At 47.0% G+C, this 221,208-nt stretch overlaps 2 protein-coding genes and 1 pseudogene across 2 annotated transcripts; all 3 read right to left on the bottom strand.

Annotated features, from left to right (window-relative positions):
- Positions 1–7,180: 7,180 nt before the first annotated feature.
- Positions 7,181–7,357, bottom strand: LOC142580633 (U2 spliceosomal RNA; annotated as a pseudogene).
- A 1,176-nt stretch (positions 7,358–8,533) lies between these two features.
- Positions 8,534–73,343, bottom strand: LOC142578104 (uncharacterized). The gene is made up of 3 exons (XM_075687518.1): positions 73,179–73,343; positions 53,004–53,150; positions 8,534–8,847 (listed from the first exon to the last, which is right to left on the bottom strand). Exons 1-3 carry the CDS (start codon positions 73,284–73,286, stop codon positions 8,695–8,697), a joined length of 408 nt encoding a protein of 135 aa, XP_075543633.1. The 5' UTR covers positions 73,287–73,343; the 3' UTR covers positions 8,534–8,694.
- A 2,726-nt stretch (positions 73,344–76,069) lies between these two features.
- On the bottom strand, positions 76,070–103,892 carry LOC142578470 (uncharacterized). The gene is made up of 5 exons (XM_075687853.1): positions 103,847–103,892; positions 102,987–103,219; positions 81,493–81,617; positions 79,217–79,328; positions 76,070–76,105 (listed from the first exon to the last, which is right to left on the bottom strand). Exons 1-5 carry the CDS (start codon positions 103,890–103,892, stop codon positions 76,070–76,072), a joined length of 552 nt encoding a protein of 183 aa, XP_075543968.1.
- Between the last annotated feature and the right edge of the window lie 117,316 nt (positions 103,893–221,208).

Consider the following 221,208-nt stretch of genomic DNA (forward strand, 5'->3'; position numbering starts at 1 on the left):
TACTACCTACAACGCAGACAATATAGCACGCCACACCGCACGCTCACTCGAGCTCAAGCAGTTACACTCAGAATGCTACAAACAGACACATACCCCACTCAAAACAGATTACACCATTACATGCCTGAGCTCTACGACAAGTCTTATTGCACCAATTGCAATACATCCCTTAACGTTTATCATTTACTCTGGCCGTGCTCGCAAGCTCACGTAAACTACGAACAGGACAAGCGCAAGTTTGAAGAGGCAATCCGGAGCGAAGAACTCGCTCCCCAACTCTGGGCCGTCCAGCAGGTCCACGACGCCGCCAGGAAACTCAACCTCCCGGTTCCGTCGTGGGAGACGCCCACTCCATGAGAGCCCGAAGCTCTCGTGGCCTGCAGGACCTGAATAAAGTTGATTTCCTTCCTTCCTTCTGTATCCAGTAATTATCGGACAATGAGGTCTTCCTAATGTGACCAAGTCATCAAACATGTCAGCTCACCGCGACATCCGCTAAATTAATGCATATCTCTAAAAGGCACTGTTCTGTGCTCGGCCTTTATTCTCTTAAGCGTTTTTTGCAGTAGCTCGGCACCGCTCGCGTTCGAGCAGACTGGAAGATTGGGAAGTTGATCCTACTCCACAAGTCCAGTAACAAGGATAGCCCTAACAACTACGTCCCCTTGTGATTAACTGCTCTTTTTTGATTAAATACTTTGATAAGGAGGGCGAGAAACTGGTATGTTTGTAAGAAAGCGGATTAAGTTTAGATAAACATCTGCTTACGGCCCTTGAGTACTAGTTTACAAACCCCAGTTTGACACCATGCGATGACAAACAATATTGTCACGGTGCCATGAGAGGGACAAAGAGGACGATCACCAACAATACGATAGAGACGACATAGTGGGGCTAACGTACCGTGCGACCATACTGGTTGTAGAGGCCATATCTTCTGCTGAGTAACCACGGTCCCATTTAACCTTATATCTGTGCCCGTTTCATTTTTGGCGGAGGTGCTGGGTATTCCACAAGACGGGACTCCACGGCCGGCTTGCCCTCGGCCGTCCTACCATGCTGACAGACGACCAGGCCGATGGGTTAAGCACGGCGTCAGTACCCGGCACAACCGGGCCATCAATCTCCGCGACACCGCAAACGTCAGTCGTCTCGACCCATCCGCGAAACCCCGGCACCTTGTCTCGTAACGGCGCCGACAAAGTAGGCATCGAAGAATGGCTTGGCATATACGAACGCGTCGCTGCACACAACCGATGGGACCCAACAGTGATGGTCGCAAATCTTCTCTTCTACCTTCAGGAACCAACATACGCCTGGTATGACACACACGAAGAAGAGTTGACGAGCTGGGACGTATGCAAGCGAACACTTCGCGACCTCTTCGGCAAGCTCGCTGGTCGCAAGTACGCCGCTACGAAAGACCTATCCTGTCGGGCTCCGACAGCTACCGCGTCGTAGGTTGCGTACATCCTTAATGTCCTAGCTCTTTGCGGCTGCGTCCATGCCAGTATGCCCGAGGCTGACAAAGTGAAAGCACTTTCTGAAAGGCATCGCTGATGATGTGTTTAACTTGCTCGTTTTCAAAGACTTCTCGACGACAGAGAAAATTATTCGTGAGTGCAGACATTTCGAAGACGCAGAGCCGTCGCATTGCCATACACTTCGTGCGGCTTCCCAACACCGCCACTCGTCGTCGTGCGAAGACGCTCATTCGGCCCTTCAATCGTACACTACGGATAGCGTTGTCCGAATTGTGCGGCGCAAATTCGAGGCTGCGTCGCCATCTTGTTTTGCGCGCCCTTCTGGGAATACGCAATCGACGATCTCCCTCATCCACGCAGTTGTGCGCGAATAACTGGCCAACGCAGGAATTCAAGCCGTGTGCTCCATAGTACGTGCTCCAGTTAGCCCGGCGCCTCTTCATCGACCTCCACCGACATTTCGGCGCTATCGAGATCCGGCCCAATGGCGAACACCAGACAACAAGCCCACATGTTCTATTGTAGCGGCGTGGGGCACATTTCTGTCTATTGCCGTTATTGTCCTTTGTTTTCGCCCTCCACGTTCTCCTACTGCCACAATAACAACCAGCGCCAGCCCTTTCATGCTCCAAATGACCCGGCACACCATGACAGCATTCTTCAGACGCTCGAGCCGTTCACCATCGCCGCACCGATCGTCGGTCCCGCTCACCCCTGCCCTGTCGTCTTTCATCGCCTCACCCTTTTGTAGGCTCATCTCTAGAAAACTGACGGATGCAGCTTCCGGAGGTGACACTGCATTGGACTCTCGACCTGCAAATACTCTCCTTACCTTGCCAACAGATCAGAACCTGATCGCCGTGGAAGTTGATGCCCTACCTGTCACTGCCCTGATCGACACCGGCGCAGACATCTCGGTCATAAGTGCTGATCTCTGGCAGCGGCTCAAGGAAGTGCTCACTCCTGCGAAGTCGCGTCATACGAGTCGCTCATGGGGAACTACAGCTGCGCTGGCAATGTGTGCCGTTCGTGTCAGCATCGCCGGTCCTCACACATGTGTACTATCCCTCACGATGTTTAACTGCCCACTCAGATATAATTTTACCTGCCCACCCAGATATAAATGACTGCTCGGCTGGTGTAGTCAACCTTAATTTCCCTGATGTTACTGACTTTACCGACACCGTACCGATGGAGCTCTGTTACGCCGACTTTGTTCGTCTATCTCTGCAGGCACTGACCTATATCACTGCTGCGCCCAACCCCTGTGTACCGGATGGTGACTATGTCCTCACTCTCTGTGTCAGTGCCTTAGTTTCGCACGGCGTATCCTTTCCTCACACCGTAGTGACCGTATCGGCTAACAAAACTTACCTTCCATTCCTGAATTTTCGATTCTGCCCTCAGGTACTCTCGAAAGGGATCACTCTCGCCACACCGCCGTCGTTGCACGAGTACGACCTCTCCTCCCTCTCGCCTCTTCCGTCGTCCTCTAACTCTGCCGCTGCCTACAATTCTCGTTCCGCCACGTCGCCTCCAGCGCACGACATTACCAAGATGACAGCCCAGGATCTTACCCCCACACAAACCGACGATCTTCGTCATCTGCTCACATCTTATTGCGACATTTTTTAACTTGACGATCGGCCTTTGGGACAAACCTTCCTAGCTCAGCATCGCATACATACCTGCGATGCACCGCATATTCACAGACGGCCCTATCGCGTGTCACACGCCGAGTGCTGGGTAATACAACAGGAGGTTGACAAGATGCTTACCAAGGGCATTACTGAACCATCGTCGAGCCTGTGGGCTTCTCCTGTTGTCTTGGCAAAAAAGAAGGACATCACCTGTTTATTCCGCATAGACTACAGCCATCTACACAAAATTAGAAGAAGCATGTCAATCCACTGCCACGCATAGACGACGCATTGGATTGCCTACAAGGTTTGACGTATTTTTCATCGATAGACCGGCGCTCCGGTTACTGGCAGATTGCCGTTGATGACATAGACCGTGGGAAGACCGCATTTGTTACGCCAGATGGCATTTATCAGTTTCGAGTCATGCCATTCAGCTAATGCAATGCTCTAGCCACCTTCTAGCGCACGATAGACACGCTATTGCACAGCTTTAAGTGGTCTATATGTCTTTGTTAGCTCCACGACGTCATTGTGTTCTCGCCGACATTCTCGACACACCTGGAACGCCTTTCATTTATTCTTTCCGTCTTCCGTGCTGTTGGGTTACAATTAAATTCTTCGAAGTGCGACTTTGGTCACCGCCAAATTACTATCCTTGGTCATCACATCGACTCATCTGACGTCCGCTCCGATCCCGCAAATGTTCGTGCTGTTCTCGATTTTCCTGTACCGACCTGTGCCAGAGACTTGCGCAGCTTTGTAGGCTTTTGCTCTTAATTCTGTCCATTTGTCAGAAATTTTGCGTACATTGCTAGGTCTCTAACTGAACTTCTGAACAAACGCGCCTCCTTTTGATTCGGGCCTGACCAAGCTGCTGCCTTCCAACGCCTTATCACCCTGCCCACTACTCCGCCAATTCTTGCTCACTTCGACCCATCTACCCCAACAGAGGTCCGTACAGATGCTAGTGGCTATGAAATTGGCGCGGTTTTAGCTCAGTGTCAACGTGGGCGTGACAAAGTTATTGCGTACGCCTCTCGCCTGCTTTTAACACGCTGAACACAATTACTCCATTACAGAGCGCGAGTGCCTTGCACTTGTATGGGCAGTGAGCAAATGCGGCCGCACTTATACGGTGGGCCTTTCACTCTTACTACGGACCATAACGCACTCTGTTGGCTCTCGACACTTAAGGATCCAATGGGTGGTCTAGGTCACTGGGCACTTCATCTTCAAGAATTCACCTAGAAAGCGGCGTACAAGTCCAGTAAGCTAGATCAGGATGCCGATTCTTTGTCTCGGCACCCCTTCAGCGCTCCTTACTCCTGTGATCCAATTGCTGGGATATTCACGCTCTCCGCCTTCTACCACACCAGCAAGGAGCAAGCACATGGAAGATCCTTGCGCGACCTAATCAGCCGCCTCCGTTCTGACTCGTCAGACCCCTCGCTTAGCTTGCTCCTCGTTTTGGACAGCATCTTATACCTCCGAAATATGCGCGTAGAAGGACATGAACTGCTGGTAGTCGTTCCTTCCCATCTCCGGCCAACTGTACTCGCGCAACTTCATGATGTCCCCACCACTGGCTACCTGGGTGTTTCCAGGATCTACGATTGTGTCCGGCGACGATATTATGGCCTGGACTCTACTGTACCGTGTGACGTTATGCCGCTACTCGCGAACCATGCCAACGTCATAAGAAGCCTGCTTTGTTTCCGGCTGGAACGCTCCAGCCACTCGATATAACCGCCGAACCATTGTATCGTGTTGGCTTCGACCTATTGGGCCCTTTCCCTACTTCCACAGCTGGCAATAAATTCATCGCTATTGCAACGGATTATTCAACCCGCTATGCCGTCACACGAGCACCCACGACCAGTTGTGCTACCGACGTCGCAGACTTCCTGCTCCAAAACGTCATCTTGCACCACGGAGCTCCTCGCCAGCTTCTCACAGACAGGGGCCACTGCTTTTTATCGCGGGTTACTGAAGATCTACTTCGCTGTTGTGCCACGAAACAAGCTCACGACAGCGCACCACCCTCAAACCAACGGCCTCACTGAACGCCTGAACCGAACACTTACAGGTATGCTCTCGATGTATGTCTCCTCAGATCATCGTGACTGGGACGTGCTTCCATTTGTGACGTTCGCGTACAACTCGTCACGTGGTGACACCGCTCTCTACTCCCCCTTCTATCTCCTCTTTGGTCGTGACCCGACATTGCCTTTCGACACGCTCCTGCCAACTGCTCTCGAGTCCCTGTGTGAGTGCGCTCGCGACGCTATAGCTACAACCGCCCAGGCATGCCAGATTGTGCACCGTCGCCTTTCTGAGACGCAGGGAAGGCAGAAGTCTCTTTATGATAAGCGTTATCGTAATGCCCAGTTCTCTTCTGGCGATCTCGTCCTCCTTTGGACTCCTTCACGGCGTGTGGGCCTATCGGAAAAACTGCTCTCCCGGTACTCTGGCCCTTACCGCATCATCCGACAGCTCAGTGATGCGACTTATAAAGGAGCTCCAGTGAATGCTTCTTCGTCCTCCACGTCAACTGATACCGCCCACATTGGTCGTCTCAAGCCCTATCATGCGGCCTCCATCTAGAGGGCGCTGGGACGGCGCTTTCGCCGCCGGGGATTATGTCACTGTGCCACGCGAGGGACAAAGACGACGATCATCAAAAAGATAAAAGAGCTGAAATTTTACGAAGTTTATCAATTCTGAAGTACCACAGAGAGCCTTTATATGTCCCCCTGCTCATCTTTAGATATAATAACGAGTTTACGTATTTGTTTCCTTTCATATTCAACTCGTTGCTTATGGCAGTGATACGACGTGGTATAAACTCCCATTGCACAGCACGTTCAAGACACGCGATAAAGTGGGGTTCGGCAAAGGTCACTGTCACGGAAAGGAACTTACCAGCAAGGCTGCACCTGCAATTACTGGTCACCCGAACCACTAAAAACATGTTCAAGGTGATGCAAGGTAATTTATGCGACGTGTATTCTCGAAACCGGTGATGAATGCTCACGCACATACGAGCACATAAACAAATCTTGGGATAACCGGCTCATTTCGAACAAGGTATCTGCGTGTATTCAGAGACGTCAAACTTTGTCTTAATTTTTCACATTGGCCAGTGACGTGTATACAAGTAAGACACTGCTAAGGAAGACATAAATGACTGCTCCGATATATACAATTTACCTTGCTTCAGCACACCGAAAAGTAGTATATGAGTGTAACAGGTAGTGACTCTGCCAATGTATGCATGATCTTGAGCAGGGTTTAATGGTTTGTTTTACGAAACGTGAACCGCAAATTTATTTAGTACTTAGGAGACATTTTAGAGCAGGATATTCTGTTGAGAAGAGCGTGCATGGTATAGAAAAGTTAGCTTGTTTACTGCAACTTTTATACCTTACGTCCCGTGCCTCGATACGCAATGCAGTGCTGTGGTTGGCTGCCGCGGTCTAGATCACGTTGACTCTCTAAAGTTATTTATAGGGGCCTCCATCGTAGTCAACGATGCCCAAAATTGGACGACTTCACTTATCTTCAACATCACAAACCATGACTGAAGACTACTCATGGACGGAAATAAGTTCCAACATGGAGCGCTCATTCAGAACTTACAAATTCTTGAAACGTAATGTGCTGTTTGAAGGACAACACTTGCAAATTGCTTTGTACACGAGCGTTCGGGCCGACACTCCAGCGAGGCTGAACAAGTAATGTTTTGCTAATATAATTTTACAAAGCATTGCTCAGGTATACAGGTGATCTTTTGGATAAAGAATGTCTGCTTTCAAATAATTTTGAGCTTAGAGTAAACGTCACACGTATATTCTTATTCCGGCTCCTCTGTTGCTTGTCGCGCTGCTTTCAAATAATGAATGCTTCACAAAAAGCTCTAAGAGACAACTGTCCACGAGATGGTCCTGGGAAGTATTTCTTTTTACAGCGAAGCTATATATATGGGGGGGGGGTGCAAGGTTCTAGAAAACATTGCGTGCGTCGATCGAGCCGTGCAGATTAAGAATTTGTCCCCAAACCTGGGCCGATCCTGAAGATACTGTAATACCATGCCGACCCGCGGCTGAGGTAAAAAAGGCTTTAAGGGCACCGCCAACTTGCAAAAATAAGTTTAGTATCTTCGGTGAAAATACAAACCGCATCTGACATTAAGCTGATAACAGATGCTACACTTTGAGACGCGTCGGCCATGTCTACTTTCGCACCGCAACCTCTTTGGCGGCGTTCCAAGTGCTTGCGTATCTCCTTTCCTTTCTTTCCGTTCTACCGTGGTAGCGTTCCAGTAGGCATGCTGCTCGCCAGGACCGTGAGGCCGAAAGAAATGCGAACCGCCCGTGTGGTCCCAATTCCGCCAACTCGAAATGTTTCATAGGAGCAGCGGCCTGGTTTCAGACTGAGGTTGTGGAAAATTTTTTATGGCCTGTGCTGTGTGTGTGCGCTTGTACTTTTCGAGTGATCTCACAGCCATCACTGCACTGCAGGACGTCGACCAACGCACGATCGCGTTAGCTACGGTGAAGCAGTGTGTGCCCTCGGAGAGCGTTGAAGTGCGTGTCTGTTTTACGTGCCGGGATTGGTTAATAAGAGGTGTTTACAATAATACGTCTTGAAATACGTTTTACAGTAATACATGGGTATCTATAGCCCTCGATGCCTTATCATCTTCAGAGGCTCAGCATTGTAGAGAAGCGGCAGGTCGTGCCTCGCCTCCCATTAATGTGCACACGGAATTTGACGCACGGGAATGGACAGTTCGCCATTAAGAGGCCCACATACACAGCTTCGCTGGTCATCGAAATTCACAAATTTTAAGGGCACTGATTTAAAAAAAAATTAGATTCGGACGTTCTTGGACATTATGTCTGAGAGGCAAGAATAATAGTGAGATCGCCTTCGACATCTTCAGATAGGAACTTACCGCTCTCCTCAAGGACAATAAACCAGTATTTCTAATAGTATTTGTGCTGCATTACAATAAAAATATTCTCGAACACAGAAATGCCAATTATGAAATCTTCACTGGGAGAAATCTTGACCATCAATCGCCAACTTGCCGCCACATCTTTTAAGTTCATGCACCGGTTATCTATAACTATAATATTATCCATATTGTTTGTTCTACATAATGCATACGGACAAGAGATTTCCTTTGACCTGGGAGAAAAATAGCAACACAGCACTGATGAATTTTTCTTTTGTTTCGCGTCCACACTTCTTACTCAAATCCGACGAAGTCAGGACCTTCAATTTCGCAATCTACCGGGACAAACGCTAGAGAAAGCATGTACAGTAACATTGTGGAGAACAGAGACGCCTTTAGTCAGCAAATCGAAATCATAATCGATATGTCAATAAATTCGTTGAATAAGAGCCTGTGTAGAAAATGGTAGAACATAAATTGCTAAGGTAGCTTTTCCCAAATATAGGTGTCCGAATAGCTATATGCTGAGCAGACAAGGAGGGCAGTTTGTGCTTCAAAGGACGTGTAGGCTCAGCTCCTTCAAGTACTCCACGCTTTCCTGCGGCCATCACGCAGTCAATTCCCGCATCTTGAGAAGTCGGTTTCCTGCGCCACCACACCTTTCCATGGCCAAGTTGAACGTGACGTCGTGTGCCAGCCAGCCCACAATATGCGTGCTGAGCATGTTTAACTTCTTGAGAAGCATCTTGACCTTGGTCATCTGCGTAACAACCAGCCGTAAATTAAGCGCGCAGGTTTTGTACACTCTTAGTGAATACCGGCTTAAAAGAACGCATTACAATACCAGCTTGAGCAACGCATACAACGCGCTGAGTAACTACCGCCTGTTTTCCCATAACAAGCGTCTCTTGTAAAATGACGGAACATATTTTATACTGACACATTTCCAAGTTCTTTACATCCATCATTATTTTTACCCAAGTCAGCATGTTTTCCGCAAGAACTTATTACTGTGACATATGACGTGGTGCATTCCGTTTCGAAAACGGCACGAATAACGCCAAATCTTTATGCGATATTTCAGATCCAATCTGCCCGCCTTAACTAAGGGGCTCAAAATTTATGTGGCTCAAGGTTGTGGCCCAATGAGCATTTCATGGAAAAATAGTTTTTGTATGTACAGGGTCGTATTATGCGCGGTTTCACGAATATAGCTTGGAACTACATCATAGGAAATTGGTAACACGCACATATATGAAAACACATTACACAAACATGGAGACACTGGGAATCAAACCCGCGTACATCGCGTGACAACCGAACACTGTAACCACTATAGCACGTCATGACTCGCATACGAAGGATTCGCATGGCTGTTTGCGCATACATTTGTGATTCCGATGCTGTCGTTCTATGTCGATTGTTCACCGCCGGCGATCGTGCATAGTATACATATAGTTTGTATAACTGTTGGCGATGCTTATGTGGTTGGTGATAGAAAAGATGCATTTATAAGAGTAGCGGTATACGACAACCGCTTGCAGCAGCTGTCATATGGGGCGGAAAGGCTAAAAGGGGTAAGATTGTGGAGCATGGGAGCGGCGCGACAAGAAAGGCTGCTTCGCCCGGCGAATGTTCCTCGTCTTTATTCAGTATACTGCCGATTGTTCCGTTGCCGTTGCTGTTTAACCGGGAACTTGGCTTTGTCTGAAAAACTTTCAACCTCGTTCACAAAATTGAGCCATATATGATCCGCCGCCAACATGCACACCTACTACTACAGGCAACTGCACTTGCTTTACAGTTGCGCTGCCTCGACGGTGTAACAGCAATCCGGGTTCCGCTATTCTGAGACGTCGAATAAGTGGGCGGGATTTTCGCGGCATGTCTAATTTTGGTAAACCGACAAATATTTATAATAATTTCCGCTGGCCGCAACAGGGATGCCATGTCCATAAGATTGACAGATATCGCTTTTGTCAGTACGAGAAAAATGCTCTGGAACCGCACCTTTTATGCTGCTCTGTTATAGTTATTGATTCAGTGTTTATGCTGAAGCAGCAGGGCACGTCAGTATCTCCGTTCCTGAGCGTACCATAACTGCATTGCAAATATAGGAAGGTTCACTGATTTTGCCCACGGTAGCTTGTTTTCACCTCTTTACCTACCACGCGTCTGTAACTTTGCGATCCTGGCCATACCTGCATTTAAGTTCACTTGAATTGGTGACTACAGATTTGGTACGAAACCTAACAGTGGCTTCATGGATGACATTTGTGAATGTTTATCATGACAGTGTTCAACTTGCTTTCACCTTTGCGCATCCCTCTTGCTGAATGAATGAATGAATGTTTGATGTTTAATGGCGCAAGGGCCAGGTATGGCCAAAGAGCGCCAATCTAGTGTTAATGAGTTTGTAGTGGTGTAATGGGATCTGTGAAGCTAGTGTGACGTGGCTGTAAAGGGGTCTAAAAGACGTTGCTGCGCATGGCACAAAATCTACGCGTAATAAAATTATGGCAATGATTAATGACGTGTATTATGAACACTAGAATGCATTGAGAAAAATGATGCAACGTACAAAATATGTGAGATGCTAAAATTTTCTAAGAGCACTACTGCCTCGCCAGAGCCCTTGAACCCAAGGGACGAGAGGCGTGCGCTATACGAAACAACTATCACAGCGCTATCCTCTATAGAGAGGAGGCGCTACGAACGTATGGGTGTGAAGAAGTGCGCACAAACTACCGAGCGCAAGAGCAGACGACATTGCGGCCGTGCTCAACAAGAGAAAAAGAAAGACGAGGGAGGCTCGTGGGGCGCGTGAGAGGGGTCTCGCGCAACGGAGATCGTTGGAACGCCGGCGCGACTAGGGCCACCGGGCCTACGGAACCCACATCTACCGGTGAGGTTCACCTGACCGAGCGTCTGTCTTCGGGACAGGGAACGCCTCGGGTCGTTGCACGGCACGAGACCCCGGAACGGCCTGCTGCAGCCTCGAACCCGCATCTACGCGCGAGGTTCGGGAGAGCGAGCGTCCGTCGTCGAGACGAGGAGCGCCTCGGGTCGTTGCCTTGCACGAGGCCCCAGGTCGGCCTGCCGGCATCTTGGAACCCGCTTCTACGCGCGAGGTTCGAGTGACCGGGCGACCGAGTGGCCTGTTCTCGTCTACGGAGCTGTGGGCCGTCCACCTTTTCCTGCCCGTGCTGCTGCGTCTGCTATTCCACGCCGGTCATCACTCGACGAACAAGCGTTTCACGTCAAGGACTCTACGTGTCACCATACTCCGGACTTAACCGCAACCTCGTGAGACTGCATTTTTTCCTACTTACGAACAACCTTGTATGTGTGGGTCTAGGTTAAGATATTTTTTTCGTGTTCACGTGCCGTCTAATATAATTGTGTGTTTGCTCATCATGCACCGTCTCCTCCATCTTCCTCGCGTCACACGCTTTGCAACGTGACGATCCTAACAACATCACATATCTGGCGTCCGCGGACAGGACTGCTCTTACGCTATCGAGAAGAGCAGCACATTGCATATGCGTGTCTGACGGGTGAGGATGGAGACAGACAAGCTTACGGCAATTGTAAAAGAACTGGGGTTGACTGGCCCGGCACTGAAACAATGGGTAGACGAAGAGCGCGCACGCGAAATGGAAGCGCGTGAAGCACGTCTGGCTGAACGCAATGCAGCAAAAGAAGCTGATGCCGAAGCGCTAGCTAGATTAAAGGCTGAAAGGGAAGTGCTCGAGCTCAAGTTAAAGTTGAGGGAGTTAGACGCGACAGCGGGTAGCATGAGCACTGGGCAGCTTACAGAGAGTGTGCACGCAGGTGCTTCCGAGAGCTACCAAAGTCCGCACAAGCTAATCCCACCATTTAACGAAGAACGCGATGAGTTGGATGCATACATTCAACGATTTATACATTCAACGAGCTACATTACATTACATTACATTATACAGCTACATTACATTATACATTCAACGAGCCAGGGCTGGCCACACGACAAATGGGCCCTATCGCTGAGCCTCTGTTTGACAGGCGTAGCTCTAAGTGTTGTCGGTAGAATGGCACCGGATCATGCCATGGACTATGCGACATTAAAACAGACGCTTTTGCAACGCTTCAGATTCACGGAGGAAGGCTACCGAAGGAAGTTTCGGTCGGCGAAACCCGATAATTCCGAAACTGGTAGACAGTTTGCCGGTCGTCTATTGGGATACTTTGATCACTGGCAAGAAATGGCCAATACGGACCGGACATACGATGCTCTGCGGGACAAGATTGTCTCAGAACAGTTTCTGATGACTTCCCATGAGAAACTGGCAGTCTTTTTGAGAGAGAGGAACTGTCAGGGATTTGACAAGCTAGCGGAAGCTACTGATCATTACCCGGAGGCGCAAGGGTTAGTTAACCTTGGCAAAGGTTAAAACGAGAGGGATACTAGCAAGCCACCAGGTCAAGCTCGAACTCCTGAGCGACAAGAAGAAAAGGAAAGACCACGCTGCTTTCTTTGTGGTAAACGCGGTCACAGAGCTGCTGATTGCTGGACCAATACGAAGGGTCCAAATACAAATACATCTTTCTGTGGAAAGTGCCGCCGCACTGGGCACAAGACAGGTGACTGCCCCAAAAAACCCAACAGTACTGAGAAGGCTTCGTGCTCGATGCAACAAGTAGACATGTCCAAGGCAGTAAACGAAGAGACACCGACCTTGCGTCGAGTTCCCGGAAGTTCGGAATGCGGGAGAACGCAAACGCATAAACGAGACGAGAAGTATATGCCTACTGCCGAAGGTATGCTTGAAGGACATCCCGCTAATGTCTTGCGAGATACGGGATGTGACTCTATTATTGTCAAGAGGTCCCTTGTACCAGACAGTAAGCTGACAGGAAAAATTTCCTCGGTGTGTCTCCGGGATAGAAGATTGTTGAAGCTACCTGAAGCAACCGTGGAGATCACGTCACCGTTCTTCACAGGCAAGACTAGAGTTTTATGCATGGACAATCCCTTATATGATGTTGTCCTGGGAAATGTGAAAGGCGTACGGAATGCCTCCAATCCTGACAATGAATGGAAAAGACATCTTTATACACCGAGCGCTGCGGATGATTGCTTTAGATCAGAAGGTGGAAACGGTTTTACTAATGAATCCATCTATGCTGACATTTTATCATCGGCTGCTAGTGAAACCAGGAACAAGTCGGAAGTGGCGGCGACAACCAGAAAGCCAAGATCAAGTCCGCCTTCATTACCAGTACCAGCTATAAACCCCCTAGACATCAGCCCAATCGACTTGAAAAGCAGGCAAAGGGAGGACAGCAGTCTACGTAAATGCTTTGAAGCAGTGGACCAAGAGATGAAGACTAGGTTCGCCGACGTCCAATTCTTTATAAAGGAGGGAATTCTTTACCGAAGATACACACTGCGGTCAAAGAAACAAATGGAACAGTTTGTCGTACCCAGAAGCCTTCGTCATTTTGTGATGAAAATGGCTCACGAAGGGATCCTTGCCGGACATCAAGGAATAAAGCGAACCACAGACCGTGTGAGCGAAGAGTTCTACTGGCCTGGATTCCAATCAGACATCACGCGATTTGTTAAATCGTGCGATACGTGCCAGAGGACTTTTCCTAAACATCTAATAGGTCGAGTACCATTGGGAAGTACTCCCGTCATTGATGCCCCGTTTCAGAGAGTTGCCATTGACATTGTGGGACCATTAACTCCCATGTCAGAGAAAGGGAATAAGTACGTTCTGACAATGGTCGATATGGCAACGCGGTATCCTGACGCTGTGGCACTGCCAAGCATTGAAACAGAAAAAATAGCTGAGACACTTCTAGAGATGTTCTCTCGTGTGGGAGTCCCACAGGAGATAATCAGTGACAGAGGCACATCATTCTCGTCACGCCTGATGAAGGAGCTAAGCCGTCTTCTCTCTTTTACACAGTTGCCAACAACTCCATATCATCCAATGGCAAATGGCCTTGTGGAGAGGTTCAATGGCACCCTTAAACATATGATAAGACGAATGTGTCAAGAGAGCCCGAAAAAATGGGACCGTTACTTGGCACCCTTGCTTTTTGCTTATCGCGAAGTCCCTCAGACAAGCCTGGGTTTTTCAGCCTTCGACTTGTTGTATGGCCGTTATGTCAGAGGACCCATGGCGATATTGAAAGAATTATGGACAGGTCATCATATTGATGATGATGCAAAAACCTCATACGGGTATGTATTTGAGTTACGGAAGCGTCTTGAAGACACTTGTCGTTTGGCCAAGGAGGAGCTTCAAAAAGCAAAACTTTTACAGAAGAAACACTACGACCGGAAGGCCAGACCACGTCATTTAGCTGTTGGAGACAAGGTTTTGCTACTGCTGCCTTCGGACAACAACAAATTGATTCTTACGTGGAAAGGGCCCTTCCCCGTACTTGAGAGGAGAAATGACGTCGATTACGTTATTGACCTCGGGACCAGGACGACACTGTTCCATATAAATCTACTGAAAAAGTATGAGGAACGGCAACCTATATCACCGCCATTACCGGAAGCGTCAGCTGCGTGTCAGACTGATGATACCGAAAATGACGATCTACCATGTGTACCGTTTCAAGGAAAAGAATCGGTGGCCGACGTGAGTCTATCGGAATCGCTCTTTCCTGACCAGCGCGCTCAAGTCACGAGTCTACTGAGCATATACGAGAATGTATTCACCGAGGTTCCCGGCAAGACACACCTCATCCAGTGTAAGCTGAAACTTACCACGAATACACCCGTAAACATGCGGCCCTATCCAATACCATTTGCTACCCAAGAAGCGGTACAAAAAGAAATTGAAGAAATTTTACGACAAGGCATCATACAGCCATCTGAGTCCGCCTACCAATCACCTATAGTTATCGTGAAGAAAAGAGACGGGACAATGCGTTTATGCATTGATTTCAGGCAACTCAACAAGATACTGGTCAATGACAAAGAGCCTATACCTCGGGTGGATATTATCTTTGGGAGACTGGGAAACGCGCAGTACTTTTCAAAGTTTGACATTTCTAAGGGTTACTGGCAAGTGCCCATGGATGAAGAGTCGAAACCAATGACAGCTTTTGCTACGGCATCAGGCCTCTATCAGTTCCGCTTCATGCCGTTTGGCATTAAAACCGCACCAGCAGTTTTCAACCGCCTCATGAGAAAAGTAGTAGCAGACATGCCACATATTTACTACTACTTCGATGACGTGCTCATTGCCACTGAAACGTGGGACGAACACGTGGGTACACTTGAGTCATTTCTACAACGAGTGAGAGAATCTGGGTTGACAATTCGTCCAACAAAAACTGAAATTGGTCAAAAATCAGTGAAATTCCTCGGCCACCTTGTTGGTAATGGTGTCATGCAACCGCAGGACGAAACACTAGACAATATACAGGCTGCGAAGCGTCCACAGACGAAAAAAGAAGTACGCTCGTTTCTCGGACTTACGGGGTATTACAGAGACTTCGTCCCCAATTATTCCGAAGTAACTTACCCACTCACTGAACTGACCAAGAAAAGAGGCCCTAACAAAGTAATTTGGGGAGAACGTGAACAGAAAGCCTTTGATGAACTCAAGATCCTCCTGTCTACACCACCTATATTGAGAGCACCAGATTTTTCTAAACCTTTCGGACTCCGCACCGACGCATCATCAACAAGTATAGGTGCCATACTTATGCAGCGCCATGAAGGAATTCTGCACCCGGTATCATATGCGAGCCGCCGACTACAACCACGAGAAATTGCATATTCAACAGTTGAGCGAGAAGCCCTAGCTCTTACGTGCGCCGTCCAAAAGTTCCACATCTACTTGTTTGGACGCACGTTCATATTACAGAGCGACCATAAGCCCCTTGTTTACATCAAGTCGGCCAAGCACATCAACAGCCGTGTTTTACGTTGGAGCCTCATACTTATGGAGTATGACTTCTCGGTGGAGTATATTAAAGGCAGCGAGAATATGGGAGCAGACTATATGAGCTGGTTGCCAAGCACATGAAGAGTGTGTCTGCGGAAACATGGTATTTAAAAAGCAGGAACCTCAAACGGGTGTAACTTTAATGTCGAACAACATTTGCGGGCATGTTAGTTTAGTGGATTTTTGTTTTCACCTTATATCGTGGTCTTGTGACTTCTTAATGTTGTCATTATGCCGAGTGTGCGGTGCTCGAAACTCTAGTGTTGTAGTAATCTTTGTGTGTATTCTTACATGCCGAGTGTGCGGTGCTCGGAACTGTAGCACTGTGGTATTTTTTATGTGTACTCAAACGTACCGAGTGTGCGGTGCTCGGATCTGTGGTGCAGTAGTAATGCTTTGTGGTACGTGTGTGCTACAGTGAACTAGCAGATATCGAGTACCCTCAAGTTCTTTGAACGAAAGAACTTTCTTAAGGAGGGGGTGATTGTGAAGAAGTGCGCACAAACTACCGAGCGCAAGAGCAGACGACATTGCGGCCGTCCTCAACAAGAGAAAAAGAAAGACGAGGGAGGCTCGTGGAGCGCGTGAGAGGGGTCTCGCGCAACGGAGATCGTTGGAACGCCGGCGCGACTAGGGCCACCGGGCCTACGGAACCCACATCTACCGGTGAGGTTCACCTGACCGAGCGTCCGTCTTCGGGACAGGGAACGCCTCGCGTCGTTGCACGGCACGAGACCCCAGGTCGGCCTGCCGGCATCTTGGAACCCGCTTCTACGCGCGAGGTTCGAGTGACCGGGCGACCGAGTGGCCTGTTGTCGTCTACGGAGCTGTGGGCCGTCCACCTTTTCCTGCCCGTGCTGCTGCGTCTGCTATTCCACGCCGGTCATCACTCGACGAACAAGCGTTTCACGTCAAGGACTCTACGTGTCACCACACTCCGGACTTAACCGCAACCTCGTGAGACTGCATTTTTTCCTACTTACGAACAACCTTGTATGTGTGGGTCTAGGTTAAGATATTTTTTTCGTGTTCACGTGCCGTCTAATATAATTGTGTGTTTGCTCATCATGCACCGTCTCCTCCATCTTCCTCGCGTCACACGCTTTGCAACGTGACGATCCTAACAACATCACAATGGGCTAATTACATGGAACACAACATCTTTAAGAAAACCTAGGACTGCGCTGGTATCAAAGAGCGGTTCTGCACCGAGTAACATAACAGGATGAAGGGGGATGTGCTGCCGGTATGCTAAGGAAAAATGTTTCTTTCTTTCATATTCGGTTGGCTGACACTCCAGGAGGACGTGGAGGACGATCAGCCTTTCCCCGCATCTACCACAGGTTGGAGGCTCATTTCCAGTGAGTAAAAAGTTATGCGTGCCAAATTTGTGTCCTATTCTTAGACGACAGGATAGGACACCTGTCCGGCGTGATTTTGTTACAGGAGGCCAGAAACCTAATTGTGGCTTTATTACATGCAGCTTATTATTTGTTTCCAGGTCCTACAAGCGTTGCCAGTAGTTTCGCAGTTTCCATCTTAAGAAAGGCTTCAGGTCTGTGGCAGGGACTGCAGCGGTAGAATTAACAGTATGTGATGCAATTGATGTGGCCATCTGGTCCGCTAGAACGTTACCCTGGATGCCCCTATAGCCAGGCACCCAGTATATAGTCACATGCTGGTTAGATACATATGCTTTACATAAGACGGAATAGAGTTCAATTATTACAGGATTTTTGTGCTTACAGAACGATATCAAAGAGTTCACAACACTTAGGGAGTCCGTAAATATAACTGATTTTTTTAGTTTTGATTTCCTTATATGCTTCACGGTCGACAATATTGCGTAGGCCTCAGCCGTGAAGATATTAGTTTCCGTATGCAGTAAATCCGATTCTCAGAAGGATTGACCGACGGCTGCATAGGACACCCCGTCGTGCGACTTTGATGCGTCTGTGTAGAATTCCATGCAGGAATGGTTATGCTGAACTTCCAGGAAATACATTTGGATTTCAATCTCTGGAATGTGCTTTGTAACTTGCATGAAAGATATATCGCATTGTATTATCTGCCACTCCCAAGGAGGTAGAAGCTTAGCTGGAGGTATTAGGAAATGTGTGAGGAGTGGGACATCCATTTCAGCGCTAAGCGCCCTCACACGCAGTGAAAAGGGCTGTCTTACAGTGGGACGAGTGCGAAACAGTGTAGCATCTGTTATATCGTTAACGGTATTAAAGCACGGATGTTGAGGATTAGAGCGAACTTTTAGAAAGTATGTTTGGCTGATGTATGTTCTCTGCAGATTGAGCGACGCACTGATTTGATTCTACATATAGACTTTCAGTGGGACTTGCTCTGAAAGCGCCCGTGGCCAGCCGAATTCCTAGATGGTGAACCGGATCTAGCATCTTTAGCGCGCTCGGGGCTGCAGAATGATAAATCATGGCACCGTAGTCCAATAGGGATGCAATGAGGCTTTTGTGAAGATTCATCAAACATTTTCTGTCACTGCCCCATGTTGTATGGGATAAAACTTTCAGTAAGTTCAGTGTTTTTAAGCATTTCACTTTGAGATACTTTATGTGTGGTATAAATCTTACTTTAGAGTCAAGTATGATACCTAAGAACTTGTGCTCTTTGTTCACAGGGATTTGCTGGCCATACATTTCAATATTGGGATATGCAACAAGGCCTCTCTTTCTTGCGAAAAGCACACAAGAACTTTTGTTCGGGTTCACTTTAAATCCGTTTTCATCTGTCCATTTAGATACTTTGTTCAAGCCCTGTTGCACTTGCCTCTCACACACTGCAAGGTTGCAGGATTTGAAGCCTATTTGTATATCATCTACGTAAACAGAATAAAAAATCGCTGGCGGTAATGAAGCACCAAGGGTGTTCATTTTCACGATAAAGAGTGTGCAGCTAAGCACAATTCCTTGAGGTACACCATTTTCTTGTATAAAAGGTCGCGACAATACATTGCCGATTGTCACGCGGAAAGTACGTTTGCACAGATAGCTTTCTATTATCTTTAGCATATTTCCACGGATGCCCATCGCCGACAAGTCTGGTAAGATCGCGTATCGCCACGTCGTGTCGTACGCCTTCTCCATATCGAGGAATATCGATAGGAAGAACTGCTTATGTACAAATGCATCGCGGATATTTGCTTCAATGCGTACAAGATGATCAATTGTGGACCTCCCTTCTCTGAAGCCACACTGATAGGGATCAAGCATATTGTTCAGTTCATGAAAATGTATTAGTCTACGATTAATCATTTTTTCGAATAGCTTACAAAGACAACTTGTAAGAGCTATCGGGCGATAACTTGCCGCCAAGGACTGGTCTTTACCCAGCTTCAAGACGGGAATAACAATAGCTTCCTTCGATGAGGATGGGAGGTATCCAACACCCCAGATAGAGTCGAAAAGTGCCAGATGTGTCATTTGTGTGTCTTCGTGTAAGTTCCTAATCATGTCATAGATGATTCTATCAGCTCCCGGTGCAGAGCTTCTACATGTGCTCAATGCAGCTTTAAGCTCGGCAATGTAAAAGCAAGGTTATATGGTTCATCCGGACGGCGTTTACGATCAAGTGTCTTAAGTTCCGCTAAGTGTTTATATGTGAGGAATGATTTTGTGTAATGTGTGGAGCTTGATACATGTTCGAAGTGTTCGCCCAGAGCGTTCGCCTGGTCCTCCAAGGTAGACCCTTGGTCGTCCACGAAGGGCAGAGGGTGGATTTCTTGCCCCTTTATCATTCTTGCACCATTCCAAACTTTAGATTCTTGAGTGTAGGATGTGATGCCCGAGAGAAACCTCTCCCAGCTAGCTCTCCTTGCCTGTCTCCGCGTGCGCTTCCCTTGTGACTTTGTCAGTTTAAATTCTATGAGGTTTTCTGCAGTCGGGGAGCGACGCAGCAAACCCCACGCTTTGTTTTGTTTCTTTCGTGCCAGTCTGCACTGTTAATTCCACCAGGGTACCCGTCTTTTACAAGAGACCTTGTGTCTTGGGAATGAACTTTTCAGCTGCGTCGATTATAAAACGAGTAAAATATGCTATGGCATTGTCTATGTTAAAATCAGTGATAAGATCTCGTGATAAGTAAGTTGCTTCCTTAAAATCATTCCATTCGGCGGAGGCTAGTTTCCACCGGGGTGTATGTAGGGGGCATTCATGTTGAGGCATTGAATTTAACATTACAGGGAAGTGGTCACTTCCATAGGGATCATTTATTACATGCCATTGCAAGTCCGGGAAAATTAAAGCCGAGCCAATAGACAGGTCTATTGATGAATATGAATTATTATGGATATTATAATAAGTTGGCTCCTTCTTGTTGTAGAGGCATGTACCGGAGTTCACAAGAAAATTTTCAATGAAACGGCCTCTCGTGTCACATCGCGAGTCTCCCCACATGGTGTGGTGGGCATTAAAATCGCCTGCGAGCATGTAAGGGTCCGGAAGCTGGTCAATTAGGTTATAAAAATCACTTTTTTCCAGATGAAAATTAGGGGGTATGTATAAGCTACGTACAGTGATCAATTTATAAAAAGAATTGCCCGAATTAACACTGCCTCAAGGGGCGTCTGAAGGGCGACCTGGTGACAAGCTACGGACTTGTCTACAACTATTGCTACACCGCCAGACGAGGTATTTGCCTCGTTGCGGTCTTGACGGTAGATGGCGTACTGACAAAGAAAGTTTGTTTGTGTGCATTTAAGATGTGTTTCCTGAACACACAGCACCTTTGGGTTATGTTTGTGTAAGAGTTCTTTAATGTCATCGAGGTTGTGGATAAGACCTCTAACGTTCCAGTGTATTGTTTGTGTAGCCATATTGTTCGTGTTTTTATGCTGTGTCAAGAGGAGTCAAGTCAGAGAAATGACTTACGGAGTCTTTTCAGGCCCCGTGATTATGGTATGAGTTTGGTCTTTTTTGGAGCGGTCGCGAGACTCGCGCCGCTCCCGAGGCGTTAGATGCGCCTTCTGGCTCGGGGTTGTGTCCATCGACTCTTGGGAGCCGCTGGACATCCGCTCACACGAGCGGGGTGTTTTCACCTTAGGCCTTGCCTCGAAAAGCAGGGCCTTGGAGGCCACCAACGCCGAGGTCGATGGGCCCTCCTTCGGGGACGGCGCAGCAGCGCTGGCTGCTCACGCCAGGGGGGCTGGTGGCAAGGCCGCAACCACGCTCGTTGTGGGCTGGGCCGGATCCGGAGTCTGCTGCGACGTTGCCGCCTTGCGCGCCGCACCAGCATACCCTGAGGTATGTAAAAAGGAAACACGTTTCCGCGCTTCATGAAATGAGATGTTTTCTTTGATTTTCATTGTTATTATGTCTTTTTGTTTTTTCCATGTGGGGCAGGTTCGAGAGTATGCTGCGTGTCCACCATCAGAGTTGGGACAGTGGGGTGTGCCATTGCAGTTGTTGGATTCATGTTCGTGTTCGCCACACTTTGCACAGGTCAGTCGGCCACGGTAGCTTTGCGAACCATGGCCATATCTCTGACACTTGAAGCACCTTCGGGGGTTTGGGATGTAAGGCCGGACTCCAAGATTGGTATATCCTGTTTCTAAGGTGTCTGGTAGAGCGCTGGACACAAAGGTGAGGATGAGATGTTTAGTTGGGATATCTTGATTGTCTCGCTTGATCTTTATTCTTTGCACCTGAATCACATTGTGTTCTTTCTAGCCCTCCAGGAGCTCTTCCTCGCTTATGCTCCACAGATCTTCACCAGAGATGACTCCTTTAGACGTGTTCACTGATCGGTTGGGGGTAACAGTGATTTTCACATTACGGAACGCTAAGAGACTGGAGAGTTTGCCATGCTGTAGAGTGTCGCGGACTTCAAGAAGAAGGTCGCCTCTGCTCAGTTCGGTCACTTTGTAGCCAGCATCTAGTGTGTCGGTAAGGCAATTAGCTACGATGAAAGGTGAGATAGTTCTGACTTCTTTTCAGGATCTTGACTGTGTATTACATGGTAGCCGGGGAAAGTTTCTTTGCGCTGGCTGAATAGTTGAAAAGTTTCTTCGGTGCGCCCTCTTTTTGAAAGAGGACGATCGGAAACGGGGGGATGACGTGTTAGCCATGCAGAATTCATTTATTTCGGTGGCTACGCCAGCCGCCCACCACCGAACCCAACAAGGAGACTTCACGAGTCCGGGAGGAAACGCAGACGCCAGCTGTACGTAGCCACTATAACCTAATATAACATACTCAAGATTGGATACATACACCAGGTTAACCCTTGCCGCCTAGAAATTCGGAAGTGACATCCCTCTTGCTATGTCATCATCATCCCTGATCACACCTTTATGTCCCCGTTCCCTTTCCCCCTGTGCAGAGTAGCAGGCTAGAGCGCCTTAGCTCAGGCCGACCTCTCTGCCTTCTTTCAATTATCTCTCTCTGGCCATACCTGCAGTGCCGTATAGCGGTTAAAAGAAGGAAAGGAGGCTAGAAACCAAGGCGTGGTTAACTTGTGGGAGCTAGCATTCCGAGACTGCAGGGAATTACGAGGGACGCAGTAATTTAACGCACACCCAGAGGATTAGCATTCTTGCAGTTCCGACAGAATGCGACAGGCGGGGCCGAATAGCTAGAGCCACCAGGTTACCGCTGCTACTGTCGTTAAAAGAACGATTCAGCTGTTTGAAAATGAATCACCCGGCGCGATTTTGCCGGCGTATCGAAGCTCAGAACGGCTCCATTTCTAGCCTTGCAAATTGATGGCTCCGACGCAAAATGAACCTGTAATAACCGCTATTTGCCCATTGTGTCTTGCGCTACATTGTGCTACAGCCCGACCACAATGAGCACATTCTGCTATCTGGAATGCAAGCAATTCTCCGTGCGGAAGACGAGCCGTATTCGCCCGCAAAAACTTTGAGGTATGTGGACGTAATATTCAAAAGGAAAACAAAAAAACGTGCTGACTGTATTAAAGCGGGCACGACGCTATTGTGCTGTGTGTCAGGCAAAGTAAGGTGTGCCAAGAAATGGTTGCAAGCAGGTGCGATGGAACGCATGCTTTTATACCTAATTATCTCGAAGGAGAGATTGAATTGGTGTTTATGTATCTTGTAGATTAGTTGAGTACCTCTGCCTTCAAGATATAAACTGCGTCCTATTTATGCAGTTATTAAGAGAATATTTGTTTCTCTTAACATCGGTAGTATGTTTTAGCGAAATGTCCACTTCATCGGTGTACGCAAACTGCCAGCATGCTCTACATTCAAGCAGGCATGTTAAAAATTACGGGGTTCAACGTGTCAAAGCCACTTTCTGATTATGAGGCACGCCGTAGTAGAAGACTCCGGAAATTTGTACCAACTGGGGTTCTTCAACGTGCACCTAAATCTAAGTACACGGATGTTTTCGCATTTAACCCCCATTTAAATGTGGTCACCATGGCCGGGATTTGATCCCGCGACTTCGTGCTCAGCAGCACAACGCCATAGACATTGAGCAACCACGGCAGGTAATGCAGACATGTTCACGCAGACTTAGACACAGAACATAAATGCTTCAAAACAAAATGATTTATTTACAATACAACAAAGTGTGCAGCATAGTTTCTCTGTGGTTTCTTGACACATAATGAGGACGTAAATACTTGGCTCTGACAGTAAAAGGTAAAAGACAAAGTGCAAAAGGAAATACGAAAGCAGATGGGCAGTGTTCACACCTACAGCTTTCGAAATTTAAACAAGCATAATGCATGAACTTGCATTACCTTAATGCCGTTCTGACCAATGAAGTTGGGCCTCTCAGTTCGTCGCTTTCTCGTTCAAGAAATGTTTATAACCAAAATTATGTAATATAGCAGATAGGTACAATATCAGAAAGAGTAGACACATACGTCCAAAACGTGGTGTAAGGTCATAATTTTCCGTAGAGAAGTTCTGTACTGAGACACGGCGAAGTGCTCACAACTAACGAAAAGATAGCTACCCATGACTAGCACGAAAAAGAAAATAAAGAAAGTGCTACAATAAATTGTGCGTATTAGAAATGGAGAACTCTAAATTGGTTCATAGCAACATAAAAATCCTTTTGTTCTAGAGAGCGCACTCCGCATACATGTCACATTGTTTGGGTGAGCGCAGATACATGCAAGTGAAGTTTTTCATGTATATATTGCCAATAAGTGAAAAAGAAAAGCCTTTCCAAATGTGCGTTTCATTTTGACAAAATTGCTTCGTCATCACATACACATCAGGTATCCTTCGTATATGTTCAGAAATATTTCTCCTGATGACTTCTGTACCTCTAAGCGATCGTCGTACATGGAAGGACGAAGAAATTCCACTCACTGTTAGAGAATTATTGGAAGTTTTACACCTTGGCCCTGTTAGGGCTATGCTTTGTTTAATAGTTGTTAAAGGCCAATATTGTAGTGATCTCGCACGAAACAAGTCTCAATGTTAACCGTAAACTTCTGTGGCTGCGAGGTAACAATCCGAGGTCTTTTGTGTCAATGCCCTCATTCTCGCGTTGCTAGAAAACCAATCTCGACTGTTGCTTAATTGCACCTTATTGAGGGAGAGAACCATTGCCCAAACTGTGCTCAACACCCTTGCGTTGTCCTGCTACTTGATATGCAGGCTGTTGCCATAGTGCGCTGCGTCACATTGATGTGCACACATTTTTTACTTTCCATTTTAAATCTCGGCCCTCCTGTTTCTTTTCATTTCCTTTATACCGTTACCCCCGCACGCAGTAGGTTGCTTATACACGCATTGGCTAAGCTGCCTGTCACCCTATCTTTCTACCTCTTTGCTCCAAGAGTTCGTGTCAGCATAATAAAAGTGATCTGACGTGGAAGGCACGAAGACCACGATGGACGATCCAGTCAAGCTGGTCTAGATAATCTAGTGAAGCTAGTCAAACGCAACATTGCTACCATGTACCTGCTGGACATTTTCCAGAAGCCTTGTCCGTATCCATTTGCAGAGAGTTTTGATCAGCAGATTGAACGACTAAAAGAGGCGGGCTACCCATAACTTCCGCTAGTTTCCGTAGGAAAAAAATCCTGAAAAAGTGGCGTACCCGCCAACTGGCCCAGGAGCCACCTCGCGAGAAAGAAAAGGTAGCCGGGATACAAACACTGAATGTCGTATAATTTGAAGAAGATTCGCAAGCGAGCTAACGTAAAGGTGGTGTTTTCAGCCCTTTCTCACAAATCACGGAAAAAAATACGTCGCTAGTCAAGCAGGAGTCGCTCATAAAATTCCTAGGTCGCGTGGTAGAGAACACGTGGACCAAAACGAGTGATGCCTCAATGATAGGCAGAGGCAACATCAAAACAATATTAGAAATGAGAGAAAGGGCCACATGACAATTCATTGTAGAGATTGAAAACGTAAGCAAAATTTTCACACCTGCGCTGTGGTGGCCAGAAGCCCTTACAAATGGGTAAGATTAGTAACTGAGGTCAAAAAGATCATTGAGGCCGGTGATAGGCTTGTGAGTGTTGTATAAATTTCATTATCGTTAGAAGAACTGCGCTACTTTAACGCGAATGAGCATATAAGAACTGTTATAGCCTTTCTTGTATAATATAGTGGCGTTTTTTTTTCCTTATTAACCATCGTTGGAAGTGGAAATAAAAAAAGGCGCCCTGTGTGTGTGTTTCTCTTTTTTTGTCGTCGTCTTGGCGCCTTTCACATCAAATGATGCTCAGCCAACACACCTAGGTATTCATCCTAACATTATAAAACTAGGTGTCGACGATTTACTACAGAAAGCTGAGCGTCATATATCACATGCTTCACATATGTATAACTCAAAACAGATTGCGAACGACATGCGAATATGTCCGACCTTTTAATGCAAATGTGTCCGACTGCACTGTATTTGAAATTTAACTGACATAATTAGCATCAAAGTCCACCTACTTAATCTGAATACAATGAGCGCATACGTAGCGCAAACAAAATATTCAAGCCAACGCAAATTACGGACATACGTAATGCTCTGAGCGAGCAGCTAGAGCGAGCAAAGTACGCTTAAATGTGTTCTCCAAGTTCTACACAAACGCATGTCATATATATATATATATACTTGTGCTTTTCGAAATCAAATCAGTGAGAGAGCTCTTGAATCTGTGTCTACCTGTAATGATATTAGAGCACGTGCAAGTGCTTCAATGTCATCCTCATGCAAGCAATATTGTAAGCACTTCTCTTGTTCTGCGCTCCACCCACTTATGTGCTGAAAATTATGAGCTTTTTCTTCGTGTGCTCAGCACAAGCATATCATATTTGCGCACGGCAATGAACAGCCATTCTGGGCCTGATCTCCGCTTAGCGGTGCTATGGTCCGCGCTGTAGTTATTTGGAGAGCCGGAGTTTCTGATGTCTTTGGTGGCGTTGTTATTAGTGTCGATCTTTCCTGCTTTAATCCTGTAGACAAAAATTCATTTTGGTGCGAATAAAAAGATATTACAGAAATTTGATAATTCTAGAAACAAAAGCTCACAAAAGGGTCTTATTATAGCCTATTTTGGGGATAGCGGATACCTCATAGCCGAAATTCCACACTACATAGCAATCAATACGCAAAAGCAAAATGTTCAACTTGTTGGTAAGCTTTTTATCCGTTCATAGTTCTTTAGCAACTCAATGCTGCTTTTTGACAACATTATGAAACGAAGCGAGTACTTAAATCCACGGATTTTTCTACCTGCAATAAAACTCGTAACTGCTAGCTCGACTGAGATGTCGCGCCGTTGAAATATTCCCAGTTGCAGAGAACTTCGCCCCTTATACTAGTAAAGAGTGTACTGCTCCTCTCAAAGGGATATCGTGGCAAATTATACTTCTAGCGCAAACTACACTTCGGTGCTGCTACGTCGTCGGAGTTAATTATTTTCGCGTCAAGCAAGCTTCGAGCTTAATTGGGCTTTGAATTCCAATGAGCTCGACGCATTGAACAAGAATAAAGAGCCGGTAATGCACGGAAATGCACACATTACAAGGAGGAAAGTGCGTAACACACCAGAAAATTGTTCAAATTAAAACCGTCGTTCCACAAACTTGAACTACAAAGTGGAATGAATTCACTTTGCAAAGGGGATGAGAAAAGGGAAAATTTCATGGTTAGAACGCCACGCGCGATTGCTAGCGGTGCGATAAAATGCAAGCCCTTATGAAAATCCACGCATGAAATTTCAACGAAAGAAAATCTGACTACGCAAGAAAAAATATCGCCATCAATAATGCAATTTGAAGAAACCGAAACGAAACTACGCCTGGAGTTATAACTAGTTCCCACGCCAAAAGTTCAATGCACGTGTCCGCTATCGTACTACAGGTTAAGATGTTTGAATCACCGAGATTCATTCAGTAGGTATGGGAAGCAAAAATCAACCTACCGAATCGACACTGGTTCGAAGCTACACAGCACGCACTCCTGGGCCCGACGATACAACGCACATGGTGGCCTTCCGCCGCTGATCACGCTTATTTGCGGAATTTGCTGTAACATCGGTGGAACTAAGCATAACTGAGATCACCGGGAGCGTTCTTCGATGCGGAGAGATGGCTTCACAACGGGAGCATAATCGCATAACGTTACTGGTACAAGGAAATGACGATAATGTCCACAAAAAAAATCGACTCTTCTGCCGGTTCATGCAATGTTTTTGCTCCTACCCGGCCGCGACTTTAGAATTGCTAGCAAACAACGGGGGGGGGGGGTGGGGGGGAGTGCACTAGCGGTGGCGGCGGACGTTTGCGCGCATGCGTGAGTAAGCGCGGGTGTGAGAGACAAAATGTGGGGGCTTTTGCTCCTTGATTATATGACTCCGCTTAGGCATTACGGACAAGAAGCTAGCGCGTGTTGTAGACTTTTGTCCCTAGGTGTGCAGGCATTGCGGAGTGGGCTCGAGTTTGTTTACGCTCGGACGCCAGCTGCCCTCCGCGGTGAAACAGGTGATAACATCTCAGATGTTTCCATGGGAGCAGTAGGGACCATGGAAGAGGCTGGTCCACATACATTGAAAATATAGAAGGCAGACCGCCTTAGGAGCCGCGGTTGAACGCGAGTCGCTGAGGGGGCGCCGGCAACGAGAATACGTCACGCCCCCCTAGCGCGTTTTACGCTAACCTAACTTAACGGTAAGCTAACTTAACATTCACGCAAGATAACTTGGCCTAGACGCAAGGACAATAATCCGCACGGCGTAACCGCTGTGAGAATACGCCGCGGCACACTAACGCCTTTTACGCTAAAGATAAAAAATATTAAATTATGGGGTTTTACGTGCCAAAACCACTTTCTGATTATGAGGCACACCGTAGTGGAGGACTCCGGAAATTTCGACCACATGGGGTACTTTAACGTGCACCTAAATCTAATTACACGGGTGTTTTCGCACTTCATCCCCATCGAAATGCGGCCGCCGTGGCCGGGATTCGATCCCGCGACCTCGTGCTCAGCAGCCTAACACCATAGCCACTGAGCAACCACGGCGGGTAACGCTAACGTAACCTAACCTAACGAGGACGAGACGGAAACCCAATAATCCTAACGGCGCCACCACATAACACAAATGCGTTCCATCATGGTCGCTAAGGCGCTGTGCCTTTATTTCCCACTAACGAGACCACTTAGAAATGCTCCTGAAAAGTCCAAGAAAGCAGGCCCCGCCGATACGGCCCCCATCACTTCCCGGGAAAATCAACTATGTTTTTTTTCTTGTTTTGAAGGTAGGGTAGCGTAAGGCACGACAAAGTTATAATCCGGCATAACTGACTAAGCACCAGCGCCGCACCCGCGAGAAAGTCTATCCGGCGCACCTTCACACACAGCGACCACCAAATGGGGCGTCAGTGCCCGTTCCTCCACCTGCTTGGCCGCCCCGGCTGCCAGCGCCCGAGTTTAACAAACTCGACCTCACTACGATATGGCCTCACGCCTAGGGAACACGCGCAATGAAACCTCCCCACCGTAGTGCCTAGGCACAGTAACATATTCAAGGATCAAAGGCACCCAGATTTTCTCTCTCCCACCGGCTTTTATTGGCGCCTGCGCAGAAACGCCGAGCGCCGCGAGTAACACCACGCCACGGTGTTCCTACTAGCAATTGCAAAAATGCTACGAGGCTAGGGCAGCCTTTCCTCCTCCTTCGCCATCAAAGAAAAAAAGACCTATTCTATTGTAAGACTAAGGCATTGAATAGACTGAGGCGTCCGACTAAGAAAGAAGTCGCAGAAGCGACGACTTCTTAGTCTATTAGTTCTCTCAGTTTGCCTTTCGCTTTTCGTTCTCCGTCGTAGCATCTCCCTCACCGTTCCTTGCAGCTTTTGCTTTGTAACACTCTGTCCACGCTTCTGCGCGCTTGTAGGGGCGCCAAATTTGCAGGGTTGGACATAAACGTTGCGTTTGCTGATTCATTGACCACATACTGCCCTGAGCAGCAGGTCGGCTGTGTTTTGTCACGCATGCTCACCCTCGAAATTACGCGTCTATGCGGTGGTCCGAGCTGAACAGAGAACGTATCGCTTATACAGAGGGCGTTATAGAGGACTTTACTAAGAGAGTAATTTCATCACTGCAGTACTGCCAAGAACTCAAAACTACGAAATTTGTAATTTTATATTCAAGCACAAAACGTTGTAGGCAAGGACAGCACAGTGCTCTGAACATGGAAGCATACATGTTATCAGGACAAATCGCGTTGGTCCAAGAAAAACTAAAAATTCAAATTGCGTTTTCGTTCGGTGTGGCAATGTCATCACTAAATTAATTTCCAGTCGCTTTGTGTGCTAGAATTTGATTGCTTCAGAACGATCGCCAATTATTTTCTGAGCAAATATTGAGATTTGCGTTTACCCAGTTCTGGTAATCGTTACCAGAATACAGGCTCCAATGATACTGTAAAGACCTATAACAAAAATAACGCTTCGTAATGCACTAGAGATGGCTGTACGTGCAGCAACTACTACAGATTATGTTCCTCATACCCCACGGGAAGTATTAACTGCTAAGGATGTTGATCCACTGTTGAAAGGTGGTATTCAAGATATTACAGTACGATCCCAACAGATCACACATCTCCCACAGATCTTCCCAAGTGACTGGAATGCCCAGATTAAAATGTTTCATTAGTGAAACATTTTGAAAACCTTTTCACCAGCAATGTACCAAGAACTAAAACGTAACAAACAACCCAGAATGGCCTGGTAATGCCGCCAGTGGACTCAGTTATTTCCATGAAAATGAAATCAAAGAAAACAGCCCGCTTTGTTCGCTAGACTGCCTCTGTGGGACCAAATGCTCCTGTCAAAATTCCATTGAAACAAACCAGTCCAATTAGTTCCTCAGACGGTACAATCTGTGAGCGACAAATCCGAGAAGAAAACTCTCCTTCACTGCATCCATTCCTTGTTGCAAGCGTATTGAACACCTCATTGAAATGTTTTAAGGTCAGTGCAATAACGTTTAAGAGTAAAGGTAGCTTTGATAATGGCGAGGTCATTTATAGAGAAAAAAATATTGGGTGGGGAGGGGGGGCACGATTATTATATAGGGTGTTCAAAATTAAGATTTATGCTTTTCTTAAAGTTAGGCATAGGGAGACACGCGAAGAACGCCTGTGCAAATAAGTTATCTTCCCACGGTCGTGCGGCCACGTGCGCAGGTACCGAAACTATAGCATTTTCTATCCTGTTCCAGCGTGTGATCAGGCCCTGCAATCGTCTTGTTCTGCCTCAGTATTCGTGTAGAACTGAATTATACCGCTAGTCATGTTTCCTTGTGCACAGCGCGCAAGATCGTGCGCTGCGCAAACGAGATAACAGCTCGCGCGCGACGCGGTCAGCGGAAGTGCGAGGCGCCGACATAAATGTGAGAAAAAAGATGAAGGTGGGGCCTGTGACGTATGTGTCACGCGATCCTCGAGGTCCAGTATGGGAGAATGCAGGGAAGGAATTTCGCTTGTGGAGAACAGACGGGCCGAGGTGAGAGAGTGTCTTGCTTGGCAGTAGAGCCCGCCCGCTGAAATCATGGGTTCGCGGCTCTGAAATATAACAGATAGATAAATAATAAATAGATATCGACATTTTGCCTCTGCAGTTGACTAAAGATGCCCAACAGTATATGTGTGACTAATTACAGCACAAGATTTGACAGTTAACAAATTGCTAATTGCTTTGAGGTGTTTTGAGGGCAAATATTGAAACAGCAGAATTATAGGTACTGATATCCAAGTCATCTTTATTTAGAACCGATTCTGTGTAACCAGCACCACATTCAGTGTATCGGAAACTCAACTGGTGGTAGTGATATGTGAAAATGTGTTTAAGTTAAACAAGTGCCCTAATATCATCAATTACAAATGATAAGTATCTCATCAAGTTAGCCTTGAGCTATAATTTGTCGAGCATGTGATGCCTCCTATTTAAGTGATACCGACTGAGAGGTGCAATGATGTTGTCTGCAGTTCCTGAAAGTTCTGTTCCGAGATCAAAGATGTATGGTGTATCATAGAATAGGGTGCGTTAAAGAACAATAGAACAAATCGAAAAGCTTTGATTCCTCTTGCAGCAAAAATGATTGAGGCTGACACAAACGATGGTCAGAGTGGGTTTAAACATGCTTTAAAATTCAGAATATCTTACGTATGCCGAAGGCAGCAAATGAATGAGGTGGATTACAAGACACAGTGCTGTAATGTCATCAAGCTGAACAATGTGGTTTCTGGAACTACGCATTCCTTCATAAGCATTTGTTATATTAGGGTACACTACAATTAAGTCAAGTAAGGGTGCAAAAAACAAAGGGCAGAGTGGTTTGTGACATATGACAGAACTTCTTCAAAACTTCACACAAAGGCAAACAATCAGCTATCCGCTACAACTTTTGCGGCTAAACTAAAAATGCTGTTGCTCATTTTTTATCCTGCGATATCATATGCTAGAAAAAATGTTCACATTTCTACAATGAACTCACCTATCACTACCGAGAATGTCACAACTCGTGAAGGATTTAGCAAAGTAATCTTACCCTTGCTTGCTCCATTGCTTATGCAAAAATTTTCCTCCACTTGCTATGTCTTTTTAGATGAGAATCCCTTATAATGGTTACTTCATGTTAGTTATCGAAAACAGTGATATACCAAGGACTGCAGAGACTCTCTTTTTGTCCAGTGCAGCTTTTACTGGGTATCCCTTGTGGCTGTTAGCCTACTAGCCAAAAAGAGTCTTATTTGCCAGCTCTCCGTCACTGAAGACTACCCTGATAAGTGCCCTTGCAAACTTGCGTGGAGCATCCAGGTAAGTCTCTTCTAGCCTTGTAAGTGTGGTTTCAGAAACCATGACGCCTCCACCAATACTTCGGTGCTGCAATAACAAAGAACACAAGAGGTGGATATGTTCACAAAATATAACTGCATAGTTCAAGTACAGAACACCATAAAATCTAACAACAAACTACCTTATGAAGACCCTAAAATGGCTTATTTCGGTTTCAGGACAGTGATGAGACAGCGAATACTGTGATAAAGTGATCCTTTTGCACTACACTTTTCTTAATACATTAACTATTAAGGTAGCAACACGCCAGTAAACATTGCCTTCCTCTCGCGTGTCAGGCTGTGTTGTTCATGTTCAACTTGTGTATCTTGCGGCTGGCGTCTCAGCCCCAGCTTCCGGAGGCATGCATCATCCTGTGACGTTTTTCTCGTCTACTTCTGCTTGCGAGTTCGAGAAGACTTTCAGGGGCGCGGTTGAGCTGTTTGACCGATCAAGCATCTAAGTTTGTTTGGTTAGTCACCGAGAAAAAATGGACCCCGAACTGCGAGTGCCAACTCAGATTAAACGCCGAGATGGGATTTGGTTCTTACAGCAACACGCCGCTGAGAATGGCAATGCCTGCGCAACACTGCCTAGCCCGTTGGATTCCTCTGATAACCGAAAGTATGTCACTACTGCGGTAACTGACAGTCGTCATTTGCCTTAATATTTGTAGTCCTTTGCGCCAAAATAACATTTCACTATTACTTGGAATTTTCGAAATATGTTGAAGCCTGTGTTGGTCGTGATGTCACATTATCTACGTCAAAGAAGCAGGGTTGGCAAAAATCATCGTACTCTTGTGCCACATACAGATTGCTAGGAATGGTGATTTATGTGCGTGTGAATCGAAACGTGCAAACATTACACTGTTGTCCTAGAATATTCGAACTGCATCCTCAATGGTAGGAAACCTCCCTTAATCATTTAGTGCACTTGTCGAAATAGTTTCAGGGCCCCTTGGGCAATAATTCAACTGGTGCTGAGAAGTTAAATAACAGGTGCTGCGCACCCCACATTGAGGAAGTTATTGCAGTAAAACCCTTACCGCCTTCTCTTCAGGTTCGGCAGGCTTTGCTCCTTCAGCGGCTGAAGTTAGCTTTTTCACAGGTTGCTGCAACTTTTTCAGCATTTTGGAAAAGTCTGGAATAAGGTGAGTTAAAAAGTTTAAGAGTGAGCATTTCTACCATGAAGTAAGATGTACAGGAGCACCAACTGCTGATGAAAGAGCTATTACTGATGCCATGATCTGCAGCTTCGAAACTTCTGTACAGGTCATGACACCCCACATTACACCATGCCCACGTCTGTTGTCTGCTTAAGCGGCAGTTATGAAAGCGTGCACTTTATATTACTTGCCGCTTATCAGTGTGCATTGATATTCATCCTCTGCTTCAGCTTAGGCCGCAGACATTCGCATGTTGACGCTCACTTCATGTGAAGCAGAAATATCTTATGAATTTCGTTGTGAAACACTCTTATAGGAGAATGAGAATGTGTAATAGACAGCACAAGAAGGTATTTCGGCCACTGGTGATCTGTATGACTAATCAAAAACCACATACCGATAGAATATTTTTGCTCTTCAATGTGCTTTTGGAGGGCTGAATTTTCTTGCTTGAAAGTTTCCATTTGTGGCAGGTGGTCACAGCATGGTTTTTTCTGCAAGGAAATTGCTGAATTGTATAAAGGCAACGTCAACTCTCCCTGCAGGTTTGAGAATGACACATGTGTGTCCTGCAGAGGAGTTTGATCTTTTAACGCGCACCACTGCTGCAGCTGCACTGAATAACCTGTGGAGGCTGTAAGAATAAGCAGTACCCAGCACAGTGGTTTGTCTTCTTTCTTTATCTCTGCAGACTAGCCATTTATGGTTACCAAGGGCGAAGAAACTGAGTGATGCATCGCAGCCTATATTCCTGTATAGGTCAGCTGACTGAACTGCTTGTGCTCAGTCATATTAAATATCCAGAAGATAATGCACATCACAGACTGGGTACGTCTCAAATTTAAAAATGAAAGTGAAGGCGTGTAAGCTACATTATGTGCATTTGTGAAAGGCATTCAGGATAAAAGTACCAAATTAGTTCCATAAACGTTTTAGAAACTGGCTTCCTGTGCGAATGTACTGCAGTGTGAATGAACAAGCTCTATTTGAGGGGAGTGGCACTTAAGCCTATTAAACGGATGCGAGGAATAAGTGTAGAAACCTGAGCGAGATGGTTCAAGAAAGGATGATCACAGAACTAAAGTATGCCCACAAGACCATGAAAAACGAATTAGAACGTCCTCAGGTTTTCCTGCTTCTAACGTACCCATTGTCGGGATAAAGCGAAAGCCTGAGAACTGCAGATGGAGGGCTAATAGGATCAGCCATATTCAAGGCCATGGTGATTCTTTAACTGCTGTTTGAAGACATTAGTGTGCTCGACATTTGGTTTCAGCTTTATAAGCGAGGCAAAGCTAACACAATTTTTTTTGTTTTTATGCTACACGGCGCACAATTGGCACAGTTGTTCCATTACTGTTCTGTTGGAGTGTGCAAGCCCTCGCTTCCTTCATATCAATAACAACTTTGACATAAAGAATTTCGTGAAATTCTTAACCGTAGATATCTTTTGTATTTTATTTAAATGTACCTTACAGACCTTTGAGAAGGCATGGTGTAAGAGGGGAAACATATTCACAAGGAATTAGGAAGCAAAAGAAAGTATTATTAGAATGAAAAAACCTTTCGCGCCGAAAAACAGTTTAGAAGAATTACACGATATTAGCACATACAATGTGAAGGGCAATGAGATTAAAAACAGCAAACAATAACATAACATAAATGTTATGCCCGCATTCAGTAATCAATGAAGTATAAAAATTTCGGTAACAGAAATTCTTCTATTTGCTTGTAGAGAAATGCAGGAAAGAAAAGAGAAGGCAAAACGTGTTAGACGGCTAAAATTGAATATTGAGCGATTGATTGAGGATGAACTGAATATTCTGATTATTGAGGTGTGTGTCCAAGTGTGTCATTCAAACAGACGGCTGGGGACCTCGGGACAGTTGCCATTGCCACTATGCAAGCTGAGGATGTTTGCACTCCACTATCGATTAAAAGTGCTGGGCCACTTGTACTAGTGCACATTTACAAACTCCATTTTTGCTTCTGAGACCCACGAAATGCAACCACGGACGCACAGCTTCTACTCGTCGACGTGCCCGTTCACTCTATGCAATCCGACGCATTGCGGAGCGGCTAATTCTTTTACGCAAGGTAAGCAGCATGGTCGGGCAGACGCCGTTACTGTGTATATGAGCTCTCGTCAATAACGGGGGGCGGTACTCACCGATGCAGTGTTACCTTCCGCATGGCTCAAGATTATGTAAGCCTATGTCCCTGGGCGAAATATCCGTACCGTACACGGGGTACGCACGCACAAGCAGGCGTTACAGTGCGATGCGCAATATTTGCCCAGCTGGAAGGAGCCACATTCAGTAAAGTCTCAAGCAGACGGCCGCGATTTCACGCGGGAAAGGCCAAGCGACATCGATGAGCGACAAGTTCGGCTGTTACACAAGCCGATTTAAAGCCGTCGCGCATGCAGTCACTCGGTTTTGGGATTCTAGAGTTTATAGCTCGTCGCTCGGAAGTTTCCAAATCGATGGGTGTGTCGTCACGTCGTTGCTCGCTAAATCGCGCTCGTGTGGTTCCCGCTTGAACTAACGAGCGGGATAAGGAATAATAAAGGCCGCCGATGCGCATATAGTGTGCATCCATGACAGCAGCACAGAGTTGAATGGAAGCACCGGTTTATAGCTCAAGCACTCGCATTGGTAGCAAGATAAACAAATAGATAGATAAAATATAAAATGCAGTGATTTTCACCATTACTTACCAGTAGCCGCCACGTATGCGTCGCCTTGTTCATCTTCATCCTTCCAAAGGATCTTGAAGACTTTCCCTGCTAAACCCTCTACCACAGTCGAATCCTTTATAATCGGCGTGGCAGTGGCGACATCGACCATGCGTTTAGTTTGATATATATCTCACTGATCTGTTGACGTCCACTTGACTAACATAGCTGACGTTACGAAACGCAATAAATAGATAAATGTAAAAATTGATCGAGAACAAAATAACTAATAATATTTGGGGTTTTACGTGCCAAAACCACTTTCTGATTATGAGGCACGCCGTAGTGGAGGACTCCGGAAATTGTGACCACCTGGGGTTCTTTAACGTGCACCTAAATCTAAGCACACGGGTGTTTTCGCATTTCGCCCTCATCGAAATGCGGCCGCCGTGGCCGGGATTCGATCCCGCGACCTCGTGCTCAGCAGCCCAACACCATAGCCACTGAGCAACCACGGCGGGTCAACAAAATAACTAGGATAGAAAGACCACCAATTGGTTTCACTAGGCTACAACATACTGAAGTCATTGCCAGGAGTAACTGAAAGGGCTAGAGAAGCTAAATACATGTTGCTTTATTTTGGCTACATTTTGCATTAAATTTCATAAAGAAACGACAAATTATTACGTGCAGGTGTACGAAAATATAAATAATAAAAATATAGGTTGATATTATTGAGCACGTATATTTTTATTTGAACGTTGGGTGTCAGTCTCGTTAACCCTATTAGTTTGCTTGGCGCTTGCTTGTTGCGCCATCTAGGAGGCTCATTATAAGCTCGACAAATAATAATAATATTTGGGGTTTTACGTGCCAAAACCACTTTCTGATTATGAGGCACGCCGTAGTGGAGGACTCCGGAAATTTTGACCTCCTGGGGTCCTTTAACGTGCACCTAAATCTAAGCACACGGGTGTTTTCGCATTTCGCCCCCATCGAAATGCGGCCGCCGTGGCCGGGATACGATCCCGCGACCTTGTGCTCAGCAGCCCAACACCATAGCCACTGAGCAACCACGGCGGGTAAGCTCGACAAATAAAAATATTTTGAAAACGTGACGTATTTTTAGAACTTGGATCGCCAGTGGTTATCGCAGCTGCGCAGTAAAAGTTGGGAAAACTATCGCGTTACCGCCTCTCGTGACCTCGTGTTGCGTAGAGTGTACTAGAGGAAATGTTGCGTGTTTATTCGTAGTGACGATTGTTTTCAGAACGTAGAACATGTGGCCTCTTTCCGAGGAAGCGCAAGGTACAGGCACTGCACGTCGATAATGGGAGAGTTCCTGCTGGAAATTGCTAGCTGCCGCCGTTTACTGGATTTGCGCTTCAAGTATGCTGAAAATATACCGAGAGCGGCTCTTCCAAAACAATATTGCGAAACCTCGCTCAACAGCAGTTAGACACGCGAAGGAAGCTTCTCGCAGTAATGGCCCTTTGTTGCTTCGAGGTCTCGAAAGAGTGGAGGTGGCAGCAGCTGCAGTGGGCATGGCGGCTGACGCTTTAAATGGCGAAGAATCTACGAGTGACGACTTCCTCGACAGTCTAGCCAGCAGTGCTGAAACGAACACAGCAGCAGACGCGTCTCTCTGCTCCACAAGTGAGGGACTTCCTGAAGCAAACGATACGCAGCCGAATATCGTACGAAGTGTAAGTGCGAGTAAAGTCCTGTTTAGTTTTCTTGCAAGACCTGTTCTAACACGCAAATCTGCTATTGTGGCATTGTGAATGTTCATATATATCAATTTGTATTTCGCGTGTTGGCACGTAGTGCGGCCGGTGCACAGGCGGGTAGAGAACGCACGAGGTCGCGGGATCGAATCCCGGCCACGGCGGCCGCATTTCGATGGGGGCGAAATGCGAAAACACCCGTGTGCTTAGATTTAGGTGCACGTTAAAGAACCCCATGTGGTCAAAATTTCCGGAGTCCTCCACTACGGCGTGCCTCATAATCAGAAAGTGGTTTTGGCACGTAAAACCCCAAATATTATTAGGCGGGTAGAGAACAAGCCGAATCCACCAATAAACTGGAACCGTTGATTTGGCGAACATGTGCCCGCAAAAGAAACGAAAAAAAAATAATGGTGCTGGCGACAGCAGCCTGCGTGGACGTCTGTCGTCGAGCCGAATGCTGCCCCGCTGGCGTGTACGTAATTTATAACTCTGTCGCCGAACTTATAGCCGTGCCACATTGGCATAAATTACCGGCAGTTGAGTTGAGGCCTTCAGTACCTTAACGTCAGTAAATCTTGGTGTCCGTGCCACGCATCCAGAAGAAATGGAAATAATTAAATGTGCGATGACGGTATGTAGTTAGATTTGCGTTGCAAGCTTATTAGAAAATAAATGTTGTTTCAGTTGAAAAGATATTTTACAGAAAAATACGCCTAAAAATTATTTTAGAAGCAACACGCCTATTAGTACACAAATCATTCAGCTGTACAAACGCATTTGATTATCGGTCCCTTTAGAGTGGACAGCCATTAGAAAATGGTACAGATTTTCATTTTAATTGTTACAACCTTCTCGAATCTGTTGAGCTCCACACTTTGAACTTCGTCAAGTATTATACGCATGACAAAGTTACTCTGTATAGCTGTGACATTTGCTTTAAGCTCTCTGCAGTTTTATGCAATGACACAATTAAGCCTGCATTATTGGTACATTCTTTCTGAGTAATCATACAGAATATGTCTATTTCCACAGGAGTCAGAAGCAGATTCTACTAAGCAAGAAGGTCCTGCTGATGCTCTGAAATATGACCTGATGGATGATGTGTCCTTGTGCTCCAGTGATGAAGAGGACTTGTTGCCCCAGCATGAACCCTCAGAAAACCAGACATAAGAACTGGTCAGTCTTTTCAGTAGTATTACTCATGGGCACTGGAGTGGTAAGGCAAGGACGGGCAGGTCCTTTTTCCTGCCCAATTTCCAAGTGGTACCTAATTCATTAATAGCAAATTCATTGTTTCCTAGTTTTGTTCATGATACTTCTGCTTGTCATGAAGGACTCTTCATTCCACCTTCGTTTCTCTTTATCAGCTGTTCGTTACAAGTCACCACAACTCCCATACCATGCCTCCGCTCATGGTTAGCTGTCATTTTTGCAGTTATGTGCATCAAATTAGCGTAGTACTGGAAATGGACACATGTCTGTACGCAGCCCTTTTGTCGCGGTATTGAACTAAAGAGAACGCATTTGTCTTGTCATATCCTCGGGTATTAAATGAGATATTTAGTCATTACTGAAAACTGCTCTATTCAGACAGGTGACCATACGCCCATCCTTGTCGTAGCTCTTGTCATCGCAGCCCTTGTCAGGGAAAGTGGTACAGGGCCAAAATGCCTGCTCATAATGTGGCACTCCTGTTGACGAATCCATCCGTCATGCCACTAACGGTCTCTAAACTGTACTGAGCATTGTTGCCACTAATTTAACGTAGAAATGCTTCGGCATATTTTCACTTCTTCACACAGCGCAATTCGTCACGGCGACTTGTGAAAAAACGTAAACATGATTTGCATGCTTTGTCCGAATCTACACAAATGCCGCATGTTGCAGCTTGTGCAGTGAAGGGTGCTGTGCTTACTCAATGTGAATATACTGTTATTGCACTTAGCAAGCTGATGAATTAACAAAACCTGTGTCTCAATAACCACAGAACAAAATAGTGCAAGCGAAGTATTTGAGTATGGAAACAGAAAAGAAAGGAACAGGTAAATGAGAATTCTTGTTATGTCATAGCATCTGTATGGTCCTGTTTTTTCTTGCTTTAGCCCACTCTCCTCACAAGGCTGATATGCAGCTCTTTAGTGTGCACATAAACCGGTCAACCTGACAATTTTTATCTAGTGTAATCATGTACACAGGTGATTTTATGTATGACAGTTCAGTATTCAAGATTCTTTTTCCTGTTTCGCAGGATGAGCAACTCTACCCTGGATCACGTGTGATCGCTGGTGAGAGCATGGTGCTTATTGTTGGACATTGGCTGCGGCATAAAACCCCTAAGGAGGCAATTGAGAGCCTTTTAAAGCTCATTCAAGCCCACATGCCTAAGGAAGGTGCCATACCAACGTCGAAGTACATCTTTTTTTAAGCAATTTGAAGTTGCTGGGGAGAATGCCACGTTGCACTTCTATTACCCATCTTGTTCACTTTATCTGGGCGAGAGCCAGGCACAGGAACTACACTGTTCCACCTGTGGTGATGATTTTGTTTTTGACACACTAGTAAAAAATAAAAATTGTTTTCTTACATTTGACATTACCCGCCGTGGTTGCTCAGTGGCTATGGTGTTAGGCTGCTGAGCAGAAGGTCGCGGGATCGTATCCCGGCCATGGCGGCCGCATTTCGATGGGGGCGAAATGCGAAAACACCCGTGTACTTAGATTTAGGTGCACGTTAAAGAACCCCAGGTGGTCGAAATTTCCGGAGCCCTCATACGGCGTGCCTCATAATCAGAAAGTGGTTTTGGCACGTAAAACCCCATAATTAAATTTTTTTTTACATTTGACATTGCCAAACAAGTCAAAGAGAAGCTTTCGCCTGCTCAACTAAATTTTAAGTTGTTGCCTAGACAGCTGTCATATGATGTAGACGAACTAACGACAATGTAGTGTTATTACAACCTGCCAGTTTCTACTCATGACTTGTCAGTAATGTGGAACACAGACGGTGTTCCTCTTTACGAGTCATCTGGGTACACCATCTGGCCGCTGCTCTATTAAATAAATGAATTACACCAGAAAGTCAGAACGAAACACATGTTTCTACCTGGGTTTTGGTTCGGTCCCCCAAAACCTAAAATGAATTCCTTTTTGAAGCCATATGAAGACAACTGAACATTCTTTCCAACAGTGGTTTTCAGCGTATAGACCTGAAAGGAAATGCTCTAAAGGTGTGAGTTTTTCCAGGGCCCTGTTGCGTCGACACACTGGTCAGAGCCATGGTTATGAACATGAGCCAATTTAATGAATTTAATGGTTCTTATGGCTATGCATGGCGCATGCATCAGGGACAAGTTGTTAGGAAAGGTAGCGGTCATGTCCACCTGTACCGTGTTGTCTCTCCTCGACCAGTGCCCAGAACACCTGAGACATTTTCGCGAAATGCTGCTAAAGCAAAGGCAACACTGCAAGCCAAATGTGGTGTCAAAGGTTCAAGCGTGCTGTTTTATCTGGCTTTTTTTCATTTCCGGCAGGTTTAGTTGTCGACTACATATATGCTGTGGGCGCTGGCTTTGTTAGGCACACAGCGTGCATGTGCTTTGACACTTCCATGCTGTTTCCATTGTCTTGGCGACAAAATTGATAAAATAGGCCAGCGGCTGCGTCTTTTGAAACCTATCTGGGAGATTTCTAGGCTGCGACGCTCTTTTAAATTCCGGATGTACTGGAAAGCATCATAGTGGCGCAACTAGTTGTTTTATTCTCCAGTGGTGTTACATAAGATTCTGCCAAGAGTGTATTACAAGAATTGGTTGAAGTTTGTTACGGTGATGCAACTTTCTTCTTGCTGACACAGTCGCTGCAGAAAAACTTGAAGATGCTTGGCAGGACAATGTAAGAGTGTGAGGGAGTACCAAGATCTATATGGAGTAGCACATATCACATATGACGCCCAGCCTTTACTACACCTTGTTGCATCAGTGGAAGTATGGGGCCCATTATGGAATTATTCGGCATATGCATTTGAGGGCCTGAATGGGCAGCTCGTTCAACTTGTAAATGGCACACGCTATGCTGGCTGGCAAGTGGTTGAGAATTTTTATTTTCTCGCAAACCTTCCCATAATATGGGGCAAATGTTCGCACTTTGAGGATGCCCAGTCAAAGCACTTGCTAATGAAGTACTTTTTAAGGGGGGTACAATCTGCGAAAGAACTCTGAGAGCACTTTTGGTCTTTTTGTTGTTTTTTCGGAAAGGGAGAGACTTGTAACCATGACATTTCAAACAAAAAAGTGCTAATTGGCAGTTCCCTCTACTGCACGAAGGGCTATGATAAGTCGTGCCGCCTTTTCTCATTCATGTGCATCAATGGTACATTTGGCCTGATGGAGAATATTTTGGCAACTTGTGTAGAGGGATATCGATCGCGTGCGTGTGTTCACCGTGTTGTCTTTCATTCGTGCAAACTTCAGATAGTAAGAACATTTGTTGCGGATAACTTGAGTGGATCAGAGCCATCATACATGCAGTTGGCAGGACGTCAGATGGAGTGGAGGTGGTTTGGGAAAATCCACGAAAATATACATTACTGCAGTCGTCGTTAAAACATTTGTGTTATGTGTTGCCAGCAAGTATATTTTTGAAGCAACATAAAGATTTCCTTGCAAGAGGAGGGGTGGAGCCAGAAGTAACGAAAATATTTATACTGAAGCGCTAGGGGAGAACATACTAAAATATCTTACTTGGAGGACATATTGGACCTTTGCTAGCATTATTTGACAAAGCAACATCCTTCCATAATTTTAATCTGGTAGAATTTCACAACAGTTTTGAATAATCAAAAAGTAATGGTACAAGTGCATTGCCTCTGGGAGAGAATACCTCGACGCTTATTAAAATGTAAGAACGATTGGAACAATAAGCGAGTTAAAAAGATTAGCCCTGCTTTTGTGTCTCTCTCATACGTGCTGTTGTAGCAGGAAAGGTGCTGTTGCTCATGCTGTTTCAGTGTGCTTTTCTGTTTTTTCTCTTTCTACATGCCCCTCAGAGTTGCTTGTGTTGTTTTGTCTGTAGTAGGTGTAAGCTTGTTTCTTGTGTGTTTCATATATAGGCTGTACACCATTTAAATAGGCTTTTTATATATCGGTCTGCAATTCAGTGCAACAGGTTCATGTATTTTTCCTTTCATACGATAGTGCCTACACACATTTATGAAAGTAAATTATTTTAGTGTTTATGTATACTCTTTATTTATTGCTCAACTCGAAATGCTCTCAAAAGCACTAGTCAAGCGCTCTCGTACAAGTTGAATGTTCTCTTACAGACCGTTAAGTCTGCCTTCTTCAAACCAAGTAAATTGTTAAAACTTTGAATTAGGTACAAAATACTTCTTTGTATGTGTCACAGAAATGTTTATTTTTTAGTATTTTGCCTTAGTAGTTACACATGAATTAGTATATGTGCATACATTTGTGGTTCTCTAAGAATTGTTAGATTTTAGTGTGTCACAGGTCTGTACTTACAACGTACTTAGCTGACTTGCCTGTACAAGTAAATTTGATTTCAGTGTTTCTGCTATGTCGCGTGTTTGTTGGAAAATTAGTTTGCTCAGTTTGAAAGCTTCATTTGATGAGAATCACTACAGGGTCATACACACACACACACACACACATATATATATATATATATATATATATATATATATATATATATATATATATATATATACATGTATAAATAACCTACTTCTTCCGGCATGTATCGCTGATAACACACTGACTAAAGTGGACGCCAACTAAATGTGATATTTGCCTATATTTCTCTCTTCATTGCTTTAAAATACAAAAATCTCGCCAAGCTGCAAACTAGCACTTTTAGTTTTGGTCCAAGCTTTTGGTTTTTAAATAAATGAATGTCAAATAAAGGTGGATTGATGTATATATAGCTACCTTGTTATTAGCCTGTGTCGTGAGTCTCTTTTTTGTTACCGCAGACCTGTATGGCCGGTACACTGTTCTGGTAAGCTTTTGTGCAAGCTTGGTGGAGTATAAAGCTGCATACCTTATGCAGACTATATATATTTGTTTTATGAGAACACTAAGGGTTAGCTGACGGCCATGCTTCAGATGTGCTATGAGCTATTAGAATCTGCCTTAAATTGGAAATGCCTCTGGATATGCTATGAATGGGCAATCCAGCTTTAGCAAGAATCGTGTTCAACACTACATTAACCTTGGAGTTTTACTGATCGAACAAGCTTTGGCAGGTGCAAGCATGTATGGTTTGTAACTAGCATCCGGCGTGAGACTGAGTGTGGAATAACCATGTATGTGAATGACCTGTGAATGGATGCGAATTGATCCATAGGACAACTGCTGTATTTAATGCAAGGTTCATACCAATACCTCATTTCAATTATATTAACTGCCTTAAGTTACGGCCATTGTCAGACTGTGTTGGTACCAATAGGTTGCAAAGTAGAAAATGGCGAATATTACCGTATTGATAAAATGTGTCATGGTTCAGGCTATATATATATATATATATATATATATATATATATATACTGGGCACACACATTAGACAAGCCTGCAGGCTTTCCATACGGCGTCAGGCAATCTGCAGACTAGGTCGTCTAAATAGAGGTCATTTGTGGGTGACTACATCGTCAAACCTATTTACCATTAATTATAAAATGTGCCATGGTTCAGCATATAGGAATATGGGAGACTAGGAAGCATTTAGATAATTCCCATATTCATGAATATATGTGAAAGCTTTTTTCTTACTATATTATTAGCAAACGTTCTTGGCACTAGCCTTGGGACAGACATCATACGTTCCACCATAACTGTGTAGCTGTGGCACATTGCGGAACGTACGTTCCAGAATGTGCACCGCTATTCGCGTTAGCCAAGTAACCCGACTAGAGAAGCATCATCCCCGTAAAGTTTGCTACAACATTCTAACAATTTCGGCTACATGTAGGCTACATTTTTTTTGTAGGAGGAAGGCCCCCATAGGCATTAAACACGGGAGTACATATCATAAACACAAGAACCAAAGTGCGTGGACTAAATAGCTTCATCAATGTTGACGCTATTTGGCCTAATAGTATGGCCCTAGCACAACACACCTATGGGCTACGGGCTCGCCCAGGCAATCGGCACATCCGTCCTTTGCTAAGACGTTTTGACCTCCTGGTAACGCTGATTTCAGCAAGTGGAGCCATGATCCTATCATTCGAGAGCGTCACTACATTTCCAGCACGACACGTTCTTCTTTTTTTTGCTTCTGATATTTACTGTGCCGTACAGCAGCCTTCCTCAAAAAAAGAAAAGAAAAAAGAAAGAAAATCAATTTTGTAACTGTGGTCAAAGGTTCCCGGAATCAATATTGTACGTGGTGGTGACGTTGAAGAACACAGTAGCAAATACTGTGAAAGACAAAACTAACTTTTATTGGGCGAACCTGTGCCCACAAAAACAGGCTACACTTATAGCACAACGATAGCGGCGAACACGGTCGGCGATCGTCGAAAATCTGATCAGCGGGTCAAGCGCGTCGGCTTTTATAGAGCAGTCATCGAATGTTCCAGACTAATCGTTCGGACCCGCGTGCCTTACACAAATTTCTACACCATTCGCGTCAGGTGATGAAATCACATAACATAAGACAGCGGATAGAAGCATCGATAACTTTCCAGAAACTTCGAATACATGCAGGCGCGTCCCACGCTCTCCGATTACATTTGTTAGGGGGCGAAACGTGGCCGTCCGTTAAATATAAGTACACGTGTCAATACCCCCTCTTAAAAAGCATCGACCTGATGCTGCAAACAAACGAAAGTAATAAAAGAAAAGCACTACTAGCAAAGAAAACAACAAAATAATGAAGTTCGTCAGCGTCCGTAAAAGGGTTTAAGACGCACCACGTGGACCACTTCAGATCGTGCGCGGCGTCGCTGTGAATGCGAAATGCCGTCTGACACGACCTCATAGTCCAGTGCGCCAATACGTCGGATGACCTTGTAGGGTCCAAAATATCGTCGCAGTAGTTTTTCACTGAGTCCTCGTCGGCGTATCGGGGTCCACACCCAAAGACGGTCGCCGGGCTGGTACTCGACGAAGCTCCACCGGAGGTTGTAGTGTCGGCTGTCGGTCCTCTGCTGGTTCTTGATCCTCAGGCGGGCGAGCTGTCGGGCTTCTTCGGCGCGCTGGAGGTAAATAGCGACGTCAAGGTTCTCCTCGTCAGTGACGTGCGGCAGCATGGCGTCGAGCGTCGTCGTCGGGTTCCTGCCGTAGACCAGGTCGAACGGCGTGATCGGCGTTGTTTCTTGCACCGCCGTGTTGTAAGCGAATGTTACGTACCGCAGGACGGCATCCCAGGTCTTGTGTTCGACGTCGACGTACATCGCTAGCAAGTCGGCGAGGGTCTTATTCAGCCGCTCCGTAAGACCATTCGTCTGCGGGTGGTAGGCCGTTGTCCTCCTGTGCCTTGTCTGACTGTATTTCAGAATGGCTTGGGTGAACTCCGCTGTAAAGGCCGTTCCTCTGTCGGTGATGAGGACATCTGGGGCGCCATGTCTCAGCAGGATGTTTTCGACAAAGAATTTCGCCACTTTGGCTGCGCTACCTTTCGGCAGTGCTTTTGTTTCAGCGAAGCGGGTGAGGTAGTCCGTGGCCACGACGATCCACTTATTTCCGGTTATTAACGTCGGAAAGGGTTCCAGCAAGTCCATACCGATCTGCTGGAATGGTCGGCAAGGAGGCTCGATTGCCTGTAGTAATCCGGCTGGCCTTGCCGGCGGTGTCTCGCGTCGCTGACAGTCTCGGCATGTTCTGACATAACGGGCGACGTCGGCGGTCAGGCGCGGCCAGTAATACTTTTCTTGTATCCTCGATTGTGTCCAGGAAAATACGAGGTGTCCAGCGGTCGGATCGTCATGTAGGGCATGCAATACTTCTGGACGAAGTCCTGATGGGACAACAAGAAGGTAATTCGCGCGGACTGGTGAGAAGTTCTTCTTCACAAGTAGATTGTTTTGAAGCGTGAAGGAAAATAATCCGCGCCTAAATGCCCTGGGGACAACGTCGGTGTGCCCTTCCAAATATTCGACGAGGCCTTTTAGCTCCGGGTCTGCCCGTTGCTGTTCAGCGAAGTCTTCCGCGCTTATAATTCCAAGGAAAGCGTCGTCATTCTCGTCATCTTGCGGCGGCGGGTCAATGGGTGCGCGTGATAGGCAATCGGCATCGGCGTGTTTTCGTCCGGACTTGTAGGTTACAGTGATGTCGTATTCTTGTAGTCTGAGGCGCCACCGGGCCAGTCTTCCTGAAGGATCCTTTATATTCGCTAGCCAACACAACGCGTGATGGTCACTGACGACTTTGAATGGCCTGCCATAAAGATAAGGGCGAAATTTAGTAGTAGCGCAAACGATGGCGAGGCATTCCTTTTCGGTCGTAGAATAGTTGCCTTCCGCTTTTGACAGCGACCGGCTAGCGTAAGCTATCACCTCTTCGACTCCATTTCTTCTCTGGACTAGAACGGCACCGAGGCCTAGGCTACTGGCGTCAGTATGGATTTCTGTATCGGCGTACTCGTCGAAGTGCGCAAGTACCGGCGGCGACTGCATGCATCGTTTGAGTTCTTCAAATGCGTCGGCGTGCGGCGTTTCCCACTTGAAGTCATCACATTTAGTTAGACGTGTCAAAGGCTCGGCGATGCGTGAAAAGTTATTGACAAAGCGCCTGTAGCATGCACACATGCCAAGAAATCTACGCACTGCCTTCTTGTAAATGGGTTGCGGGAACTGTGCGATGGGAGCTGTCTTTTGCGGGTCTGGACGGACACCAGATTGGCTGATTACGTGTCCTAGGAACAGAAGCTCATCGTAAGCGAAGCGGCATTTTTCCGGCTTCAGAGTAAGCCCTGACGACTTGATGGCCTCTAGTACTGTCGCAAGCCGCCTGAGGTGATCGTCGAAATTTCCGGCGAAGGCGACGACGTCATCCAAATAGACGAGACAGGTCTGCCGCTTCAATCCTGCTAACACCGTATGCATGACGCGCTGGAACTTTGTAGGCGGCGAGCACAGTCCGAATGGCATAACCTTGAACTCGTAGAGGCCGTCTGGGGTGATGAAGGCAGTCTTTTCGCGATCTCTTTCGTCGACTTCTATTTGCCAATAGCCAGACTTGAGGTCCATCGACGAGAAGTATTTATCGTTGCAGAGCCGATCCAATGCGTCGCCTATTCGTGGGAGGGGGTATACGTCCTTCTTCGTGATCTTGTTCAGAAGACTATAATAGACGCAGAAACGAAGGGTTCCTTCCTATTTCTTTAGCAGGACAACAGGGGATGCCCACGGGCTTTTCGACGGCTGGATGATATCGTCGCGGAGCATTTCGTCGACTTGTTGGCTAATAGGTTCCCGTTCTCGCGTCGAAACTCGGTAAGGGCTCTGGCGGAGTGGTTGAGCGCACTATTCGGTTATTATGCGATGCTGTGCAACTTGTGTTTGTCGAATCTTCGATGAAGTCGAAAAGCAGTCCTTGTATCGTCGGAGAATACTTCTGAGGTTTTGCTGCTTGCTCTTAGGGAGACTTGGATTTACGTCAAAGTCTGGTTCGGGGACTATGGTGGGCGGGGTAGATGTTGCAGAATCTGAGAGGACAACCGCATTACTGGTTTCCAGAATTTGCTCGATGTGCGCGATCGTCGTGCCCTTGTTGATGTACTTGAACTCTTGGCTGAAGTTTGTCAGCAACACTTCAGTTTTCCCTCCATGCAGTCGAGTGATCCCTCTTGCGGCGCAAATTTCACGGTCTAGCAGTAGACCTTGGTCGCCTTCGATGACGCCTTCTACGTCAGCGGGTGTTTCGGTGCTGACCGAAATAACAATGCTCGAGCGAGGCGGGATGCTCACTTGATCTTCGAGAACACTCAAGGCGTGGTGACTGCGAAAGCTCTCCGGCGGTATCGCTTGATCTTCCGACAGCGTTGTCGATTTTGACTCCAAGTCTATGATTGCGCCGTGATGGTTCAGGAAGTTCATGCCGAGAATGACGTCTCGTGAACACTGTTGGCGGATAAGGAAGGTGGCAGGGTAAGTCCGGTCATGAACGGTTATTCTTGCCGTGCAGAATCCAGTCGGCGTAATGAGGTGTCCTCCAGCGGTACGAATTTGGGGGCCCTGCCATGCAGTCTTAAACTTCTTCAACTGGGCGGCGATGTGCCCACTCTTTACGGAGTAATCGGCCCCTGTGTCGACTAAGGCAGTGACTGCGTGGCAGTCGAGAAGTACGTCGAGGTCGGTGGTTCTTTGTCTGGCGTTACAATTGGGTCTTGGCGTCGGATCACGGCTGCGTCGTGTTGAACTGAAGCTGGAACGTCGCGTCGTCAAGTCGTCTTTCGTCGGTGTAGTCTTGGCTTCCTCACTCCGTCGGGACGGCGGCGTGTCGTCAGTAGGTCGTCGAGATGGTTTCTTTGCCGTCTTCGTCGGCGGTGGAAGATCTTCGTCAGTTCGACGAACAGCAACCGCACTTCCATCGGTTGCTGCTTTTAGTTTTCCGGATATGGGCTCGCTGACCGGCCCCGGGCTGGGCCAGTGTATGGTCGGCGCTGCGGCGAGAGGTAGTGGCCTGGTGATGGCGAACGCGACGGTCGTCGAGAGCTCCATTGAGTAGCGGCGAGGTAGTCGGCGATATCGCGAGGGCGTTCACCTTCACGAGGGCGCTGTGCATCGATAGCGAACCCTCGCAATCCCAGGTCGCGGCATGGGCATCGGCGGTACACATGGCCAGCTTCGCCGCAGTGGTAGCAGAGGGGGCGGTGGTCGGGGGCTCGCCAAATGTCCGACTTCCTCGCGTAGGTGCGCTGGGCGACGGGTGGGCGTGCTGGCGGCGGCGGCGGCGGCGGACGACGGAATTGCGTCGTTTCAGGGCCCTGGCGTGGTCGCGGAAAGGGACCTTGATGGCGTGCGACGGAGGCGTCTGTCATCGCTTCTGGCTGGCGCTGCGGTAATTGTGGTTGCAGCTCAAGAACTCCAAGCGATCGGCGCACCTCTTCTTTCACGATGTCGGCGATCGAAGCCACTTGGGGCTCCGACGAAGGCAGGACCTTGCACAGTTCTTCGCGCACAATGGCCCTGATGGTCTCCTGAAGGTCGCCGGAATCCAGTCCTTGGATGGCGTACTGCGGCGTGAGCCCCTGGCGGTTATATTGTCGGGTGCACATCTCCAGAGTATTCTCGATTGTCGAAGCCTCTGCAGAAAACTCAGCTACGGTCTTCGGCGGGTTACGAATAAGCCCTGCGAAAAGTTATTGCTTGACGCCCCGCATCAGGAAGCGGACTTTTTTCTCCTCTGAGATTTCCGGGTCGGCGTGCCGGAAAAGAGGGGCCATCTCCTCCGTGAAGATCGTGATCGTCTCGTTTGGCAGCTGCACTCTGGTTTCTAGTAGTGCTTGGGCTCACTCTTTTCGCACGACGCTTGGAAACGTTTGCAAGAAGCCACTTCGGAACAGGTCCCACGTCGTTAAGGTGGCTTCTCGATTCTTGAACCAGGTCCTGGCGACGTCTTCGAGTGCGAAATAGACATGCCGCAGCTTGTCGTCGCTGTCCCAACTGTTAAACGTAGCGACACTCTCATACGTCTCGAGCCAGGTTTCCGGGTCCTCGAATGTTGATCCGCGGAACGTCGGAGGTTCCCTGGACTGCTGCAGCATGATGGGGGACGCTGGGGCTGCCATTGGGGTTGCCTTGTTCACAATCCTCTTGGTCTTCTCACGTAGAAGTCCGTGCTCCGGGGGCAGCTGTTGAAGACGGTGGCTTGCTCGATGCTCCGGGACTACGTTGGTGTTCTCTTTGCGGTCCGGGCTTGGATCACGGCTTCTCGGGGGCGGCCGGTACATGAACGAAAAGCACCTCCACCAGATGTCACGTGGTGGTGACGTTGAAGAACACAGTAGCAAATACTGTGAAAGACAAAACTAACTTTTATTGGGCGAACCTGTGCCCACAAAAACAGGCTACACTTATAGCACAACGATAGCGGCGAACACGGTCGGCGATCGTCGAAAATCTGATCAGCGGGTCAAGCGCGTCGGCTTTTATAGAGCAGTCATCGAATGTTCCAGACTAATCGTTCGGACCCGCTAACCTTCCACAAAGTTCTACACCATTCGCGTCAGGTGATGAAATCAGATAACATAAGGTTCGGCGACAACAGACAGCGGATAGAAGCATCGATAACTGTCTAGAAACTTCGGATACATGCAGGCGCGTCCCACGTTGTGCGATTACATTTGTTAGGCGGCGAAACGTGGTGGCCCGTTCAATATAAGTACACGTGTCAATATAAAAGATTTACGCGGATGAATATATTGTCACGTGGTACTTAAGGCGAAGAAAGCCGCAAAATTTTGAATGACGAAGCTAACTTTTTAATGGGCGATCTGATGTGATCGATATCTGATCGATATAATATCTGATCTGCCGGCGAAGCGCGTTGGCTTTTACACATGAGTCATCGAAGGTTGCAGAGTAACCGGTGGTGCCCGCGTGTTTTCCACGAAGTTCTACACTATTTGCGCCTCACATCCAATCAGATTATACAAGCTTCGGTGGCAACAGAACCATCGATAACGTTCGAGAAACTTCGGATACACGCGGGCGCATCCCGCGCTTAGTGGTAACATTGGTTAGACGGTGAAAAACCCGAAAAAGGTAAACAAGTACACGTGTCAGTATGTGACTGCCGTTTTATCCGCTACCAACGTATTGCAGATCATGTAGGCGTGCAGTTAAATCCATTGATGCAAATACGAGGGTTGATCCAGAAATAAGGTTTCCATCAATTTTAGAAATAGGCAACATTGTTTATTCTCAGAAAAATTTATATCATGGGAAAGATGAAACTTTGCTATATTTTTCTACATAATCGCCATCTTTTTCTACGCATTTTTGTAGATGGGGCTCCAATTGCTGTATCCCAATGTCCTAGAACTCCACCGCCAACCCGTTGAGGAATCGTTTCACCTCTTCTTTGACTTCATCGTCGCTCTTGAAGCGTTGGCCACTCGAATGTTCGTTTAACTTGGGAAATAAATGATAATCACTAGGCGCAAGGTCTGAACTGTACGGTGGGTGGGGCATGACAGTACACCCAAAATTTGTCTAAAGTGCCTGGGTTTGACGGGAGACGTGAGGTCTAGCATTGTCGTGAAGCCGCGTTACGCCGCCTGCCAGTCGTCCTCACCGGCGGTTCAGGATATCTCACCTGAGTTTTTCTTAGTGTTGCAAAATAACTGTCGGAGTTGACTGTTGTCCGACGTTCCATGAAATCGATCACAAGTATTCCCTTACGATCCCAAAAAAACAGTGGCCATGGCTTTGCCAGCAGAAGGAGTTTGAACTTCTTTGCGCCTAGTGACTTTGGGTGACGCCACCGTTCCTTCTTGACACTTTTGAAGTAACTGACGAGCACGTGAAGGCGTTTTTCCCCATGTGGTCTCAATAGCCGAGGTACCCATCGAGCACAACACTTGTGATACCCCAATTTTTCAGTGAAAACTCTTTCCAGAGTACCGCAAGAACTTCTAAGAATTTGAGCCACAAGTTCACCGACGGCGCTTCCTGTTTTGAAGCACTTCGTGTTTGACCATCTCGATAACCGTCCCCGAAATGGACTGTCTTCCACTCTGTTCTTCATCGTGGACTTCCTTCTGACCGGCACTACATTCCTTGCACCATTTCTGGACGTGTTGAACGGACGTACACTTGTCGCCATACAAATCTGTCAACGGACGATCAATATCCACGGGTGAAGTCCCCTCTTTCGTAAGTGAATTACGGAAGGAATCTCGCACTTGGCGCGATCAACAATGGAACCTCCATATCGGATGGCTACTGAGCCTCGAACGAGCGGCGCCGCGAAGCGCGTCCGGGACGAATCGAGAGTGGAGGAAGAGCCGTGCGCGGCAGTGTTGACCTATTTCGCCTCGCACCTTCCCGTGTGGCTGGTGCTCTTTGGGAACCTTATTTCTGGATAAACACTCGTATATACGCGTGTTACAGAGTCGGTGCATCACCTTGTCCTGTATCGAACGGGACGTCTCAAATGAAGTCAGTCCGTCGAATCCACGGACAGAGTAGTTCGCGAAGTTGCAGCAGCCTTTTGCAAAGTACTTGAAGAGGACGCCCTTTGTGTCGTGTTTGTACACACCTCGCCAGCATTCCTGCGAAAGAAATGACATTTATGTGAGTTTTAGGCTCCGAATAAACACACTTGCCGTCATTGTTGTTGTAAATATGTTATCGGTTTTTACTGCCGTCCTTAGTCGGTGGGTGGTGTTTCGCTCTGCGCAGTCGTTGCTTTTAAACAGACGAGCGCACCCGTTACGACGATATATTCTTTTGCCACGTCTTTTTAGTTATACTTCCGCTTATCTTATCTTGCGGAATAATTTATATTCAATAGCATCGATTTAAATACGAGTGTCTTGGCTACGAACGGTTGCTATGGTGGTCCCGGATATTTTTCAGCCTGATGAAGGAGCGGGGCGGACCACGAAAAGCCAGAAAATCCCATAGAAGCGTTATTCTTTAGTTGGATCGGCATCGCTGCTGGGACTAAGTGATCAGCACTACGAATAGACCCCGTTATTCTAACAAACTATAGCATCTGGGCAAAGCCATTTACCAGAAAAGCCGCATATTATTTGAACACGAAGTCAATATAGCAGCTGTGCAAGAGCAAACCACGGACGCCAAGTGGCCACGAACAGCAAGCTGCGAACTTCGAAAACTGATTTCGCGCTAGTATTTCTTCAATATGCCTTGCTCAGTTAGTTGCTTCTATTGGTCAGACTGTCTAGCGACACAACGGCAGCGGCTGTACATGCAAGCATTTCATGCCGATCGGCCTAGTGCATCACTGCCTTGGTAGGATCCCGACGATGCTTTCTCGGCAATTATGCGTTTTGATTCCTAAGATGAATTCTGATGGCGCATTTTATTTACGCACCTGCAAACGTGAGGTTAGCGATCTCACTTGCAGTCATAGGTGCCTTAAGACAATGCCCTGTCGAAGATCGGAACAAAGAAATTCGTCGGAAGCACTTACATATATGGCCTTATTCACTAAGATAAATATTTATTATAGCCTAAAAGGCTTGTGTTAGCGTTACAGAGCGAAGTAGCGCAAATGCTATCTACCCTTCCGAGCACGACGATACGTTGCCTTCTAAAATAAGGAAATCGAGCCTAACGAAATCCAAAGAAACTGCGACAAAGTGAAGATGTGAAAGCCCAGCAGACAAAATTAAACCGCATGTACATGGAATGTGACTTTAATCCTATACTTTGTGCGTATTAGCACAGCAACCACTACGGTGACACTGTGCCCTTCGGCAAGTTACGATGTGTTTTGTGCACCATCTGTAGTACAAGCAAACATTTGTAATATAGGGCCTCTGAGATAAGTTATTCTCAATCAATAGCAAATCATTCATAATTGTGGCCTCCGAAATTCGGCGTGCGGGGCAAGCAAGCCACCAAAGTTCGGAAGCCTTCTGCTACTATTGCAGCGGCTCTTATCAGGCCTAAAGCCCCGAACCATAGAGAACACATTCAGGGAGCAGTGCCCCCCCCCCCCATGTTGTCACTCCCACTTTACTCTTGAAGCATGCTGACAGAAGCATAAACTAAATACAAACATCTGTTGCTAACGAATGGGACATACAATAAAAGACGACGACTTGACAGTTCCGAAGCCGGCGCTTGCGGCCTCGAAAGCGCCGCCTTATCTGCCGCACTAAACTGTCGTTACGGGCGTTAGCGTCTAGCGCTAAATTATGAATCTAGCGGAAGCACATGCCGCGTGAAGCTGCCCTTTTGTTATGCGCATGCGCAATCTATTTCATTGCTTGTGGCGTGGTGCTGCTCCATAAGCTACAGTAAATCTCTCTGATAGAGTTTATCCGCATAATAAAGAACACCCATTGTCATTCTCTTTGCTCACAAGGGCAAGGGCACGGTGTTTTAGACCAATATGATTATGAGGAGAAAATATACAACATCTAGAACGATTTCTTGCACTTTTCGAAGCTGAACCGTGACCCGACATCAAAGGCAAAGAGACAGCTGGTTGAACAATTACGGGGACTACGAAACAAAGAAGCCTGGATCAAACGTAGTACCGCCGACTGTTTTCTTCGGATGGGGCTACTCCAAAGATATATGGGCTGCCCGAGGCGCATAAGGAGGGTTGCCCTCTCCGTCCTATCGTGTCTTTTGTTCGGTCACCAGGTTACAACCTGTCGAAGTCCTTGGCTGGAATGCTGATGCCCTAAATTGAGGGCAACTCCAGGTCAGTTAAGAACTCTCACGATTTTTCAACTGACGTCCGTATGCAGCAACTGATCATGACGATGTGATGGTGTCTTTCGATGTTATTTCCTTGTTTACAAGCTCCCCTGTTGCCTGGCCATTGATATGATAGAGGCGCGTTTGAGAGAAGACTGCAATTTAGAGAACGGTACATCCTTGTCGGTGGAGGAGATCGTAATTTTGTAGTGGTTTAGGCTGAGCCAAACCTACTTCAGTTTCGCCAACAAGACTTATCCTCAAATTGAAGGGTGCCCTATGTGAAGTCATGTTTCCGTTAGCGTGGCAAACCTAGCGATGGAGCACGTCAAAACACAGGTACTGAACTCACTACCTGTCGGCTCAAAATGCATTGTAGGTGCGTGACTAAAGCTTTTGTAATTTTGAAAAGGCCAATTGCTTTCCACGCGGGGCTGAACAGCGTATATCCTCCATTCTGGAGCCAAAGCATCTCCGCGCATGGGGCTGCCGACGATGTGGCGAGGAGGACTCCCCCGCCTAAAACGGCACTGCTGCAGGTCGCAGAGGCAGAGGCGCCGGCCACTTATCAATCACCCCTCCAACATTGTGCGAATGCCTGGTGGGCGCTTTCCACGAAAAGCGAGCTTGTATGTGCCCTTCAGGTTGGTAGCGAGTCGCTTGCACGTGCGGGGTACAAGAAGAGAGCAAGAAAGCCTGTGCTGCACAGTGTATCATTGCTTTCCCTTTCTTTCTACTGTCTCCGCTTTCCCGTACCCCATAGTCAAAATAAAGGAGTCTTCTTGATGCGCTTGAAGTAAAAGGATGTCAGACGTTTTTCCGCAAGTGAAAAGTCTACGTCTCTTATCCTACAATAATTGTTGGTGCCGGAAACCGGGAATAGGGACGTCAAAAGATGGATATGGGCTACCTTCTGTGGTCAGGTGGAGCAGCGATCAGCTCAGCCGTCAGCGCCACCGTGTCAGTTCCGCGAAACATCGAGGCGGCCGCTGCCACGGAGGCATGCTTTTGCGGCGCTGGTTTGGAACCTGTCGGACGTTCTAAATTGCGGTTTTAAGGCAATCGCAGACATTGAGGTCCATTTTGGACCACCGACGCTTGAGAAATGACGTCGAACCTAATACTAAAACCATGTATAACGCATCAACCATGTAAACAGCATGGACATCGCAGCAAGGTGCTTAAATTATGGGGCTTTAGGTGCCAGAGCCACGATCTCATAATGAGGCGTGGCGTAGTGGGGGACTCCGGAATAATCTATGCCACCTGGGGTTCTTTAGCGTGGACCTAGCTAAGTACACAGGTGTTTTCGCATTTCGCCCCCATCGAAATTCGGCCGCAGTGGCCTGGATTTGATCCCGCAACGTCGTGCTTAGCAGCCCCACACCCACTAAGCAACCACCCTAGGTCGCGAACAGAACGAGCATGCTTACGACGTCGAACTCAGAGTAAGTTAACAAATCATTATTTTATGCCACTTAAGTGAGCAAAAACGGCCGCAAACGCTTTTAAACTGTCATTTGTAGTTTCATAACTTGTAGCGTGCCTTCCACCTCACAATTGTAGAGGTTTTGGTGAAATGGCAGGTAAGTGCTTTTTTCTCTGTTGACAAAGGCCCTCCAACATATTCTAGTATTGTCGTCCTGGCTCGAATGTGAGAGGGCATAGTAGAGAGCAATAAGCTTAGACTAAAAAACGTGATGACTGAACAAATATGGGCTAGCGTGCGCGAGAGAAATGCTAATTTTCGAATATTCGATTTCTGCTGCGGTGCACTCCAATCTTAGTTCTGTTGTTCTAAGCGCGAGAAAACATCGGCACGAAGGAGCCCTGTTCCAGCAGTCGCGTCTTGGTCTTGGCGCAGGAAGAAGTACAGTGTGTACAAAGCCGGACAGCTCGCTTACGAAATTAGATTTTACACGTAACCACCATTGCGCGTATTTTTTTTTGAGGAACACGAGCTAAACAACTACCGAAAGTAATTTACAACAGCGGGAATCAGTTCACGTGTTTTTATGCAGTTGACACTTTATTGGGTGTTTTTACGGATGCCGATGCTGGTTCCTTTTTTTCTTGTTTCTGCGTTTACGTCTTAGTTCCTTTAACAGAAATTCGCAAGGCCAACACGTACCGCGACGATCCACTTCAGCCGCCGGGTTGCTTCTCCCGATTTTGGAGGGAAGCGGTAGAATTTGATACCTAATTCTCCTCCTCCTGTTGTGACAATCCTTAACGCAGCACTAACAGCGCTTGTTCTTTTTATTGACACTTCTCACGGAGGAGGTGCCAAGAGCCCGTGGTGAATTCGTTGGGAAATTGAAAGCAGGTTTTCAGGCGGGCCTCATTGCACCACGGATAATGGTGAAATGACGCTGAGGGTCTACTCGCGGGTGCTCACTGCTGCTGCTAGGTGGCGCGACATGTACAGGCAAGCTTCATTTCAGGGTGCCCACCGACAAAATCAAGCGAAGAAGGGCCATGGTGCGAACATCTACAACCAAGCTGCTCAACGAAGTATCCACCATGGATGGCATCGCATCAAAGGGTGAGCTGGAAGAAAAGATAAGTATTCTTTTTCTTAAAGAGGACGCACTGAAAGAGCTAAATCAGGATATATTAAAGGGTGTTGAAGATTAAGCTTTAGAAGAGGAAGTTGCATGCTTCGAAATGTACAGAGAAAAGGTGGCGAAAACAAAGGTACAATACATGCTACACGACTTGACAAATGCTTCATCAGATCGCACACTAAACTCCTCAGATCAAAACAAAACTCTGGCGCGAACAGTTCGCAAATACGCCCCACCGTAAAGCTGTCAAAGCTCGAAATCAACAAATTCAACGGAAAGCTTCGACATGCCATGGGTTCTGGAGTCAGCTTGAGACGGCTATCGACGTTAACCAGAACCTCTCAAATCTAGACAAATTCAAGCACCTCAACAGGTACTTGACAGAAAAGACGGTGGCTGCGGTAGCAGGACTTGACTTGTCGGAAGGCGACTACGAAGTTGCTCTCTCGTTATTAAAGGAGAGGTTCGGCAGAAAGGAAGTAATTATAGAAGACCACATGTCACGGCTACTTAACATCAAGACAGTGCATGACTCACGGAATCTTGGCCAACTGCCACTGTCGACGAAGTAGAAACAGGTGTACGCAGCCTCACTTTTTTAGTCACGAGTGTCGGAACTTGAGGAACTTTGTTACTGACCGTAACAAAGAAACCGGTGCCTGCCGACCTTGGTCTGGAATATTGACGAAAAAACTAGGCTACGAATGAGGGAAGTGAGCTGGACGTGCTCCTGCGTTTTTTTGAGAAAAAAGGTTGCGACGTGGGCGATCGCACAGCGGGCTGAAGCACCGAGAGACAACAGTTCCGAATTGGTGAAGGAAAGGCGCAACAGCGACATAAAGCGGTGAACATGCGTTCTGCAGCGGCACTGCACACTGCGATCAAGGACAGCACTTGATGTCCATATTGTAATTCGAACGGCCATGGGACCGGCAAATGTAACGCAAAGATGTCTGTGGCGGTTACGAGAGAGGCGCTGAAGCGTGGAAATCGGTGTTTCCGGTGCACAAGAAGGGGACACGCGGCTGAAGAATTCCGTAAAGCTAAGCGGCTCAGGTGTGCATATTGCAACAGCATACATTTGACGACAGTGTACGACTCTGACTTTAGAAGGCACCGAAACAGTAATGAAGGGGATGCATCTTCGTCACCGGTGAGTGAGCAAGCCATGATGTTGAAGTCCTCATTAGGCACGGGAGATAACCTGATGTGTGCTAGAGAGCACCAGTTTCTCCTGCAGACAGCGCGAGTTTGGACAGAGGGTCCACATGAACGTACACTTGTCAGGCTTCAAGTCGATGGTGGCAGTTAGGGAAGCTTGATCCATCACAACCTATCCGAAAAGCTGCAGTTAAAGGTGCTCGGTAAAGAGGAGCTTAAAATCTTTGCCTCTCGTGACCAGTCAGCAATAACACGAACAAAAACGCATTGTGTGGAGCTGTGACTCAGAAGCCAGGACGACGGAAAAGGGGTGCGAGTGGAAGTGCTGGAAGTTCCCCGTATCTGTGCAGAGATCATGGCTACTCCATAAAATTCTATTCTACTTCAACTTTCAAGATTTCAATTGAAGTCGCAGATGCCTCTCAGATGCCTCGCAGGGCGGCGAAAGTGAAAATATTGACGTTTTGATAGGCGCTGATCATTACTGGGAAATTCTCACGGGATTCACTAAGTGTCTCAGCTCCAAATTAATAGCAGTGGAGACTGTATTGGGATGGACACTCCAGGGCCAGGTCAGCACAAGGAAATCAACAGGAGTCTGCTCCTCGGCTGCTGGCGTGATGCGGATAGAAGTGAGTAAACAAACGGACAAGGAAATATCAGCACAGCTAAAGTCTTCCTGGAAGTTCCAGCACATCGGTATCAAGGAACATCAGCCAATTTATTACCAAGACGGAGTCGTCAGCACTATAAAAAACCCGTCATCTTTGAGAATGGCCGCTATAAGGTGTCGTTCCCTTAGAGGTCGATGGTTTGCGAGCTTGGCGAAAACAACGAGTTAGTGGCAAGGCGTCTTAAAGTACAGACAGCATGCCTCTTGAAAGGAGATTCGGTGATAAGGGAATACGATGCCTGCATAAGACACTACATCGAAAAGCGGTATGCAGAGCCACCCTGCAAAGGATTACGGCACGTCCGAATGTCCGATGTACTATATCCCGCATCAAGCTGTTATTCGTCACGAAAGCCAGACAACAAAATAAAAGCTCAGTGCCCATCCACTCGGTGAAGAAGGATGACCAGCGAAGCTGTGTATGTGGGCCCCTTAATGGCGAACTACACCTCCGACACGGGGCGGTCCGGCATTGCACAACCTTCGGGATCGGCCACGTATGGGGAGTGCTTAACGCCTGTTTCACCTCCGCCGTGGGTCGGACCGGTATTGCACTGTCTTCGGGATCGGCCCACGTATGGGGAAAGCTTAACGTATGCTTCACTTCGGCCGCGAGTCGGCCCGGCTTTGCACCATCTCCGGGATCGGCCCATGTAAGAGGAGGTTTTTGCTTACAACAACACGAAAACTTCCTTGGACGGTAGAGATATACAGCTTCGCTGTAAAACTGAGGGTGGTATTCGATGCATCATCAAGTGCCAAAAATCGTCTCTCAACATTGCCATCGTTGCGGATACTGAAAAGGTCTTTCAAGTATCCCAATCATAGGGCGATCGGAACGCTGTGCAGTTGCAATGGTATGCTATGATGCCAAAAAGGGGGGGGGGGAAGAAATTCCAGCTGTGGTGACCTATCGGACGACTCGCGTGCCGTTCAGTGTCACTTCGAGCTCATTTCTCTTGGCTGCAACGTCGCAACATCATTTTGAAGGCCTGCCGGAACAGTAGGCTGAGATTGCAGGTATCCTGAGCAAGCATCTTTACGTGGACGAGCTTGTAACTGGGGTTGACAACCTCGACAATGGTAAAGTCCTGTGCCAGGAATCAAAAGTTATATTGTCTCAAGCAGGGAAGTGGCTACACAAGTGGATGTCGAACGACCGCGATCTCGTGAACTTCTTAGAGAATGGCAATGTGGAAAGAACGAACGCTGATGCTGGACGTGCTGCAGCCACAAAGGTATTGGGAGTTAGTTGGAATGCTCAGGCTGGCCACTTTGAATACAACCTAACTGCACGCACTGACTTCCTCTCCGCAAGAGCCGACAAGAGATTTGTGCTGCAGGTCTCGGCAAGAATTTTCGACCATTTTAGATATATTGCTCCCACAACATTATGCGTAAAGGTAATGTTCCAGAAGTTGCGGCAATTGGGAATTGGTTGAAGCTGATGGGATTCAAGCTGATTGAAGCCCGATTGAAGCTGATGGGAGCCCTTGTAGACGCGCGACTATGCCACTACGTTACCATGGCCTTGGATCTGAAGAGCATTGCTGCCATCCTCTGAACTGACTCTACAGTAGTTATGTACTGGATCGAGGGAAACGCCGCCAGATGGAATCCCTTCATAGCAACTCGAGTCTCAGAGTTACATGCGCTGATAGATCCCAAGGGTTGGAAACACTGCCCAGGTTCAGGCAACCTCACTGACCTAATCACCCGCGGCATTTTACCATCAGCCCTGCGGGAAAGCGAATTGTGGTGGAGAGGACCCCATTGGCTTCAGGAAGATGACACGCATTGGCCAACGATAAGTATACCAAGCTCGCAGGTTGCGGAGTGCCAAATGGAAGAGCAAAAGCTGACGGTGATGCCCATAGTATCATCGCCATTCATGGCAATTCTCAATGTTGAGAATTGTAGTTCATGCAGCCGAGTCGTGCGAGTAACCGTGCGGGTCCGCCGCTTTGTCGACCGCTGCCACAACAAGAAGGGAAAGACGATCGGCCCATTACGAGCTGAAGAAGTAATCGGCGCCGAAAGATACTGGTTGGCTACAGCACAAGGAGATGCGTTCAGCGACGACATTTCAAACCTGAAGAATCGAAGGCCGCTGCACAAGAACTCTTCTGTTTGCCTTCAACCCGTACTTCGACAAAGAGGGCTTCATGCGAGTTGGTGGACGCTTGCAAATAAGTGATAACAACGAAGAGATTAAGCATCCCGTCGTTCTCCCTGGCAATCACCCCCTGACGTCACTGCTCATACGGAAGGAACACTTGAGAATGCTGCACACGGGTGTACGCGATACTCTAGCACAGCTGTGACAATCGTATTAGATTATCAGTGGACATCAAACCGTAAACAAAGTTATCAAGCAGTGCCTCGTCTGTCACAAAGTTGCCCTCCAGCTACAGAACCAGTAGCACCACTTCCAGCTGACAGAGAGACAAAAGGAAACCCGTTTGACATCGTTGGTATTGATTTTGCAGTGTCTTTGATTTGTCAGGAGTCACGCGACAGCAAAAGATGCTACATCGCTATTTTCACCTGTGCTGTGACACGTTCCTTCCACCTGGAGCTCGTCAGTGACCTGTCAGCTACAGCCTTCCTCTTGGCCTTTAAATGCTCTGCGACTCTCCGTGGGATCTGCGCGACGGTGTATTCGGACAACGCGCTCACATTCAAGCATGCAGCCAGGGATCTAAAGGTCGTGTTAATGCTGTTGCGAGTCGAGGAATTGCAGTCATACTTCGGTGGAAACCAGATAAGATGGAAAATTATTGTTGAACGGGCAACTCGGTGGGGCGGATTCTGGGAGCGGATGGTGCGATCTGTGGAAGTAGCATTGCGAATGGTGTTAGCTCACAGAAGCTTTAGTTTTGAAGGACTGACCCCCGTTCTTTATGAGGTGGAAGCCGTGATCAACTCACGCCCTTTAGCCAGAACCACTGTCATGGGCGTACGTCCTCGTCGGAAGAAAGTTGACGGCTGATCCTTTATACCTGCTGCCGGACGAAATTCCTGGTGGTGGCATGCGTCGCTCACGACGCAATAAGTACCGGACTGCAATGGCGGATGGTTTCTGGAGACGATGGCGGACAGAGTACTTATTGGAGCTCATATCGGCACACATGTGCCGACAAAGGACATCGAGTTAACTGAAGACGGATTGGTGTTCTTGAGGAAACACCACTTGAAAGGCCGCATGTGGAAGATCGCCAGAATTAAGGAAAGATTTAAGGGTAGAGACGGCAGGGTGTGGTTCTGCAAATTGGTATTAAGTGGCGAAATAGAGGTGAAGCGACCGATACAGCTACTGTATCCTTTAGAGATTGTGGAGCAATGAGCTCAATAATAGTTCGCTCAACCAGTGGTGATTGCTGTATATCCTCCATTCTGGAGCCAAAGCATCCCCGCTCTAGGGGCCGCCGAAGATGTGGCGAGGAGGAATCGCCCACCTAAAACGGTACTGCTGAAGGTCACGGTGCTAGAAGCGCCGGACACTTATCAGCCCTCGAACTGCATGCGAATGCCTGGCGGGCGCGTTCCACGAACAGCGACATGCGTCGAAGTGGTGCCCTTCAGGTTAGGAGCGAGTGGCTTGTACATGCGGGGTACAAGACGAGAGCCAGAAAGCCTGCTTGGCACAGTGTATCGTTACTTTCCCTTTCTTTCTACTGTCTCCCCTTTGCCGTACCCGCTAGTCAAAATAAAGGAATCTTTATGATACGCTCGAAGTAATCGACGGCTGTCGTTTTTCCATAAGTGAAAAGTCTCCGTCTCTTATTCTACAATACAGCGTACGCCATGCATTTGAGTTCACGTACGAAACAGAGACAGAAAATGTCTTGCCTTTTCTGGATGTGCTTGTACGCCGGGCCGGTAATGGCAGTGTGGAAACGGCAGTGTAGCGTAAGCAGTGTGACACCGAAGATTTGTCACCCTTTGACTCGCGTCACCCGAGCGAACAACAACGCTCCGCCATAAGAAATTTTTATCACTTTGTGATGCAGTGTTCTCGAGGAAGCAGTTATGGCTAAAGAAGTGGAAAAGGTATTTGATGCATTAAAACGGCGCCATTATCCCAGGACATTCATTAACGATACCCGGAAGCGAATGCGGAGGAGAAGGGAGAGTGAGTCACGAGTGACGGCAGCGTCTATTGTATCTATTCCCTACGTCCAAGGTGTGTCACCCACTCTTCGGAGAGCTTTGCGTCCACTAGGCATACTAATCCTTTTGCAACCCTATTACACTAGGGAAATGTGTTCACGAAACCGAAAGACCGCACCCCTGCTGAAGAACAGAGCGGGGTCATCTAGAAAATGCGATGCGGGGAGTATGGCTTGACTTACGTTGACAAAACGGGAAGAAAAACGGCAATAATGTAACGCGCAATAATAATGTAATGTAACCCATGCAACGCGTTTTAAGACCGAACTTGTCGAACACCGCTGCACGACAAGGCATAGCTTCAAACTTGACAATGCGACGACGCTGGCCCGAGTGCAAAAGTGTGGGAAAAGTCTTCGAATTCTCGTTCAACCGTCGTGACGAATGGGCGTACAGCACTAATCGTGGCCTATTGCCGGACGTTTACAAAGACGTGTGGGACGAGTAGACTGGACCTCCCCTCATTTGTGTCCGTGAACACTGAAGATGCTAGCTGCATAGGTGGCGAAGCGTCTATACCCTTTTGTTTTTAATTTGTTGTGTTAAGGTGGAGTAAACCTTTCTCCAGTCATATATTCATCCGGCGTTTGGAACATTTTTCTATTTCATAATGCAACAAAATATCAAAACGAATACGTTAAATTGTTTCTGGAATGTTCGCATCATGCTATCCGTGCTCCCTAGAATTCACCATTCGTTCCTGCAAATATGTAATATTAGCTTTGTGCTGTTCAAACAATACGGCTTTACCTGATTGGATTGCTGATGTCTCAAACATTATTAAAGGAGGTTGTAATTAAATTTCGGCTCCTCAAGGGTCGTTTCACTGAAGTATCTTGCAACAGCAAAATGCAAAAGGAAAAGCGGCACCGAGGTCTCCTCGACCGATCCTTTCCTACGCGTCTGCAAAGGACTTGAAATCGTACTTATTGCCAAACAGATTTTGAATGGAATGAGACGCGGCTGCTATACCTCGACGCATTATCCAGAGGGGCCACGCGCTGAAGAGAATGACGATGTCCATGATGATGGATACACAGAGTTGAAGAAAATGAAGGGTTAATATAATGCTCACAGTATTCCTCCCCCGGCGCGGAAGCGGCCAACCTGGCTACTGGTGATGGTGGTAAATGGCGTATGAAATGCGTTAAACACGATACATGCACAGTCTTCGTGGAACGGCAGCGGCCATCAAAAGACGTGACAACAGGAGTGACGCGATAGTTCACTGGTGAAGTTTGTTCCTGATTAGAGTAGGGATCGATGAAACGGCATTGAAACTTTTCGCATAATTCGAGAGATTTAACCAGGGTCCACAGCAATAATTTGTCTCCAGCGTTTAGGAAAACGACAGAATGGGATCCATCATCGCGAGTTTTTGGTCTTGTTGACTTGGGTGGCTGCTGAGGTGGGCGCGGTGCCGACACCAGGCCATGCTCGAAACGAACTGCTCGCACCCTGATACCGACGAGGGAACCAGAATATCAAAGAAAGAGACGTCGAGGAGAGTGATCCGTTGACGGCCGTACACGAGGAAATATCGTAGTTCATTGCATGGCGGCGTCATATGGAAAGTGGCCAATAGCAGATTGAGTAAACTAAACTGATGTGGTCAGGGGTGATGTAAATTGATACCATGTTGGACAGCGTGCGCAGAAAGTGCTCTGTGAGGCCAATTGTTTGAGGGTGGTAGCTGGAAGTCGTCTTATGGATGGTGTAGGATGCACGGATGGCCCCCTCGAGGAGCCCTGATACAAATGTTTTCCCATGGTCACTAAAAAGAGCACGTGGGGCTCTATGACATAAAAATGGCTTTTAAGAAAAAGGCCGGAACTTCTGCTGTGGAACCTGAAGGTAGTGTGACTGACTGTTTCAGCGTACCATTTCAAGTGGTCTACAGCTGTGACAATCTACCGGTTACCGCCTGCTTATATGGCTAGCAGTCCATACGGGTCGATACAGACGACTGCGAAAGGAGCTTCAGAACACGGTACAGGTTAGAGCAGTCCAGCCGGAGTTGAGGCCAGTCGTTTGCGTTATTGGTAGAGCTAGCAGGAAGCCACGTATTTCACTACGTTGATCGGAAGTACCGGCTATCAGAAGCGGCTGCGGATGCGCTCATAGGTTTTACGGTAATCAAAGTGACCGGCCGTGGGGTCGTCTTGAAAGGTCTCCAATATCTGGGCGAGAAGTGATGAGTGATGACAGGGACCCAACGGTGCCCGTCGTGCTGAAACACGTATCGATAAAGCATCGAATTGTGATCTTGAAGCTCTTGTGATCTTGAAGCCGACCGAGCCAAAAGTTTGAACGAGATGATCCACGAAGACGTTCAATAATGGAGTGGCGCTAGGAATCACTACGTTGGCAAGATGCAAACGTATGAGGATGGTTAGATGGAAGTCGGTCAACAGCTGCAAACGAAGGAACCACAGAAGACGCGTCCTCAAATTTGCTCATGGAAAGTGGTAAGCAAGCAGCGTTTGAAGAAGGTGGCAGGGGACAGTGAGAGAAATCATCGGCATCCTGTAATTTTTTCCAGACTTGCAGGCGATGTCAAAGTAATACTTTGGTAAATGGAGTTTCCAACGACTAAGACGTCCCAGTAAATTCTTAAGCGTCACTAATCAGCACAAGGACGGGTGGTCAGTAACTACCATAAAGTGGCGGCCGAGCAGATAGGCCAGAATTTTCGGATAGACCAAACAACGGCAAGACACTGTTATTCGGTAATCGTATAATTTTTCGCTGCAGCTGTCAACTTGCGACTTGCATAGGCGACCACACTTTCATCGGAATTTACCTGACGATTCAGAAGAACAGCGCCGATACCGTGGCCACTGGCGTCAGTATGTAGAAGAGTGGGTGCGCTGCAGTCGAAATGAGAAAGTGCAAGTTCGGACGTGAGTGCAAGCTTGAGGGGGTCAAAATCAGTTTGGCATTCGTCCGACCATAAGTAGGGAGCTCCTGAAGGAAGGGGCTGATGAAACGGAACCGCAATGGTGGCAAATTTACATAAAAAGCGCCGGAAATGAGAAGCTAGGGCAAGGAAGCCACGCAAGTCTCTGGAGCTCAGCGATAATCTTAGCGGGGTTAGGTCGAGTACCCTCCTTGCTGCCAAGGTGTCCGAGTACATTAGTGGTCTGGCGAGCAAAGTGGGAATATCTCGTATTCTGCTGAACGGCAGCAGCTGAGAGGCATGTCGTCACTTCGTCGACGCGCTGGAAGTGCTCATTCAAGGTCGATGAAAATAGGACTATATCGTCCAGGTAGCATGAACAAGTCTTCCACTTTGGGCACCGTAGTACAATGTTACTTATTCGCTCAGATGTTGCGGGAGCGTTAAATAGGCTGCAGGGCATTATGTTAAATTCGTAAAGTCCATCGGGTGTTGCAAAGGCAGCTTTTTTTTATGGGTTTAATGCATGGTGATCTGCCAGTAACCAGAGCGTAGATCAAGGCTACAGATATGCTCCGCGCGTTCTAATGAATCTAACGCATCATATATTCTGGACAATGTATATACACCCTTCCGGGTTATCTTTTTCAAGGCATGGTAGTCCACAAAAATACGCACCAACCCGTATTTCTTACGCCCCCAAAACGGCAGGTGACGACGAAGGCCTTGAGGAAGGGGGGATTATGCTTGGTGTCATCATGTCCGCAACGTCTGTGTCAATGATCTGGCGTACGGCGGAAGAAACTCGATATGGTCGACGGCGCACGATAGAAGTTCCATATGTATGTATGTAAGGGACGTGCTGTTGCAGAAGTCATTCCTAGAACGGTAGAATGTACTTCGAATGACGTATTATGGCTGCATAACAACGCCCGTTACTCCTCCGTCTGCTGTAGCGTTAGATTGGTGTTGACTGCATTAGCGAAACAGAGCAGAAACCGCATCTATAACTGTAGGTGTTATGTAACATCAGTATTCAAGGTAAGAACAGAGGCAAGCTTATTGTCCACGGCGCAAGTGAGAACAGCGCATTTAAGAAACAATATTGGCTCATTAGTTGCGCTGAGTACAGCCAAAATGGCCGTGCCGTTGGTGAAGCGAACAAAGCTGGGTACTAGTGCAATACCTTTGGATAAGCAACGAGCTGGCGGTACAACTAGACCGTCACCATCGGTGATGTCAGTGTTGACTACGATAAGTTTCTCGTGGTCTGGGGGCACCATACAATCATCAGCAGTTCGTAAACGAAGGCGGTGTGGTACACGTCATCTGAATTATCAGTATCTGTCAAGTGATCGAGGCATTGTCAGCACGAGATGAAAGCAGACGTGGAAGAGAGAAACTGCCAGCCGAGAATAAGCATGTGAGCACAGGAAGACAGTACTGCAAATTGAATTAGGCCTTGATGATGAATGTGGCGTGTTGTGGCGCAATTAAATATGGCGGCGTATTCCGTGAATGCAAACTAAACTTGAACGGTGCGCTGCACAGGTGCTCATATTACAATATCATTTGTACCACGTAGACGAGTTCCGGTGTAAGGAGCAGCTACATTGCATGGATGAGGAACACAGATCAGCGCGAATAATAGAAATAGCAACTCCCGTATCAATATAAGCTTCAACTGGCAAATTATGTACACAATTATTCGCCGCAGTTCTCCCTCAAAAAAATCACCGACGATTACGTTACTTCCTAATGCGAAGTTTGAGCGCAGCAAATAAGCTGTTTCACCTTTTCGATAGATTGAGGCAAAGAAATCGAGCAACACATGTATGCGCTATCACAGAATTTTTTTTTATTTTTCACACGTATTCCTTTAACAAAGACTCCACTAACAGTTCTTGACAGTCATGAAGGAAGCTTTGTGGTCGGAGAAATAGACTGATATATGTTCGACTTGGTACACCAATGCTTGATTCTCAAAGACGAGATCTATACAAGTGCCTCGCGAGGTTGTCACAGCCGTGGGACGCGTTACGAGCGAGAGGAACGGGATGTTCTCCCGCATAAGTGTTAGGAAATTGCTGTTTGTCTTTATGTCAAGCCGCCACCGATCTGGCTCTCTGATTGCCACCGCACAGGGCGAACGGCAGCGGCAATTTCGGCTCGGGCGGTGCACATATACAGATCCGCCGCCACCGATCTGGCTCTCTGATTGCCACCGCACAGGGGTTGCATTGGAGGAGGAGCGAAGAAAGGAATTAAGTTCGAGCCGGCGCTTTGACAACCGGAGACTCGCAGGAAGAGGGGGGAGGGGGGCGGCGTGTACACCCAGCGGCAAACGATGGGGGCAGAAGCGCGAGCAGCAAGCGGACAACACGATAAAGGGAGGAGGGAAGAGATAGCAGCGACTGACTGATGCCGCTGACGCCGATAGTGAGTCAACCCCAGCTGCGGAGTTGGTTTCAGGGACAACGAATAACCGGCGCGTCGGCAACTGAAGAGCACCCTATCCGCCACACAAGAACAGGGGGGGGGACCCTTTCCTCCTCTTTCTGCATGGCGGCGACGGTGTTCTATGCAGTCACGTTATCTTGACTCTCTAGCGGCGTCAGCGGCATCCAGCGGTATCAGTCGGTCGCTGCTAGCGCTGGGGGGTTGAAAGGGGGGCGGAGCTGGTTACGAGGCCGACGACGACGACGACGCGAAACCCAGGAACGGACGCCAAAGAGCTGCGCTCTAAAACATGCAGATCCAGCGCATTGTGGGAATCGATGTAAGCGAAGTTTGTCTGCTGTTTGCCTTCACTGACGTTATTTGGCGGCGATATTTTGACTGAAGCAAGGCGTGAGACCGGGCTAGCTAGCATTCCACGCTGACGTAACCAGCGGAAGAGTGGGCGCGGGACACTAGTAAGGCAAGGCAACTGTAAAGCAATAGTAAAGCAACAAGGACTAGTGGAGTTGGAAGTCAGCGCTTGTCCTTGTCGCCTTACTAGTGTCCCACGTCCGCTCTAGTGCTGATTACATCAGTATGTTATATTAAGGGCACACGAACTTCGTGAAGGGATGTCAAATGTAGCCTTGCCTGCTCCCTTTGTGTTTGTTGTTCTTGCTCCGCTCGACGCTATATGCGAGCGTTCGTCTCCTCGTCACCAAGCCCACGCTTCCGCGCATTCTGGGTTGTAGCTCACAAAACTACTTCCTCTCTCTTTCTCTCTATTCACTTGCTAACATTCTTCCCACCTCCTCCCTCTACTGTCGTTGCTGTTGCGGGTGAGCACGGAGACAAGCGCGGCATCTCCTGCACAGCATTTGTGAGGGGTCACGCCTAGTTAGACGTTAAACGTCCAGAAGGCATTAATTATGTAGATGCGACGTGGCGTCAATCTTGACGCGAGCTTCTCGGGCCATCTTCCCTTTGTGCCGCACTCCTGTCATGTACCGACACGATAGCGTTAAGGGCCCCGTGTCGCAGAAAATCCGGTGTCTGCCATGGGCATCGCTTGGCGAATAATCATTCCGAACTACAACCGCGCGGGCCATCCAAGTAGCGCTCACCTTGTCTTACATTAATTACGAAGTTATTCCCCGGATTTTTGAGAATAACTGCTCTTAAACAAATGTCATAAAACAAAACAGTGACAGCGCACGCCTTTTATGTTTTTGTGACATAGCCACGTCTCGACAACGTTACGACGCGGCCGCCGTTAAAGGCGTGCCGGACAGCAGCAGCCGCAACTAAAACCGCTCCATCCACGCTCCACCGCCGCTTTCTTAAAGGGACACTAAAGCGAAACAATAAATCAGTTTGGACTAATGAAGCATTGCTTGAGAACCCTGCAGGCAGTCATTTAAAAAAATGGTTTGTTTATTAGATGAGGAAATGAAGGTCCAATTATCAGTATTTGAATTTCGCGCCAAAACCCCAGCGCCGTTACGTCACCGTGACGTCAGGGATTCCAAAGTATGTTTTCGCTTTTCGGCCGCGTTGGCTGAATAAAGGTTACCGAAACTTGCCATGTTTATTATTTGGTTCCTTTAGAACACAATGTAGTCAATCTGTACCGCTATATATATTTAGTAGGCCCTAGAAGATGCCATCAAAATCCAAGACGTCACAGCCCCCCGGTGCGGGAACTTAAGTAGGCGTCGCCAGTCGCCTTTCATTCTTGCGCTTCTTCTGGCTTACCAAACGTCTTATCGTTGTAAGAGTAATGTTTTTGGTGTTTTAGAACGGTAACTTACTGATGCAGAAGAAATCATTTTTCACTTTAGTGTCCCTTTAAGTAGCGACAACCTTTGTTGTGCGCTGCCTTTTCCCCTCACATCAAATCCGGTTCCGGCATTTCTGGTTTCAAAATTTCCGGTTCCGGAGTTTCCGCTTCCTGGAGTTGCGATGCGGGGATTCCGCTTTGGCTGCTGTTAAGACGATGGTGAGAGGCCCGCCCGTGCTTAGCAGAGCTGTGGCAGTCACCATAAGAAGAATGCAAAGGGGACCAGCTGTTGTATTCCTCTGAAGTAGCAGTTCGCGGTCGTTGTTTTCCAAATGCGCGAAAAACGGCAGTGGTCTCCAAGCGTCCAGGCACTACATTCCACTGTACGTTGTCTCTCGTGGCACAACCCGTCGCAGGTTGATGCGAAGTGGCGAACACGACCAGACCACTGATTACATTAGGCGGTGGTTCTTGGATGGAATCGCATTCACAGTTTAAACCGTAGCTGGTGCAATTAAAGCCGATTATTAAAGCCAATTAAATCGACGTGAAAGTAAACAATGCTAAAAAACATACCGTCACTTCCACTCCGAACAGGAAGCTGCAGCTACGTAAGTTCCGCTTGATGCCGAAAGCTAAAAGGGTGAGTGGGAGAGAAGCGTGGAGGAGGAGGGTAAGTTGGCGGTACTTAACCTGGTCGGCGCAAAAGTGTATAGAGGGGTTTTAGCCGCAACAACCCAAAGCAGCAGCAGCAGTGGGAAAGTTGAAGAAAGCGGCAAAGAAAGCTTCGCTTTAACGTTTTATACCAGCGACTTAAAGGTCAACCGCAACGAAATGTAATTTGTGCTAAATTGACTATGAATGTCTATAGTAAACTCTCAATGTTATCTTGGGAAAACAACGGGGCTGGTAATAATCCAATTTTGTTTTTAGCAGCTATTAAATACCGCCTATGGAGACGACGCGCGCATCTGGCGCCAAAGTGGTAGCGATGGGGATATGGCGAATAATGAAGAATCATACGCAACTATTGATCCTTGTGTTGATCTCTCGGTTGCGCCAACGTACGGCTAGGCAGCCAGGCGTGTACGTTGCTCGATCATCATTTGCCAGTTGACGGGTGTCTCTCTCGGCGGGCGTTCTCCCGTATGCGCTCGTGATTTGAGCTATTACACTAATGCCGATGCGTTGCGTAGTACGTACGTACTCGAACACGAGCGATGGCTGTGCAAGAACACAACGCTGAGTAGAGGAAGACGGAATACGTCTTTCTTGTCGCAGCTTTCAGAGCGAAAGCGTGCGCCACGGCGCAGCAGGAAAGTGTGACGCAGACAAGTGAAGGCGCACAAAGCATGTAAACTCCACTTGGCGAAGCTTCATACGCTACATTTCAACAGCACAGTTACATACCCATCAAGATTTGCTTGGTAAATGCTTTCTCGAGGTGACTATAAGTACTGTATGCCACGATGGCGCACGAAAAGCAAAGGTAGGTTGAATTCAAGGGCGATATTCTCCAGCGATCATTTCCGTTAGTGCAACATCATCAAGATATTGCGTGCGTTCAAGATATTGCGTGCGTATTGCGTGCATACGACGGACGCGTCAAAGTAGACGAATGAAATGCTCTCTGACACAGCGCCAGAAACGAGCAGGAACCGCATGCTGCATTTGTCATGAAGGAGAACGCGACGTGGCGGCACTGGTGTAGATGCGGCCGGAAACCATGCAGGCCGCAGTGCGGCCAGTCCGGTCGTGAGTTTACGTACACTTATCACCGAGTGCATCTAGCCCGGAACGGCCAAGCCTCATCCATTTATCATCCTTTACTACAGATGGCGGTAGTTGTCTGATCTGTTTACGAGTACGGCGCTTCCGGAGTGATAAGCAATGGTCGGTGAAGCCGGAAACGTCATGCCGGATACGTCATGCCGGAGACGTTAAGATCGCTAAAATTTTACCCTGAGGCTCGGCGCGCATGGCGGCTGCACGGCCGCCATTATCCGCCATGTTGACTCTGTGATTGGTTGCCGAGAACTCACGTGTCTTGAAATTTGTGCCGGCAAACGGAAGCTTTACAAAATGCTATTTTGCATTTTGATCAGGATGACGAAACGTCACGTGGAACTGCAAATTTTATCGACTAAGGAATTTTTCAGGCCCTTGGCAGCTATATTGAGAGTATATATTGGCAGCCATATTGCTCACCTTCTCAAACTTCCTTAAAAAGTGCCCATCACTGCGTGTGTTGTCCAACGGTCCACCAGGGACAGTCTGGCGAATGCTTGTAATTTTAGTGTTACGATAGACGTCCATTCTGAGACTTAATGTCAGGGCGAACCGGTTCAAAGGTGCTTGTACGCCAGCGATTAGCTGCACTGCGTCCTCCTGCGAAAAGAAATTCGGACAAACTCGTTGTGGCCCCTCAAACAGGCGGGAAGGAAACAAGGCACAAGCAAATATTTACTTTAATCGCCTAAACATTGTTAGGTGGCAGTCAGGAACACCCTTTATAGAATTCAGTAGGTACTATCGCGTCCAAAGCAAGCTGCAAAAAAGTGGGCAGGAGTCAGCTGCTTCCTCGCTCGGAAAGGTCTCCCGGAACTTGCTCAACCGGAGTGGTCTCCTCGTCTGTTCATTAAGGTGTATCCAGACGAAGGACCACAGCCCTCTTTTGGCCCGCGGACCAGGCCTCACGTGGGGTCTAGCTTCCGGTATACGAGGTCCGCGCATAGGTGGCGGCCCGGCCCGCTCGAGAAATTCCCCGGAATTTTTTTCTGGCGGCGGCCCGCGGACTCTTTAGCGCATTCGCACAGACAAAGCCTGGAAACTACACCCATTGGCCTTTTCGTCAGTAGAATCACTACTGCCATCATTCTGTGGGTGAAATGACACAACAGAAGGAGTCGTGTGTGTCACCATGTCAACGTGCTCGGACGACGCGTAGTTATGCTTAGTTTTAGTGGAACAGTTCCCGACGTTGTGGGATAGCAGCCGGGGCGATTATCACCGATGCCCGAAAAAGCAATTGTTCTAGCAAAATACTTGCAAGCAAATGTCACAGAGGCATCCGGAGCATGGGCCATACAATGTGGGTATGTAAACAATTTGTTTAGAGAACTTTGCACACGTCTAGTTTGTTTATAACCTGCTTACCCTCGTATTCCGAAATGCGTCTTAACTGGAAGCTCATAAACTTTCTACCCTGATATATACGAGAGCGTTATGTGCAGGCTATGCAAGTTTGTTAGAGCCACCCTTCAACGCATCTTGTGGGGATGCGAAATATATCAAGATAATATGGCAGTCTCCCAGGAAAATCTACGGGCGCGGTTGTCGGCCACGCCGCTCAGCTCAGAACTCCAAGACCAACTTTGGGCCGTCCAGCGAGCCACGGAGGCCGCACTCTGTGCTCAGACGTGCAGCTTTATTGCTCTTATTCGCGGACGTACGCATACGCGCAAATGTGGTGAGACACGCGAGCGCGTAGCCGTACGCCCGCTCGTAGAACCAAACCCGTGCACATCAGTAAAGGTTCGATGCCGTAACAATTCGTTCACAAATGCGGTATTTCCCTAGCGCCTTTAAGACTGGCCTGGTCGAAAACATTTGTGCCTAATCGCTTACCAAGGTATTACAAATAAGTGGCACTGAAAGAGTCACACCGATGGAGCGACGTTCACGATTGTCCATTCGCGGACTGTAAACGCTGCCACACAGTCGCGATTGGAGTTAATATGAGCACACTCATAGTTGCTATGAGCAGACTCAAGGTCAGATGCTAGACATATAGAACTGCATGGTTATTCTTCTTAAGATAGCAGGACACAAATCCAGAGGCTTTTGTTTTCTTCCAAGACACTTTGGTGTATAGACCTTTTTCTTCACGTACGCCGCCGTATGGCGCAAGCAGTGGCGACATATATGGGAAATCGACATGCTGCCTTGGGCGAGCCCTCCGTATTTTATGCCAGGTGTCCGCTTGGCGGCACTTTCTGCTTTTTCTTTTCGCGCTCTCGCGGTCTATTTAGTATGATGTGGCGTCTTCAAACTGAGAAACGGTTAAGTGAGACGCACTGAAGTGATCTAAGACGGCATGATCGCAGTTTCGGCTGGCCTTCAGGTGGACGGAATACAAAGCTCGACCTGTACGTGCGTGTTTGTGCCTACAATAAGCCTTGGGGATCAGTTGTTATTTAAGAAAACGAATGTAACTTTACTGCCGCGATCCCACGTTGTGAGCAATGGTTTAGCAGCAATGAGTAGTTGGGAAACATATAACGAGCCTAACAGCGTGGCGTACTGGTCTGCTGCGTGATAAACTGTCCTGTTACCTCGGCAAGCGTTCAAGTGGTTATCTGTAGATACATGGTGCGACTACCTCGTTTGGCGGACGAGGTTCCCGCCGATGAACACAGTAGTTTTGATTAGTAATAACAGCATTATGTATGGTTGGAATCGCGCTTGACTAGTGGTCTAGCGACCTGCTGCGGACTGCGTGAGCGTCCGAAGCAGTTATAGATGTTGGATTATAGATCTGTTATAGATTCGCTTTGGTTATAGATTCGCTTTGCATAATGCATGGTGCAAGCATGCGGCATGAACATGCGAGGTCTTATTGTGGCGGTAGCCAGGGTTCTTTTTTCGCGACATAATAGGATGAAAACTGATTTCTTTGTTAGGTCTCGTTCGTGCACTTATTCACGGTGCAGTGACCCGTTTCACGGAATAGTGTCGTTACATGTCGAGGTCGGATTATTTTTATGCGATGCACTTTTAACAATACTGCTTTACAGGGCAAGAAGGCAATGCTGAAGCGCAAAGCTTACATGTATCAGGCAAGTTTATCAACCGCAATGTTCACTGCGTGCCATCGGCCTCGTACAGTAGGCTAACGTAGACATAGCATAGTGATTTCAGGTCTACTAGACTTGTTATGGGCGAGAACAAAACCGGCGACTGCCGCAAATATTTTATAACGTCTGGTGCTCCGATGTTTCGCGGTTGCCTTCTGTCGGCCGCGCACGAGCGCTCTCATGCTTTAGACCTGACGCCAAGCGATCGGATAGTGAAAACATCTTCCAATTCACGAGACCAATTCAGAGACGCTGCTGCTCTTCGTCGAGTAAAAACCGCTGCAGTCAGAATAGTTCACAACACGCGCACTCACAGCGGCTCGTGATGCATTTCGCGTGTTTACGTAGTCAAAAGAAATTCCCGCATACTTTAGTTATCGCTGCACTGAAGGGCTAAGCATTTAGGCTCCGATCACCTCGTATGTTTAGCTCGCGTAAATGTCACGGAGAAAGAGCTAAAATATTTCCAAATTGTTCCCCAGCACGCGAGAGGAACACATTCAAGCAGTGCCACCCCGGCTCATACAAGCCATAGAGAAGGAAAGGTCCGCTGCGCTCCCATTCCTCCTCACCTGTTGAAAAAGCCTGCGTAACCGCGTGAATTGAACGCATGAGCAGAAAGGGCCTCTAGTAAAAAATGGCAACCAAAGTACGCGTTTGCAAGACAAGACCAGTAAATAAAAGCTAATCCAACAAACTGAAAGCTAGTTAGGGAAACATGTTTATTCGTCTTTTTCAGCCGTCATGGAAGCGGCACCATTGTACTTGTTGACCCACTACTTCTTTTCAACGCATTGAATTGTAAATTTCTGTGCGCTAAAAACTGTAATCAGACAACAATTTATTTTCTGAACGCAAATAATGGCGTAAAACGTTACTTTGTGCGAAAATTCGGGCTTCATCAACCACAGCGTCTGAAAATGCCATAAGAATTTTTCCGTAGCTACAGTTTGCCGGCTATAACTTCGAAAAGTAAGTGTGTACACCTGTTATGTACACTTGTTTTTTTAGGGATCATTACATTACAATGATCCCTCAGCACAGAGATTCACGCATGCGCTGGCAGAGTAAATTTATGCTTGCAGATGTAATCATTTATCACGCAAGAATAACACAAGTCCGAACACTAAAGCTATCCTAGGCTTGGACCTAAAGAAAGCTTTTGACAGTGTTTCCCACGAAACAATACTAAACATAATAAATGAGCCAGGCCTAGGCCAGTGAGCATACAGTTATATATAAGACTTCCTTACTAACAGAAAGGCCACATTAACATAGGAGACCTTAAGTCCGGAGAACTACACATCGGAAGCACAGGTACGCCCCAAGGTTCAGTACCATCGCCAATGCCGATTAACCTGGCTGTTATCGGATTACCAGCAAAGCTACAGGAAATCGATAGCCTCAATCATACCATCTACGCTGACGATGTCCCCCTCTGGGTAAGCGATGGCAACGATGGACAGGTTGAAAACAGATTACAACGTGCAATAGAAGCAGTGGAACAATACCTAGCAGGAACCGGGCTGGTGTGTTCGGCTGAGAAATCTGAGCTCCTCATTTATGTACCATCGCGACGGGGCCGAAAACCACCACGCAACTACGAGGAATAAAACAATCCGCAAATTCACCTAACTATGGCAGATGGTACGCCCACGCCAAAGGTTGACAAGATCAGAGGCCTCATCATTGAAAGTAACGGCTACAATGGAGAGACCATACGCAAGTTAGACAACATAACATCTCAAATCATGCGGCTACTTAAACTAGTAGTCAACAAACATAGTGAAATGAAAGAAAGCAATCTGGTTAGACTAGTCCAAGTGTTCGTAATAAGTAGAATAGTATACGTGGCATCGTACCTACTACTCGTCAGAGAAATACAAATTAGCCTGCTTAATCAGAAAAATCTACAACCAAGCAATCGGACTCTCCATCATCACCAGCAACGATAGACTACTGATGCTAGGCCTCCACAATAGGCTGGAAGAGCTAATCGACGCACAGCGAATATCACAATACGAACGCCTGTCTAAAACCGAAACAGGTAGGAAAATATTGGATCGCCTAGGTAGAAGGTATCATACCCAACATGGCGGCAAAGCAGATATGTTCGGACACATCAGAGACATGATAACACCCCTCCAATTCCCAAGAATATACATCTTACCCACCATCAGGGTATACGGCAAAGCAGAGCACGCAATATACAGAAGAAATTCGGCAACAGCAAGGACACCACATTTGTAGACGCAGCTAGATACAGAAACAAGCGCGCCTACACTGCAGTGCTGATAAATCACGAGGGAAAATGCATGAAGAGCGCTACAGTCAACAAGCTACACGCAGAAACTACAGAGGAAATAGCTATCGCGCTAGACATAGCACAAACACAAGCGGGCATAATCATCAGTCATTCACATGGCCATGCGAAACTCCGCCAACGGTCGAATTTCCCCAGAGGAACTACGACTCCTAAAATTAGCTAATAATCACGACAAAAGTGTCGATCTCATCTGGAGACCCGCTCACACACTACCATACGGTAGCAATGAGGCGGCACACCGAATGGCTCGAGAGCTTACGGACCGAGCCTCGGTCAGCCCTGCCTCACCGACTACCGATGAGTGGGAATGGCAAGAACGAATGACCAGATTTCACGAAATTACACAATAACATAGATTGCAGAGGCACACATTCCCGCCGCTGCTTCCAATATTAAGCAAAAACCAGTCTGTAGAATGGCGGTAGTTACAGACCAGATCCTATCCGAGTCCAGCTATCATGCACCTTATACACCCAGATTTATACACGACTGACAATGCAAACAGTGCGACTCTAGAGCCACCATGGAGCATATCGTATGGGAATGTATGGCTATAATACAGAATGACGGTGATGTAGCCTCAAACAGCGACAGCCTAAGAGCGCGCTGGGAGTCTTCGTTGCTCAGTTCGGACCTGCAGAACCATCAATGGGTGGTCCAGCGAGCCGAGGAAGCCGCCAAAGGCCAACAACCCTTGGTAGATCCCCCGGTGGGGTCCAGGCCCACGCCCACGAAGTTGCAGGGCACTCAACAAAGTTATTTGAATGAATGAAGAATCACTTTGTTGACCAGGTTCCACCACGGGTTCGATACTGGCCATCGCGTTACAGAATTCGTTGTCTAAACTAGCTGGAAAATAATCCCCTGTCATCATGTTTTTTTTTTCTATGCTGACGGCACTTTTGAATTCCGTCGTCTTAACATAGTGGCGGAGTACATCGCCGTCTTCATTATTCACTTCTGCACGTGCCAAGGACAGGGAAGTGGCGGCATAATCCAAGTGAAATATAGGTCTTCGCGCCCGGCCGTAAACATACGAACGTGCTGGTAGCGGACACACTTACCAATGTAGGCTCCGTGTAGTAGTAAAGGCAGCCAATGTCCCAAGCAGACGACGGTTGCGGTTGAGTCAATTTAATCTCTGTTGTGGTCAAAATGATGATGATACTTGTAATCCTGCACAATGAAAAGTAAACCAAGGCAATGAGCAATGTTATGCTAGGGAGTTTCTTTAGAGTAGTAAATGAGTGCCCGTCATTGTCTATGTGGGTATTCGGGCCCATTGTGAATTCACTGATTCAGGCTGACTGAGGTTATTCGGGCTCGCTGTAAATTGACACAACGGCTTTTTTTGTGAGCATCCGACGTTTTCCGCTACTTGATGGCCTAAAAACATTATTGTAAATACTGGTATTTTATATTCCAATACCTAGATCTGATTATGAGGTGCGCATCAGTGAGGGGGTGCGGAATAATTTTAACAACCTGGGATTTTTTGGCATGCGCCCAATGGACGGAAGACTGGCGTTTATTGCACTTAGCCCCCATTTAAATGCGGCCATTGTGGTCGGGATATAATCCTGCGACCTCGTGCTCATCATCGCAACGGGAAAGCCACTAAGCAGCCACGGCGGGTTTGTTGGTAAACAAGAAGGTGGTGTTATATTGCGCTTCCCCCACGAAAATTAGTAGCGTATTATCGAATCGAAAATCACACCAGCGACTGCTCTGGGACCAGCAATTATGACGCTATAAACGTCCCAAAGGACTCTAACCCCGTCAGTGAGCCGAACTGCCTGCGATTGTGCTCGCCTCTATCATTGGTGCTGAACCGTTCTTTTATTGTTGTTGCAGCCAAAGTTCGCGTGAAAAAGTGCTCGGTAACGAGCATGAGAGGCAACGCCACACTACACCTTATCCGATTATAAATATAGCGATACTACTCACACCACAAGTAATGGGCTTAAAGCAGGTGTTAAACTGCACTTAAACGGCTACTGTACAAGAAGACGTCTTGATTGAACTCTGCTGTGAGTCATGGAAATCTGAAACAAATATTATGAACAGTCGCGGCTGACTATGTAAAAAAACAGCTGTGCAGAAATGGTATTGTGGATCAAAATGACCGGAATATTAAAGTATATTGCAGGAGGAACGTGCAATAGACAACGCTTCGTTAAGAAAGGACGCGCTATACTTGAAAGCCGGAATTCGGCCCCAAGATTGAATATTTCATTTTCTTATTTTCGGGATTTTAAGACTCTTCATTTCTATAAGAGTTTATAGGTTTCGTTCAAGTTAGTACGCATTCAAATGTTCTTGATTTCTCGAAACAACAATTTCCGTGCTCTTTGTGTTGTGGCGGAGCAACAACTTTTCTTTTACTTGGCTATCGGGAAACTTTTTTTTCTAGAAACACACATATATGTGTTGTGTCGGTAAGCAAATTTTGGTTCTCATACTATTTAGGGGAATGTTTCAAAAGGAACCTTTTTCTCTAGTATGCAGGTGGGCTTACTTAAGACAAAGTTTGACAACCGAAAACTCCGCTTCAAAACAGCCTAAAACAACAACTTCTTGCTTACGGCAAACTACGAACATTCAGAGTCCCTTCCGTGTGCAGTACTAAGCCGTGCACGTTACTCTAAAATAGGCCATTAGGCCCTGGACAAGGAACATCTTCTATTGAACATCATAAAAATATTTATTCTATGAATAAAATAACTTTATTTGAGTAATCGGCTGGCGAAAATAAATTACTTTTCCAAACCTTATTGAAATTGTTCAAAAAGCCTTTTTAGGCTTCTCTTCCTCCTTAAAGGAACACTAAAGAGAAAAATGATTTTTTTCTGCATTAGTAAATTACCGCTCGAGGACACCAAAAACGCCACTCTTGCAACGATAAGACGCTTGGTAAGCCAGAAAAAGCGCAAGAGGGAAAGACGGGTGGCGACGCCCCTTGAAGTTCCCGCACTTGGTCGCTGGGACGTCATGGATTTTGATGGCATCTTCTAGGGCCTACCTAATTGCATAGTGGTACAGATTGACTACATTGTGTTCTAAAGGAACCAAACATTAAACCTGACAAGTTTCGGGAACCATTACTGAGCCAACGCGGCCCAAATGCGAAAACATAATTTGCAATCCCTGACGTCACACTGATGTACGGGCATCGGGGTTTAGGCGAAAAATTCGAATACTGGCACATCGACCTTCATTTTCTCATCTAATAATCAAACTACTATTCTGAAATGACTGGCTGCAGTTTCTCAAACAATACTTTATTAGTCTAAACTGATTTTTTGCTCCGCTTTAGTGTCCCTTTGAAATATCAACTTACCCGTTGATGTCCTGCAGAAATGTGATGAAATCGGCAATTGTCCGCTTCAGATTCTGTGGCTTGAAGGCAAAAAAGTTGAAAGGAGTGGACACACCTAGTCTGTTCTTCAGCATTTGATTCAATTGCTGTGCGAAAGAAAAAAAGGAACAAGTTGGTTTATTTCATGCTAGTTTATGCTCTACCAACTCGAGCGCTAATTTACCGCGGAAGCGGGTGTAACCTAAGACGAGATAGAGAATAAGCGAAGTGTCAATAAGGCTCTGCTTACGCAGCACGTGCCCCAGGCCTTTGTGTTCAATGGTCATGGTGAGGCAGCAGTGCTAAGAAATTATAATTTCTGCAACGTTCTTATTTTCTTATTGCGTAGTTTTAGTTTCTCAACTTATCTTTCATTTCTATAGCACACCTTACTAGAAGCACTGTCACGTCTTTTTCACATATACATTTTATACTCTTATACGGGGGCAGATTCTAATTATGTTTAGAGCCATCTTATATATTCCATATTGTGATTAATCGCTCCATTAACCGCTTGTAACTATGTATTTGACACTCTTTGGCGATATGTGGCACATGCAGTCAGAACACACGACATCATCACAAATAATGCGGAGTCTTATTTCTTCCCAATAAATTTTGTGGGCGCTTTACATTGACATTTCAGCATGATATACTTGGTACTCGCCTTCATTCCATCAAAAGCAGCAGCACTAATTCGGAAAAATACCGCGAGCACTTGGCTCAACGCTGTTGAAGCCTAACTGTAATGTTGAAGCCCAAAGTCATAAGGTAAACAGATCATGAGATCTGCGAAGGTTCTGCGCATTTAAGTGCTTCACCTTGTCATGTGCGAAATTCATAGGTTGCGAAGTTTGGTTAATTCAACTAATTTTCTTCACTAGCAGACACAGCAAATTAAATGAGAGCAAATTTCGCAGATCAGCAAAGCCGAACGGAAAGGTTTCAAAGGATTCCGGAGTTTTACGAGCCAAAAGTAGGATTTGATTATGAGGCACGCCGTTGTGAGGGTCTCCGTTTTAATTTGGACCACCAAGGGATCTTGAGCGGGCCCCCAATGCAGGGCACATGGGGGTTTTGCATTTTACCGCCATCAAAACGCGGCTGCCGCGGCCGGGATTTGATCCCGTGACCTCGTGCTTAGCAGCGCAACACCATAGCCGCTAGGCCACCACTGCGAGTGCAGCGTTTGAAAGGGTCGCTATGTTCTACAGCTGAAACTATGACGACATGCTGATTCATGTCTTGAAGGACGCCTTTCGGAAGTGCTTCGACAATCCAAAGTCAAAACTGACGACATTCGACTTATTTCGCAGAACCTTCTTCCAGTGTATCACGAACCTTGTGCGGAAAGAAAGCGTGGAAGCTTTGCTAGAAGCCCGAGTAAAACTATCCAGCGAGAACATCGCGATCTTCAAGGAGGAGATGGCTCGCCTGCTCCTTCATGCCGACTCCGACATGTCACAAGATAAAAATGTACACTTCCTGACGCTGGGAGTAAAGGCGGCCTCTTCGTTGAAGTAATTTGTAACGCGTCCAACACTATAGCAAAGTTTCTGGCGGAACCGAAACCATCGAGAAGGCGCTGGAAATGCGCACTGGTTAATGAAACCACCGCATGTTGACAATAAAGAAACTGAGCTGAAGATCAAGCACTCGAGACCGACGAACTGCGACCACCACATGATGATGTCATTAAACAAACTGGGCTGAATATCAAGCAGTCTGCACCGATGAACTACGCGAGACAATCAGTGGTGCTTCAGGAGGAACCACAGCGAGTGTTGTGGAGGTTGTAGCCTCAGAAGGCCTCGATCGCTGACGTTGTGAAAGAAGTTCAATGATCACTGAGAGAATAACCGCAACCCCAGCCGGAAGCGATGACCTACGCAGCCATCACCCGCCACCAAGGTCCATCCTCCATGCCCACGTCTGGGCCCCGTAACGCTGCACATCCGCCGTTCAGTGCAACTTCCTCACGAAGACAGACGCAGGACCCGCTGCCGACAGCCCCCCGCTTTTGATATCACTGCGGAGAAGCCGACCACGCCTACCGCCGATGCCCGTGCCGAGACGTGGGCATACGAGGGTTCACCGTCAACACGCCGCGTAAAGTGCAAGGGAAACCAGCAAGTGAGATCTCCGACTGCATCGCAACCACTGAGTAGAGACCTCGACGGCCGTCCCGTTCACCACCGCCAAGAAACTACTGCTCGCCGCAGCGCCGACCGCAAGTTGACTAAACGTGGGGCTGGTCTGCTAGCCCTATTTAGACAACCAAAAACAGCAATCGTGGAGGTGCGGTTGCTCTTCATCCTAATGCCAAATATTATCCGCCACCGCCGCCCACCCTTCCGTACCCACCTCGGCGACTACCGATGGCACGCCGGCATCCAAGAGAAGACTAAAAGCACAGAAAATGCCTCAAAAGAGGACAAAGAGCCATCGGCCTCGACGCTCCTCGGCTGACACGACGTCACTGCTATAGTAGACGCAAGAGCCAACTACTCCGTCATCAGGGGAAACTTTCGCCAGTAAATTGAAGAAAAGCTTACTACAAGGGACGACCCTCATATCCGGCCAGCTGGAGGACGCCTGATAATGTCGGTTGAAATCTGCATGGCAAGAGATACAGTTCATAACCAGGCTTAACCAGCGACGTTTGTCATTCTGCAACGATGCTCACAGGGTCTAATACTCGGCATGGACGTCACCAATTAACACGGCTGAGTCATCGACTAAAGATATAAGACGATAACGCCTGCCTGTGGATCAAGCGATACCGCCGTTTAGTAGCGTCGATCACTGCCCTTGAATGTGCTTGAGGACCAAGTCAGCATCCCGCCTTGCTCGAGCGTCATCTCCGTCGGCGCCGAAACATCCAAAGACGTACAAGGTGCCGTTGAAAGCGAGCAGCACGTACTTAAACTGAAATCTGCGTCGCGAGATGGCTTGTTCAACTGGATGGAGGAAAAGCGGAAGTGATCTCAAACTTCAGCCAGCATATTCGCATACATGGAGGAAATTCTGCAAACCAGCTATGCGTGTTCATATTTTTTTTTTTGGTGCTACGGCTTCTACCTGGATGGCCATGGTTCCCAAACCAGCCTTACACATCAATAAAATCTTTCCCATGCGTGAGCAGTAGCAGCTCAAATGTCTTTTACAATACAACGACTGCTTTTCAGAGTTTTCGAAGGTTCCACAGACAATAGTTGTCTACCATCCAATAATAAAAAGGGCTAGCGTGTCCGTTTTTCCGGCAAACGTGGATATATTGGGCGGAAGGCTGAACGGCCTTCGTGAACGCCCGAAGAGGTGCCACCACTTGGTGGCGCAGAGCTCAATCAGACAAAAAAAAGCTAAAATTGCAGTAACCAAGCGTATTATACTTCGCTGGTATGTTTGGGCAGCGCCGTAATCCAGAAGACAAATACCGGACATAATAAAGCTCCTTAGTAACTGAACATTGCGCTTGAGCATCCCGACAGAGCCGCACCGCGTTTCTACGTGATAACGAGATGCCGCAACGCAAGTAGATGAAATGCTGCATGCCGAAATTGTTCAGTCATGGAACAGTCCGTGGTTGTCTCATGTGGCCTTAGTGAAGAAGAAGCGTGGAGCTCTGCGCTTCAGTGTAGATTAGCTCCGCCTGAAAAAAATTCTCATATACCCCTACCTACAAATAGACGGCCCGATGGATAGGCTCGGCAAGGAGAACTGTTTTTTTTTGTCGATAGATCTTCAGACTGGCTACTGGCAAATTAAAATCGTCGAGAGGCATTGAGAGACGACCACCTTCGGCATGCCGGATGACCGCTATGAATTTAAGGCCATGTCATTCGGACTTTGCTCGTTACCTGCAACGTTCAAGTGCTTGCTAGACACCGACTTGGCGCGTTTGAAGCGGCCGGCGGGTTTCGCCTACATGAACTACGTCATCATGTTAACTGCGAATATCTATGCTCCCCCTTGGCTGGTTCATACAACGTTAGCGATGATAAACTTATCTGCACTGACTTCGAAGTCGAAAAAATTCAACTTCTTTTACGAAGAACTCTTGTTTCTCGGCGACCTCATCAGCAAGTCTGCAGTCCATCCGGATCTACAGAAAACACCTTTCGACTGCCGTTCTATAAGAAGACAGCGCGCAGGCTTCGTGGACTTCGTGCCAACAACAGTCGTTTTGTCAAGGGCTCCTCCCCCATCCTTGCGCCTCTGACTCATCGCACGAAATCCGACTTCGAGTTTAGGCGGAATACACAGGTAGTGGGGTCTTTCGAAGAACCAAGATCATGGCAGGCTCAGGGCGTAGAAAAAATAATAAATCAAGATGATGACGATGATGTGTGGTGTTTTATGGCGCAAAGGCCAGGTTTGGCCAAAGAGCCCCATGAGAAGTGGTAATGTTGAAGATGTATTATGGAAGATGTGACTTCGCTGTAAAGTGGCCTAAAAATAGTCGCTGTAAAGTGGGTAAAATCTACGTGCTATAAAATTATGGCGATGACTAATGACGAATACTATGAACATTGAAATGCATCGTAGAAGAATGATGCAAAATAGAAAATATATAACATGGTAAAATTACTTGGAGCACTGCTGCCTCGCCAGCGCCCTTGAAACACAAGGGCCTAGAGGCATGTGCTATACGAAAGAGCTATCACAGCGGCATCCTCTGAAGAGAGGACCCGCTATGAACATGTAGGGCTAACAACATGCAAGACAACATCTTTCAGAAAACTTAGGACTGCGTTGGTGTCAAATAAAGGTTCTGGGCCGAGTAGCATTACGGGATATTGGGGGATGTGCTGCTGGTATGTTAGAGAAAAATGTTTCCTTCTCTCAGATTCGACTGCCCGACACTCCAGGAGGACGTGGAGGACGGTCAGCCTCTCCCCGCATCTACGGCAGGTTGGAAGATCATTTTCACTGAGTAAGAAGTTGTGTGTGCCAAATGTGTGTCCTATTCTGAGGCGACAGAATAGGACATCTGTTCGCCGTGATTTTGTTATGGCGGGCCAAGAACCTAACTCTGGCTTTATCACGTGCAGGTTGTTATTTACTTCTGCGTCCCACATACGTTGCCAGAGGTTTCGCAGTTTCCTTCTTAAGAAAGGCTTCAGGTCTGTGACTGGCACCGAAGCAGTAGGATTAACTGCATGCAATGAAATTGATGTGGCCATCTGGTCCACTAGAACGTTACCCTCGATGCCCCTATGTCCAGGCACCCAGCATATAATCACATGTTGGTTAGATATATATGCTTTACACAGGCCGGAGTAGAGTTCATTAGTTACCAGATTTTTGTGGTTACAGAAAGACATGAAGGCCTTCACAACACTAAGGGAGTCCGTATATATAACTGATTTCTGGAGTTTTGATTTATTTATCTGCTTTACGACCCACAGCAGTGCGTAGGCCTCAGCCGTAAAGATACTAGTTTCCGGATGCAGTACCTGGGTTTCCGAGAAGGATGGACCGACGGCTGCATAGGACACCCCGTCGTGTGACTTCGATGCGTCTGTGTAGAACTCCGTGCAGGAGTATTTGTGCTGGAGTTCCCGGAAATGCATTTGGACTTCAATCTCTGGAGCGTGTTTTGTAACTTGCATGAAAGATATATCGCATTGTATCAGCTGCCACTCCCAAAAAGGTAGCAGCTTGGCTGGATGCATTGGGCGAAGCTCGAGGAGTGGAAGATGCATTTCATGACTAAGCTCCCTCACACGCAGCGAGAAAGGCTGTCTTACGGAGGGACGATTATGAAAGAGTGTAGCATATGTCATCTCGTCAACGGTATTATAACATGGATATTCAGGATTTGAGCGGACTTTCAGAAAATATGTTTGGCTGATGTATGTTCTCTGCAGATGAAGTGACCACTCATTCGATTCTAGATGTAAACTTTGTATGGGACTCGTTCTGAAAGCGCCAGTGGCCAGTCGGATTCCTAGATGGTGGACTGGGTCTAGCATCTTTAGTGCGCTCGGGGCGGCAGAGTGATAAATCACGGCACCATAGTCTAGTTGTGATTGAATGAGGCTTTTATAGAGATTCATTAAACACTTCCTGTCACTAACCCATGCAGTCTGGCATAGAAGTTTCATTATGTTCATTGTTTTTAGACATCTTTATTTAAGATGCTTAAGTGGGGGACGAAAGTGAGTCTATTGTCAAGTATAACACCTAGAAATGTGTGCTCTTTGTTTACAAGTATCTGTTGTCCACACAGTTCTAAGCAAGGATCGGGAACCAGGCATCCCTATCTTGTAAACAAAACACAAGAACTCTTATGAGGATTGATTTTAAATCCATTTTTCTCTGCCCACCCTGACACTTTGTTCAAACCATGCTGTACCTGTCTCTCGCACACTGCGAGGTTACAGGATCTGAAACCTATTTGAATGTCGTCTACATAGACGGAATACAATATGGCCGGTGGTAAGGATGCACGAAGTGTTGTCATCTTAACAATAAAGAGTGTGCAACTGAGCACGCCACCCTGAGGTACACCAGTGATGATGATGATGTGTGGTGTTTTATGGCGCAAGGGCCAGGTTCGGCCAAAGAGCGCCATGACAAGTAGTAATGTTAACGATGTATTATGGAAGATGTGACTTGGCTGTAAAGTGGCCTAAAATATTCGCTGTAAAGTGCGTAAAATCTACGTGCTATAAAATTATGGCGATGACATAGAACACCTAGAAATTTCTGTTCTTTGTTTACAGGTATCTGTTGTCCACGCAGTTCTATGCAAAGATCTGGAATAAGTCCTCCCTTTCTTGTAAAAAGAACACAAGAGCTTTTGTTAGGATTGATCTTAAATCCATTCCTGTCTGCCCACATTGACACTTTGTTCAGGCCATGCTGTACCTGTCTCTCGCACACTGCGAGGTTACAGAATTTGAAAGCTATTTGTATGTCGTCCACGTAGACAGCAGAAAAGATGGCCGGTGGTAATGAAGCGCGAACCGTGTTCATCTTCACGATGACGAGCGTGCAGCTGAGCATGCCTCCTTGGGGAACACCCGTTTCTTGCGTAAAGGTCGTGAAAGTACATTTCCGACTTTTACCCGGAAGGTACGATTGGACAGATAGCTTTCTATTAGGTTTACCATATTCCCATGGATGCCCATGTCTGACAAGTCTCTTAAGATTCCGTAGCGCCACGTTGTATCGTACGCCTTCTCCATACCGAGGAATATGGATAACAAAAACTGTTTGTGTACGAATGCGTCCCGGATATTTGCTTCTATACGTACAAGATGGTCAGTTGTGGAGCGCCCTTCTCGGAAGCCGCACTGATAAGGATCAAGCATTTTGCTCTGTTCAAGCAAATGAATGAGTCGCCGATTTATCATTTTTTTCAAACACCTTACAAATGCAACTTGTGAGTGCTATCGGGCGGTAGCTTGTCACTGAGGAAGGGTCTTTGCCTTGTTTCAAAACAGGGACAACAATGGCTTCCTTCCATGCGGTTTGAAGGTACCCTGCATCCCAGATGGTGTCAAAAAGTGTGAGTAGTGTAACTTGCGTGTCATTGTGTGTGTTTTTGAGCATTTCATACGTGATTCGGTCAGATCCCGGTGCAGAGCTCTTGCATGCGCTGGAGGCAGCTCGCAACTCGGCAGCACTAAAAGGACAGTTGTAGGGTTCATTCTGTCGACATTTTCTGATGACTGGCTTGCATTCTTTTATTTGCTTATATTTCAGGAAGGATTGCGAATAATGGTTTGAACTTGATACACTCTCAAAGTGCACCCCAAGTGAGTCTGCCTGATCTTGCAGTGTATCGCCCTGTGTATTTACTAGAGGGAGTGAATATGTTTGCCGCCCTCTAATCTTATTAACCCTGTTCCAGGCTTTGGCCTCATCTCTATACGAGTTTATATTCGATAAAAACTTGTGCCAACTTTCTCTTCTGGCCTGTCAGCGTGTTCTCCTACCTTGGGACTTTACTTTTTTAAATTTGACAAGATTTTCTGCAGTGGGCGAAGCGCGTAGCAACCCCCACGCTTTGTTCTGATTCCTACGTGCGATTCTGCATTCATCGTTCCGCCACGGGACATGGCGTTTGCCTGCCGAGCCACTTATTTCACGTATGCATTTAGATGCGGCATCTCTTGTGAAGGCTGTAAAATACTGCACAGCAGCATCAATTTCTAACGAGGACATGTCATCCCATGATATACTAGTTAAGTTTTGGAAGTTCTCCCAGTCTGCTGTGTCTATCTTCCACCTAGGAGCCTGTGGTGGATATTCGTTTTTTAAGTGTTCTTAATAATATGGGGAAGTGGTCGCTTCCGTAAGGATTGTTCGTAACTTCCCATTCGAGTTCAGGCAGTATGGACGGGGAAACTATGCTCAGATCAAATGAAGAAAAGGTATTGTTTGCAAGACGGTAATACGTGTATTTTTTTCTTATTCAGAAGGCACGCGCCAGAAGAAAAAAGGAACTGTTCAACAATACGACCTCGCGCATCTATACGAGAGTGGCCCCACAGGGAGCTGTGCACATTGAAATCGCCAAGAACAACATAAGGTTCCGGCCATTGATCTATAAAGGATTGGAATTCTTGTTTCGTTAATTTGTAATGGGGGGTATGTAAAGACAGCTAATGGTGATGAGCTTGTTCAGGAGAACAGCTCAAACCGCCACTGCTTCGAGAGGCGTTTGTAGCTGTAAAAGTTGACACGCAATGCTCCTATGGATAGCAATGGCGACACCGCCCGATTATGCGACAGCATCATCGCGATCTTTGAAAAAAGTCATATACTGTCGGAGAAAGTTTGTGTGTTTGGATTTTAAGTGTGTTTCCTGTAAACACATCACTTTTGGATTGTGTTTATAGATGAGTTCTTGCCCATCATCACGATTCCTAAGACGACCTCTGACATTCCAATGAATGATTTGTGTATCCACATTGGAAGTCAATAGGTGCTGCGTGTACAGAAACAGTAGTAGTGATTATGGAAATTACAGAGATTAAAGTACAGCACCTTTTCGAGGAGCTGTAACGGGAGTTTTGCCCCTTCTGGAGCGTTCGAGGGAGCCTCGCCGCTCCTTAGGCGCTTGGTGCGACTTGAGGATAGGTGTTGTGTCCGTTGCCTCTTGTGAGCCGCCGGATACGGGCTCTTGCGAGCGCGAAGTTACCCGAGAGAGTCCCGCCTTGGAGGGCAAGACCCCTGCGCCCACCAGACCGGAGGTCGATGGGGCTCCCTGAGGGATTTGGCTGCGCCGGCTGTTGCCAGCGCAGGAAGGGGCCGGGGAGGCCGGGACAGCCTCGGCTGCGCCAACCTTTGGGGTCGATGATCCCTCATTCTGGCTTGACGGAGCAGCGCTAGCTGCAACCGCCGTGGGGGCAGATGGCGTAGCTGCCGACTCACTGCTTGTGGGTCAGACAGCCGCCGGATGCTGTTCTGACGGTGCCCCCTGACGCGGCACTTCGGCAAAGCTTTTCTTTGGCAGGTACGCTACCCGCCTGCGTGCCTCCTTGAACGAGATATTTTCTTTCACTTTGATCGTTACGATTTCTTTTTCTTTCTTCCAGGATGGGCACGACCGCGAGTACGCGGCGTGCTCCCCATCACAGTTTACACAGTGGAGAGCGTTCTCACAAGTTTCAGTGGTGTGTTCTTTGGCACTGCATTTAGCACAAGTTTGGCGGCCTCGGCAGCTCTGCGAGTTGTGACCGAAGCACTGGAATTTGAAACAACGGAGTGGGTTTGGCACGTACGGCCTAACACGGAGCTTGATGTACCCGGCCTCGATTGACTCGGGCAGGACACTTGAACCAAAGGTGATTATTAGGTGCTTGGTTTGGATTTCTTTACTATCTCGCCTCATTTTAATTCTTCTGACATTGATAACATGTTGCTCACTGAAACCCAGGAGTTCGGCTTCAGTAAGCTCAAGCAAATCATCATCCGACACAACACCACGGGTGGTATTCATTGTACGGTGCGGGGTTACTGTTATGTGGGTCTCCCCAAATGACCCTAGCTTCGGTAGTTCGTCATATTGCTTCTGATCGCGGAGCTCCAAGAGGAGGTCACCACTTGCCATCCTCGACGCCTTGTAACCTGGACCAAAAGCATCAGTCAAGGACTTTGACACAAGGAACGGTGAAATGGTTCGCACTGGTTTGTCTGTCTTTTCAGAGTGAATAACGTGAAAGCGGGGGAAGTTTTGGATTTGGCGTCCGAAAAACTGGAAGAAATCTTCGGTGCGCCCTCGTTTCTGAGGGAGATCAGGAAGTTTGGGGAAAGAAGTTTCCATGAAAAGATGTATACATTCGGCAAGAGCGCCGACCGCCCACCACGGAGCCCAACGAGGGGACGCGGCAGAGCTTGCATACAAGTCTGCACGACGCCAGTCGTACGCCGTCACTATAACCGAATATGGTGTACCCAAGGTTGGATAGCCACACAGGGTTAACCCTTGTCGCCAGGAGAAAGGAAGTAAATAGGAGAGAGAAGGAGACAGGAAAGGTCGAAAAGTGAGAGATAAAGATGAAGATTCGAGGAGGGAGAGACAGGAAAAGGCGACTGCTGATGTCCTCCAGGTGGGTCAGTCTGGAGGTGCAGTCTATGTGAAGCAGAGGCCAAAGGGGTGCGTTGCCTCCGACGGGGGGCCTTAAAGGTCCAAACACCCAGCATCGGCTGAACCCCCAGGATCCCCCTTTCCCCAGACAGGGCTAAGCCGCGCACGGCTACACGCGGGAGGGTCCAACCCTCGCGTGCTCGGGTGCGTGGTGTGGCAACACACCAAACGCCTGCTGGGGCAGACGCCCCTGCGGGGAAATCAAGAAGAGTACAACAAATCACAGAACGCCGTAGAAAAGTACGCAGCGAATCCACAAATAACTCGTGGCGCATGAAGCTTACTAAATCAGAAGAAATCACGTTTGCACAGACCGCGATGAGAAGCGGAGCAAGGAAGACGTGCTGATTTGAGTCGGACGTCAACGTTCGAGAGGCCAACAGCTGTCGAAGGGACCCGGTGGAGTGCCAACGCACGATGAGACCTCTTAACGACGCGTCTTCCACTCCCGTCAGCTAGCCGACGAACAAGAGTCTGCGAGAGCTCACCTGCCGTCTCCATTCGTGCAGTTAATCGAGTGACGCCCCACGCCAGCTTCGTGGGACAACAGCCAAAGTTTGAGTGCGCTGTAGTGGTCCCTCTGAACGCTTTGTAGGCATGCTTGATCTCGCTCGCCTCCATGTCTTGTTTCCGTGGAGTGGCACATCCTATGTTTGAATATAAGTTCGTGTGCTGTGATTGTTACTATTTCTTTCTTGCGGCCCTCGCATGCATCTCTGATTCTCAGAATTAAGCCGTATGCCGGAACCACATAGTTATAATATTGTCATGATGTTGTTGCGTCGGCTTGCTGATGGCAGCGGAGGACGTGTCGTTAAGAGGTCGCTTCATGCTTTGGTGCCCAACCGAGTCCCTCCGACAGTTGGCGTGGTGCATTACTTGATGAACTGCACGAGCGGAGACGGTAGGCGAACTCTCGCGGACTCTTGTTCTTCGGCTGGCTGACGGGAGCAGAAGGCGTGACGCTATGACGTCCCCAGGTGCGTTGGCGCTCGAGCGCACGTGGTGCGTCGCTCGACAAACTGAACGAGCTGAGACGGCAGGCACTTCACGACAACGGTATTACTAGAAAAAAACGCCAATCACGCTGTCCAAACTGGTTCACGGGACGAATCCGGCAACGACTCTCGATGCTATGCTGCCGCTCATCACCGACGAAGACAACCTTACCTTCTAAGCACGTCTAAGCGCGCCGACTCACCTGCCTGCATATCAAGAACCAGCAAAGGACGCACAGCCGACACTACATTATTCGACGGCGTTGTGTGGAATACCAGCCCGGTGACCATGTTTAGATTACGACGCCAATATGGTGACACGCTTCTATCCAAAGCAGAAGACTTCAGGTTGGTGCTCTCACAGAAATATTCAATTTTAGAACAGGTAGATAAAGATAGGATAAAGGCAGTAATAAAATCGTAATTATATAGGTCTATTAGAAATGCAGCAAATGAAGTGGGAAGTAAGGCACCAAGGTAACCAGCAGGTGCGCTGTGCGAAGTAACACAGTACCTAATAAAGACATTGGCAAGCAATAAAGTGTGTAATTTACAAGATCAGATAATATAAGCTAAACAGTCGAAGCTTATAAACAACAAGTAAGCGATATTCGAAATTTTAATGTCGGAAAGACTGAGGAAGCAGTAAAAATGTTACAGCACGAAATTAGTGACAAGAAAACTTGCCGTAGGATGCATGCAGTGAAATATAAGCGTAAGCATGGTAATGTCATCATCATTTTTGATGATATAGTAAAAGCGGGAGAATAATTATATACTGACCATCACAGTACCCAGCAACCACACTACTTTAATCAGAAGTAGTCATTAACAGGATACAAAGGTTCCTTCTGTAACACGCAATGAAGACAGAAGAGCATTGCAAGACATGTGCCGGTGCAAAGCAGCAGGAGACGATGGAATAACAGTGGGTTTGCTAAAAGATAGAAAAGATATGCTTGAAAGGCTTGCTCCCCTTCATACGCAATGCCTCGTGCAAACTATAGCAGAAAGATGGAAAAATGCTAAACATTATACCAATCAATAAGAAGGGATATGCTACAATATTTCAGAAATATAGGTCCATTAGATTGCTTTTATTATTGTACAAATTACTGAACAAGATAATTTCGAATAGCATCACAGCAACACTTGACTCTTTTCAACAAAAAAGACAGGCTGGCTTAAGGAAGGAACATTCTACAATGAATCACGCCCATGTCATCGACCAGGTAGTTCAGAAATTTGGGGAGTACATTCAACCTCTCTATATGGCTTTCATTGATCAGAAAAAGGCATGTAATTCAAAAGCCTCTCCAGTAGTCATGGAGACATTGCATAATGAAGAAGCAAAAGAAGCACACGTGAATATCTTGGGGAATATCTACAAAGATCACACAGCCACGCTGCTTCTCCGCAAGAAAAGTAGAAAAGTTCCTATGAAGAACGGGGTCAGTCAAGGACACACTATCTCATTCATAAGTTGTCTAAGCTCTTGACGCAATGTGCAGTTGAAGCCACAGGGTGCGAAAGCAGGTACTGTAAATAAAGGTGTGAAAAATTGGAAACGGTATGGTTTCCTAGTTTGGAAACCATACCGTTTCCAATTTTTCGCAGAGCATTATTTAGGCAAAGATTAGCAATGCCTCTCTTGACCAACTTGGATCGTGCCACCATACCGTTTTGTGTAGCTTTGCTTCTCAGTGCGGACGGCTTTCGCAGGCTGGTTTTCCTGTGTCCTTACATGTGTCAGTACCTGAACGGATTCTAAGAGAGTTTATAAAGGCAACCGGCACGAAGATAAACCTGCAACTGCTCGGGGTACGACAAGCATTATTCCGTATATCCACACCGTGTCACATAATCTGAAGAAAATTGCCAAGCGAGAGAATATTCATGTGGTGTTTTCTGCCCCTAAGAAGCTTATGAGGATTGCAAAGCTTACTAATTCGAATAAGGATGCTCCTCCTAGCTGTTATAAGAATCATAAAAAGAAGTTTGTTAATTGCAGAAATTGGTGTTGTTTATTGCTTTCCACTCAAGTGCGGAAAACGTTACGTCGGTCACACTGGCCGATGTATGAATGATAGGCTGCGCGAACATTGTTACAATGCTAAGAATTGTAATACAGCGGGGGGGTTCCTTGCGTGGCATTGCAAAACATTTGGTTGTGATTCTGTTTTAGAAGAATGCTTCATTCGTGGTCGTAATCTAGTCGGCTTACAAGAGAAATCCTTGAAACAAAAGCTGTGATATGTCTTGGCTATGCATGTGTAAGCTCAGCTCAATTATCGTTATCAAGCAATGAATTCGAGTATCTCGTACTGCCGCCACAGGCTGTCTGAGTATGTTTTTTTGACATGGTTACTTTTGCTTTTGTTGCTTGGTTTTATGTTGTCTCTTCATGTCACATGTTTTGCTAAGTTAGCGCTCACCCTGTTTTTCGTTCCTTCTCAATACCCCTTCCACTTGAGTGAGTGCGCTACAAGCCTGAAAAAGTCATGACATACCAACTCGCCCAAACTGCCACTCTTTTGGCTCCATATGAACTTTCGCCTAATTATGTAGGCCGCTTCACCATAAGAAATTGCTTCAAGCCCTGTAAATTTCTGTGCGTGAAAGTTTTATAATAAAAAGAAATCATCTGCTTGCACATATATAGACGACTGAGTTTTTCATGGTTAAGTTAAATTAAAAAAATTTCATGACTAAGCACTCTCGACGAAATGATCCACAGGCTACTCAAAGCGAACGCAGGTGCTTTTTCGGATAGCTAAACACCAAAATAAAACAGAAAATGAGCCCTGAGCAAACACACAAATCAAGCGAGACCGGCTGTATACTGCCCACTGAGAGCGTAACCTAATGCGGAGAGCTCCGACTTGAATACTACCTAGCCAATTTTGTCTCTCGCGACCAAGTCGTCGCTCAATGTGTTGAAAATCCCAGCGTGTCAGGCCCACGACCTTCATGACCATTCACCACGCATAAATAACGGCGCTGACGATGCATGGGGACAGCGCGCTGCATAGCGCAGTCTGGTGTATACTCGCCGGGCCCGCACGCCTTCACCATGGTTTGTCGGACAAGAAAGCACCCGCACTCCTTGACCTGTGCAGCTTTAGGTAGCGCACAATGCTCTACGTACATGTCAAACACTTTTCGAGTGCGAGATATAGCTATATATATATATATATATATATATATATATATATATATATATATATATATATATATATATATACATACATATATCTATAGATATAGAGATATACGCAGGAAACCCCAAACAAAGCACAAAACTAACGAGACTCGTGTTACTCTAAGGGACGGCGTATTTTCCGTACTACCCAGCCAACTTCGTTGATCGCCGCCAGGTCGCGCCACGGTGCGTTCAAAACTACAGCGCATCATGCCCATTCTACCAGCATCTCTCCTCTAGCGTTCCTAGAATCGACGCCGTAGTTGCCAATTGCTTGTGCACCCGCCTGCTTTTTCCCCACTTTTCCATTGAAGTCGCCCATTACTACAGTATATTGAGTATAAATTTTTCTCATCGCTAATTCAGCATCTTCATAAAACTGATTTACTTCGTCATCGTGACTGAATGTTGGAGCATAGGCGTGTACTATCTTTAATCTATACCTCTTATTAAATTTAATTAGGACTACAGCTACTCTCTCATTAATGCTGTAGAATTCGTCAATGTTGCCCGCTATATCCTTATGGATTAGGAATCCTACCCCGTATTGCTTCTTATCTTACAAACTTCTATAGCAGAGTATATGGTCGTTAGTCAGCACTGTATAAGCCTTACGAGTTCTTCTAATCTGACTAAGGTCAATCGTATCCCAAACAATGTCTCATAGTTCCTCAGAGAGTCTTGCTAAGCTAGTCTCACTCGACAGAGTTCGGGTGTTAAAGGTTGCCAGGGTCAGTTTCCATTGCCGGCCTTTCCGGGTCCAGGTATTCTTAGCACGCTCTGCTGCGTCAGAGGTCTGACCGCCACCTTGGTGTAATGCTCGGCAGCTGCTGGTGACTGAGGGCCGTGGGTCAATTGTAAGAATCATGACTGAGTGAGGGACCGAATATTGCGCCAGGGAGGGCAATTCCTGTTCTAATGAGAGAGAACCTTTGTTGAAGCTTAGTGGGCTTTCCTAATTTGATTGTTCCTGCATTAGTATAGCCCTACTCGCTGCCGGCATCTTTTGCCGGTTTTAGGCGTCACTGCAAGCCTGCAGATGTAGTTCACTGCAGGCGGAGGTGAAATTTAAGCTCACCATCATCAGATTTAAAAAAAAATGAGAAGGAGTCGAACTTCTGTCTATGCCAATGGAGCATTCAACATAGCTCAGTCAGATAATCCCGTCGGCGGCAAGGCTGCCTTATCTCCGAAAAGTATAGCCTAGGGGCCCCTAGATGCCTAAGCGATCCGTTGATTTATCCGCCTTCGGCGAGATTGCAGATCATCATGGTTGCATGCGATCGTCATGTGCATGCGTGAGAGAGGCATGTGGCATTCTTTGTGTACATCAACTTCGCCTTCACGTCCGCTGAACTCTGCACACCCCTCCACCTTGCGAGGGTTGAGTGACAACCAGACATTCCCTATCGGTGACAGGCGTGGAGGTTCTTTGTGGATGCATCCCCTTCTTCGGAGACTGCGTTTAGAGGGAGCAATGTACCCTATGGTCGAGATTAGAAAGAGCCTGACAAGGCAGCCAGTTTAATTTATTTATGCAGTTAGGGGCTGTATAATCTTATTTTTCTGCTAAATTTTCATCCAAATGCAATAAAAATGAGGAAAATATTCTAAAGGGCAAATTTTATTTTGCAAAAGAACATCTTTTAGCACTTGCCACTTTCAAAGACAAAATTTGCTTTATAGCGCCCAACGCAAGATAATGCTGCATGCTATTCTTGTCAAGTAGTAGTACTTTTATTGTTAAATAGATGTCCAAAGCGTAGCGGCTGCGACATTACCGGTCTTCAGGCGCCCGAAGCGCGGCAAAAGCGTGGCATTTCATATCCCGGCTTTGATACCGGGTAATGCCTTAATGACAAGTGTCTTCAGGCTACCGCAAAACCTTATCGATGCTCCGCGATTAGTTGCCGTGTTATGAAGCGAAAGCAGTAAATATTATGAGTGCATAATTATTACTTTCCGACCTGTTTTCTTACAGCAAGCTAGAATCGCCGTAAAGCAGATCGGTTCCCATATATAGTTAGTTTGCGTTAGCTTTGATGCAACGTCGTATTACTTTTATGTGGAGAAGCCGTCGCCAGGAGGAACGGATGAAAGCGTGCGAATAAGAATGCAAACAAAGCTACATTTTGAATGCAGTCAGAAGAATTTCCTTTTTTTCTTTTCACAGAATAATTTCACAAGAAGTTGACCCTTGCAGCGCGTCCAGCTTTTTTTTCTTGGTCTTCGACCTGTGCACTTTTTCAGGTCAACACTTGCTCTCACTAAGCACCAGCTGTATTTTGCAGCCTTCTCGATGTTTCAGAGGCAGCGTTCCAGAACCGTGTTAATGAGTTTTGGCCATGTTTCTTCTTTTTAACAGAGACCGTGACGCTACTGTGCAAACATCTTCCAGCTTAGGGCGGATTATTTATATCACACACTATGCGGACCTGATTATCTCTTTACAAAACAAGTTGGTGGCCTTGGAATAGCAGTGCAAGGAAAAGGCCGACTTAGGCTAGAGCCGCACGCCACACCGCCCGCCTGTCGCAGGAGTGTGTTAGGGTGGAAAATCGCGCAGTTCGAACACTAGTGTACAAATTTCAGTTTATATTATTTATTTATTTTATTTATTCATATTGCCCGCAATGCCTAAGTGGGATTTATATGTATTATAACGAACATGGAAGCAGGATACATTAAATGTTTGAGCATGGTATATAGGTAAGAGGGCAGTATTAGTTATCAATGCAAAGCAGGCGAGCCTACACATTCAAAGCGCCGCAGCGAATCTGGCATTATCAGTAATATGCACAACGGCTGATCGTAGACGATTCCAGTCACGGATCGTTTGGGGAGAAAATTCATTTCTGAGTGTTCAGTTCGCTCCTTGTATTCGCATACCTTGTGCGCATAGTCCAAATGGCTGGACACAATGAGGTCATAGAGTGTACCTATCGCTGTCTATGTCAGTCAGAGAATTATAGCTGGTGTGGAAGAACTTTAGTAGTAATTTTTTCCTTCTTTCTTTGAGCACCTCCCGCACCAATGTCTGCTTTGCAGCACTCATGCTAAGCTGTCTGCTGTAATTATCTCAAATGTATCGGGCTCCGAGATATTGCACTCTCTCAATTTTATCCTTGTCAACGTTTGTTGCAGGATCCAGGACTTAAGGACCATATTCTAGGATAGACCTTACATATGTTTTATATAAAAGATCACGAGCTTGTTTCGGAAAGGGCTTGATGTTCCGTCGCAAAGAAAAAACCAACATTTTGCATGCTTTTCCTTTGATGTGACCCGCTGTGCTTGCTTAGTGGCTATGGTGTTCGGCTGCTAAGCACGAGGTCGCGGGATTGAATCCCGGTCACGGCGGCCGCATTTCTATGGGGCCGAAAACACCCGTGTACTTAGATTTAGGCGCACGTTAAAGAACCCCAGGTGGTCTATATATCCGGAGTCCCCCACTACAGCGTGCCTCATAATCAGAAACTGGTTTTGGCACATAAAACCCCACATTATAATTTTCTTAATTTCCCGTGATGGTGGTCAGTGCGATATTAATAATAATAATATTTGGGGTTTTACGTGCCAAAACCACTTTCTGATTATGAGGCACGCCGTAGTGGAGGACTCCGGAAATTTTGACCACCTGGGGTTCTTTAACGTGCACCTAAATCTAAGCACACGGATGTTTTCGCATTTCGCCCCCATCGAAATGCGGCCGCCGTGGCCGGGATTCGATCCCGCGACCTCGTGCTCAGCAGCCCAACACCATAGCCACTGAGCAACCACGGCGGGTGGAGTGCGATATTGCCAAGACGTGGGCCTTGTAAGATATTGACACGTGTTCTTGTTTATCTTTACCGGTTGACCATATTTACCGCCTAACAAATGTTATCGCACAGCGCCGGGCGCGCCTGCATGCATCGGAAGTTTTTCGAAAAAATTATCCATGCTTCTATCGGATATCTGTTCTGACCGAACGTTGTGCAATCTGATCGCACGTGTGACGCGAATTGTGTAGAACTTTTTGGAATACGCGCGGTCACCAGCGATTAACCTGGAACCTTCGATGACTCATGTATAAACGCCGTTGCACTAGACCGGCAGATCAGATTTTCGACGATTGCCGACTGTATTTGCCGCTATCACCGTTCTTTGAGTGTAGCCTGCTTTTGAGGGCACAGGGTGGCCCAATAAATGAATTATGGGGTTTTACGTGCCAAAACCACTTTATGATTATGAGGCACGCCGCAGTGGAGGACTCCGGAGGTTGAGACCGCCTGAGGTTCTTTAACGTGCACCTAAATCTAAGTGCACGGGTATTTCCGCATTCGGCCCCCATCGAAATGCGGCCGTCATGGTCGGGATTCGATCCCGCGACCTCGTGCTCAGCAGTCCAACACCATAGCCTCTGAGCAACCACGGCCGGTAGGGTCGCCCATGAAACGCTAGTTTCATCACTCAGTTTTACGGCCTTCTTTACCGCCACGACTTCATGACAATATGATAAGGACATATTTTAGAGACTAAAGAGGCGAATACTTCGAATGCAGATGAAGCTGTAAGCATTTTCTCCAGGAAGTTAACTAACGCGGATCCTTGCGCACGATAGAGAATATTTTTATTGAAGGAGGAACATATTCTGTTTTGTAAGGCTGCTGCACTTTAAGACTACTTCATATTTCGCTGCATAATTGCGTATTAAATTATAAAAAAACCTTGAATGCATGGCTCCACGCACTTATCCATACCGTGTAAAAATTTTGCAGCTTCAATTGCGGTATTACGCCTGTAATGAAGAAGAAGAGCACAAGAACAAGATGGTTCAATGTGGCTACTGACCATCACGCCCTTTGTTGGTTATTCTCTTTAAGAGACCCGTCTGGACGCCTTGCCCGCTGGGCTCAGCGCATTCAAGAATACGATATACACGTCATCTACCGCTCAGGTCGCAAGCACACTGACGCTGACGCTCTGTCCCGCTCTCCGACGCCAGCCGACACGACCTCCCGCTGCACCACTGAGGCGGTATCGTCGGTCGACATCGACACCTTTGCATCAGAACAACGCAAGGATCCTTGGGTGGCCTCTCTTTTGGATCTCCTTTCTGGCTGGCCTGCATCTCCCATCTCCCGCTCCCTGCGTCGCCAGGCTGTCCATTTTGCTGTCCGAGATAACCTCTTGTATCGACGCAACTACCAGCCCGATGGTGGCAATTGGCTCCAGGTTATCCCTAGGACTTTGCGTTCAGACATGTGCGCGTCTTTCCATACTGACTCACAATGTGCACACTCAGGCGTTTTGAAGACGTATGACCGCCTGCGGCAACGTTACTACTGGCGAGGAATGTTTACTTTTGTCCAAAAGTTTGTCCGCTCGTGCCCGCAGTGCCAACGCCACAAATCTCCGCCTGATCTAGCCCATGGTTTATTACAGCTGCTTCCGTGCCCTGCTCGTGCCTTCGACGGTATGGGAATTGCCCTGTACGGACCGCTACCGCTAACACCCGCTGGCAAACGATGGAATATTGTCGCAGTTGATCCCCTTACACGCTATGCTGAAACCGCTGCTCTTCCTGCAGCGACCGCCAGTCATGTTGCATCCTTTCTGCTCCATCGTTTCATTCTTGGTCATGGCCCACCTCGGGAGCTGCTGAGTTATAGATGCCGTGTGTTTTTGTCGCAGGTGGTTGAAGCTCTGCTTGCTCAATGCAGCATAGTTCACCGGACCACAACGGCGTACCATCCTCAAACTAAGGGGCTTACGGAGCGTTTCAATCGCACCCTTGGTGATATGCTCGCAACGTACGTTTCATCGGAGCATACAAACTGGGACATCATCCTCCCATGTGTCACGTACGCATATAATACGGCTACAGAAAGTCCTGCAGGATTTTCTCCATACTTTCTTCTCTATGGTCGAGAACCTTCCCATACCGTCGATACGGTTTTGCGTTATACTCCAGACACGTCAGAGTGTGCTCCCATTTAGCTGTCGCCCGATACGGCGAGGAATGCCGTCAATTAGCCCAAAAGTTCACCTCCGCCGACCAACAACAACAAAAATCCAATCGTGATGGCTACGCTACGAATCCGAACTTCGCTCCCTGCACGCTTGTCTTGTTGTCCGTACCTTCTACCACGCTTGTACTTTCGAGGAAACTTCTCTTGCAGTGTGATGGACCATACCGCATCGCCGAATGCACCTCTCCGGTCAACTATGTCATAAAGCCGCTTACACCGGCATCCGACAAGCGCCGCCGTGGGCGGGATGTTGTTCACGTTCGCCGCCTGAAACAATTCTATGACCCGCTACTCTCCACGTTGTAAGTCGCCAGGATGGCTCCGTTTTTGCAGCGGGGGTAATCGTAATGAAGAAGAAGAGCACAAGAACAAGGCCAGCCAGATCGTCTGTTTCATGCCTGCACTGCAACCAGTGGGCCAGCCGGATCGCCAGTGCTTAGCACGGGTGTGAGCCGTTCGGGCAACCAGCTGTTCCTGCTCTGCGTCACTTGACCTTCTCGGTTACAAACAGACGCTACCATCTGAACTGTTCGATACAACCCATTACACACCCTTTATTTGTTAACTTGTTGTTACGTGAATTGCAACCGAATTGCTCGGTTTCACTATTTGAAATAGTTTTTTCCGGGGTTCTTCTCCGGCAACAGTACACCCACCTGGAAGATGAGCTTGAAGAAGTTGATGTCTGTTGCATTATAGGTGAATGGATTGATGGTACCCAGCGGTAAGAAGCCGAAGCCATGCAGGTCCACAATCTTGCGAATCATGTCGACGCTGGTCATGAACGGCTGTTCCATTACATTGCTTTGCATTTTACCTAAAGTAATGGAGCTGTCCAGCGTGAAGAGATACCTGTTGGTATCGGTTCGAAGGAACGTGTACGAGGTATCTGGAAAGCAGAAAGCGAGCACCCATGAGAATGACGATAATGGCCGAATATAAAATAAATAGTAAACATTGTGGACAGAATGCAAATATTTTATTCCAATGCTATTCATATTCCGATTTTCAGGCGCCCCTCCGCCAACGCTATCACCTCAATCGGCCAGTCATGGACAGTGGGTGATCAGGAAAAAATAAAACACATCGCAAGCAGTCATTACAACCTTATCGTCCGAAGGTTTACTACTGCAGGCACAACTTTTCCCTATTGTGGACAACAAATTGTCCTGATTTGTGTTTGTACATGCGGTGTTGAAACGCGTAACTCATTTGCATTCCTAGCGCTGCCAAAAGGAAATGAAATAAATTTGGTCTAAAGTCGGTGCTCAGCTCCCCGTAGATGGCTCAAGTTTCTAATTATTACGTGCACTAAGGCCCCTTGAACTGGCTGGGCTAGGCGCGCTTCGGTGCCCCTCAGTGATGTCACGCATGCTCCGCGAACTTAAGTGCACCACGACACATTAAGCAACAATGCATAAACAGCGCGATGTAGCAAGGACAAAAGTAGGCAGCCGAAAATAGATGGGACATGTCCGTAGTTCGTCGCACTGCCCAATGGCATAAATCACAGTACCTTCGTGCTGCACGCTGTAGTACGAACTTTCCCACTGTCCTGTCATTCTGGAGTGCCGATGCTGCAGAGCATCATATTATGTCCTAATCGACCAGCCTTTCTAAAGCAGCGCTGTACAATGAAATGCATATAAAAGTGTGACAGAATAAAACGAGACATAGGCTGGTGTCACTCTCGTGAGGGTGCCTTTTTGCGTCGTACTATGTGAGATGGAAGTAAGCGAACTCCTGCAGACGTCAGTCCAGACAATTGCTTAAGGATCCCACACAGCGGGGGTAAGATCCGTTTTTTTCATGCATTAAAATGAAATTTAATGGCACGTAAACACGCTTACCATTATAGCTGCCATCCGGCGACTGTTTAATATCTAGTATGATGTAGTCGCAAACTGTGTTGTTCGGTAAAGTCTGCGAGGTCACGGAATGGAATTGGGTACTGTTGTACCGGTTGGGAGCTTTTATGACGCACATCAGGGGTGGTTTACCTGAAATGCGGCAGGCACAGAGGTAATCTTTAGGAGGGGTCAATAAAGATCTTAGAAATTAGAAATTCTGTGAATAAATACCTGAGAAATTATAGAAATTGTACAGACTTTTAAATCACTGGAAGTGTATTTTTCAGTACAAATGCTGTAGAACAGGCAGATAAATCATATTGCCATGTAAGCCTCTCAAGTTATAGGTATCGTAACACGGCACAGGTATGCCTTGCCGCTTATTAAAGCAATGAAGGGGGCTAGTTGGTTAACGTTCATGGTTATATTGCGCTCAGTTTTGCACGAACGATATTAAGGAAGGACAGGACGTGGACAGACGCAGCGCAATCTACGCCCGTCCACGTCCTGTCCTTCCTTCCTGTCCTGTCCGTGTAAAACTGAGCGCAGTACAACCATGAATGCCTTGCCGCATAAAGTTGCTTGTGTAGAACTCCCTATTCTGTTCTTATCTAACTTACTGACGATTAGTGTGGGCGACCACCACAACTACAAATAACGAATAGCGGTCCTACAAAAAAGAATTCTTCGTATTGTGTATGATGTACCTTACGGACATACAACGAGACACTTGTTTGTCGAGACAGCTACTGTCGCTGACAGGCAGCATTGCATCCAAGGGTGTAGTAACTGTTCGACCAAAAACAAGCTGGAATGGCGCTACTTGAGTGGTCTCTTGCAACGCGGCATTGTAGGCGAATGTTGCATAGGACAGTACCTTGTCCCATGTACGGTGCTCTAAGTCTACGTAAATTGACAACATATCGGTCAGCGTCCTGTTCAATCGCTCGGTTAGCCCATTTGTTTGAAGGTGATAGGCAGTTGTTTTCCTGTGGCTGGTATGAGTCAGTTTCATAATGGATTGCGTCGCATCGGCTGTAAACGAAGTTCCTCGATCCGTGATAATAATTGCAGGGGCACCGTGTCGTAATGCTATCTTGGTGACAAAGAATGCAGCCACTTCAACGGCCGTTGCACTGATTAGAGAGATGTCTCGGCATATCGGGTTAGGTAATCCGTCGCTACAACAGTCCATCGTTTCCCTGATGACGATGTCGGAAAGGGACCTAGCAAGTCCATTCCTATTTATTCGAACGGGGCTCCTGGGGGTTCTGTTGGTTGAAGGAGGCCTGCGGGTTTTAATGGGGGCGTTTTGCGTCTTTGGCAATCCTGACATGTTCGTACATAATGCTGTACTGAATTCAATAGCTTTGGCCAGTAGCACTTAGCATGAATTCGGGCGAACGTTCTGCTCACTCCGAGGCGTCCTGCTGATGGGTCATCGTGACAGGCTTCCAAGATTTTGGATCGCAAAGCTGAAGGAACGACGAGTAGAAATTTCTCAGTGCTGTGCTCAAAATTTCTTTTGTACAGAACGCCATTTCTCATCACAGACGATGACAATCTCCGGCAGAAAACTCGCGGAACGTGGACGGGGTGTCCCTCGAGGTGCCTGATGAGCAGGAGCAACTCGACGTCAGACTGTTGGTGTTCGGCCATCTCAGACATGGTCACGACTACAAGAAATGGAAAGTTGTGTCCATCGTTCACAGGACCAGATTCGACCGGCGCACGTGATAAACAATCAGCGTCAGTGTGCTTGCGACCTGACTTGTACACGACCGTTATGTCGTATTCCTGCAGCCTCAGACTCCTTCTAGCAAGTCATCCAGAAGGATCTTTCTGGTTTGCAAGCCAGCACAATGAGTGATGGACGCTGATAGCTTGGAATGGTCTACCGTTTAAGTATGGTCGGAATTTTCCTATGGCCCATATTACTGCGAGGCATTCTTTTTCTGAGGCTGAATGGCTGGTTTCAGCCCTCGAAAGAGTGCGGCTGTCGTATACAACCACTCTTTCCTCTCCGTTTTGCCATTTAACGAGGACGGAACAGAGTCCTAAATTGCTGGAGTCTGTGTGGATGTCTGTTTTCACCTCCTCATCAAAGTGCGCAAGGACCGGGTGGTGTTGAAGTCGCCATCGTAGCTTCTTGAGTGCACCTTCTTGTTCACTTTCCCAGACGAAAGGCATATCTTCTTTCGTTAATCGCGTTAACGGCTCGGCAACCTTTGAAGAATTTTTGACGAAACGCCTGTACTAGGAACAAAGTTCTAGGAATCGCCTAACGGCCTTTTTATCAGTTCGTCTAGGTCACTTTTCTACTGCTGCGGTCTTCTCAGGGTCAGGACGGATGCCTTCGGAGCTAATCACATGGCCGATGAAAAGGAGCTCATGGAAGCCGAGGTGACATTTTTGTGGCTTTATCGTCAGCCCTGCTGAATGATTAGCATTGAGCATAGTCCTTAGTCGTTCCACATGCTGAGCAAAAGCGGTAGAAAAAATCACGACATCAAGATAAAGAAGGCAGGACTGCCACTTTAACCGAAAGAGCACAGTGCCCATCATCCGCTGAGAGGTGGCAGGTGCGGAACAGAGGCCGAACGGAAGTATCTTGAATTCGTATAGTCCGTCTGGTGTGACGAATGCTGTCTTCTCACGATCTCGTTCGTCCACTTCCATTTGCCAGTATGACCTTTTGAGGTCGAGAGAGGAAAATAATTTCGCACCCCGTAGTCTATCGAGGGTGTCATCGATCCTCGGAAGTGGATAGACAACCCGCTTTGTGTCGACGTTTACCTTTCGGTCTGATGCTTTCGCTTTACCAGCACCACAGGCGAAGCCCACATGCTGGTTGACGGTTCAAATATGTCGTCTCTAAGCATTTCTTCGACTTGTTTGCTGATGATCTCTCCCTCCTTCGGTGGCACTCGGTAGGGATGCTGGCAAATAGGCCTCACAGCTTTGTCGACAGTGATACGGTGTTCGGCGATGAATGTTCTCTGGATTTTCGATGTCGCTAAGAAACACGAGGCGAATTCTCGTACAAGGTCCTCTATTGGCTGCTTCTAGCTCGGTGATCGTGCTTCTCCGATGTTGACGGATGCGAGTATGGGGTCTACGTTGTCAGAATCTAGTAGTGCAGCATCAGAAGGGCTCAAATACGTAATCTGTTCATATTCGTTAAGGCGGGCAATGACAGTTCCCTTCGCAACATGCTGGACTTCATTTCCAAAATTAGTCAGGAAGACATTCGAACACCCGTCACACAGCCGAACCAGACCCCTTTCCATACAGTAAGACCCCAGTGTTACTGTCTGCTGTTCTTTCATAGTCGCTGAAGACAGTGCTTCTTACGGCGACAGCTATGCTGGATCTTGGGGGTATTGTGACGTCGTCGTCTATAATCTGAAGAGCATCAAATTGTTCTTCACACTCGAACGTGCGATGGCGTGCTTCGTTGAGAAAGACACGCGGGATTCCTGCAAGTTGATAACTGCCCCATTCGCCTGCAAAAAGTCCATTCCAATAATTAAATCCCTTGAACATTCCGACAAGACAAGGAAACTGACGACGTATGTAAAACCGCGTATTCCGATTCAAGAAGTGCACCTGCCCACCGGGGTTAAGGTGTCCTCCGGCGGTTCGAATTTGCGGTCCTCTCCAATGAGTCAGCACATTTTTCAGTCTTCTGGCAAGTATTTTACTCATAACGGAATGGTCTGCGCCTGTGTCTACTAAAGCAGTAATTTCGCAGCCGTCTATAAACACACATAAATGGGAAGCAATGTCACTGTTTTCGCAACTGCTCTCGCGTCTGTCGTTATATTTCAGAATCAGCGCTGGAGGCTCTGTTCTTGCATTGACAGCGGCCTTACCTCCACAGGTCGCCGGTATTAGTTTTCTCGACGTCGCCTTTGGGGGCGTCGACTTGGGGAGCTTGAGGACGGACGCGGGCTCGGTGATCGATACCTCAGCGGCACTGTTGACCGAAGTAGATGTTGCTGTGAAGCCTGCGGGATTTGGCGCGTTGACATGTACTCCTGGATCTCGAAAGGGCCTTCACCGTTTCTTGGACAAGGGGCGTTTGCAGAAAACTCCCAAAGTCACGCTCTGCGGTATTTGCACATCCTGTGGAGATGACCAGCTTCGCAGCAGTGGTAGCACAGTGGGAATCTATCAGGAGTGTGCCATATGTCAGCCTTCCAGAGTCTCGTCTCCAGCGGAGACAGCAAGAACCGAGGTTCGGGTACATGCGTAGTTGCCGCGCCGAAAGTACGTCCTGGAGGTCCTCTGAGTAACTCGGCGTACGATACCGTCCGCCGTACCGGTGACGACGCTTGCGGCTGTCCTTGCGGGTGCTGTTCGCGGACTGCTTCTCTGACTTCTTCACCAACCACTTCTGCTCACGAAGAGACCGCTGTGGGGCCGTTGTTCAGCTGTTGTGTCTGGAGCTCTTCTCGAACCACAGATCTTAAGAGTTCTCGTAAGAACTCGACGCTGTTCCCGAACATTGCCGACATCGCATCCATAGAGGCGACATTCATATCCCGGTTGTAGAGTCTCGCACGAGGAAATGAAAAAGAACTAGGAGGCTCTAGTTTCTTAGAAAGAGACGTTGAAAAAAACGAACAGCTGTCAAGGAGGCTGGAAGACCTTGAGCATTATGCTAGACAGAATAACATGGAAATTAAGGGAAGCTGAAAGGTTTTCCAGAAAAAATGAGTGAACATGTGTACATAATGGTTTTCAACCCTCCGAATTCGAATATCGTATCGAAATTGAGCGATAGAAAGCGCAAATATATTTTATTTCGACGAAAAGTGCAGCAGCGGACACGCCCAACTCGCGCGTCTCGTTTCCGCCTGTGATTGGTCGGGCGCCTCGTGACGTCAACTCTAGTGACCGACCGCTGCCGCTACACATGAAGCGCGGTGCCAGGTAGTTTGGTGCTGTAATGGAAAATTAAGAGGTAATGGAAAATTGATTGAGGCTGCGTTTTTCTGAGGAGTTCGGCGTTACTCCCTACATGTACGAGCCGATTGCGAAGAGCCGGCCTCTCGAAGAAGCAAACGATGCTGGTGCGAGCAGTGCTTTCGACGCGAACGAAAGCGAAGTCTTGGGATCTGCTCGTGTTGGAAATGCTCTTTGGTGAGTATGTTTTTTGCAAAGCGATCTAGTGATCTCGCCGATCTTTCGCCGATCTAGTGAGCTCGTTTCCGGTCAAACAACCGTAGTGTTGTGTTCCTGCATGCCTCCTCGTGGAACGTAAGCGGGGATGCGATCGTCGGTATTTGTGCGCTGTCCAAAGCGGTCGGCAATCTACAAAGACGGTTTAAACGCGTGAAATGCTTCCCGGCTCATGCAGTACGTGTAGTGACCTTCATCTGTGCGCCATCCGCACACTACTCGTAACCGAAGTCGTAAAGGCGGCGAATTCCGTCGGCTACGTGAGACGATCGGTTTCTCGCTGTGCGCGAGAGAAGGGGGGAGCGCAGCGTCCTGGCGTGCGCCGGCTTTCCAGCACATGCAAACTGGCCTTGACAAAAGCTGAAAGCTGGCCTTGACAGCGGTGACGAGCTCCTTGTGTACGCGAGCACTGACGGCACTGCGCCGGGCCTTAGACGAGCCGACTTGAGTGGCAAACCCAACGCACGTTTTAATGATAAATTCTCGTGATAACCGTTGTCACGGAAGTGGTTGGAGCCCAGCACTGTTGTTCTTGAGGGCTTGAAATTCTTTCGCTTCGCAGCTGCCTCCCACTTCGTTAAAAGCTTCTTGTCTTGTGGGAAGCAATGGAAGACAACATCGTCGCGGCCGCTGGTGCTTGTGCAACCGTAGGCTGCACAGAAAGCCGGCATGATCGGCCCACCACTTCAGTTGATGCTGCGCACGTTGACTACCACTCTACATACACGCAGACGCACCAACAAAGGAATGCAGGGTCGATCGAAGCAGATTACGATGGCACGCACGCAGAAACAAGCACGGTCAGGCACGGTCGCGCAGGCTGCGAAGGAACAAAACACTAGAGTTGACGTCACAACACCGCGGTTTCTGGTCTCCGCTCGCATCGTCAGCGTCAGCAGCAGCGCGCGGCATTCGACGGGGGGCGGAGCTACAGCGCAATTTTAACCGACGATTACGTCGCTCCTAATTGAACAAAAACCCCCAAATTTTACCTACATGGTTTATAAGGTTCCCGCATCCGTATATGAGCGTCTTATTGAATTCGACAGACTCTTCAGCTTCCCTTTAAAGGTATACCTTGCACTGACAATGAGGACTATGCCGCAGTCAATCAGAGCATTGCAGAAAAAGTTGACTGTCCGGTTAGGCCGCGGGATGTTGACATCGCCCACCATGTTAATTCAAAGCACGGCAAGAATCTAATCGTTCGTTTCTGCTCGCGGCTGAAGACATCCGACTTTCTGAGGAAGGCTAGAAACGCTCGTCTGAAAACGACAGCACTTGGCTTTTCTCAGGAAAATAACTTTTTGTAAAAGAGCACTTCACCGCTGAAAATAAACGCCTCTTTGCGCAAGCACTCGCTCTCAAAAAGGAAATGAAATGGAAGTTCATCTGGACCGATAACTGCCGTATCCAGGTTTGAAAGACTTGTGGCGACGAGCGACCACGTAGACCGTTAAAGTCTCGGGCTCTCGCAGGAGAGGAAGAACCGACAGTCCGTCTCTTAGCGTAGCATTCTTTTTAATCTTCTTCGGAACGCTAGCCCGTGCCGGGCGCCAGCCGCTCGAGCCTCGTGTAGACGCGAGCGTCTACGTCACCCCTCGTGCGACGCCGATGCTGCTGCCGCTACAGAGGGCTCCCCCCCCTAGAGAGGAGGAAAGTTCGACGAACGATGGAAAGTCCACGTGACGCGGCGTGTCTTGGCGTTGGTCTTGGGTGTCACGTGCAGTGGCGGCGGCGAAGGATGCAGCAGGGTCGCGTCGCATACTGGTGGAGCTGATGGCGTGGGTGCTTCTATGTAGGCGGGTTTGAGACGTTCCAGGGCAATTGTGTCTGAGCGGCCGTTGACATTCACAACAAACGTCGTCGGACGACGCTCTAGAACACAATATGGCCCGGAGTAGTGTGGTTGCAAAGGCTTCCGCACGGCACAGTTACGCACTAAAACGTGGGTAGCAGAGCTGAGTGCGGGAGAAACGTACGGGGACCTTGCTTCTTGTGAACGTGTAGGCACGGGGCTCATCTGGCTGAAGAAAGCTTGTAGTTCGGCAACGTAGTCGGCAGGTGATGGCATAGGCGTTTGGGGGGTGGCGACAAATAAATCGCACGGAAGGCGTAGGTGGGTGCCGTAGACTAGCTGAGCACAGGAGCAACCTAGGTCACTCTTGAGTGCGGCTCTGATGCCAAGTAAGACAAGGGGCAAATGTAGGACCCACTTCTCCGGTGATTCATGTGCCATAAGGGAGGCCTTGAGATGCCGGTGAAAACGTTCAACTAGTCCATTGGACTGAGGGTGGTAAGCAGTTGTGCGAAAACGTGTCGTTCCGAGTAGTTTGAGTAGCTCGTTGAACAGTGCTGAGTCAAACTGCCGACCGCGATCTGTGATTATTGTGGATGGGCAGCCGAACCTTGCGATCCACGTAGACATGAAAGCTGCTACAACAGTGGGCGCTGAGATGTCAGATATAGGTGTAGCTTCTGGCCACCGTGTATAACGGTCGATGCATGTCAGCATGTAGCAGAAGCCTTTCGAGGGTGGGAGAGGGCCGACGAGGTCCAGGTGTATGGTGTCAAAACGAGCATCCGGTGGAAGAAAAGACTTGGCAGGCGGAATGGGATGACGCTGGATCTTCGAACGTTGACACGACAAACAGCAGCGAACCCAGTCGCGAACTTGCGCGTTTAGCCGAGGCCAAACGAAACGACTGGAAAGGAGCTTCTGTGTCGCGCGTATGCCAGGGTGCGACAGGTTGTGCACGCTTTCGAATAGACGTCTGCGAAGGGATGCCGGAATGTATGGTCTAGGTGTGTCGTTAGAAGTGTCGCAGACGACGGATGTACCATCTGGGGTCACAACGACGTCTTCCGATTTCAGGGACGTTGAAGAATTCCGGAGTGTACGAAGTTCAGTGTCGTCACGCTGTTGACTGGCGAGTAAGTCGGCCTCGATGATGAAAGGTTCCGATGTCAACGTGGAAACGACATTGACACGACTGAGGACGTCGGCTGGAGCGTTGTCGGTGCCCTTGATGTGGCGGAACGTTGTTGTAAACTCGGAAATGTAGGAAAGGTGGCGAACCTCGCGGGGCGAGTAACAGGACGCCGAACGATTCATTACGTGCACAAGGGGCTTGTGGTCCGTCAAGACAGTCAATGCACGGCCTTTGAGGAAATGGCGAAAATGCTTGATAGCCAGGTAAACAGCGAGTAATTCACGGCCGAACACGCTGTAGCGGGACTGCGCAGGCTTCAGTTTCTTGGAGAAAAAAAGCGAGTGGAGGCCACGCATTGTCGATGAATTGCTGCAGAACGGCACGAACGGAGCTGTTTGAAGCGTCGGTCATGATGGCAGTGGGTGCGTCTGGCTTTGGGTGTCTAAGCAGCGTGGCGTCGGCGAGGGCAGACTTGACTCTTGTGCAAGCGTCGGTGGCCTCTTCAGTCCACTGAAGCACTTGTTTGCGTTTGTTTAACAGGAGGGCGTCTAGCGGAGCCATAAGTCGTGTGCACTCGGGAGTGAATCGGCGGTAGAAATTGACGAAACCGAGAAACTGGCGAAGCTTGTTGAGTGTGGTCGGTCGGGGAAGGTTTTCGATGACGCGAATCTTGGACGGCAGTGGTCGAATGCCGTTAGCGTCGATGATATGACCGAGGAACTCGAGTTCGGTTTGACCAAATTCACTCTTGGCGGCGTTGATGACAATTCCTTCACTGGCAAGGCGTGAAAACAACAACCGCAAGTGGTGAAGATGTTCTTCTGCCGAAGAGCTTGCGACGAGAAGGTCGTCAATGTATGCAAAAACGAAAGGCAAACCTCGGATGACGGAATCGATGAAACGCTGAAAGGATTGGCCCGCGTTCCGTAAACCGAAAGGCATGCGGAGAAATTCGAAAAGACCGAAGGGTGTGGTGATGGCGGTCTTGGGAATGTCTTCTGCAGCGACCGGTAGTTGATGGTAGGCGCGAACGAGATCTAACTTAGAAAAGATCGTCGCACCGTGCAACGCTACCGTGAAGTCCTGAATGTTCGGTAGAGGATAGCGATCAGGAACGGTGACGTTGTTTAGTGCCCGGTAATCACCGCATGGGCGCCAGTCTCCCGTCTTCTTAGGCACCATGTGAAGTGGTGATGCCCAGTTACTGGAGGAAGGGCGGACGATGCCAAGTTGCAGCATGTGTTCGAACTCCGCGCGAGCGATCTTGAGTTTCTCCGGGGACAAACGCCGGGGTCGGAAGTAGACCGGTGGGCCGGAGGTGACGATGTCATGGCACACGTCATGTTGTACCGGTTGCGTCCAGTCCGGCCGGCGCGTCAAAGTGGGAAACTCGCGTAGGCGCGCGGCGAAAGGTTCGTCCAACATGGCAGAAATAGGCGCTATGGGCGATGTGCCTGATGATGGGACGCCGGGAACGGATAGCTGGGTCACGGAGTCGATGAGACGGCGTCGTTGGATGTCCACAAGGAGTCCGTAGTTATGCAAGAAGTCTGCTCCAATGACTGCATGACGGAAGTCTGCAACCAGGAAGATCCAGCGGAATGCTCGTCGAAGGGCAAGGTTTAGCCTGACGGAGCGTGACGAGAAAACTGGAATCCTGGTGCCGTTGACGGCTTGTAAAAACGACAGAGGAGTAGCTTTTCGGTCGGAGCGCTGGGTGGGGAGAATGCTGACGTCAGCACCTGTGTCGACTAAGAATCGTTGTCCCGTAACTCTGTCCGTCACGTAGAAAAGGCGACTTGTGTGTTGGGCCGGACCACTCGTCACCGTTCGAGGTCGGCCGGCCTGTTTCCCTGCCAAGCGCAGGGACGCCGACAGTGACGAGCGTCGTTTCCAAAACGGCGGTGGTAGTAGCAAACGCCAGGCGCTGTAGTTGAGGTTTCATTTTGAGTGCCCGTGCGTCTTGATCTGCTGGAACTACGGCTGCGTGGGCGATGAGACGCGCGGCGATGTTCCGCTCCACAGATGATGCGTTCCAGGCGCTCACACAAGGAGTCGAGCGGAGATTGCACTGCAGAAGAGCAGGGAAGAGTTTGCAGAGCGGTTGTATTGTCACCCGGAGACGGTGACGTGGCTGCGATGGTTGGGGTGGCTACTTCCATGACTTTGTCGGCCAAAGCGGCAAGTCCGGTAAGGTCCATGCTAGAGGCTGTCGCCAGGACCATCTGCACGTTAGCCGGGAGTCGTTGCAAAAACAGCTCGCGCAACAGCGTGTCGTCGATGGATCTCGCGTTGTTTCCGAGCAGCTGGCTCATTCGGCGAAGAAGTTGACTAGGGCGGCGGTCGCCGAGTTCTTCAGCGGACAGAAGCTGCTGGATGCGAGAACGTTGTGAAGCTGCTGTGCGCTGTAGCAGTGCTGCCTTGAGATCGTCATAGGCGGCGGCAGACAATGGGGAGTTCAGCAAGTCTGCCACCTCGTCAATGGCAGCGGGCGATAGCGCTGTGACGGCGTAATGGATCTTCGAGGCTTGAGAGCGGATACCAGCGACTTGAAATTGCGCTTCGGCCTGAAGAAACCACGCCGAAGGATGCTGGTCCCAGTACTGTGGGAGGCGGACAGCGATGGCGGAACAGGAGGGCTCACCGCGTTCCTCGGATGGGTTCTGGCCTTGAGCTCTCGTAGCGTCGGTCTGGTCCATGGTCGTCTCTACCACAGGAGCGTATGGCAGTATCACGTCCGGGTCACCAAACTGTGGCGACGAGCGACCACGTAGACCGTTAAAATCTCGGGCTCTCGCAGGAGAGGAAGAACCGACAGTCCGTCTCATAGCGTAGCACTCTTTCTAATGATCTCCTTCGGAACGCTAGCCCGTGCCGGAGCGCCAGCCGCTCGAGCCTCGTGTAGACGCGAGCGTCTACGTCATCCCTCGTGCGACGCCGATGCTGCTGCCGCTGCAGACTGAAAACAGCAGAGCGTACATAATAGGGGATGACCGTGACCTAGCTGTTATCCTTGAGTAGTACCCCTTTGCGCAGGGTTGGAAATCGATGTACGCTAACACGGAATACAAAGAATTGGTTGTACCCACAGAAATCAAATACTGTAGTTCATCATGTGAATTTGTCCTACACATCAACGTGCACTCAGTTTTAAAAAAGGAAGACGATATCTCCCTTTTTCTCGATCAATTTCCTTTCAGATTCGATATTATAATGTTTTCTGAAACCTGGTACACCTCTGGATGTAAAATGTTCGAGCCGCATGGTTACCAAAACTTTTTTCTAAAACGCGCAAAGAGGCGGCATGGTGGCGTGGCGCTTCTTGTGACTAGACATAAAAATTGCGGAGTACTATTTGAGTACAGCCCTAAACTGTTCACTATGAGATCTTAACACTGAAGCATAAAGATCAAATCATTTCTCTTGTTTATCGTCCTTCTAGCGGTAACTTAGCGCGCTTCATAGAGTTCTATGAGGCTTTTATACATTATGTTAGTAAGGAAGACTATAGGCTTATATGCGGTGGTGATTTCAATATCAATGTTTTAGATGACAAATGCTGGCAAGACTTCCTTTCTGTACTATTATCATCGTGTTTTGAATATTACATTGATACGCCAACAAGAATCACGTGTTCCTACTTATTTGCCATTGACCTCATTGTGACAAATATGGAGACTGCAGTATATAGTGCTGGCACGATTGCATCGGACCTTAGTGATCACTGTCCAGTTTTTCTGATGTATCGTAATGAATCCAACGCGTGTAAAAACTCGACTACTGCATTTAAGATACAGCTTATCACACAAGATAGGCTTGAGTCTCTTAAAAAGGCGATAGCTAGTTACGACTGGTCATCTGTGTTAGAAAACCAAGATGCGAACGACGCATACAATATTTTCATCGATAGCTTTACAAGAATTTGCCTTAAGCATTTCTCATATAAAGTTATAAAATCTCCAAATAAAGCTAGAAAACCATGGATCGCTAGACAGCATTTGAATATGATTAAAGAAAAGCATCGCAAGCACCATTCATTTTTACGGACACGTTCTGAGGTCGCATTAAAAAAATATTAAATATATAGAAATCGGTTGAATGCTGAGCTCAAGCAAGCAAAAAATACATATCAAAGTATTTTTGCGGATGTCAGTCGACAGCAACCGGATGTAACGTGGAAAATAATCAATACTTTACTGGGTCGTAAGGACAAAACTAGTGTCCCGAATACAATAATACACAACGATTCCGTACACAGCGGTAAATCACTTGCAGCTTTTTTCATTGAGCAATTTGTAACCCCCCCCCCCCCCCACGCATACGGCGGTCCCACAATTACACCCTCTACCACCAAATGTATAATTAACACTGTTCATCTACCCATTTTTATGCAGCCCATTGATGAATATGCAGTTTACAGTACCTTCGCTAGCTTAAAAAATAGCAAAGCAGTCGATATTGAAAATCTACGGGTAAAGCCCATAAAATGCTGTTTGTGTTACATTTCTAATCTACTGGCACATATATTCAACCTAGTGTCGCAAATCGGGAAGCTTCCCAGAACGTATAAAATGTGCCAGGGTTTAAGCAATCTTTAAAGGTGGTGATTACAATGTAATGGGTAACTATAGGCCAATGCCTGTATTGCCTGTTTTTTTTTCTAAGGGTATCGAAAAAATGTTATCCTCTCGCATGACAAAATTTCTCGACAAGTATGACGTTTTAACAAATGCACAGTTCGGCTTCCTAAAGGGGAGATCAACAGAGACAACTCCACTTTCATTAAAAGAATACATCCTACAAAACATAGAAAAGAAAAAGTTTACGCTTACCCTATTTGTGAATTTTAGCAAGGTGTTTGACTGCCTTGATCATTCTACACTACTCGGCAAATTACAGTCTTATGGTACACGTGGTAATTCTTTAAATTTATTACAATCATATCTCAGTAAACGGCTACAGTGCGCATGTATAAATGGCGAAACCTCAACCCTCTTACACAATAAATTTGGGGTACCGCAAGGGAGGGTGCTGGGACCACTTTTGCTTAACATCTATATTAATTATATCGTAGATTTAGATAGAAGGGCAAAATTTAATATATATGCAGATGACAGTAACATTTTAATGGAAGGATCTGATATAAACCAGTTATCATCACAATGTAACGATCTACTAAAGAAGCTATCTATATGGTGCAAGGAAAATCAACTTAAGATTAATGCCACAAAGACTAAGGTTATGATATTTCATGCGAAAAACAAACTTTAGAGGATCGAGAAACAGGGATTATTGACAGTTGCAAAATTCTTGGTGTTCATTTTTCACCTACTTTAACTTGGGATACACATGTAGGCTATCTACCCTCTGTGACTGGAGTACTATGCCGTTGACTCAGCATGCTGCCAGCCTCCGCCAAACTACAGATATATTACGCCCTTTTCAATTCACTCCTAAACTACTGTGCATTGGTCTGGTGTACGACAACCAAAGCCAATATAAACATACTTTTGATATTACAGAAAAGAAATTATTCGTCACATCGGAAACCTGGAACCTTTGCCTACGACTAGAGATGCATATCAGTTGTTTAATATTGTCAGTGTAGATCACCTTTACACATACCGTTTACTATACGTGACGCAATTTTCTGACACATTAGTAAAAAACTTAATTAAACGTCTAGCATGCTTAGAATACCGCCAGTCTAAGCTAAACACAAGGGAACCTAGCCAATGAACAACTCCACATTTCCGTACCTACTGCTATAAACACCAATCGCTAGCCTGCAACTTACCGTTTATTCTCAACAAATATTTAGATATTGCCGGTCACAGTAGGAAGCAACTCGGACACAATTTTTTTCAGTTATGACTTTTTTCTTTCAGTTATAATATTCCGTTTCCATGGTCTCTTTTTCTTTCCATGCGCTTTTCGTTTTTTTAAGTAAAATCTTTTTTAGTGCATACATCTTGGTTAGTCCTATGCCATGTTTTCTTCTCACTTATTTCAGGCTGCGTCCATTTTCACGGCTTTTAGTCGTTGTCACGGTATAATTTCAATTATCCCTTATTTTCCCCTTGTTGATTAGTTTTGACAGTCCCGCGAATTTTGTTTTATCTCTTGAGTTGGACACTGTTATTCTTTATCGTTTCTTTATTAGGTCATTTGTTACTTGGGAGAGCTTGCCTAGTGGTTGCCTTGGTGCCTTGCCTCCCACTTGAATTGCTACCTCTGAAGCCAGCCTAGCTACGCTCTCATTCTTTACCTCTGTGTGATCTCGATCTCTCTGTTCTAAGGCTTCATATTTCTTTGCAAGTACCAGCCTGGATTTTTCCGCTTTTACCCGCACTGCCTCTAGGCTGAGCTGTTTCTTGATGACCAATTTCACTCTTTCTCTGTTCAAATTGAGGTGAATCCGACCCCTCACTGCCCTATGATCCCTGCGCTTTACCCCACCTATCTCTTCTACATCCTGCACTTTGCTGGGATCGGCAGAAAGTATGAAATCAAATTCATTTCTTGTTTCACTCACATTTGCGTATTGTGCGAGCAGGTGGTGTCAAAAACACTTCTAGTACGTTCTTCCGGCTCCCCAATCGCTTCCGGGCAATGAAGTTAGGAAAAGCATGGCCTTTGAGATCTGTGTCGGTTACGCAGAGAGAGCCGTCGTTCGTGCTTGGTTTCAGACAGCAGCTGTGGCCACGACATGGTCATTTCAGTAATTGCGGGAGGTTTGTGCGCAGGCACGAGTAGAAGCGGGTGAGACAGAGGAATTCTGGGTGCTTGTCCTCCTTGAGTATCTGACTTCGCCTAGGTACTAGGGAGCGGATAGTTTTGCAGGCGTTTGTCTCTAAGAGTGCCGGCACTGCGGTGTGAATTCATGTGTTTGTGCGTGAACGCCGTGCCTCGTCCACGAGTTTTCCTCCTGCTCATTGAATGCTGCTAGTGAGTTTGTTGCAGCTTTTGTCGAAACAGTAACATATGAAATCGTGTGATAGTTGTGAGGGGATCATTGAACCAGAGGGATCGATGACGAATCGGATAACATTAACGCTGCGTTTAAAGGTACGTTGGACGTATCCTTAGAGCACTAAGAATTCTCACATGACTTGCCGCACACTCAGTGTGCACATACTGAGCGACCCATATGGCCGAGAGGTTTATTGAAGAGGGACACATAGTACATTCATGGTGCAGCTTGCTAAATCATTCACGTGAAAGGCGTTCATTGAAAACGGCGCGTACCGAGTGCACTTGTGGCGCAGCATGCTAATGCGTCATATTTATGTAACCAGTGTTCTTGAGGAACCCTTGTAGCATGCTTTCGATTTCACTTAACATCGGAGAAGTTTGAGCGATCTTTTTCGTCATTGTGGAGTGGCGAATTCCCAGTGGCACATACCTAGTTACCTAAGTTGGTGTGAAAGGCTTACATTGAAGAAGCAGCACACGCTTGCTTGTACATACGCAGTTACCCAAGTTGGCATAAAAGGCAATCATGGAAGAACAGCACAGAACGAGTGGCAAAGACCCAGTGTGCTGCAAGTCACCGTCAAAGAATTTCTTCGAACAGCAGCGCCTACCCAGTCCGGCATCTGCAGTGACCCAAGTCGCTGTAAAAGGTTCATTGAAGTGTGGTGCACGTTGCCGCGTACCCATTGATCCATGCGGGTACAGTGGTTGGCTTAGAACCCTATTCCCTAAAGGGGGAACTGCTGTAATGACCACAGCCCAGTGCGCGACTCATTCAGTCACGCAATACCCAGTGACTACGGTGAGCGGAAAAATGGTTAGTTATATACATAGATATAAAACATTGTCCCCGGAAATTGTATGCACGCCGACAAGCGAAAATCCCATTGTAAACGTAGTTTGTGGCGGCTCTTGTTGCGAGGCGTACTAAAGCGGCCGCAAACATATGAGAAGCTCTGCTTGTCGAACGTACCACTGGGAAAAGGAATCCTGGTTACAGTTGACGTGTTAGAAGAAACGCCACTTTTATCTGGTGATGCAGGATGGTAGAAAAACAAAGATTAGGAAACTATGGCAGCGACACCACTAAAGCAAACAAGCCCGACAGCTTGAAACCTAATGCTGCATTCGGATTGGCAAAGTTATGTTATACGGTAATTTTTAATGCAATTGTGGCACTACATCTGAGAATGTACACCTTCGTGGTTCTTCACTTCTCGATCGCGACAGCCTGAGGCCCCAGTGACATAAGGCTTATGATTTGCGCAACTAGGAGAAGATGGCATAGCTAAAAATGGCGTAGAAGCGTTACGTTTTACTCTTTAAAATAAAGCAAGAAAGAAAAGGCCCCTATGAATATTAGCTTCTATTGGTGCAGGGGTTCGGGTTTAAGCCTCTTTGAACAAACTGAAAGCGTTCCTTGCAGCATATAGTTATACAAAAGACAGTGCGCACACAAGAAGGAAACATAACAAAACTGCGAAATAACAGGGCCATGAGAAGGAAACCAAGACAGTGATAAAATACTGCTGGTTGCTGCATTAAAGTAGGTCAGCAAACGCAAATTCCAGCTCGCATGCATCGCTTGCCAACGTTATGCAATAGAAATACCATTTGTAACGATAATAAACTGTGAAAACGCTCTATAATAATAGTAAAAAAATATGAACCGACCTAGAGATAGAACGCAGAGTGAAGCGTTATAGGTTGCCTAGTCATTATATTTCTGAATTCACTAGAAGCAATAATTCGCTGGCAGCACTACAAACCTACACTACACCGCATTTGCGACGCTTGCTGTCATTCCTAAAATATGACGTAGAAAATATCAAATACTTACTGCGAGTCGTAGTCTCTAATATTATTGTAAAAGATAATTTGGAGGTAAGCTTTACTCAATCTTTGTAACTGATATTCTAAAGCAATCGCTGTTAGATAAAACTGCACTCGAGCATCAATGACATATATCCTGGTACATTACATTCGTGACACCGAGTTATTATGGCAGGATATCAGAAAAAGAGCATGCAACATCCGCTCTTGCGTGCGTTCCCGACACTTCGCATCTGCAAGTAAGCAAGATGCGACGGTGTTGGCGGACGCACAACGTCGTATGTAACGAAAAGAGGTCCCCCTACGCGTACGCATCACGTCATGCGAACGCATCATGTTGAAATGTGCGATGTCGACGATCTACAACCACGTGTAGAGCAGAGAGCTTCTTTGTGAGCGCGAGCGTTGCAAGCGAAAACGTAGTGTGTTCTCATAACACAGAACGTGTCGGAAGTATTGAACTTGGTATACATGATAAATTTTAGGGGTGTGCATACGGCTGCACGTGGGATAGGACATATCTAGCGGAATTTAGTGAATGACGGAGATTTAGCACAACGTGACCTGCACATGCGAAATGCACCGCTTTTTTCTCTGTTTCATTTTTGGGCATACACCGTGAAAGTTCTACGATCCAGCGGTGTATAACGCGTACGCAGTCTCGTTTGTTTACAATCACAAACTACACAGTCAGTTATTTCATAGTGTAGTCAAGACCTGCGTTGCGTTCTTAGGGGTGTCTTGCGATATATTCGGTTGCTAGCTTTCGAGCGCTCTGGCGTAGCGCTGTAGATTCAACTGATTGAAATCCAGTGCTCGGAATAAATACAGCTGGTGCCCAGGACCGCATTAAAGCTCGAAGCGCTCGGACGCTCTCTGATCGTCATCCAGGTAGTGGGACCAAAGTCGCGTGGAATTCGATCACGTGGCTGCTGGAACTTCCTTCGTTGGTGCGCCCTCAGCAGCGGTAGGTGATGCACGGCTTTTCTCGACCATGTTCGTTTGCTGTCGAAACAGCGTCGATATGAATTCCCCTCCAGGCTCCGATAGCTCAGGCCAGCTGCGACGTTGGGATCTGAAACCTTGAGAAGAAGCCAGCGTAATTATCTGTTCCACATTGGGGGCACGAGTATATTTGCATTTTACTTACGAGCGAGAGGGGCCCATTTTTGGCCGGAGATGTGCTACATTTGTGTTCGTCATTGCCGTCCTTTAAAATATATGATCTTATTTGGTCCTTTTCAATGAGATTACCTTAGAGTTATCTGAGGGAAACAGGGTTCTCTTGCAAATCTGTGAATGCACAGAAAAAAAAAAGAAAAAGAGAGCTCATTTTTAATAAATTATTATATTTATAGATATAAGACTCACTTTTTCATATTCGGAGTATTTCTCAAGGCCTTAACCATGAGAAAAAAATTGAGACAAATTTTAGAAGCGAATAAAAGCTATAACTTATTCATCATTTCGTTGATATAGATTGTCCGCTCAGCTTGGATCATTGGTGCATGTGATGTGGTAAAGTTACATATAGAATGAATGCCATTGCATTAAAAGGTTCAGCCCACATGCTGATGATCGATGAAGTCTTCACCAGGCAACTAGGGCTACAACAGAAGTCACGTTATGCTGAGAACTTCATCCTTCTGATTGATGCTCTTCTGAAACCTCTGACGCAGTCATCTGGCGGGATCTGTACTATAATGAATACCACTGTGCACTGGTATTTTCAGTCACTTTATCCCTTGTTTAGTTACGAAGCAAAAATTACAGTTTATTTTGAAGCAGCTTTTTATGAGGGAAGGCATTTTTTGCCTACTTTCTGAGGTTTGAGGAGGCTGCCAGGCGACGGGGTGTTGTATGGTCGGTGGGTATCCTGGCGGATATGTTCGTGGATAGGCATGCAATGATTATATGTGCGCTGAGTGAAACTCAGGAAGAGGACGTTAGTGTTGAAGTAATGAACGACAATATTATGGGCATCATTAAGGAGCGTGCCATAGAAGTCGGCGGTAACTCCGTTAGACAGGATACCAGTAAGCTATCGCAGGAGACGAACGATCTGATCAAGAAACGCCATTGCATGAAAGCCTCTAACCCTACAGATAGAATAGAACTGGCAGTACTTTCCAAGTTAATCAACAAACGTAAGACAGCTGACAGAAGGAAGTATAATACGGATGTAACTAAACATGCTCTCAGGAACGGAGGAAGCGTAAAAGTAGTGACGAATAAACTAGGAATAGGCAAGAATCAGATGTATGCGTTAAGAGACAAAGCAGACACTATCATTAGTAATATGGATGAGATAGCTTAAGTGGCTGAGGAGTTCTATAGAGATTTATACAGTACCAGTGGCCCCCACGACCATAATAGAAGAGAGAATAGTGTACAGGAATTTGACATACCATAAGTAATGCCGGAATAAGTAAAGAAAGCCTGGGGAGCTATGCAAAGGCGGAAGGCCGCCGGTGAGGATCAGGTAACAGTAGATATGTTGAAGGATGGTGGGCAGATTGTCTTAGAAAAGCTGGCCACCCTGTATACACAATGCCTCATGATCTCGAGCGTACCGGAATCTTGGAAGAACGCTAACATAATCCTAATCCATAAGAAAGGGGATGCCAAAGACTTGAAAAATTATAAACTGATCATCTTACTGTCCGTTGCGTACAAAGTATTTACTAAGGTAATCGCAAATAGAATCAGGAACACCTTATACTTCTGTCAACCAAAGGACCAGGCAGGATTCCGTAAAGGCTACTCAACAACAGACCATATTCACACTATCAATCAGGTGATATAGAAATGTGTGGAATATAACCAATCCTTATATATAGCGTTCATTGATTACAAAAAAGCGTTTCATTCAGTCGAAACCTCAGCAGTCATGGAGGCATTACGGTATCAGGGTGTAGACCAGCTATACGTAAATATACTGAAAGATATCTATGCGGCTCCACAGCCACCCTAGTACTCCATAAAGAAAGCAACAAAATCCCAATAAAGAAAGGCGTCAGACAGGGAGATTTGATCTCTCCAATACTATTCACAGCGTGTTTACAGGAGGTATTTAGAGACCTGGAGTGGGAAGAATTGGGGACAAAAGTTAATGGAGAATACCTTCGTAACTTGCGATTCGCTGATGATATTGCCTTGCTTAGTAACTCAGGAGACATATTGCAATGCATGCTCACTGACCTGGAGAGGCAAATCAGAAGGATGGGTCTAAAAATTAATCTGCAGACAACTAAATTAATGTTTAACAGTCTCGGAAGAGAACAGCAGTTTACGATAGGTAGCGAGGCACTGGAAGTGGTAAGGGAATACATCTACTTGGGGCAGGTAGTGACCACGGATCCGGATCATGAGAGTGAAATAATCAGAAGAATAAGAATGGGCTGGGGTGCGTTTGGCAGGCATCCTTAAATTATGAACAGCAGGTTGCCGCTATGCCTCAAGAGAAAAGTCTATAACAGCTGTGTCTTACCAGTACTCACGTATGGCGTAGAAATCTGGAGGCTTACCAAAAGGGTTCTGCTTAAATTGATGACGACGCAACGAGCTATGGAAAGATGAATGATGGGGTAATGAAGGGATAATGATTGATGGATTGATGGAATGAAGGGATAAGAAAAGAGCAGATTGGGTCAGGGAACAAATGCGGGTTAATGACATCTTAGTTGCAAGAAAAAAAATGGGCATTGGCAGGACATGTATTGAGGAGGGAAGATAACCGATGGTCATTAAGAGTTACGGACTGGATACCAAGGGAAGGGAAGCGTAGCTGGGGGCGGCAGAAAGTTAGGTGGGCGGATGGCATTAAGAAGTTTGCAGGAACAACATGGCCACAATTAGTACATGACCGGGGTAGTTGGAGAAGTATAGGAGAGGCCTTTGCCATGCGGTGGGAGGAGGAGGAGGAGGAGGAGAAACATTATTATTGCAGAAACCGTTGCGCGGTTTATTCCTGGGTGGTTCCCTCTGACAGGGCTCCACTGGCGATCGCGGCTCGCCGGGCCTGGTCGAGGGTCGCCAGTTGGCTTCCCAGGTCCAGTTCGGAGAGTCTCGCCTCCCAAGACCACGTAGTGAGTGTGTGTGTTGTGACTCGTGGCGAAATTGCGTCGCCCGGACGCTCGGTGCATTCGTGTGTTATGTGCGCGAGTGTCGCTGTGTGGTTGCTACACCAGGGACATGTTCGGGACGTATAACTGTGTGGGTAGATTGCGTGTAGACGAGACAAGTGTGGGTATGTGTTAGTTTGCAGGCGGCGCCAGTCCCTTGCCTGGAGTTTATTGAGAGCTTTGTGTGGGGGAGCGTATTGCGTTCTTCCGAGCCGTTGGTCCTGTAGTATTTGTTGACCTGTCGTTAATAACTCGTGGGTCGCTCGTCGGTCTGTCGGGGGCTGAAGAACGGTGTGGTCTGCCGCTCGGCTAGTGAGACCTCGAGCTGCGCAGTCCGCCTCTTCGTTGCCCCGCAGGCCTTCGTGCCCGGGGCACCAGACGATACCATGGGTCCATTGTAGTGTGCGACCCAGGATTCGAATGGCTTGTATAGGGAGTGTTCCATTCAGGTATAAACGACAAGCCGCTTGTGAGTCAGTAAGGACACGGGCGGACCTTCCCTTGCTCTCGGAGTCGCGAAGTGCGAGAGCGATTGCTGCTGCTTCTGCTGCTGCGCTGCATGTGGCGCGGATGGAGGCTGAGGCTACCAGGTTCCCCTGATTGACAACGGCGATTGTGTATTTGAGCCCACAACGTGGCGACGAGGGATACGGGCTAGCGTCCGTGTAGTACGTATCCGGGTCTCTGAAACAACGTTTGTGCAACATGCGGGCACGCGCTGCTCTTCTCTCCTGATTGTGGGTGGGGTGCATGTTCTTGGGGATAGGGTCTACTACAATGTTCTCTCTAATGTGGTTATGCAAGAGTTGTGTTTCTTCTTTGCAGTACTGAGGTGTCAGCGGGTACCCTAGCCGTTGAAGAAGGTGTCTTCCCTGTTGAGTCTTGTTGAGGCGCTCCCTCTGCGCTATGAGAGTGGCACTTGCTAGCTCCTCAAAGGTGTTGTATACGCCTAGCGCTAGTAATTTCTTTGTGCTTGTGCTTGACGGTAGGTGTAAGGCCGTTTTGTACGCGGTTCTTATAAAAGTGTCCATGCGTTCTGTCTCGCTTTTGCGCTTGACTTGATACGGTAGCGCGTACGTGACACGGCTGATGACGAGGGCTTGTACCAGTCTTAAGGTTTCGTCCTCTGTGAAACCATCTTTGTTGCGCGCTACTCTGGCGATGAGTGATGCGGTGCTGCTTATAACGTGATTTAATTTCTCTGAGGCTAGCTTTATGCCGTTGTTCTCCTGGATGTGCATACCTAGTGTGCGTGCGGTCGGGACGTGCTTTATAGGTTGCCCGGCAATCTCGGGATGTATTGGCGGTGCTCGATGTTCCTTAGTTTGCTTAGGCCGGACTTGAAGGTACTCCGACTTGTGTGGGGCACACCTCATTCCTGCTGTGGTTAGGTATCACTCGATGTATCCGATAGCTGCGAGTAACGTGTTTTCTCTGTCGCCGTATGAACCCTTGGTTGCCCATAGAGTGATATCGTCGGCATAGAAGGCACATCCGAGTTTTGGGATGTTTTCCAGTTGTAAAGCAAGTTTTCTAAGTCCGATGTTGAAGAGGAAAGGAGATAATATTGACCTTTGCGGAGTACCCTTCTGCGGTAGATCATATATGTCCGATTGTACGCCTGCTATGCCGATGCGAGCTTTGCGGTGGCTGAGAAAAGCCACGACATAATGGTATACTCGCTCTCCGCATCCTATGGCGGCGAGGCCATCTAGGATGGTTTCGTGTGCTATATTATCAAATGTTTTTTCTACGTCGAGGGCTAGGAGTATGTTGTTGTTGCTGCCCGGTTGTGGGTTGAGGACCTCTTCCTTGAGGAGGAGGAAGACATCCTGTGATGACACGCCTTTCCGAAATCCGTACATGCAATTGGGGTGTAGACCATGTTCCTCCATGTGTTGTTCCATTCGAGTGAGTACAATTCGTTCAAGAAGCTTGCCTAGGCAAGACGTAAGCGAGATCGCTCGTAATTGATCGAGCCTGCGCGGTTTTCCAGGTTTGGGTATAAGGACTATGTGAGCTGTAGTCCATTCCTCGGGTAATGTTCCGCCCGGTGCCCCTATTTCTTCGTTCAGCTGCTTTGTAAGGGCTCGCAGGGTTCCATCGCTTAGGTTTCTCAAGATGGCGTTGGTGATTCCGTCGGGACCCGGTGCCGTGTTTTTCTTGAAGCTCTGTGCTGCCGCGTATACCTCCGCATACGTGATGGGTGCATCAAGTATCTCGTTCGGAGCTCCCGGATATTGAGGGTATGGTTTCGGATGCCCGGTCCGGATTCCCGTTCGGTTCAGTAGTCTGGTCCATGCGTTCTTCTTCGTGTCCTCCGGAAGTTGTATGAAGGGGGTCAACGATCGTAGTCGCTTCGTTCACCATGGTTAGGCCAAGTGCCGTCGCGGGAATCCCCGTCGGCGAAGCGAGCGGCTGCCGCCGGCGGTTAGGGTTAGCGGCTCACCCGTGGTGACGAAAGTTTCAAGAATCCTCCTGGGGCCCTCGGTAGTCGGATTTCCGCGGGGGTGGCGTCGATGCGGTCCTTATAACGTTAGGAAGCTGGTGAAAGCGTTTCGTGTCGTTTTCTGTTGAAAACACCATAAAAAACTCACGAAACTACGGAGCCCGACGCGAGCCGGTGTTGACACTGTGGTCTTCTTCTTCTTCCTCCCATGCGGTTCTCGACTGTTACAGATCGTAGAATAAACAGAGTATTATATTTTGGCATAGTCGCACAGCTTTAGACTATTTGGATGTTGTTCGCGATCGCGCGACGCGAACACGGCAATCTGCTCGCTAAGAGATGCCAGGAAGACGGAGAGGTTGCCATCAACCTTCCAGGCCAGGTCAGTACACCGGACTGCTTCAAGTTCCTAGCCCACAAGGCAAACATCACCCTTGAAGAAATGAGTTTCAAGGGCTCAGGAACAGCTTATCTGCAGGAGACCGAGTTATAATAATAATAATAATAATAATAATAATAATAATAATAATAATAATAATAATAATAATAATAATAATAATAATAATAATAATAATAATAATAATAATAATAATAATAATAATGATGATGATGATGATGATGATGATGATGATGATGATGCTGATAATAATAATAATAATAACAATAATAATAATAATAATAATAATAAATTAATCTTTCTTTCAGACAACAAGGTCTGGGATACAAGGGCAAAAGGCAGATGTGTTCTGCCTGACGGGAACCAAGCACCCAAATACACACACTCGGAGCCTATGGCTACAGAAAGAACATGATACACTACCGCTACATGCACAACACAGTTTTATACAACGTAAAAAAACCGAACAAGGTGCAAGCTTTTACAATCTTAAAGGAAAATTTGTACAAATAAGGAACCCGAGGATCACAAAAAAATTCTGTATACACAACCTATTGATTCTTAGGACAGGAAAAGAGGTAAGCTTTAATATTCTTTTTGAAAGAGTTCAGGGACACGCATTTCTGAATAATTTCTATGGCCTGTGTATGTCTGTTAAGAAGACTGGGAATTAAGTATGAAAGCATTTGGGTTCCGTAGTTGGTCCTCACAAGTGGAGTTCTGTAATGGTCGTGCCTTAATTTGTAAGGCACTAGAGTGCAATTCAAGATATTTATAAGGATCGAGCTTGATTTCGTTATAGACGTAAGAAAGCAATTTAAACTCACATAATTGATACACTTTTAGAACAGAGTGCTCGAAAAAGTACAAACTTGTATGATCGTTATACGGGAGATTTTCGACATATCGTATCGCTTTATTTCTGTAATGCTATCAACCTCATACGATTAGTTTTTGTTGTAGACCCCCATATTAGTACACAATAGTGAAGATGAGAATGTATTATTCTGTAATATAACTGCCATTTCAGCCATTTGGGAACAAGGTTTCTAATTTTGTAGAGCACACTGAGTGACCTAGATACCTTGGCATGAATTTGATTAATATGCTGGGACCTGCTCAAGTGTTCTTCGAACAGGACACCTAAAAACTTGTAGAAAGAAACACGTTCAATTGCATTGTTTTCGAATGTAAGTTCAAATTCAGAATCTTCAGATTTGTTGCGTGCTTTAAATACACTAACCTTTGTTTTATTTACATTTATTTCGAGTTTATTTATATTCAACCATGCTGACAATTCTTGAAACCATGCATTAGCCTCGACATGTATATTATCGAGATTCATCCCAGAAAAAAATACACTGGTATCATCTGCATAAATAATTCTTGCAGGAGTTCTAGGGATGGCTACTGTATCATTGATATATATAATAAACAATATTGGACCTATTATAGACCATTGTGGTACACCATATATTATTTCTTTCGTTTGTGAGTTATGGAGATTCAGACATGTATACTACTCGCGACCGGAAAGATAACTACGAATAAGATCTAAGGTAACTCCTCGCATGCCATACATAGGTAGCTTATAAAATATTGTCACGTGGTGGTGACGTTGAATAACACAGTAGCAATACTGGGAACGACAAACCGAACTTTTATTGGGCGAACCTGTGCCCACAGGACAGGCTACACTTAAAGCACAACGATAGCGGTGAACACGGTCGACGATCGTCGAAAATCTGATCAGCGGGTCAAGCGCGTCGGATTTTATACAACAGTCATCGAATGTTCCAGACTAATCGTTGGGACCCGCGTGCCTTCCACAAAGTTCTACACTATTCGCGTCACGCGATGAAATCTGATAGCACAAGGTTCGGCGACAACAGACAGCCGGGTAGAAGCATCGATAACTTTCCAGAAACTTCCGATACATGCAGGCGCGTCCCGCGCTGTGCGATTACATTTGTTAGGCGGCGAAACGTGGTGGCCCGATAAAGATAAGTACACGTGTCAATACCCCCCTCTTAAAAAGCATCGACCCGATGCTGCATACAAATGAAAGTAATAAAGAAAAACACCCGTAGCAAAGTAAACAAAAATAAGGAAGTTCGTCAGCGTCTGTAAAAGGGTTTCAGACGCACCACGTGGACGACTTCAGATCGTGCGCGGCGCCGCTGTGAATGCAAAATTCCGTCTGGCACGACCTCATAATCCAGTGCGCCAATACGTCGCATGACCTTGTAGGGTCCGAAATAGCGGCGCAATAGTTTCTCACTCAGTCCTCGTCGGCGTATCGGTGTCCAAACCCAAACACGGTCGCCAGGCTGGTACTCGACGAAGCGCCGTCGGAGGTTCTAGTGTCGGTGGTCGGTCCTTTGTTGGTTCTTGATACGTAGGCGGGCGAGCTGTCGGGCTTCTTCGGCGCGCTGTAGATAGCCAGCGACGTCAACATTCTCTTCGTCAGTGACGTGCGGCAGCATGGCGTCGAGCGTCGTCGTCGGGTTCCTTCCGTAAACCAGCTTGAACGGCGTGATCTGTATTGTTTCTTGCACCGCCGTGTTGTAAGCGAATGTTACGTACGGCAGGACGGCATTCCACGTCTTGTGTTCGACGTCGACGTACATCGCTAGCATGTCGGCGAGGGTCTTATTCAGCCGCTCCGTAAGACCATTCGTCTGCGGGTGGTAGGCCGTTGTCCTCCTGTGCCTTGTCTGACTGCAGTTCAGAATGGCTTGGACGAGCTCTGCTGTAAAAGCCGTTCCTCTGTCGGTGATGAGGACTTCTGGGGCACCATGTCGCAGCAGGATGTTCTCGACGAAAAATTTCACCACTTCGGCTGCGCTGCCTTTTGGTAGAGCTTTAGTTTCAGCAAAGCGGGTGAGATAGTCCGTCGCCACGACGATACACTTATTCCCGGATGTAGACATCGGAAACGGCCCCAACAAATCCATCCCAATCTGCTGGAATGGTCGGCGAGGAGGTTCGATCGGCTGTAGTAATCCTGCTGGCCTTGTCGGAGGTGTCTTGCGCCGCTGACACTCTCGGCATGTCTTGACGTAATGGGCGACGTCGGCGGTCAGACGCGGCCAGTAATACCTTTCATGTATTCTCGACAGCGTCCAGGAGAATCCGAGGTGCCCAGCGGTTGGATCGTCGTGTAGGGCGTGCAGTATTTCTGGACGAAGCACTGACGGTACAACAAGAAGGTAGCTGGCGCGCTGGTGATAAGTTCTTCTTCATGAGCAGGTTGTTTGTAGCGTGAACGAAGACAATCCACGCTTAAATGCCCTAGGGACAACGTCGGTGTGCCCTTCCAAATACTCGACTAGGGCTTTTAGCTCCAGGTGTCCTCGCTGCTGTTCGGCGAAGTCTTCCGCGCTTATTATTCCAAGGAAGGCGTCGTCATCCTCGTCATCTTGCGGCGGCGGGTCAATGGGGGCGCGTGATAGGCAATCAGCATCTGAGGGTTTTCGTCCAGACTTGTATGTTACAGTGATGTCGTATTCTTGTAGTCTGAGGCTCCACCGTGCCAGCCGTCCTGAAGGGTCCTTTAAGTTAACTAGCCAACACAACGCGTGATGGTCGCTGACCACTTTGAATGGCCTGCGATGTAGGTAAGGCCGAAATTTCGCTGTAGCCCAAACGATGGCGAGGCATTCCTTTTCGGTTGTAGAATAATTGCCTTCCGCTTTTGACAACGACCGGCTAGCGTAAGCTATCACGTGTTCATGTCCATCTTTTCTCTGGACTAGGACGGCACCGAGGCCTAGGCTACTGGCGTCAGTGTGGATTTCGGTATCGGCGTGCTCGTCGAAGTGCGCAAGTACGGGCGGCTACTGCATACATCGTTTTAGTTCTTGAAATGCGTCGGCCTGCGGCCTTTCCCACTTGAACTCGACGTCACATTTAGTTAGCTGTGTCAGCGGCTCACCGATGCGCGAAAAGTCCTTGACAAATCGCCTGTAGTAGGCACACATGCCAAGAAATCTACGCACTGCCTTCTTGTCGGTGGGCTGCGGGAACTTTGCGATGGCAGCGGTCTTCTGCGGGTCAGGGCGGACTCCAGACTTGCTAATGACGTGGCCTAGGAACAGAAGCTCATCGTAAGCGAAGCGGCACTTTTCTGGCTTCAGAGTGAGCCCTGATGACTTGACGGCCTCTAGTACTGTGGCAAGCCGCCTAAGGTGATCGTCGAAATTTCCGGCGAATACAACGACGTCATCCAAGTAAACGAGACAGGTCTGCCACTTTAATCCTGCTAAAACCATGTCCATCACGCGCTCGAACGTTGCAGGCGCCGAGCACAGTCCAAATGGCATAACCTTGAACTCGTAGAGGCCGTCTGGGGTGATGAAGGCGGTCTTTTCGCGATCTCTTTTGTCGACTTCTTTTTGCGAATAGCCAGACTTGAGGTCCATCGAGGAGAAGTATTTAACGTTGCAGAGCCGATCCAATGCGTCGTCTATCAGTGGGATGGGGTATACGTCCTTCTTCGTGATCTTGTTCAGACGACGATAATCGACGCAGAAACGTAGTGTTCCGTCCTTTTTCTTCACAAGGACAACAGGGGATGCCCACGGGCTTTTCGACGGCTGGATGAAGTTGTCGCGCAGCATTTCGTCGACTTGTTGTCTTATAGCTTCGCGTTCTCGGGGCGCAACTCAGTAAGGGCTCTGACGGAGTGGTCGAGCGTACTCCTCGGTGATTATGCGATGCTTGGCGACTGGAGTTTGTCGAATCCTCGATGACGTCGAAAAGCAGCCTTTGTATCGTCGGAGCAGACTTCTGAGCTGCTGTTGCTTAATCACGGGGAGACTTTGATTAATGTCGTAGTCTGGTTCGGGAACCATGATCGTCGGGGTAGATGCGGCGGAATCCGAGAGGACAAACGCATTACTGGTTTCCAGAATTTGCTCGATGTACGCGATCGTCGTGCCTTTGTTGATGTACTTGAACTCTTTGGTGAAGTTTGTCAGCAACACTTCAGTTTTCCCTCCATGCAGTCGAGCGATCCCTCTTGCGACGCAAATTTCACGGTCTAGCAGTAGACGTTGGTCGCCTTCGATGACACATTCTACGTCAGCGGGTATTTCGGTGCCGACCGAAATAACAATGCTGGAGCGAGGCGGGATGCTTACTTGATCTTCGAGCACACTCAAGGCGTGGTGACTACGAAGGCTCTCCGGCGGTATCGCTTTATCTTCCGACAGCTTTATTGACTTCGACTTCAGGTCGATGATTGCGCCGTGTTAGTTCAGGAAGTCCATACCGAGAATGACGTCTCGTGAGCACTGTTGGAGGATAACAAAGATGGCAGGGTAAGTCAGGTCATTCGACCGGTCATTCCAGTAGGCGTAATCAGGTGTCTTCCAGCGGTGCGAATTTGAGGGCCTTCCCATGCAGTCTTAACCTTCTTCAACTGGGCGGCGATGTGTCCACTCATGACGGAGTAATCAGCACCTGTGTCCACTAAGGCGGTAACTGCGTGGCCGTCGAGAAGCACGTCGAGGTCGATGGTTCTTTGTCTGGCGTTGCAGTTAGGTCTTGGCGTCGGATCACGGCTGCGTCGTGTTGAACTGAAGCTGGAACGTCGCGTCGTCAAGTCGTCTTTCGTCGGTGTAGTCTTGGCTTCCTGACTGCCTTGGGACGGCGGTGTGTCGTCGTTGTTATGTCGTCGAGATTGTTTCTTCGGCGTCTTCGTCGGCGGCGGAGGATCTTCGTCAGTTCGACGAACAGACACCTCCATCGGTGGCTGCTTTTAGTTTTCCGGATATGGGCTCGTAGAGCGGCCCCGGGCTGGGCCGGTGTATGGTCGGCGCTGCGGCGACAGGTAGCGGCCTGTTGACGGCGAACGCGACGGCCGTTGAGGGCCCCACTGAGTAGCGGCGAGGTAATCGGCGATGTCACGTAGGCGCTTGCCAAGCTGTGGACGCGGCGCGTTGACGGCGAACCCTCTCAGTCCCAAGTCACGGTATGGGCATCGGCGGTACACATGGCCGGCTTCTCCGCAGTGATAGCAGAGCGGGCGGTGGTCGGGGGCTCGCCAAATGTCCGTCTTCCTCGCATAGGTGCGGTGGGCGACGGGTGGGCGTGCTGGTGGCCGTGGCGGTGCTGGTGGCGGTGCTGGTGGCGGTGCTGGTGGCGGCGGTGGACGACGGAGTTGCGGCGTTACAGGGCTCTGGCGCGGTCGCGGAGGGATGCCTTGACGGTGTGCGACGGCGACGTAGGTCATCACTTCCGGCTGGGGCTGTGGTGATTCTGGTTGCACCTCAGGAACTCTAAGCGATCGGTGCACCTCTTTCACGATGTCGGCGATCGAGGCCACTTGAGGCTGCGACGAAGGCAAGACCTTGCGCAGTTCTTCACGCACAATGGCCCTGATGGTCTCGCGTAGATCGTTCGTGGCCAGTGATTGAATACCTGCGTAGCGGGTAGAGCTTGTTCGGCGGTTGAATTGCCGGTTCCGCATTTCGAGTGTCTTCTCGATGCTAGTGGCCTCGCGAAGGAACTCTTCTACGGTCTTCGGTGGGCTTCGTATCGTTGCGCCGAAGAGTTCTTCCTTCACACCATGCATGAGAAGGCGGACTTTCTTCTCCTCGGGCATATCCGGGTCGGCGTCGCGGAAGAGACGGTTCATTTCTTCCGTGAAGACGGCAACGTTCTCGTTAGGTAGCTGCACTCGGGCGTCCAGCATGGCTTCGGCCCTTTCCTTGCGCACGACGTTCGTAAAGGTGCGCAGGAAGCAGCTACGGAAGAGGTCCTATGTCGTCAAGGTCGACTCCCGGTTCTCAAACCACGTTCTGGCGGCATCTTCTCAGGCAAAGTATACATGCCGCAGCTTCTCGTCGGAGTCCCAGTTGTTAAAAGTCGCGATTCGCTCGTGGTTCTCCAGCCAGGATTCACGGTCTTCAGTCGCTCCTCCATGGAAGGTCGGTGGGTCCCGAGGTTGTTGTAGGATAACGGGGGACGCTGGGGCAGCCATTGCGGTTGCTTTGACCACGATCTTCTTTATCGACTCAGGTAGAAGTCCGTGCGCTGGGGGCAGTCCTTGCAGTCTGCGGCTAGCACGCTGGTCTTGGGCGATGTCGGTTTTGTCCTCGGGCTTCGGGCTTGGATCGCGGCTTTGCGGGGACGTTCGGTACATGAATGCACAAGCACCTCCACCAGATGTCACGTGGTGGTGACGTTGAATAACACAGTAGCAATACTGCGAACGACAAAACTAACTTTTATTGGGCGAACCTGTGCCCACAGAACAGGCTACACTTATAGCACAACGATAGCGGCGAACACGGTCGGCGATCGTCGAAAATCTGATCAGTGGGTAAAGCGCGTCGGCTTTTATACAACAGTCGTCGAATGTTCCAGACTAATCGTTGGGACCCGCGTGCCTTCCACAAAGTTCTACACCATTCGCGTCACGCGATGAAATCTGATAGCACAAGGTTCGGCGACAACAGACAGCCGGGCAGAAGCATCGATAACTTTCCAGAAACTTCGGATACATGCAGGCGCGTCCCGCGCTGTGCGATTACATTTGTTAGGCGGCGAAACGTGGTCGCCCGATAAAGATAAGTACATGTGTCAATATCATGTTTGATTGAATGAAATCCCTTTTTGAAATCTAAGAAAAGTCCGACTGTGAATCGTTTCCCATGAATATTAGAAAGTATTTTTTTCTTTTATACTAAGTTGTGTCATTTCAGTTGACTTCCTGTCCCGAAACCCGAACTGTTCTTTCACAAGAATTTGTCTGGTGTCCAGAAACTTACATAGTCCTTGTTTTATCAAATATTCCAGTAGTTTAGAAAACAAAGGAAGGACAGATATAGATAGGCCTGCAGTTATTTATGTTGTTATAGGGGCCACCTTTGTGCAAAACGACCACTCTTGCAATATTCATACGGTCTGGAAAAACACCTTGGTCTAAAGCATCATTACAAATATGTTGTAGTGGTGAGCTGATTAGATCTGAAACAGCAATAATTGGTTCGGCCTTAGTTTCATCTGCTCCAGCCGCCGTGGACTTATCTAGGTTTCGAAGGAACGCGAACACTTCGTGCTTACTGCACGGCTTTAAGAATATAGAACTTACTACTGGAGAGTCAATGTATTGGTTAATTGGTTCGAACAGTGGATCCGCCAACCAACTAGTCACGACGCAATGACAATCAAGCCTCTAGGAGTCAGTCTAGTTGTGCAGCCCTTTTTGCCTATGCAGGAACAACAAATGTAACACATTGAACAGCTGCTCAGGTTTTAAACGTCAGTGTTCAACTTAGGAAGGCATGCAACGCGAGACATGTTTGTTCCTGATTGTTCTGGCAGTACGCAATCGAGACGCTCGGACTGGCTTTAGTTTTCTGAATACTTGGACTAATGACAGTTTACGTCAACAATATCCGTCGTTTTCTTACGGGAAATGCCAGGAAGTGCTTGGATTGGAGGGCACCAAACCATGCATTGTAGCCATGGGTCGCATGGAAAAACTGTTTATTTAGTGCATTTGATCTTAATTCTGTGGAATGTTGTGGGCTATTTTTTTCGAGCATCGGAACGAAACAGCTGTCGACTACTACTTTGAAAAACAACAATTGCAACATGCCGACGCGAGCGTATCTGAACCACTCACAGTCACTCAAATAATCCATGGGATGACGAAGAATTCTCAGCACGGAGTCCAGCCTAGTCCACGCGCCACAGTACATCACCTATTGCATTCCCTGAGGAATATCTCCACCGATGTGTTACCACCCTATAACCAAATAAGGACGGCTGATCATCCGCTAGAAGCTTAACTTGTGACAAGAGGTGCTCTTGCTGCTACGATTCTTGTGGCCACGCCACAGTGCAAAAATTAGACTAGGGATATTACGAGCACAACGACAGGGAAAATCAAGGTTCTCTATAATGCCCGGCTGCGCCGAAAGAAATAGTTCATTTGGCAGTCACCAGAGGGTTTTCTCTATGCCCAAATGGCCACCAACGGAAGGCCGGCTGAAGCCTTAGTTGACACCAGGGCGTCCGTCAGCATTGTCAGCCTCCTAATGATTTATCCGGAAGAGATAATCGGCGGCGAAGTTGTTAATGTGCGGAGCTACGACGGAATATCTCCAATACTTGATATATGGGCAAGATAATGCGTAGAATACCAAGGCAGCAATATGGATGTCGAGACACTCATTGTACAGGATGCCATATGCAGTTTTCTCTTGGCTCGTCCTGACATGAAAAGGATGAGAATAAATATGTCGTGGCGCAATGATGTGCAAGTGAAGCACTCGGTTAAAAACCTATACAGGTGCTGGGGTGCAAGTGACGCTAGTAGTTGTAGTGAAGAACTGCCGATCCAGTATCCGGAACTTATTTGCGTCGGGCAGTACCAACCTGCGGCCAAGGTTCCAAAGGTGCCTTTCAAGCTCAGGAACGATGCTGTTGTCCGGAAGAAACCATACGGCATGTCCTACGAAACGAACAAATGGCTGAAGCAAGAACTGTAAGGCTTGCTCAACGCTGGGATTATTCGGCCTCCTACATTTTCTTTCGTGTCGCCGATTGCTATAGTGCCCAAAGACGACGGCAAACATAGAATGTGTACTGACTACAGACTCGTGAACCATCAGGCTGACTTATTTCCGTACCTAATGCCAAGAACGAATTATATTGTGACGTAGTAGTGAGGGTGAAGAAGGCAGCAAATCTGTAAACTGGCGTTTATTCGGGAAACGTGTGACCTCGAAACAGGCGACACTCAAAGAACCACGATAGCGGTGAACATAGTCGGCCATTGTCGAAAACCTGATCAGCGGGTCAAGCGCGTCAGCTTTTATACATGAGCCATCGAAGGTTCCAGAATAATGACTGGTGCCCGCGTGTCCTCCAAAAAGTACAACACAATTCGCTTTGCTTACGCAGATTACACAGTGTTCATTTACAACACACAACGAATAGAACTATCGATAACATTCGAGAAAAGTCCGATATATACAGGCGCGTCTTGCAGTGAGCGATAACATGTGTTAGATGGTGAAACGCGGTCACCCGATACAGAAGCACACGTGTCAGTACAATCGACGAAACAGGTGGCTCTTCCTGGCTTTCCCGAATAGAGCTTTGGAAGGGACATCGACGAGTTCCAGTCGAGGAAAAGTTGAAATACTTCAAAGACTGTCACGCCTTTCAATGTTTTGGAATATAACAAGCTACCGTTTGGGTCGAAGAATTCTGGAGCATGGTTCCAAATAATTATGAACAAAGTGCTTCATTATTTCACAGGGGACATCATTGTTTACTCGAAAACACTTGACGACGACGACTCGAAACACTTGAAGTGTTTGATTCGGTCGAAACCTCAGCAGTCATGGAGGCATTGCGGAATCAGGGTGTAGACGAGCCTTATGTAAAAATACTGAAAGATATCTATAGCGGCTCCACAGCAACCGTAGTCCTCCATAAAGAAAGCAACAAAATCCCAATAAAGAACGGCGTCAGGCAGGGAGATACGATCTCTCCAATGCTACTCACAGCGTGCTTATAGGAGGTATTCAGAGACCTGGATTGGGAAGAATTGGGGATAAGAGTTAATGGAGAATACCTTAGTAACTTGCGATTCGCTGATGATATTGCTTTGCTTAGTAACTCAGGGGACCAACTGCAATGCATACTCACTGACCTGGAGAGGCAAAGCCGAAGGGTGGATCTAAAAATTAATCTGCAGAAAACTAAAGTAATGTTTAACAGTCTCGGAAGAGAACAGCAGGTAGTGAGGCGCTGGAAGTGGTAAGCGAATACATTTACTTAGGACAGATAGTGACTGCCGATCCGGATCATGAGACTGAAATAATCAGAAGAATGGGCTGGGGTGCGTTTGGCAGGCATTCTCAGATCATGAACAGCAGATTGCCATTATCCCTCAAGAGAAAAGTTTATAACAGCTGTGTCTTACCAATACTCACGTACGGGGCAGAAACCTGGAGGCGTACGAAAAGGGTTCTACTTAAATTGAGGACGACGCAATGTGCTATGGAAAGAAGAATGATAGGTGTAACGTTAAGGGATAAGAAAAGAGCAGATTGAGGGAGGGAACAAACGCGAGTTAACGATATCTTAGTTGAAATCAAGAAAAAGAAATGGGGGGGGGTCATGGCCAGGACGCGTAAAAAGGAGAGAAGATAACCGATGGTCGTTAAGAGTTACGGAATGGATTCCAAGGGAAGGGAAGCGTAGCAGAGGGCGGCAGAAAGTTAGGTGGGCGGATGAGATTAAGAAGTTTGCAGGGACAACATGCACACAATTAGTACATGACCGAGTTATTGGAGAAGTATGGGAGAGGCCTTTGCCCTGCAGTGGGCGTAACCAGGGTGATGATGATGATGATGACTTGACGACCAGCGCTCACATGTTTCGAAGATGTCGAATTCATTAAGTGAAGCCGTACTGAAGATCAACATGATGAAAGCGAATCGTTTGAAAATTCCGTGGTTTTCTCAGAGCGATTCTTCGACGGACGTAGAAAGAGCAAAAAGGAAGAATCTGTTAAACGAATATCTCAGCTGACAAAACGATGTAATGCACAGAGGCTCCACGTTTTCTTGGGCCTATGAGAACATTTCAGAGCGTTTTCCATGGACTACGCTCTAAAGACGAAGTCCCTTACATTGCTAAAGCGAAAGGATACTCCGTTTGTGTGGAGACAGGAACATGAGAAAATATATAAAAAAATCATCAGAAAAATACTGTTACGGAGAGATAAAAGAAGAGAAAGGAAGAGGAAGATCGCGAGAGGCTGGCTGCGGCGTGTTGTTGGTCACAAGAAAGAGCAAGGAATAGAGCCAACTGAACTAGAGATGATGTCACTGATCACGTGCTGGTGGGCGAGTTGGTTATGCATGATTACAAAGAAGGCGCCAAATAAAACAACAGACGAAGGAAGGCGACACGAGACCACCATTGAGGCGCCTACGTGGTTGTCTCGTGTCTCCTTCCTTCGTCTGTTGTTTTATTTGGCGCCTTGTTTGTAGTTGTTGGTCAGCCACGTTAACCACATTGACTGTGCCTGTATATGTATTGTAAATACAGTCTGCCTATACTACCAACATCGCCTTATTATATTGGCTGAAGGTGACTGGTACCACGGCTGGAAACGGAGCTCAGCTGTGGACGGCGCATCACCGTCCTAACCATGAATGACGGTTAGCACGCGGAATCAACGTCGTTGCCGCCTCCAACGTCACCGTCGGCAGCTACATCGCTGCCCCCTTGGGTTGTGGTTGCGCAACCCAAGGATTCCCCGAACTTTCTGCGGGACCGATGGCGCGGGCGTGTAAGAGTGGGTGGCTATGTACGAACACGTGAGTGGAATCAACAGATGGAACCGAAGGCGTAGGATAGCTAACCTGTTGTTCTACCTAAGAGGCACGGCAAACCTGTGGTACAAAAACCACGAAGACGAGCTAACTAGCTGGTACTAATGCAAAGACAAATTAACAGAGTTGTTTGGCAAGCCAGCCGGTCGTAATATTGCCGAAAAGCAGCAACTGGCCTCCCACGCTCAATCCCGCACAGAGTCTTGTCTCGTACATCTAGAAGTGCTGACGCTTTGTCGTGAAGCCGATCACGACATGACAGATGCTGAGAAGGTCGGGCACGTACTCACGAAAATTGCTGACCATGCCTTTAATCTGCTCATGTGCAAAAGCTGCTCTGCAGTTAATGTTATCATCAAAGAGTGCCGGCAATTCGAGCAGGCCAAAGGCCGACGCGTCCTGCAACCATTCGCCAGACTTGTCAATACTGCCGCAACGTGGACGTGTGACGTTCCACCCACACAGCAGCATGCGTCGCCATCAGAGGACGTGGTGGGAATCATTCGACATGAACACGTACAAGCCATCGTAGAAGCTATCTTTCGCCAGTAACTTGAAAACATTGGTCTACATTCTGTTTGTGCTGTCGGCAATGCCAAAGCCAATGAACGCTCTTCTACTATTTTGGCTCCACCCCTGCGCTTCTCTCCGCCCTACCGCAACCCGACTGAGTGGACAACTGCGGACGACCAGTCGATATTTTTCACCTGTCGCCGCATTGCTCATGCCGCCCGATATTGTTGCAACTGGAGGCTCTCAACACCTCGCACCCTGACGAACCTGGGCCGTTTGGAGGGAAATACCCGCAATGTTTCACTCAACCCGAGACTAACAGCGCCGACAACTCTGCAAGGAACACTCGGTACAGTCGCTCACCATCGCCGCGAGGACACCAGTCTCGTTCACCGCTAGCACGTCGCTTTTCGTCCGCTGTGGCTTCTGGTTTCACCCTTTTGGAAAACTAAGAAATGTAGCCCTCGGAGGGGGTGTGCATTGCCTACTACTACAGCAAATCCTCTGGCTGTGCCCACAAAGAGAAGTGTTACTGATGTGGAAAACGACGGCGTACCTGTCCAAACATTCATCGATACTGGAGCGCATGTGTCTGTGATGAGTGCTAGCCTATGTAGACGTTTAAAGAAGGTCCTCACTCCAGCAGCTGTACAAGTGCCTCGTGTGACCGGCGGCGGCATGCTCGTTGTTCCTGGAATGCGTACTGCATGTTTAAGTATAGCCGGCCGCTTTACTTCTGTTTCCTTTGCTGAACCGACGTTCTTCAGTTGGAACTCCCTCAACTCGCCGATTCTCCGAGTATGGCCTCACCGCGCTTGTGCTCGCTTCAAGATGTCCGTCTGTCACCCCAGGTCTTCACTTACGTCGCTTTGACCGCACAACCACAAGTGCTTCACCCCATCGTCGACGTGCTTTTGAACCGAAACGTTGCTCTTCCGCATACGCTGGTCACGGTTACTAATGACGGCGTTGTTCTTCCGCTTTTGAATTTCGGCCTGTGTCCTCAACTGATTCCGGCCGGCATGTTCTTGGCAAGAGTTTCTAGTTGTTCCGAATTTCACATTGAGAGTCTGAATACCGAGAGTGGTTTATTAGCGCCAATTGCAGCGCTCATAGCTCTGGTTCCTTATCGAATGACTTCGCGAAGTTAATTGCACCTGACCTCACCTCTGCACAGGCCACGGACATACGTCTCCTCCTCGAATCAGACAGTGACATCGTTGACTTTAGCGACAGGCCTTTAGGCCAAACATCTGTTGTTCACCACTGTTTAAACACTGGAGACACGAATCTTATTCGTCGGCGTCCCTATCGTGTATCGCATGCTGAACGTACAGTCATCCAATCAGAAGTGGACAAAATGCTCCGCAAAGGGGTCATCGAACCATTATCCTGCCCAGCACCTTCCCCTGTCGTCTTTGTAAAAAAAATATCGTACCTGGCGTTTTCGCGTTGATTATCGCCGTTTATACAAGATCACCCGAAAAGACATCTACCCACTACCACGCATCGATGACGCCTTGGAGTGTTTGCATGGAGCTAAATACTTCTCGTTCATTGATCTTCGATCCGGCTACTGGCAGATTTCAGTTGATCAAATAGACCGCGAGAAAACGGCCTTCATCAATCTGATGATTTATATCTGGTCAAAGTCATACCCTTTGGCCTATGAAATGCTCCGGCGACATTTGAACGTATGACGGACTCTAAATGGACCACCTGTCTTTGTTATCTTTACGAAGTGGCTGTTTTTTCTCCCACGTTCGACCGCCACCTTACCCGACTCGCTGTCATTCTTGCGGTCTTCCGAAAAGCCGGCCCCTAACTGAATTCCACGAAATATCAATTCGGACGCCGTCAGATTGCCATATTGGGACACTACGTTGACACATCTGGTGCACAAGCAGATCCGGCAAAAGTTCGCGCCGTTCGAAGTTTCCCTGTGCCAAGTTTCTGACACGCTGCTTCGTTAGTCTGTGTTCTTACTTTCACCGTTTCGTAAAAAAACTTCGCCGACGCTGCTCAGCCTTTGACAAATCTTCTAAAGAAGAACACAGCACTGTCTCGGGGCACAGGGTAGGCTCACGCTTTCGCCGGTCTCATCGGGCTTGTGACCTCCCCTCCCATACTTGCCCACTTTCATCCATCTGCAATGACCGAAGTCCACACTGACCCAAGCTGCGAGGGCATCGGCGCTGTTCTCGCCCAACAGCAGAATGGTACCGAGCGCGTAATAGCTTACGCCAGCCGCCTGCTGTCACCTCCCGAGAGAAATTACTCCATCACCGAGCCGGAGTGCTTGGCTTTAGTTTGGATGTCGCCAAGTTCCGGCCGCATTTGTACAGCCGCACGTTTTCGGTTGGATTGATAGGTGGATGTTATGAGCGTCCCCTGTGTAACGGGGCGGTGGGTGGCTACACCAAGCTCTCGGTATTATACTGGCTAATTTCCTACCTAGGTTAACAAAGAAAAAGCAAAAAAACTATGAATTATCATAACCAAACCTTCTTAGTCCCTATTGCAAACTTTGTTTTTGTACATCCATGTTCTTTCTCGTTTCCATACTTTTCTTCCACCAATCTTCCAGTCGCCTCCTACTAGTATCTGTTGCGGGCATGTTTACTTTGGCCCTGCTCTCGCTGAATCCAAGGGCTTCAAGGAAAGGGGGCCAGTCAATGGTGCCTAAATCGAACGCTGGGCAGATATCTTCACATTCTGATAAAACTTACTCCATCGTTCCGCTAGCTTTACCGCAGGAAGCACATGATTCTTGTTCCGTCTTATATCTCTCTTTATTGGTGCGTCTCCTAAGGCATCCTGATCTCACTTCGGTAAGTAATGAGCTTCTCTTTGAGTTATTATTATCGTTATCAAAATTGCTTTTTTTGCAGCTTTCGTTTTTTTTTCCTCTTACGTAGTTACTCATGGCAGGTTTATTTTCCGTTCCCGCCACCCATGGGATAATTTCAGCCTCTCTGACTTTCCACTTGACGTTCTTTGTTGCTGTCTTGCCCACACTTCAGGCCGCATACTTTCTGGTAAGCTTCCTTGTTCTTTTTCTCCACTGTGAATCAATGTTTATCCTGTGAAGATACCTCAACACTTTCCCAGCCCATTTACTTTCTTCCATATTCCTCAGACCTTCTTCGTAATCAATTTTACTGCGAGCTTCCCTTACTTCAAAACTAGTCAGCCCATATCACCCTGCACAGCTTCATTTGTAGTATTTCCGTGAGCGCCCAATGCGAGGCGTCCCAATGACCTTTGGTTCCCATCGAGTCCTGATTGTACCCCTGATTTAAAGCAATCAACCGCAGTTCCAAAAGTAAGTCCTGGAACCATTACACCTTTCCACATGCCCCGAAGCGCCTCTTCCCTAATGTATCCCCATGGTGCTCTCTACTTCATTATGGCTGCATTTCTCTTCCCCTTCACTGTTATTGTTTTGTCCTGTGTTACTTACAGCCCATATTACTTCCTTCTAGCGCTCTCGCTATCCTCACCATGTACGTCACAAACAGCAGGGCGGATAAAGGGCAGCCGTGCTTCAGTCCCTTTTTAATATCAACTTTCTGCTCACTCCTCATCTCTTCTCATTGAACGCTAAGGGTAATTTCTAGGTATATATCTCTCAAAAGCTGTACAAAATGGTCGCCTAAGCCTTACCCTTCCAGAGTATTCAACAAAATGTTGCGTTCTACTTTGTCATAGGCTCCTGTAAAGACTAAAATGGCCACATATAACGGTGTGCTTTCTACTCTAGATATTTCAATACAGGGAATAAGATCAAATAAGTTATCATCCAAACACCTACCTATTCTTAAGCCATTCTGAACTTCCCCCAAAATGCCATTATTATCTGGCCATGCTTGAACACTTCATTTGATTGCCTGCATAGATAACCTGATAATTACCAGTCTAATGGTCAACGGTCTATACCAGTGAATTCTATCTTTGCCCCCCCCCTTACCCTTATATATTAAATTCATTCTACTTTGTCACCAACTGTCTGGCATTCGTCTATCTTTTAAAGTTTTTTCCACTGCATTCACCAGAGCTCCCTTATTTTTGGTCATAGTTCCTTATACAGTCTAACGGGAATCTCCTCTAGCCCTGCGGCTGTGCGCTTAGAAATTTTGTCTTCGGTTTTCTTCCAGTTGGAATTTGTCAGCACCAGCTCCTTTTCCATCTGCTTCTCTTTCATGCTCTTTTTTACTTCAAAAACAAACTTGTAATTGCTTTGGAAAGATTCGGCTGTTCTTTTTTAGGTGTATTTTAATTCCACTTCGCCTTTCAGCTTGTTTGCGTCTTCGTCCATGATATGTTGCTGTAGTGTATACTTGCTGGTTCCAAAATATTGTGAGTGCGGCCTTCTTTTTCTCGCGTATGCCTGATGATTAACGTTCACTTTCACCTTTTATCTTTCCTTGCGCCAGTACAAAAACCATGCATTATTTCTCCCGGTATATTTCCCATTTGCTGGTCAATTTATGCTGCGGTAACTGTGCTTTCTTGCTTGCCTGTGCTCTCGTTATGCTTTCTGTCGTTCGGCGATTGTCTCTCCTATCTCCCGGTGCCACCAGTTTTTCGGTTTCATTTTTCATTTACACGAACATGTTGTTTCTCTTGCTATATTTCTGTTATTATTGCACTTAAAAGCTCCCTATATTCCCACTCTCTACTTGGCCATTTGTCAGGTTATTTTGGACTCTTTTGACTATAATAATTATTTGTTCAGCGTTCGAATTTAGACTGGCCATTTGCACTCTTTGACCTCTTTCCCAACTACATGTTCCATATTCAAAATTATCCGTGTATGGTTCATCCCTATGCTTCTATAACATTCCTCGTCAATGACATTTCTCCCAACTCTTGAATTCCTTCTGTCATAAGGCGGTAATCAATGGTCAGTTGCCCGTTTCCCACTTCCAATTTCATCAGCCTTTCACACTTAGGCCCTGTATTCACATTGACGATGTGTTGTGGCTCACAAGATCTAGCATTGACGTCCCGTTGTTGTCGGCATAGCCATCTAAATCCTGTATGTGCGCATTCATATCGCCTAATAGGATTATTTCGGTATCATTCCCGAAACCCTTAATATAAGCACTTAGGCATTGCACTAACTCTTGGTTCTTCTCCATGCAATTACTTCCGGCCAACAAATACGCTTCCCCAGTCAAGTTTTCTTTGCACTCATTGTACCTGACAACCAAAGATGCTCTTGATATTTTTAATTTACTCTTTACCATTCGGCTGCCTGGTGGATGAGCATTCCGACTCCCCCTCTCTTTCTTTCCGACTTAGTTCTGTTGCACACTCCCCAAACATAATTCTCAGTCACTGGCGGCTCTTCCAAGTCTCTAATGTGCGCTTCTGTTACTGCATACACCCCTATTTATTCTAGATTTAACTGCTCCTCTGTTCATTACAGACCACCACGCACTCTGTTGGCTGTCTTCTCTCCAGGATACGATGGGACGGCTTGGTCACTGGGCTTCGCGGCCCCAGGAAATTTCGTGTATTGTCAACTACAAGTCCGGACATCTGCACAAGGAGGCTGGCTGACCCTCTCCTCACCCCGTGGATCTTCCTGATCCTGTTGCGCATGATGCGCTGACATGCGTGATGTCTTCTACTGACATCACCGACATGCGCGCTGAACAACAACGCGACGAATTCTTACAGTCGATCAGCGCCAGAGTGCAATCTGGCAGCACCGATGGCACGTGCCGCATGTTCGTGCTGCATGACGGTATCCTTCACTGCCGGAATATCAAACCTGACCGCCCTGAGTTGCTCCGTGTCCTTCCTCGTCATCTGTGATCCGTCGTTGTAGAACCATTTCACGATTCACCAACGGCGGGACACCATGGAGTTTTGCGTTCATACGACCACGTACGACGCCGATTCTTCTAGCTGGTTCTTTTGTGCGTCGTTATGTCGTAACTTGCGAATTGTGTCAGCACCGGAAGAAACCTCCCCTGGTACCTGATGGACGACTTCATCCAATTGAAGTTCCTTCTGAACCTTTCTTTCGCGTAGGCCTTGACCTGCTTGGCCGTTTTGAGACGACAACTAGAGGGAATAAGTGGACCGCCGTTGCTACTCATTACGTGACACGCTACACGATAACAAAGGCGTTCCAACTAGTTGCGCAACTGACGTTGCCGATTTTCTCCTCCACGACGTCATTCTCCACCACGGTGCACCGCGACTGTTACTTGCGGACCACGGCCGGTCGTTCTTGTCTCGAGTTGTCGACGACCTCCTCCGCTCTTGTGCCACTGAGCACAAGCTGTCTAACGCCTACCGCCCACAAACGAACGGTCGTACGGAACGTCTCAACCGAACAATCACATAGATGCTGTCAATGTATGTCGCCAACGACCACTGCGACTGGGACGCCACGCTCGTCTACATGACACTCTCGTATAACTCGTCCCGACATGACACCGCAGGATGTTCACCCTTTTACCTTTTGTATGGTCGCGACGCCCCATTGCCGTTTGACACGGTCCTACCTTCTCTGCCACGTCTTTCAGCTGAGTACGCTCGTGAAGTCATCAATCACGTCCACATGGCGCGTCAAGTTGCCCGATCTTGTTTATTAGCATCGCAGCATACGCAAAGAGAGTGTTACGACCGGTATCATAGCGATGTTAAGTTTGCCCAGGTGTTTGAGTGCTCCTTTGATCACCATATCTTCGAGTCGGCCTCTCCCAGAAGCTTCTCTCTCGCTACACAGGGCCTTATGAAGTCCTGCGTCACTTTAAGGACGTCAATTACGAGATCTCGCCGTTAATGTTTGGTGCATCCTCAAGTGCGACGCCTGTTGATGTCGTGCACGTTGCGCTGCTGAAGCCATACTTCGCTCGTAGTTCTTCGCCTAACATGCGCCTAGCCGGAACTTCAGCACCCGGGGCTCCTGTTACGGAAGGATAAAATAAGATAAAGGAAGAGAATCGCGAGAGGCTGGCAGCTGCGTGATGTTGCTGGTCAGCCATCTTAACCGCACTGACTCTGCTTGTGTATATATTGACACGTGTACTTGCTTGTCTTTTCCGGGTTACCGCTTTTCACCGTCTAACAAATGTTATCGCACAGCGCAGGACGCGCCTGCGTGTATCTGAAGTTTCTCGAATTTTATCGATGGTTCTTTTTACTGTTTGCTGTCACCGAACCTTGTGTAATCTGATTTCATGTATGCTCGACGCGAATGGTGTAGAACTTTCTGGAAAACGCGCCGGCACCAGCAATTACTGTGGGGCCTTCACCGACTTATGTATAAAAGCCAACGCCCTTGATCTACAGATCAGATTTGCGACGGTCGCCGACTGTGTTCGCCACTTTCGTGGAGCTTTGAGTGTAGCCTGTTTTTGAGGGCACAGGTTCGGCCAATAAAGCTAGATTCAACATTCACAGTTTTGTTGCTGTGTCCTCGACCGTCACTACCACGTGACATCTGGTGGAGGTGCTAGTTTGTGTACCGCATAAGGTCTATCAAAATCGGTGGCGAAGCTTCGGGCGAAAGGCGGTTCAGTACAACTTGTCATGTACATCAGCAAGTGTGATTATTGGAATATCGATTGAAGCGCGACTATGTTTGGAGGGAACAAACATTGGGAAAGAAGAAAGCGTTTTTTATTTCAAGCGAGACACAGACGTATTCAACGAAAATAAAATTTCTGGTCAATATTATATATTCGTGGCGAGTTAGGCAAGTTCAAGTTTATTTAATTTTATTATTAAAATAAATACATTTCTTTTGAGCGCCCATCATTACAGGGGTGTTGACGCCGCTATCACTCGCAGCGCAATGCAGCTCTTGAATTGTACAGAAAGGCGCGCTCGTAAAGTTAACCTGTTGAAATGCACCCCCCTAACACGTTGTGCTTTTTTGTTTGTTGACGTTTGTCTGAATTTGATGACGCGAGTAGTTTCATCGCTTCTTAACGGTTCAGTCAGAAGTAATGAGTTACGACCGCCAGATAATTGTTTAGTTGTTTTCGTGTGAGTGCACTGGCTGACAGGCATGGTGTCCGACGATAGGACCAGCACTCTACACCTAAAGCTTTCGTTGGCCTCGAAAGAAAGTATGTTCTGTGCAGGGGTGGGATTTCTACAACCGTATGGCTGGCCTTTTCCTGCATCGCTTAGGGTCGATTTACGCTCGAGCCGCCCATAGCCGCACGCCGCCCCGCAAGCGAGCGGTCCGTCAGTAATGGCCGACATGACGTCAGGAGAGGCAGTCGTGAACTTTTGCCTCCGTGCGGCGACCGCACAAACATGGCGCTGGTTCCAGGTGAAGCGGAGCGCGAGGCCTAGCCCCTAGGCTGCATCGGCAGTTTGTTTGTTGTGGGGTTTATTGCGATTATTGCAAGAGCTATTGAGCACCTGCAAAAACGCAGCAAGCAGCTGTGCCCTTCCTCTTCAGTACGTTCGATCTCCAAAGGAAACAGAGGATGTGCGTTGTGTTACGCGACGGTCGGAAGAAATGAAGCCGCCAATTTTATGTGTTTTAGGCCATTTTTTCCATGTCCATTACAAACGTGAAGGCCATCGCATACACCTACATTCTAAGCATGACACTAGGTCGTTACGCGCCAAAATGAAAAGATTGCGATCGCCCACCTGAGCATATGGTGTTCGTAGGTGCTGTAATTGCGCGCTCCATCCATACGAAGATTGTGAGTTTGTTGAGTGTTGTGACAAAACGATGTGTAGCGATGAGCTTCATTTTTGTGTCATCGCAGTCATTTGTAATGTGTTGTTTGTGTCTTGCTTCATTTGAGCTATTTTGCGGGCTCCGATGCGCGTTGGTGACCGCGAACACTTATGGAACGTTCGAGCGCTAGGGTTCTTACTTTTATGAAGCGTAAGTGTACTGTCATGTGCGCGCGCAATGTGTCACAGTGGTGCTACACGTATAAGTGTTCGTTTTATGCAATATGCATATGTTCTGAAGTGAACCGTGCACAAGCGTTGCGGGCGAATTTCGGTTCCGGCCATTTCTGCCTCGTTCACGTATCTTGTCTATTTTCCAGAAGTTATTTCTGTGCTATGAAGGTGTTTATAATCTGTGAGGGAAATACAAGGAAAAGCTTAAAAGTTACATGAGTCCATGCGCGCTGTCATGAAATGTGGACGCGCGTATAGACTGTTTTAATGAATGCAAATTTCGGGCACTCTTCATTTTTGTCATGTGGACATTGTTGTGAACAGCAGAAATCCTGAGGCGTATTTCTAGGCTAACCAAAGTATACAGTTTTACACTTAGGGATGTGAGCGCCTTGCATGTGCAAGAAATTAAGCTGCTTGTCGTCAGTGTCCGAGTACACACTCTTTGGGCAAACACCAGTGGCACCGCATGATAAGCATATAATGTGTGAAAACTACATACTTCCTTTTGATTCCTGACAAATTTTCATTTTTTGATAAAAAGCCATATGCACGTAACAGAGTATGAAGACGACAAAACAACTGGTATGGTCAATATATGATTCGGGGATTCTAGCCGCAGAACTTAAGGAACACGGACACAGAATGGACGACTTGGACGCAGCTGCACTGTCAACTGATTTCTTTATATAAATTGCCTCTCTTATTTTTTTATCGCCATTTCTCTTATATATCTGAGGCTGTCTAGAAAAGGTGACTTCCTTTCTTGTCAAGGTGACTGGCGGTGTGCTTACACATTGCGCTCCTGTTTTACTTATTTCATATGACTCAAGAGTCTCCTGAGTTAGCCTATTGTTCCTTTTCAGGACTTGGACTTCATCAAATTTGGGGGCGCACGTGCTAACTTAGCTATCTTGTCCCTTCTTCTTCATTTCGCAACGTTTGCAGTGCAAGGCCAGATTGCTGCCAAGGGTCCCTGAAAGTGACGATGCATGCTCTCTTGTTCGATCATTAGGGCATCGTCCTGTTTGCCCTATGTATTGTTTTCCACAGGACAGCGGGATGGCGTACACTACTCCTTTTACACAATCGCAGTATCTGCTCTTGCGCGCGATCTGGCTTCGTGGTTCTTTTTTTTCCTGGTCACTCGTGCGCACATACTTCTTCCTTTTTTTTTTGGTGCTGAGCCCACTAATCGGACGCCGTGTCTTTTACCAGTCTTGATGAAATTGTGGGTCAGTCCATGCACATATGTACTTTTTGCATTTTTATTTTGGCATCCGCAACCTCAGGTCCGCTTTTGCTTTCTTGTTTTCTTTTAATCTGCTCCACGAGGCCTTCAGCTATGCTGCATTGCACTGACATGGGGTACCATGCATTTTTCAGCCTACTTAACTGCCGCTGAAAACTTTATTCAGTTTGATGCTGGCATGATTTCTGTAGTACTGAACTAAACGCTGCATTCGCTGTCGCCCTTTTTACAGTTTTGGAATGTCTTGACGGGAAGGGAAGAAATTGTTTCTGTGCTCTGGGCTCGTACTCTCAGCATAGATGTCCAGTTTGGAATTCTAGTAAAATGTCGAGGAAATGCAGGGGACTGTAGCTCGTTCGCTCATCAGTGAAGTTCAGCTCTGGGCACGTTGATCGAAAGGACTCGAGTACGGTGTGCTTAAGTTGTTTGTAATCGGTTGCATCCTCTGTTTGGCACAGTATCAAGAAGTCGTCCACACATCGATAGATCCGTGTGACGCACCTTTCCTTGATGGATCCTTGAATTTTCTTGTCGCATGCTGGAAGTACAAGTCACTCAAGATTGGTGCTAATTTTGATCCAATGCAGACCCCTCTGTTTTGGACAAACAAGATACCATCATGTACAGCGATTGTGGCAGCGAGATAGGCGCTCAACAGCTCCAAGAAGGTTTCCACAGACATTCATACCGAGTTTTAAATGGAATGGCTCCTTGCCCCTCGATCGTCTATCACAGTACATTCATCAAATGGACCAATCATTCATTCTGTACATTCTTTTTTCGGAGGTTATTTCTTCAGAGTTCCTAATCATGAATGCATCTTCCACCCTAACTTGAGAAAGTAGCGTGAAAAGGTGTGCTGAAAGCAGTGATTTCCGCGTGTCTGCTTCGAATAATATGGCGTGGAAGGGGGTACCAAATTTATGTATTTTTCCGCTGAAGAACACCGACAGTGTGGTGGCTCTTGCCGCTTTAACCTTGTTGCGCAGCTCGTTGCCATTACTTGTTTCGCCTAGAAGCATCTTGAACTTTCTCTTCGCTTCCTTTAGGTCTTTATTTTCTACCTTGCAGAAGTTCTTGTTCTTGGCTTCTAATGCTCTTGTATTGTAGCTGCTGGCATCGAATACTACAAATCCCCCTTTGTCTGAAAGGCACAATATGAAGCTTCCTTTTTTCAATTCCTTTAAAGCTTTAGCGATTCCATGCACATGGTGTTTGCATCCTTTTGAACGAGCCATTGTGTCTAGTCCTTCTGCCACAACTCTGCTAGCGTCCTCTTCATTCGCTTTTGCTGCTACTCGTCTGGTAATGGCAAGCTTCACTGCTGCGTCTTGTCTCGGGGGAAGCGCGAATTTCGGACCGAGTTCCAATACCTCTTTAGAAGGTTGTGAGAGCTGCACCTGTCCTACTGTGACCACTGGGCTCTTGTTTATTTTCTCGTACTCTTTTTGATCTTGTATTGTTGACTTCAAAATTGGCAGGAACCACTTATTCTACATGTGTTCAGTGTTCAAACCGTCGCTGGCGAAGTGAAGACTATAGGATTTTCTGCCAGAGGATCTCGTCTTGAGGAAGCCGGTGAGTAGGCGAATCTGGTTCCACATTTCAGCCCGCAGTACCTTCATAATTCTTCTTCTATGTCCTTGGGAAGACGACAACATCCCGAGTAGCAACCTAACGTCTTCCACCGAAACATTCTTCTTGATGGAACAATAATAATAATAATATTTGGGGTTTTACGTGCCAAAACCACTTTCTGCTTATGAGGCACGCCGTAGTGGAGGGCTCCGGAAATTTTGACCACCTGGGGTTCTTTAACGTGCACCTAAATCTAAGCACAGGGGTGTTTTCGCATTTCGCCCCCATCGAAATGCGGCCGCCGTGGCCGGGATTCGATCCCGCGACCTCGTGCTCAGCAGCCGAACACCATAGCCACTGAGCAACCACGGCGGGTTCTTGATGGAACATGAAATAAGCAGGCCCGGCAAGTGAAGAAGGCAATGTGAAGACATATTTGTCGTGAGTCAAGCAGACGCAGTGAGTCAAACATGTGCATTGGAAACAAGGCTCAGATAAAACATATTGCATATAATTAAAGAAAATTTCCCAGTGGGCTACTTGGTTCGACATAACTCTGTTGCCCAAAATTATGAAGGGACAGGACTTAAGAAAAACAATGCACGATACCCGAATGCAAATTAACAAATGTTTTATTTTTCGGAGAATGATACCTTCATATAGCCTACTCGCATGCGCAGTATGTGCAGTACTCGCATGTGCATGTGTGCAGTACTCGCATGTGCATGTGTGCAGGGATGCTCTTCCGAGTCTACTCACACCATCTAGTGTCATTAATTAAGCTCATCTCTTTGCTGAGTGACATAGATGGCACATGGAGCCAACTTGATGTTGTAGGCTTCCACGACTTTCTTTTTTGGTTGCTACAATTCAGCAGGATCACCATTACTTGGAAGATGCGGCATGAAGCGCAATGTATGGCAAGGTCTCCGGGTGCTTGCATCAGATTGCAGTTGTATCGATGTTCGCACAGTCAATCGTTTACGCACCTGCTGTTTGGCCCACATAATCAGCCCCACGTGTGAAAGGTATATTGTAGACCACGTCTATCGTGCATTAAATCAACCCTTTACCTTGGTTTATAGGGCATGCACTCAGGGTATTCCTTTCGTTGGTCATTTCGTTTACTTTTGAGCACATTCCCTTTGAAAAAATTATGGGGTTTTACGAGCCAAAACCACTTTCTGATTATGAGGCACGCCGTAGTAAGGGTCTCCAGAGATTTCTACCACCTGCGGTGCTTTAGCGTGCGCCTTAATCTAAGTACACGGGTCTTTTCGCATTTCGCCCCCATCGAAATGCGGCCGCCGTGGCCGGGATTCAATCCCGCGACCTTGTGCTCAGCAGGCTAACACCATAGACACTGAGCAACCACGGCGGGTAACATTCCCTTTAGCTTTTGTCGTGCTGTGAGGACCACTCTTTCGCTCAGTTTAACCTAGCAAACGAGTTCAGCAAAAGATGACAGCGAACGCAGCATGCACTGGGAGATGAAAAAAGTGGAAAGTGAGAAGAGGCATGAGGAGGAAAGCGGACAAGAAGGTGCAGCAGAACCATGAGGCAGAGGAGTGTGTGGGGAAAGTGTGAGAATAAAAGAGAAGTGTGGTGAGGGTAGTTATGAGATGGCGCCAGAGTAGCACGCAATGGCTGGGAGGTTCGTTGGTGGTGGCTTCTGTGAATCCCGCCCATGCGTCACCCACGCGCTGGCTCACGCGATCTCCAGATTAGCAAGGAAGTGGCGCCACACTTCGCTCCGTTTGCAACATGCCACACGAGACCGATTGTCCATGCCAGCGAACATGCGAACATGAACACATGTAGAGCTGCACTCAAATTTAGTATTAGGGAGTATTGTAGCTGTGTTTTTTTTCTGTCAATTGCATTTGCTCTGAAGTAACAAACATTGCAGAAGCATCGCTGGTCGCTTATGCTCTTATGCGTCTCAATATAGAGATTGCATCAAACCAGATCCATTGCTTTGTACACGTTTGTTTCCATCTGCACATTTTACACTTTATAAAGAGGGAGGCTAGGGAACAGCTTAGAAGTTATATCACTGCTCCACGTAGTGCAATTATTCGTTTTTTGCTAGGTGTCATCTGCTGTAATGTAAGCTATGCAAATGCTCCTTATGCAATTCTTTGCACATGTGATGACGCAGCAAAGCACCTTCGCTGCCACTGCTCCACTGTCACCTATCTGTGCACATGTACATGTGTGATAGCGTTTCCCTTTCTGTCACGCGGGCCATATTGTAATCACATCGCCCTCGCCCACTGTGTGTATATAATTGCTGGCCGCCAAGCTGTAGTGTGCTTTTTGTCCTTATATTCCTTGGCTGTCATTCTGCCACGTTAAGTTGCTGCCATGCAATAAAACATGTTTCAAGTTCAGCCTACCTCTTCGTTCACGGAAGCCCTGGAACACGACACCAACCTTTCAGGCTAACAATGTGTTCCGTGAGCTGTACTCCATCTCAGTAGTTCCTTGCAGCACTGGTCAAGCTGCTGGGCTCCTTAGCTAATAGGAAGGCTGAATGCCCCTAAAGATGTGTTCATCGCGCCGCACCGTCTAATCGGTGTCGGCTTTCCATCCTGTCAGTGCATGCATCATGGTTAGAGGATCGACGAAAAAAGATTTTGATGCCATAACTATTAGCTTTTTTTTACGTGCATGCGACAGCGGAGCTTCGCTTCACCGGTACACTTTCCCTCCATTACCTTGCAGCCACCTTAATAAACAGCAAGAATGACCGCCCTCATAAATGTTCACTTGCGGCACAGTGTCTACTCAGCGTCTACTTGCTGGAATGAAAGCAGTTTAGGAAATAATCTGAAGCTCCATTTTGCTGACTGCAGCAGATATTACGGGTGCGAAAAGGGTGTTGCAACAGAAAGCCTGTGTGCAAATAGAAGGAAATGTACTAGGATGCTGATCAAAAATTTTATAAGTGTATTGTGCAAGACCACAATTACATACAGGAATGACATGACACTGGTCATAAAGCAACGGTTCATGGGGCACATAAACATGATGTTCAATGCAAGTTTGCCAGTCGCAAGTTTGACTTCAAATGAAAGTCACTTTTCAGATAGAAATGACATGATGATATGCTGGTGAACAATGCCTGTTATTTCTTTATTCCCACAATGATCAGTCGTATAATACTTGTACCGAGATACAATAACGCATCTCCGAAACACAGGTGTCACATGCAGCTATGCAGCTTTGCCACATAAAATGGGAAACTCATTGACACAATGAGTTACGGATTATGCCAAAGTGTGCTGTTTCTTGCAGTTTTGTCTTTCATGAGCAGTTGCGTAATATTAAAAATAGTACCCTGATGTTCTAAATGTTATGTATACTATATGACAATTCTATTCTATTTCCGGGATCAGAGGACGCTTTTGCGTCAACATATAAATTGGAAGTTTTTTAACAACGAATTTGTGACACGTTCTTGCATGTGAACAAGCGTATGCAGGATGCCAAAGGCAAGCATGGTGACGAAAGTATCTTTCAGCCATATTGGCACAAAACTTTCCCATAGGCTTTTTTTTCGTAATAGCCAACCACACATCTCTTGATCTAGCAGATTTATCTTTTATGCGACAAGTCTGTGCTGTGTTCCTCGCAACAATTCCTTTTACATGTGTCCGCAAAACATTGGTCCTTCATTAGGTTATTTTTTTCTACAAATTTCATGTTGTTTTATAAGAGTTTATTGTGCATTTTTGGAAGCTCTTCATGCAGCAGCCATTATTTCTTGGGAAGCTTCTTTGCAACGCGGCTCTAAAGTTGTTGGTAGACTATTTAGGTAGTTCCTTTTTAATATAAAAATTAGTAGCCTTGCATTTAAAACTTATCCCTTGTCCACATTAGTTAGCTCCCTTTTGCACTAGTTGGTTAATATATATGGAAATAAATATTGCTACTACAAGTACTTATGTCGTCGTGTCACTATTCGATATTTCATACTGACTATTTTTGTTCAATTGTGTTTGAAAAAAATTTACATTCGCCCACCTTCTTATACAATGCACAAAGATTCGTTCAAGCCATATTTTTTGCTTTCGGAAGTCTTACTTTGCGGCATATAATAGTGTCCAAAAGCAGCTTCTCAGAGGGAACTTGATTTTGTTGCTTTGTGTATTCTGTTCCTCCGCCATAAGTATAGTGAATTGATAACTATATCGCACACGAAAACACAGCCTCTCAATGAAACAGACATTTATTTTATACAGATGAATTCGAACCCGGTTCGTCTAGATTTCAAAATTATGCTTATTGTGGCCAGCCTCTAGTATCTATGGAAGCATGTCTACGATGCGGTCTGAGGGCACATGTGCAGTGCTACTGTGAAGCTAGATATTGTTCTCACAGCAATGCATTAAGTAAGGTTGTTGCTTAATTATGTAAAAAATACAGCATCAGCTAGGCTGTATGGGCGACTTAAATTATTTGTGAAATTCACCAAACATACAAACAGAATATAATATGACTGCATGCCATGTGCTAGTTAGTATTTCAAGTGATGAAGAGAATGATAGAAGGGATGTTGGGTTAATCTGGCTTATTTGCCGTGGTAAAACACAGGCTGTGAAGTTAACTTCAACATGTCTAAGTTGTCAACATGTCTAAGTACTTACAAAATTAGGGAGGCGGCAGTGAGACTCCCTGGGGAAGCAATACCTCAGTTGTACTAATGGTAAGGCTTGACTATATAATTTAATCATTGCTTGTCTAGAAATATGACGGTGGGTTAGAACCTATGAAATGCCATAACTACGAGGCTGAACATCCATCCTTACTTCTCAGAGGCTTAAAGAATGATAAACAGTTATGCTTTAGAGCATATTTTAGTAACAAATATATGCCATGTTCACGTCAGTGGAACGGAAAGAGGTGATTGAGCACAGCCATGCTATTGTAGCATGCGTGAAGGAATACAAGAGAGCCTGGGGGCTAATACATGTTAATAGAGTGAACAAGTAGCTGTGGCTTGCAAGATTATTTTACTCCACAAAGAATGCTGCAGCACGGGTCATGCAACTGTAAGCAATACGGGAACGAGTGAAAGATTACTTGCAATACATGGATTTGTGGGACAGATGCGAATGTGTACCCAATTTGCCACTACGCATTTTTTCTATTTTATGTTCAGCACAGTGTGAGTCACTATGGCTTCTTAACTGCAAATTTCTGTGTTCTGTTTCACAGTGCTTTTGGGGCTATCTGCATTCACTTGACTATTTATGAAGTGATTGGATAGTAGAACATGTCTGCATTGGAGATTTACACAGAACATATTATGAATTCGTCGCACAACTCCACCCAAGAAACTGTCTGTTGGTTATGTAAATAAAAAAATGGCAAGAAACATTCCCTTACTATCTTGTGCTGCCTCGCACACGGCGCTAATGAGCTAATGTTTACAATGCTGACATTCTGTTCTTTCATTAGAGGTAGACGCAAGTTGCGCTGACACAAAGAACATGCATTCGTTGCCTGCAAGCTACTGTATGTTGGAATTGGTGTTACAGCGGGCATGACAAATGTTCTCGTTTACTTGTGTCTTGTGCACTATATGGGCCAACATTTCATTTCATTGTCGTGCACCTGTCTAAGCAGTTACTGATTAAGAAAGGCAAATATAAAACGACTTACTACGTCAACCATTTCGCATACAAGATCACTGCACTCATTGCAAAGCTTGTTAGAGAGTTTTAGATCAGGGGGATGCAATCGATGGGGCCTTAAGTACTAGGGGGCCTCAACGCTTGCGTCCCCTTAATCTAGATCTCTATAGTCGCTTTATAATCTTGGTTTGCTTTCAGAAGAAATACAGGTACTGTGAACCTGTTTGTTAGCCTATGCACTTCTCTTTTTATAGTGGCTGTGCATTAGCTAGCTAGGTTGTCTCTACGTGAATGACATTTGGGTTATGCCCAACGCAGTCAAATTGCATGACTTTGCTATAACTCACTGACTTCATGCATCCTGTGCAAGCTTCTTTTTTATCTAGGGAAAAGAATAAAAATAGAATGCATGGCTAAATTTTGTTGACACCAGCTAACGGTGTGAGAGAGAGTATGCATGCCTGCATTCACTTTGACCAGAGGCTGCACATTGTTTAAATGCTGAGTAAGCATGCCAGCATTCACTTTCACTACAGGCTGTACATTATTTAAATGCTGAGAGAGTAAGCATGGCTGCATTCACTTTGACCACAGCCTGTACGTTGTTGAAATGCTGATAGAGTTAGCATGCCTGCATTCACATTGACCACGGGGTGTACGTTGTTTAAATGCTTATAGAGGTATGGATAAATAGTGAAGGGGCAGCATATTGGCCAACCAGGTCTTTTTGCATGTGCATTGCTGCCGTGTGTGCCCCCGTGAACCTCTGTTTTTTTCATGAGGCATGAATGACATGACACTACTTCAATTTCCAGGGACATTTTTAGCAACAGCAAGAAATGGAAACATTACGTGAATTCACGCTTATATGGGGTGTCTTTTCAGGAATATGAATTATTACATGTTTTCATGCAAACCTTCTTCTCTTGAAAACATATTTGACAAGCATCTCTGCCTGAAGAAGTAACTATGATATGTACATATCACTTTTAGGTCTGTCATAATTGTAATCAATTGCTTAAGATGTACTAGTGGGCTAGTCGGTTAGTCATGACGTAATATGGCAGTGCACTTTGAAACAATAACGTAACATAGAATGAACAAATACTAGCTTTTTGTGTGTGTGTGTCATACAGTGCTCGTGTATGTTCATTCGCTGTTACGTCCTTGTTCCGAAGTGTGATGTCATATTACATCATATAATCAATTGTAGGCTCACTATTAACTTGACAGCTACTAAAGAGACCTCAGCAGCAAAGTGCAACTAAATTAACAAGCCATTGTTGAAGATTCACAGGCATGCTTGGTGATCTAGTGACTTCTCAATCAACACAGCTGTATTCCGTGATAATAGAACCATCTGTGTAGGAGTATATTAATAGATAATGCTGAAGCACTTCAGCGTGCTACGCTGTTGCTGCGACAGATCCCTTGCTCATTGGCTTAGATACACCTCTGTGTTTGTGTATGCTCCTTCCTGCAAGCTGTTACGTACAGGGTCTGGCCCCGTCCGTGAAAGGAACGTGCATCGGTTGGTGGCAGAAAACAGATTGGGTTTATTTTCTACAAAAGACGCAGACGAGAGCCGCATGTCTTCGACAGGGCAAGCTCTCAGTCCCTGTTCGGTGGTAGAGACGCTGGTGGTGATGGAGAATTCTTGGAACTTGACTCGGGGAGGGGTCGCTTCCTGTTTCGTCTGCACTGGTGCTTTGTCCAGCCGAGGAGTGGTGGTGCATCGCTTGAACATAACACTTTCCTCCCTTAGAGTGAGTCGCCGTAGTGATACGGAGGGAGTCGTTCCCGCTGCGAGTATCACTGTGCAGTCGTGTTTGGCACGGTCTCAGGGGCCGTGCCAATCTATGGTTTGGGCACCGTTAATTGTGAAGGCTCCAGCGTTCTTGAGAGAGTGGCCTCCGATGACGTGGGGTTATCTGCTTTCATTCCAAGCATAAATGGAAGCGAGACACTGTCGCAGTTAGCATGCAGCCCTTATCCTGTGTCGCCGAATCTTCTGTGGGGTGTCTCAAAGTGCCAGGCTTGATGGGGTCACACTGTCATCGCACTAACCTGTTAGGGCCTTTAATGAGCCACGATCTGTGTAGCCTAGCTTTTCGAAAACTGTTCCCTCCGTCCAGATCGGGTTCCCTCCGAAGCTTCGAAAGAAAGCAGCTTGTCCGACAGCGAGTACTCTCGACTTTGTGTCCCTGTTGCGGTTGGTATGGATTCCGTTCGCTTTTGCTTGGGGTTGAATGCGCGTGAGAGCTGTAGCCAGCTCACACCTGAACACAAGTGCAGCTGGCATTTCGCCCGTTCATGTGCAGATGGTGATCTGTTGCTTTAGTAAAAACTGGGCCAGCCTACACGCAAATGTTCCGCCCTTGTTTTCGGTCATTGCTCGTTTTGTTTCAAAAACCATCCTTTCTGCTTGGCCATTCGTTGTAGGATGATATGGTGTGCTTGTTACATGGGTCACCCCATTCTTGTTTAGGAAGTTCCCAACTTCTACTGAAACGAAGGATGGTCCATTATCAGTCACAAGCATTTTGGGGAGGCCGAAAGCTGTGAAAAGGTTCCGGAGTTCATTGATCAATGTGGCAGACTCTGTACTGCGCATGGAGCCCACTTCCAACCATTTGCTGTATGCGTCCACAAGAATTAGCAGCATTCTGCCTTCTACAGGGACAATAAAGTCTGTGTGAACTGTGTCCCAAGGCGTTCTTGTGCGTTCCCATTTGGGCACTGGTGCTCTGGCTGGTGCCCTTTGGTGTTGACAAGTTGCACAGCTTCTAGCGAGCCGTTCAATATTTGCGCCAATGCCTGGCCACCAAAAGTACCTTCGTACGCATGCCTTCATGGCCACAATCACGCGGTGGTTTGGAGGTGCGAGTTTAAGAAGGTAATTTTGCGCCTTTTGCACCCGGATGTAACTCCAACAAGGCACCCTTCCTGCGCTGAAAGCTCCGTCTCCAGTTTCCGGCACGATGAAAACTGCTCTTTTGGTAGTTTATGAACGTCACTGTTTGAGACAGCCTGCAGCACTTGGGACAAAACCGGGTCCTCTCGAGTCATTCCTGCTAGTTGACGCGGTGAAAGCTCGAAAGTGGGCATGGTAGCCAACATAAGCAGGTCTCCCGGGGATAAGGGTAATCAACTTGTGTTAGTAGCGGAAGTCCGCTTAAAGTGTCCGCATTTTGGTGCAGTAGGCCAGGCCTGTACACCAACTGGTAATCTTACGTTGCTAGTTTAAGGCACCATCGCGTCATCCTTGATGGAAGGACCCAGGGGACTTGCTTTGTTTCAGTCACGATTCTAATCAATGGCTGGTGATCTGTTGTTATGGTAACATGCCGGCTAGCTATGAACTTGTCAAAATGACTCATGACGTAGATTACTGCTATACTTTCTTTGTTGAGCTAGGAGTAGTTCTTTTCAGCGCTTCCCAGTGTTCATGAACCGAATGCAATGGGTGCCTCTCGGCAAATAGCATCGTCCTGAGCGAGGATAGCACCAACGCCGAACGGCAATGCGTCCACGGAGAAAAGAAGGGACTTCGTCTCGTCGTAGTGAGCGAGCACTGTAGATGCATGGATCATCTCCTTAAGCGCCTCGAAAGCAGCTAGATGCTTGCTCTTCCGCTTCCAGGGCGTGTGTTTCTCTAGGATCATATACAATTCCCACCACGACCATCTCTCTACTCTCCAAAAAGCAGTCCTCAAATGAAATAAGGCCAAGAAAAGCCCTTAGGAATGTCTTGCCAAATGGTTTGAGTGCTTGAAGTATATCCTGAACCCCTGCTCGGTGTTGCGAACACCAGTGGCGTCAATTTGATGTCAAAGAAGCTCAAATGACGTATTTCCGAACCTGCACTTTTCTTTCTTGAGGCGTAGGCCTTTCTCAGTTAGCCTCGACAAAACCCTATTCGGATGCTGAGCGTGCTCATTTCCACAATTCCTGTTGACAATGATGTAGTCAAAGGTGAACACTCAACCCTGGAATTCCAGGTAACATCTTCCCCATAATGCACTAGAAAATAGCTGGTGCAGCGGAAATTCAGAACGGGAGGCATACCACGCGGAATAGTCGTTTTGTGGTGTTCACTGTGAGTAGTGCTGCTGTTTCTTCGTCAACTTTTAGTTGTTGATATGCTTGGTAAAGATTCGACCTTGAGAAGAGGGTTCTACCATGTAGGTTTGCAAACACTTCATCTGTAGTTGGTAGCGGGCACGATGCTTTCTTTTGCTGCTGCATTAACAGTACTCCTCTAGTCACCACAGACCCTGAGTGTACCGTAGGTCTTCCGAACAAGTACCTATTGGGTTGCCCATTTGGTATGCTGCGTTGGTTTTCGGATGCCTTGGCGCTGTAGGCTATCAAGCTCATGTTACATAAGCGCTTGCAGCGCCACTGAAGTCGGACGAGCCTGGCAAAATTTTGCTGTCGCACTGTTTGCGAGTTCCAGGTAAACTGAAGGACCCGTATAGCTGCCAATGTCTTCCTTGAAGACATCTGGGTGTCATTCTAGGACCTCTGTAATTTCTGGTGCTGACTCTCCAACGTGGTTGATCCCCTTCACCTGAAGGTGAAGTGCCGAAAACGAATCTCTTCCTAGGAGGTTGCACCCGGTGCCTTTCATAACCAACAACCGCAGTAGATAGTCCTTTGATCTCAACCTCACACGAACTTGTGCGGAGCCCAAGCGTGTAATTCACATGCCACGCAGTGAATTAGTAAAGCCACGCAGTGTTTTTCTTCCACATCCTGTTGTCCGTGTCCACGCTTATCAGGGAGCATGCCGTACCTGTGTCCACCTCAAAATGGACTGGCTTTTCTTCCACTCTCAAGTCCACGAGGAACTGTGTACGTACACTCACTGTGTGCACCTTGCAGCAGGACTCACTGACAGGTAGCGGGTTGACACTGTGTGCCCTTTGCTGCTTGTTGTTTTTCTTTTTCTTTGAGATGCAGGCACGCTCCACGTAATCTTCCTTGGAGCGGAAATGACCCTCGGCTGTCTTGAATTTGCATGTTTCAGGGTCATGCAAGCCGTCGCATCGATAGCAATGTCGTGCTGACGTATGCTTGCCTCCTGACTTGATTTGCAACGTCCTGTTAGTTTCCGCTGAGTTTGCTACTTCCTTGATTCTTCGCTGATACCTTAACGCACTTTCCGCTGACAGGGCGAAGTCCAGAGCACGTCAAAATGTCAGGCTTTTTCTGCGAACAGTATCTGCGGAAGATGTTCGTCCCAGACACCGCGGACGAACTTGCCCCTGAGCATCACATCTTGGGGCGACATAGTTGGGTTCGCTGCTGAAGCGGTCGTTTGGGTGTCAGGTGGTGTCGTCGATATTGCAGCCCAAGGCAACGCTCCCAAGTTGCAGTCGGCTGTTAAGGTTCCGAGGACCACAGCGTAGCTGCTGATCGACTCGTCTGACCGTTGGTCGGGTCTTTGAAACACGCACCGGCTGTAAAGCTTGGATGTCCTGGTGCCAAAGTGCAGCTTGAGAAGTGTCACTAAATCCTTGAAGTTGACTTCTGATCCTCGGCGCTATCAGCGCGCACACAGTGTTCGAAAGTGTCGACTCCACAAAGCGTGAGGAGAAGTGGCCGCTTCTTCGCTTCGTCGTTGAACTCGCAATCCACGAAGTAAAGGTCGAGGCGCTGGATCCACGATTCCCAAGATTTGCCCGAGAAAGGCTCGACAGCGCCGTACATTCGTCCTGTAGCCACGGCCTTCGAAAACTTATCCGCTTCGCAACTCCTGCCTCGTCGCCAGTGTTACGTACGGGCTCTGGCCCCGCCCGTGAAAGGAGTGCGCATCGGTTGGTGGCAGAAAACAGACTGCGTTTATTTTCTAAAAAATGCGCAGGCGAGAGCTGCATGTGTTCGAGCGGGCAAACTCTCGGTCCCTGTCCGGTAGCCGAGACGCTGAGGGCGATGGAGGATTCTTGGAACTCAACTCGGGATGGGGTCGCTTCCCGTTTCTTTCGCGCAGTTGCTTCGTCCAGCCGAGGAACGGTGGTGCGTCGCTTGTCCACAATACAAGCTTTCGCTAGCATAGCCACAAAAAGTACGCCATCACGCCGTATACAACCGAGCGCGCAACATTATGCGGTAGCAATAAACAAAAATAAGAAGCACACGTAAGGCTGCGCAGTGTTCCAAAAGCGGGTTACGGCGTCAACGCCACTCATGCAACACAGAATGAGCAAGAGTCGCGTTTTCACCATTACGCGGAAGCTTCAACCTGCATCAACAAAAATATGCGAGTGTCGTCTGCTGTTGCGATAGTTGCCGACTTCGAACAGCGTTGCTCTGCGCACTGCCGAACGTTCGCCGGCTTTCATACAGACGTCGCGTCCCCAAACCGAAGTGCGGATGCCGGCGAATATGAATCGGTTGAGCTAACTAATAAACAATTACTAATAAGAGAGCAAACGTAATAACAAAAACCTGGCACGGCGCGAAATTTTGCTCGTCGCCAACACACGAGGCTGCCAACTCGCTGATGCATGTTGCCAGTTGCTGGTTACCTATTTGGACAACCAGAGGGCGCATGCGGACCGCACCGCACCATGCGGTTTCAGCGTGAATGCAATTTTGTGGCAAATCGCAGCGACCGCCCGCGTTTCACGAGCCACCCCCGTGCGTTGCGGCGTGCGGTGATGGGCGGCTCGAGCGTGAATCGGCCCTTACCCCGCTGAAAGCTCGACACGCCCATCAAGTCGAGTGGCGGGGCATTTGAATACGCAGCTCTAAAGGCACACCAGCAAAATAAATTTCGTACCTTCGAAAATAAAATGACGTCACTTCTGTTTTTAACGAATATGGGGTCACACTAGTTTTCTTCCGCCGGAAGTGTTCCCTCCACATACAGCGCTAAGCCCCATGAACCACCGATGAACCACCATGTTTTGAACGTATGGGCTCCTATAGAAGCTTCGCTACCAGGTATATTTGCCTTGTACCGGACGCCCCCGACAAGCCCTGATCCAAGCCTGGGCCGCAAGGACAACAGCAACATCTTCCAGAAATATTGAGCAAGCCGCCGACTGCAACAACTGCCCCCGGAGCACGGACTTCTACCAGAGAAGACCAAGAAGAGCGTGGTCAAGCCAGCACGAACGGCTGACCCGGCGTGCCCCATTCTGCAGCAACAACCCCGGGACCCACCATCTTTCCAAGGACCATCGACTGAAGACCCAGAATCCTGGCTAGAGCCCTACGAACGAATCATGTCTCTCAACAACTAGGATGCCGAAGACAAGCTGCAGCATGTATACTTGGCCTTAGAAGATGCCGCCAGAATGTGGTTCGAGAACCGAGAATCGACCCTGACAACGTGGGACCCATTCCGTAGCGGCTTCCTGCGGACATTTAAGAGCATGGTGCGCAAGGAAAGCGCCGAGGGCTATGCTTGAAGAACACGTACAATTAATCAACATGACCATAGCGATCTTCATTGAGGAGATAACTCGCCTGTTCCGCCACGCCGACCCGGATATGCCTGAGGAGAGGAAAATTCGGTTTCGCATGCGTGGGCTAAAACAGGAGCTCTTCCCCGGATAGACAGGCTACCCATCCAGGAGTGTTGCTGAATTTGTTTCCGAAGGAACAGCCCTTGAGAATACGCTCAATATGCGGACAAGGCAGTATAATCGCCGAAACTACATCGATGTTCAATCACTCGGCAGTGAAGACACGCGAGAGACCGTCTTAGCGGTTTATCGCGAGGAACTGTAGAAGCTCTTCTCTAGGTCGCAGCCTCAAGTCGCCTCAATCGCCGACATCGTCAAAGTGGAGGTTCAGTGATTACTTGGGGCTACTGAAGTGCTACCGTCCTCGCCAATGCCTCAGCCGGAAACGATGACCTACGCCTGCATCGCCCACCGTCAAGGTTCTCCTGCGCGACCGTGATAGGGCCTTTTAACGCCACAGCTGCGTCGTCCACCGACGCCGCCTCCAGTACGCCCACGCGTCGCCCAGCGCCAATACGCGAGGAAGACAGGCATTTGGCAAGCCCCCAATCAGCGCCCGCTATGCTATTACTGCGGAGAAGCCATGCGTACCGCCGATGCCCATACGGTTACTTGGGTCCCCAAGGGTTCGCCGTCAACGCGCCGCTTCCACAGCTTGGGGAGCGCCGTCATGACATTGCCGACTACCTTGCCACCACTAAGTGGAGTTCTCGACGACCGTCTCGACGTTCGCCATCACCAGGCCGCTACCTGTCGCCGCCGCGTCGTCCATGCACTGGCCCAACCCGGGGTCGCTCTGCGAGCCCACATCCGGACAACTAAAAGCAGCAACCGGTGGAAGTGCGGTTGCTGTTCGTCGAATTGATGAAGATCCTCCGCCGCTGACGAAGATGCCAAAGAGACTATCTCGGCGACGTACACAACGACAGGCTGCCTTCCCGACGAAGTCTGGAAACAAAGAATACGCCAGCCAAAGACGACCTGACGACGCCACGTAGCAGCCACAGGTCAACGCGACGCAGCCGTGGTCCGACGCCATGACCTAACTGTAGCGCAAGACAATGAACCACTGGACACGACGTGCTTCTCGATGGCTACGCAGTCAGTGCCTTAGTGGACACAGGAGCCGATTACTGCATCATGAGTCGACACGTCGCCTCCCAGTTGAAGGAAGTTAAGACTGCATGGGAAAGCCCTCCAATTCGGACCGCTCCAGGACATCTCATTGTGCAGACTGGAATCTGCACGGCAAAAATTATCATTCATGACTGGACTTGCCATGCCACCTTCGTTATCCTCAGTGTTCACGAGACCTCATTTTCGGCATGGTCTTCCTTAACAAACATGGCACAATCATTGACCTGAAGTCGAAATTTGATAACGCTATCGGAAGATCAAGCGATACCTCCCGGAGGGCTCTCGTAGTCACCACACCTTGAGTGTGCTCGAAGATCAAGTGAACATCCCGCCGCGCTCCAGCATTATTAGAGACATTTAGCTTGTACGCTATTCCGGTAAACGGGAGCGCTTTGGGCGGATTACTGGATTGTCGGGGCGTAAACGTGAGCGGTGAAGCCGCCTGGTGTTGTAGAGCTCAACCAGACAAACGCATAGCTAAAACTGCAGTAACTCACCATATCCTGCTTCGCCACTCGTGCAAATTTTTGGCAGCGTAATTGTGAACACGATTACGCCACTGTCGAAAATTTACGCCAGCAGCTAAGCAGAAGATAGTAATTAGCTCTGTGTTTGTGTGGTTGGACTTTGCGCCACCAGGTGGTGCCACCAATAAACCCCCGCTAAACCGGAAAACCGCCCGCGCTTGCCCGAATACCGGACACGCTAAATGTCGCTATTATTTCCGTCGTCACCGAAACACCCGCTGACGTAGAAGGCATCATCGAGCGCGATCAACGCCTACTGCTCGACCGTGAGATTTGCGTCGCAAGAAGGATCGCTCGACACCAGGGAGGGAAAGCGGTAGTGATGCTAACCAACTTCCGCCAGGGGTTCACGCACATCAACATTCGCACGACATTCGCGTACATCGAGGAAATCATGGAAACCAGCAATGCGTTTGTTCTCTCGGATTCTGCCGCATCTACCTGGACGACGACCCGCCGTGGTTGCACAGTGGCTATGGTGTTAGGCTGCTGTGCATAAGGTCGCGGGCTCGAATCCCGGCCACGGCGGCCGTATTTCGATGTGGGTAAAATGTGAAAACACCCGTATACTTAGATTTAGGTGCACGGTAAAGAACCCCAGCTGGTCCAAATTTCCGGAGTCCTCCACTACGGCGTGCCTCATAATCAAAAAGTGGTTTTGGCGCGTAAAACCCCATAATTTTTTTTGCCAGGGAACCATAGTTCCCGAACTAGACTTCCACTTATGTTGAAGTCTGCCTATTAGTAAGTAGCAACAGCTCAGAACTCTTCTCCGATGATACAAAGGCTGCTTTTCGACGTCATCGAGGATTCGACAACCGCCAGTCACAAAGCAACGCATAGTAACTGAAGAGTGCGTTCGAGCACTCCGCCAGAGCGCTGACCAAGTTTTGACTCAAGAACATGAAACTATTCGGCAACAAATCGACGAGATGCTGCGCCACGCCATCATGCAGCTGTCGAAAAGCCCGTGGGCATCTCCTGCATTCTTGGTGGAGAAATAGGACGGAACCCTACGTTTCTGCTTCGATTATCGTCGACTTAACAAGATCACCCCCCCCCCCGAACAAGGACGTATACCCTCTCCCACGGATAGATGACGCATTGGATCGGCTCTGTAACGCTAAATACTTCTCGTTTATGGACCTCAAGTCTGGCTACTGGCAAATAGAAGTTCATGAGACAGATCATGAAAAGACCGCGTTCATAACGCCAGACGGCCTCTACGCGATCAAGGTAATGCCACTCGGACTGTGCTCGGCGCCTGCAACGTTCCAGAGCGTCATGGACACTGTGCTTGCAGGAATGAAGTGGCAGACCTATCTTGTGTACTTGCATGACGTCGTCTTCTCCGGAAATTTCGACGATCACCTTAGGTGACTTGTGACAGTACTATAGATCATCAAGTCGTCAGGGCTCACTCTGAGGCCGGGAAAGTGCCGGTTCGCTTAGGATGGTCTTCTCTTCCTAGGCCACGTCATCAACAAATCTCGAGTCCGCCCTGACCAGCAGAAGACAGCTGCAATCGCGATGTTCCCGCAGCCCATCGACAAGAAAAGGCAGTATGTATATTCGTTGACATTTGTGCCCACTACAGGCGCTTTGGCAAGGACTTTTCAGGCATCGCTGAGCCTCTGACACATCTAACCAAATGTTACGCCGAGCTCAAGCGGCAAATGTCGCATGCAGACGAAGTTCAAGAACTCAAAACGCGCATACAGTCGCCGCCTGTACTTGTGCACTTTGACGAGGATGCCAATACCGAAATCCACACTGACGCCAGTAGCCTAGGACTCGGTGCCGTTCTAGTCCAGAGGAAAGACGGACTTGAACGGGTGATATATTATGCTAGTCTGTCGCTGTCAAAAGCGGAAGGCAATCACTCTACCACTGAAAAGGAATGCCTCGCCATCATTTGGGCAACAGGAAATTTCGCCCTTATCTATATGGCAGGCCATTCAATGTCGTCAGCGACCAACACGCGTTGTGTTGGCTAGCTAATTTAGAGGACCCATCAGGACGGCTGGCACGTTGCAGCCTCAGACTGCAAGAATATGACATCACTGCAATCTATCAGTCCGCACAAAAAATCTCTGTTGCCAATTGCCTATCATGCGCTCCCATTCACCTGCACCCACAATACAACAAGGATGGCGACGTCTTCCTTGGAATAATAAGCGCGGAAGACTTCCTTGAGCAGCAACGAGCAGACCCGCAGCTAAAAGGCCTCGTCGAGCATTTATTAGAGAACACTGACGGGGTCCCTGGGTCATTTAAGCCCGGATTTTCTCCCTTCACGCATAGAAACAACCTACTAGTGAAGAACTTCTCACCAGTCCGCGCCAACTACCATCTTGCTGTTCCGTGAGCGCTGCGTCCTGAAGTACTGCACGCTCTACATGACGATCCGACCACTGGTCACCTCGGATTCTCCCGGACGCTATCGAGGATACAGGAAAGGTATTACTGGCCGCGCCTGACCATCGAAGTCGCCCATTACCTCAAGACATGTCGAGCTTTCAGCGACGCAAGACACCACCGACAAGGCCAGCAGAATTACTACAGCCGATCGAACCTCCTTGCCAACCATTTCAGCAGATCGGGATGGATTTGTTGGCACCCTTTTCGACGCCAACATCCGGAAATAAGTGGATCATCGTGGCGACGTCCTATCTCACCCGCTCCGCTGAAACTAAACCTCTGCCAAAAGGACGCGCAGCCGAAGTGGCGAAATTTTGCGTCGAGAACATCCTGCTGCGACATGCTGCCCCAGAGGTCCTCATCACCGACAGAGGAACGGCCTTTACAGCAGAGCGCAAGCCATTCTCCAATACAGCCAGACGAGCCACGGGACGACAACTGCCTTTCACCAGCAGATGTTTGATATCAGGAAGCGCCTGAACATGACACCTCGCCGACGTGCTACCAAAGTACGTCGACCACAAGCACAAGACGTGGGACGCGGTCCTCGCGTACGTAACCTTGGCTTACAACACGTTGGTGTAAGAAACAGCGCAGAGCACGTCGTTCAAGCTGGTTTACTGCAATAAGCCGACAATGACCCTCGACGCCATGCTGCCGCACATCACCGACGAGGAGAATCTTGATGTCGCCACATATCGCCAGCGCGCCAAAGAAGCCCGCTAGCTCGTCCTCCTGCTGATCAAGAACCAGCAGAAGACCGACAGCCGACAATACAACCTTCAGCGACGCTATGCCGAGTACCAAGCCGGCGACCGTGTTTGGGCGTGGACCCCGATACGCCAAGAAGAACTGAGTGAGAAACTCTAGCACCGCTAATTCGGACCTTACAAGATCATCCGAGGCATTCGCTCCCTCGACTATGAGGCCTGCCAGACGGCATTTCGCTATCACAGCGGCGCCACTCACTACCTGAAATAGTGCATGTTGTTCGGCTTAAGCCGTTCTACTAGGGCTAATGAACCTTGGGGACGTTACATAGACGGACATTGGACTTTTCTTGAACTGTGTTACTTTGGACTTATTATTCAGCAGGAATCCAACTCCTAGTTCACGCCTCTCCGCTAAGCCCCTGTAGCACAGGACGTGCCCACTTTTCAGCACTGTGTACAATAATAATAATAATAATAATAATAATAATAATAATAATCTGTATTTCTTTACCGAAATGAGGGAATGCGGGAAAGAATTGTGTAATGCCTTCGGGCCTTCAAGGTGATAATAAATGAAATGAAATGAAATGAAAGCTGACATGTCAGCTTGACTAGTTCCCAGCTCCACAGAGTACTAAAATAAGAAACAGAAACACTTTTGGCATGGCAACGTAAAAACCACAAACATATAGTAATAGTAGCACAGCAATAACTTGTCCACAACAGTGAGAATAAGTAACTATAGAAATAAAAAGTTTGTTAACTGCCTGATAGACCAATGTTAAAGGAAACGTACAAACATGAAAAAACTGCAAGTAAGAAGCGCTGCATAATGAAGGAAAAGACGAAAAATAAAATGGCACACATTTGTGTAGTATGCAACAGCCCATTGGCAATTTGCAATGCGTATAGCGTACATGCGCAGAGAAGAAAAAACCATTTGAAATTTTGTCATGGGAAAGGGAGTTTTGCCATCGAGGAAAAATTTCAGATGCCTCGCCATCATTTGTCATCATGCCATCAATAGCGATCATGCTATTTCGGGAGTGAATCCATTTTTATGGCAGAAATATAGCTTATGCGGTAGCGTTCTGTTTACCATTTGTTGTCCGAGCCCGGTTATGCACGTTTTGATTAGGCATGGCTGTATGTTTCGATTCTCATAAGGTATGCTGCTTGTGTCCTCCTAACCTCACTGAGTCCTATTATACTGCTGCCCGCTAATTCCTTCAATAGCACTGCTAGACCAGCCTCACTAGATAACGTTCAAGCGTTAAACGTTGCCAAGTTCAGATTTCAATGGCGGCCTGTCCGTACCCAGAGATTCTTAGCACCCTCTGCTGCGTCGCAGGTCTGACCACCGGCGTAGTCAGTTGCTTCGCGGCGGCTGAGGACTGAGGGCCACGGTTTGATTGCTGTATTCATATAGGAGGTTGTGGCCAAGTACTGCACCAGGGTGGCCAATCCTACTCTGGTCAGGGAGTGCGTTACCGGATCTGGCCACAGGGATCAGGCCGCACTCAAGGCCTGTTTATGCAATTTTACCAACACGCGTTTTTTTAATCCAGTGGGAAATTGCGTGCCACCGGGATTCGAACCACGATCCTCTTGCACGTGAGGCGGATGCTCTACCTCTACGCCACCGCTGCATGTCTGCCAGTCTGCATGTCTGGAAGAATATAGGTGCTAACATACAGGATTTCTATAGCATTTTAATGAGAGGGTGGCAGGTCTAGTAAAGCTTAACAAGAGGTAAAAATTGAAGGTCATACAGGCCTACGCCCCAAGATCCATTCATGATGACCAGGCAGTCGAAAGCTGCTATGAAGACGTGCAATCGGCCCTGGGTAAAGTAAAAACAAGATACACCACACCGATGGGCGACTTCAATGCCAGGGCAGGCAAGAAGCTGGCTGGACACAATCAGTAGGGAAATATGGCATAGGCTCTAGGAATAGCAGGGAAGCGTTATTAGCGAGTTTGTAGAACGGAATAATATGCTGATAATGAATACCTACTTCCGTAGGCGGGATAGCTGAAAGTGGACGTGGAGGAGCCTGAACGGCGAAACTAGAATGAAATAGACTTCATACTCTGCGCTAACTCTGGACATACAAGATGTGGACGTGCTCGGCAAGGTGCGCTGCAGTGACCATAGGATGGTAAGAACTCGAATGAGCCTAGACTTGTGGAGGCAACGCAAGAAACTGGAACATAAGCCGATCAATGAGTTAGAAGTAACAGGGAAAATAGAGGAATTCCGGATCAGCCTACAGAACAGGCAAACGGCTTTAACTCAGGAAGAGGACCTTAGTGTTCAAGCAATGAACGACAATCTTATGGGCATCATTAAGGAGTGTGCAATAGAAGTCGGTGGTAACTTCGTTAGACAGGATACCAGTAAGCTATCGCAAGAGACGAAAGATCTGATTAAGAAACGACAATGCATGAAGGCCTCTAACGCTACAGATAGAATAGAACTGGCAGTACTTTCCAAGTTAATCAACAAGCGTAAGACAGCTGACATAAGGAAGTATAATACGGATATAACTAAACATGCTCTCAGGAACGGAGGAAGCCTAAAAGTAGTGAAGAATAAACTAGGAATAGGCAAGAATCAGATGTATGCGTTAAGAGACAAAGAAGACACTATCACTAGTAATATCGATGAGATAGTTCAAGTGGCTGAGGAGTTCTATAGAGATTTGTACAGTACCAGTGGCCCCCACGACGATAATGGAAGAGAGAATAGTCTAGAGGAATTTGACATTCCATAAGTAACGCCGGAACAAGTAAAGAAAGCCTGGGGAGCTATGCAAAGGCGGAAGGCCACCGGTGAGGATCAGGTAACAGCAGATATATTGAAGGATGGTGGGCAGATTGTTCTATAAAAGCTGGCCACCCTGTACACGCAATGCCTCATGAGCTCGAGCGTACCGGAATCTTGGAAGAAAGCCAACATAATCTTAATCCATAAGAAAGGGGACACAAAAGACTTGAAACATTATAAACCGATCAGATTACTGTCCGTGGCCTACAAAGTATTTACTAAGGTAATCACAAATAGAATCAGGAACACCTTAGACTTCTGTCAACCAAAGGACCAGGCAGGATTCCGTAAAGGTTACTCAACAATAGGCCATACTCACACTATCAATCAGGTGATAGAGAAATGTGCGGAATATAACCAACCCTTATATATAGCTTTCATTGATTACGAGAAAGCGTTTTATTTATTCCAAACGCCAGCTGTCATGGAGGCATTACGTAATCATGGTGTAGGCGAGCCATATGTAAAAATATTGATAGATGTCTATAGCGGCTCCACAGCCACCGTAGTCCTCCATAAAGAGAGCAACGTAATCCCAACAAACAAAGGCGTCAGTCAGCGAGATACAATCTCTCGAATGCTATTCACAGCGTGTTTACAGGAGCTATTCAGAGACATGGATTGGGAAGAATTGGGGTTAAGAGTTAATGGAGAATACCTTAGTAACTTGCGGTTCGCTGATGATATTGTCTTGCTTAGTAACTCAGGCGACCAATTGCAGTGCATGCTCAATTACCTGGAGAGGCAAAGCAGAAGGGTGGGTCTAAAAATTAATCTGCAGTAAGCTAAAGTAATGTTTAATAGTCTCGGAGGAGAACAACAGTTTACGATAGGTGGCGAGGCACTGGAAGTGGTAAGGGAATACATCTATTTAGGGCACGTAGTGCCCGAGGATCCGGATCATTACACTGAAATAATCCGAAGAATAAGAATGGGCTGGGTGCGTTTGGCAGGCATTCTCAGATAAAGAATAGCAAGTTGCCATTATCCCTCAAGAAAAAAGTGTATAGCAGCTGTGTGTTACCAGTACTCACCTTCGGGGCAGAAACCTGGAGACATATGAAAAAGGATCTGCTTAAATTGAGGACGACTCAACGTGCTATGGAAAGAAGGATGATGGGTGTAACGCTAAGGAATAAGAAAAGAGCAGATTGGGTGAGGGAATAAACGCGAGCTATTGACATCTTATGTGAAATAAAAAAAGGAAATGGGCATGGGCAGGACAAGTAATGAGGAGGGAAGATAAACGATGGTCATTAAGGGTTACGGACTGGATTGCAAGAGAAGGGAAGCTTAGCATGGGGTGGCAGAAAGTTAGGTAGGCGAATGAGATTAAGAAGTTCGCAGGGACAATATGGCCACAATTCGCACATGAGCGGGGTTGTTGGAAAAGTATGGGAGAGGCCTTTGCCCTGCAGTGGGCGTAGCAAGGCTGGTGTTGATGATGATCATGTTGATTATGATGACTTTGGACTTTGCTTGTTTGTTGCTCTGTTTGTTTGGTATAATAAGTGTCCATTTGTTTTTAGCTCTCTTGTTTCGTTTGCAGCATCGGGACGATGCGTTTTGACATAGGGGCAAGGGAACGTGCACTTGTCTTTTCCGGGTGTCCGCTTTTCACTGTCTTACAAATGTTATCGCACAGCGCAGGACGCGCCTGCATGTATCGGAAGTTTCTCGAATGCTATCGATGGTTCCTTGTCTAACCTTGCGTAAACTGATTTCATGTATGCTTTACGCGAATGACGTAGAACTTTCTGTAAGACGCACGGGCACCAGCGATTACTCTGGAACCTTCACCAACTGATTTTTAAAAGCCGACGCGCTTTATTCGCAGATGAGATTTTCGACGATTGCCGACTGGGTTCCGCCCGACGGTTGCCGCCGCTTTCGTTGAGCTTTGAGTGTAGGCAGTTTTTATGGGAACAGGTTCTTCCAATGTATTTAGTTTCGCCATTCACAGTTTTGTTGCTGAGTCCTCGACCATCACTACCACGTGAAGATATTGTAAATACAGTCTGTCTATACTCCCAACATCCCCGTTACCATATTATCTCACCCAGTGGACATAATTCCCGATTCTATAAAGCGGTTTGAACTAAACACTGACGCAGCGAGCGCATTACGGGACGAGTGCGGTGCTATGCCAACGGCATGTGAGCGAGCGCGCCAAATGGCGACTTGAAACCGTTGGTTACTGTTCATTCACATTCAACAAGTCAAAAATCAACTACCCGACTATTGAATAGAGGCCCTTACAGCTGTCAAGGCACTTAGGTACTTCAGAACGTACTTTGAATGAAGACACCTCAAATTATTAACTGACAATCAAGCCTTGACCTATACACCAAGCCTTCTTGATGGAAAGGAAGACTGGCCAGGTGGGTCAATTGAATAGAGCAATTCGCGTCCGACATTGCCCGCAGGCCAGTATAAACAGTGCCTGACGCCGACGCAATGTTAAGCCTACTGAAACCTCCCGATGCCGAGAGGCGCGTGAACCGACATCTGAGGGAGGGCACGGAAGACATGACCTTCAAGAATAGTAGACTACGCATTCCCAATACGAGAGTCGTAAGAATCTTGCAGCTTTAGCACAACTTCCCCGATTGTGGTGGCCACGACTGTTTCTTGAGGATATATGAAAAATCAAGCAAATGTTCCATTGGAGCCTAATAACGGAGGATGTATCAGAATGTGTCAGAACTTGTCACCAATGCCAACTGAGCACAGCAAAGTTGAAACCTTCCCGGAGTGCAGCGATCCTAACACAGTATTCAAGCAATACTTTTGAAACTTGCACCTTGATTTCACGGTGCTCAAGAAGAAAGGGGGGGGGGGAGTGAGAACTAGACAAACATTTGGGCTAGCGACGAATGAACGCAAATGCTTCTGTGTAGGGCAGTAAAAGAAGATGCTAACAGCGTCACATCGTTACTCAGTCGTAAAATGTTCAGAAATGTCAAAATGGTCGTGGCTGACAATGGCCCTGCATCTAGAAGCGAGTGCTTGAAACAGAGCATTGAACAACGAAATATACAACTTCCTTTTGCTGTACCCTATCAACAGGAATGCATGTACGTTGTTTATTGGTGCAAGGGCCAGGTACGCCCAAAGAGCGCCAGATGGAAGCCATCATCAGGAAGCCATTTGCCGAGAGAGCGATAAGAGACATGAATTTATCACACTCTATCCGGAATTACGAGGTAGTTGGAAGTGGGCTCTTGAAGCAGCTGCTAATCACCATAAACACTCTCGTAAGACCGTTTTAGAATGCAGTCCATATTTTGTTTACTATGGCATATCGAACGGGCTTCCAGCTGATGAGTTCCTTGGCCTTACAAACGTGTTAACCTTTCATTAGCGCTAGCAATGGGTAGAATAGTAGTGAAATATAAGGTTGCCCATGAAACGCAACTACGACTGTGGTACCTGACATCAAAGTTAGAAATTGTATTCTACCTAGTTCCAAGATGTTTGCAACGCTCAGAAGCACCTTTCGCAGGTCCTTATATGGTATTGCAATAGAGCGGCACGTTCGGCTGGTTAGTGAAAGCTCATCTTGTAGTAAGGGTGCTACTGCGCTATGCACACACGGACAACAGAAGTAGAAGTGCACAGCACTCGCACTTTATATCGTGATGAAGACAGCCAGCCAAAAAGGAGCCTTGAAACCCATTTGGTACAGTGGACCAGAGAACGCGACTGAGATGACATCGGTCGGCAACGTGGTGCCTTATACAGTCAGGAGGGTTGACGCGAAAGCGGCTGTGTAACGACCACAAAAGGAGTAAGACCGGCTTCGTGAACGAGAAGAAAGAAGAGGGACAAGGCAGAGAAGAAGACGCAGTAAAAATCTCTACGATTCTTAAAGATGGCACAATAAATGTCATGTTATACTATTGTAGGTGCTTTGTATGAAAAATGTGAATAGTTAAAAAAATATCTCCACATATTTCGAAGCCTCAGCGTCATAACTGCGAGAAGCCACAGTTTTAGTCGGTGCGAATGTATATTGGATATGTAAAGGCGGTGAAAAGTTAAAGCAAGGACTATGTTCTATCTTTTTTACGGAATTATTTAATGATGAAATTTAAATATACTATACGAACTAGGGAGGGTATCGAAGGAATGAAAGGTTCGATTTACTTTTCTAAGTACTGTTTTACTCTAGTAATATATCGAGTGGAGTGAAATGGATTGTTCACTCCGTCAGCAAGGAGATAGCGAGGCGTGCTTTTCACTATGTCCTTCTGAGAGGCAGTAGAGTGCCCGTTCTACTTTTGCAGCAATAGAGAACAAAACTTAGAATAAGCTTCTGCTACAACTATAGGAGGCTGGACCCGACCGTGGCGATGTATCACTCATGCACGCTGCGTGAAGAACACACCGTTTTGCTCCTAAGAGAACAGGCCGGCACAGCTCAAAGGAAAACGGGGCCAGCGTTCGCCTTTTTCATTCGGAGTTGCCCCACCGCGCGCGCGCGCACCGGAGAAAAATGATCCGTCCAGCGAGCAGGAACCAAGGCCATCTAAGGGATACCGTGTGTCATCCATCTCGCGTCGCCGCGAAAACACGACATTCGTTCGTCATTCATTGGATATCACAAGAAATCCTCCACGGTAAGTGAATGATAGCTTAGGTGGACATACTGTGTATGACATGCTATCGCAAGGAAGTCGTCGCCGCGCTTAGCCGACGCGATCGACCACGGACTTTGGAAGCACGCTGTCTCTCGATGTCAATCGAAAAAGCCAGTTGTCGCGATAACTGCATGTGATTGTATCACTTGCCGCTATCCTTAAGAGCTTTGAAAATCGCAAACGCTGCCAGAACCATGCTATGTTCAGTAATAACTGAGGCGAAAGGACGTATAAAATGGTTTGTTCACCAGCCCATGATTTCGAACATACGCGGAGCGTGCTTAGCGCGTGCTTAGCGCGTGTTTTGTGTGTTTTAATTTATTCAATTTGGCAGTATACTGTGTACGGAACGCTGTTGAAAGAAGGAGTCACATAACAGAAGGGGTCATTTTGCTGGCGACATGCAAACCGCGCTCTTGACGGTATCGCCCACGGGTAATCTGCGACCCTGAAGTTACATGCAGCGCCAGCGCTAGTTAGAAACATTGCCGCAGGCATTCGGCTGCATCCTGCAAAGATACAGCCGAATGCAAGGATGCAGCCGAACTAGTTCTCACGAACTAGTTCATTAGAACCGCTCGCGGCTCCGGAAGTGATAACACGCAGTAATTAAGGGCCTTCATTGCGCACACCCTGGTGCGCGACTAACGTCTTTATTAGATGCCACAGAGTCACTTGCAATTGAAAATTAATTTGGCACATGGGAAATTGTGGTTTCTTCTTTTGCCAAATAGGCATGTGAGTGCTTCTGGCAGGTATATTTGATATTTTCATTAGGGTAATTCAATCTACTTACCAACCAAGTATGCTAGTGGAGGCAGGAATGTGTTGAATACGAAGAACTGAGAGCATACGAAGAACTGAGAACACTTGTTCATTATTTAGCGGATGTGAACAGATAGTTTTTACCAAGCAAAAGCCCATTAGTTTGATGTCTTCTGCAGACATAATTTTTACAAGGCAGAATAAAATTAAAGCATCTTTGCACTTGTAAATTTCTGCACTTAAGATAGAATGCACAGTGAGGTGATGTATTAGTCTTCCCAGACACATCTATACTTGTTTTAAGACGAAGATAAGATTCTGTGAAGCGCGATAATTTTTCTTACTTTAGCCTACCTTAACCAATTCAATAAGAAAAAGAACATTGGTTTCAGGTAGCTGGTTCATTGTGCAAGTATATGCAGAGCCACAGGCAAAATCCACGTGCATGGAAAGGATAGGTGAAACAGAATGGTGCCTTTACTAATTTATATTTGGCTTCTTTGTGTATTTCGTGCACTTCCCTGCCTGTACTTATGCTTACGTCACCTTCGATGCATCATATTCATCACATAAGATTTTTGGTTCACCCCCGCCCCCATCTGAAGCCATGCCATACTTTAGTTAGATTGCATTTTCAACTATTTACAATAACTTATCATGTAATTATGCTAGCTGCTCCTCAGAAGCATAGGATTCTTACGGCAATGCGGAATGAAAAGCTACCATATATACCAAGAAATTTCATGCGGAAGATTTTAATGCCAATGCTCCTTGCAGTTTTATACTCATTTGCTACACACTAGATAATATTGCAAATTTAATTTTGTTTATTTGTGAGAAAGTGTAACGGATCAATCCCAACCGCCCCAGGAAACTACTTTCGTGAGGACGCCAACCGAATACGAAATATGATACACCTCGTTACCGCTTTATGACCGGGCGGCATATTGCTGCAGAACTACGACAAGACAGGGTTAGATACAATGGGGTGCAGTACATACATGAATAACTTTATGAGAAATATAAGCAAAGCTAGCTAGACCTGCGGCCTCACATGAGAATATACAACACATTTCTAGATGCACTATACTTTCACTAAGGAACAACCTTACACTGTACAGGGCCTTATCAAATCAGTGGATCTCTTAGAATATGACACAAAAAAGTTTCTTTCACTATTTACGTTACCAGTCCCATGCTTAGCAGCTCATCTGGTAACCTCTGCCATATAAGTGCCTGTGCTTTGTGCCAGAAATGCGTCTGCTGGCCAGTAATGTGGCGCATATTGCTCTTCAATCGTAGTGTCAATACTTTGTTAGCTTGCGCATGTTTGCTCTTTGTTTATTTTTCTATTGTATACTTTATTTTCGAAAAGATGGAGCCAATTGACATAAAAGATATCTCTACACTGTAATACTCAATAACATTTAGGGAATATACTTATGTTTTCTCACAAGATGTGTTGTAAAGCTCATGGGCATCACTATAATTTGATTTTATGTGTGTTAGTGTGTTACTCAAATTACTATACACTTTTCCTTCTGACTGATCAATAAACATTGTGATCTTTTGAGAGAGAAAATGTTTCATTTGAGTAACTAGGCACTACAGATTACATTCAATTCACCAAGCATAAGTGCAGTAGCTGCTTATGAAGGAATCAAGTATTCCCCACATGTAAGTCTTTCGAATCCCTTCTAACGTGGCCATGGCTCTGCATCGTGCTTTCACACTAATGAGATAAGTACTAGCATTCTGCTCCGAAGGAGTAAAATCACTGTGCTTAGGGGAAGAGAAACATTCGGCTTGGAGGAACAGAAGTACTCGGTTTGGAGGAGTAGAATTACTCTGTCTGGGGGAGTATTATTACCCTTGTGGGGAGAACACGAGCACTCTGCGGAAGAGTATTAGCCCTCCCCTGCGGTGGAGTAATAAAATTGTCAGGGGGAGTTATTCTACTCTCTCTCAAAAGGGCTCGATCTACTCTCGAAAAGAGAGTGAAATATGGGACAAGCCGATACGCCCTCGAGAAGCATGCCCGGAAATCTCTTTGTTTTATAGTCGACCTCACATTTTAATATCGTAAACAATCCAAGGAAATGTGAATTTCAAAATTTCGTTTAGGATAAATACACAAATACGACAATTAGCGCACGGAATGGCTATGTTAGAATGGAATCAGGATTCCAGAGTTTGCGGATGACGTCTGTATTACTATGACAAAATAAAACACCAATGCTGGCAGACAACGAAGGTGAGATGTTCAGCGAAAGGAAATAAGTATAACATCAGACATGTTGAGTTTTGATGCCTAAAAAATCTGCAACTTTTAAAGTGGGAATTACATATGATCCTTCCTGAATCTGGACAACAATCTAATTGCAAGCTCATACGTACTTAAACACGTTCTTCGTTTCGTTCAGGTCTTTTAAGAAAGAAGGCTCGAGATAACTCCATGGGAGGTTGTCATTTAAATAAATTTCCGGGACAAATTTGCTCCAACAAGGCTGAGAACTCTCCTTGAAACGCCTATGAACAGTTGCTTTCCTGTAAAGTTAGATTTATTTAAGAGTTCCTGTTTCGAGGCATAAGGCTTTGCCGGCAACATGCGCATGGCTAAATGACCCTGAAACTATCTGAACACAAATCCATTCATCTATTTTTAATTTCCCGAAGAAAAGACAAGCGCTTGGCCTAACGCTTCATCGAACGACCATGCATTTCGAAATTGGCTCGAAGGCTGCACCTTGCCAACATGTTTGGTTAAATGCTCACTTTTTTACTTCATTCATTTTGAAAAAATAGCATTGATGAAAGAATTTGAAACTGGAAACGCTATTAGATTTGCCTAGAACGCACTTACGATGGCAAATGTGCAGGTACACGTTTGTAAAGGTAATGGACTGTCTTGGGAATCTCTTTAGCTGTGGTTTTGAAAGCAAGCAGTTCCTCCACTTTTTCCAAGTGCAACTGGACAGTTACATGTGAATTCTATGTGAAGTGGCCAGCCTATGTTCTGCTGTGGAAAACTGATATGCAAGCGAGTCATCAACTAGGGCAGACATGGAGGACTGTTTTCCGCTGTCGGCCTTACATGGCAGACATGACTATGTTTCATGTTTTACGACCGACCCCTTGTTGCATATTCAATCAGTAATTCTAACAATCAGCGTTTCCTAACATGAGAGTCCTAACATATTGCTAACATGTTCGTTTCCTAACAGGTGACCAGAAGACCAGCATTGTATATTGAGGCCTCAACTTCAAGAGCCCAGAACATGCTGTAATGGTGGTGATGGTGAGCGGCAAGAAACGACAGCAAACCGCGTATGACACGGTACACTCACCCGTCAAAAGCCTACGAGCAGAATAGGGCAGTTTGCCACTAACTGCGAAAAAAAGTAGAAAAACCAGGCTTACGTAACACCGACGAAGGCACCAGTACTCGAATAAGTGGTTTTTTTTATATACTGGAGGATGATGATAATGCAGAGCTGAACACCAGGACATTGAGGGAAGTGTGCCCTGTAAAGACGTGACAGATTCAAAAGCTTTCGATGACCATTGTAAATTCGTGAGAAAAGAAAAAAAGAGGCAGTTGATCACAGCAGGGCTGCCTGCACACCAAATAACAAAATATCTGGAAAATTTACGCAAAATTTACGCAAAATTTACGCAATTTACGCAATTTAAGCTTACGCAAGAAAGTTAATATCAGCTATCTCAAACGGTGTGCGCTCCAAATTTTTCATTAAGCGTCAATGGAACAAGTGTTTGCGAAAATGTAGCAGTGGATGGTTCATCAAAACCGATGTTTCTTCTCACGTTAGTTCCTTTCCAAGAATGCGCTTGTTCGCGACACGCCCGTGCGCGCAGTTAGTGTTTGTCTGGTCCTCTAATAGTTGCAATTAGTCGAACTTTCTCAAATGTACGCCCAGTCTGCCTTTTAGAAGTGCTGCGACACGTTGCTTATTGGTATGGCATGACTTCATAGTGCTAGTTGTACTGCTCGGGAAACACACAGTGGTACGCTGGCGCGTAAATGCGCTAGTGTACCACTGAGTACAGTTCTTGTTCTCTTGGCAGATAGGTGCGTTTCACAAGATAATAGCTTTTTCCACTATGAAGTTATAAAACTACTCACGTATAACGGTACACCTGTCCAGTCCGTGAAAATCATAGGTGCGGAAATGCAGTACCATGGTAAGCCTTGTTAAGAGGGCGAATCAGAAAGTGTGCCCCTTTTTTTATTAGCGAAAGTAAGGTACACGCAGGTACTTACAAATATACGTACTATTCTACGTAACTTACATAATTTTTCCACATCGTCCCCACACTGGTCCGAAACTTGGTCCCATCGCAGCACTAAATTTCAGATTGCCCTGTGGTAGAATTCGTTCGGCTGACTGTGGAACCACCGTCTGACTGCTGTCTTCGCTTTATATTTGCACGTGAATAGCTATCCTGCCAGGAACTTCTTCAGTGGATCTAAAATGTGCAAATCACACGGAGGGAGGTCCGGACTGTATGGCGGGTGGTCCGAAACCCTTCTAGTGGAATGATCAGAGCTTGTTGGCGGCTCTGATTGCCGCTTGTGGTCTGGCATTGTTGTGTAGGATCAGAGATTTCACCACTTTCGACAATCACCACTTTGTCGACATCGAGAATCCCTAGGCGTTTTCACCCGATCGCAGCCAACCGACGTGACAGTGTCGAGAATAACTGACGGCATTGATCGTTGCACCTTGTGGCATCAAATCCTGCACGAACGGCCCTCGGCGATCTAAGAAAACCGTTAACATCACATTCCCAACAGCTGGCACTCAACGGACTTTTTTCTGTCAAGGTGAACCCGGATGTTTCCACACCATGCTCTGCTGCTTCGATTCCTGCGTGAAATGCAGTATCGACGTATTATCTCCAGCAACAATGCGGTCCAGGAATCTTTCACCCTTTTCAGCATACCGTGGCAGATGATTCAGTTCAGCAATCGTTGGCTTGCTTTTCATCATGTAATCTAAGGCACCCACCGACGTGAAGCTTTCCAGTACCCTAAGGACCCATGAACGTTGTTGTAAGCAGTCCAATACGACATGCCACGCTCCCCGGAAATGTTCTTGAGGTGCACACGCTGATCCTTTTCACCATTGCATCTACGCGAGAAATGTCACCAGTCAGCGACGCATTCGGACTCCCCGAAGGCTCATTGTCAGGCAAATTCTCACGGCCTTAAACGAGCTCACAACGCCACCACTTAAGAACTCTTACAGCGAGACGCGTCTCCCCATGCGTTGGCTGCATTTAGCAGTGGATTGCGACGGCTGTTCATCCCTTTCTCAATAGAAAACAAATCACACTTCGTTGCTCGTACGCCATTGACGTTTGAAACACAACCGCCATCTTCAACAAGTGACGGCAACGCCGTGCCGTGGAGCTACCGGCAGATAAAGCCGGGCCGATCCGAAGAAGGTCCACTGTTAGGAAGCGATATGTTGACTTGGCATTTACAGCCGTAATTTTAAAAAAATGTGCGAAAACACTTTTTGATTCGCCTTTGTATTTGCCGTTGATGTTTGCCAATGAGCTCGTTTTTTGCTATCATGGAAAATTCAACTCGCGTGTGGAAAGCGACCAATGAGGTAAGGAACAAAGGTTCTATCGCAAAAAAAATTCAATTTCAACATAGTGAATTATCTGATATTGAGGTTGTAAATACGTTAAGTTCTCATTTTCTTGATGCTGGTGCGTCTTCACAAAATGATACTCTGGTGCCCTCTTGCACGGAATATATAGTAAATCGATTATTTTCTACAGTTTTCTTGCCGGCTACTGAGCAGCACGAGATATAGGCCATAATTTTATCGTTGAAAGACAGTAATACTTCCGGTGAAGATAACATAAAAGTAAAGCCGCTGAAAGCCGTCAGAAGTTGTAAGCACTCCTCTTGCACATATCTGTAACTTTATTCTTTCTAGCGGCGTACATCAAGTATCATATATATTTTTTCTAAGGTTATATGTTGTCATTTTGCCGTTGTATTTGCTTTGGAAGGAACATTTGTCTTCCCAGAATGGCCGTGCAATATTGATGAATAATTTCTAAGTATGAAGTTGTGACACTGTTATATTTTTGTTATAGTATGGTTTAGTGGTATCAGCGCGTCCTAACCCATTGCGCGCAGGGCGCGGTTTTAAAGTGTTTGTTTGGCAATAGGAAAACCACGTTGCAGAACAAAATACGGAGATCAAAATCTAGCAGTTGAACTTCCTATCGTACTAAACGACTACCCCTTGGTACTGGACCTGGTAAGTTCTGGAATTTAAAAGCAAAGGTTTAACAAGACGGTAAAAAAATTGTTGCTATCTGAAGACTAATACAAATGTTCAACTACAAGGATAATCTTTCTTGTTTTTGTTTTTGTGTTTCAAGTGCTTAAAAAACTGTAAGATGAACCTTTCTTTCTTTCTTTTTACGTGAATTGTGTACTCAAGTGTTTAAAACTGTGTACTACTTTAATTTCAGGTGGACCTTTCTGAATGCCTGCCATTGCCACTTTGCTGCCACTGTACGTGTGGCACGGCATAGTCAGGCAAATATTTGCCTTTAACCGTGTCCCCTAAGGCAATCTGTATATTGTCTTTAATAAATCAAGAAAGAAAAAAAGAAAGAAAGAAAGAAAGAAAGAAAGAAAGAAAGAAAGAAAGAAAGAAAGAAAGAAAGAAAGAAAGAAATGGAGTGTTCGAAAGTACACACGTTGTTCTGCCATGGTTGCAATTTAGTGTTTAAAATAATTCGCTGGATGTCTCGTCTGCGACGGCATTTAAAGTGGAGGCAGCACTCACACAAAAATTTATCCGTATGTGTGATCAGAGCTGTGGTGAAGTGGTAGTGTCAAAAAGAATCTCAGTGTGCTTTCGCTCTGTGAAGAGGGATGACCAGCGAAGCTGTGTATGTGGGCCTCTTAATGGCGAATCGCACTTCCGCCGCGCGTGGGGCCGGTATTGCAGTGTCTTCGGGATCGGCCCACGTGCGGGGGCAGGCGGATTTGCTTACAAAAATTTCTTTGGGCGGTAGAGGTGTGCAGCTTCGCTGTAATGTTGTCATTCAAAAAGACGTAAGGCGCGCCCTGTGGTCAGTAAAATGTCACGACCGTAGAATGAGAATACCTTTGCAGTGCTATAAGGTAGAACAGTGTTGACGTCCTCTGAACAGCATACCTGCAGCACCCATACCTGCTTCAGGACGAGGAAGTATGGCATAGCTCAATAACAATAAGTACTTGAGCCTCCTTAGTTTCGGACACATTGTTTGTAGTGTGCGCGTGCGCGCGCGAACACTATACCCAAGCCGTGCCAGATAAAATATTACAATGTATGTCGGGAACTGGCCATTATTTGGGCGACACTTTGGTCGCAGCAGAGAAATACAAAGAGTGTTATGATAGAGCAGGGCAGATGCTCGGCAGACACCGATAAAATAGAGGGTGTTTAACGGGCAAATCGACATTATATCGCCGTGAATGACTTGCAACCAATTACCGAAGACACGGTGACAAACAATGTACCGAAACCAAATGATGTGACTGAGCTGAACTCATTTTTCCGTTGGTAAATTTTTATGGTAGATGTTTCACTTGGTGACAATCGTCGTGACGTTGGACGGCTTGAGTCATGGAGTAGAGATCTTTAGGGCGCGGCAAATAGTAATTTTCGAGACCTAATGAAATACGAATCAAATAGAACCAGAGAGAACTCGAATCGAGTATCAAGTACACAGTGAATTAAAAGCAGTCATTCTCACCCATAATATAAAACGAGGTTAAATGCTGGTATTCACAATAGTGGAAACATTCTGTCATTGCATAGCATGTTATGTGTTTCTTAAATGTGCAAATGAAGTACAGCGAAATAAAGGTAGTTTCTTCACATCTCCGGATTTCATAGAAGAGTGCTAACTATCACGGTTTCGAAGGAAAAGTTTGCCTCCCCGAGTGATGCACAGTACGCTCGACGAAACCTATCTTTCCGCGTTTTATATCTACTATGGCAACACGTTGGAATTTGTCGCACTTTTACTCCAATTTTATGATTTAATGAGCACACCAGCGGACCTGTACCATTTAAAAAGTATTTAAAGATATTTCACAATGCAGAATACTGAACATATCGGTCGAGTTTAGCATGATTCAATTAGTCATTTCAAATGACACTCCTACAAATTTCTCTGCGGTGATTCTTTTTGTTCGTTTTGTCCAGTGCTCACAATGAAAAAAAAAAAATAAAACTTCACACATTGCGCTACATGTAAACTGAACCCCCTGATTACTGAACATGGCTGCATTCCAGTTTGGAGCATTGAATATTGCTGCATTTGACCACCTTCACGAAGGCGCTGCTATACTTCTTGAGGTGTTCGAGAGGCTGCGTTACGTTAGTGATGGCGAAATAATTGCTACTTGCCTTTCGTAACACCTGCAGCCAATAACCAATGTGCTTTGAGTCGTGTTGAGTCAGGTTGGTTTAATAAAACGCGCAACGCTATTGATTATGCACTAAATCAATATTTTGTTAATATGTAATTACGAATACTCACTAGAATATGTACAGCGGATTTTCCTAGTGCCTTGGTTTTATTGAACGGAGTCTGCCGCACCCTGAACTAAAATTATATAATGTTTATACATCTGTAGCCAGTCCATTATATTTGCTGACTAAAAGGGTTAGACTGAAACAAATAGGTAGACATCACACGTACGAGGCAATAATAAAGAAAGTACTTTTGCTTCACGGTCGTTGTCCGCATCAGTTCAATTATATGTGAGAATCCTTGGTAGCATTATTTCATTGGGGATGCGAGTAAATCACTAGTAATTAGCATTAGTTCACAATTCAGCACGCCGATCATAAGGTAAGCGCGTAGATACTTGAAAACAATTATACTCAATAGAATATAACACAGTATGACGACTGTAAAGAAGATATATATGAACATATATAAACACTCGAATGCCACAATAGTATTATCCTGAAAAGAAAAATGCACATTAGCCCCGTTCATTAGAGAATTTCACGTGATAACTATAATTTTGTTGCGCTTACGGTCCAGTCCGTAACAGCACAGCAAAACAATCAGGTGAAGAAGCTAAAATGTACATAAGAGTGCTTGTACCTGGCAAATCTGCTAGTAAAATTTTAGGTCAGAACCGTGTAGACACAGGTACGCGGTGACTAGTTGAGTGAAGAGTGACAAAATTGGCGAGATACTCCAGTTTAAATTGAACATAAGAACTGCAAATGTACTCAGCATAGGAGAACGTAAAAAATTGAAATAACTTCTGGAGCTTTACGTGCCAAACTCACGATATGACCGTGAGGTACACCATTGTGGAAGCTCCGGATTAATTTTGACCACCTGGAGTTCTTAAAGCGCACAAATACACGGCACACGGACGTCCTCGCATTTCGCTCCTTTAGTAATGCGGCCATCGCGACCGGGATTCGATCCCGCGCATTCGGGCTTAGCGGCGCCAGCCATAGTCCATACGCCAGCACTGCGGGTAAACTTTATTCTATAGACAGAAACTCACCATGATACGTTGTGCGTGCGTCGTTAGGTCCGAACACAGCGGTACTTCTCAGTCGCACGAACTGGGCATTGTCTAAGTTGATGTTCTTGTTTCCTCAGAACACGGCCCACTTCCACGATGAGGATTTTTCATTCAAAAGAAGAGGACGTCTACAAAGAAGAGGTACTCAATAATAAGCACAGCTTTATTATTTGATGTGAATTTTTAAACGCTTGCGGCTGCTTGGAAAATTGGCATGTGCACGTTTGCATTACTTCTTTTTTTACAATGTATAATTAAATATGTCACATCATAGCAACACACATCATTAAGTTAGCTGAAGGAAGTAATTCTCATATGCTTACATAGCGAACCTTGTCCGGTCCACTCGCGTGGATCCCTGCCATGTGTTAAAGAAAAAAAAAACAATGAAAGAAACAATGAAACGGAGATGTTAGCTTACAGATTCGCGGCAGACCGTAGATACCGAGGTATTTGTGTAACTGTTGGCCCAACCTGTCAGGCTGCTTAGACGCCGCCTACTGCAACATAAAAGTTAGTAAGAGAAGTTTGTTGATATCGTGTCATTTTACGCATTCTTCTTGGTGGAATATGGATCTGGGACAAAGATGAAAGAAAACAGTATTATAGTGACATAAATCAGGTTTATTACCTGCCTGGCGCGAAGGGATGCAGATGACCAATGTACTTCTAGGTACATTTCTTTTATTGCAATAGCGATTATATGGGAACTCTAGGAGCACTTTTGCCGTCGCTGTCAGCATGGTCATCGCTATCGCCGTGGTGTTCCATACAGAGTGTACTACACACCAGCCCAATGGGCCCAACGGCGCTCAATCGCTGAGGCACCGCATGTGAAAATATTGTGCGAGGACGCTGCGGGTGAACTGAATTGGGGCGGAGACGCGCTTCGCGGCATATTCAACGTAATTTCGCTGCGGGCGCTGAGACCGATTGCGCGCTTACGCATTATAATGGGACTTTATGTTAACTGGAAATTTACATTGAAACTACTTGGCTATGTATACATATTTGAGGCGTGGGTTATACAACATGACGTCTTCAATTTTGCTCTCGTTTCCATGTGCGTCGACTGCTAACGAGCGTGCGTTCGTTGTGCGGACCCTGGCAGACGCCGAGTTTTTCTCGCAAAAAGTAAATGTTTTCCTGGTTTTGCTTGCTTTGGTGCACCTGCAACTCTTGTCGACTGGTACCAACGGTAGTTTTAGCCAGGTGAACTGTTAATTTTTACATTTTTTTTCTAAAAGTAACACGTAATTTTTACCACAGACTCCACCTACTGCAAATAAAACTTCGTAAGAGATCTTTGTTTATATCGTGTCATTTTACGCACGCTTCTTGGTGGAATATGGATCTGGGACAATGATGAAAGAAAACAATATTATAGTGACATAAACAAGGTGTATTAACTGCTTGGCGCGAAGGGATGCAGATGGTCCATGCACTTCAAGGTAAATCTAAGGGTACATAGACATATATGTCCGCAACATATATGTAAGCGAAAGAATGAGAGAAGATTCTAAATGCACTGGTTGAAGAAGTGAAAACTCCCGACCGGAATGAGGGCGCTTCTGTTGAAAGCTGCACCAGGCCCAGGTGAAAAAAAATCAAATTATGGAGTTTTACATACCAAAACAGTTATCTCATTACGAGGCATGCCGTAGTGGGGGACTCCGGTTCTTTAAATATCGGGAACCTAAATCTAAGTATACAGGGGTTTTCCCATTTCAGCCCCATCGAAATGCCGCCGTCGTGGCCAGCCTCAGGTGAACTAATCGACTCTCCGAGTAAAGGAATCATGACAATTATTGGATGTTAATACGAACAACACTGTTCGTATTAAACGATATTGCCTAAGTACTCAGACCGAATCGGGGAGGCCGGGAAGCCTTTACGAATGCAATCTCCGTGCCTTACCTGGCGATCTCCTTGAACGTGCCACCAGGCGAAAGGAAGTAGAAACATATAGTCTAATCGAAAGGTGTAGATTATCTGAAACTAAATGTTAACTAAAATGCTGCGTCTGCAGTTACGTATGGAGCTTGGGCGGCAAAAATCGTCACAGTTTGTAGCCTCGCGCCATAAGGACGCGCTTTGCTTATAGATGTAAGAAACCGTTTTCTGAATGATTGGAACAGATTGATCTAAATTTCTTTCATGAGTGGTGGCTATCCACTCCATATCACGTAAGTATCAGGTAATCTCTTTTCAACCCTGCCGTAATTCTTATACATTGTCACGTGGTGGTGACGTATAAAGAATGCAGCAGCAATACCGTGGAAGGCGAAATTAACCTTTATTCGGCGAAGCTGTGCCCACAAAAACAGGCTCCACTTCAAGAACGGCGACAACGGCAAACACAGTCGGCGTCGTCAAAATCTGACCAGCGGGTCAAGCGCGTCGGCTTTTATACATCAGTCGTCGAATGTTATAGAGTAATCGCTGGGACCCGCATGTCTTCCACAAAGTTCTACACACCATTCGCGTCACGGGATGAAATCAGATTACACAAGGTTCGGTAACAACAGACAGCGGATAGGACCATCGATAACTTTCGAGAAATTTCCGACACATGCAGGCGCGTCCTGCGCTGTGCGATAACATTTGTTAGGCGGTGAAACGCAGTCACCCCATAAAGATAAACACGTGTAAATGCCCCCGTCTTAAACAGCATCCACCCAATGCTGCAAACAAACCAAAGTAAGAAACAAAAACACCCGTAGCAAAGAAACAACACTATAAGGAAGTTCGTCAGCTTCCGTAAAAGGGACTTAAGACGCACCACATGGATCATTTCAGATCGTGCGCGCCGCCGCTGTGAATGCGAAATGCCGTCTGGCACAACTTCATAGGTCAATACGTCGGCTGATATTGTAGGGTCAGAAATAGCGTCGCAATGGTTTCTCACTGAGATCTCGTCGGCGTATCGGGGTCCAAAGCCAAACGCGGTCGCCGGGCTAGTACTCGACGTAGCGTCGTCGCAGGTTGTAGTGTCGGCTGTCGGCCCTCTGCTGGTTCTTAATCCGCAGGTGGGCGAGCGGTCGGGCGTGTTCGGCACGCTGTATATAGGTGGCGACCTCAAGATTCTCTTTGTCGGTGACGTGCGGCAGCATGGCGTCGAGAGTCGTCATCGCGTTCCTGCCGTAAACCAGCTTGAACGTCGTGTGATCTGTGTTGTTTCTTGCACCGTCGTGTTGTAAGCAAAGGTTACGTATGGCAGGTCGGCAACCCAACTCTTGTGTTCGAGGTCGTCGTACATTGCTAGCATGAAGGCGAGGGTCTTATTCAGGCGCTCCGTAAGACCATTCGGCTGCGGGTGGTAGGCAGTTGTCCTCCTGTGGCTTGTCTGGCTGTATTGCAGAATGGCTTGGGTGAGCCCCGCTGTAAAGGTCGTTCCTCTGTCGGTGATAAGGACTTCTCGAGCGCCATGTCGCAGGAGAATGTTCTCGACGAAGAATTTCGCCACTTCGGCTGCGCTACCTTTCTGCAGAGCTTTCGTTTCAGTGAAGCGGGTGACGTAGTCCATCCCCACGACGACCCACTTCTTTGCGGTTGTTGACACCGGAAACGGTCCCAACAAATTCATCCCGATTGGCTAAAATGGTTGGCAAGGAGGCTCGATCGGCTGTGGTAATCCCGCTGTCCTTGTCGGCGGTGTCATGCGTCGCTGACGGTCTCGGCATGTCTTGACGTAACGGGGAACGTCTGCGATCAAGTGCGGCCAGTATTCCCTTTCCTGTATCCTCGATAGCGTCCGGGAGAACCCGCGGTACCCAGCGGTCGGATCGTCATACAGGGCGTGCAGTACTTCTGGACGAAGCGCTGACGGTACAACGAGAAGGTAGTGGCCGCGGACTGGCGACAAAATACTCTTTACTAGTAGGTTGTTTTGAAGCGCGAACGAAGACAATCCTCGCTTAAATGCCCTAGGGACAACGTCTGTGTGCCCTTCCAAATACTCGACGAGGCTCCGGGTCTGCTCGTTGCTGTTAAGCGAGGTCTTCCAAACTTATTATTCCATGGAAAGCGTCGCCATCCTCGTCATATTAATAATAATAATATTTGGGGTTTTACGTGCCAAAACCACTTTCTGATTATGAGGCACGCCGTAGTGGAGGACTCCGGAAATTTTGACCACCTGGGGTTCTTTAACGTGCACCTAAATCTAAGCACACGGGTGTTTTCGCATTTCGCCCCCATCGAAATGCGGCCGCCGTGGCCGGGATTCGATCCCGCGACCTCGTGCTCAGCAGCCCAACACCATAGCCACTGAGCAACCACGGCGGGTTCGTCATATTGCGGCGGCGGGTCAATGGGGGCGCCCGATAGACACTCGGCATCAGAGTGTTTTCTGGACTTGTAGGTTACAGTGATATCATATTTTTGCAGTCTGAGGCTCTACCGCGCCAGCCGTCCTGAAGGATCCTCTAAATTCGCTAGCCAACGCAACGTGTGATGGTCACTGACGACTTTGAATGGTCTGCCATATAGGTAAGGGCGAAATTTTGCTATAGCCCAAACGATGGTGAGGCATTCCTTTCGGTCGTAGAATAATCCTCTTCCGCTTTTGACAGCGACCGGCTAGCATAAGATATCACCCGTTTAAGTCCGTCTTTCCTCTGTACTAGGACGGCACCGAGGTCTAGGACACTGGCGTCAGTGTAGATTTCGGTATCGAGGTCCTCGTCGAAATGCGCAAGTACCGGCAGCGACTGCATGTGTCGTTTGAATTCGTGAAATGCGTTGGCCTGCGGCGTTTCCCATTTGAACTCGGCGTAACATCTTGTTAGATGTGTCAGTGGCTCAGCGATGCATGAAAAGTCCTTGAAAACGCGCCTATGGTAGGCACACGTGCCGAGGAATCTACGCACTGCCTTTTTGTCGATGGGCTGCGGGAACTTTGCGATGGCAGCTGTCTTCTGCGGGTTAGGGCGGACTCCAGATTTGCTGATGACGTGGCTTTGAAACAGAAGCTCATCGTACGCGAAGTCGCACTTTTTCGGCTTCAGAGCATGCCCTGATGATTTGATGGCCTCTAGTACTGTCGCAAGCCGCGTAAGGTTATCGTCGAAATTTCCGGCGAAGACGACGACGTCATACAAGTAAACAAGACAATTATGCCACTTCAGTCCTGCTAAAACCGTGTGCATCACGTGCTGGAACGTTGCAGGCGCCGAGCACAGTCCAAATGGCATAACCTTGAACTCATAGAGGCCATCTCGCGTGATGAAGGCGGTCTCTTCGCGATCCCTTTCGTCGACTTCTATTTGCCAGTAGCCAGACTTGAGGTCCATTGACGAGAAGTATTTTGCGTTGCAGAGCCGATCCAATGCGTCGTGTATACGTGGGAGGGTGTATACGTCCTTCTTCGTGATCTTGTTCAGTCGACAATAATCGACTCAGAAATGTAGGGTTCCGTCCTTTTTATTCACTAAGACAACAGGAGACGCCCACAGGCTTTTCGACGGCTGGATGATGTCGCCGCGCAGCACTTGTCTTATTGCTTCACGTTCTCGCGTTGAAACTCGGTAAGGGCTCTGGCGGAGTGGTCGAGCGCACTCTTCGGTTATTATGCGGTGCTTTGCGACTGGTGTTCGTCAAATCGTGAATGACGTGAAAAAGCCCTCTTTGCATTGTTGGAGAAGAGTTTTGAGCTGTTGCTGCTTGCTCATGGGGAAACTTGGATTGATGTCGAATTCTGGTTCGGGAACTGTGGACGTCGATGTACATGCGGCAGAATCCGAGAGGACAAACGCATTGCTGGTTTCCACAGTTTTCTCGATGTACACGATTGTCGTGCCCTTGTTGATGTGCTTGAACTCCTGGCTGAAGTTGGCTAGCATCACTTGCGTTTTCCCTCCGTGCAGTCGAGTGATCCGTTTTGGGACACAAATTTCACGCTCGAGCAGTAGACGTCCGTCACCCTCGATGACGCTTTCTACGTCAGCGGGTGTTTCGGTGCAAACGGAAATAATAATGCTGTTGCGCGGTGAGATGCTCACTTGATCTTAGAGCACACTGAAGGCATGGTGACTACGAGAGCTCTCAGGTGGTATCGCTTGATTTTTCGACATGGTTATCGAGTTCGACTTCATGTCGGTGATTGCGCCGTGTTGGTTTAGGAAGTCCATGCCGAGAATGGTGCCTCGTGAACACTGTTGGAGGATAGCGAAGGTGGAAGGGTATGTGCGGTGATGAACGGTAATTCTTGCCGTGCAGATTCCAGTCGACGTAATGAAGTGTCCTCTAGCCGTCCGAATATGAGGGCCTTCCCACGAAGTCTTAAGTTTCTTCAACTAAGTGGCGCTGTGTCCGCTCATTAGGGAGTTATCGGCCCCTGTGTCCACTAAGGCGGTGACTTAGTGGCCGTCGAGAAGCACGTCGAGATCGGTAGTTCTTTGTCTTGTGTTGCAGTTAGGTCTTGGCGTCGGATCACGGCCTGTCGTGTTAAACTGAAGCTGAAACATCGCGTCGTTAGGTCGCCTTTCTTGGGCATATTCTTTGCTTCCAGACTTTCTAGGGACGTCGGCGTGTCGTTGCTACGTCGTCAAGATAGTTTCTTCTCCGTCCTTGTCGGCGGCGGAGGATTTTCGTCAGTTCGACGAACAGCTACCGCACTCCATCTGTTGATGCTTTTAGTTTTCTGGGTATGGGCTCGCAGGGTGGCCCCGGGCTGGCCCAGTGTATGACGGCGCAGCGGTGACAGGTAGCGGCCTGTTGATGGCGAATGGGACGGTCGTCGAGGGCTTCACTGAGTGGCCGCGAGGTAGTCGGCGATATCGCGAGGTCGTTCGCCAATCTGTGGTCGCGGCGCGTTAACGGCGAACCCTCGGAGTCCCATCTCCCGGTATGGGCATCGACGGTAGATGTGGCCCGCTTCTCCGCAGTGGTAGTAGAGCGGGCGGTGGTCAGGAGCGCGCCAAACGTCTCTCTTCCTCGGGTAGCTGCGCTGGGCGACGGGCAGGCGTGTTTGTGGCGGTGGGCGATAGAATTGCGGCGTTACAGGGCCCTAGCGCGGTCTAGGAGGGTACCTTGACGACGGGTGACTGCGGCGTAGGTCATCGCTTCCGGCACGGGAAGCAACGATTGGGGCTGCACTTCGGTAACGCCGAGTGACCGTCGAAGTTCCTCCTTGACGATGTCAGTGACACCTGAGGTTGCGTGACGCCTGAGGATACCTGAGGTGTCGACGAAGGAAAGATCTTACGCAGTTCTTCGCGCACAATGGGCCTGATGGTCTCTTGGAGATCACTGGAGCCCATTGATTGGATGGCGCACTACGGCATGAGCACGTTGCGTTTATATTGCCTAGTGCGCATATCTAGAGCTTTCTAAATCGGCGTTGCCTCTATCAAGAACTCAGCTACGTTCTTCTGTGGGTTTCGGATCACTCGGGCAAAAAGTCCTTGCCTCACATAAAGAAACGCACTTTTTTCTCTTCGGACATTCCCGGATGGCCATGCCGGAAAAGATGAGTCCTGCCTTCCGTGAAGATGGCGATGGTCTCATTGGGTAATTGGCCACGGGTTTGCATCAGAACTTATACCCTTTCTTTGTGGACAACGTTCGTGAAGGTCCTCAGAAAGTTACTGCGGAACAGGTCCCATGTTGCAAGGGTGGATTCCCGGTTCTCGAACCAAGTCCTCGCGGCATCTTTCAAGGAGAAGTACACATATCGTGGTTCATTCTCAGAGGTTTAGTTCTCGAAGGTCAAAATGTTTTCGAAGGTTTCGGGCCACGTTTCCGGATCCTTCGAGGTAGCTCCACACAAGGTAGGGGGCTCCCTGGGTTGCTGAAGCACGACGGGTGACACTAGGGCTGCCATGTGGTTGCCTTGGCCACAATTTCCTTGGTCTTCTCAGGTAGAAGTCCGTGCTCCGAGGGCAGCTTTTGCAGCTGGCGGCTTGCTGGGTGGTCCGGGACTACGTTGAAGTTTTCTTTGCGGTCCGGGCTTGGGTCACGGCTTGTTGGGGCGTCGGGTACATGAACGAAAACACCTCCACCAGATGTCACGTGGTAGTGCCGTGTAAAGAACACTGTAGCAATACTGTTGAAGAGGAAACTAACTTTTCTAGAGCGAACCTGTGCCACAATAAAAAGGCAACATTTATAGAACAGCGAGAGCGGCGAACACAGTTGGCGATTGTCAAAATCTGATCAGCGGGTCAAACGCGGCAGCTTTTACACATCCGTCGTCGAATGTTCGAGACTAATTGCTGGGACCCGCGTGTCTTCCTCAAAGTTCTACACCATTCGCGTCACACGATGAAATCAAATTAGACAAGGTTCGGTAACAACAGACCATGGATAATACCATCGATAACTTTCGAGAAATTTCCGATACATGCAAGCGCGTCCTACGCTGTGCGATAACATTTGTTAAGCGGTGCAAACGCGCTCACCCAACAAAGACAAACAAGTAGACGGTGTCAATAGTTGACACTTCCAGGTGTCCTTTTCTAGATATTCAAGAGCTCCAGAAGATATGTTCGAAAATGGCAAAATTTGACATTACTTGGAAGTAAACTGTCTTCAATTTAAAGCGGAAGAAACATGAACACTCAAAAAATGACATACTCATTTCTTCTCAGCAGGAATTCAAGATTGTTTTTTTTTATAGAGCTTGACAGTCGGTTCTCTGTAGAAGACAATGCTATAAAAATTCACATGTAACTCGCTGTCAGGAAAGAATTGGTACAGTAACGTTTGTTTGAATGCACTTACTGCTTTGGCACAAATTATTACTTCAAGCATGCAGGACCCAGACGTGCACAATTTTCGCGAAACAGAACTGAAAGATAGAGATTGGAAGCCCTCCAGAGAATGATAGGACGCGGGGTATTTTATTTGGCATGGATAAGAAAAAGAAGCATTGTATTTACAACCCATACTGTAGAAACAAAACTATATAAAAGACACCTCAACTTTTAATTGTTTAAAGTTTCCACTTCGCCTTCGTTTCATACAATTTGTCGTTTGCTGTTTTGCACAAGGGGTCTAGAAGCGTGTTTGCTGCTGCACTCAAAGTCTAATGCATGACTTCTTGTCGAGCATGGCCACTAACACATACATACAGGTCATCAATATCATTGAGGATGCCACACACAAGAGCCATTAATACTTCTTTCTGCTTATGAAGTGCAAAGAATTGAGCTGCTAAGCGTGGACTTCTAAGCATGTGGAGCACTATTTCTATGGCAAGAAGAGCATTTAAAACAAGTTCGAGCGGAAACTTCACCCTATTCCTGGTGATGCTCGTAATTTCCATCTCTGCATCATCTCTGGCCAGCTTTTCTTTGCATGATTGGCACAACAGTTCCTTTAGAGCTGCATGAGTGCAGTAACCCGCAACATATGCCACAGCTGGAAGCCTTGCCACTTTCTTCTAAATATCGCCGTTAAAAATCAAATATGGGGTTTTACGTGCCAAATGCACTTTGTGATTATGTGGCACGCCGTAGTAGAGAACTGGACATTTCGACGACCTGGGGTTCCTTAACGTGCACCTAAATCTGAGTACACGGGTGTTTTCGCACTTCGTCCCCATCGAAATGCGGCCGCCGTGGCCGGGATTCGATCCCGCGAGCTCGTGCTTCGCAGCCTAACACAATAGCCACCACGCAACCGCGGCGGGTGATATCACTGTCACTTATTATGATATCAAACTGGCTTAACAGCGTGTTGGCACAAATGATAGGAACACCGCACAGCATGTCGATGTCTGGTGACTCGGGCACTTTCTGTAACCGCAGCTTTGTAGCAGACTTGAAAATTTGTCTAATTGACACATTATAGTTGGCACCAGACAACTGACAGTATGGACCACAGCGATCCTTGGGAGAATCTATCTGAAACTTGTCAACCATAAGTTTTGCATGCAAAGTTCTTCAAGGCCGTAGATAGTGATCTCGTGGAGCGCGGGTGTTGTGTGACATAAAGGCTGAGTGTATTTTCCGTGTCAAATGTCCTGCGTCGTAATTCAAACTTTCTGAGGAGTCTAGCCACTGCATTATTTTCTCCAGAAACTATCACTCGGGGCGAGATGTCGAGATTACATGTTTTGCAGTTCGTCTGAAAACCGCTGGCCCTTTCGCAGAGTCTTTAACGTTGACAATATTCCACCATGTTAGCGTGTTGATGTACTGAGCCGTGGTATCAGCATACTGAAGGTTGCTATTATCAACTGCTGCCACAGTTGATGAATTGAAGATTTTTCATGCGAACTTTACATTTTGCCTCTCCATAGTAGAAGGATTTAAGGCCTTCAATGACAATGTCGGAGCAATTTTCAAAAAGCTCATTTTGTTCAGACTCATGCAGTTCACATAAAGTGCTGAATGATGCTGTCAAAACTTTGGATTTGGGGCCTGTACTTTTTCGATCTGGGAAGTACATCCATCTTCTTGCATAGTATTGGTTCATCCAGTTATTTGTGACACTTTTCAACAAGTGCACAGTGTCCACGCCAAAAAACAAAGGCCGTCATTTGTCAGCTGGATGTTGATAAACTATATTTAGCCTCGGGGGGCTTAAAAACAACGACATTGTTTTCTGTTGATAGAATTATTGTCAGAAATGATAGCAATCACTTTAAACTCTGTATGCACAAGCTTGAAAACTAGCATTCGCAAAAATTCATGCAAGTATTTTGCATCAATTGTAGCAACTGGCAAAATATGCACAGCATCCTTGTGATTAAAAGGAGACTGAGTCATAAAGACATTCGCTCTTTTTGCCTGGCTTGCAGTGTTGACTGCTGCGCCTGTTATTGTTCCAGCTTTGAAATCAAAGTATGACTGAATGTGCATCATTAAAGATACTATCTTTTCATGTTCTTTCACTGTGGTAGCAACCTTCTTAGCATATGACAGAAAACAGTTGTTCTGCTATTCTGTGGTTGGGTTAGCTTGTTGAGCGGAGCCGAGACGTCTTATTGTTTCACGATAAGGCAACTTTACGTTCAATGAGCCTCTCAGGAATCGATATGCGTGGGGCGAAATGGTGTAGAGGAGACTTGCAAACACCAGCGGCGTGCTCTAGTGTTAAAGGTGAGCTCCACTTGGGATTTTACGAACTTCACGATGCCCAGGTACCACCCATGTAACAGATGCTGCTAATCTTTGCATATCAAATCCTCCAACAGTATCATCACAGCTGCAAGCAGTTTATGAGCCCACTGAACATTGTTGGAAGAATGAAGAGTACGCAGAAACTCAACATGATGAAGGGTGTCCCTTAGTTGCCACAAGTCCTGCAACTGTGCAGGCAAACTGACACCATCCACAATGTGCGTTTCCCCAAATTACACTTCCAAACACATACTATCTCGAACCATCACTGATAAATGAACAGAGGCGTCCTGAACTACAATTAGATCCAGGAATAGAACCTTCGAGTCTATGTTGATCACAGGCCAAAATGGTGAAGTGTTAGAGCTTAGCAGAGCATGAAGAAATTCGGAAAAGTTTGTAGTTTTCTTCTGCTTATCTTGCTGTTGTTTTCTTCCGTGTATTATTCCATGGCAATGCGGAGCGATTCGTCCTGAACACATTTTTTTTCATCCTCCGGAGCCTCCCGAATGCATGCATTTTGACGAGCGAGGTATTGCGCGCAATTCAGGAACACACTCGGCACCGCATCCTGCTTCAGCCGGAAGACATTCACCGGCACTTCAATAATCCTCCCCGACTTGATGTCCGTGTACTCTGGCGTTTTAACGTAGTCGCTGGTCACAAACTGCAACTCGCAGAGCTGAAATACAAGAAAAAAATAAAGATATGTGGGAGCGCGTTTTATAATGTCTAAAACGTAAACGCCTTGGGCTTTCGATACGACAAAAGGAGTATGATCACGTTCAAGGCTCCAACAACGCAGGCAGGCCAATTCAGCCGGTGCGGGATACGTTCAGCCGCAAGAACGCGCATTGAGTTAGTAAAAAGCCCCTGTGTCGAATCATAGACCATATGCTACCATTGTGTTCTTCGTAGGAACAAAACCCTTTGGGGAAACTACTCTTGTCCATGCGGCCCGCCGCACCGCGTCGTTCGCAAACGCGTGGACTCGCACGCTCGCTTCTCCTGCATAGTTCGAAATGCAGTTGGGAGCACAACAGCAGCCGGGCATTCTCGCAGTTCATTCACGCGCAAAAAGAAAGCCCGAAATGAAAAATATACATCTTGCAGACATAAAAAGGACGCATTCTCACACGCGAGCGATCCAACGACATGTGAATGGGCGACTCCGATGGCCAACTCCGATCACTGTGACCAGCACGCATGAAGCGAAATCCGATAGACGCATGAAAATATGGCTGCTTAATAATGTTTAAAATATGTGGTCAAAAAAATATGTGGAGAATAAAATTGACTAATTAAAGCCGAATAGTTCAATGCTTTCAATGCAGCCTTTGGTATTATTTGCGCCCGAATTATTAGAAACACTAAAGAATGGCTTGTTTGGATTCTAGTTAAAGTCACCGCTGAAGTCACTGTGAGCCATCCATACCTGTTCTTGTCCGAAATTTTCCAGCCTGCCCGCTCAGTTGAGGTGTGCGCCGTGGCGTGCGTCTTAATATCGCACGAAAACCCTCACGTGACCTGATCCTAAGTGCTTAGGGACGGGATCGTTTAAGGACTTTTGAAGAGGCGCGATGATAACGCTCATGAGAGGCCCCACACACTTTCAAGTTCCAGCAATCACCACTGAGGACGAAAAATCAACCGCGGCGCGTTCCAGCATGAAGCGCGCAAGTGGAGCTACTGCAATTTGGTCGTTTACTTGAATTCAGAATTTTTCTGCTCTGGTCGGCGCTCAACGCCACTGAATATTCGGTTTGTACATGTACATATATTAACAGAGAAACATAGTTAACATGCAATTGCGCTACGAATAAGCAGAGCATTGTTTTATTGGACTTCTGTTAATAACGACTGTGATTTATTACTTGAATAAAGGCGTTGAGGCATCACTGAAGTGTGATAAGCAGCAGCCTACTGGTATCGATTGCAGTCCGTGCCGTTTATCGATTCGAATTTTACGGTGGTAATATTTGCGTACGGTGTGGTCGTTTCTTTGGGCAGCATCTCGCAGGTTCGTTTTAATTGGATAACAGTAATGTCTCAGCCTGTTTATGCATACAACATTCTAAAGCCGCCACCAAACGAAAGTATTTAAAGACGGTGAATTTTATCAGCTGCGGCGTTTGTGGCATAACGGCTCCATGACTTCCCTCGTTAGTTATCGGCCGCGTCTGGCCGCATAACGACGTGTTGCTTGAAAAAAATGTGCTAGCTAGCGTAAAATTCATCGCTGGAGCTGAGTACAGTCTGTTTGGAGATTACCCACGAAAGCGTATTAACCTTGCAGCCTCTGGGCTTGTGCACCGGAGAGTAAAAAAGCACTGATTCACATCCCGTACTTTGAATTTCTTTGCGTGCAAGGTGTATAAAACTGATTTCTGTAGTCATTTCTTAAAAGTGGAAAATACTAATAATTATAAAGTTATTGCTCTTTAAAGGCATTTCAAAAAGAGGCTCTTGTTATCTTGCCACTTTGCTTAAATTCCTTACACGGAGTACGGCGCAAACGATAAATAGTTTTGCCTGTTTTTGCACAAAGGATACACTGCGATAAATTCACTACACATTGGTGGAAAATGTACATCCAGTGATGCAGTTAGATCATTTAGTCAGGAGCACTTGAGACATAATGAAATGACTGCGTTTATTACATAGTATTTGGCAAGAAAAAATTTCACCTAATTGAGGCTTCACTATGCACAGCCCACACAAAGACACAATTGAAAGAAATGCGCGCAAAACAGTGTTGTGTGTATGTGCTCTTCTGTCATGGAGCGTTTTGTGCCCTGTTCTTAGTCATACATGGATCACAAAGTCACTTACACATACATCTTAGTAATTGAGGATCTTTTTTCTTTTGACTCCAGTCTCCAAGACGCTGCTGATTTTTCCTGATCATTTTGGACTCTATTGTCTCTGGCAATACTAGACATCAGTGAATGTTCCACCCCTGGAAATGAGATCAAGGAGCCAATGTCCTCACAAGGTATCTTTCTGAACACTTCAACTAGAACCATGGTTTGTTGATAAATTTGAGTAACTTTTGCTTCAAGATAATTGACTAGCACGTTTGTCATGGCTTCATTATTTCTCTTTTCAGGAAGACGGACAAAATAGAGATTATTGTTCTGCAAGCTGCCCACGCCAATCCATAAGAAGCTCAACGGTCACCATAATAACAACAGGTCCTCTTGAACTAAGTGCCTCGCCATGAAATTTTTGCAAGTTTACTAGATAGAGGGGTGGGAGCCCTATCAGGAAAGCAGCAGCCTGCAATTTTGTATCGTACTGAGCGGGATTGCTAAAATCTTACATACAAGCTTGCTTGAATTTATGGGCATTTCATGACAACTGGAGAAATAACATGTTTATTGCCAACTTCTTTCTTTTCAATTCGTTGTAGTGAAGATGACCAGAACAGAAACAATTAGCAAGCTTGCTAATGCACCAACTTTGTCATCTGCTTTTTTCAAATCAGCTTGACGGTCATTCCCACCAGGTATCTCATGCTCACTCGCAAGAATTTGTTACACGAGAATACAAAGAATTTTAAACAATCAAATGCACCCAATGCAATTGTCAGGAAATGCTACTTCATGTTAACTGAAACTCTGCCAGTCATTGGTCATTTAATTTTTTTATTTAAGATACCCTCATGGCCATATGGCACAAAAGAGGGGAGCGGTTACAAAGTAGTACAGTAAAGCAAACAAACAAGTGCAGTAAGTTCTGGTCATATAATAATTGTTCTGATTATACAATGTTAGCTACAGCTTTGTAAAATGTTTGTTATCGGTGATGACGACGATACTTGTTGGAAGGTACTTACATTACTGACATAAATAAATAAATAAATAATAAATAGAGACGCGCGAGACTACACTCATAAAGGAGGAAAACAAGTTTCTTTATTGCAGGAATTCTTATGGCTACTGAAATCATTACCATTATGTGGTTTCTTCAGCGCTCACAATTGGAAGAAGCCCCAGACGTCCCAGAAGCTACACTCCCTGTTGGCGCAAAAAAAAAAAACTTGCTTGCACTCAGGGACAAGTCTCATTACCGCCCAGCTGTACAACACCGAAAACCTCTTTTATCGCAATCGCCTGAGAAAACGAAAACCCGAAAGAAACTTGCCTCTCTTCCCCCACCCCCTGTTCCGCTTACGCATGTGGGCGCGTCGGCGATTTCTGTCTCCAGCCAATCGCCTTCGTCACTGACTATGCGAGATAGCGGGCCGCGCGAAATGGCATGCGCGAAGACGTCCCGCCTCCCTCTTAAATAGTGCAACAAAAAGTCCTCTATTGTGCTGTATGAAAAGTGTCGAGCGCATCAGTAGTCCCGCAGGTTCGCGAAATATCAATCAGGAACTGAACGTATTGTCACCCGTTTGCACGACGAATTTCGCGCCGTATTGGCATACATCGAAACTATGCATGGAAAACAAAACCGCCAAGGACTCCCTTCCAGTCACAATGTAGTTCTCTGCTGGGTGCAGCACTCGAGTAACAAAAGCCTGAGGGAGCAGAACATCATCAAACTTCTAAATGATTACAACTCTCAATGATAAGCGACTCACGCCGGTCTTAACAATGAATTCCCTTGGCCAGGTCAGGTAATCTGGACCGCGCTTTCACGGCAAAGGTTCGTGGCGAGTCGCGGAAAATCTTCTAGTGCTCTGGTTCCCAACGGTACTAAACAAACTCCCCGAGCAACTGTGTTAGCGGTGCCTGGATTCTCGCACAAAATGAGAAAAAGTACTGATAGAAATTGGCCATTCCAAGAAGCAGTGGAGGGAACGCCTTTGAGAGTCGTCTGTCGCTTCCAATGAGTTCGGCTTAGTGGAACAGCTTTTCATTGTGAACACAAGCCACTGCACTCGAGTTTGAAGCTTATATTCCTTAGCCGGATTTCGCGTCACAACCCGCTGCTTTAAGCGTCCTCATTAAGTATGTCCACAGTGAAAACTTCTTCCCTATCTTACGCCCCACGACCCAATAGGAAAGCCGCATTGCGTGACTCTAGGAAACACGGCCACATAACCCTGTGAAAACAGCATAGGGTCAAGGGACAGACGATGGTGCGCGAGCTTTCTCGCTCTAGCGAAAAGGCTCAGAGACGAAGGGCGCAGGAATTAGGAAAGCTACAGGCCGCGCCGTGAGTCGACGTCCAACCGGCGTTGTTACACTTTCACTAAAATGTATCCCGTCACGCATGAAAACACCTGCGCGGCCTGCTCTGTGCACTCCTCAGTTGATTGTCAGTGAGCCTGAAATTCATTCCCTTAGCGTCTGAATTTCCTTGTTTACTGCAAGCACTTCCCTTTCAATTACGCACCCCTGCCTTTCGTCTTCTGGCACCATGCACACTGTGACTGGCACCTCCTCCGAAATACTACGTATGTCACTGACCCCTTTGGCTATTTGCGTCGCGATAGCTGCCCCTTGTCCTTGCAGTACGTCAATGATCCTGCTCATTATCAACACTAACTGCCTCTCCTCGACTGTGCCCCACATGCGTTCCTTGGCTTTCGCTATCACCTCCCTAATCGCTTTTCCGTGAAGCCCGCTAATCTTCACTCGTTCGCCTGCAGCTGCTCTCTCCGTTATCGCCGGTTGTGCATTTCGCTTGTTTGAATAGCGAACAAAAACAACTCGACGCTTGTCCTGCTTCTCGTCGCTGACAGCGGCACATGCGGTCGAGACGCCATCTCCCCTTTCACATTCTCACCCTTCGCTTCGCTAGCGCCTTTGTAATTAGGAATGACGTTTCCGCCACTGCTTTCTGGTGTGGTAGTTTAGGCTTCCTTACCTGCTCTCACTTCGTTGGCAGTACCCTTCGCCGTTCTCGCATCAAAGCATTGACCATTTTGTTGCGGAATGGCGCCTGTCAGCTTCATTTCTACGTTGGCTAGCTTTTCTTCTACCTCCTTGATCTGCTTCTCTTCGCTCCTCAGTTCCGTTTCCACCTTTCCAGCCTGCTGAGCTATCTTATCCTTCTCCTGCTCTAGACGGTCTTGCCATGATCCTAGCGCGCACATCTTGCAAATAAAAGCAGCCCCGTTTGCTTCGCGTACTGAGTCCAACCGCGTTTCTTCCGACGCGTAAGAGCACACACGCTCAGAACAATGCACGCGCGGGTTCCTCCTAGTGCCAACCGTCACCTTATGAAAAGGTGCAGTAAAAATTCACCTTACTCATGCGAAAAACTAAGCAATAATCTAATCAAAAACCCTTGGAAACTGCAAAGTATAAAAGCAATTTATTGTGATTGCACTCATAATCGGACACTTCTATAAAGAAATGAGCGAAAGATCTAACAAAAACTCATCGGTTTGGCACGCTGCGCTTGCTGCGCTAAGAAGCCTCCTCCACTCGGCACGTGTGTTCACTTCGGCGTCGCTCACCTCCACGGATGTGCGGAGCCGAGCGTCATCAGCTGGTGCTGCGAGGAAACGAGTGGCGCAGACGGCACCCGCTTCCCGAGTGTTTGCCTACTGAGTTGTCACACCCATTGGGAGGTAAAGCTATACAGCTTCGCTGTAAACACATTCTAAGGCCATTTAGTTCAGCCGCCTTACAAACTGTACGAAACGGCCCGTTTTCGGCGCCAGGTCCAACAGCCAGCGGAAATGGCTGATGCCTTCTACACCGCTCTCAGGTCAATACTAAACCGCTGCTAGTACGCGACGCCAGAAGTAAAAAAAAATGCTTGCCCGTGACCGCTTCTTTGTTGGCTTGTTCAATCGCATTCTCTCCGACAAAAAAGGCCGAAGCTCAAGTCCACCAACACGAAGACGTAGAAAACGAACTCAGGCCAGGCGATTCTGCAGACGATTCTTCATTGTCGCAGGTGCCGCACGCGTTCGTAAAGGGAACGCTGCGTCATCGGACATGCCTAAACCGGCAAGCTGCGCTTCTTGCAGACACTCGTCGCACGAGCCTGCTGTTTGTACGGCTCGACAAACCACCTGCAATTTTTGCTTAATGAAAGATTATTTTGAAGTGGTCTGCTGGAAGAAAAAGCAGAAACACCTCGAAGCACACACGGTCTTCAGCATGCTCTACCGAGTTTCATGCTGTTGCAGGGAATCGTCCAAGCGCGAAGTTAATCGAGGTAATATCCAATGTCCAAAGTCTTTCAAGGCACATTCAGGTGCTGAAGTTTCCGTATTTTATGATAGAGCTCGATTCTCGACGTTTTGCCTCTACTCCAAGTCCCAGAAGGCAAGCTGAAGTGCGCCTGTAACGACGTTACCTGTCCTTGGTACGTACGAAGTCACGCTCACTTGGAAAAACAAGTCCGCGAAGGAGAAATTGTATGTTTTGGCTGCCAAAAGAGTTCCTCTGTTAGGCTTTACTGGAATTAAGACTCTGAGTTTATGCAAATTTTTCGGCTAAGTATCAAGCTCACAGGAGCCACCCAAGTATCTAATCTTGCCTGTTCCAAGGACTTCGAATGCTGTGAGAAACCTACAGGATCCGCCTGAAGCCCGGAGACACGCCATTGTCACCAAGCGCCCCCCCCCGCCACCTCGGCGCCTTGCATAACTTTTTCATGAGCCCACGAAGAACAAATTGAACAAGATGGAAGCATAGGGGCTGATCTGGCGCGTCGGCACTCTTACTTAGTGGTGTGGGGACTGGTTGCTGTCCGAAAAGGCCTGGGTAATTACAGGATCTGCGTTGACATCTCTCAGCCTAGCAAACCCGTTCTTCGCGAACGTCACATGCGGCCGGCTGGCGAACAATGCCAAGGCCTGCTTGGCCAAGTTTCTTGCTCGAGCAAGTCATGCTATCTCAGGATTCGCTATTGTACACAGCATCTATAAACCCGTTCGGTCACTACTACTTCCAACGACTGATATTAGGCATTAAATCGGTGCCCGAATACTTCGAGAAACAAATGTCCTGGATACTCGAACGCCAGGCCTGTGTGGTGAACATAATTGATGACAGCCTTGTTTTCGGTAAGTTTCGCAAAGAGCATTGTTATATAAGGCGTCGCTGCCTACTGCAGCGCCATTAGAAGGCGCGTGCTTGGAGCCGCCTGGAAAGAAGAAAAAGAGGATGGAATAAACGGAGAAGGACTGAGTAATGTCTCCATTGATATCGCACTGTACTGTCGTCCCACGCTCCACTATACAAATCTAGTTTCTCTATACTTCTAACCATACGGAAAACCGCCTGCTTCTTGGCCAATCCCCCATAGTGGGTACGCGCCACTGTCTGGGACACAAGACATCGCACTGAGTACGATGCACGATATACCATAATTGGTGACGAGGATTTAACTACCCATGTGCTACCGGCTTCCCCTTTGTCGGCGCTTTCGACTGCTGCATGTCACCCTCTACGATGAGTATTTCGGAGCTACAACCGGCACCCCCATTCCTGTCGTCACCTGGACACCCGGTCATCCCCTGGGAGCTATGGATTCGAGCGCTCAAGAACTGCATGGTGGTGTCGGGCGCCTCTGACCTACCTGCCATGCATCGGAAGGCAATTCTGCTGAACGGCTTGGGCTTGGAAGGACAACGTATCTGCCAGCGTTTCACGTCGGAAGACGATCCGCGCTTTTTGGCTTCGAGCGGATACGGAGAGACGTTGATGACTCCTGCCCCAGATTAGTCTGACCGCGGCATTGCGACGCTTGAAGGTTACTACAAGAGTTCTGTCAATGTCACCCACGGAGCAAGAAACATTTAGGAGTGGAAACTCCGCTGTTTGCGGCGACCAGAAAAGGTCACAAGCCCGCGGAGCCGTTATCGTGCTGGCGGCGCTTGGCGCTCTGGAAAGAAATTACCGCCGTTGAGAGCTCGCCGGAGCCGCCTGCCCGGGCGCTGCATTTTTTTTTCGCTGCGGCTTCTACGACGCGCCGCATGGCGCCGCCAATGTATACGGCCCCGTCGGCGCATACAACAATTGTGACCTTATCTGGTCGCCCGCGCTCGCGCACGATGACGGGAGCTTCACCTCCTAAATGTCTTTCTCCGTGATGTCACCGCAGCGCGTCACCGTTTCCGTCGAGGTGCACATGCCCCAGGTGAGACTGCGGTCGATTACATCACCGCGCTACGAAGCCTCGTAGGAGCGTGCAATTTGGGTGACTTGGCGGACGACACGATAGGTGACCAGCTTATAGAAAAAAATACTTGCGAATACTTGCGTGAACGTCTTCTACTCGAACAGTCTCTTACGCTTTCTCTGGCCCTTACCATCGCGAGGCAGCATGATCAGGCGACTAGAAAAACGGTAGAATTTGCACGACACGAAGCACAAGTGCATCACGTTAAAGACACAAGCACTTCAAATACGAGAGAAAAGCACTGTGGCATGCACACGGCACGTGCACGTGCACATCGTTGTGGTTCTTTGGACCATCTGGCGAATAGCTCTCACTGCAAAGCTAAGACACATAAGTTTCGCAGATGTGGAAAGAAGACTGACCATCTGGAAAAGATATGCAAGTCTTTCCGAAAGTCTGAAAAAAAATTCAGCATGTCACGGAAGACGACACAGAACTTTGGAACAGCTTGGCTGGTGCACAGCGATTCTCCAAGCTAGATTTAGCTTCTGCATGCCCTCAGTTACCGCTAAGCCCAGAGAGTTGTGATCTTACGACGTTTATAACGCACGACGGACTATTTCAATTTAAAACGGTTTGCTTCGGACTGGCATCAGCACCGTCAACGTTTCAGAAGATGATGAATATGCGTCAGCCTTTCAAAGGTTGCAAATTCGTCTTATTTTACATCGACGACATAATGGTGTATTGACGCACCCGAGCGGATCACTTGGTCAATTGGTACTGTTATAAAACGACTCTCTGATGCTGCCCTCAGGCTCTACCATAAATGTATTTTTGACACCGCAGAGTTGACTTTTCTAGGCCATGTTGTCGGCACCAAAGCGTTATTCCCTTTGATGTCATCTATCGAGGCGATACCCAAGACACCACCACCTTCAAATATCAATGAACTTCGCTCGCTGCTGGGACTCGCAGGCCTCTATTTCAAATTCTCCCCGCATTTTTAAGTTGTTGTGGAGCCAATGCGTGCTTTGCTTCGAAGAGGGATCTGTGGCATCGGGGGATCAACCGTTGCAAAGGAAGGGCATGACAGTCAGTATGGTAGCCTGCCATCTACACCCACATTCAGAATCTTGTCTTTAGCTACACCAAGTGTGCCGAAACACGTGTCCAACGCTCGGAGACCATGATGGCCTCAGTCATCATAAACCTTACTTGAGAAGGTGGAGGGGCCGATCTCTTGCTTCTGAAAAGCCAGGACTGTATTCTTGTGGTCGAGTACCAGTTCAGATTCCCTGAGGCTATAAGCATTGACTCAGCATAAGCAGTGACAATTATCACTGCCAAAAAGACCGCTTTTGTGCGCCATGGCATCGCCAAGCTACTTCGCATTGACAATAGACCTCAGTTTGTAGCCAAGAAATTCATCGGCTTCGCACAGTCCTATAGAATCTACTATGGCCTGCTGTCATACCACCAGTAGACCTCTGTACCCGCAATCAAATGGTGACGTGAAACGGTTGGTCCGAACTGTCAAGCACCTTCTCGTCAAGTCGGCTGACCCGTACCTGTCCGTGCTGTCCTATATAGGGACACCGGGCATCAATGTGGCTAGCCCTGCTTTAATAGTTGATTGGTAGACACCCGCATGTACGCTTGCCGAAGATAAGTAACCTCTTAAAGCCAAGTTAGCCGTCTTTGAACGACGTCAATCCCAGACACAACGCTAACTAGCAAGGACGAACGAGGCACTTGAACTGAGGGATGACGCCGATGAGCTCCGTACGCTTCTTTGTGGTGAACAGGTTTGGGTCATTGAAATCACGAGTCCGACGGTCGTCTTGAACACTGCACAACGTCCGCACTCGTATGTCAAAGATTCCCAAGAGCGTAGTGCAGCGCTACCCCATTCATCTCCTCCCGACTTCACCGAAGTCAGCAGCTAGCCGCTCCAGTCCAGTAGAGGTCACTGGAAGAGAGTCAAGAAGTCCTTCTGCTTCGTTAACAGAGGCGAGCCTCTCAGCGCGAGTTGCCTCATCATCCGCAGCTACTCCACCAACTGCACCAGAGTGCTTGGTGCGCATTTCGAGTTACGGCCGAACGATTCGTGTGCCAAAGAGGCTGGACTTCTAAGGGAACTTGGAAGGGGGAGGTATTGTGCCGCGCTTGACATAAATTGCACCAGAGTGCTATCATGTATCGTTGGAATAAACCGAGTTTCCGGGTTCGGGCAGTTTATCTACCGCTGCATGCGATTAATGTCAGTTGGGCTCCTGGGGCAGTGCTGTCACCTTGCAGATCCCTCAGCATACCCGCTTGGTCACCTTCAACATTATTTAACCGCTTCATAAGACCACTCGTCTGCGGTGGTAGGTGGTTGTCTTCCGTTGACTTGCATAGCTATATTGGAGGTTGGCTTGAGCGAGCTCAGCTGTAAAAACCGGCCTTCCATTGGTCCATGATGAGGGCTTCCTGGGTGGCATATCGCAGCAGAATTCTTTTTGACAAATTTGTACACATTGGCTGCGATACCTTGAGGCAGCGCTTTCCTTTCGGCGTAGCGACTAAGGTAATGGATGGCCATGATGACCCACGTATTTCCTCCTTTTGACGTTAGAAAGGATCCTAATAAGCGCATGCTGATCAGCTGCAATGGTGCGCGAGTAAGTACGCTGGGCTGCAGCGATCTCGTTGGCCTTGTTGATGGTGTGTTGAGTCCATAATAGCCTGAGCAGTTTTTGACGCAGTGAGAGACGTCGGCGGTGAGGAGTTGCCAGTAATTCTTCTGCTATATTCTCGAAAGCTTGACGGGGGAACAGAGGTGCCCATTGGTCAGGCACTCATGCTGCGTGCAGAACTTCTGGCAGCAACGCTGTTGGCACGACGAGAAGGTAGCTGGCGCGGACTGGTGAGAAGTTCTTCAGAATGATATGGTTTCTAAAACAATACGAGGAAAACTTGCGCTCAGGTAACTTTGCGACAAAGTCCGTTTTGCCTTCCGAGCACTTAGCAAAACTTCTCATTTCCGGGCCTGCGCGCTGCTGTTTGGCGAAGTTGTCGGTGCTTATTAGTAATAGGAAGGTGTCCTAGTATTGTTCTTCTGTGGTGGCAGGTCGATGGGTATGCGAAACAGGCTGTTGGTATCCGAGTGCTTCCACCAGCAGCTGTAGAAAATGGTGATGTCAAATCCTTAAAGTCCGTGGCTCCACCACATTAGCTACCCGGGCAGTTCCTTTAACTTCGCCAGCCAATCCAATGCCTTACCGTCCCTCATGAATTTAAACGGCCTGCCACATAGGCAATTCGCTAGAATAGCAGCTTGGGCCTGTTGGTTTTTCACCCTGCTGTCAACAGCGGAAAGTCAGCGCTTGTGGTGTCGTCTTCTCGTCTGGTGTCCCGTCTACGTTTTGCGCTGTTAACACTAGGCAAATAGGTAGGGTGTTAAAAATTCAATCTCTATAGCAAAAGAGAAGAGAAAAAAGAAGAGGAGCGCCAACTGGACCAAAGCTTCCAGCACGAGTTCCGTCTTCTTCATAGTTTTCGACATTCGAACGTTGAATAAAAAAACTGTCACAAACGGCCTCGCTTCTTGTAGTTGAACATCGTGATGCCGTTACCAGGATGCATTCTGTCTATTGTGGAAAGCCCTTCCTGAAGCAAGTCTGCCAAAAAGCCAAGTGCCACTAAAAATCAACATCGCAACGAAGCAGAGGAGCTATTCGAAGGTACACCTTGCCCACTCAATGCTTCACCATGGATCGACTCAAAAGAAAGCGCGGCTCTATCACAGAGTCTGTGATACGAATTGTCAACTTGATGATAGTGCTGATGGCCAGTACTTCCATCCTAGTCACTTAATTCACTGATGGACTTAATCTCTTCAGACCTAAAGGCACTGCAAGCTCAACTCACCAAGCTCAGCTCAGCAAGCTCGACCCACAGATATAAGAGCACGGGAATTACGCGGACTTCGATGAGGAGTTGAGGAACACGGATCAGCACCAGAATTCTGTAGTTTTGTCGAAATCTTGAGATAAACGACTCTTCTCAACTCTTTTACACAGCGCGTCAATGTTTCAACAAAGAAGCCATGCGCAAATGCTGAGAAGAGTTCAAATGAGGCTACGGAAGTGAGACGCGCAAATATTTGACGGAGATATAAAGTGGCCAGTGTTTGGGGTCAGTTTGAACTCTCTATCTATTTGAATGAGTCTTTAGCGAGCGTAGTTCAGCAAAAGTGTACGCGCAGCTACCTGTCCGGATCGCCTCAAAACGTGATGTGCGGATCGCCGACGACTAACGAGAGCTAAGCCGCAGCGCTTTAACTGCTGCACTATACATGCAGACATACGAACAGACATACAGAGAGATTACAGACCTACGTCGCTGATAATTAGTGGCCAGATGAACAAGCCTTCGAATCTACGCAAGGCACATTCATCTGTACATTTGAATGGACCGAGAGATTTCATGAAGCATTAAATCTCACGTGAGGTCGCTAGAGTACCTGGTCGTAGACATCAAAACGCATGGAGCTTTGTGGAAAACAGCGAGACCTTGCCACGGCAACTTGTGTGGAAACTCAGTCGATGGACCCTTCTGCTTGTGTAAAAATTACTGGCTCACAATAACAAAAAGTGAGTAAAACTGTTCAACATGCAATTTTATGCACGGATGTCCCAATCCAGAGCGCAGTAGTGTGACCACTTGGCCATGGCACACACTGTTTTGTTTATTGCAGGGAAGCTAACGCGTAGTACTTATACTAAGCACGCTTTCAGACAATAATCAGCCCAATTGTAACACAAATGAAATAGCTGAAATCAGTCGTAACATTCACTAGAACTCTCATACATCCCACGTAAAAATGATTTTTTTCATGGAAGATGTGCTTCATTGCTTAAGGTGGTTGAGCATGTCTGTCTATCATTCATGCTCTCTAGAGACTATCCACTGGCGAGCTTCTGTCTTTTGCCGCATCAAGGTACCTGATCGCAATGTCATTACCTTCTATTTCATTCTTGAATGTTCGCTGTAGAAAATTCCCAGAAGATACTGCGTCACTACAACCAAGGAAGCAGTGATGAATGGTTTCTGGCTTTTTACACAATCGGCAAGTTGTGTCCCACAGAACAAAATATCCTTTAGTCTTTTGTCCCGTCTTGATAGGAGGCGTTGAGGTATGACGCTTGAAAAAGAACGCTTTTCCCCGGCACAAACATACATTTTTAAAGGGATTCAATACATAATCGATGGTTACCAAATGTAGAACGGTATGATGTCAAGGGACAGCACAGGTGAATAACATCTCTAACCAACGTCTTACGACATGAGGTAAAAAAATAGGCTATTAAAAATAAATTATAAAGAAAAAGGCAACACGAACTATTTCTTTTTGCAACGGAGACACAGAACAATTCTCAATGAAGGAGGATATAAGAAGGGAAAGCAAATAAAATGAGAAGCGGAGCTGGAGCATCTCCGTGGAAACGGCTGGATAACATCGCGAAAGTATAGAAGAGGTGAGAATAATAGCCACATAATCAAGTGTGCAAGGCCAACCTCACCCCTTTAAATATGGAGAAACAATTTATCGCCCCGCATAGGCTGCCATTCACACTATCAGAAAAAGCGGGCGACGATTCTCTACAAGAGCTTATTATTTTTACGTTCATCGGGGATGACTTGAATAGTTAACTGTTGGGCTAGTTGGTCGTCCATATTTCAAGAAGTAACTTAGCGCGAATAAAACCACGTAAAAAAGAAAGACGGGCAAGGACAAACGCTTGTCCTTGTCCGTATTTCTTGTTTCCGTGGTTTTGTGCGCGCCAAGTTACTACTTCAAATATGGGGATGACTTGAAGCATATAAATCAATTTGGCCGAGAAGTGTTTCACACTGTTGCTTTTGCAAAAATTAACAATTCTCTTCCAACCCACGCCTTAGCTGCATGCCGAAGGCTTGCACCTCACTCAGACCAATGTGAGGTAAAGTTACGAAATGGATCTAGGGGTACGCCAAGGTCCCCCCCCCCCCCCACAAGAAGAACATCACTTTCCCAAGTAAAATACTGCTATGGAGTCACTGCACACTGACCATACCAGAGACTTGGAGACATCCTAAATAACAGAGGCACATCTGGCTGAACGAAGCGATTTCGTTAGGCACGCTACTCTTTTGACAATTTTGTTATCTGAGCAGATAAACGCGACAGCGTTCGCGTAAGCCACGACTTTGGCTGGTCATAGCCCACCACCGTATTCTGCAAACTTTTATTGGGACATTAAAGTTCTAGATAAAGAGTGGCTTAGCCATCTCAGTATTGACACTTGTACATGTTTATCCTTCTTGGAAGACCGCTTTTGTCCGTCTAACGAATGCTTAACATTATCGTTCAGTGCAGGACGCTCCTGCCTGCATCACAAGTTTCGCGAATGTTATCGACGATTCTATCCGTTGTATGTCGTCACTGAACTTTTTTGTAATCTTACTGCGTGCGCCACGCGAACTCTTCAGTACTTTCCGGAAGAGGCGCAGGCACCAACGATTACTATAGAACTTTCGATGATCATCTATACAAGCTGACGCACTTGACATAGTGATCAGATTTCGACGGTCGCCGACTGTGTTTTCCGATATGGTTGTGCTTTGAGTGTAGCCTGTTTTTGTTGGCGCAGATATGCGTAGTGAAAACTTAGTGTCTTTCTTCACAATTCCACTACTGTGTTCTTCACCGTCACTACAACGTGAGAATGTTTAGAAAATTCTGCTTAACGGAACCACGGTGAAGTAAAAGGATGGAATAACTAGAATATTTGTAAATGACACCCTCTCACCTCCCATATATGTTCACTCTTCTGGGAAATAGGGGTAGCCACTTTGGCCCATACTATTCACCACGACGCACAAGCGAAGATAGAGCTTACTTCGGAGTATTTATCTGCGGTCGCTTACTGCAGCTTACTTAAGTACACAAACAGCAATGCGCGTTCTCGTCCTTAGGCAAAACCACAATCAGTAGCAAGCCTCTGCTGTACAAAGGTCCTTGGTTTTTCTGACTGTACAGAGGTCCCTGCAAAACAATCTTTTGACGTCCTGGTCCTTCAAAGAAACCAATCTCCTAACATCCTCCTGTAGGTGCCGCGAAACGTTACCGTAAATATTTTTCAAGACATGACTGACCTTGCCATGCTAAACCTTCGCACTACCATGGCGGATACCTTTTAAACAGCTTCAAATAGCAACTGGTAAGGCCCCTGTCCCGGTCTAAAATTATTCGGTCACTACACGACTCGATGCCTCGAAGCGTGCGACGCGTAATGGTCGCTGAAGGCAACGCTTTATTTTTAAAGTACCGCACGCGCATGACGTATACGGTGAGCGCCTTAAACACCACTATAGTACACAAATATGAAACACCATACCACTTAAAATTTGGGCTTCTAGAAAACTTGAATTAAGGGATTCAATTTCGCAAATCTTTGGCACCCCTAATTTATCTGTTGCTTCAACTACCCTTGCGCTGCGTCTTCAGTATTTTACTGTAGTTATAGCAAGCAACTAATTTTTGTCTGTGTGACTGTACCATTTCTATTTTCTTCGAAATATGTTTTTGGAATTTCAGAGCCCTACTCATGAATTCATTACCAACAATTTCTCCGGAGTCCTTTACGTTAAAGCTATTGCAAACGGCTTAAAAGTGCCTGAATGCCTTTCATGACATCCCAAAGTCCGCGTACAGGGAAAGAAAGCGAGTATATTAGTGTGCATTATATAACATGACTCAAACGTATTAGTACCAACTGGTCTGAATGAAACAGTACTAATTGCGCAAAGTAATATAGTGATGAGAAATAAATGCACATTACCACTGCATAAGGACCAAACAACATAAATGCTAATGAAGCTTCATCGGCAACTTTGTGCGATTTGGCTCCCGGTGGGTCTGTGCGTGTTCCTCCTTCGCGTGTGTCCTTTTAGCGCCCTAAAATTCTTTCCGAAATAGCATAAAAACACTAAATATATCAAAAATACAATGGAACAGTATCGTAATACTCTCTTGGCAACATTAGTGAGAATTTATCCGCGATTTCTAGCCTACAGGCTGAGATCAGAAAAAAGACGCAAACCATAGAACAGTTCGATCGACAGAAATGGTGTTGCATCTCTCTCCGGGTAAAGGGAGCAAAATTCATCGGCATTCATACTTATTAATAACTGAAGGCGCAATATAGGCTACTTAATGCAATAAATAATTAGTACGTCTATACGGCACGAGCCACTTATCCTGGTTGCGAGTACGAGAGCCACTTAGCTGTCGTTGTAGCCGTGACAGCGACTTAAGAAATGACGAGAACTTACTTCACGAAAAAGTATCAATAGTGTAAACGAAATTCTTAACCGTCAGTCACTTTGGCGATGCTAAATTTCATGTAAGTGGTGCTGCTATGTGGAAGTACGGAACGCTAGCCATAATTCCACGTCCACGTCTCAGAATTTAAAAAAAATATTTCTGCGTGTTATTTTTCGTCGCGATGCTCCATATAAGTGTCCAATAGTCGATATGCGACGAAAATGGTGTCTGTTAATTTTCAACTTTACCTTTCCCTGAAAGAAATGACGACAGCGTGATAGTGCAACCATTGTTGATGCCAAGCATGGTTTTCTATCCATTTCTGCATAAAAAATCACACCAACTACTTGATGTTCCCAAACAATCTCGCTAGGGGCATCTTCAAGCAGTAGTTTATTCAAAAGCAGCCAGAACGACACATGAGAGTTTTCGCACTTAATAACCCGTCAAGATACGGCCACCGCTGCTGGGATTTGAACCCGCGACCTCCTGCTGAAAAGCCAAACCCTACAGTGAGCATGCCATGGTGGCGTCGCCTAAACCTAACGTGATAATTAATTTCCTTAATCAGGCGTCGTAATAGCACGATGCGATTTCATGAACATTACATCAGTTCTTGTAAACCGTCGCGATCATCACCTAAAACTAAGAGAGGTATTCCAGGTGACAAGCTTTCTCTGCTATCTTTGCATATTTAACTTACATTAGACCAACGTTAGAGTATGCCAGTGTCATTTGGGATCCGTTTCAATCCGGAATTATAAACCGCATTGAGAAGATACAGAGAAAATCTGCAAGGTTCATTCTTTCCCGGTATTATCGTACTGACTCTGTTCCCGAAATGCTTTGGTTGCTTGATTTGCCTCCACTGGCTCAACGGCGGAAGTTAGCTAGACTTAAATTTCTTTTTTTTTTTTTTTTGTTGTCGAAAGGCCACTTCAATATTGAAACCACGTCCTATCTTGCTCCCAGGCAGGCTAGAAACGTCAGATCAAGCAATCATTGCATGTTCTCAATTCCAAAAGCATATCTGGATATGTACGCTTACTCATTTTTTCCGCGAACGATTAAGGAATGGAACAGTTTGCCAGCGTCTGTTTTGTAGTCGAGTAGCATTGAAATCTTTGAGGAACACGTTAAAAACCTTTTATGAATTTTAATCTTAGTGGTGCCGTGCAAACATTGTCACACTATTCTAGAAATACATACAATAGTCTTTCTTTCATGCTGCTTCCAATATCACTGTCACAATGTTAGAAACATGTATTTCTTAGCCAAACTATTGTTTTTGTATTTCATTATTTGTTTCGCATTGTATTTCCAACAATCATTGCTTCATGTCCAATTTACGTTTGTAAAGTGTTTTCATCTTTTTACGCTATGTGCAAACCAGCTGTACCCACCCTGTTACGGCCAAGACGGCCAACAGTATTTGGAAATAAATAAAAAAAAAATAAAAAAATCTCTCGTGGTGAACACCACGCCGAGCGTAAAAAAAGTGGACTATTGCAAACGTCGAAACCTCACGCAGTTGTCCCACAAGTTAATATACGCCAACAAGACCAGCAAAAAAAGCATTAAAAAATATCACTGCGCCATCTCAGCAAAGTGCATATACAGTATTGCTCTTGTTTTACAGAGAAGTGGAAGTGAAATTATAAAAGTGCTGCAGAGCATACTTTTCTTATTTTCTTGTGAAAGTTGCACATCACGTTTATAGTTAAAGTATAAACGAACTAGTCGTGCGAGAAAGTATTATTGGAAGTATAAGCGCATGTGTGCGTTATATACGTGCTTTCCCGGAGCGCAAGGAGCAGTACACGATTCAGAGTGTTTACGTTTAGAGGAAAAGCGGGCTACATATGTTGAGTAGTTGGATGAGATTTTAAGAAAGCGTGGGTTATTTATGGGCTCAGCAAAAATTGCAGAGTCCTCCTGTTCTTTTTTTTTCTTAGAGTCGTATTTCGGAACGCTTGCAAAGTTTTACCGCTGCTGTAGAAGAAACGAACGAGGCAGAGTTTCTACGTTTGCGAGAAATGGGTACTGTTTCATAGATCGTCCGTACTGAAAGTTTGAAAAGTGTAGGCTACATAATATATTTGCATAAAATTACTTGTTCAAGCGTTCCGAACGTTTACAAGCATATTCTAAGATGACCACAGGAGTCTATTCTTCCGAAGGAACTTAACATTCAACAAAATTAAAATTTGGAACGAACTGGGCGTATTATGTGTGATACATGTACTTCAAGGCGTTTTACAGTTGTTATGATCTGTTTCACACTATCCCAACCAAACCGCATGCAAAACCTTAGGTTTAGTTAAAGTGGTAATCATAGAATTGTATGGAATTATTTAGGTGTAATGTGTGCCAAAGTTTAACGTTACTGCCCTGTGTATATGGTTCGCCAACAATTAGTGAACCCTCGCTTTCTCCCTGCTTTTTTTGGTTTCACTAGACACGTTCAAGTTTCACGGATGTCCTCCTTGTACTAAATGAGATTTGTAGTTGATGAATATGTTGGGTAGATTAGGGGAAACGGTAGAGAATATGTAGATATGCAGGTCAACTCTTGATTTTGCAGTAACTAGGTATTCAAAAGGTGGGGAGCGTTATAGCTATGCTATTGTAAAGCTGCGGAATTCAGCCGGCCGTTTGAGAGAACTATAACTGCCAGAAAATGAAATTTGCTGAAAAGCGCTAGAAGATAATGGCCATTGACCACGATTGGTTAAATTCTCGTGATAAGTTACGTCATTGGTAAAAAAATTCATTTAGAAAGTGATTAAAAGCGTTATACGGCCATTACCTGCTCTTCCTTAACGCCACGAAAAAAATCCACGTCAAAATGAACTCATATTTGTTGAAGGTAGTGTCTGTGTGCTCTTATGTAGAATATGCGTAAATATTTCAGCATTCCTTGAATAATCAGAAGCTTTTTGTAAGGTCGCTCTGATTGTCCGGGTTCTTAAGTGTCACGAATCAGCCACGTGCTTTGTGCATAGAGAGGGAGTTCACTTGCCCCCGTGTCAACCGGGCGACAGTTGCTGTGTTATGTGGGGTCACAGGCACCGCGCGGTGTTGGGTGACGCGTCGCGGCAGGTGTCAGGTGGGCGAGTGCCGATTCCGGGAAGTCGGCATTGTGCGCACGGTGTTGGCAGTCCGCCGACGGTCACACGAGTCCACACAGACCAGCCTTGAAAGGGACCGCTGTACAAGGTATTGTGGCTGTGGCTCCCGAGTGCCTGACTAATTGGAGGCGCCGCCGAGGTTAAGAAGGGCTTAGCAACGCTGACCCCATTCCGCATGCAGTGAGCAGGGACCTAATCTTCTACGCGTCCGGAACGCAATCGCCAGCCTTGTTGTTGGGTGCGGCTGCCGGTGTGGTGTCGAAGGCCAGCTTACAGTGCATGCTGTAGGAATGCGGTGCACACGTAAAGAGTGCATTCGGACGACGGCGTCTTGGAAACGCGCACTCGGAGAACTTTGTCTTATAGACAATAAGTTTGAAGGACAAGAAGGGCCATCAGTCTCCCACGCGGACAAACTTGGAGTACGGCCGCACTACGTGGTATCGATGCCCCTGCTTCCGAGACATTTGCGGCCTAGACGCCGTTGGGATTTGAAACGGTCTAGCGATAACTTGTTCGGGCCTGGCGTGTTTTGCTGACCCCGTCACTAACTACGGAGAAATGAGAGGGCATCGGAGTTTTAGGGAAGAAGGAAAATAGCTTTGTTTTCCAATATGTTTATTTTGAAGAGTAAGCCCATCCCTGTGGGTTGTGGCTTAACAAACGGTTGACTCTGATTGGCAACTGAACCTGTGGGACGGGCCAACGGCCCTACCGCCTTTTTTTGCTTTGTGTAATTGGGCTATAAAAATCGGGACGACATGCTGTCCCTCAGACTTGGCTGAAATCAGGATTACTGATAGATCAGTGAGGCTCCGTACCATGTACGTTAGACTTGGCTGAAATCAGGATTACTGATAGATCAGTGAGGCTCCGTACCATGTACGTTAGACTTGGCTGAAATCAGGATTGCTGATAGATCAGTGAGGCTCCGTGCTATGTACGTTAAAACGAGTCTGGGCTCTAACAGTCATTGAGACAGTCGAAGAGTGAGACTTTGTTTCTCAATTGTTCAACTTTGTAATGTATTTGTTTTACCTGCCATGTATATAGAAAAGTTTGCGTATAAATATTTCTTGTACATCTGATCTGCATCGCTTCCTGTCTGCGTTTGATCAACAACTGCCGATCATCGTCCGAGAAGCTTCAAGTTCCAACGG

Source organism: Dermacentor variabilis, chromosome 4 (genome assembly GCF_050947875.1).
Source record: "Dermacentor variabilis isolate Ectoservices chromosome 4, ASM5094787v1, whole genome shotgun sequence".
NCBI classification, from domain to species: domain Eukaryota; kingdom Metazoa; phylum Arthropoda; class Arachnida; order Ixodida; family Ixodidae; genus Dermacentor; species Dermacentor variabilis.

Coding starts and splice junctions, on each gene's coding strand:
- LOC142578104 (XM_075687518.1), bottom strand. CDS start 73,286: ATGGACGTCTATCGTAACACTAAAATTACAAGCATTCGCCAGACTGTC. Junction 53,151..73,178: donor TTTTAAGGAAGTTTGAGAAG/GTGAGCAATATG, acceptor TTTCTTTCGCAG/GAATGCTGGCGAGGTGTGTA. Junction 8,848..53,003: donor CCCGTTCGATACAGGACAAG/GTGATGCACCGA, acceptor GTTGTTACGCAG/ATGACCAAGGTCAAGATGCT.
- LOC142578470 (XM_075687853.1), bottom strand. CDS start 103,892: ATGACAGGACAGTGGGAAAGTTCGTACTACAGCGTGCAGCACGAAG. Junction 81,618..102,986: donor TCTTCAAGCTCATCTTCCAG/GTGGGTGTACTG, acceptor TCTTTCGCACAG/CAATTGAATCAAATGCTGAA. Junction 76,106..79,216: donor ACTACACGGAGCCTACATTG/GTAAGTGTGTCC, acceptor TTCTGACTGCAG/CGGTTTTTACTCGACGAAGA.